Source organism: Helicoverpa armigera, chromosome 13, assembly GCF_030705265.1.
Source record: "Helicoverpa armigera isolate CAAS_96S chromosome 13, ASM3070526v1, whole genome shotgun sequence".
In the NCBI taxonomy this organism is placed as follows: domain Eukaryota; kingdom Metazoa; phylum Arthropoda; class Insecta; order Lepidoptera; family Noctuidae; genus Helicoverpa; species Helicoverpa armigera.
This window is the reverse complement of record NC_087132.1, coordinates 3253086-3511992: the sequence shown is the minus strand read 5'-3', so window position 1 is coordinate 3511992 and position 258907 is coordinate 3253086. Positions and strand designations below refer to the sequence as shown.

General features: G+C 34.0%; 4 protein-coding genes and 1 long non-coding RNA gene across 5 annotated transcripts; 3 read left to right on the top strand and 2 right to left on the bottom strand.

Moving 5' to 3' along the window:
* Window positions 1-22813: 22813 nt before the first annotated feature.
* Window positions 22814-159858, bottom strand: LOC110384399 (uncharacterized). The gene is made up of 7 exons (XM_064037689.1): window positions 159573-159858; window positions 124735-124940; window positions 98674-98809; window positions 95902-96035; window positions 58552-58671; window positions 56880-57024; window positions 22814-23372 (listed from the first exon to the last, which is right to left on the bottom strand). Exons 1-7 carry the CDS (start codon window positions 159625-159627, stop codon window positions 23287-23289), a joined length of 882 nt encoding a protein of 293 aa, XP_063893759.1. The 5' UTR covers window positions 159628-159858; the 3' UTR covers window positions 22814-23286.
* Window positions 39469-40704, top strand: LOC135117717 (uncharacterized). The gene is made up of 7 exons (XM_064037583.1): window positions 39469-39645; window positions 39736-39802; window positions 39880-39915; window positions 40024-40116; window positions 40194-40268; window positions 40361-40452; window positions 40545-40704. Exons 1-7 carry the CDS (start codon window positions 39631-39633, stop codon window positions 40695-40697), a joined length of 531 nt encoding a protein of 176 aa, XP_063893653.1. The 5' UTR covers window positions 39469-39630; the 3' UTR covers window positions 40698-40704.
* LOC110384398 (facilitated trehalose transporter Tret1) lies at window positions 66559-94761 on the top strand. Its single transcript, XM_021345676.3, has 7 exons — window positions 66559-66734; window positions 76090-76319; window positions 79745-80068; window positions 81553-81685; window positions 82820-83037; window positions 86887-87081; window positions 94182-94761. Exons 1-7 carry the CDS (start codon window positions 66662-66664, stop codon window positions 94401-94403), a joined length of 1395 nt encoding a protein of 464 aa, XP_021201351.3. The 5' UTR covers window positions 66559-66661; the 3' UTR covers window positions 94404-94761.
* LOC135117703 (uncharacterized) lies at window positions 67391-68028 on the top strand. Its single transcript, XR_010277074.1, has 2 exons — window positions 67391-67473; window positions 67863-68028. It is a non-coding gene; the product is annotated as an uncharacterized LOC135117703 (long non-coding RNA).
* A 49200-nt stretch (window positions 159859-209058) lies between the features above and the next one.
* LOC110384450 (uncharacterized) lies at window positions 209059-230264 on the bottom strand. Its single transcript, XM_021345737.3, has 4 exons — window positions 230254-230264; window positions 228295-228433; window positions 221616-221740; window positions 209059-209380 (listed from the first exon to the last, which is right to left on the bottom strand). The coding sequence occupies exons 1-4, from the start codon at window positions 230262-230264 to the stop codon at window positions 209218-209220; spliced, it is 438 nt and encodes a 145-aa protein (XP_021201412.3). The 3' UTR covers window positions 209059-209217.
* Between the last annotated feature and the right edge of the window lie 28643 nt (window positions 230265-258907).

Genomic DNA, 258907 nt, shown 5'->3' with positions numbered 1-258907 from the left:
AGTTACGCGAAGATGTATTTTTTTGTGATAGAATGAATTTTGTGTTTGAATTGTATTAACTGGTAATCTATTGTTAGAAGAACAATTAAATTGGATAACCAGCCAATAAGGCTTTCAAAGTATTTCAAAGTGGCAGTTAATTTAATGAAAATTGACAAAACAAAGACAGACAGACATTGAGAAAACAATATCTAAAAACTTATAAAGTAGCGTCCACTTTAAGGAAGTGTTGCGAATAAAATCAAATATCAATAAAAATATATTTTTCAGAAAGCTTTAATATTTGTTGAGATAAATATGCTCTCACATGTAGTGCAAAGGAAAAGATTTCATAAAGTGTTCGTACAACTAATCTCTTTCAAAATAAGACGGTATTAAAGCTAAGACGTATATTTACTTGTGTATCTAAGTGAAAAGTTTTCACTGTAAATCTTGATATTATGTAATATCGCTAGAAATATATACTCAAAAAAGTAATCTCCCACTTCGAGCGCTTAAAGCGGCTGCAGCTCAAACAATATTTTGACATTCGACACTATAACATTTTAGTGTAATGTCCTAAGTTTTGTCCCCTAAACATGGTTACCCTTCGCCGCACTGCGGGCACATCGAGTGTAACACTTATAAATTGCGTTAATTTAATACATCTCGCCTTAGACGGGGGTTCCGTACTCGACACATTTTTCTGGCCACCACAAAGTTTGGCAGGGTCATAAATATTTTTTCTTGGGGGCGGAATATGTTGTGATGTATTTTGGACTTATACAGTCAAGCGTAGGTATACGTTATTTTTGGAGTCACGAAAATAATAAGGAATACAGAAAATGTGGTTCCTGATTCGTTCATGCGAGTTAATAACATTGAAACGGACTTAAAACATTGTTATAATCTGTCCTTTCTTACAAGGATAAATACTTCAGTCTATAAAACTCAAAGTTTCATGCTTTATTCGAAGCAAAAGCGGTCATAAAACAGTAAGAAGGTGCTTAACGTAATCTTTTGTCTAAAATCTCTTTTAATGACGCAAAACACAGTTTTAATTGCAGTATTTGTAGAACAGTATAAGTATGAAATCGTAAGAAACCAGTAGTAGGTACCAGAATTGGACTGACAAAACAAGTGAATTTGAGGCATCATTTGATTTATTTTTAGTTGTAATATAATACTTGATCTTGCCTTAAAATGAGAGGCAAAAAGTGCAACTGTGTCTTCAAAAATACTCTTTCAATAATTTCCTGCTTGGGCTATATAGGTACATATAGCTTTCATAGAAGTGTAGTCGCTCTACAGAAACCATTCGACAAAGTAAAAATTGTACCTATTTTGTATAGCATACGAAAAATAAGGAACTTTTAAAGGTGACATGCCTAAGCCCCGGCTCAGGGCCGCAACACACGAACCAATTTATTCAAGGATATCGCCACGATTGACAGGTATTTTAGGCTTACGAAAATTTGCCGGTGAAGTAAATTTTGTCGCAAGCCTTATAGGTTTACGGTCGCATAATTAAAATTGGGGCCCGTAAATCATCTATTTAGATATATTTTAAAGGAAAAAGTATGAATTTTATTGGCAAAAAGAATATCAATTTAGTTTATGGTGATACTTTGGTAGCTCTACTTATAATATCAAAGAAAAATAACCCTGAAAATATAATAACAATAGCATCCACATTATGTGTTTGGGTCGCCATAAAATATGCTTTTAAAAACCTTGAGGAGAATCTGTATTTCCATATTATGTAGCATTAATATTATTCTGGATAGGAGGGAAACTGTTACCGTCAGGACCGCCGTCACAATTCTCCGATCCTCTCGAAATACATATAGAGAGTTGCTACCTAATTGCTACCAGCTAGCATTAGTTGCTACCAATTGCTACCCTCGCGGTTTTGAAGATATTCAGAATCCAAAGGTGACAGCCATTCTGATATCAGGATGGCTGTCACTTTTCCCAGTAACGGCGCAAAAGTATTGAGTTTTTTTTCACCCAGAGTTGCTACCTAATTGCTACCCTCCAGAATTAAATTTTGGGCCACAACGATTGCCTGGATAAAAAGATATTTAAAAAATGAGTTTTTACGCCCTGACGTTAACAGGGAAACTGAATAATATTATACGGAAACGCAACTACTAAAAATATCATATTAGTTTATGAAACCCTCGGATTCATCAAATACAGATTGAAGTTCGTGGAATTTGTGAGAGTTGGAGAAATAAATCGGTATTAGTGCGGCATTTCTAAAAATAAAATTGTTTACTTGCAGATAGTATTTTTATCAATTTTATTTTAATCGTATTTCGTAAATAATGAATGTTTTACATTTTGTCGATGGTCAGCAAATATGTAAGCCACATAAAATGTATTGACTCAACCGCTGTCCAGCATCGGCTTTGCAAAAACTGTTTTCTACGTAATTCGAAACGGCTTTCGTTTGTTTCATTCCAAAATTAGGGAAGCCAGTGATAAATCTTCTTCAACCAAATTAAGGCAGCTTTACTTAATTCCGTGGGCTCTTAATTCTTACTGGTTTTTAATTTTATCAGTGGATATAACTTTATTTATACAAGCAATGGTGGTCGATGAAAGCGCTGTGCTATCTGTATCACTTCTGATTTCCCCGGGGAACTTTAAATCTACCCGAATCCAGACATCTGGAAGAAATAAACCTGCCGATTGTAGGCGAAACTTTTGGATAGCTTACTTACTAGTTTACAGGGATAAATATTTGAACCCCGTTCGGTTCTGAGCTGTGCAATCGTTCACGTATTAGGACGAGTGCACGAGCATTTTGTCAATAATTGTTTTGAGAAACTGATTGGTATTTAATTCTCTTTTCAAACTAGAGTTGGATTAAGAAACTTGAAATATTCTCGTCAGACTAATTTGAGTAAGAATGGGTCGGAAAATTGAGTTCGTAAGTGGGGTAGTGTTCTTAAACCAATAGAGTATTGATATCAGAATATACGCGCCGCGGATGGTTCATAATTTTGTATTGTGTAAGTAGTTAAGAAAGACATAAGGATTGAATTATTAATAAAACAAATATAATAATTGTAATTGCAAAAAAGCTTTGTATAATCACAGTCAGTAATTTGTGGGGGCTAAATGAAATGGACAATTCATTTACTCCCCCCATGTTCTGTATGTTTGTTCCTTATTTAGGGGGAGAGGGGAAGTTCCCCCTATTTGTTCCTCCCGACTTTTGACGTAGCTGTACAACAAAACTGTTTGCTTTGCTATGAGAAGCATTCCTTGGAAGACTGCACAAGTACAATAGATACGTTCTTACTGAAATCAAGAACTTGGTGTAGTAATAAAAATATTTTTTTTAATAGTAAAATATTATGTCAATGAGTTATCTTGTAGGGCTGGTAGTGGCTGGTTGTTTTTTGATTATTTTTGTATAATAAAAACTGAAAAAGAAAATAAAAAAATGTTGTTGTAGGTGTTTGTAAATGTCATATCCTCCGTTCTGTGAAAAATTAAAAGTAACGTCTCATAAGAAAGTTCTGAGGAATGAATGATATACTTGCTTTGCTCATGTAAATCTATGACCTTTTATGTGCCTCAACATCCATGGTTTCTCTAGTAACCATGGATTTTGGTTAGGAATTTACCGTTACCTATGATACCTTTGAATATCGGATTCCCTAGTAAGATATGATAAATCTGTGTCAACCTACGCAGGTATATGTTATTGGAAACCGTATAATCTGTGATTTGGTAAGCTTTCTCTCTGGGCCGGTAGCTCTCTGATAGTATTGGTTTAGATAAGACCCTAAGGTTATCAAAGAGGTATTTATAGGTACTCAGAGAAACAGGCAGTATATTTATTGAATAAACTGTCAATAAATAGAAACTAAATACTTATAATTAACGAATATTTTTTACTCGACTCAATATTATTATTGCTTGCTCGTAGTAAATTTTAGAAATAAACAAACTAGCATTTGAAGTCTTTCATTACATTTCATCGATAGAACTGAATACCGATACTCGAGTAATATTTTCAGCCATTCGATGCAGATAAATTAACATTTTAATTGGTGCAATTCAATTTGGAGCTTCTTTAATTACAGCTATCAATTTTATGGCTGTTCAACTATTTGCTCGGTATACAGGCATCGATTCAGCTCGTTAAGTCGATAAATTCGGTTTCAGTTACAGCTGATATGAAACATCGATATTTGCGTAGCTGTGTTTACCGATTACATACATATGGACCCATGCGAGTGATCCCAAAACTCGATTTTATATATCTGAATGATTTTTATTTACATTTATTTCATGAAGAGATTTCAACGGTTAAATAAGTAGGTTAATTTACTCAAATTAGGAATTTATGAGCTCATAATTAGCAGGATTTATATTTAAATAAACCTTTCAGAGTTATTAATTGGAAATCCTTTATTTGATACAGTGATTTGTTTCTGAAATGCTTTCAAAGAGTATAATTTGATTTGGCTACTTAGGTTTTCCAAAGCTGTAAATAGCATTAAAATAATTGTCTTTTCCAATTTTCACGTAGCTTGAAAATTATTGCCAGTCTGATTGTATTCTAATGGTTATATAGGCTTTTACCAATTTATTGTTTCTTTTTTTTTGTGATCGTAGTAGTAAGGTCGTTGTACTTTTTATTTTTCAAGTTAAAAGAAGGCCAACTAGCATAACACGCTTACATTTTTCAGAAAAAGTTTAACGTATAAATGTATTTTTATTAAGTTTTTCTGTACTGGCATGTACCTACGACACTACTAAAATATGTTCACGTATTTTTGTCAATATAAATATAAAAATTAACTGAAGTTCAGTATTGTGGGTACGTGGGGTAGAACGTGGGCAGAAACGTACTCGCTAACTCCTTAACTGATCCCTCCTCAAACAGTTGTTCTGTCCACAGCAATGGACCAACAAGAACCTTGAACTTTTCCAAAAAATGATTTGACCTTTGACCACAAAAACTTGAAAGGTCGAATCCACAATCGAAAACCTATCTACTTTTTTATATTTGAAGGAGGCTTAGAAACCAATAAGCCCATGTCACACGAAGAAAAGCAACATTTCCACTTAAAATTGAACACACGAAAAAAAAATTATAGTGCTCAAGGGAAATCGAACAAAACACTTGAAAGCTTATCAAATTACTATAAATATAACGTGTGGTTTCCTCTTACCTTGAATAATAGAGTTTTTGTTTGCCCTGTAAATGGTTCATAATAGGCATAATGCTTTGTCCGCCATGGAAAATATCACCACCATTATAATCAGGGAACTTGATAAATACAGAGTTACAATTTGTGTTGCTCATTTTGTTTAACGACGTTTTATTTGTGGTTTGAATGATATATTCAGGATGGATGTTTCAGTGAGATTATTTTGCCAAATGTTTTATGGGAATCTCCTTTGTTCACTAAATTTTGAGAGAAGTTTCATCCGCGTCCTGTAGCTTCTACTCCGTATTAACACCCACCAGTTTTAAAAATCCAAAGCCTTTAGATTAAAACCTTCCTCAATAAATGGCTTATTATAATTCTGAATTAGTTTATTTCAGATACAAATTTTTCCTGAAATCAGCGCGTTTCAAACACTCTTCAGCTTTGTACCTACCTCAATTGATCTGAAGTCACCAATGAAAACAATATGAGCAGTTTCATGAGCTAAAAATTTTTACACCTCAAAATATTTAAATTTATTCTAAATTCCTATTCTAAATGTACCCAAACTTGGTATCAATAATCACCCATCAGACCAAGTGTCGATTGTTGACCAAAAGGTTACGAGGTCAAATGAAACCCCTGTAGGCTATTGTGGGAAATTCGTCCGTTACCCAAGAATTTGACGCCATTAAAGGGGTAATTGATTTTAACGGGCCTATTAGTAAAATGTGTGTAAACCGTGTTATTATTGATCGCAGCCACGCTATGTAGGTAGGTAAATTTATTGGTGCACCACACGACTTTCAATTCCGAAAATTCGTCGATGCTGGCGTCGGTATTTAAGCAAAACACGTGATTCTGAGTAATGAAAGTGGTAATTGATGGATAATTCGGGTAATTTTCATTGGTGTTTCAGGACTTTCACAGGTAAATGAAGCGAAAAATACACATGTAAGCACTTTGGCGCGGCGCAATAAGAGCAACTTTGCTAGCAAGTGTGCTGAATAATAAATAAGGCACAGAAATCACGCCATTTAGCTTAGCCAGATTTCTTAGGTCTGTACCGCATATGGAACGAGTTATGAAAGAAAAAAGGTCAAACATTCAAGGATTTTACGTGTTCCTACAAATGATATATGACCTTATAACGCGCAAGTGGCGTAAAACTGACCTTTACCATACGGTAATATGTCATTGCATAGCGTAATACGGCCTAGGGGACTACTAACCGTTTTCAAATCGCTTCCATAACGTTGACATTAAATTGACTATATCGTAAAGGATGAAGAGGCCACGTATGGAAATACTAACATTTGATTTTTGACGGACATAAAAAATAACGTGACTGAAATTGTATACTTTAATTTCTTCTTCGTATCATTTTGAATTTAATAAGTAGTTGGACATACTTCTATAAAGTAAATACTCAAGAATACAGCTTATCATGGTATTCTAGTACATGTGTACTTAGCTCGTAACTCTAAACTTTAGACTAAACCGACCGCTGCGAGTTGATATAAAGTTTCAGTTGTAGTCTTACGTTTACTTAACTCAGTATTTAGTATACATACAGAAATTCAGCAGTATCCCAACATAGAAACTAGATGTATTAGCATTTCTACAATTTATAGGTGCCTCTCATAAATGGGCTTGTTTGAGCGAAATTTATGGGCTTACGACAATCGCCGAACACAGTGGAGCAATTAGCTGAGCTATCTGGCTGTATCGCTCCATACAATTTCGATGAGTATGGAGTTACGTTGCACTGGGGTGCATGCTTTATGTACTCTTGCATTTATCATATAGAAGCGAAGGTACGTTATGAACTTGCCATGTTCGTCTCAAGACACTCATTTACCTTTATGTATGTGAGAGCATAAACATCAGAGAGAAATTCTAAAATTGCTACAGAAAAAGCATAAAGCACAAAACTATCAGCACTATTCCCTTTTATCTCGTTGAATACCACAAATAGCGTAGTGGAAACTTTTATTTCTAGTATGGAAATGATCAGAATTTGTACGCGAGCAGCGCTGCAGTAACACACTTCAGATGAATTATTACACTCTTTTCCGCAAACGACTGCAACACGTTGCATTAGCCTGTGAACAGGAATGAGAATTTTTGCTCTTTTGCTGCGGTCCGTCAGTGTAGTCTAAGCTTTATGGACACAATAGTACAGGGGCTTAAAAATACAGCGCTTTACAAGCAGCCATTCGTGATGGTTTCGAGTTTGGTTTTGACTACACAACGCAATGCGAATCTAAAGGGATCTGAGGCAGCTTAATTATTTATATACGCTATATCTCTGGTAAAATCCATTCTACAAACATCATTATTATGAATCTGTACTAATATTGTAAAGCTGAAGAGTTTGTTTGTTGAACATGCTAATCTTAGGAACTAAACGTTGGCTTAGAAAAATGATGGCATTTATTGAGAAAGGCTATGAAGAAAACTATTTTTATTCAGTTGTGCTCATAAGTTTCCACGGGAAGCGAGTACCTATCCTGAATTTTTGTTGCCCAAAATCTAAATTCAATGCTGAAAATATTAACCGATTTAAATGTTTCACTACTGTGTACTTACCGAAAACGGTTTCTACAAAACATCTGAAATTACATGAAGCCATTTAATTGGTAGACCACAACGATTCCAGTGGTTGAAATATGACATGGTTGATTAGTGGTGACGACATTGCAAAACATTTACCACAGTTTGCACGGTTCGTTACAATTCATGCGTTCATAACTTTACGAAGAGTAAAAAGGAATACAAAAGAGAACGTATGCAAAAATCTGACTTTATCATTGAATTTTTGAATCAATCGCAGAAACAGATACTTAACGGCAGTTTTTTGCATTAGAAAGTGTAAATTAAACATTTAATGGCCTTACTGTTAATGTTTAATGTTGAACACATGTCTAAAAAATGTGGCTGCAAAATGGACCATATTTCAACGTCATCTGACATTTTTTAGACAAGTGTTCAACTGACGTTTAAAAGTCTTCGTAGTACGACGGTTACTGTAATAAAACCATTCTTAGCTGAATAAAGGCATAGATATCTAAGTGCATCAAACAAATCGAAACTTAGAAAAATGGTTGTTTCTTGTCTATGAAAAATAATTCCAAGAGAGGTTATTTTTAAAAAGGTTCTTCTATACCTACATGGGTAAAGATAGACCTTTTTGGTGTTTGTGTTAATCAACCGATTGTTTACAAACATTTTTAAAAACCCTTTGTAGGAGGCAATATTGTAAATTTTTACTTGAGTACCTACCCGAAATGAAAAAGGAATAAGTTCGTACAACCTTTTTGTTAGCAAGAGGTCAATGACCCAGAGTTTATAAAATCTTTTTTAAATGCTTGTAAGTTCAAATTGTGGGAATGTTTTTTCCTGTATTGGATTCGGTTCAAGTGTTGTTACCAGAAGTATTCGGATTCTCAAAAAAACATCGATACATTTTACTGGTTTTTGTATTTTTGTGAATACTTACCAACTCTTGGGAATACTTTTAGAATTTCTGTCGGATAGTTGAAGGAAAATTACAAGAACTCAAAGCTATTGATATCGTAAACATTAGGAATTGGATCTTAAATTCTTCGTTTTTTGATCCCTCAAAACATTATATCTAATTCATATATCAGTCAGGTTATATCGTAATACTGAGGTGAAAAGATCAGATAGGCACTCGCTCCATATAAAACTGACACCAACATAGTTGGGAAATAGTAAAGCAGGTCATGATGATAGATGCAAGCTTGGGAATAGACACAGGGCATGGATATTCTATTTCACGTTATACACCTTGTCCTTGTGTACGAAATCTTAGGAGGGCTTAGAAGTGGCCGAGTCGCCGAGCATACAAAGGCAATGTGCATTACATTTAATACAAACAAAATATGGCCCTCCCGTTTTCATGAAATAAAACATTTATAGTAAAACAGTCTGCACTAATGTAAATATACATAAATAGTAATTACCAGTTAGACATTTCCATCAGCCTCACAAACGATTAATTAATGCAAAAGTGTGTACACACGAACAATTTGAATCTCCTCATTACAATTGCTATTCTATTTCGTTTCAATTTCCATTCAAATTCGCACTTTGCATTGAATATAGCAATCACATCAGAAAATAGGCTATTGTTCTCTGTATTACAAGTTCACGGTTCACTGGGTAAGTGTTCTGTTTTGGTATTAAGAGGACGAATTGGAATTTTTGGCGCCAAGGATTTCAATTTTTCTCAGTAAATACAAAACGGATCAAAATACAACTTGGTTACCTGAAAGTTCATGATATAAACCTTATTTTGTTAGTTGTAGAAACATGATTAGGTAACTTTTATAACAGAGAAAAATATATCAAACATACCTCTTTTTAAAAAGAGATTCACATATTATGGGCAAACGGGACCGATTAAAGCCTCTTAACTTTTTTAGTAGTTGAGTATATACATACTCTTTAAAATGGTAGTAGGATTTTTTATCAAATTATCATTTCTAAATAATAAAATTACAAAACCATTTTGTCGCTTACGACTTTTAGTTATAAGCTAGCGCGCGTATTGTTATCCTCGCCCCGCTCAGACGCTCCGACCCCTTTTGGCGCCTTAGATGCGCGTGCCGGTTATGGAATTATTGTTGACCACTTCCTCGCCTTAAGAGCGTGTACGTCAACCGCGCGCCATTTGGCCTAAAATGGTACTTTTCAAACCACTGTTTCTCAGTAACTACTTATCCTATAACTATGTTATTTTTTAATAACGCAAGGTAATTTCACTGTCTATATAGTTAATTGAACATAAATTTCAATTTGTGTAGTTTAAATACTTAAAACCCCTATAACGTAACAGATGTTTTATAAAATTCCCGTTCAGCGTCTATTTCGAAGCTTAAATTCATGTGAAAACAGTGGCAAATCTAATCATATTTATTTTTTTACTCATAGACGAAATCCTCATGAATATAGTTAGTTGAAAACATTTTTTGATTTAGGTCTCTATCTTTCAGAAAAAAATATTTTAACAATGTGAAAAATTGTGAATTTCAAATGCTTTTTTTACCTATCTATCTTACTTAATTTAATATAACAATTATTTACTATAGTAATATAACTCTTTCTTTAAAACATAAACTTTTATTATAATTTAATCTCTCGTTTTTATATTTTTATAAATTATTTAAAAACTACTATAAAACGCTGCACGCGAGTCATCTCAAACCAGACCGCCGCAAGGCTTCACAGAGAGAGGACGTGTCGCTCCGTCACATCGCGTAGGGTGAATAACCTCTGCCGTGGATACCGAGAATAGAGTACATTTCAAGCGCGACCAACAAATCTTGATACATTACTATTTTATTTAAAGCTCAATTTTGAAGCATATTTTTTTTTATCGATTGAGTTGAAATTTTGTTTGAATGTTCAGTTTTAATGACAATGTATGATTCTATATCCAATATGGCGGTATACCCAAGATGGAGAAAAAAATGTTTTTAATGCATTCCAACGATATGGGTATCAAATGAAAGGGCTTGCTATGAATAACTCGAAAAAAAATGTGTCGCGAGTCTAAATCCAATATGGCGGACTCCTTAGGCTAGAAATCACTTATTGCAGATGTCTGTTACCAATCGAGCTATAATTTTTTTTTTTTCATTTTGGCGGTACCCAAATTTTGACTTTTGATCTCGAATAACTTTTGAAGCATATAGGATAGATAACTTAAAACTTTATTTGCAATGGTAAACCCAAGCTCTTCACCAATATTTGGCTTTCCGGCAATTGTTGTTATTTGACCACAATTTTTCGGTCTGGATGGACTGGACCATTCATATAAACAATCAATTTTTCAAATCGGTCCAGGCGTCTTTGAGAAATCGAGAACAATCAAATTGAGAACAATCACAAAACAATCTAATTGAAACCTCCTCCTTTCTTTTTTTGAAATCGGTTAAAATACAGAAACTCTTAACATTGTCATTAATCATCAGTCGACTATTTAGTACTGTTGAAAATTGTATGTAATATACAGAAAGTCCTCAAAACCAAGGTTTTCATAGGTGCCCGATTTTTTTGCAAAAGAGTGTAAGTATTAACGACTTATTTTCATGCTTTTATATTTTAGACATCCATAGACTTACACTATTTTCCCGCTATTAATTATTTACTAAATAATATATTTTTTGTTCTACCAATTTCACTCGAAAGGATCAAAATGGTTTGTGTGACTATACGTGAAGTATGATAGGCACGCACACAGCCGCGACGCTAGTCTGCGCGGTTTTTTGCGTTGAATTACCTAAAGTTGACATCGCGCGCCGAGCGTACACGCTCTTAACATCGCTTTTGAAGCCACATCTATGTTCGTGATTGCTTTATTTTGTGACATAGTAGATAGACCTAACATATGCGACACAATTTTACGTATTTACGAATTTCTAGAAGGAAAAATAATCAAAACGGCTGCAAATATGAGAAAACAGCTTATAATTCTGTTTATTCCGTTTATTTGTTCCCATAAAGCTTTCAAAACATATGAATTAGAATGTATTGTAATTGGTTAATTGTTATGTATTATATCGCTGCTGAAAAGATGGACTTAGTGGTATGATTGTAATCACTTTGGCTACAGTAAATATACATAGCCATTTAGCCGTAGGCATACATAAGTACAATATTGGCAATAGAATAATCAAACTTCTATTAACGCCCTATAATATCAGAATATGAATTACGACATAAGACAGGCTGCCACTATGCCATCATTGTCGCTTCCACATAAATTTACACGACTTTGTAGCACTGTGGCATGCCACATTGTAGCCAGTAGTTGTGGCGTATAAACTCGCTCGAGAATAACAGCTGACTCCAGCTCTGAATAGAAAGACTTTCTAAGTCCCCAAGCTTTTATGCTAGACATAGTGAAACATAAAATAGAGGTATGTATCTATATTTAACGGTGTTTCAGTATGATGAGTGGCATTTTTTTTGTCAGTATGTAGGTATTCTAAAAATAAATCTACACATGTTGTTCAGTGGTAGATGCTTGTTTTCCCTATGTAGGTTTCCCCAGTTTTGTGAGGAAAATTATCACTATATGTATAGGTTTGCCCATTTTTCCAAATTTACATCCTGTAATAGGTAAAAAAAAAAAAAATAACCAATTCGATAGCCTTAATCGGTGTAGCACCTTAAATTTATAATTTCAGTAGGCAAAAATATGCAAAACAAACCTTTACTGTCTGTTATGTTGTTGCGGTGAGACAGCTGAAAGGTTTCAATTTGCTAACAAACAAATCACGTAAGCAAAGTACTTATCTAGTTATTTCAGAATTTTACTAAAACAGCAATAGCTATAGCACAAATGTATACCGAATAGGTACAGTTATTGAACCCATTCTAGCAAGTAATATCCCTAAATCTAAGACATCTACCTCGCATTAAATAGACCTTAGCTATAACCATGAAGGTAAATAAATAACTCTTCCCATATCTAAAAGGCTTTCAACCAAACGGAACCCTAAAGCTAAACTAGATCCTGCCATTAAGCTAAATGCTTCTCATACACCTTCCAATCTATCGGAGCGCCATGGTGGAATGGATTCAAGGAAATCTGACTGTTTTTCACTAGGAACTTCATGATCATCATGAATTCATGACTTAATTGTATGTTATTAGATAAACATGTCAGTTATTTGAATATATTGTATACAGTAAATGAATATATACATGGGCCAAAGGACGAGATTACAGACCGTAATAAATAAAGCATGATTGAAACGATGTCATGTACTGCAATATCAACAAGAATGTCTTATTTTTTTTATTTTTTAACCGGTGCTATTTAAGACTTCAAATTATCATCATAATTCTAGTTTTTATTTAATAGGGCTATCTTGTAATATACTTTCTCTGGGCGTTACTGGGGCACAGATGGGCATGGTCCTTTGTACGGTGGGCATGACCAAAGCGAAAAGTTACGAGTGAACTAACAAATCATTCGGTTTATTATGTTTTTGGTATGACAAAAAATAGTTGCGTTCAAAGACGGGCGAATACAGTAACTTTCCTCGTCCCCTGCTCACCCGCGTTTTGGGACGTTACTTTCTTAGGCGATGTTCGGTTGTGGCACCTCCGCTAGTCGTTTTGTTCTCTGTGATCTTACCTAAGCGAAGTGCACACACAGGATTTCAAATTCGTTTCGATATTGTCTCGTTCGAAAGGTCTTTCAGGACACGTTTTATTGTACCAAAGGTGTAGTTCGAGAGTAAAATTAATTTAATTTTCGAGCTTCTGTTCTTTGTTTGAAAATTGTTAATGACCGTTCCATTTTGGAATGTAGGTTGAATTTTAAAAATAAACGTTTGTCTACTTTTTTCTTTACCTTAATAAGGTACTTTTTAGGCCAGTTCTAATTCTGTACATTTTTTAATAATAAAGTAAGAAAGGATCTGACTTTTGAGTCTAGCGAACATTTAATTGGCTTGGCTTTAGAAAGTTTAATATTTTTTACAAAAGTGAACGAAATTGAAGCGAAACACAAAATATAATTTCACGAACATTTTTAAAATCTCCAAAACAGAAAACAGTTTTGTAAAACATTTTTCAGGCAGCTTCAGCTAATTTCGAATTCAATACACCGATAGTAAAGTCTACGAGCTAATCTTCGAAACGCAAGCGACAGCAGTTTCCTCCCCTGACTTATGACGTCACTTTCCCCTCCCCTCACATTTACCCTACGTAGCCCGTTGCCATGACAACGCCTGTACCGTCGAAACTTTGACTATAAACAACACCTGGCTTTCAGCCTGCGACTAATTATTGTTTGATCTTCAATAGAAATTCCGAAGAAAACATGCAGAGCTAATCAAAGGATTAAGAAATTTGGTCTTAACATGCTTTTGGAAGTTGGTTTAATGAACTTTAGTAACGTGATAATGAGGTAAGACTGTTAACAAAAGGGTTGTTATGGAAAGTAAGTACAAATTGTGTACGCGTTATTACGACCTTGCTTATGTTTATACATGGAAAGTACATACATACGCTTATCCACACACGGGAGTACAGCGCGTCATAGTGTCTGTTTTGCTCTTTCCTGCTCTTAAAATTGCTTCTAGCCTCCTGGTTTAATCTACGTCAAACGAACATGCTTCCCACTACTTACAGATATTAAAACCTCTCCACATGATTTCGAAAACATAACTTTGGAACATTTATGTGCATCTTGCAACGATATTACCGTGTCAGCGCAAACCCGGGATTGCTCATCTTCCCGCATAAGCAATGTAATGGCATCCTTTAAGCGGCAATATTGCTCGTTTTACATGATACATGTGATGTCCTAAGCTGTTGTGGCGTGCATCTTCCAATTGAGGAGCAACAAAGCTTTTAAGAACAGATTTGTACGCAATATACGACCGAAACAATACGGTGCTATACTTTTGTAATGTAAAATTTGATGAAAATCTTCCTTATATTCTTAGAAAGTTTAGTCAGAATCCCGGAGGCCGAGATCCACGTGTAATTCAAGTAATTTCCTCATTTTAGAATTAGCTGGATTTGTACTATGACGTGACTTCATTGTTTTTTAAGATGCTCGAATTGAATCTTCTTTATTGACTTAAACGTTTACTTGGACAGACAAATGAATAGATTCTACTGTACAATGAATTATGCTTATATATTTTGGTTATATCTAAAACCACTCTGATTGATAGCATTAGACACAGGTGTGGTCTCCGACAAGCAATCAGTTTCTTCCCCTTTAACAGATATTTATATTTGCCAAACCTTTGATCTGTTGACACCTCAATATACGATATTGGAACGTCGGAAAACTCTTGTACCGAGTATTATGAAAATAAAGCCCGCCGCAGTTTTATAGACACATGCGGGTTTGTTTATTCGCAAAATTATTTCAGGCGGCAGCGAAAATAAAAACCTTTTTATGAATATTTTTTGCACAAAAATTGAGACATAACGTTATCAAATTGTAATTTGTATGAAAAATATTATTATTCATTCATTCCTTAAACAAAAACATTTTAATGATCAACATACCGGGATGGCATCGGTCAATGGGAATGATGTATTAAAGATTAAAATAATAATACTCTTTGCCTACCTTTGTTTCATACATCACAATTTGTTCCGCTGCAATATTTAAAATTAAGGGCGAAAATTCCGCAAATAGGTACTGTGTCTGTAAAGGTGTAACATCGGTTTGCTCTTAAAAGGATTCCTCATTTTGCAGTCGGGTGATTCAATGCGCATTCAATTTTCTGTGTAAAAAGCGTGGATGCAACGTATTTCAACACATTTTTAGCACTTAGTCGCACACCACCACACGTTCCATTAACTTTTCTACTTACATTTTCTAGGGGAACATAAAAAACGGCATAGATATTTGAGAGCATTCCTGTTGTACCACAAAAAAGTCTAGAATATTCTGGTAACAAAGATTGTTCGACTTCTCATTTTTTTTCCTTTTGTAGCATGTATTCATAGCTTACGAATGTATTTTATTTGTCTCACCCGATCGAAGAGTTTGCGCCAATTGTGACGTCACGCGTTGGTGTTTCGGGGGTGAACCGACAGATTTATTTCAAAGATCGTGTCGCTTATTAAAAGTGATTTATGCTTACGCCCACATACGCAATTTGTGACGTCATGATAGTACAATGCTTTCGTCTCGATGGTTTAACGGCCTGCCATCTATTACAATAGTATCTCCAAGGTATTATTATTAGCATCTCATACATACACATGATGGTTCTAGACATTTCTGCAACTGCTGGTATAAGAATTGTAATAAAACGCTAATAGATTATCACACTTATATTATTAACGTTAAAGCCTACATGAGAAGATGTGTGTGTGGATGGATAGATGTTTGTCACTCCTTCATGATAGTCCGAAACTTATTTTGACGTCATTTTTACATGTAATGGTTCGATAACTATGCGACTACTAACGTGGACGACTAAAATCATGTATTTTAAGAACACATATTTCTTGTAAGTACACTGCACACTAACTTTATGACGTACTTCAAACAGGCTGTCACATAATCAACTGTGCCTACAACAAAGTATATTTCACTCGTATAATATTATTGGCCGAGATTATGGCATAAGACTTGATCAGCGAGGGTAAACTTGTCCTAAACTAACATGGCGGTTCACTGGACTGATTCCTCTCGTGGCCAGTGCGGTCAATCTTATTGCTGTATGTACTTCTGTAGCAATCATAATAATATCTAATATAAGTTTGTATATGTGTGTTTCTCTATGGCTGTAAGAAGGATTTGCAAGATTCATGCTGTTTTTCATAAAATACGGCCCTTTTAAAATATTATAGTAGTCTTTAATTTTCAGAGCCCATTTGCATGCCAAACATCTCTATTGGTCCTGTCAGTTTACAGAGAAAACGTCAAATATGTAAGTACTTATTTCACTATGACGTTGGAAAAAAACAAAAGATAGTGATGAAAGGTGGTGAGTAAATCCGGGACGCACGGTTAGTGTGAGACTTTGCTGTGTGTTGTTGACGCAGTATATTAAAGCTATTGGCGAATATTTTGCGAAGGAACACAGTTGTGACGTACAATTCACTTCAAGGGGAAACCTATGTGTGTGTATGTGAATTTATTATGTTGCTACACTCATACAAAGACGTGTGCGTCCTACATGGCGTATAAGTTTAATTATTTTTTTGTATCAGTGTCTGCTAAGTAAGATGTATATCATAGGTACTTGAAGTAAACAAATCCTTTTGAGCATATTTTTGGTATTTTATTCTTCAAATTTCAAGTTCCGTTACGTATAACAACGTAAAATTTGTACCAGTAAGAATAAATTCTGATAAAGGTCAAACTTTCCGAACCCTCAATCAACATTATTTGAAATACGGGAAGGAGTAAAACGAGATTCCATTCGTATAACAAGAAACAGTAGTGAATCCACATTTTATTTTGTATCAATAACATTTTCTTGTCACCAATCTTGGAAAATAGGAAACATAGTCTAATTTTAACCTGATGGTAACTTTTTTATCGAGATGGACTGTGAAGCACCTGCATGAAGTATTTCTCACGAGAGACGGCCGAAGTCGAGGGCAAAATCTATTTTGTTTATAAGTAGCACCCAACAACATTAAAAATTTACCCTCATTAAAGAAACACGATCTCATTAAAATACATTACACAGGAAAGTAATTTGCAATACTTAAAATGCGCAAATGAAATCTTCACTTTGAATTAAGCCAATAAGGAAACTCATTTTGAAATTACATTTCTGAACTCTTTTGAGAAGAGGTTAAAATAAATAAAAAACTTTAAAAAAGTACTGTAAACTCGTAAATTAAACAAAAGAGAAACACTTATTCGAGTTCTTAGGACTTGCTTAACTTGAGGATTGGCAATTGTTTTTTTATACGTAGGAATAACTTTTTCTTATAGACGTGTAGGTGGTACCTTTCTACATTTATTTTAGCATAGAAGTTTATTTTAGTATATAAGACTGGTTGTTAATATTTTGAATGAATGTTGAAAAAGCTTGAATAGTCAAAAATAGGATATACGAATATAAACGATAGTCAAAATTCTATAAATTGTTTTAATGCACTGAGTATTTAGTCTATGATTACCTATGGTTGTTCATTCATGGACTAACCGTGCCTTGTTTGCCTTTATCTCATGTTCTGATTTCTCAGCAATTTCTCAATATCTCAGTAAAATGTACTTTTACCTAATTATTCAGGAGCCCTTTCAATCAATAAAACAACAAAAACAGATGTACATACATATATAAATTGGATTTTTTAGAAGTACTCAGAATTTTCTTTCTAATCTTTATGTTATCGAGATAAAATAGTTATCGATTTCCTATTTTATCTCGATTTACAGAATAATCGAATGAGCCAACAATGCAACTCTAAAACCCATGACACGGCAATAAATTTCCATAAAACGTATTGCAAATGGTCGGTCCCATATGGTCTATTTTCAAATAGCTAACTAAATAAAACTAACTGCATGAATTTAAAGTTAGTTGACGTAAATCACCACGTTAGAGCTTCGTTAGCTACTGTTTCGGATAAACAGGAGTTCAGAGCCACTAAAATGGTGGAAATTTACCGTATTGTATTATACAAACTTGTTATAGTGATCCAATAGTAATGGTCTTATTTAGAGTTCTGTGATGTTAGATTTAGTAACGCTGAATGCTTAAAGCTGGATATTTTTATATCTGGCTACTTTTTTCTACGAAAGTCAGCTCAGTGTGTACAAAGATTGAATTATACAAAACTGAAATATGTATTTAGTAAGTTACATTAAAAATGATCAAAATTATTGTCTGTTACTGCACGAAAACAGTACCCAAAAATTTTAGTTTTCGATGATGCAATATTATTGATCTTTTTGTATCTACAAAGACTACTGCTATAAAACTTTAGCATAAATGACGAAAATATTAATTAGTTTAAGTAGTATCTTGAGTCGCACTCCGCACAAAGAGCAGGCAGGAATCAACAAATAAGCATAAAATGACTGACAAACAATTTAAAACTCAAAGGCCATTGAAATAACGCTGAAAAAAGGTTTTGTAGACATCAAAAGACGAGTCCTACACTTGCGTACTTCCCAGTATTTGAGCTTAAATTTATTGTTATCGATACAAAGGTTTTACTGGGTTATACAAGCTTGTTATTTAAGAAAATCAAATGCGGGAAAGGTGATTGACATTTTTGGAGGACAAAGGCAAGAGTTATGAATTATATATTAATGTTTTAAACTGAATCAGAAGCCGTTGTTTTGTCAAATAATTTGTTTTGTAATTGTTCTACAAATAATTTGAGAATTGATTATTTGTAAAGGAAAGACTAGTGGTCGTTAGTATTGGTAAATAGGTCATAGGATTTACCACTTCAAAAACTCTTGTCGGGTGCTGTGGAGAGACAATTGCATAAACTAAAATAGAAAAAGCTAAACCGAAAAAAGTTAGGGATTTAGTCCCAACTACTTCTTTTGGTGTAAAGAAAATTATTAAACAAGTTAGTAGGTATTATTAAAGAAGTTTTCATAAACACTTTTAATATTCTGGACAAGGCCTAAAAGAAACAATATTCGCTGCAGTAACAATACATTTCTTCAAGTTATTGCTTCTAAGTTGCGAAGAACATTAAAAGTCAATAGTGTTTGTATAATAGGACCGAGAAATGGTTGGCGAGCAGTAGTTAATAGACAAGCACTTTATTCACATCGTAATGTCGGCAATAAAAATGTCGTGCAACTGCAACTTTGCGCACTTAGCATCAAACGGACTGTTACTGCTCTGAACTGAACATTTTCCAACAAAACACAGATATCTTTTAACGAGACAATTTTAAATAGACGCTGTTATTATAGTCTTAAGGTATAAAATTGCAAAATAATAACTTCTCAAATATTTCCATTAAAATTATATTTTATTTTAGAATTGAAGTTAATTGAAATGGAATGAGAAGCCTTGCAGTAAAGTATTAGATGTACGACGACTAATTTATTTAGGATTGAAATGAATTAATTAACTTTATACCAACTGTCAGCACAGGGCTGATTTATTTATATTTTACTTTTATTAGTTTATTAATGAAGTCGTTCAATTACAGCCATTCAGTTACCAATTATAAATAGTTTAGTATTTCCAATTGATTACTTCTGAATGGATCAAAATTGTAAATAACTTCACTTAAATAATTATTTTGTGAATACATATGTGAATGGTCACAAACAAGTATGTGTTTTGTTTATTTTATTACCTGAACACATTTATTTTATAGCATTTAATGCAAAACCTTATCAATTGATATAATTAATAGTATTGAAATAAAGATAAGGTTAAACTTGTGCTATCCCCTTTTTTTGGGAGAACATTTTGATTTTCAATCAGTGATACTGTACTTAAATTTCTAAATAAAATCATTTCATCCCATTCATCGTATTTTTAATTTACCATTTCATTTCTTTAATTTAAATAGAAATGGATTGTCTCGTCTCCAGCTTAAAGATGTATCTATTGTTAAATACACAATAGGCACCACACTTTAGAGCATAATAAAACTCAGTATTTTAGGTCTAGAATTTGACAATGCGTATAACGTTGAATAATTAAGGTCACCCTCGTTTAAGTGCAATCGTTTATTTCAATTAAACTGTTTAGGTAGGTATTTGAACTGTCAACTGAGTCGGTCATGGTTTGAAAGTAATTTACAGTTTTGAGGGATCATTAAGTTAAATATACTTTTCTATTTCAGGCATTTCTTTTAATTTTACAGAGAGTGTGTGTCACTATAGAAAGGATGTTACTTGTGAGATGACGGCAGACAGAGGAGTTAGTAAGAACAAATTATGCTGTGTTGACCCCTAATAAAAAATGGGATACTTAAGGGAAGAAGGATGATATCGATGACTAGAGAGTGTAACAAGGAACTATCAAAATAATCGCAGTAAATTATAATATTCCTCGCTTTCAGATCACAATATTGGCTCGAGCACTAGTTAAGGACATAGTAAAACTATGAAGTGTCACACAAACTTCTGATCATAAGATGTAGAACTTCTCGCGAAAGGGTTGTTCAACAAGTTTTAATTAAATTCCTAGAATCGATGCACCTAGAGTATAACAGCCTTGTTGGATGAAATTCAATCGGAAACCGTCATCCCATATATAAATACTCATTCATATTGAGATGTAAACAAGCTTAAAAGTAACCATTATATTTACAACCTTATGCCTATGAAGTTAGTGTCTAAATTCGAATACTTTTGGTGAGTATGCCCATAAAATTTTACGAGATGCATTCGAGTAAGAGTGATGAGCAAAGTTTAGCATTCTGTCGTATATTTTAGGGTCTTATAAGAGAAATAAATCAAGTTACGTTGGTATTGATCTAGGTATTAGGAGGAAATTTGTGGACACAAACAGCGCTTTCCTTTATCATACTAATTAGATTTTACATTTACAACAATGTTCTACAAATATTTTTGTTCGGAAATGACATTATGTATAGAAGGAGAATTTAGTATTTGAAGCTATTAAAATCCGATTTGAAAAATATTTTATGTACTTATAGGTAAGTGACTAACTTGATGGATAGTACCTATACAATTATATATAGGAATATGAAGGAATTCAAGCTACCATGGCTAACACAATAATCCATTAAAATTACAATTGATATTCAATTGTTTACTACCTACATGGATTTTAGGTGTTATAAACCATAGAATATGGAGTGCTGTTATATGCAATAACCGAAGACGTGTTTATAGAGGAAGTTGCCCAAACTTGATCGTTAGACTTCGGAAGTTTAAGCACATGGTGCTCAAATATGCTTAGTCATCCCTGATTCACATAGCGTAACAAAATCTGCATTATAGTACGAACTTACTCATCGTCGTAAACGCACGAAGCTTGTGCTGGCTGCTCCATGGTCTTAAAAAACTCTAACGATGTTCTATTTTAACTAGTGAATCGTAAGCTTAGTTTTAGGTGAAAAATTATTATCTGCCCAGCCTTTTCTATACTATGTTGGGGTCGGCTTCCAGTCTGACTGGGTATAGCTGCGTACCAGTGTTTTACAAGAAGCGACTGCCTATCTGAACTTTCGCAACCCAGTTACCCAGGCAACCCAATATCCCTTAATATGACTGGTTGTTAGACTTTCTGGCTTCTGTCTACTCGTAATGACTGCCAAAGATTTTGAAGTGACAGCATCAAACTAATAAATAAAACTTCAAAAAAGAAGATTTATTAAAAGAAGTATTGAAGAAATATAATAATAAATATAACCGAACCCCTTCCTGTAAAATATTTCTTGAATTTTTGACGTCGCGACGTCGTCGTGAGCGTCAATTTAGTCATTCGTCCCAAATTATACTTAAAGCGATTTCGCGGGCCTTTAGCATTTTCGTAGGCTTTTTAATAGAGTGCTTCAACGGGAAGATTGTTCCCAGTATTTTATTTATTTTTATCTTTACTGACTGAAGATTTTTTACTACAATAGGCACAAGATATTGTTATTAAAATTATCTACAATGTACATATAATTCTTGCTAATATTAATGATTTATAATTGTGTTTTTAATTACTTGTTATTTTTATATTGAGGTATAAGGGTTTACTAAACTCATTTGTTATTAATTACCAAAATAACGATTAAATAGATATACGTCACCTGAATACTCACCTCTATTTAATCTTCAAATGACCATTGTTTTTCTTAGAAGAACGCCCTTACAAATATAAATCTCTCCCTTTGCTCCCTTTGCTTTTCTGTCAACTTGCTGACACGTATACTGCATATTATTTTGTAGCTTAGAGTAATTGGACCAGCAGACAATTCTTTAGAGACTTGCCTCTTGTAAGTTATGATATAGGTAGGTAAATATAAACTTGAATCGATGAGTAATTTTTCATTTCAGAAGCTAAAAGTCGATAAACGACGGTAATTACTGTGATTCGCATAATATTTATATTTGTTATTTCTACCATCAAATCTTTCATGTGTTTTAAGTTTTAAGCATACCTGTGTTATTGTCATAAATAAACTAGGATATCAACTTGTTATCATAGGTCCCAGTCTGAAGAGATGAAAACAACGAATTATTAAAATATTTAAAACGCACAGTAGCCATTATTTATTTATAGTATTTGAGCACATACATATGTACATATATACATACCTAGGCATACACATAACCTTAGTGCCAGGTCAAACAACGACTTATAATTACTATTTAATATAACGCAAATAAAAACTAATCATTTTAAAAGATAACCATAAATTACTAATGTTTGTATTCGTACAACTTTTAATTATATTCTTTACGACCCGTTTGTCAGACAGATTTAAGATTTCAACTAATTGCTTAGGGGAATTAAGTAAATTAGAATCATTTTCGTGTATTCCATTTAATGAAATACATAAATTCGGGTTGGCACAACTACAAAGTATTAACAGTGAAAATATAGAGAAGAATTTTATCAGTCATAGAAACATCAGGATCTTTGGTTCTATACGTTCGTTAGAACATAGGCGATTATAAATTGTTACTAACTAATAAGAACACAACAAATTATCTTAGGACGTTTGGAAGAAGGTATGTTAACAGAAGAATTATTTTCATTGTAGTTGATGCGCTCCCCGACACGGTGCTGCCATCTGTGGAAGAAAAAACACTATTAATTAAGGGTCTTAAGAAACGCGTAGAGTGAGAATAGAACATTCTGCTATGGCGAAGATAAAACAACGACTACGCCAGTTACTACGCTGTAGCGTTCAAGCTACAGCGTAGCAAAAACGAAATAGACGTAGCCCTTCATTAAACGCATTAAAATATTTACGTTTTTATACTTAAACTATACTTCATACAATTTAAAGTAAAACAATCAAGTTGCTTATTAAACGACTCAACAGAAACAGTAAAAGTCAACTTGATTTAATATTACGCTCCAAGGACCGACATTTTGTCAGACTCGGACTATTACTGGAAAGTTTAGCTTAACAGGTCGTAACAGTAAAGGCCTAACTGTTCTCTATGGAGTCCATTTTAAAGTAACAAGCTGCCGTTGAAAAATTATTGCTTAGTCTGGCTCGTGACCTGATTCCTCGGCTCGTAAACGAATTGATGTTCGGGAAGGTAGCACATTTCCACCAGTCAACACTTACTGGGATTAGATTGGATACCTGGTTAACTTTAGAAACGGCTTTAAGGTTAAATAGGTTTTATTACATTTTAATGGCAATGGACGACACCCGTGTGAAAGCTGGACCTACAGGAGCTTAGATTGAGTTTTCATACGGGTGTAAATACATAGGGCATGCGTGGCGATGTATGTCTTTGTGTATGAAATGACGAGTCAGTAGTGGGATAATGATAAGTCAATGAATATGTTATTTGTGATTGTGTGCTCTATTTTGTTTCTTGAAAAGTGATCTTAGAAACGCGCTGTCAAAGCAAAATAAATAACCAATTTTTCAAACTGTGATAATAGAGAGACGGCAGTTATCGTAAATACTTAGTAATTTCGCCTATCCCATCGGGGAACATTAATGAGCGTTAAATAAACGCATGACTACCTAATTAAAATATTTTTATGACATTTTCACCGGAGGTTAAAGTTCACACAAACAAATTGGGAATAGAATAAATTAATTGAATCATCCAATTGTAATTTTAATACAGCTTTATTGTGTACAAAGTGCCTATAAATTACAATTTACATAAAACATAATTGAAAGCAAACAGTCGCCATATTTAATTTGTTAATATCATTCCAACGTCAAAATCTACTTTAAAATAAAAATATATTAGCACTTTGTATGCTTTGACGCTATGATTAATAGTAACTAACTTTTGGTGTTCAACGAACTAGTATAAACATTTGAAAGCATCTATTTAGTATATATTTCTACAAAGAGTAAACGAAACTTTAGTTAAATATTTTACACTCACGGCCAGTGAAACTGACTATGTTTTGACTAAAATGTTCAAATATAATAAATCATAATTTTCAGCCAAAACACTGGGGCATACTTTCCCGTACTTGTATAAAATATACCCTATCTTACTAGGGGATAGTGTAACTCCTCATCAGCAGAATAAATTTTCAAATGGGTTGAGTAGTTCCGGAGCTTTAATACAAACAAACAAACGGTTATCCTTATTTCCAACACACAGCCAAAATTTTATTTTCTCAACACCACATTTTAAAGCTCAATATTTTTTTTTTCTTTGCATAAACACGTCTATTTTACTTAAATACTGTATTAAAATATTATATTACCGAGCCTTATTATCTGCAAAACTAGATACAACAAAGACTGTAACCAACTAGAGATATATTTTTGAAGTAAAACAAAAGACTTGTTTGAGAGACCCAATCAGATTAGACGGAGTTATAAGATACAAGTAGACTTTTGAATTTCTGAGGTGCGTTTAATTAATTCAAGATTTATACAAACGAGTTTTGGTTACTCGGTAGATTTACTTAAACAAATTCTGTAAAGTTTTTTGGTATTGTAAATAGTCGAGATTCTTGAGAGTTTAGATATTTGATTATGATTATTTTGTTAAGATAATGATAATAAATAGTTAGTGGAATAAAAAGATTCACGAAATTAGCGTTAGCGCAATTCAAAACTATTGTTGGACTAAATTACTGACCATAACAATGTGCGATTTCAAATCTAATAAACAAAAAAAAAAAAAACAATTGCGCATCTCCTTATTCGAAATTCAATTTGGTCCACAATAACAATCGAATAACTATTCCGATTGTCGAATAAAATTGCAAGCCCTAGTCAATTCTGTCTATAGCCATTGTAGTGTGAAATAAAAACCAACGACTTTGCCATTTGATTTGATAAACTCTGACTTATTTTCATTTATTTTAACTTTATTACAAGGTAAAATGATTCTTCAACTGAATAGAGAACATTATAATTCAATTAGACGAATCGAAAAAGTCTAATCGATATAATAATAGTTAAGCGCAATGTTCGATAAAGTAGTCACGTGTTACTAGCAATCGTTCCCTAAGGATACGTTTACACGATAAGGAAAAATATAAAATAACTACTAACAGTATACTTCCTGGGCCCACAATATCGTATTTTCAGTACCCAGCATCTATTGGCGGTACACGTGTAAAGTTATGATAACAGCCCCATAACAGTAAGTCACATAAACTTGCTCAGATTTAAGGCTAATTTCCCAAAGGGGCGGTACAAAATTTACAAAGAACACTTTTGTACTTAAAAGCTTTCAGTAACCGCAGAACTAAAGTAGCGTGTATTTAATAGCTTCTGTGCGTGTCAGCGTGTATGTGAATAGTTCAGAATGTTCAGATCTGACCTAGGTCGTGAGACATTCGTGTGATGTCAAATATTCAAGCAGTATTTTAGACGATGTGACCGTGTTACGTCAAATCGGGGTTAGAATAGCCAAAGGCTAAAGGTCATGCTTTTGATTGTTTTAATCTCGGAATGTTTAATATACAAATGTTACCCTCATGTTTATTCAAGACAGTTGCTACAGAATAAACAGAGGAACTCGAATTTATTAATGAGGTCGTACTGATTTATTTAGATTGACATTGGTAAAAGATAGGCACAGTCAGCCAAGAAAATAAACAGGGCTGAACTCGATCCTATTAACCATATCTTACATCAAATTTTTGGTAGATTCAAATCGCCTAATTCAAGTTTTCATCTTGCGGTTATATTCTTATAATACGCAGTTGGCATGTTCATAAAATAAGGTTCCACATTATTAAAAAAAAACAGTGCATATTTACATGTTCCCTAATTCAAGCATTAGTAAAAACATTTCGCAAAGTTCATAATTCGAACGCGAGTTCAGAATTCATCACGCGGTCAGTTCACGTAACTATTCAGGTAAAGCCGGGTTGAAAGCCGAGAGCATTAGTAAACATCGCGTATATTCACTCAAGTTATTTATTTTAACAACCGCTAACGTTTTAATTTATTTTTGCCTGCATCTGCAGTTGCAGTACAAAATTACGTGTGTAAACTTATTTTCTTTGTGTTGTGGCCAGCCACATGTTTTTGCGGCACTTATCTCAGTTTCAATTCTAAGCTTAGCGGTGTTTCCTTTTATTGTACGTTTGTTCGTTATAAATGGGTTGTTTTTTGTGTTATGCTGTAAATAGATCGTTGAAAACATGAGAAATGAGTGCAAGGGTTGTTTGTTTACGGGTTTTTTGTTTGTGTGGATATTGTGTTGGCTAGCTGTGTAGACGGGCAATATTTTTTGCAGATAAACTTGTTTTGGAAACTACCATAAATACAAGTTTAAGATTCACGTAGTTTAAATCGATAACACTTTTAACAGCACATTATTATGTTGACAATTAAAATAGCTCATGATACAATAGGTGTGACCAAGAAATTACCAAAACAAGTAACCACCAATAAAACAATAAGGCTTGCCATCTTTTTTTTATTATAACGATCAGAAGTTGATAAAAATTTCCAATGCCAAACAATATTCATCCAAACAAAACATTGAATGCCTCGAAATGTTCCTGAAATTCGAAGGCACGCCTATGAAGTACCAATTTACATAATATAATAAAAGTATGGTTGTTCCTGCGTACCTATAAAGTTTACTATAGGCGTTTTCTGCAAAATTACCCACTTTTCATATGGAAATGTGACCGATTAGTCACGCGTTGGATGAAAAAATGATTAAATTCGCTACGTAGTTATTGCTGGTAGGCTGAAGGTGGTTTTATACGATTTATTGGTATTGCCGGTACACAGTAATATTTGGTTTTCGAATGAAATGTTAAAAGTGGAAGCGATAGACGGTTAGGTATACTTCTCACTGAATTTTTATTTGGGGAAAAGAGAATTTTTCCGTGGCGGCTTTTCAGTACTTTTTTTTGGAATCGAAATAAACGATTCTTTCTAGATTTTGATGTAGATCTTAGTATGAAATAATGCCTTATTTATACATTATAATACATATTATCTGCATTTTTATACACATTTTTCGATATTTGGTAAAACACATCTCCGTCGGCAGTCGGATGCAATTCGCTTTAGGTAATTCTCAAAGATACAAACAGACGTTATCTGCAGATCACGCAATTATGGTGTTTCATGCGGTATTCGTTCTGCCTTCACGAGCCAATTGCTCAGTCATTGCGCTTTGCCAAACGTTACGTCGATTCCACTGCGTTTTATGAGATCATACTCTGAAGGTAGATACTATAGTTTTGATACGTTTCTAACACCAGCACTACTAATTGTGTCTGAATTTGTAAAATATAAAAACTGAAACCACTCTGGCCCCTACTGCAAATGCATTGAACACGGTATAGCAATTTCCCGGTTTCGGAGTTTTTCCCATAATCGAACAAAAAACACCTATGCTATTGAGTAAAAAATGCCTTTGTTACTCAAGAATACTCTGGCTATTTGACAGAGTACAATAATTATTCAAAATGCTTCAGTGCCTTTAGTTAGCCTTTCGGACAAAAAACATTTTTGAGGAATTAAAAAGACATCTTCTTAGCGGCTAATATATGAAAAATTTAATTTTCGTTAAGCTATTCAATACCATTTAACTTTGTCATTACCAGTCACTTTGTCCTAATATTATTATATTGTTATTTATTCAGCAAAAGGAAATAATTAACATACTCGTGTAAGTAACAAAATCGCGAAGGTGAACAGTGTGATATTATGTTGCGTTTCGCTAACGAGGTGGTATATCCTCTTATATTATTATAACGAGCTTGATTCAGGGGTGGCAATGTGGTGTCAAAGGATTCATCACATTTTATTTTATTTATATGTATTTTAATTATCTTTGCGTTTAGCGTACACAGTTAAAATGTTGCTTTCCAAGTGGTTGAAATAGCGGTCCAATCAAACTACTTGGCTAGTTGAATAACTATGAAGTGATTACAAACTTACTAACACATAGGCCCAAGTTCACCGACAAACATGAACGTTAGTTTTTTTTTCAAACATCGGTTTCTTTGAAAAATAAACGAGATAATTCATGTTCAATTGTTTTAAGAAAATTTTAATGTCGAGCGTTGTATTCAACAAGTCGGCTAAAAGACGTATAGAAGTGCGATAAAATAGCGTTGTTAAGTTAAAGAGCTAGCTTTTTAATTTAATTCTATTTTAACCTTATGGCTGTGAAAAACTCTCTGTATTTGGAGATCTTTCCTATGCTCTAATCATGTTCATACATAATTTATTTGAGTCATAATTAAAAAAATACAAAGATATTAAAAATTCATGTAAATTACTCGTATATCATAAGTTATTCACTAAACCCATAGACTATACAAAATAGGTTACGCTCAATTCATTTTCAATCAAAGCTTATCATTTAGGATTCTATTAAAATATTCAATTATGTAAGGGGCAACCCTGGAAGGCTCTAAACACTGAATAACCAAGTTAATATTACATTGTTGAACACCCCGAGGCTTTAAAATAAAGGTTTTCTGTTTCCTCTTCCTAATTGTAGTTTGTTTTTGATCAGATTAATATTTCAAATCAGTGGGCTTTTTAAGTATAAGTTTTTTTTCTTAGCCCAAACTGTTTCACTGCTGGGTAAAAGCCTCCCCATTTTTTCTCCACACACCTTTTCAAAGTGTATAATTTTGCCCCTTAAAAATTTTATAAGTTCTTATGTAAGAATGACACTTATCAATAATTGTATATATTTCAGTGTGCTATAGTACCTATGCATTAAATAACTGTAATCATTACTACAGCACAGCATTTCAAATTAATTCAACCCCTACACCATAATAACTACGTCATTATAAAAAATACGTCATGAGTCATGATGATACGGTAATGAGTGTAGCAATAATTTATTTTAATGTTTCCCTGTAATGGTATGTGTGACAGCCTTTAACATACATAACTTTTCTGAACAGCTTAATAACAGTGCCTAACCTCTAATTAAACAGTTCCTCGGTTGAAAACAAATGAGTTTCCAACAGCCTTTTTTATGACTACATAATTCTAACGTCAAACTGACGTAGTAATTCTATGCAGCTTGTGGTTATGGGAGTCAAAGTGACGTATGTTACACCATATGTGCATACGAGTGACAAATGTTACCGAAGGAATCGCTTGGCTAGTGACCGCATGAGACTCGCATATGCTACGTCACCGCAGCGTATCGTGATGCCCGAATTTACAATAGGATTACGCTTCCCAGACGTAAACAAATGACGCTGCGGTGACGCAACAAATTGTATGATTTTCTCTTTAAAATTTTCGGGTTAAATTGGTAGCTGTTTTTTATTTTTATCTTTCATTTCCAAGGGCACATTTTGCCACGCTAAAAATAAACTTAGATATGACATAACCTGCTTATGATATGCTATTTAAGTACTTATTTATTAATCATACCGTTTCGTAAGAAATCAGCGAAAAATAAGGCAATTTTTGTCATATTTATAATCCTCCTACGATAAACGTGACACTTAGTTCAAAGTCTAAAGCCCACGCTACATGATCGAGTGTCAAATTGATAACAAGCAAAGGTCAAAATAACTACAAATAGTTTTATTGAAAACTAGCTGTTGCCCGCGACTTCGTCTGCGTGGGCAATTTGGAATTGTCAAAATACTACTTATGCCGTAGCGTAGGTGTATTCTTTTACATAACACTATAATTAGGATTACCACTTAGCAGCAGCACGGGTTGATCAATCAAGGTGGTGTCGACGATTTGTGACTATTTATCTAAACAAAAGAAGTAAAGTTTGTGACGTTATGGAAATCTCTGGATCTAGTGAACCGATTTGGAAAATTATTACGTAATTCTCACTCTCAGAAAACAAAGGTGTGACAAAGTTGTCATTTGTACATTTTCTGCAGCAGCTGCGACAAATCAGGAGCCAGAAAGTCTGTCAAACAGTTTTACTTCCCATGGATAACGCGGGGTCTAGTTCACTGGGTTGAAGAGATCAGATAGGCACTCCAAGTAAACATTGGTACTCAAAAAGATTCGGTTTGACTGGAAGCCAACACCCACACAATTGAGGAATAGCTGGGTGGATGATGACTGAGTCATCAGGCAAGCGCATAGTTTCACTACTTGTATTTCGGGGATTTTCTGTGCACTCACTCACTATGTTATGTTGGAATTCCACCGAAATGTTTGCATTAGTTCATGATCAGGTAAAGTATACGTCCGAGAGAGTAAGTCCAATTCGTGTGTTGGCACTTGAAGCCTGCAGTTCTTCCAAGATTTTCAAAATGTACGCTCGCAAGTTGTCATTTCTTGGTGGAGCCAGCAGATCAGAAGGAACATAAGTGCTGTGTATACTGTGCGTCACTACTGCACAACGGTAAAATTTCGTCTTTATAAATAGCACAAACGTTCGTTCTCTTGCGGAGGACGTTTAAATACCATATTATGTGTCACACGTAGGTAAACAGGACAACAGTATATTATCATCGAACCGCTTTCAAAGATCTGATGAGCGAACAGACCAGAACTGACTTGATCGCCTCGAGAAAATCAGCTGAAACAATTTTAGTGATCCTTCAATAAAGTTAGAGAAGCGGGTGCGCATGATGAACACTAAAAGTTGGTAAATACGTGATGAAGATGACCTAATTCATTACTATTCTAATTTGTTCATGTACCACAAAACTCAAGTTAAGGTGGAGAAAAGGATTACCAAGCTCCCAAAGGCCTGGGCATTTGCAACACGTTGCATGGCATCCTGGAAAGTTATGTAATTCTCAGCCATCAGTTTGAGCAGCGTGAGGGAGTGTCAGGCTTTGGCCCTAGTGGGCCTCACAGGGGTTTTCTGAATCTCCTTGAGGGGCGCGTGAAATAACGGGTCTCCCAGAAGCCGGAAGGTCGATGACCCACTCAAAAGTAATCGCTCACGCCTACGGTGGCCGGGAGTCGTCTCTCGACATCCGGCTTTCGTGGTGTCTTACCGCAGTGGCTGGGATGAGAGTTGGGAATTTTCAGTCGCTCCGCCACCTCATTCTTTGTCATCCCATTTCTTCTTGCTTCAGATCATGGTTTAAACCGGGGCCGGGTGCGATAGGTCGCACAGTCCGCACAGTGGTGACACCAGGGTGCCACCTCCATGAGATCAGAGTTGGGAATGTATGTTTGCAAAAACTAACAGAACATTTAGCGAAAACACGTTTGATAGTAATTCTGTCTTTGTAACTGAATAATATAAATGATATAAACGTGTGACTGTGACTGTTCGTAATTGTGAACGGTGTATTTGTGATATAATTCTTAGCTCGATGATTTGTGATCAGAATTTGAAAATAAGTATGTCTCTGGCCTGCGACGCGTAATTTGTACGTTTTCAGAACGAACGAACTCTTGTCTTCTGTTGACATCTTGTTGACGTATTGTGACAGGTAGTTATAACCATTGATGTTAATTTTAGAAGTGACACAATGTTTTCGGTCGTATTTTGCCTACATTCTTCATTACTCAAAAAGTGTATTAAAACCAGGAACTTATTTTTAAGGATGTTTGAATATTAATAACAATGTTTTTTTTTATAATAATAAAATCTTAGACTCGCAATGCACTTTCAGTGTGATGCATGTTTGTTATTGGATGAAATGAATGGATATTCATGTTTATGAGAGGTATAGCTTATATTATGTCAGAACAACACATGTAGAGTTTTTAAGAATGTGGGGAAGTTCATAATTTCTTCGGGACGTGGGTGCCGCTTCCCATGGGAACTACTGCCCTCACCGGGATAAAATATACCCTATGTTACTCGCAGATAATGTAGCTTTCTATTGGTGAAAGAATTATAAAAATGTCCCTGATGATGCGCTGATATTTCTTGTAGTGTTTTTATAGTAGCGAAATACACACGTTGTCATATAATTTTTTCTTGAAAGTAAGAACATACCATGACAAAGTGAAGTCTGTTTTCATTGATATTTTACCTACTACCAGTTTTATGGTACATCTGTTTCTGCATGATTTTCTTCATCTATAATTTTAGGATATCGTTTCTTTAAATTCAGTTTTTTGCTCAAGTTACTTATAAAAGCGTTATTTTCTATGTAAAGATTGATAATAGGCCGATAAACTTACAAAGTTCAACATTCAAATATGTGTCATTATTGCACCCGCTGTTGCAGAAACGTTAACAGAAATTATCGTTTATTGCTCATCTCCCGTAGGTGATAGCGTGATAATATATATCCTATATGTTGAACCGGCCCCCAGGTAATATTCATGCAAAGTTTGATTTAAATCTATGCAGTACTTTTCGAGTTCAGTGAGACCAAACATACAGACAAACAGACAAACAGACAAAAATTCTAAAAACTATATATTTGGGTTCAGAATCGATAATAGATCACACCCCAAGTATTCTTTTAAAAAAATATTCAATGTACAGTTTTGACTTTCCTATCATTTTATTATATGTATAGATAACTCAGGTCTATAATTGAGCTGTCCCTTCGTTGAATCCTGTTATTATCTAGGGTGATTATAAAAGTTTTGGGTACTAATGACCCTTCTGGCCGAGTCACCTTTACCCGTAGTCCGTAGGTATTCGTAGATATTTTATTGCGTAGGATGACTTATATAATATTGATTTGTAAAGTATTTCGTTTGGTTTGAATAAAATAATGCGTATCTATAATAATATTTAGAAATAAGACTACGTTCTGAATTCAAAAAAAAATAAATAGAAAATCAAAATCTCAAAATAAAATCTTCTATTCTCAATATTATATCAGAAGAGATACAGTCCACATTTTACTTTTAAAACGCAAACGTTTTGACGTTTCAATTAGTACGATCATCGGGAACGGCCGGGGTCCGGGGTTCGGTTATGGAATTTGCATATTTCATCGATATTAATTACGATTTCATAGCCTGGCAAAATGAGAGGTGAATTTGAAAAAAATGTGTAATATTTTTATTGAATTCTTCGATAAGCATTCTAATTTTGATTCATTTGATCTTATACGATATAAATTAATGTATTACTGTTCACGTTAACGAATAAACAAACCAGTAAGTACCTACCTATAACAAACTAAGAAATAAACAGCAAAACTGAGACTTAACCCTACCACAACACACTCAAACCACTACAATATTGGCGAACACTAAGCTTTATTGATACTGTTAATAACAATTTAATTCTAAGCGTATTGTTACACAGATACCGTAATGAGAACGACCCTAACGTTCCCACTTAGTAAATATTTGCTTAATATTGAACTTGATATCATTAATAAACCATAAAGCAATCTACTGAGAAATGCTGGAGTGTCGTGTTAAGCCTGCCATGTTGTCTGTATCAATATCGTGATAATACAGAAATTATGCGAGTAATTAAAGGCAAATTGATTCATCTGTGTGTGATTACACGCCATTCTGAGTATCTGGTAAACTGTCGGTAATGATGATGAATATGGAACATTCATTATTTTTGATAAGTATAGCGTAAACAGCTCGTCAGCAGCCTTTTTTATTGATCCGCTGCTGTACATACAAACCTCTTCCTGTACAGACATGGAACGGGTGTTCATCCTTACGCTATTCTGAAAGCGGATTGACGATTTTAGATTTAAAAAGTCCAGGTTTTTCTTTAAGTAGGTACCATAAAGTTTCTTAAATATCAAGGAATTAAAATTCATTCTTTTAGGTGTTCAGTTTTGCCATCATGCATTATTAAGTTTAATTCGCATCATAACTTACACATGATAATACATATGCTTATGGATAAATTAGCATGGATTGTTAGTAATATTGTAACCAGTGTAACCAGTGTAACAGTGTAATTTAAGATCATCTATTTGGTAAATTACGGACAGACATTTACATAAAGTAAAGTGATACACAATATATCATTTATTCCAATTATTCATAAAAAATTCATTACCACTAATGTAGGTTTATATAAAACAAAAGCTCTCATAAACTTTTACAAAACAAATAAATGTAAGTTTCGTGTGCACCTTAATTATTACGAGTACTTCGTTAAAAAACAAAGGGTCCTCGTTTGTAAATGAATAATTAATAAACTAGATAATGACTTTGACATTTAGTTACTCGAATCGTGAATAGAAAAATATTGATGAAGTGTCATGACGTTGCGTGATTTGTGAAATATAAATCTTTATTGGTGTCAGAATCACACTGCAAACTTTTAGTCGGCCGATAGATTTTTTTGGGCTCATAAGTAAGTATTAAGATGAATAGTAGTATGCACATTACAAAGATCAGGTATGTAGCCGGTATCAAACCGACTGAAAACTTTGATTGGAATCAAGATGTACTTTAAAAAATACCAAACATCGGATCAACTGTCGCTCGACTATTTAGTATGTCGTGTGCTCTGAGAATGTTGTTCTAATTTTAATATTGCTTCAACCCTCTAAGGTCATGTACTCACAATAACAAAAGACGATTCTCGTATAGAATACCCAATTTTATTGCCCCGGTCACTGCTTTTATCGATAGCGAAGGCAATATTTGTATTCCGAAGCATTATCTATGCACAAAGTTTTCTAAAAATTGTTGCACTATTGTTGGAACGTTATTTGCATCTGACATAATTTTATATTGTGTCCTTTTATTCTCGAGATGAAAGTCTTGTATTTTCTGTTAAAAGACATTTTTAGTTTTCCTCAGTTTCATAGCTGTTGACTTTATTACCTCCATTATTGGAAATTTTGTGAACAAGTCAAATGTAATGTTACGTTCAATGGTTCGTGTGACAAGTTTATTCGTTCGAAGGCCATGTCACATAATTTGACATGTTTATACTTACGATATGATTTCAATATCATTCCATTAATCAACTTTTGATTTTCGTTGAATACAATTCGTATTTTTATATTTAAGATTAAGATATTGATCTTAGAGGTAGTTAAACCCGTAGTTGAGCGAAATAAAGTGACATTTAGTTGTCAAAAAGCTTTTAGGAATAAAGGACTTACAAATTATCAATTGCTTGTCTGTGACCTTTGTCAATACACTACTCAGCGATTCTATTGTCTACTATAGTATTATTCCTACAATTTTCTTGAACTACCTTCTCTTTGTTTTAATAGCAATTTCAGTATCATATTTTTCGTTGAGAGAATATTTAATTCCTGCTTTTGTTTATGCAATCTGGAGCTATTTGTTCCTGAATTTGCTTATTTAGTACGAAAGAGAATAAAATAAATTCTTTAAACGCTGTGAGACGCCATACAGCTGCATATCAAATTACTATTGTAAACAATAGTGCAGGTTCTACGCTCCGAGCTATTCGTCTTAACATGATTCCTTAGTATGTGTGCCTACATGGTACATTATGTAGTATACGGATGCTGTCTTTTGTTTTTAAGGTTCTAGATGTTGCTGTACATGTTTTATATAGATACCTATATACTATGCGATACCTATATATATGTCTAAGAATAGAGATGATAGTTATATAACGTGATTTAAATTAAGAGCAATTAAATTGTAAGTACCTACGCCTTGAAATTAGCGCTAACATTAATAGATCTTAATTTAGCCCATCATGTGAGATACGAGTCAAAATCTATCTTTATTTTTACTAAAACGGGTCAATTAACACGTTTAAGCAAATTTAAACTTTCACAGTTTATAAGCAGTTCATAATAACGTTATACTTAAACGCAGTTTCCCAAGTCGCTTTAAATAGATAATTCCCTGTAACGAGGTTTCTCAGCGGTTCGCGAACATCACAGTTCAGACTTAAACTGGTAGGAATATCTCACTGCACAAATCTACTGCAACTCTTCGAAATTGATAACTCAAAAACGTGGAAATTCACGAACTTTCTTAATGCGAGAACTAGTTCTTTAGCGAATCCTAGGTATGAATCAGAAAGAATGACGCACTAGAAAAATTACTGCTAAGTACTTTCAATGTTCCGAGTCCAGATAAATGACGTTATAAAACTTAGTTGGTTTGATTTAGCGCTAAGCCATATATCATTTGGACTCCTATTTTTGGTCTAGAAACTTTCTAGATTGTTCCAAGTTCTTTTCCATGTAACACGTAGACATTCGTAGAATATTCATTAGCAATTAGACGTTTCAAGAGGTTTTGCCTCAATTAGTGAAAACCACACGGCCTATTTTCATTCCTAATTTACGTAGATACGTACTAATTAGACGTTGGTAAAGTAACTAATTAATATGAATGGGGAGTCAAGTTGGTGCTAGACAATATTTGTGGAAAAAAGGGTCTAGTTTTTAATAAAAATAATGGCCATGTAGGAGCACATTGGCATTCGTAGCTGGTGCCCGAATGTACACAATTCGTGACTTGGGAAGAGAATATTCCGAGATTCTGCCTTACCAAACAGATGTCGTATAAAACACATTTTTGCTCTATTGCTTATTTGCGTTTGTAGATTCAATATTTAATGCATGTTTTTGCCTTCAAACGTATTTTCAATGCAAATAGAGGTTTAATATGAGGTTTCGAGTAGTGAATAGTTTGAACGTTTTAATGTAGTGCAACATTATGTTTACTTAATATTAATTATATTTATATTAACATGTAAGGATTTTATGAAACTCGTATCATGTAGGAATCCCTAGAAATAATAATCCTCTCGAAGCAGCGATATTGACTGTAGTTTCCAATTAATTAACATCTCGTATTGAGTAAGATAAATGATAATATTTTGAAAAGGAAATAATGTTGGCGCTACACGTGACCGGGCTCAGGGTGAACTAAATAAATCGCAACAAAGAAACGGGAAAATAATTACGCCCACTACGTACAAGAACGGAATAAATAATCAAATTGTAGCAAAATAAAACTTAACAGGTAAACGATCTTGAAATAGATTTTCATTGTTTTATTATTAATATTAGTTACGTATTGTATAAGGACAGGTAAGAAATCACATTCCAATAAATATTGGACACAGCAAAAAATGATTTTTTTTAATGAAAACCTTTGCACACATACTTTGACACTCACGTATGACACATGTTTTCTCCGAATCAGGCAATATCTAGGTACTATAAAAAGTGTCCACAAGTGTCCTATCAAAACGTTTACCAAAATTAAATTCTATACACCAAGCTACAAAATCACAAGTTACAAGATAGCATACCTAGAAGTAGGTATATCTCGTCTCCTCAAAGATCCCTATTTGCCTTTAAATACCACTCACTTCCACTAAATCTTAAGTGGAACTAAGACAGATGTTACATTACCAACCACCAGCCACGCTCCAGTGCACTATGCGACGCATCTGTAACCACACTCGTCGATGCGTTGTCAATGTAGGTACATATTTATGGTTGATCTACATTTACCATGCCATCTGTCATACAACTAATTCCATACTTATTTAAAATGAAAAAAACATCAGATAACATCATTCATCATTCTCATAGGTCTTCTTCTTCTTCCCACTCTGTTTTCATTTGGGGTTCATTCCATTCCTCCTTGTTATACTGACATTCACTCTCTTGTTATTCAAGTCATCTTATAGGCAATTCACAAATCTTTTTTAGGTCTTTCTCTCTCTCTATTCATCTACTTTTATACTCAGCACACACTCTCATTTTCAACGTTTTTCCATATTTTGAAAATGAAATAATAAAAATTCATCATTCTTGTAGTCAGCTCTGTTCTAAAATTAAAAACGCAGCTATACATTTCCTAATGGTAACCTGCCAGTACTAAAACATCTTCAATTACTTAAAAATATCCGTACCTATATTCAGTACAGGCCTGCAGTCTCGACATAAGATAGCGATTCGATCGCAAACTGACAGTCGCTAAATATTAACGAAAATATTCGCTTGCCATAACGACAGTAACGATAAACGCAAGTCTCGACAGCCGAGATAGCGGGCAACATCGCTAATTATCATGACATATTCGTGTCGGTACGATAGCGAAAACCGTATTCATAGTGCGGTGAATTTGTATTAAAATGTTGCATGTAAAAAAAATCCTTGTATTATAGGGAGAAATGGTAGACAAGATTTGCACAACCAATTTTGTTTCCTTTGACAATTATAAAGAAAATAGATGAACCTTATCATATTAAAACTTTTTGCATCGAACCGTGTAAGTAAAACATACCGTTTTTTAAGAAAACACATATTAAAGATCTTAATAGTTTGCGTACTTGCAATACAGACATAGAACATAAACAAACTGTCAATGTCAAGTTTGTTTGTGCACTTGAACATTGGTTTGATTTATAATAATAATAAAGGAGAACGGTGTATTCATTACTATTCATGGACGGTGAAGTCATTGAAACAGGCGCAGGCCTGCCGGGTGCCAGCAGCTTGAGCGTCAGGTAAGTACATCTACAACGAGAATTTTTTATTCCTATTCTTGGTACTTACTAAATTGAATACTTTGTATACATCCGAAGTATTCTGTGTTTACATAATGACTACTTTAATGTTTCAGGCGTAAGCGTCTGCGTAGCCCTCGTGTTACACCCGCTCAAATTGATGCACTACTATCAATATTAGAAGCGCGTCCATATTTGCACACGCGGAAATTTACCGGCTTGCAGGGCCGGGAAAATTTCGAAACGGGCTGGAGGGAGGTTGCCGAGGAGCTCAATAATCTCCCTAACGGGTCTAGAAAGACACCAGAGCAGTGGATGACGGTAAGTCTTTTTCAAAGATTGAATTGGTTTTAATTATAAGCATGTACATGCCACGTCAGTTTTTTTTTATTATTTACTTGAGTTAATTATTCTAATTGTAGGTTTGAGAGACTTAAAAGCCGCGCTTGCAGTAAGGCGGCAAAATTAAAAAAAGAACAAAAACGTACCGGCAACCGAGGCGTCAGCACTGCTCCCCTGACCGAGGCCGAGAGCCGGATAATTTCAATAGTTGGGGCAGATTATTCCTTTGGGACAGACTGCCCGGACGCTATGCCAGAGGAAGATGTAAGTTGTGATTATTGTATTCAATACAATTTAATATTCTCAATCTTTGAATGTTGATAACACTAAAAATACTTTTATTGTTATTTACAGTTATTACAACATGAGATGGAGGCTGGGGTGGTAATCTCTGAGGTTCTCACCTTACCTCATTCTCAGGGTAAGTTTTAAATTAATAGGTACTCAATTCAAAATATAATTATTTTAATTTTAATGTTACTATTTATTTTATTACAGCTAGAGATTTTGTGGAATTGTTACCGACTGAAACAAGTAAGTTGGAGTTTTAGTAACTAGTTGGTTACTGCTATAATATATTTTATTATGTGTATACATCTGTACACTAATGTTACCAAAATATTAATTAACAAAATATTTTAGCAATCAATGACAGCAGAGCAACGGCTGGTTCTTCACCACCACCCATCCAAGAACAAGTGCAAGATGCCCCTCAGTCGCCAGTACTACAAATGAGTAAGTTGCAGTTATTTTGCTCACCTATGTTTATTTTCATTGATTTTTATTTAATGTGTTATAATTGATAATTCCAGCAGTACGTGGCAGAAGGACAGAAACTGTTGCATCATCAACACCACCACTGCGACAGAGACCCAGAAGAAAGAGGAGTAAGCTTAAATTTTATTTATAATAAAACATTAGTTCTGCAGGTGGGTCAGCCAATAATTCCTACAATACCAATAATTTTGGGTATTTTCAGATCTGAATCCTCGCCAAAGTGTTTCTGAGCAATATAGTGCAGCTCGACGAGAATTTCTAGCAGTTGCAGAAGCAAATGCTGCTACAATGAAGGTGTGTTATAGTGTAAATTTCCTCTTAATTATTATACACACTAGCATGCTAGAGAACATTAAGACACATTCAGTAAATCCAACGTTTTTTAGATGCTGGCAACTGCTGCTCAAGCGCAAGCAGATGCTGCCAAGATGCAGGCTGAGGCAGCCAAGGTACAAGCCGAGGCGACGCTGCAATTGGTAAAAGTCGGAAACAAAATAGCTGACGCAATAAATAATTACATAAATAAAAATAATAAATGATATAAAATGTTTTTATTTGAAACAGTACATAAATGAAAAAAGTATAATAATTATGTGAAACTAGTGTTAATTAGCCTTCTTCTTATGCGCTCTGCAACAGCTCGCCCAGAACCTGCATAACAAAAATAAAATGTATTGGTGTTAGGTATACATACATAGTAAAATAAAAAATCAGTTCATAAGTTACCTGTAACTTCTAACATATCATCATGGAATCTACTATTATCCACCAGCTGCATGGATGTGGTGGACTCTGGTTCCGGTAATTTATATGTTATCCGCATATTGTGGAGCACTGCACATGCGTTAATTATTAGGCCAGCCATATAGGGTTCGTACATTAACTGGCGTTGGTGTGATAGACATCTAAACACAGATTTTAGCACACCGAAGCATCTTTCTATGATGTTCCTAGCTGAGCAGTGTGCTTCGGTATATTTATATTCCGGTGTGCCAGGCTGTTGATGTTTTATGGGAGTCATTAACCACGGTTCCAGAGGATATCCATCATCACCTAAAAGATTAAAAATACAAAGTAATTTCAGAAGTCGAATGGGCAACCTCTTCGAGGCAGATTTATAATGTTCATTTATTTACCAAGCAGCCAAGCACGGCGGTCCCCATTTTCAAAATGTCGCTTCATTGTTGAGCGCACCGGTGAATTTGCCCATATGTGAGCATCATGTCTCGCTCCTGGCCATCGAGCATTAATATTTAAAATAATAAGATCAGGGTCACACACCTGTAATATATTAAATATGTAAGTACATATTTTCAAACAATATTTTTAGATATTATAGAACTGAAGGTCAACTTACAGCTTGCACATTTAATGAATGGCCCTCATGGTGACCACTCACATAAGACTCCTCATTGGTCTTAGGAGCTAAAATTTTTATATGGGTGCAATCAATGGCTCCAATTACCCTGGGAATGGCTGTGGGGCATTTCTAAATTTCTGTTTTGCCGCATGGCGTTCTCCTTGAGTCATTGGAAATTTAATATATTTTCTTAAAAGTTTTCATTTATTGCCGAAGTTACAGCCCGGATGACTCGGCTAACAGATTTTGGCTCATGCTACAACCCCACTGCAAGCCAACAGGTTGTTGGTAGCACCCACATGCGTAAAATCGGAGTGCCGTCAGTATCTAATAAGAAGAAAATTTAAAAAGTTCAACCTTAGTTATAAGAAAAAATATATTATAGAAATATTATTTATGCACGGTAGGTCGCAAAGACACTTACTTGGGACTCCACAGAAAGTCCGTAAGGCCGTCGTCTTTGGAGAGATGGACGCAGTTCACTTAGTAGCCTGTGAAACATTTCCTTTGAAATTCTATACATTTGAAGAAATTGGCCATCCTCCAAATCCAAGGGATTTTCATCGTTTCGCTTGTTTCGTGCTATTTGTCGACCCATAAGCACATCGCGTCTGTGCTCGAGCACAACTAAGTCCCATGCTAAATATTCAGAAGCCATTATTTATTAAATTACTATTTATTTAATATTTTCTGACGTAAAATAAACAAATATAGGAACGATATCGATAGTAGCTATCACTTAGCGGGCTGTCAAAAACTGTCGCAAGGAAATTCTATGACATAACGATAAATCGTTATCTTACCGAAAATATTCGGTAACTTTGCGATGACACTCGATAGTTTTGGCAGTAGAGACTACCAAAAATCGTTACGATCGGATCGTTAGGACTTATCGACCGAATTTTGTCGTTAAGCGATCGCTATCTTTGTCGAGACTGCAGGCCCAGAACTAACACTGGCCAGCGACAAAAGCCGTGTGAGAACATTCAACCTCCTTTGATAGCGTAACGGCGACCCGTCGGTCGGTATAAAGTCTTTGTCGTGAGCAAACTGCATCGTGAAATATCAGATTCCATTATGGCAGAGGAATCTTTTACCGACGTCACGTGTTAAATCGTATCATTTTGCTGCAGTATACCAGGTGGGATTACGGCTGAAAGAACCTGTGGGTGTTTTATGACGATAAGATTGTATGATAGAGAAATAAAACTTAGATGTTACTAATTTCTTTGTCTACATTTACGTTACGTTTTGGTTTGGCTAAAACTTTCTATGTAATTCAATATTATAAACATCAATATATTGTAAACTCAAGCTTGTGTACATACCAAGATTATAAAACATCTCCACAATTTTGAAGTACATATACGTATGTATACAGAAGGAGAAATAAAATCATTTTACACAATTGCAAGAAACAGCTTTATGCTGACAGCTTACTCTTAGACAGTCAACGTGCCGCGTTGCATTTCCAAGTCTTACACAAGACGCTATTTTAGAAAAGAAAAAAAAATGTTTCGAAAATAGAATTCCAACTTTAAAAAGGAAGACACCAAAAAGTTTTCTACATAGCCAACACTTCTCACTTAGGTCGGCATTCACCTAGGGATTACTAACCCGATCGATGAAACACTACACTAATGAGGCAACAACGAACCATATAACACCGGCTTCGAATAATACCTCAAATGGAGCAAATTTAATCGCACTAAGAGTAGATTTACCACAATATTCACCAATAATACAGTTACTACCCAGTTACTACCCAACATCTAAAGCGTTACATTTAGGCTATTAGGCCTAATACTATGTTGGCCGCATACTAATAAGGTAAAACCTATTTTTACCAATCGGAGGAAAGTACTAGATTAACCTTCGAAGTAAGACGTTTTTTATTGTTAGGGATTTTGTTGGGATATAATTTGTGCTGAAAGATTTAGGTGGTTTTTGGGGAACTTTTAAATGAAATGTTGCTTAAGGTAAATCATTCCGAATAGATATTATTCTAATAAAAATACTGTACTGTAAGACTTTGAGAGGTAGGTAAAAAAATAATTATTCACAAAATAGTAAAAATTTCAGTAATAAGTAAGTAGATCGCTGGAGTGTTATACCTAATGCATCAGCTTTTGTGTTCTGTACGTATACTGCTATGGAGGGTGCCCGACCATAAGTGTCAGTTTGTTTGAGAATAAATAAAAAAACAAATGTGAAGATATAAAACTAAAATTGAAGTGTTACTAAGAAGAATACACAAGAAAACAATTAACATTGTGCGACACCTACACGAAAAAAAAATAAAACAAATGTTTTCAACTTTCGTAGCCATATGTCTTGTTACCAGGCAATGTAAAAGAATTCATTTCTTTTCGATTCCAATACAATAGCTGTCCTAAACTAGGCTTAACCTGTATTTTTGTATTTTTCTCAAGATTAGTCTGCCAAACACACAATACGTCTAACTCCATTTATAATTCCAATTCTGAATCTGTCTATATCTGGATAGTAAGGTTCAAGGCCCTAGGTATCGAAAAATAATAATATGGAGTCTTTATTCATATAGAGGTAATATGTCAATTTAAAGGAATCATTTTGTTCAAAGCGTTTATTTTTTTACTTACTTTTAAAGAAGTATACGATGATAAGAACCTTTGAAATAACATTGTATTCATGGACTTGTCGAAAGGACGTTTCTTCCCGCAAATCATTAAAAATTGTCAATGATAAATCCAGATACGATAGAATTATTTCGGAGTTCAGAACAAGGATACGTTTGCAAATTCATGAAAAAGCGAAATAAAATTTTTCAATCAACATTCCGTGATTAAAAGTTTCGTTAATCTGCAAAGCTTTCTCTTACAGAGGTACACGTATTCGGTACTGGGTCAATTAAAACGAAAAATTAAATTGTATAAGCAAATTGTCGAATAGGAATAATTTGGTGGAACCCGCCTCTTAACGGGACGTTAAACCACTGTAGGCCCGTTCCGTTTTCAGCTATTGTCGGTCTTTGTTGAACACTCCCCATTCGTTAACTACCCAAGCTAATAAAATATAGCTTTAAAATTATGGGAGCATGTAAAACAGAAGTAGTGGTCCAGTGCTAAGTTCTAAATTACAATTTGTTTGCAGGAAACCGTTGTACACGCAACGCAATTTATTTCATGGAATCATTGTATGGATCAGTTTAATTAGTTTCCTTTATTCGTATATTCACCAATTCTTTGGTATATGTATGTCTCAACATCTGCATTGTATCTGCAAACCATTGATCTTTACAAACGGCCATATATTCTCTGTTCGAGAATCTCCTTTGTTCAACAGCGCTACAGTGCAAAAGACAATGAACTAACCAAGTAGATACCTCAAAAATTAATAAAACTCAGCTTCGCGTTCCCAAAATTAGTCTAAATATTAATCAGGGTAAGATAGTTGACATAATTCAAGTTAATTAGTTGTGTCATGTGCCAAATACAAGGGCGGTTGTAATTATGTAACGTACCTAATATCATTCACTCACACATGTGTGATGTGTCTCGGTCCTTAACATGGAGGAAGGAAAGGTGAGTGGAGATGCTATAAGGCAGGTAGGTCAGGCGCCTCCTTGTAGCAACGTACGGTAGGCGTGATCGAAACAACCAGTAACTAAAACTAAGAAGGCATTCAGGTTTCTTAAATTATCAAATGAAAACCAATCTATCTAAGATTCGTATTGATGACTTCCGAAGAAGGTGTACGAGGGCGGAGGTGGTAACGTTCCTCGTCCCTCGAACATTCGAATTTTGACGCGCAACTTTCTTAGAAGATTTTGCGTTATGACATCTTCGCTAGTCATTTAGTTCTCCATGTTCCTTTCACGTATACGTCATAATGCTTGTTTTGTAGATGACAGCGTTGTTTGTCTGTCAAGGGTGACATGTTATTCGCCTTTGCTTATTGATATGGAATCTTATAATTGTTATAGGTGTTATTATATCTATTGTGATTTTGTTTGTTTGAATGTCGTTTATAAAAGATGGTTTACGGAATGTACCTATAGAAGTTAGACCAAAGTTAAAAAGGAGGTTAGTATTTCGTTGTTTAATGTTAGGTTTTAAAACAGAAGACGGTGTTTAAGAGTATTCAAATCTCGTTTTAAGTAATAATATAACTCTTTATTTTTCTCATCACAAAGTTACCTTAAAAACTAAACACAGTTGCTTACAGTATGGATATGAACGTAACATTGTGAGAGACTGGTGCCTATGGTAGGTATGTAAATACCTGTATTACAGGTCACCAGGCCTCTCCCCGGTGCTAGCATCCAATTTATACAATATTTGTTACATGGCAAGCAGGATGGTAACGAAGAGTGATAAAGCATTAATACTAATACCTATTTAAAAAAGTGAAACAAAAATTAAGGTTTTGTGAAGCACATGAGTGACATGAATAGTGGTTTGACTATGTTGATAATAATGTATGTATGAATAAATGAATAAAATGGCGTGTAAGCCGAGAGCAAGTCTACGTATGTATGTATGTATGCATATGTATGTGTGAATAGAGTGAGGATGTGTGTATTTATGTATATGTATGTGTGAATGGAGTGAAGATGTGTGTATGTATGTATATGTATGTGTGAATAGAATGAAGATGTGTGTGTATGTATATGTATGTGTGAATAAAGTGAAGATGTGTTTGTATGCTAGCGTGGGTTATGTCAAAAAAATCATTACATTTAAATGGAAAGATTAAGTATGAATCATTAGGCAGGCAATTAGGGGAAAATGAGCTATTTAGGAGGGGCTAAAATATTTTCGGTATCCGTATAGCTTAACGTTTTTAGATAGGTGCTTACAGATATTTTACACTTTGCCCTGGGAAGAGGATATAGGTTTAGGGTTAAATTAAGTTTATTATATAGGTAGGAGCCAAGAAAACAGAAAAAATTCTGCGCGTGTGAGGAGCGGAATCTAGTAGTTGGACAGACCTTATTTTTCCGCCGTTTGTTAGAGTTTAAGTTTGGGTCAAACTGCAATTGGGCATGTTTCCTAAGAATGGTATGTAAAATAAAGGATTGCCTAACAGACAGGATGTCCCATTCTTTATAAAGTTCATGAGACGGAAAACGGAAAGGAAGTCCAAAAGCGACCTTGAGAATGGCACGCTGGGCCCTTTCTACTTCTATAAGATAGGATTTACTGGCACCGCCCCACGAGGTTATGCAGTAATCTATGACTGATTGACACAGAGCATAATAAACCATCTTGATAGTTCGTCGGTCGGCAATGTTTCTGAGATTCCTGAATATATATATAAGCTTCCGCATTCTGGCAACAAGTATATCCAAGTGCCGTTTGAAGGTTAGGGTCTGATCAACTGTAACGCCTAGATATTTTATTTCATCTGTTCTTAAGAGAGATCGGCATGAGCTCAAACAGTGATAGTCTGTACAATCATGTGCAATTATCTTAAGAGAGGCATGGGGAAGGAGGTTCAGTCTGTGCGCAAATGCGATGAATTTGGTTTTGTTGACGTTTAAGGTTAGGATGTTACTTTGGAGCCATCTATAGACAATGTTGAAGCCAGACTGTGCAGAGTTAAACACTTGTTCCCAACTGTCGTTACTAAAAAAAAGAGCCGTATCATCTGCATATGAAAAAATGCTTCCTTTATCAAGAGTAAGTTGGCATAAGTCGTTTATATACGCCAGGAACAGGGTAGGACCCAGAATGCTACCCTGGGGAACGCCATATTCGACAGGCAGCTCATCACTTAACCAACTGCCAATCTTTACTCGCTGTTTTCTGTCGGATAAATAGTCCTCAAGCAGTCTCAATGGTATCCCTCTAATACCTAGCCTCTCTAATTTAGTCACGAGGTGCGGGATAGATACTGTATCGAAAGCTTTGGCTAGGTCTAGGAAGATAACAATACACTTCTTTCTGTCATCAAGATTAGTAATGACCGCATTCACCAACTCATGAACAGGATCACTTGCAGATTTACCACGACGGAAGCCAAATTGTGACGAAGAAATCAATTTATTAGACTCCAAAAAGTTTACTAGTTTTTGGTTTATCAAACGCTCCAAAATCTTCGACAGCGAGGGTAGAATTGAGATAGGCCTGAAATTATCGACACAGTCTCTATCTCCCATCTTATGAATTGGTTTAATAACAGCTGTTTTAAAAGCATTTGGGAAGGTACCAGTCGACATAGCTAAGTTACATATGTGGGTCAACGGTCCAACAAGAGTATTTGCATACCGCTTAATTACTTTACCAGAGACCCTGTCATCTCCAGCAGCACAGTTACCCTTCAGTCCCACTATCAGATTCAAAATGTCTCGCTCATCAGCGGGCAACATAACAAATGAATTGACAGGAGGACTAGAGGGCAAGTCATTTACTAACGGAGCATTTGAGTTGGCTAGCTGTGAAGCCAATCTACTACCCACAGTCACAAAAAAGCTGTTAATTTTATTGATGTCATCTTGGGGGTCGCTAGAGGAAAGAAGACAATGCGAGTGATCTATCACAGTTTTATTATAACTGATGGTTTTCACTACATCCCACAGTTGCTTAATATTACCCCTCGATCTTTCTATCTCATGCCTCTCGTAAGCCCTTTTTACTTTCTTAAGAAGAGAACTGCAGAAGTTCCGATATCGTTTGCAGGTGATTTTAAGGGCCTCGTTATCAGGATGACGTTTCAGCTTCTTAAAGAGATTATCCCTATTCTTCATGCAGCGAAGAAGTCCTTTTGAGATCCATGGCTTACTGATACGTTGCCTTCTTGGGGTATGGGTGATACTGGAGCAGTCTTTTATGGCATTTGAAAGAGAGTTAGTTAGCATGTTAGTTGCTAGATTAGCATCATCACATTCCATTATATTTTGGAGATTAATATTTTGCATAGTTTTATCCAGTCGCTCAAAGTCAATTATGAATGTGTCTCTGCTTATATAATTCTCCTTAGAATCTAAAGAGCAGGTTAGGCCTACACTCTGGTGGTCAGTAATGGAAGAATTGAATATTAAACACGTCGTTTTTAGCCTTGTTTTAATCATCAAGTGATCGAGACAAGTACGTCCGCGAGTTGGTTCAGTATGGCCTGATAGTATAGAATGACTGGCTAGTACGTTTAGGTAATCACACGACCGAATATCAGAAAAGCCGGAGGCGATATCTATGTTTTTATCTCCACATAAGTATATTTTTAGGGTTCCGTACCTCAAAAGGAAAAAACGGAACCCTTATAGGATCACTTTGTTGTCCGTCTGTCTGTCTGTCTGTCTGTCTGTCTGTCTGTCTGTCAAGACCCTTTATCTCAAGAACGCGTGGACGTATCAAGCTGAAATTCACATGAAATACTCAGGTCTATTGTCTCTTTAAGCTGTGAAAATGTCAAACTTCTAAGCCAAGCCAATCAAAAGATACAGCCGATTATGTCGATATTTTCAACAAATTTTCGACACTCGCAAAGGAATCAAAACCTACAGGGTACTTCCCGTAAACTCAGAGTCTTGAAATTTGGCATGAAGCATTATCATATAGTGCAAATATAGGAAAAATTGCGAATATCTCATTTTTTTAGTTATATAATATAAAAAAAAGATTTTAATAAAATGAAACTTACTACCTTATTTCTCATGAACGAATAAAGGTATCTAATTGAAATTTATACCAAATATCTAGGTCTATTGTCCCTTTAAGCAGTGAAAAAATCAAACTTCTAAGTTAACGCGATCAAAAGATACAGCAGTTATACCGACACCTTAGACGAATTTCCGTCACACGCTAGGGAATCAAAACCTACAAGGTACTTCCCGTGAACTCAGAATCTTGAAATTCGGCACGAAGCAACGTTATATAGTACAGATAAAGGAAAAATTGCGAAATTGATAAATTTGAATTTACATAAAATATTAAAATATTATTTTTGCTTACATGACATAAAATATTTTTAAATAATTATAAACTTACTACCTACCCTTTTTTACATGAGTGCGTAGAGATATTAAAGTTGAAATTCATATCAAACACTTCTTAAATATAATTGCCTTTTAAATTGTGAAAAATTTTAAATCATTCAAAGGTCATTGGGCACCTTAGTATGGAAACCATACCCACGGCGGATACGAACGAAATATAGCACAGTATAATGATAAAGGCTCTGATTTACTATGGCATTAGTCGCATCAATGTGAACCATGGGAATCTAGAGAAAATCAGGTGTAAACATCAAATATTTTCCTCATTTCAATGGGGAATTTAAACGACCAAGTTTGACGGATTTGAAAAATCATTTCTTTTAAAGTGAAAGAGTATACGCGCCGTTTATTTCCATTGTCATCAGGTCAGGATCTGATGATGGAAATCCTGAGAAATCGAGGGCAACTATCAGAAATTGAAGGCATTCATAGGATTAAAACTTGATTCTCAGATGTATGTCTGGTGATACTATCAAACAGTGAAGGTTTAGAGCTTACCTGATGATGGAGACGTGAGAAAGTCGAGAGAACTCCTCAACGGTATGTTTAGTAACGTCGTGTTTGGGCTTATATTATTCGTATTGACGAGGACTTTTCACAAAAGTTAAAAATAAAAACTTTTTACAAAAAAAAAAAAAAACAACTTCTAAAAACAACAAGAAAACTGTTTATATGCATCGGTCTAGATCTCGGTGGTTAAATAAATATAGATGCATTCTTTAGACACCGACTTCTAGACCGATGCACCTATCATCTTTTTAATTTCTTTCTTGCTTTTATTTTCTTGTTGCTTTTTTATATGTTTGAAGTTGGATTTGTTTGTAAAATGCTACAAAATAAAATAAAGCCGACTTTATAAAACAAAGAAAGGGACAGAATTACACTTTTGTCAAGGCTTTAGAAACGTAAAGCCAGCAGCCCCGAATCCTACTCTCGAGCAGTCGTTGTTACAATTCGACAGTTACAAGTCGTCAGGCAGTTTCGAACAAAACCTGAAACTGGGGCTCATTAGGTGATTAATCCCTCAAAAATAAAAGATCCCATTAGTACTGAATTCTCATCACCTAAAATAAAATAAGCTCCAACACGGTTACGTTATAAATTGTAAAGGAGTTCCCATAACTATATCTGATCTTTGATATCGATCCCACAATGGCAGTCAAACTTATCTATGTGGAAAGTCTTCACCAATACGAATAAAATAAGCCCAAACACGTGGTAGTTGCAACATACCGTTCAGGAGTTCCCTCGAATCTCTGTAGTCTCCATTATCAAATCAGCTAAAAACCTTCACTGTTTACCAGTATCCTCAAAAATACACTCACATGTCTGGTTTTGACTCGATACGTGCCTACAATATTCAAGAGTTGCCCTCGATTTCTCAGGGTTTCCAGATCCTCATCAGATCCTGGTCATCCGAATTGACATCCTCCTTCTTTATGAAAAGTCTTTAACAATAAAAACTAGCATTGCAACCTGTACAATCCTCTGAAACTGCTTGTCTTTTATATTTTTCAAACGATCCTGGACATTCGTCTCCATGGAATTTTGATAAAATATTTATATTCAAAGAAACGTCATACCATTCTCCACGATTTAAAACTACTTTGATTCATGTCCGCCACTTTTTACAAAATGGGTCAGATATGCCCAATGACCTTAATTAGCTATTTTCAATCAGATTTCTGAATGATGACTACAAAATGTTGTATATAAATAACTTTAATAAAATAACTTTTACAAGGTACTGGCCTACTATTTTAGTTATATTATAAAATAAAAAATATTAACTATTTTGGTCTCACAAAATAATCATAACTATGATTGTTCTAAACTGAACGGTTGGCGCGAGACTCACTTTTTATCTATACAGGATTTGTACGGAACCCTCGGTGCGCGAGTCCGACTCGCACTTGGCCAGTTTATTTTGTAAGTCTTTAATTTTGATAAAAGCTGATCAAGCGAAGTAATGAAACCCGTCAGGTTACTTTGACTAGGTGGCCGGTAAATGCCAATAATGCATGTTTCCGAGTTTAATTTTAATAAAAGACAGTTTGCATCAATTAATGGGGGTTCTTCAAAATTGACTTTAAGATTTTTATTAACATATATAACAACTCCCTCATTTTGCGTTTTATGCAAGGTTGTCGAAGCGTAATTGTAGTTCTTTAGGGAAGGTATGGTTTTTGTTCTAGGAAGCCAACATTCAGACAATATCAGAACATCCCAGGATACATTAGACCTTTGAAGAAGTGTGATTAGGTTTGGCATATTACAGTTAATGCTCCGGATGTTCTGTGAAAATAGGTTAAACGCTCGTTTTCCATTTGCCACATACTTTTCAGCATCCTCTATATCACAGCTTATGGCCCTAGCCACCCGAAAGCAATCCAAGTCAGAGTTTATATGTTCAATATTTTGCATTGTCTTATTTTAAATTAAAATAAATAAGTATAAATATTTGGTATATATAAGTGGTTATAACTACGGTACCTACCAGTATTAATTTCTAAGTAAATAGAAACAAAACATTCAGTTTGATTCTGACAATTGTTCCTAGTATAATTCACATTGTATTTAACATAAAAGCTCAAAACTCGATCTTCAAATTGGTTCCACATAACATCACTCTATTTTCCTAACTAAACTGTTTATTTCTGAGTAAGGGTTCGCTGTCTGACTCTAGACAGTTTGTCATAGAATTATTTCTAAATTATCCAAAAGCGAACTATTTCAAACAGGTCTCCAGTCCCAAATAAATATTATATCTACCTTTGGCTATGAACAGAGAATATTAAAAATTTGGATTAATCTACTAAGCTTAGCTAGTTACTATGAATCCTTTATTGTTGCAATAAACTGTAATCTAAGCGAACCTTATTTGAAGATACATTTTTTAACCAAGCAACAGTTTTATAGAGAAGCTACAGAAATATTATATCTTTCAAAAGAGTCTTTGAAGCTTAAATTATTACGTAAGTAAGCTCTTTTCTAAAGTTCTTTCATTTTATGCTGGTGAGGGCAATTTTTATTTTTTTATTTGTCGCCGTAAAATTTATTTTGTCACATTTACTGCTTATATTTTCAATAAAATATTTTTATTAGTTTCGTCTATTTGGAATGTGTTTTGCTAGGAGAAAAATAGCACCTCAGAGACAGTTTACGTCTACTTAACATGCAAGTAAGAAGTTGTCCTATTTTCTATTCAATGTTTAAGTTTAATAAAGTTCTAACAAATTGACATAGTATCAATTTAATAGAAAATTATTGAACAAAAAGTACAAAAAAAAAATCTAAACCACCCCTTGCGAAGCGGGAACGAGTGATTAAATAAAAACACCACATTAATAAGTAATCTTCTAAGGTTAAACACACATCAACTCAATACATTCAAAATCACAAACAGCAACTTTAGACCAAAATGAATTGCTGATTCTCAACACGAACAGTATCTAACTGTCTAAACTAATTTAACTTTCGACTCTCTGAGTGTGTCTTTGTATTTTAATCGAACAACCACCTCGTACGCACGCTCGTGTTCCGAAAATGCACTTCGATTCGACTGATCTAATCAATGCTTTCGGAAAATGGCTCGGAATAGTTCGGCTATTTTCGGCAAGTTTCGGAACGTACTAAATATAGCGTATGCTTAATGCCTTGCATGTTCAGGGACTGAAAATGGGCTTTGATTTTTCTTATTTTGGAGTTTTAAGTTCAGGTAAAGTGGTCAGATATTTGCTCGAATAACCAATTCTTAAAAATTAGGAAATAACCTCAAACAGGTGATGTAAACAATTATTATAAAGTATGTCCTAAGGACAGACATCTAGACTATATTAAATGAATCGACCGATACTTAATAAAAAAATACCAAATTCCTAGACCATCATAAGTAGTCTATTTTAGACATACCAGTGTCCTTTGAACCCACTTTTATGTAAGTTTTATACATTATATTGTATCAGTATTTCATTGTCCACATACTTAAGATCTGAAATTTTATCAGTGGGATGATAAGTTGTTTATTGTTGCCCAAAATAATGTGGAATAAGATAAATAGACAGCTTTTAACCCTTTTCCTAGACAACACCATCTTGGAATTTATGACGTCCTGATACTCAGAAGTATGACGTATATATTATAAGTTAGCCGAGATTTTGTAAAGTGGAATGTTTTTTTTTTCATTTTAAGCAGTATGTAGTGGGATGGTAAATAATGTGACGGATGTGTGACTATAATAATATGGTCTTTCTATTCATTTATTTGTAAAGACGTAGGAGATGCAGCTATATTTGGAAAATGTTCACCGACCTTTTGAATTGGCGTGGGAAGTGAAGTTCAAACTAGCTGATGCATCAATCCACATGTCTACCAATTAATGTAAGAGTCCTTCATTATTTGTCTTTATACTTATAGAGTGGACTTTTATTTGAGGCTGGCGTTAAAATAGCTCAAAATCCTTCAGTATTTCCAACTTTACACAAAGTACAAACTTTTAAAAGCCCAAGAGAATTTTGTAAGTAAATATTTCGTTCAATAACATTATTATCTCCATTACTTGGTCAACGTGGGCACCGATGCGAGGAATTGGGTCATTTCTAGTTAAGCTTAGATCGGCTAAAGTAACAACAGTTAATTTTCTCGTTACCTTGCTACGGTTAGCTAACTGTGATTCCATTTATACGAAAATTTGTTCACCGAGTAAGCGAGACGTTAATAATATTGTGTATCCCTTTGTAGTTGGATTCTCATAGCGAATTTACCAAAGGATCTGATACTCGATCATACTCGCTTTTAGTTCAGTATGATTGCTAAATTGGGACAGTCGTCATTGATACACTAATTAGAGAGATGTGTGTGAGTCTCGTCTTTTCTAGATAATCTATTGATAGCCCTGTAGCGTTTCAACTAGGAATTAAAAATATGATAATCATGTGATTGTCTTAAAAGATGAGATGAATTAAAGGTTAAATATTGAAACAAATTCGTATTCACTTTGCTAGAATTGCTAGAATTTTGAGTCTTCACACAATTTTTACAAAAATATAAAGTATTATTTATAAAATAGGTAGTTCAATGAAGGCGGTTAGTACCTTGCATCTAGTCTACATTGAAGCTGGAAGCAGGTGATTGCTCGATAGCAAATATAATTAGTTTCATCACAGAAGCCCTCAAACGTTCTATCAAAGGCGCTTTTACGTAAATCAATACATTAAGTTACCACGCTACTTGGTAAAGCAATACTAGTATTCAAGTTCTCCTTATATGTAAATATGCTTCAATAGATAGACAATCAAGCAAGTTTGTAAACTTGTTGGTTTGCAAATAAGAGTTTAAAAATCAAAATGACAGAATGTGTGTTTAATTAGAGCATAAGTTAAGCATAGAATAAGTTACTTCTAGACGTAAAGAAGTTATTTAAAATGAAGTAAATAACATAGCTAATATTTAGTGACATAAGCAGCAGGAATTATCTTTGTATTGTATAAATTTATGATCTAAAACTGCTCCTGTATATTAAAATTGCACAATAAAAATATTCAATCCATTGAAACGTATATCCGTGAATATTAACCATATTGAATGAGTCTATTAATAGCATATCCATCAAAATTTCAGGTAACAAGACGAGACGGTCCAATTCGAAATAACACAATCAAAGAAGCTACCTCAAGAATAAATTACTAAAAATAGAACTACAGTTCTTTAAGATTTAATCTTTAGAAATGAAAATCAATCGATAGGGTTTTAATTAAAATTTCGTAGTAGAAAATTGGAAGGTAAGGTAGAATATTATTGGCTGTGATTTATTTTTAGAGGTCATTGATAATGAAACAATATCTCTTTACAATAGAATATTGGACTTTAACGAAAGAGGTAGGTTTGGTTAAGTTTGATTAATTTTTGAAGGGGACCCTGTTTCAAGTGAGAGGATTTAATTTAATTACCTTGTATATATATGTACCTATATAATTCTGAAGTATGAAATGGAAAATAATTGATATCTTAAAGACTGGCGGTTAAAATTATATATAGCATGTCTGTTTCCTACATAAATATTACCCTGACATCACGAACTCGTAAATAGCTGTCTGTCTTTCAAGCTAAAACCGATTTAAAAGAAAATTAATACAAAGTCAAGAACCTGAGGAAGGAATTAGGCTATTCGTTACCCGATTGATGGAGTTGGTCTCCCAATCATTGGTGAAACCGCGGGCAACAGCTCAGTAATTGTTTGTTCATGAATACTTTTTTGATGCAATAAATAGGTGCTACTGATTCAAGAAAAAGGTGTTTACTGTATCTACATACCTAACTCAGTACACGTCGGCATAAAATTACCATAATTCCCCAAGGTATGGTAGGGAGAAATCGCTGAGCGCAAAGCTAGTTAGCAGTGGTTACCATTCTTACGTATTTATTTAGTTTTTTTCACAGAACAGAATCTTTTTTGTTTGTTTATCTGATTTTTCACACTTGCGGATTTTCCTCTCGGAAAACCTGCTACTGGGAAAAGGCCTGGAAATTGTTCATTAATGATGATTCACTGATATGTATTTTTGAATGTCTACGTAGTAGGTAGGTATATACTATTTTCAAGAAAAAAAGTTATGTGCAGAATAAAGCCGATTTTTCATAAATTCATTTTATTCGTCTCACAAAAGTTCAATCTTTCACAGAACACGAGTCCAGTCAGTTTTCTGAGAATTTCGTCCGATATTCATATTTTCTCCAATAATGCACACATAAGCAATAAGATTTCGGTTTGTGACAGATGTTGAAAATTTGGTGATATGTCACACTTTGTGCCCAAAATTGCATTCGTAAGTATAATAAAATAAGCTATTGATGATGAAGGTAAATTTACAAAGCGTAAACGATAATTTTTATCATCTATACTGATATTATAAAGAGGAAAACTTTGTTTGTTTGTTTGGTTTTAATGGATAAACTCGAAAACTACTGGACAGATTTTAACTATTCTTTCACCATTAGAAAGCTATATTAACTGCAAGTAACATAGGCTATATTTTATACCGGTGCGGGCAGTAGCTCCCACGGGATGCGGATGAAACTGCGGGAAAACGGCTAGTTATATATAAAGTCGTCCGTTATTGAAAACAATTATAAAAAAAATAACAGATACTACCTTCCCCGCGTAGTAATTTACGACAGCAAATGACCAGCTAGGTGTTTAAAATTAATTAAAGAGCCGTATAGTGTATCCAAATTAAATGTTTGTATTTATCACCACGCTTATGTCAAACTCTCAACCGACTATAAAGACAATAATTTACACCCCTATTGTTATCGCATGCATCTTAACCAACTAAATTATTCACGGTCCATTGCTTATTACAAAGGCGACCTCTAGAGACTTACTGGTTTCTGGCAGGCGATGTATAGAGTACACGACTGCTTCGTGCACCTCTGGGAGACTGACCGGAGTGGTTCGTATCCTCTCCTCTTCAGCACTCTTTTCTAAACTTTGCAGGTATATGGAGTAGACGCTTGCTGTACACCGAATCTGAACAAAAACATTGTAAGATTAGAAATTATATTGCATACCTTTCATAGTTTGGGACTTAAAACTATGGAGTAGGCTCAGAACTATTTTACAGAAGGCAGAGCCTTGTACTTTAGATTAGATTATTCTTTATTTTCATCAAGAAAATTAACAACACAGGAAATTACAATACACCAAGAAGAGACAAATGTACTTTTTCACTCATAAGAGTGCCTGTAGTTTAGACAAATGGTGGAAATGAAAAAAGTTAGCATCATTTTCCAAACCACCATTGGAAATAATAATATCATTCGTCTGTCCTGATCTCAATTTTTATTAAGGTGAAAACATTCAAAATGTACTTACTATATTGGAATCGTAAGATAAAAAGTAAAGTCACCATATCAGTCAAGTCACAAGCCAAAAATAGAAGTAGCACACTTCTTATAAACAAAAGCACATCGGTATTTTCTCCTCATCTTTTTCTGCCGCACTCAGAACAAATTACATGTTACCTACTTGAGTATCAAGTCTGTATTGCAAACAAAACACCCAAGAGGTGTTATTTCCCAGAGTAGGCAATGCTTCATAACCACCCTTGTGTTGCACTAAAATACTCGCTTATTTATGGCTGAAAACTATAGGGGAACTGCCTGATATACTGGTTTTCGAATTTACAGCTTAAGCTGAAGTTTTCTTGGATTAAAGTTAAACTGCGAACATCTATGCGGCTTCAGAGTAATCTTTTAAACAATTTTGCTACATTCATACTTTACTGTTTTTTGTTAACTAATTTCAAGAGGCATTACAATGATAGCCTCAAATTATTTTGGGTTGGATATTGAAGTTGTAGCTAAATAATCTAAATTGATTGAAGTTTGATTACAGAAAGAGCAGAAATTAGTAATAGAACTAAATACTTAATATATATTTACCTAATATTTATCTACCTTTTCTTGGGTTAGTCAGACAACCTCATTCTTCATTAATCATAATAGCTATTTCAGTCAAAACAATCACAAAATAATCGACTGAATCATAGGCCTAAGGGGATTGTTACTAATTGTTGTATTCATAAATAATTTCACATAACAATTTAGCCGTTCAATCGATTGTTCTATTTCAGTAAATAAGGCAAAACAATCAAATGGAATATTGAATCGATAACAGAAATAAAGTAATTATAACTTTGCCTAAACTTTGATTTGAAAGTCAGAGTAACAACCCAACTGGTCGAGATTTGTTCAATTGTTCAGGGTTCATTTTGTAGCCTGAACTAGTGCCTACAATACCTCAATAACTATATTTTATCACAGCTAACAGGTTTTATATTCTTCAAGTAAAAACTGCAATTCAATTACTAAAATTGGTACGAATAATATCAGAATAAAAAGCTACGTACTAAGTACTTGACTATCAGTAAATCACGACATAACGAATCAGATTTACATTTCATTGCTTCCAAATTATGTTCCTCGGACTTTCGACAACATGAATTAAGTCGTAAGATTTTATTTCTTTTTTATGGCTGTAATAAAAACTGCTCACCTTAATTTTTCCTCTGACGAAATGGTGTTTTTGTACGACGAACTGTATGGTGCTGTAGGCTGTCATGGGGCCGCCGACTGTTTCGCCATCCACGCGATGTAGGACATGCTGACTCAACGCCTGAGAAGATAAAATTACCAGGTGTTAAGTCAAGCTCGCGTGACAGCCAAGATAAGGAACGCCGACACGACCCGGAAAACTTTCAGCTTAACGCTCAGTAGAACCAATATGGGTCGTTACTTAACCTCCCAATAAAGAAATGGAAAAATGTTTGAGTTTAATTCCGAAGAAAGCTTCCGTCTTTTGGTTTATGTTATTGCTGTTTTAATGGTTTTAAAACACACAGTAGTTGCACAATGAATTATGACGAAGTTAAAAGTACTTCACGAAATTATTTCTGCAATGACTATTGTTTTTCAAGATATTGAATAGTTTTCAACAACTTTAAAAAAATTATTAAGCCGCATTTGAACTGCATCTACCGTAAAATACATAAGTTTTTTTTATGGTACGTTCACTGTAAACATTAATATTAAATTACAAGTAAAGGGCAAAATCTCGATCCTCAAACCAATAGACGGTCATTCACAATTCATAACTCTTACTTAGGCAAAGTGTCTCTTTGATTGACGAATGTTACTCTAAGCCTGTACAGGGTGAAACAACTTCCAGTAAATAAGCAAGTAAGTGAATAATAAAATAGCATTTTATTCCGTCTCAAACAACTATCTAGTAATTTATTCATGAGACATTATGGAGTGTTTCAAAGCGAGATTACTTAGAACTGTGACGTCACTAAACACTATTTATGTTTCCGTTGACTAACATTGAACAAATTGAGCACTTGGCTGCTATCATTGTTAACGCCAACTAATTTATTGAAGAAAGATAGTAACTTTGGAGGGGCTATTTTCTATTTTAGGGCTTTTCTACCTGAATAACAATTCGTCAATTGTGTAAGTAGGTAGTTCTGAGTTACGATACTGGAATAAATTGTTCATTGTTATATCATTAAAATGTATACTTACAATGTTTGATAAAAAATACACGGCATGTGGCTTAAGATCATTGTATCCTGTATCGGTTTCGTACAAAACAAGCAAAAACGAAAATCTAATTTCACCTAATCTAAAAAATTACCGGGAAATGTAGGCCGGTCTATCATTACGCCGGTATTCGTGCCAGTAAATGGTTAAAATTAATTTACCGCCCAGACCTTCGTCCGCTATCTATCTAATGAACCTCCAACTTAACCGCTGGATGAAACTAATTACTAATCAATACCCTTTTCAACGAGGCCTCCAGACACCTAATCTAATAAAATAAACAGAATATGTTTATCCTTCCAATGTGTTGATTACGGTAGCGTAACTTAATTTCGATTGCTGAAAATCTATCATCACGGTAAAGCTTAGCTGCCTAAAAAGCTTGTTGGCGAAAAAAAAAAACAAAGTTGGAATAAAATACGCAGTCCCGTCAGAATAGCAAAAACGGTTTACTACCAACCTAATCGGAATAAAAATGGATATTTACAGTAATTTTTATATTTTATTGGTCCATTTTATTCGAGAAAAACGAAATCAAACCGCTGCGCAATAATATCGTCTAAACGGTTTTGTACTGCCATAATCGTTGGCCACGCGTAAAACGCGTCCAAGAGATAGGACGCCATCTATCACGTTAGGACAATAAAAAACCGGCCTAAAACTGCCTATTCGGAATATCAAACACTCCCTTTAAGTCTGTGACGTTCCAAATCACCTTTTTCGGGGATAATACCAAGAATTATAGGTGTATTTATAGTCCGATTATGTTAAAGTCAACAGTACAGCTATATTTATCGAATGTAGTATCGTTTCTGCCGGTTTTACGATTTCGACGAGTGAATCGTCCTTGTAGAATAAAATATTGCGGGTACATGAGTTTACGAGTAATTTGAATTCCCTGGGTGTTTTCAGCGTTTTCTATTCATGTATTTTGTTTTAGTAAATAGGGAATTTGTAAATTTTTTGTTGTAAGTGGATTTGTATGCAGATGAATGATAAATCAGATCAGAGATTACTAAAATAATAATAATTGTAAAAGTGATTTGCATACTTATTTATATTTTAAGATCATTCATTAAATCCATCAATGATATCAACTTCCTCTATTTGTTTGGTTACGCCATTGGTAATGCTGTACATAAATCACAGATATCTCGACTTTACAACTGCCTACTTTTCCCTTTTCGTGATTTTACATTCTAAAAAAGCAATTGCAAATTTTCACGTATCAAACATGAAATAAATTACGGCTGTCTGAAACAACTGTAGATTACGTCTCGCCCGCACGTTGGCTCAGTGAACCAGACCACCCCTCCCAACGACCTTCCCCCAATTCCTTCCTTCCTACTAATTTCATGAGCTCATCAGAAATACTAAGCAGTCACACCAGTCATTAATTATTTAACAAGCTCTTCAGCAAAGTGAGTAAAATATAATTTTAATTGAAGCCAGGTTTCAACTTTCCCCTCTCAAAACGTCTTTTGCAAAAGTTGAGTATAATTAAAATTTTAAGATCAATTCGAATTCGCTCTAGCACTCGCTTCATCGAAGTTTTTGACGTATCAAAATGTCAAGAAATCAAATCAAAAATTGTAATTTCAATTTACGTTTCCAGGATTTGAAATTGAAAGGTTTGTGAATAGTTTTTTTAACGGCGGAATTGATTCATAGAAATGTCATTAAAGGTAAAGTAGAAGTACCTATATTTTCGAAGAATTCTTTCTCCTTTTGCTGCTGTTCATATTTGCGTACTGAACACATTGTAAAGCAATGCCTGTAGTGGTCATATTCAGTGAACTGGCAAGTGGATTACTGACCGCACACCTAGAAAGGACTTTTGAATAACGAAATCCTGTTGAATGCTAACGAACCCAAGGTTATTTCAATCGAAATTAATCAAAATTTCCGTCATTATTTTAACGGGCACGTGACGTAGGTATTTGGAAATAGCTGGCAGTTTCCCGTGGATTTTTCCCACGTTTCGAGGAAATTAAAGTTCCACGCGTAGTTATCAAATATGACACTCCCAAATAAAGATGCTTTCCATTGATCAAATTATTTTCAAAATCGGTTGATCATATCCAGAGATTTTCCTCTACAACTACCACAATCTGTTAATTGAGACAAAAGCTTTTTTTAATATTGTTAAACATTTACTTACATTTTGTGCAAAGCCTATTTGTTTGTACTACTTTTTCGCAAAAAATACACTGTCACGAAGAAGAAAGAATGAGTGAAGGCCGAAAATGTTCACACGAGAATTCCTTGAATAAACCCCTTTAGTCACCTTCCACGACAGTTACGAAAAGAAATAGGGTCTATTGGGCGTCCTCATAAATCGCTGCAATTTACTACTGTGACTTACTAAAGGTACGAGACTCAACTGAAGGTATATTATTTACACAAAATATCCTACCAATTTCCTACCTTTGAAAAATTACCTCAACACTGATAAATACATTGACGGCTTAGCAAGTTTCGAATATTCGGGACCTCCTCGTTTAAGTTGGGAGGGAAACAGACTGTGATGAATGAGAACATCAATTGGCTTTGACTTTTATTCGCATAGATTAATTAATAACCAGAACTTAGTCGTACATCTTTGTTAAAGGGATGGATAACCGATGAGTTTTATTTTAATTGAGATTGATGGGATACCGATAGTTTATTAATTTGAGATTTCGGATAAGTAATTGTTGGGCCAATTTCCGTTCATAATGATATCCTTGTACCTCAATTAGAATATAGATTTTTTATAAAATGCTGATTAATTGTGAAGTATATGCTTACTTGGAACCACATAAACGTTTTTCTTGCTGAAAATCTTTATTACCCTTTGAAACGCTTGAAAACTATGAAAATCTGTAAACTGTTAAAACAATGATTAAATTCTAGTGAAAATGGCGTTTTAAGTTGAAAAATATAATTGTAAGAAGAATCAGAGTTTTAATTAATATAATTCATGTATTATAAGTCTTTTAAGTTTATGTGATTATCGCTTTGGCTCTAGTGATAATGGAAATAAAATTCGGATGTAAACAAAAAATATAAATTAACGTTATTATGAGGATAATCGACGTATAAAGTAAAATTGCTGCGTAAGTACGTAACTGCGTACGTAACTGCGTAGTATTGCGACATTTTCAAGAATAACCCTTATGCCCAAAAATGTTCAATCAATATTCAACCTCCTTCACGGTTCCATATAAATAAGAAAATAGTTTTATATTATTCTTGTTGGTTTTCAATGATTCACGATTTTTTATTGTAATAATTTGTAAACTCATGTCTGATATGAAAAGATGAAAGAAAAATCTTTAAAGTTCTTCTGAAGTACTTACGAATAGCCAAAAGTTTCAATTTTAAATGTCAAATATGTTTCTATTCACTTCTAACAGAACTATAACAATTTTCAATCTCATCGGACGAGAGAAACAAGTTGTTCGCCAACTTACAGTTCCGATGGTCGCTTTTCCGAAGTTTTGATAAAGTTCTTTGTTATTTCTTATGATTAGCACTAACAATGATGGCCAGTGATAGAAGCGGGCGTTCCGAAGCAATTACAGTAATTGATTTACCTTCATAATGGCTACTTAATGTTGTTTGATAAGCAAACTTCGAGCGTGTTTGGCAACTTGCGCCGATGAGACTATGAGGCTGATCGCGTGGCCTTGAAGTTACAGGTTGTTTATTTTTGAATAGACTTTTGACGAATTTTGTATGATGGTGTGCTGTTTTCTTTTATCCAGGAAGGTATGAAGCCTATTGCAATGATTTTCCTGCATGTCGCAATAAATCCAATGAGTTATTTTGTTGGTATTTTTAAGTCACAGGTTTTTCTTGAATTCCGGGTTTGTATTGCGTTTCTATTTCTATTTTCTCTCCATTTGTGTGCAGATTTCATACATTCTTTCAGTGTCAAATAGCTCGTTTATTGAGGCAAAGTATAGGCTACTTTTATATAGGTTCGTGGAGTACTCACGGGTAGCTGGTAAAACCGCTGGTGGAAGCTAGTAAATATTAAAATTGACACTGCACTCAGCAAGTGTGGTTCTGTTTATATTATCCAGCTCTATTATATACTCTTCCGTAGTAAAACATATAAGTATGTCGGTATTAATAATAATGCGAATGCAAATATTGATAGGGAAAACAAACGACACTGTGTTATATTAGGTGGTGAAAAACAAACTCATATTGTTATCAGAGGTTTTTTTAAATCTTTTGTGTAATTTACACAATAGACAGGTGTGATGATGATTTTTCTTTTTTATGGTTATTTGTCTCTTTTAAACTTAGTATTTTTAGGTTGCTGGATAGCGGGTTTTGTATGAAAACAAGTGAACGGATAACAAACGCAGCGTTACCGCACCGCTGCCGCATAGCAACCGCGCCGACACGAAACATCCAATTTAGTAACTTATTTTAGTAGGATCAATATGGTTGGGAAAAAGGCTCGGAGGATGATGATTTTAGTAGGATCTAAGGACGTTGTAGTTCTTATCATAATTAATATTTTAGACAACTTTTATTTATACCTCGTATTTCAAAGTTGGTGAAAAATAAAATAATATTTCGCACAACCCGGAATAAACAATAAGATTGGCAATGTCGCAATTGAATAAACATTTTATATTTATTTACAAGCTAAACCAATAAAACTTAGATATCAACTGTTTGTTGAAACCTAAATTTTGTCTAAAACTGAATAAATAGGAGTACATAAACACACACGACGTTATATTAATACAATAAAAATATGCAATTCCAAAGTACGAAAAGAATTCCATTCATTAAGAACTTACTCGAATTTGAATTTTTTTAATAATGTTTATATTTTTTCCGAAAGTATTCGCGCTAGTAACTAATTGTTGGGTGATCGAAAACTAATACTTGATCACTCGGCTGTTTAGCTCATATAAAGGTTTGAGTGAATTTAGCAAAATTCACGCACAATTCAATTTAAATTTTAAAGCAGTATTAGGTGACCAATTTCCCTATGGTACATATTGTAGTGTATTCAAAATATTATAACGTTAAAGTTTTACTTTAACTTGTACTATTAAAAAATTGCCGCAAATCACGTGATTAATTTGGGGATAAGTGCAAAATTTTGCGCACGACAGCTGAAAATATAAAAGTATTAAATTCTACAAACAACACTAAGACTGTGTAAACTCGTTATGTACACTTTGATAATGCTAGTATGGTAAATAGTAACAACACCTATTATCTACGATAGTAATTAACTTGTAAAGGTCGGGTGGCAATTTAAACAAGCTGACGTAGAATCTCATTGATGTATATCTATCTATTCAGATGTTCTTTTTATCGGCATGGCTTAGCATAGCATAAAAAACTTTCGTTTTTATAAAACGATAAAAAAATAACACGACTTACACGTGGATTTTTTATATGGAATTTTGATTTTTCATATTTTTTTATTCGATAATATACAATTACATACAGGAACCTGTATAAAGACACATTTTTACAAGAAAAAAATATTTTATATGATGGTAGTCATACCCATTACAGTTAATTAAACAAGTTTTGGAAATTCTGAAGAAGGTACATAAATAATTTTGAAACAGGAAAACATAAAATATATTGTATATAATGTAAACCAAAATTACTCAAATATATGAATAATCCTTAGCTAAATCTTAGTTATTAGTAAACTAAATTGAATATATGCAAGGGCAACTTGTGGTGAGTGTTACGAAAATTTTGATGTTTCAGAAATGTCGAGGAATTTCAGACTCTTAGTGAATTTAGTCACAGGGATGACGGTGGCATGAGTATACAAACTACTTCACGAGTAAATGTCGTGGCATTTGAAAGGTTACAGATTTATAGAAGTTATTTTCATTTACTTTTCTTGCATACTTTCTGAAAAATGTACATTTGAAATAATCAACTAGGTATATATCTTAGTGAACTAGCTATTAAAATATCATGAATTGCATTTAAAAGTCTGAATAGCTGAATAAAAATCGTTTTAAAAATATTACCTATCGCAAAATCCAATTAAAGAAAATATACCGCTAAAACTTTCCTTAAAGGCAACCTGAATCCGAAGTTTACATGAATTTTCCAGGTCAACCAAAGCGATTCATATCTAAGTGAGAGATTTACATAATGTGGGATAAAGGAGTTACGTAAATAAAACCCCTTTGATATTATGAGACGTTTAACTACGACCCAATTTAAGGAAAAAACATTTTTGAAATCGCATGAATTTGTTTGTAAAAATGATTTATTTCCAGCACATAATATACCTAATATTAAAACGTACTAATGATTTGATCCGCATATTTTATGAATAATTTTTAAAAGCTATTTCAACACGTTTTATTTTTTAAACATAATATTTAAGGTTGAAATATTTGTTCGATAATTTTGGTCGCTACGTTATTTGAAAGAGGTAATTGTATTAAATAGGGTTGTTATAGCATATTACCTGATGAACAATTTTGCATTTTACATACTCGTGATTAGCTGAATATTTTTACTGTATAAATTACGTATTTCTAAGCAGACAGACGCACATTTTTATGTGTTCACCTGGGGATTTTTTTTCCATACTCCGATCTAACGTAGCCCATACTCAGCGCAAATAGTGTAGCTTCCGTAACAGAACTATTCGATTCAAACAATCAATCAAATCTTTCCTCTTTGCTAGTAGGTATATTAGTATAGATTAGGATTTACTTAGTATCTCCAGACTGAAGGGTTTCCTTAACAGGCATAGATGAATTTGGATTATCTATCAATCGAAACTGATTAATCACACTTGAGACGTATTTTATTTGAGGAATCTGCGCCACAATTTTAGGCTCAGAGGCGGCACACAATTTTTTTATTTTTGTAAAGAAATTGTAAAATTCCAATTTATTATTTCAGTTACATTTTGAACAGCCCTGATTTACAGTTCTTTACTATAAATGTCCCGTTATCAGATTACATCTTCAGTGTTTGTTGAAAATGTAACAACAGTAAGATCCGATAGCGTCTGATATTCCGTAGTTACCGGTAACGACGATATAATTCGCTTGTTAACCATGGCAGTGGAAGTTGATAGTGTTTGTGGCAAAAAAGGCAGTGCCTTTATGCAATGGTTGGTGGCAATGCTAGGTAATTTTTTATATATTTTAAATAATTTTCTAAGATTTTGAAATTATTTTTAATTCAATTTAGTTTAATATTGACTCTTTAGAGGTCCAGAGTGATTTATGCATATTCTGTCTATCTTAGATGCACGACAATGCACAGTATCAATTGCAATCTTCGATGAATGATAATCACATCTTGTAATATTTATAGGGTGCTATTTAAACAGGCTTCTTTTTAATAGGGAAATAATAAGTGTAGCCACAAAATTATTTATTAGACACATCATTAAACTTCTAATTTTATAACTAAGCAACAAGGAAATGACATAGCCTCTAATAAACTAATTCGTCTTTTTTACAACGCCATCTACTAGAAAGCTACAATAAAAGATCATCAATTATTGTAACTTGTCCTTCTTATTTATACATTGTCATCTAATTTACTAACTCGGCCTCATTTTTCCACAAACGAGCAAAGAAAAACGAGATCAACGTTTTTCTTGGCTCGTTTTTTTTTTGATGGTAGAATTTAATTTGGATTCATTTTATTTAGCATATTGCCATTTATAACCTTCAATTAAAAAACATTGTATTAAAAATTGAAGTTAGTGACGAAAACGAATCGCTTCAAAACCGACTCCACGTAGTCTTGTCTGCCCTACCTCTAGAGTGCAATGAGGGTTTTTGAAATTTTTTCTGCCGACAGGCGGCGCTTCGTATGCGTCAGGTCCAAACAGCTGTCAAATAGTATGGAATTGTAGGTGCCGAACTTATTCATCATCATCATCTGCCTAGCCTTTTCCCAACTATGTTGGGGTCGGCTTCCAGTCTAACCGGATGCAGCTGAGTACCAGGGTTTTACAAGGAGCGACTGCCTATCTGACCTCCTCAACCCAGTTACCTGGGCAACCCGATACCCCTTGGTAAGACTGGTTGTCAGACTTTCTGGCTTCTGACTACCCGTAACGACTACCAAAGATGTTTAAATGGCAGCCGGGACCTACAGTTTATCGTGCCATCCGAAACACGGAAGAACTCATTATGACAAGATGGTCACCCATCCACGGACCGACCGCGCCAAGCGTTGCTTAACCTTATGATCGATCGATCCGCGCGGCTTTGACTTAGCCACGAGCTCTTCAGGTGAGAGGTGCCGAACTTATTGTTTATTGAAATTCTGTTATATTGGAAGTGTTATTGATTTTATTATGGACTACGGTCAGAATAAGGTTTCCGAACTAAAAATTGAGCTAAGAGAGAGGGTGCAAAAGTCACTGGTACTAAGGAAAAGCTTGTTGAAAAATTTGTTAACACAATATGATTTAGTTTTTTTTATTTACTCAACCGCAATAGTAAAACAATAATGCAGTGCTTTAATTATAAAATAAAAAAAACACTAAAATCGTTCACTATTCATAGTAAAGATAAGCACTTTGACAGTTACCTGGACCTGACGACTCGGTGCTGCCACCTGGTGAACGCCATTTTTGAAAACCCTCATTCAAAACCGCGTAGGTGCGGAGGGGCGAGGCGGCCTGCGAGCTGAGGCGCAGGTAGTTTTAGCGGTCGCCGCCGCGGCTGAGGCTGGCCGGCGGAGCCGGCCAGCAAGCCGAAGCTGCGGTGGTGAGCGTGAAAACCATCTGCGACGATAAGCTCGCATGGGACCGCCGGAGCCCCGCAGCGCCGGAGCCGTGACAGAAGCCATGCTTGCTGCATGTTGCATGCTTACTTCCATGTGTTATATTTTAAACAAAAAACGCAGTAGGTACGAGTTAAAAAATTAGAAGCTAAATAAATATTTTTATGATGTCACTTAATAGTATTTAAGAAGTTTACTGTTAGAATGCATGCTACAAATTTAGATGCAAAAAAATAACCATCATGCTGAGTTGTATTTAGAGTGGAAGATAACTCGTGGCTAAGATAGTATTATTTAGATGCTCGACGCTTTATTAATTGTGGCTGACTTAGTAATTTAGAAGGCAACATACATTTTTGGGGGCGAATAATGATATTAAAAAGAAGCCTGTTTAATTAGCACCCTTTTTAATATCATTATTCGCCTGCGCACCTGCGCCTCAGCTCGCAGGCCGCCTCGCCCCTCCGCGCCTACGCGGTTTTGAATTGCACTCTAGGGGTAGGGCAGACAAGACTACGTGGAGTCGGTTTGGCTGCGATTCGTTTTCGTCACTAACTTCAATTTTTAATACAATGTTTTTTAATTGAAGGTTATATATGGGAATATGCTAAATAAAATGAATCCAAATTAAATTCCACCATCAAAAAAAAACGAGCCAAGAAAAACGTTGATCTCGTTTTTCTTGGCTCGTTTTTGGAAAAATGAGGCCGAGTTAGTAAATCAGATAATTATGTATAAATAAGAAGGACAAGTTACAATAATTGATGATCTTTTATTGAAGCTTTCTATTAGTTGGCGTTGTAAAAAAGATGAATTAGTTTATTAGAGGCCATGTCATTTCCCCGTTGCTTAGTTATAAAATTAGAAGTTTAATCATGTGTCCAATAAATAATTTTGTGGCTACACTTATAATTTCCCATATTTATATTGGGTTGTATTTAGGCGCGAATTTTTTTTATTTTGATAAAAGTTTTTATTATACCTCTCAGCTTGTACACTAAATAGGTATTATTCACAAGTTGACAAGCTAACACAAAGTCGTGACAACTGTCAATACAGGACCAGCATTAGCTCAAATCAGTGTCGTCCAATTAGGCAACCATTCTGTAGTGTCATGTCACAGCTAACTTCGGCAAACAAAGGCGAATCTCATTACTGGCATAATTAGGGCGCTTGCCACTTGCGACTTGCATTGTGTGCGTTGTATGACAAATTAATGCAACAGAGACAACTGCTGTGATGCTCACAATAAAAGTCAAAGTCAAATCATTTATTTCATTTAGGCCTTTACAAGCACTTATGAACGTCAAAATTATAACTAAGTTTGATTCTAGTTGCCCATTCCAAAAGTAGCTTCCTATGGAGAAGAACGGGCAAGAAACTCCATGGTTACTCTTTTTAAAAATAATATAGTATTACAGTTTGTATGTATTGATACATACAGTAAAAGCATGCGAAGATCATGTAGAATCGCAAAGACAAATGAGGATAAAGTGACAATTAAAATGCTACATGGTGTTCACATTTACAAATTGGTTTATATTTTGGTACAAAGTTACAAACAAATAATCAAAAGATGAATACAATTTTATTTGCTGGTGTAGTTTTAATTTGTTAATTAATTAGATATTGTCAGTATGTCCTATGGAGCAGGACCAGCATGTTTCCAAGCATTTTTATCTTGAATGTAATCTTCTAATTTATAATATGCTTGCTTACAAAGTGTGGCTTTTATATGAGTTTTAAACCGCAAGTCATTCAATTCCAGAATGTTGTCTGGTATTTTATTATAACATTTGACACAATATCCCATGAAAGATGTATGTACTTTAGATAATCTAAACTGCGGGATAGCTAACTTATTTTTATTTCTAGTGTTATAATTATGTCTATCACATATTTTATCAAACAAATGTAAGTTTTTCCTAACATACATGATATTTTCATAAATAAATTGGCAAGGTACGGTCATGATATTAATTTTTAAACAGTTCCCTAAGAGATTCACGACCACGTAAGTTGTACATAGCTCTGACCGCTCGCTTTTGTAAGATAAATATGCATTCAATGTCAGCAGCTCGTCCCCACAGCAGAATGCCGTACGACATGATGCTGTGGAAGTAACTAAAATATACCAGTCTAGCTGTTTCTACGTCCGCTAGCTGCCTCATCTTTCTAATAGCATAGGCGGCCGAGCTAAGACGACCCGCAAGAGATGTTATGTGGGGTCCCCATTGTAGTTTTTTGTCAAGAGTGATTCCCAGGAAAACTGTCTGATTTATAAATTCTAGTTTTTGACTATTGAGTATTATGTCACATTCACTACTTTTTACATTTGGCAATGAAAATCGAATGCATTTTGTTTTTTTTTCATTAAGAGCCAAGTTATTTGCATTGAACCAATTTTGAACCTGGATAATGGAATTGTTTACGTCGTCTAGGTTACGTCTACGTCGATCAATATTAAAAATAAGAGAGGTATCATCGGCAAACAACACCATCCTAGGTTGATTATCAAATAGATAGGGCAAATCATTAATATAAACTAAAAGAGGAACGGACCTAATATGGAACCTTGTGGTACGCCCATTGCCATCATTGAGCCCAGTGAATTTACGCCGTTTACTTGAACTTTAAGTTGCCGATCGCTTAGATACGATTTTAATAACTGGAGGGATGTATCTTTGATTCCGTAATGCTCTAGCTTCTGCAAAAGCGTTTCGTGATTTACGCAGTCAAACGCTTTTGAGAGATCGCAGAAAATTCCAATCGAGTCTTCAGCTTCCTCCCAAGCCTTAAAGATGTGCTTGATCAAAGTTACACCAGCATCGGTTGTACAGCGACCTTTGGTGAAACCGTATTGTTCGTTATGAAAAATGAAGTTTTTATTGAAATGGCGCAACATTTGTGCAAGCATCAACTTTTCGAATACCTTGCTGAGAACCGGTAAAACAGAAACGGGTCTATAGTTGTTTGATTCTTTGCTATTTCCCGATTTAAATAAAGGTACTACTTTACTGTGTTTCATTAGATCAGGAAACACGCCTTGGTCTACGCTAACATTAAAGATGTAAGCTAAATAGGGTGCAATAGTTTCAATAATTGACCTACACACCTTGACAGACATACCCCAAAGATCTTCTGTTGATTTTATTTTAAGATCTTTAAAGGCCTTAACAACAGCCTCGGGGCTGGTATGTTGAAATTTAAATACTGAACAGCATGGCTTTACATTTGTTTTGAGTAAATCGATAGATACGGCGGTTGAAGAATTTAATGATTTTGTAGTTTCGAAAGGTATTTTGGTGAAGAATGCTTCAAACTCTTGAGCTACTTCAAGGTTACCGTTGATGAGGCCTTTATGAGTTTCTAGGCTAAAATCAGTTTTGCGAACTTTTCGCCTACCTGTTTCGTTATTAATTACTGTCCAAGTTGTTTTATTTTATCCTTAGAATTTTTATTTTATTTCTAATATGAATAGATTTAGCCTGTTTACAAACGTTTTTAAATATTTTCGAATATTTTGAGACGTGGTCACGGAAACTTGGATCGGTGCTATAAGGCTTTAAACCATAAAGTTCAAACAGCTTTTGTCTACTTTTACGAATACCAGGAGTTGCCCAGTCACTAAATAAGAACTTGGACTTAATCATTTTAGTTTTAACTGGAAAAGCTAAATTGAATTGTTTGTTTAATATAGAGAAAAAATCGGCGTAAATATCACTTGAATTTTTAAGATTTAAGCTATGTGCACACAGTTTATCACCTAAAGTTTGATTGAATTTATCGATTTTTTTAAAAGTATATTCCCTAAATTTTATTTGTGTTTTCTCTGGTGGAGAGTTAGTGCGAAAAGTGACAACTTGTCCGCTGTGATCAGAGGGCAAGTAATTCACTATTTCCTTATGTAGGTACTCACAGCTGCAAAAAACATTATCTATACAAGTAGCAGTAGTTGGTGTTATTCTAGTAGGTTCTTCGAAAACGTTACGCATATTAAATGATTTAAAAAGATTTAAGAAACTCGAACTTACAATATTACTTTCTAAAATATTAATATTGAAATCGCCACATATAATGACTGACTTACTACTGCTACTGACTTTTTTCAAGACATCTTCCATGACAGAATCAAATACACCAAGATTCTGGTGTTGCGGTGGTCTGTAGACACACACTAACACATGCTTATCTAGCTCAACACAGGACAATTCAATATTATGTTCCACTGACATATCAACTATATCTTTTCTTACTTTATATTTAATAGGATTTTTTACTAATATTAAGGAGCCACCATGTATCATGGATTTCCGGCTAAAGTAACTAGCTACAGAATAATTCTCAAAATTAATAGATTCTACTTGATAATCTTTCAGCCAATGTTCTGTAATACAAATTACATCAAACTTGGTTTGTTCTAAAACTAATTCTATTTCAAGAAGTTTAGAAGAGCAACTCTGAATATTTTGGTTGAAAAGTTTTAAAATATGTTGCTCACTCTTATGTTTTTTACAACTAACTAAGTCGCCAGAAGATAACTTGCTACTATCTTTAAAATTATTAAATACTGGAATATCTTCTGTTGTCTTAATAATTAGTTTAAATTATTTATATCAGGAGTGTTCTCCACAAATGATAAAACTTGCATAGAAGAATCTATGTTACCGGTGTGTTCAATATGGTTAGAATGTTCTAACATATTGGTGGTGGTGGTAGTGGTGGTAGATAGTATTTGTGGACCCCCCTTCGTACACGACGTCATCATACAACAGTCTATCAGTGTGCTGTTAGTGTAACTATACAGCATACCCTCGTCCCTTACCCTATAGTTTATTATATTAGATATAATATTGTCAATATTATAGGCTATCAACATAGCAATAGTGTGTCTGCAACTACCAGGAACAGATACTGCTCCCTTGATCAATGTGAAATCACTAATAAACTTATTAGTGTCAAAATATAAAAGTTTGTCGCTATGACAACATGTCAACATGTGTAATGTGCAGTTTAAATTAAATATACATTTATTTTGATATTCTGAAAAACTATCAGAATAAGGAAAAGCACATAACATTAATTTTCCCATATTCAAACTAAGTAAGGTGTCAATACCTTTCACAATGTCCTCTTTTGTTGTACCATAACTACTGCCTAACAATAGAACTATTATAGAATTACTATCTAATGTTGTACTGCTAATTTTCTCAACAATTTGGTTAAAAGTTATGTCATGGTAACTGTGATTAGTAAAGTGATGGCTAAGGTAATTGTGTAAAATTTTTCCAAAGCCAGCACCCAATGCATCTGTGAAGAGCAAAGTATTACATTTTTGCATATGAATATTCTCTGTAGCAGTTGTAGGTACAGATATATCAGGCAATGGTATTGAAGGTGATGGTTGGCTTGCACTATCACATGAAAGGCTGTTTGTCAGAGACTCATACCTCTCTGTGTTGGACTTCACCAGGTCCATCAGCTCCACTGCCTCTAATAACCGCTTGCTTAGTTGGTCTTGAGAAGACTCATATTTACTAAAAATATCCTTTAACAAAGACTCCTTGTATTTTAAATCGTTTTGGAGCTGCTGGGTTTCCATCTCATAAATAGATTTATAATATTCTAATTCAGCAGTACAGGAATTCAGTGTCTTAGTTAAGCTAATACGGTCCTTCCTAAGAGAAATGTTTAATTTTAAGAGATGTTGTTTTTTTAAATATCTCTTTGACCGTTTAATGAATTTATTGATTTTAATATATTTCTTTAATTTATTATGACTCATCATAACTACAGGACATATTGGAATGGTATCATCACCAGTCAAGTCAATAGTTTCAGCTAACCTACATGGTACCTTATCTGACCTACAGGCAACTAACTCATCAAAAAGGTTGCAAGTATTAGTAACCTGTTCATTAATCTTACTACATTCTAATATAGATAAAGCCTTATGGGCATTACATAACTCCTGTTCTAATTCTGTGATGCGCTGTAAAGCCAATTCATGGGTGTCACTGCACTGATGGAACGAGGACATCTCTTGTTGAAGCTGAGTGTACTGGTCGAGCACATCCATGTACTGTATGTGCAGCTCGGCCAACTCACTCTTGAGGGAAGTGTTTTTGTCGATTATGTTCTTCACTTCGACTTCACTGTCATCCCTCTCTTGGAGTAGCTGCTTGCACAAGGTTTTAGTTGACTCGAGTTCCCTCAGCGCAGCTCTGAGTTTTTCTTCCATGTCTTTGACTGTGGCTCTACGGGTCATCATCTCTAATTGTTGTATTGTTAGTACCTAAAAAGTTAAAGAATAGCTTTAAAGATGTTGATTAATGTGTTAGTGAACAAAGGAAATAGACTGTAAAGGTATAGGGATTTGTGAAATTTGGAAAATATAGAAGTGGACTATAAGATTATATTTTTTATATCAAAATGGAGGGTAAGCTTTTTATTAATTTTTAAATAAAGAAAGGGGAAAGTATATGATATGGAAGGTTCGCAACAATTAGATATTGATTACACAGTTATGCAAAATACTAGGCTAAAGCATAAGTGTGGTAAACAACATTATACAAAGTTGGGATTTTTGTAATAAAGGTCAATCAAATAGTACAATCTTGTAGGTCAGCAATGTCAAGGTTTTACAGCAAAATTTATTGGTGGCAGAGTAATTTGTAATGTTATTGTGTGTAGGCGAACGTTATCGTCGTCAATTCTGTTTTCACAATTTGAAGGCAGAATGAGACACTAACTGTGCCGGTGTGCACTGCAATGACAGTAGCTCATAACAATGAGCCGCGTATTGCTTTGGGTGTAGTGTATTGTTGGTGTAATGTTGTGTACACGACAATGTTATTAAAATAAAAACACTATACTCCCCGGGTTTGAAGTAATATTCAAACTTTATCCTTTTGACAGCCGGCACATTGAACAGCTGATTATAAACTTGTTTGAAATTGCAAACGTCGTCACGAACACGAGAACAAAACTAAGTTTAACAATAATTTGATAGTTTTATCTATTTTAATTGCACAATTAACTTAAATTAGCACTAGATTTATATTTTTAGAATAAAAATTATCTGCAGAGCCGTTTTTTCACGACCTGCTCATAATGTTGCCACAGCAAAAAAAACTAAAAGCAAAAAAAATAGCACTATAGATAGATATGGCTCTTGGTCCAGTAGTTATTGTTTTTTTTTTTTTAATAAAACATGGTTAAAGAATCTCTTGGAGTAAACAAATGATGCTGAAAATAAAATAAAATTTGATATTTAAAAAGCGTATGAAAGGTGAAACCTGGATTGTGGTAACTGTAAAGCATTGCTCCGCTCGAAAGTGGTTAAAGTGCCTAACCGCGCTGAGGACGAATATGTGAAAATCCGATGTCCTGCTATCATCGCCCGCGGTAGCACGCGATTCGGTTTAGTTTTAATTTCGTTCCTACTTAAGGCGCTTTCCCTCAAAGTGTTGACTAAAAAAATAAATATAGACATCGCGATATGCATATTTTACTAAAATTAGTTATCGTGTATTATAATTAGCTACTAAGTTCTCCGAATGTATAAAGCTAGTTTAAACTATAAAATTAGAAATACGAGTAGGCGTCAATCGTAGGTAACATCGAACAATCTAGAAAGTACGTCATACAACTATTTAGCATTCTATTTAAGGCCATACTCATCTAAAACTTCAACTTTAAAGGTTGTCAGGAAATAAAGGGCTTGCTTCATTTGCAGCGAACACCACACTGTTGACATACGGTTTCCAAGCGGGATGGGTGTCGCCAATGACAAAAGTTTTACAATCAGATGCGTCCCCGGCTGGCTACACACTATCGGACTATGAGATCTCGTGGATAGCAAGCGCTCTTTGTATGTCGGCGACGTTTGGAGTCCCCCTATTCGCTTATATCGTGGACACGTATGGGAGGAAGGTTGCCATTATAATTATGGCTGCATTGCAAGCGGTAAGAACAATTTATTTTTTGCCAAAATAATATCACATAAATAGATACTTTTTATATACTTTATGGACTTTTTATAAAAAAAAAATATAATCACGTACATTGAGTAATTTCTAAGCTGAGTAAACGTTTTCACAGGACATATTAAAAATACAAGAATAGTCATTTCAATCTAGAGACTAGATTTAATATCCGATGCTGTATTCATGTCGTTCAGATATATCAACAATATGTTATTTCTAGCTACAATTTTGTATCTAAAGTAGGCAAAAAACTTTTCAACTTATACATATTTAAATGCTATAGTACAACAGCGTATAAGGAATGTTCCCATCACACCTGTATCGAGTCAATCTGAATTGAGTAAATGAGTCACAATCGATGTATATCGTAAGTGATTAAAAATAGAAATAAAAACGGAACAGTTTGAAAAACAAACTAAATAATTTACATCGACGTTTCTTTGTTCAAAAAGGTCAGAATCTAAAATAATTTATCGATTCCACGATATTATAATCGGCCAATTTGTATAATTGCGGTACATCGTTCACTCAGGTGAATAATTTATTGTATTGTGTTGTAGAAATGTAAAGATGAACACGAATCACGATACATATATCCAGGGCGATTGAAATTATTACCCGATAGTTTAAAAAAATGTACGTTTGGAACAGAAACAAATACACAAACAGATATTAACGAAATTATTCCTTAGTAAAATACTTTCTTGGTAAAACAGCAGAACCGATTGAGATGACAATTGCTACGGAGAAAGGTAGATTGGTTGGTGGCTGAAGACCATCAGCCTTACTAATAAACGTGAATTAAATAATAAGTTATACTTAAGGGGTGTTTAAGAAAAAAACTTACTTATAAACGTGGCTAAACTAAATCATTTTCTTAGCAATGTCTTAAATGAGCTGTCAAATTAAGTAGCCTCACACCCTTGTTTAACCCGCTAATTAGCAAAATGGCTGAATTCGTACCAGCTGATTTTTAATTTCCGGTTTATTGACAGCTCAACTTTTTAATTTTATATTTTACGGATGCCATTGTTGCCATTACACAACGTTTTGATGACAAATATTTTTTTAAGCTACCAACATTGCGGTAGTGTTGAGAAATTAGTATGTTTTTATGGCATTATCTGTTCACTACTTAAGACATACTTAAGCAACGTTTATAGGTCAAAATAATTTAATCACTACTTAAGGCTTTAAGTAGTAATTAGGTAAAACAATGCTTAGAAGATGATTAGTTGATTTTTATAAGTAAGGCTGTAACAGTCTTACTTATAAATGTGAATTAAATAATAAGTTATACTTAATGGGTGTTTAAGAAAAAATCTTTCTTATAAACGTGGCTTACCTAAATCATTTTCTTAGCAATGTCTTAAATGAGCTGTCAAATTAAGTAGCCTCACACCCTTGTTTAACCCGCTAATTATCAAAATGGCTGGATTCTTACCAGCTGATTTTTCATTTCCGGGTTTATTGAAAGCTCAACTTTTTAATTTTATATTTTACGGATGCCATTGTTGCCATTACACAACGTTTTGATGACAAATATTTTTTTAAGCTACCAACATTCCGGTAGTGTTGAGAAATTAGTATGTTTTTATGTCATTATCTGTTCATTACTTAAGACATGCTTAAGCAACGTTTATCGGTCAAAATAATTTAAGCACTACTTAAGGCTTTAAGTAGTAATTACTTAAAACAATGCTTAGAAGATGATTTGTTGATTTTTATAAGTAAGGCTGTTTATCTAGTGGGGGAACTAAAACTACGTGATTTTTTTTTCAAAAACAAAAGGACATCAGTCATATCTGCACTCTCTTGTTTAACCTATCTGCCATTACAAATTGAGTATCATCATAGATTTTATATATTATAGATAGGCATCGATATATATGTACTACGTACTAGATAGAACGTTCCGAACAAAAAGCTTACCACACTGAACTGCAGTGCAGACTATGCAGTGCCCAAAATGGCAAATCAGAGCGATTTTGACGCCTGCGTCAGATGGATGTCTATGAAACGACAATTATAAAATAGAAAATACATATCAAGGTATAAACTTACACATATAAACTATTCGAGAGTCAAGTTAGTAAAATTACACGCTGTTCATGCTATTACAACGCTTGTATATCATACTTTTCATTTATAATTCAATTTTACAAATATGCATTAATTTGTTCCCGCCCGCCATCTTAAATTATGGATTAAGAAAATCGTGCAGAAACAGATGTGCCATAAAACTGGCAGTAGGTAAAATATCAATGAAAACAGACTTCACTTTGTCATGGTATGTTCTTACTTTCAAGAAAAAATAATTAAATTCGCGAAAATTTGTGATAGCCCTCTTAAGAAAAAAAACATCGTAATTAATATTAAAAACTCTTAAAATAAGTTCCTGGTTTTAATATATTACATGATTTTGCATTCAATTAGATATAAATAAACTTTTTGATATATTACATGATTTTGAATTCACTTAGATATAAACTTTTTGAGTAATGAAAAATGTAGGCAAAATACGAGCGACACTTCAGCAATTAACATCAATGAGGATGACTACATGTCACAATACGTCAACGAGATGTCAACAGACGACATAAGCGGGTAAATTATTTGTATGGATGTTCTTGTCTATCGCTAGAATATATGTCAATGTAGATAGGTAATGCAAATGCGTAGGTTTTGAAATGGGAGAACAGCAATAATGTTCTATTTGAGCTATGTGGGCAGCTCAAATAGAACATTATGACGTTCTGCATGGTCGACATAAACGTTCTGATACAAATCAACTAAATGGTTACTGTGATTTGACGATCAATATTTTCGAATAGTCAATGTTTAGTATTGAAAGTGTAACAAAAGTATAAAGCTAAATATTTCTCCAATATCTAAGAACAATAATAAATAAAATTGCGATCTGTTTGTGTTATTAGGATGTAATTATATTAATCAAGATTGCTTTTCTACGTTTAAGCTAACAAAGGTAGCATTTGATCCTTTGAGCCAATCTATTCATATTGTTCTAATTATATCTCCTTTGTTCCATAAATACTTATGAAACAACAATAATAAGATATCCGATAGGATATTCCATTTAATTAACATGCTATGTAAAGACAACAATAACAGAAATAATATATTGTCTTTACACCCCTTTCACACTAGTGAATTTTCCGCTTTAATTTAATCTGAACATACGGGTGGAGTCGTATTATGCCGTATAACAACAAACAATTGACAACTACCATTTCAAACAATGACACGATAAAACGCCCGACAGCTTTTTGACGCTCGGAATTTGTCGTGCGTAAAAAAACCGAACGGTAATGTCTAACTCTCTTACTCTCATAATTAAAAATATTACCATTATATTTTTCTAATTATATTCTGACCACATTTCAGGTCTGCTGGATAATGAAGCTGTCTTCAGCAAACTTATCGGTGCTAATCATAGCCCGGTTATGCGGGGGTTTATCGGCCGGTGGTTGCTACAATGTCGTTCCGATGTACGTAAGAGAAATAAGTCGGGACGACATAAGGGGGGTTTTAGGTTCCTTCATAATTTTGTTCCAAAATATTGGCATTTTAACCATGTTTGCAATGGGATTGTACTTGGATTATTATACTGTACTATGGATCGTCGTTTGGGTGCCTGTAGTGACTATTGTCTTTATGATAAAGGCCCCAGAGTCACCTGCGTTTTTGTTTAAAAAGGGGAGGATTGAGGTAAGTTTATTTTTTATTTTAAGGTACTGTCTACTATTACAGGCTGCAGTACTAAGGCTGAAATTTAAGAGGTTGAACATTAATATTCTATAGTTTTCTAAAGGCAAAATGATTTCAATCTTTCTCTTGATAATTTTTTGTTTTCCCACTCAACTTGATTCTGAGTAAGTTTGTTTATCGTTTTTTCGTTTTAATATATTTACCGTCTATTTGAATCATAGATTACATAGTTTCCATGCTGTCTACAAACAGTCGTAATATTTATTTAGTGTAGTATCAAGTTTTTATAAGCAAGTCAATATTTGTTTGACTTTCATTCGTCAGTTTTTTAATAATTCTAGGTATTCATCTATTTACTCATTAAACATTGTACACAATTTATTTCCAACACAAGGTTGGTTGGCAGAATTTTCCAAGAAAACATTTGATTTGTTCGCAATGAGTTGCTTCTTAATTTAAGAAAGTTTTTCCTTTTTCCCACATTTATATACTCCAATTACACATAGTGAGTCTGAGCTACAATTCTCTTACAGTCCGTTAACACTAGTTCATTACGGCAAAGTGATATATTCGTTCACAAAGCCCCGGTAATGGGGCAATTTACTTATCCATTAATAACTAGGAAATATATTTGAACTGGATAAAATAGTAGCGGTACATATAAATAATGAGAACTGTTTGTAAGTAACCAATATGTTAAGAGGAATAGCAATTGATTAATTTATTGTAATATAAAATGATATCATGCCTGTTTTCTGACGAGTGAGATAGAGATCTTGTAATTAATCATCTACCTTTTGTCACAAATAAGTTAGTGTCATATAAAGAAAAAAGCCTTTATCAATCTACTAGGTACTAAATATCTATAATCCAGAACGCTTAACAAAGTTTTTTGTTAGGTACAGTTTCTAAAGAAAAGCAATTGGCCTTACCTGGAAGCTACTAGATCTACAACTTCAATACTTGATAACGGAGGCTCTTCCCAATAAAATTGCCAGAAAAAAAATACAAACCAAAGTAAAAACAAGGCGTAAAAGAAGTGTAATGGAAAATGTAAGAAACAAAAGGTTCGCCCCCTCCCTCCCCCCTCCTCACGCTTAAGTTCTGTATGAGTACGTGCATAATTGATATCAGGTGAACCGAAAATCGTGTTCAGGAATACTGTGTTGTTCTCTCGAGAATCACACTGCAGGTAGCAGATTTTCTCCACCAATGAGAATGTTTGTATGGTAAATAAAAAATTGGGAAAATATTGGCGTCTACTGAAAATGTTTATGTATATAACGCACCAAGTATATATTATTATTTGTCATAACCAAAACACATCTGAGATAAGTTACATACGGTATGTACTAGGCATAGCAGATCATTTCCAAGAATTGACAAATACCATCACAGATTTGCATAAAAACTCATATAGAGAAAGGAAATTCATATACTTGCCTATTATAAAGGATGTATTATGATCAAAGTAAAAATTCCAGGAAGCAGCCGCAACTATAGCCTTTCTGAGAAGATTGGATGTCAATGACAAGGAAATACAAAATGAAATTGACTACATGAGGAATGAAGAACTCACTTATAACTCGTTGCCAAAGGTTTCTTTCTTAAGCATATGTGAGTAGAAAAACGTTTAATATTTCAAAGCAAGTACCACATATTTCAGTTCAACCACAACTTTGTATGTTGTTCCTACTAAAATTAATTAAGATCCATATGCATAAAAGAAGGGCAGGCTAGATAAAGGCATTAGTGGTTGCGGGTTGCTGAAGATCGAGCATAGGCGATCATTGGGGGAGACCTGTATCTATCAGTGGAGGGAACAGTTAAAATAAGGAACAAGTGCTTAAAACAACCCAAAAAATCAACGATGTTAAGCTTAATGCAAGTGCCCTGCCAGCTATGCTTAAACTATTCCATTGTACCGATTTACTGAAACTGGACTTGACAAAACGAAGAATTGGTGCGATTAAGTGATTTACGATTAGCTCTCAGAGAGAGGTGGTTCAGCTATTTCACATAATTAATTTATATTAAACTAGCTTTTGCCCGCGGCTTCGCTCCCGTCAACTGACTTCTCTACTTTACCCAATTTTTTTTTTTCATAAGAACCTTCTCCTTACAATAACAAACACAACAAAAAGAAGAATTAGCCAAATTGGTCCAGGCGTTGTTGAGTTATGCGCTTACCAACACATTTTGCGATTCATTTTTATTTATATTAAATGAAATATAATTGAATATTTTCATTCTATAAAAACTGCCTCATTAAAGATTGTACCTTAATGTCATGACTATTTTAAATTTTATTTTTCAAAAGAGATTGTTGAAGCTTAGCCCGCCCGGCTTTTTAAATCCATCACGTTTCTAAGTGTAGTTTAGCCTTTGAGTACTTGTTAACTGCTAAACGATTTACAAGTCTCTCAGCCTGTCAGGGCTTGAATTACTAAAATACTTCTTTTAGAAAAATGGTGGAATAAAGTAAGGTGGATTTAGGTTAAGGTTATTTTTTTATCTGCTGTCTTTTTTTCTGTGGACAGGACTTAGAAGTTTTTTGTGTGCAAATGTATTACGAAACAATTAATCAAGCATCAGTTTACTTTCTACTTAAAATATGGTCTTAGATTCCAATTATGCTACTGCTAAGCCCTCATCATAAATAATAGTACTGTGTAAAGGTTCAACACTAAATTCACATCATCAATTTGAAGCCATAGATCAATCAATACTAACATCACCTTAACATTTCAGTGAAAAACAAAGCATGGCGTCGAGGCTTCCTCCTCATCATGCTCTTAGTGACACTTCAGACCAACAGCGGCAACTTCGCGACACTAACATACTCCCCCGCCATTTTGAAATCGGCCGGTGTCACTTGGAACCCAGAACTTCAAACTCTCAGCTTCCCCGCAGTTATGATCCTTGGCTCATTTATCTCAATGAGTTGTGTGGAAAAGTTCGGACGAAAGGTAAAAGCTTTCCAAAGTAATTTTGATAAATGTGTTTGTGCGAGTAATCTTTATTTCTGATCGGATTAGTTGAGAAATCGCTGTTGAGTTTCCAACCTTTTATTTTCACGTATCTTATTTTTTGAGAATTTGTTGAGCGGTGATTTGTGCTTATTTTGCGATGGAATATATTATAACAAAAACAGTTTCAATAGTTAACCTCAATAGAATTTTGCTGTATAAAGATTTAGACGCAAAATAAGTTGAAACATTTTAACTGTAAGACTAAATCACAAAACTGTTTTGTTTTAAATAAAATTGAAGTAGCCATAAATGGGCTTCAAAATAGAGAGCAAATGATTAAAAATCCACGTTAGATAATTACGAAACTCACTAAATTTGTACAAATTAAGCCACAATTTAAAAATGCTGCTCGTTACTGCCAACCTTCGCGGACCACTGCTAATTCATTATTCATCTTGTTAGTATTAAATTTTCATTCGAGTACTTTAATTTTGAGAAATATATACAGACACTATTTCTAAATAGTACACCAGAGACATACCTTGGTTGGCGCTAATAAAGGCTGTGCTAAGCGAATTAGCTTCGGGGCTAATAAATTAAGTTTTACAAGGTAATTTTTGCCTCAAACTTTTCAGACTTTACTATGGTGATTTATGTTGACATGTATCATTACGACTGATCCTTCTGTCCCTTCTCTTATTAAGCACACAACGGTTCGTAATCGTTAATGCTCCTTGAACTTTCGATATAGAGACCCTCATAAAGGACTATTCAGAACATAATGGTACTTCACTTCAGAGCCAAATATTCTCAGAAATTCAATGATATATTTTTCTGTCATATTTGAAATTATTTACTTGATATAATGAAGCCGTTTGGCAAATGATCGTAACATGTAATATTATTACGCTTAAGGTCTATATTTGCTGAGTCAGTATTCAAATTATTCTCAAAACGACACTTCAATCCACATTTCAAATTTCGTTGAATTGAAATAGTATTCGTGTATAATGTGGTGAGAACATATATCATTCCTGGCAACTATACATATAAAGCTATCGAGAGCTATTAAGTATTAAATAACAACACTATGCTCACTTACCGTCTTACCACAAAAACTTTTAAAAGTCAGTTTAAGAGTTGTCTAAAAAAATGTCAAATTATGACGTTGACATTATGGTTCATTTTGCAGCCACATTTTTTTTAGACAGGTGTTTAAGTTTTTGTAGTAAGGCCATTAAAGTTTACCCCTCCTATATAGGTATTTGTAGGTATAATGACTTTTACAATAAATCGTCCAAAAACCTAAACAGTAGGTAATCACAATCACGCTGCATGCAACACAATTTTCCAACTTTGAGAATCAAGCTTCCACAGTCTACCCCTATCGCCTATCTCTCGTTTAGACTTTAGAAACTGGTGTAAAAATAACATTTCGGGTTCAAAGGACGTACGGTCGGCGCAAACGGTGGCGTTGGCTCTTTGCCAATAAAACAGATATTTTCCCAGTTAACACAACTTGCAAGGACAAAGTAGTTTTTGTAAGCTTTTAAACTTCCTCGGAGCTAAAATCAAATTTATTTTTTAGTTTTTGCGTCGGTTGCGTTAAGCGGTAAATCAGTCTTTAAACAAGTTATGTTCTTCGTTTATATTTAGGTAAAAGGAGAAGAAGATAAGTCGTTTGTTTTTCGAAGGAAACGTTTAGAGGTTGTATGAAAAGCTAAATAATTTTGTATGAAATTATACTTTATTACTCCGAATCGGTTGGCTTTTTTAGTGTCCCTATCATAGAACACAAGAGTCGTTTCACAGAGAATATGTATATTCAGGAATGCGTATAGCAGTAACAAGTTACGTTTAACAATTCTAGCAACGTATGCCATTTTCTCGGTATACGGAAATATTGCGAAACAAAAGTATGTTATAAAGTTTCTATAATAAATGTGACAGGAGAGTCCACTTTGCTAAGCAACTACTGAATTCTATATAAAACTTTTAATATGCAACCTTACGACTCAAAGTGAGAGAGTTGAGAGGTTCAAAACATGTATATTGCTCGATATTTTCTTATACCCGTCACTTTGAGTAGGAACTTTCAGTGTTAGAATAAGACTTATTGAAGTTCTTTTAATGTTTGTCAATGTTGTAGATGCTGGTTATAACACTTTAGTGCTACAACTAGTTTATGTAGGACATATACAATATTGTGGTCGGTAATCATAGCAGTAACATTACAATTTGACAGTTTATCATCACGGTTTTGTGGTATGCCAATCCAGTTCAATTTTATCTGCTCCTTAATGCTCTGCGTTTAAAAACAATTGAACCCATTAATATCTGTAATCTGCAAATCATATGCGGCTTTTGACCTCAGTAAAAAGACTCATCAATCGTTTAAATAGTTTTTAGATGAACTTAGGATCATGATTGATTAGACTGTCAATTAATGCTTTTTGAAACAGATCTGTAATAAAGACTGATAAATACAATTATTAAGCTAGCCAACAAATAGCAAGAGTAACTATAACTGAATGCAGAGGTGACAAACAGTTAAATCAAATACAAGAGAAACTCGACTGCGATAAGATGTAAACTAATAAAGAAGCAAGATGAACTCGTGACGTCACAGTTAGTCCGAGACAAAATGAAGTTGTCCTGGACTCCGCAAAGAATTTAATCAAAGCTACAGATGCAGAAAATGACTGAGTCTTTGCTAGACAGGAATTAAAGAATCACAGAGAAACCGCTGATATGCAGCGATAGGGCGTTTGAATTCTCGTATTCGTTGAGTTGCTATGTACATAATATTATAGAGATGAAGAGTTTGTTTGAACGTGCTTGTCAAAGGAACTACTGGTCCGATTTAAAAAATTGATGCAATGATAGATAGCCCATGGATACGTAGAATATTTTGTTTATTATAATCTGATCTAATATACAATTTATGTTATATACTAGCTGGTGCCCGCGACTTCGTCTGCGCAGGTTTAGTATTTCGAACAATATGTTTACAAATTGTAGCCTATGTGTTATTCTGATGTATAAGCTATATTATTGTAAAGTTTCATTAAAATCCATTCAGTAGTTTTTGCGTGAAAGAGTAACAAACATCCATACATCCATACATCCATACATCCATACATACAAACTTTCGCGTTTATAATATTAGTAGGATGTATAATTTCCCATAACAATATCTACCTACTCCAAAAAACTATTTAACCGAGTTTTAAGAAACCGAACCATTTATGCTTTGGACTGTGAAAATGTATACTGCTAGCAAGGTTGACCAAACAGCGGAGCTTATAATATAATCTGCACTAAATATTTACGAGTCTGAAATCATATTTATTTATATTATATTCCGAAGGCGTTCAATCGCGGCAGACCGTGAAGGATGTAGGATGAGCTAGACTAAATAACTAGAGCATGGGTGTGTGATGAAACTTGCTGTGATTTTTAGAACACTTTGTCTAAGATTTAGTTTGCCGTAGGGTGCTTTAGAGCTTCGATTATTACCTATAGGCACATCAGTGTTAACTGTCATGCACCTTAACTCAATAGTAATAAGTACGATTTTCCTATGAAACTGTTACCACTGACCTGAAGTTGACTGTACATTGACTATATCTTATTCTAAGTAATTGTCGTCTCACATAACACATTTTATTGGCATTACCGATGTAAATATGATGTCAATTCATCCCTCTTCATTTTGCAGAAAGTACCTATATAGTGTTGATTGTCTAACTTTGATTTTAGGAGTATTCGAATTATGGTTTCAAAACTGTCAAACGAAATGTCAAACAAAAAAAGTTATGTTTAAAAAAGGAATTCTGCTTTCAGCCTCTCATTAGCATAGCATTCGCTGGAGCAGTGCTAGCCCATGTAGTCTTGGGAACAACAATGCTGATTCAGAACCAAGGAGGTTCAACACCAGGATGGATACCTGTGGTTGCCATAGTAACGTATGTCTTCGTGTACGCAGGCGGCATATCGCCTATGCCGTATATCATTATGGCTGAAATGTTTAACTTTCAAGTGAGTATCTTTTCAGAAAAATATTTTTCATTAGAGATAAGTACGTGTCAAGTAGTTCCCTCGTGTCGTGGGCGGAGCTACAGGGAACAGGTAGTCTATTATAAAACAAGGTAAATTAATCACAAGTCAAAATAGGTAAGCAAATCAATCCTGAGACCGCGGGAGGATACTTGGCTACATGTTAAAGGACCTATCCGTCCATAAGTAATTACAAACTGTCAACCCTAACCGCGGGTAGTACCTACCTATGGCTTTCGCGAAGATTCTGATTATAACTTCCTTGCTGTTGCCCGCGGTTTCACTCGCATAAGGCAGACTTCACACTCAGATAAATATAGAAAAAAAAAGTTCTGTAGTTTTCAGTTTTTTCATTAGGTACTAAGTACAGTTGAAGAGGCTAAAAATGTTGAATCTTAAGAAAAGTTTTGGATAAAGTGATCTTGATATGATTCAAGGTAAACATATTTTGTGGAAACATAAATACGAAATTGTAAAACAAATTCTTATGATACGTTCTTGGAACACGAATATTTAAAAGCTTTTTCATTGAGTTCACCGAATTCAGTACTTTTCCGTAGATTATCGTTATTTTGTTTTTTGATAGTACTTATTTTCATATTAGCTAGCCATTATTTACTTTCAATCACGACAATATTGATAGCCATCTCACAGGTAGAAAAGCACTCTTAAACCTTTTTAAGACTAGATTTGAAGATAAAAAAGTAAATTATCGTTTGACGTAACTCAAAGCGATTTTTTCGGAAAATTCTTACATGATAAGCCCTTTCTTCTCGCTTATAAAGAACATAGATTCAAAAGGTACTTTAATATTTTATAGATAAACAATTTGAATACAATATTGTTTAGGTACAGCACAATTTTCATATTACATTTGTTTACTTTCTAGATTTTTTCATTAATGCGCTGTACTTGTAATTTTGTATCATTTATTTTATTTAAATGAGTCTGAAATATTTCTAGTCTTATTTCTTAAGAAACACATTCAATTCTACGGTTGTATGAAGTTTTAAGCCGAGTGACTACATAAGAATCTAGATTCATTTCAAAAGATAAATATCATCAAGTCTCAAACAGTTTACCAAAAGATTCGAGTTTAATCAAATGATAAATGTATGAGACTAATCAAAATAGTAATATTATTTAAAGTTATCATATTTATTCATTTTCAAATTAATGGCATATAGCGAATTTATATAAAAAAGTCCGTTTTTTAACTATTTTTATCGCAATGGAATGATTGATGAAAAACTGATATTTGACGAATAAATGAGATGAAAAATGAGCAGATATGAAATTATAAATCATTCGTTATAATAAAGCATTATCGAAAACAATAGAAATAATTGGACGTGGCGTTTTTTTCTCGTTAATCGTTAATCTTTTCAGCTTATTGTGCTGTCAGTGGGTTCGACTTTTTTCAGAAAAACATTCCGTTTTAGGCTTGCAATTTATTTTTCGCTCCACTATGTCAATCTCGTGACACGTATTATTATTCTTTTTTTTATTTTCTTACCTTTGAGCATTCGGGTCTGTTCAACAAGCTATTATTGTTGGTTCGAGATTAATGGACAAATATATTTTATTTTGTTTGTGTCTAGACGCGGTTTATGAGAGTTTTATTCTGATGTTTTTTGTGTTTTAAGCTGCGAGCTTACCTATGTTAGATAACAAAAATATTCAAATCTCACTCAATAAGTTGAGTTAAATCATTGATTGTATTTATTTAGATTGTTTTAACTTTGCTAATAAATTGGTGAAACATTAATTTTTAAAACGGCATTATGAATTAATATCCTATGTAAAAAAAATTACACATTAAAATTGCACGGTCTTTATAATATGTTTCAAAACTGTCGATGCAGCATTATTGGAGAAGTAGCCTACTTAAATGGGTTACTCATGTTCATTGATGAGATTCTAGAACTATCTGAGATAGGTCAAGGATTGCACAGAAATGTACTCCAACTTCAGACGAAGAGAGATCGATATTCAAGATAGCAAATGCATTTGATTTTCACATAGGTTTATTAGAGAGTAATATATGTATTTTGTTTTGGAAGCCAAAGTAATTAGGGAAGAAATTATTGCCTTTTATAGGAACTAATGGATAACTGGTTAAGTGTCTCAACTTTCAACTTCTAAATATGGAATTCTGAGATAATACTCGTAAAACCCAGGTTTCAGACAGTAACTAATAAAGCAGCTAGATTTGTATTTTAGGAACGCAAATGACCTCTTTCAGATAAAGCTATTTTTTTTTATTTATACTTTAAAAAAGAAATCTGACTGCCAAAAATTTTAAAAGACGGAGCATTATAATGTTATTCAAATATTCTTCTCCCAGAATACACAAAGAATCAAAGTTTATCCTATTTTGACCATTTCTCGGTCAGTAAGCCACTCGTATCTTAACGTGAACATAAATTAAAAGGAACTGGCTTCCATAGATTGTATCGGGGTGCACTTTACTTTGCATTTTCCGAGTATATTTCAGTGTACGCGATCTAACCGCAGGGGACTGAAAATGACCATGAGCTGAAAAGCTTTTGTTTGCCGCAAAATATACAACCGGTAATGGAAAATACGCAAGACCAATGTTATGGGGAGCACGCTGTATATTGTTGTTTGATAGAATTTTGTAATAGGGTGGCTATTATTGTGTTTAATGTTGGTCTCTGGCAAACAACCTTACTTATTAATTAAATTAATGACGAAGTATTTATACATGCATGGCCTTAATATCATTTGTTATCGAACTTAAGCTTTAGTTTAAAACGATATCAAATAGATATAAAAGTTGAATGAATCCCTTTTTCCAGCCCCACGTGTCTCATAAACTGCAATTGAATGAACTATCCAGAACATTACATTTCGATTAAAAATTGTAACAAAAGGAACTTTTATGACATTCTCACGTGTCGCGAAGTTTTTATTAAAAGCTAGAGTTGAATATTTCCGTATGCACCACGTTTTATGTAATAATTACACGAAACATGTATGCATAATAATATGCAATGTTGCTCCTATGAGCGCAGTGGTACGCACTAAACTTAAATAGTACTATTTAGCGTAAGTCCCGGGTAAAACTGGTTAAATTGTACGTCTTTTGTTGTTTTTTAGTAAAACTAAAATAAAAAAAAAACATATTGAATTATTTTCCACACCAAAAAAACTTTAGTTATAAATTGATTGGTGAGAATAATAATTGTAGCGTAGGTAATATTTACTGTGTATAATATTATAGACCTCAACCTTCGATTCAAAATCAATTGTCTCCTCTAATCATTGTTAGCACACATCTGTAATCCCCGTTGCAAGTGGCCAGTTTCATGTTACATCAGGCCACTATGGCCACAGAATTACAGACGTCGCGTGTCGACATAAATAAAGTTGCATTAAAAGGTTAAAGTATAAAAAGGTTGCTTATAGCTGTCAGCCATATGTCAAAATGGATTTGAAAATGGAACATTATAAAATAGGTATATTTTTTTACAAGAATTTTATATTTGCGTTTTACGATTAATGATATTATTATTCTTAATACTTGTCATCCAAAAAGAATGTAGTATTTATGTTCTTTCTTAAAACTTTTGGCCGTAAAGTGATGAATGGAAATTTTAGACGGGTGAGCGTTTAGTTGTTGCACCTATATTTTCAGTTTCCGTATAATGTAAGCCATACTTTAAGTCAGCGTTGTTTCACAGCTTTGCTGAGGTTTATTTTATGGGTGAACAAAGTAATTTTTAAAATTATACGTTGAATTTATATTATGAATTTAGCTCTTAATTAGTCTGTTTAATGCAAGGCTTATTTATCGTTATTTTACAGCTTAAGTTTTCAACGTTGTGTAATATTTTTTGTTATGGATATTAATACCTAGTGTATTATATTTAGAAATAATAATATAAGTGGTTAAAATAAATTGCTTCATATTCCACGCTTGGTGAAAAAAGCAACAAAGCCTCATATTTTTTAAAGGTTTTTTAACAATAATAAAGATCAATATAATAACTAATAATAACAATACATACCTATAACTTAAACGCATTGCTATAATCGGGCCAAGCAAAGTTTGCACCTAATTAGATTTCAAAACTACACCGGCAGAGTTCTAGGCGATTTACATGTCTGCTCCAGGGAATTTGAATTTAGAACTGCCCTAGTTTCGAATGCTTTTTCTATCTATCGTAAAATGGCGGCCGGCGAAACGACGCCGAATTTTAAATTACATGCTTTCTGCGCCATCTTGTTTTTTGGGAATCACGTAGTAAAAGATTGGATTTAACTTATTGTTTGATGGTTTTTCGTTTCTTCTCAGGTATTATTTTTACTTGAAATTGGTGCACGTAGCTGTTTGTTCAGAATAAAGTATAGAATGAAATTGGAGCGAATGTCATTTATTGTCATTGTTCAGATGTTCAATTACACAAAATGTGTGAGAAAAAAATATGATAATTTTATGAATCCAAAATCTCAAATCTCGCTCAAGGCACATTAAAATTCATTGTTTGAAGAAATAGTAGTGCAAATATAGAAAAGACTATTGATATACTAAGTTCGTTGACAGATTTCTAACAATCAATTTAGGCATTATAAATATAATTTTCTGAAGTAAATACAAACAATACTTAGTAAAACTATTTTTGAGCTGAATGCGATCAAAATTAGTCTGAAGATTAAAGAAACGTTGAACTTTCTCTAACATGACACTAACTTTTGCGATAATGGCTTTTAGATCAAGTTTCAATACCTATCACAAATCACTGAATAGTTACGTCTACGTACAAATTAATGATGGATCACCGATAACGATGTTTTATATTGAATTTGTGTATAAAAGCAACTTTATCTGATGTGTGACCCGATATGCATGTAACTATTGGCTGAAATTACCATAATTAAATTATTGCTAAGTTTTAAATCAAATAATTTATAGTTATCTTGTCATTTTGACGCATTTTATTCAACATTAATTTTGTTGTTTGTGATGTTTATCATCATGTTTTAAATATATTTAGTGTACGTGCAAACCAAGCTAAAATAAATAGGACAAGTGTTTCAGTTTGCCATAATAGGTATGTTATTACATAATTATGTAAGTTTCTTGACTCTCGCTTTATGTACTTAATTTTTACAGTTGGTTGTATGGCTTTTGTCCTTCACTAGATGTAGGTATTCACAGTTTTTCGCAGTAGATGTTCTAAATTCAAAATTGGATAGTGTCCGATGCACACACGAATATGACATGCCGGGATGGATGACGTAGCGACGTGACGTGAAGTAGAGTCATGTCCGCTCACTCTCATATTTTTATTTCTAAGAGGATAGGAAGGTCTGAATATACTTTAATACAGATATGGTCAGTTTTACTCAAAAATAAATATCAGCACCATAAATACGCAAATTAGAAGTGACACTGTAAAAAAGTAAAAAGCACACACATTAAAAATCATAATGATGATGACATAAAATATACCGTGGAACTCGTTACTTTATGAACCGTCCCAATTTGTAATAACAAAAAAAAAACGCTTTCAGCTCTGACCACTTTTATCTAACAGTGAATATAGGTATACCCTTGAAAGAGTCATCAATATACGTCGGCTTAATGTTTTAACTCACAAAAGGGGTTTGGTTACGTATCGGTGTATGCCTAAAAAAGCGTTGCTCGTGTTCAACGATTTTTTTATGACTGACCACTATGAGCCTTTTTTGAGGATTTTTTCGGCCTATTTTTAGGATTTGTGTTAGGATTAGCAGAGGTTTGCGTAATTGATTTTATTGCTTGTTCCTGAGTATTGTTTTTCTTTTCGGTCAATAAAAGCGTTTATTTATTCAAAAAGCTTTTAAAGGCCGCAGTAAATTGGTAGCTTTGATTTGAACAGCAAAGTGTGAGTTTAAAGTAAATACTATGTCTCTTTGTTTGTGGTTCTAAATAATAAAGTCACCTACTTGTAATTCAACGGATTTTTGTCGATCTACAATGAGAACTTCAAACTTAATTTCTAAACATCATTATCTTTAATAACTATCTCTAATTTTAGCTAAAATAAGCGCATAACGTCACGTCATCCGACCTACTATTTAGCCTAGTACGTCGATTAGGGTCAATCAAATCGGCAACTAGTAAGCTACCAAATTAGCCGACCGACTGAAGTGTCGGTATAATAGTTATGACTATGACATTACGACGTAATTAATTGAGCATATTAACGTCATAGACGGACATATTATGTTGGTGTTGTATGTTTATGATCTGATGACACGGCATGTAATTGCGTCAATGCATAGGTGAAATTATATGACGTGCGTATGTTATGCAGTATTTTTTTTACTTACTGAATAACGTCAATTAATAAGGGTTGATTTGAGGCAATTGTTTTAAAAATTGTATCATATTTGGAAGATCTCTGAAGATCTAGCTAACATTTCTTACCGAACAAATCATTTCAAATTTTGAATTAGCTACTTTCTGCACCTGAATAAAAAGTCTATGTTATCAATGGTTGAAAATACATATGACATACATATCTATGTATGTAAACAGCATTGCACACAGCTTTCAGAGCGACAGTATTTTGTGATTGTTTAAAAATGCATTACCTACCCTTTCGACCTTCTATATTATTTGTGGTTTAAAAGCACGTATATCAGTTGATGACACTCATGTAGCTACTGTGAACTTAATTGTGGACTCAAAAATTGGCGCATAATAACATAGGTACCTACCCACAAAAACCAGCTGAGAGCAACTGATTGGTCTAGGTACCCAATTATCTAGTACACAACACTTCAACTCACAAACTTCGAATACACTCATAATTTCAGTAACTTTGATATAAAGTTAGTGAAAACCAGACCGAAACTGTTGGTGAATTGATAACTTGAACTACAAAGTTGTTACCTTTCATTTTGATTCATAATGAATTGATAATCAGAAAAATGCAAGTCAATCCTACTTGTATAATGAAATGTGAAAGAACTCACTCACGTTGTAACATCTGAACGAAATAAGGGTCCAAGTTAAAACTTGTTTCACTGTAAATCAGCAAATTCTAATATGTTTCTTTTTATTACAGATCCGAGCAAAAGTAATGGGTTGTCTAGTCACACACGCTTGGTTCATGTCGTTCCTCAACTTGGCCTCTTTTACTGGCCTGGCGAACTTGTTGGGAACTCACTCTGTAGTTTATTGTTATGCTGGCATCAACCTCCTGGGCGCTTTTGTTAGCCTGGTATTCTTGCCAGAAACAAAGGGGAAAACTGCCGAACAAATCGAAGTGGATTTACGAGGAAAATAATTTCCAAACCAAACGCTTGATTAGATTTTAAAGTTCCCATGTGAACTTGTTTGTGGTTAGCGAAATATTAATTGGATTGTAATTAATTGAGATCTGAATAGGTGCTTGAGTGTTCCTCTGGTATGAAATAATTTGAAGTAGCTTTTGTTGTTATTAAAATAATTAAAAGTTATGAACGAAAATATTGTTTCAATTAAATGGAACAAATAAATCTCGATGTAGGTTTATGAAACATTGTTGTAGTCGTGTGTTCTCTTGTTATTGTAATGGAAATACCTTTTTAAGTGGCGCGTGGGTGCTTACGAGCCATATCATGTACTTTAACATTTTAAGTTAATAAACATGATGTATAACGTTCTTTTTTGTTTTTATTCAACACAATTCTGTGCATAGTAATAAGCACTTAACCTTTGGAAGGACCGTTAGCTGAACAAACAGAAAGTACGTTTCTATCAATTATATTCAACAAGGGAATATTTTTGTGTACATAGTGAGTTTTAACAAGTTGTTTGAAAACGTTTTAGGTGACCTAAAATTTGTACCGCGACCGCTTATCAACTCGTAGTACCCAACTAGTTTCAAAAAGCTCGTTTAGGAAGCTCGTTAAAAAGTCAAACATTTTCATAACGATTCCGTATGTTTGAGCTTGTGGGAATTCTGTAATCCCACCCTTTTTATTTTTGGCTAACTGTTTACCTGCATGCAGGAGATACGTTTTAATTTATTTTTGTGTTAGTTCACGGTACATAAATTAGGTTTTAAAATTTGTTAACAACGTTTGCACGAAGCAGACTGCAAGTGTGGAAATTACATGTTTTACGTACAAAACTATAACATTAAGGATGAATACCGTAGAAATGTGTAACTGGTAACGTAGTCACCCAAGCAGGATTAAGTCCTCACAATCGGGGAAGATGTTTTTGTTAAAGGACAATGGGCACAAATGTATGGGACCTGGTATACCCCACCAATAGCGATGTCATACATATCATTGGATAGGTCTTTTTATGTAGAACAACATTTACTATGACAGCTTTGCTGAAATGTTTGTCCGTTCTGAGATATAGATCAAAAACTGTGCAAAAATTAAACTAAAGTTAACTTAATAATCTATTGATATCTCAAGTTTTTAGAGGAAAAACTAAGTTCCACTAAGTGTAAGTCTCTTGAGTCCTACCTGGTGTGCCCGTTAGGGTCCATAATTGTTACTATTATTTAGCATTTCAATATTATGCCCAATGTCCTTTGTAGGTATTTTATAAAGTCTTCAACTATCAACTAATGAAATCTTTAATATGTTATTCGCTAATTTCTCATCTTTATAAACATGTTTTACTTAGTACTTAACATACCGACGTATATTGCGTTATAAGTACACACCTTCTTACGTATTAAGAATACCGCATTTTCCTACTCTTCTTTAATACAAACTCAATTGCCTACCACATAAAGACGAAATTGCTATAAACATACGTAACACGTACGAACAAGTACTTACCGCATCGTTGTTGATGAAGAAAGACAGGTTGGCAGCTGGTAGCGAGTGGCGGCTGATGCATTCCACTTTTAGCTTCATGCCGGGTCGGTACCGGCGCTTCAAGCCGTGCATCGACGGCCCCGATTTAGGCAGCACTGCCAACAGAAATAAATGTTGTAAGTGGGTTTGGATCGGAAGACAGGCTGTGATAGAGGTAGCTTTTCCTATATGTTAGGTATGCATGTCTTATTGACACATACAAGGAAAAGATGAAGGGGTGTTTACATCCAGTACAAAAGAGGAGCGTCAGATTGGCTATGGCTGAAAACGAAACCTAAATGTTACCGCGTACCGCGGCCGGCTACCGCGGCCAAAACCACTGGCAGAAGTTAGATCATCAATTAAACATCATTGCTCTGAAAATAAAGCACTAACATATAGATCTTATTTCCCCTACATTACCTTCTAGCTATCCAACAAAGTTAGAATTAGGCAAGTGACACACAACCTATCTCGGGACCACTGAATAAATTGTAGCACTGTAAACACCTAGACTGTGACACATCAATCTTCTGACTTAATCTGATACACAACAAAAATAAAGCCAGTTTATTTCGTCGTCTCACATACTATGTCTTGTAGTCTTAGACAAAATACAAGCTCAGATGTCCCACATTTTTCACACAATGTAACGTAATTGCGATGACATGGTTTAAGCCCGGTTTAGCTCGAAATGCAAATGACTGGAGCTTAAAATTGAACGGTTGAACTGTGATTAGCTGTGCAGTGCAATCAGACCTAGTATTAGGCTGTGATTTAGAAACGAGCTTTCGTCTGTCTAATTGGAGTATGATGAATTTTGACATCGTTGACGTTCATTCTCTAGCTAGTGCCTATTCAATTTTCTTTGTTTTATTTGTTTGATTTTCAACAATACGTCATCCAAGATTTTTTATACATAGTTGCGCGGAATAATAGTGACTAATAATGTATGAAATACACAGTGTTGTTTCTGTATGTAAAATGGGCTTATCAGTGTTTGCTCAAGAAACTTTTTTAAGCCATATATCAAGCTTAAAATCACGGTAAACGCAACCAAAACTGCCATAAAATAAATTAAATTCAACTTTAACGAAGGCCCCAAAGTTAATAACGTACGGCCGTACAGCAAAAAGGATCTATCTCACTCATTTTCAAGTACAGATAATTTCCGGATTATCGTGAACAGGGGTCGGCTTTAAGCTTACATATAAAATGGATATTGTTCATCGCTGATAGGTGCCCATATTCTATCCCTTTATTATGCAAATACCAGTAAGATGCTTCGCAACGATAAAATGAAACAAGGGCACTAGTTTAGATTTATTCGGAAAGTTAAACAAAAGCACACACACATGAATACTGGGTCATGCTGTTCGATAAATCGTGGGTAGGTAAATGAAAACTAGTACGATACGAAACGTGAACTTCAGTGGTAGTTCGTTCGTGGTTTTATGAGTAGTTCACTGTAGTTCGCAAGCAAAATGCCTATCTCGGGTAATGAATTTCGAATATGTACTGCTATTAAGGAATAAGTCGTTAGATAGAAATAGGAATACGGCCTGATTTTACGCTGAACAAAACCAAGTTATGACCACCTATCAACAAATATACGGTTTACTTATCAGATGTTACTAATAATATTTTGAAAAATTGCAAATCAACGATAAAATAAACACAGTCAAGAAGATTAGCTCACAATTTATGGTTCGCCAAAAAAGCAAGCCCATAAATCTATTACGGGATCGTTTTCCTCGCTTTTTTGGTTGAAAATATCCATCAGGCTATAAATACGTAACCCCCACGTGCTCAACGCATCGCTCGCGTAAAACAGTGTCAACCTAAAGGTATTTTACTACCCTATAAGCCATAGACTCTGCAGTCTATAAACTCTGTCACTTTTCGAAGGGTTGATTGGAAGACAGTTTTATCGCCGATGTATCTAAAGGTATTTTAGGTTGCGGAGAGGAAAAATATATTGAGTACTTTTCCCTTTCAGGATGGACTCAACACGGTTCAGATAAGGTCTGTATATTTAACCTTTTTTAAGGTATGATATGGCCGTACCCCAGGGATACGTGCTATTTATAAAAGTCTTACAAGTTCATTGTAATAAATAACCGGGAACCGAGTATTAATAAAGCGAGGATTCATGAGGAGTTCACGAAAGTGTCGTGATTTATCACTGGGTGCTATAACATTGATACCCTTACGTATGCTCTGCAAGATTATTCTCATCGAAGGATTTTTGACGTGTGTAGTAAAGTACATTGTGTAACCTGCTAGTTACCTTTTTGCGTGTAGCTGGCCAGTAGTTGGTAAACAAAACAGTGGGATATACAACAATGATTCTTCTCAGTCCTCACCCAAAACATACATATGCGTGTGTACTTGCGCTGTCTGGAAGGAGGGCGCGTCGGCCGATACCTCGCACGTGTAGCGACCGCTGGCGGTCTGAGTGGCTGCCTGGATTGTTAGCTTCTCAGCATCGCTGCCTACCGTCACATACCAAGATAACCCAGCAGTGTGATATATAACAATGATTACACTCAGTACTCACCCACAACATACATATGCGTGTGTACTTGCGCTGTCTGGAAGGAGGGCGCGTCGGCCGATACCTCGCACGTGTAGCGACCGCTGGCGGTCTGAGTGGCTGCCTGGATCGTTAGCTTCTCAGCATCGCTGCCTAACCTCACATACCAAGATAACCCAGCAGTGGGATATATAACAATGATTACACTCAGTACTCACCCACAACATACATATGTGTGTGTACTTGCGCGGTCTGGAAGGAGGGCGCGTCGGCCGATACCTCGCACGTGTAGCGACCGCTGGCGGTCTGAGTGGCTGCCTGGATTGTTAGCTTCTCAGCATCGCTGCCTTCCCTCATATAACAAGCCCAGCAGCGGGATATAAAACTACAATGATTAGGTACTCTCAGTACTTACCCACAACATACATATGCGTGTGTACTTGCGCTGTCTGGAAGGAGGGCGCGTCGGCCGATACCTCGCACGTGTAGCGACCACTGGCGGTCTGAGTGGCTGCCTGGATTGTTAGCTTCTCAGCATCGCTGCCTTCCCTCTGTGGAGATAGGAATTAGGTTAATAAACTTGAATAAATAAATAATCTTTATTTTATCTCTAATTGTTATAAAAAACATAACATTGCGGCAGTGACTTCAGGTAATTGTTTACCTAATACTCGCGTTGAACTGTTAAATCAATTCATTTTTCAGCAATTGTGAAATGATCCTATATCTCGTTGTAGGTACAGTGGATTCATTTTATAAGACTGTATTGTTTTATAACACTGTACCTACAAAGCTACCTTTTGAAGCAAATAAAAGGAACCACCCGAATTTTGTATTGCTAAACCAAACGAATTCTAAGATTAATAAAGACGTTTTATTCTCGGCTGAAAGCCATTAAACAATGCACTATTAAGTGATATCTAGTTAATATTATTTTTATCACTCCATATTTTAGTTGAATGGCACAAAGAAATAATTGAATACAGTTTTGAAAATAAATTCAGATTACGGCAATAAATAATGGATTTAGCTGAATTATAAATAAATGAATTGAATAAATTGGTTTAGTTTTTTGTGTATATATTTTAATTATATTTTTATTACATTCATTAAAAACTTCTGTTTTATATTTGTTTGAGGACATGGTGTGGTTTATATTTAAGGCCCTTAACAAATTCGATGTAGGTGTACTTAAACCTAATCAAAGACTGATTAGGCTTTAATCAAATTTACCTATTACCACATAAATCCTGTTTTGTGTTCTAGGTATAAACAACTAACTATCTATACTAAAAATCATTGTCCAGTTATTTAAATATTGTTCTCCCTTGAAGTTTTATTTTATCGCAGGTAAAGCCTCCTGAACAATGTTTCGAGTACTGAACACTAATTCTAATCGTTTAATCCTACCTAGATTATGGGTGTACGAAAACATATCGTTAACATTACCTTTCTGGGTTTTAGGTGTAAAGTAACTCAACAATTGGTTAACTGTAAGCATCATGTACATCTAACTTGTACAGATTACATAAAACTTCACTTGATACAGAGTAAGGTTTTTAGGGTTCCGTATCCAAAGGGTAAAAGGGGTCCCTAAGACTTCGCTGCCCATCTGTCATCAGGCGGTATCTGATGAACCATAATAGCTAGGCAGTTGAACTTATAACAGATGATGCAGGTAATTTTGTTGCCTTTTTAACAACAAATACTGAAAACTAGAATAAATAACTAGTAATTTATAGACAACTGTGGTCCGACTCGCACTTGCCGGTTTTCATATACAAGGTGTTGATTTGCATTTGTGCCATACGTCAGGAGGAGGACATAAAATATGTAAATAATCGATTTCAATTACAGTAGACGGGAAATAGCTAATATGCACTGCTTTTTTTGTCATTGTAATGTCGTAGTATTTCCGAAGTAATCCAATTTTATGAATGAAATTTATGAATAATCGTTGCGTATGCTTTGTGCTTGCGTGTGTATGAGAGCGCAGCACAGTTTTGAGGCCAGTAACACACGCGCCGAGTTTGAAAACGGGTAGGTGACATTGACGAATTTCCGAAAAAAAATTAAAATCAAAAATTTTCGTACCAATTTTTTTGTCGATTTGGGTTGAGAATCATTAGTATAATAACTTGTCTATGGCACTCCTTGACTATGGCACGGATGCAAATCAACAGCTTGTATAAATTTTACAGCCACTATGCTGCACAAAAATGCATTTCAGAAGACCAGTATGAATTCACAGGAACAATATTGCCAGATTGTGACTTACATAAGAAAATGTTAAAAATAAATACAAATCTCTTTGATCAATATAGTAGCGATGCTTATTAAAAATACAGGAACAAATTAATGCACGAATAACCTAAATAGCTAGGATTAACTGGTAAAATAATAAAAATGTTTAGCTCAAACAATTTATTCTGTAAGTAGATAATCCACCGATAAAAAATTAATAACATAGTTTTAGCAATCAACAACTAAATTAAATGTAGCATTAAAATGTTGCTATTAATTTTTATACCTACTCGGTAAAAAGTACATCATTTTCACTTAGGTTTTTTTTTATAGTAGGTCTAAATATGGGATTGGATAAGAACCTACTAATAAACCTGATTATATAATGCTATTTAGAATCTTTCCTTTAGACATATAAATATATAGTACATTTATGCCTATACAATACCTACCATTTAGACAGCGATGCAATTACCAAGACAACAGAAAATCACTTAATGGCAGAAGCAATTGCTTCCAAATACCTCTGAATTCTAGAATATTCGAAGAGAAAGACGAAAACAATTGACTGCGCAAATGAAACTTGAATATGTATCAGAACATGCATATTCAAGCCTGTGACAATAGCCAATTAAGTAAATAGCTTATGTCAAGTAACAGCAGGCAAGTTGAGCTAAATATCAATATCATATTTAGGTATGGTTAGCTAATATTTAATTGATACAATTAATTAACAAATTGTTTTGGTAATCATAGGTTTAGTAATATGTATTTGAGGTTGCTTATATAGAGAACATTATTAAGCAATTTGTTATTTTAAATGGTTAGTAGCAATGATTTTATATTCTTCATTCATTTCTGATGTATTGTTGTCTTATACAAAAAAGAGTGAGCAAACCACCTGGATGTAAACCGTGTCCTCTAGCCTATTTTTACTCTTATATTTTTTTAATGGGAAAATAACTTTGTCTGTCTGTCGCGCTTTGACGCCAGAACTTCTGAATGGATTTATATTACGAACTAGGTATTTTTTTACTCGTTTGCCGAAAGTTGTTTTCTGAGTACGTGGATGAAACTGCGGGGAATAGCTAGTGTATATTTCATTGGCAAGATCTTTCAAAGTACGACATTACTTGAAGAAAGTAATTTAAAGCTCAAGACAGTCTAGGATTTATAAGTAAAATAGAAACAATGTTTAATCACCTCCATTAATAAGTAGGTGCAATTACTCTGTTTTCACAATAAAGAAATTCGTTGCTTTTTATTTATTTTAATTTCACTCAAGTCTCTTTTTGAACTAATTCATGTCTATCTTTTCCAAATCATTATAGGTAAGCCCTTTCTTTCAATTAAAAAGTCAAATATAATACTATGTAAATAATATGTTAATATCTATGTAAATAATTTCCATCTATGTATTTCGAATAATAAATGCTATAGTCTATTAATTTCAAAAAGAAAGTTAATACTTAATAGCCTATTCGAATTAAGACTTTCCTCAACAAAACGAAAAAAGGAGCGTAAAAGACGAAACGGAAAAACAAAAAACATGTAGTTCCATTGTACACAATTACCAGCATAACATAACAACCAATTGCAATTAATTTCCTCAACCTTGACCTTACCTGTCTATTTGTTCTCAGTCCCCGAAATCTTAACAATCCCACCTTACCTTATCAGAATTTACTATTTCGAAAGGCGAAAACGGTTTCTTACATACGCATAGGGGAACAGACTAAATTCAACTTGTCACATGATTATGTCAGTTGAGGAAAATACCATTTATGTCCGGGGGACGTGACTAATAGCGGGACCCCGGGAGCTTTAGATCCGGGACAGATTAGACCTTTTATCCAGATGTAGAAATGGTTAGTTTTGTGGCAGATGCGTCTTTTTAAATTAGGGAAATCTAATTGTTGGGTTGGCTACATGACATGTCGAGGTTTTCCTTATTATTGTCTTTTGTGTTTGTATACGCTATCCCCAAAGTAGTTCTTCTAAAAAGTAAAACAGTAAAGTTGCTTCTAGTGAAAGCAGATGCAGCTGAGTATCGGTGACGTGACTGCCTACTTAGCTTTTTTTCCTAGACCTAGGTTGGTACCTGGGCAACTCTATACCCCTACTAGACTAGTTGTAGTTGTATGCTTTTGATTTCTATTCGAAGTGCCTGTTAACAATGACACAGGGAAACTTGAGAAAGTTACTTGCTTAATCTTTATGATACGAGCCATGCGGCTGTTACTTAGCCACGATAGCTATTACACAATATACCTCCACTTTCTTTATGTTGTACAAATAAAACCACTTTGATTTTATTTCACAGAATAACACACAAAATATTTTAATGCATATTTAATTCAGCCTTTTTTACCAGGAATCACTCTTTTGATTTCAGTTCACGGTAATTCAATTAAGCAAATTATTAGACATTTTGTCATAAAAGCGAATTTTTTAGGCTTTCGCACAGTTTGATGAATATTCAACGAATATCTTTACAATTCATAAATGTAGAACAGATTACATTTCTGTGTGATACTCGTAATACATATTTTATGTAATCTACATAAAATTCAAAAAGTTTGTTTGAATGGGCTATCTCAGGAACTATTGAACTGATTTCAGTGTTAGATAGCCCATTTATCAAGGAAGGAATCTGCTGGCGGAAACTATTTACTTAACTTGACTATATACGAACTAAAATCTTTCTATAATAGGTATGCAATGTAAATAAACATACTCCTTTCCAGTTCCATTTCTGTATTTCTCAGAATTTCTTCTTAGCCATGACTATCAATAGGTTTAAAGAAAACGTTGGTTGCAACCGTGAAAACTGTATTGCTTAGAACGCTGGTTTTCTACTTTAGCGCAGAAGGATAAACTGCTTAATACGTCTGCAATCCTGGTAACCTGAATACAACTCAATGAGCTTTTCTTAGAACTTAAAACTAAATAAGTTTGTTGATTAAATGATAAATACATACTAATGCGAATATCATTTTTTTTTTTTAATCTTGTCTATACCTATAATTTTTTAGAAAATCTTTATGGAGACAAGGTAATGAAAGTAGGCCTTAGTGTACAAAGGTTTAAGGAGCGGACATCCATCATAGCCTCTGAAAGGTCTTCATAAATGGATTAGTTTTGACCTCGAATCGCGCAGATTTAATTTTGAAGCTAAGATTGTTCTGGAAAACTAAAATTACTGACAAATCCCTTGATCCCTGTAGCTTTTACTGGGACTTAGTCAGTTGAGGCTTTGTACACGTGTAGATAACCTAATTGTGTAAAATAGGTATTCCATGGTAGAAGTTCAACTGAAGAGCGGAATTTGTCATGAATGCCAACATGGAGTCGACATGCATCACCTACATTGCGCATAGACCAAGAGACAGCGACTACCAGACCTTTGTCGTTTTATAAAGGTTGAGAGTGCATCTGCATCTCTTTTTTCATTTTCATTTTTCATTTCATCTTTAAACGAATAAAGCCTTTTTTCTAAATTGTAAAACAGTTTTCCAATTTATCGTAATAAATTAAAAAGTAATAATTTATTGGTACCTAAATGGTAACAACACTGATCGATTCCAAGTAAAATACTTCATCAAAATCAATTATAATATACCTACCTATTATAATGCTATTATATTTTGTTTGATAAATATTTTATGTTTGATTGAGGCAATAACATTATTATCCCATTTTTTATATTTTTTCAGAACTGTAAGAAAACAAATAAAATAATAAAGCTCTGTAAGTTTATGAATATAATAATGATATCTGACATGGATTCAAAGCAACTACCCGCGTTAGCAATTAGAGCGCGCAGTAAATAAGTCATAAATATTTCAGAAGGTCTAATCTACGTCGAGAAATATTCCCTGCTTTGTTTGGATCCGATAATCAATCAAAACAAAACTCGTACAGTGTCGAAGTGGTACTCTACTCCCAAAAGGTCCACATATATCGATTCGTCGAAAGCTCTACGCGTGTCCGTTTTAAACTCGACATTTCGAATTAATTTCAGTATGTTCGGAATATCGGCAAACCCTATTACGTAGAATGCACGCGTTATTTGAGGTGACTCGATATCAAAAGGGATTTCTTGCATTCAAGCAAACAGGCATGCTTGAGTGACGTACATTATTTTGTCATTGTTCTGCGAATGAGTTCTCGAAACTGTTTAGATCGAATAATAGAATGTATTAAACAGAGATTAGATAATTATCAGTGAATTATATTCTAGAGCCACCAAAAGCCTCTTGTTCACGGCACGTTTGTTATAGAGACCTATACAAAACTGAATACTATTATACAACATACGGTGAATTTGCCATAGAGTTGCACAGCAAAAATGTTCCGTGTATAACAAGGTCGAAATTCACGCAGATATACATTTGAAATCACTTAATTCGGATAATTGTTTACCAGAAACCTTCCATAAGTAATTAAATAAATCTTCGAGATCGAAATAAATTGATCTGAATAGGATATAACATGAACAACAAAAAATGAGATTCAAAGTCTTGTGTCCCACGTTGGGTGCCAGAATTCGGTCACATCACATCATATCTATGCAATTATGGGGCTTGTTTTCATTAAAAACTATATTTTTAATAAAATATTCAGGGTTTAGGAGGAATTTCTAGTGAAGGGTGAATGACATTCCAGAATTCTGGCATGCTCGTGTTAGTAGGTATAGACATTAGCATATCTAGATGTGCTTAATCAAAGCAGGTATGATGATACTCGAGCACTGATCTTGTCTCAAGCATTAATGAAGGTTTAGTTTGTAGCCAATATGGTCACTATAGCAATTAGATTCGATTTGTCACAGGAAGGGACACCAGTACTCTATACTAATATAATAAAGAGGAAAGCAAAGAGACTCCAAAACTAATGAACCGATTTGAAAAAAGCTGTCACTCTTGGAAAGCTACACTCTAACGAGTAACATAGGCTATATTTAAATAGCTCCCACGGGACGTCAGTGAAACCACGGGAAAACGGTGAGTATTATTAGTAGTTTATACCAATGTGTATAAAAAGCCATAATTACAAGTGAAGGTTCAAAAAAAGGACTATGCCTTTTCCTAAAAAAATCCTAACTAAAACTTAACCACTAAAGAAACACACACACACAAAACAAAAGAAGACACGTTTTAATTTGTCCTGGTTATAAAACTGAATTTCGTGTTCGTTACGTTGCCCGTAGATGTGACTTGACACATTTCGTACCTGAGAATAAAGTGTGACGAGAATAAAAAGGCATTCTGCAAACTGGTCACGTTCTAGACATTGCTGACAAGCACAATGAAAATTAAAATACGTAATTGGAAAATGTTTATTTTACAGATTTTTTGAGCACGTAACATTTAAATTTCGAAAAGTTAAAGAAACGTGCTTTTTTATTTGTGCTTTTTGCAAATTGTATAGAAAACAAACTAAAACACAGCACTCAAACATGGGCTTTTTGGACGTTTCAAAATACAGAAAATAGTTTTTTGGTTTACAAAAAGTTTGTTTAAAATAAATAAAAACGCTTTTAGGCTTCGTATGAAAAAAAAGTAAACATGTAGCCAAAAATTTTCAAGAGAGACAAATTAATGTGTGTTTTTTTTTTGAGTATTTTTTAACTGCATTAACATTAAAAAAAACTCACAGTGTAAGTACATTTTCAGTCCTTGGTTGAAAATTTTGCAGTCAACGCATAGTTTCCAAATTTGTCCTGAATACGCATTTTGGACATATTACAACTTTCTAGGTACATAATATATATTATTCTTTCCTAGAGATTCGTAGATATTATTTGCTCTTTCCTTAATCTTTTCATTTAATTGCCCATAAGGGTCCCATGGGAACCATGTCTCGTACCTTTTGTGATCGGGGCTCAGCTTAATAATTATGATAGATGGGAGACCCTTAAAGGTACAATTTATTGTTGGTTTTCGGATTCCCGACTTTTATATTGTCGTAACGACTATGTTCTTTAGGTGATGAATATGTTACGAAATAAATCTTAGTAAAGATCCTCTTATGTAGTTCTGGTACCCTAGCAGATGTTTGGTACGCAGAATTTAATTTACAGAAAAAAACATGTACCTACAATTCAAAATACAGATCTCACCCGAATAAAATTTTACATTAAACAAAGAAAAATATGATTTATCAAAGCCCTTATGTGAAAACTCATTAACATTGTTCTACCAACCAGTAATTACTTTGAAACGATCGCGGATTATCTGACTTTTAACGAAATTAATTGAGATCTTCGACGATCGTTGCTTTAATAATTAAGACTCCACTTTACCGCACTTACCACTTAACGGGCGATCAAATATTTATGTAAAAATACTTGAGTTGAGTGGCTTTTTAGCGTGAACTGAACATGAGTGACACTGATAAACAAAGGGGTATTTACCTCTATTGTGTCGTATATAACCACAAAGTTTGTATAGGTGCATGATGGAGTTTTTATGTTTGTTCCTCTTACATGCAAAAACTTGACATACATATTTTATACTAGCCGTTTTTCCGCAGTTTCACCTACATCCCGTGGGAAGTGAACGTACCGGTATAAAATATAGCCTATGTCACTAGGAAAGAGTGTAGCTTTAGACTGTAAAAAAAATTATTAAATAGGTCCAGTACTATTGGAGCCTTTAGGGTACAAACAAACAGACAAAAAGTGTTACCTCTTTATTATAAATATATTCATAAGTATAGATAATAGAATATAGTTCCCTCAGGAAGCGGGTGTAGTAGATAGTAAAATATACTTATGTTTGCTTTTATGACTATGTATCTCATGAAACGTATGCAGTATTCAAAATTGTCAGCGTCTACGATCATTAGGGTTGATGAGAAGATCAGCGGCTTAAAGGATTTGCACGATCTTAGAGCTCGCTCGAGTTTCCTACGAGAGGAAGACGTATGCATTAATTTCGACGTATTTTATGACAGACATAGTTGAATGATAACGTAGTTTGTGGAGTGATAAGTGATATTAAAATACGTGTGTGGAAATAGTGTGTTCATTGTAGTGAAATACCAGATGTTGTTGTTTTAATATAAAAAGTTTAAGTAACGCAATGCATTTTAACACTTTTGTAAAAGCATGCATTTTAACGTGGGTGCAACTTTTAAAATGAAACAAAAAGTTTAAACAAAATTTACTTAAACACGTAGAGTTTCTACAAAAAACTTCACAGTGTTAAGGATTTATCTAAACTAAATGAGATTTAGGAACAATTTAAACTGTTTGTAGGAAAAACTTTTTACACTTTCACAGTAAGCCGTTAAGCAATTCAACCTTTTTCGTGACGAAAAAACTTAGTCTGGAAGTTGCAGACGCTACTTAATTTTGTTGAAAAAAAGCTGGCAACCCTGTGACGTTTTGATTGTAGGCAACACTGGTTAAACACAGAGTGTTGCCTACTCAGAAAATTATGGCATGGGAGTGGTTAGCTAAATGCTTGCATATGGTACCGCGCACCTAATTGTTGGCTTACTCAGTTGCTTAATAATTATGTATTATGCATGCTACTTTAAGTAAACACCATCAGTATTTTGTGTAGGGAGTGGGTCCCGTAAATTGGCAAGATTTTGAATTCAGAACTAACGCTTAGCAATGAGGATTTTATTTGTCTTGAAATAGGAACAGTTAATAAAAGATCATGCAACAAAAATTAATAGAAGAAAACGTTTTTTTTTTAATTTTCAATAAGTTGAATAGACTACTAATTCAAATACATATATACTTAATCAGCAGAACAGAATTAAGTATACGAATGTAATATCATTCACAAATAAGTACCTACGTATGTAGGCACGTACTGCAGTGAATTCTCTTGATTTCTAAATTGTCTGCAATCAGACGTTGAGTACCTAGTTACTTGAAGCGATCCTGATTGAATATTGATTCCTAACGATTACATTTTATTCTCATTAGTCTCTCGTCTTATTATCGATCACTTAAAATTTAAACGACTTCATTAATATCTTCAAGTAAATGATAAGTGGCGAGTTTTTAATTTAGCTGATTAATTTGAAGTCTTTAACGACTCATGATGGTAATTATTTTTCAGCTTGCTTGAATATTACTTTATTGACTCGGGATATGTTTTAACGTTGAAATATTTGTTATTCATTTCTTTATTTCCACCTCTCAGGATTACGCTGTATCTTTGCATTGTTATCCTATTTTAATTATTTAAATTTTTATAAATCGAGTACGCTATTGACCTCGATGGTGTTCTAAATTCAAATTGTAAAAATGAACAGTATTTTTATCTTTTAAATTCGTTGTTCTTTTTTTTTTGTAAATTGGGTATTAAAGCAATTAAAAATAATAATATAGGTATAAATCCTCTTTAGGATACAAATGCGAAGTAAAGAAAACTTTTTATATAGGTATTTTTACTAAATATATTTGGAATGGCACTAGTTTAGAATATGTTAGGTACAGTTTCGCTTAATTTAAATTCATTGCGTTGTTGCTACAAGCAAGCTTGGCCACGTTCGCATACTGAGTCGACGGTACCTGCTTTGTGGACTTTTTGCAGTACTAGCTTAGACTGTTTTGTTATCTGTTTTCTGCGTTGCAGTACCTAATATCACAAATCCTCCTAAGTACTAGCGAATCGTGAGAAAGTTTCAATTTGTGTTGTCACAAACTCCTGTCATATTTATAACCGAACACAAAACTTGTTTGATGTTCTAAAACAGCTTTCAAAATGGCGCTGAGATACTCCTCGATCGATATTAAACATACAAAGCCAACTAATGAATCTACTATAATATGCCAAAGATATAATATTAAAATATGCCATTAAGTCATACAAAGGTGACAAGGACCCTTATCCTTATCGATTCACGTTCACACGAGAATAATATATAAATCATACCATTCAGGCTTCTATTATCAAACGGCCATTTTTCTCATCTTTACCAAAAGGCATTATTCAATTATACGTATCACGTTATCATCGTCAAATAATGCTTTTGTCAATAGAAATCTGAGTCAAAGTAGACAATGCGTGGTGATACTAAAATAAAGCAAATAAAAAGTGAATGTGTATCATGTTTCAATAGAGATGGGGCCGCTTTGACTGTCACAGATATAGGCAAGAGAATGAAAGAGTATTGCTTCATTGTAGATAGATAGACCTTGTAACTTTACTTTTATTGAAGTGAAGTATTTAGTGTGCGATTACAGTAGAGGGGGCGAGCAGCGGGAGCGGGATCGGGAGCGTTCGGGCTCTTACTACAAAAAAGTTAAACATGCGTTCGTAACGATCCAACAGATAAACTGTGTATACAGTTTTGTTGGACATTTTATACTTTTTATAATGTAAAATGTACCTTCTAATCAATAATAAATAAAAATAAATAAATAAATAAATAACGTGTTCAAGAAAAAAGTGAATGGAACTTTTCTTAAACACGTGGCGAATGTCTGTAGTAACTTTTTTGTAGTAAGGCCAATCGTTTTTACCCTTTCAGTGCCCCGCCTGCAGTTGAAGCGCAATTTAGCGGATTCCGTAGACCAATCCACTACCACTGTAATTGCATACTAAGAGTAGTAAGCATACTAAGAACATTTTAAAAATATACCTACATATATTTTTTCACTTTTAACTACTTAATAGAGGAATGGACTTTGTAATTTTGTCACGTAAAAGCAAATCATATCACCTTTGATATTTGTGCTCGTGATCGCTTTTTGTACCATTTGCGTAGGCGGTATATTGCTGCATACATTTTGACGTTGATGTTACTAGACTAGTTAAACAAAATTTTAAGCACAAATAATTTAGATTAAGTCTAAGTTTATTTTGCTAGACTAAATATATCGTTGAATAGTTGAAAACATTCTTAATAACTTTGGAATTTCAAATAACTTAATCGTACAAGCTTGTTTCTCTTGGATAAGATTATTTATGTTTTCTTGTAATTAAAAGTAATATTAGTATATTATTATGTTTTACTTTCGTATTAATGAGCAATAAGTCACAAAATATATTAAAGCTGCATATTTACTATGGGCGTCATAGGCACTTACTTTGTCATTTAGAGCCACAATATAAATATTCCTTTTCCACATAACAAGATAATAATAATATCAACGTGAAATCTGTGAACTACCTAAATACATAAGATTTTCACAAGAAGAGCGTTCAGATGTGAGCATATTTAGGCTTTTAAAACAAAAGAAAACTTATAAAGGTAACAAAATTATATTTTGTTTTTGTCATATTCCAAATTCAAATCGAACCTTTTTTAAAACAAAAACCCATATTTCCCGTAAAAGAAAAAAACAAAACTTCCATACTTTTTCTTTTTGCCTTCCAAATTCAAATCTGCCACATTCACTAGGAGCCAGGATTACACAATATTGAACCTGTAACCTGTAGAGCTCGGCTGTCAGCTTATTGGTCCTCAGGGCATTATAATGGGGAACTGCCGTAAGGGACGGGGGAGATTGATCGCAATTAGTGGTTATTAGCGTAATGGCAGGTTGAGGAGAAGAATTAATCTGTATTTACATAGGTTGGTTAATGCCTGGTATTTTTGAAAAGTTTTTGTTTATTTAAAATAAACATATCTTTAGGGGTGCTCCTCACAAATAAAATATATAAAACTACAAAGGAGATCAAAAATATAACAAATAGTAGCACATAAGTTTGCTCATAAGTGAAGAGTAAGAAAATCTTTTTCAGCGCTAAGTACGAATAAATACTACTTATACCTTCTTTATAACAGTAACGTTAGAACAAAATCTAATACTCAAGCATAACATAAATCCAATTTTCAGACTACTTCACAAGCTTGCTTTGTCTAAACAAGTTATGATCAAGAATGTTCACACTGGTGTCAAAGTGTCAAGTCGTGAAAAAACGGCTCCGTGATTTAATATTTTAGAAAAATAGTTATTTATTGATAATCGTGTTTAAAATACATTTAAAATCGTTTAATATAGTTAATAAGTGTATGTAACAGTGTTGTTAATATGTTTTGTCGCAAATATTGAAAATTCAAAGCAAATGTAATTGAGTGAACCAGCTGTCAAACGGACAATTTGAAATCTGGGGAGTATTTTGTTTTTCTTTTATAATATTATTGTATCTCTGTGTTTATACACTATACAAACCACTTAAGTACACTGCTCATTGTTATGAGCAACGTCCCTCCACACACATCGGCTCAGTTACTGTCTCCTTCTGCTTGACAATATTGTGGAAGCAGAATCGACGACGTTAACGTTCGCCGCAGACATTCAAACACTTCAATTATTTAATATATACACTCATACAACTACTAAGTATTGCTAAACTTTTCCATGATCAATCCTTCAATGTATTTCTATTAACTTCTGTTCTGTGTCAAACTTACAAACCAATTCCTTTGTTTGTACATAGTCAGTTTCACTTTTGTTTTTTCTAAATAAAGTCAAACTTTTGTGTTTAATGTAATCTTCCTTAACTGTAGTCACTTATCTTGTTTAAAAAATATTTTTTTAACATTTTAATATTAATTCACCCTACCCACTTTAATTTTTATTTTTAGTTAAATTTTCTTTTGTGCTTTTTTTTTTTTCTTTTTCTACTAGTTCTCATTCTGTTCACTATTGCTCTTCCCTGATTGTGTCCTAAGAAACATATTTTGCCTGCCACTAAGCTGTTTCCTGTCACATTTCAGATAACTGAACTCAAAGTTTACAAAATGACAACCAGGAGGGCCGCTATCAAAGACTTGGAGGACAAGCTAAGGGCCACTCTAAAGGATCTTGAGGCATCAAGAACATTGTGTAATCAGTTACTGCAGGAAAGGGAGGACAGCGAGGTGGAAGTGAAAAATGTTGTCGACAAAAACACAGTCCTAAAAAATGACCTGGCCGAGCTGCATATACAGCATATGGACCTTCTAGACCAACATAACCAACTTCAGGCATTTGTATCATCTTTTCAGGAATGTAGTGAAACACATGAACTTACTTTGAGACGTATAACTGAACTCGAGCTTGAACTAAGTGAGGCCTACAACAAAATATCCTCATATGAGTCTGATTTAGCTCGGGTGCAAACTTCTGACACCCTAAATCGTTTCACTAAGTTGGTAGGAAGTACCACAGCTGTGGGCAGCTCTGCTGCAATTATAGACCTGACCGGTGATGATACCATCACACAATGTCCTTTAGTATTGAGTAATAAAAAATTTAAAAAGTATATTAAGTATAACAAAATTATTAGGAAGTGCCGTTTAGCATTAAAAAAACAGAGTAGGGTAAAACACTGTGTTAATCTTAGAAGAGATAGGGTAAAGCTAGTCCAACAATTAAAAACCTGTTCTCTTGAGCTAGAACATTGCCAAGTTTCTCATGACTTAGACATAAAACAGTTGCATGAACAATTAATTGTGAAAGAAAATTTACTATCTGACATTTTCAGGAAATATGAGGAATCTCAACATGAACTGAGTATGCGCTTGTTGCAGGCTGGTAAGCTAGTGGATCTGGTGAAATACAGTGCAGAGAGATATGAGTCACTAACTAATAATCTTTCCTGTACCCGTGCTCACCCAATCCCAATCCCTGAACCCCGGCCTGTTACTACATTACTAGACCCCCCTCATACTGTTCCAATCATTCACAACACTAAGCAACACAAGTCAGTCTTATTTACAGATAAATTTGGTAAAGGTTTAGGCTCATTTATTCAACACTCACTCCCACAAGAACATAATGTAACTAGTTATTGCTACCCAAACCTACACTTCAACAACATAATAAACAAGATAGTAAATACACAGTTTGATGCTAACACTACACTAGTTCTTTTGATAGGCAACAGTCTTGATGTAATTAAAAGTGACATTGCTTATGGTATCAACACCTTATTAAAACTAAATTTAAAAAACATAATGATTTGTGCACTTCCATATTCTGACTGTTTTTCTGACACTCAAAATAGTTATGTTCATACTCTGAACAATTTTATATACACATTGACATGTTGTCATAGGGACAAACTATTATTCTTTGACACTAACAAGTTTGTTAGTGAATTTCATTTGAGTAGGGAAAGCATGTTTTTCCCTAATAAATATAAAGATAATATAGCTACATTGATAGCATATAATATTAACATTGTCATAGCCAACAATATGACAAAATGTAGGATAAGCGACGAGCCAGTATTGACTAGTTATTCTAACAATACTGCGATTGATTGTTTAAACTAGGTTCTAAGACAATAGAAAAGCGTAGCGATAACCTCATCCTATTTCATCAGAATGTAAACCGTTTTTCTGGCAAAATATTAGACATTGAACTTTTAACTGATAAGTTTTCTATAGATATATTATGTCTTTGTGAGACATGGCTCAAGCCTGAGAAAATGTTATTTAATATTAATAATTTCAAGGTTGCTAGTGTATTTAATAGGGTAACTGCAGAGGGTGGGGGTACATTGATATTGTGTAAAAATAACTTAAAATTTAAGGATAGAAGCGACATCACTTCGAGCTCTGTTAATCGCCTGTGCGAGGTAGCATGTGCAGAAATAGGAAGTCATTTATTCTTATGTGTATATAGACCACCAGCAAGTAACTTTTCATTATTTATTACAAATATGGAGGAAATACTTAGGAAGATTTTTAAGTCAAATAAACTAGTTTTCATTTGCGGTGACTTTAACATAGATATATCTTCTGAATCTTCTGATAAATGTCAACTGTTATCTCTATTTCAATCTTTTAATTTAAAACATTTGTTTAATGAACCCACTAGAATTACACCATCTTCAAGTTCATGTTTAGACAATATTTTTACAAATTGTGTGGTTCAGCATTCTTCCATTATTGCTGGTGTGAGATCGGATCACTTGGGGCAGCTTGTTAGCTTTCCTGCTAATAGAAACACTCCGTCAAACATAGTATCTAATAAAATACAGACAATTAACAGACAGAACCTTAGAAACCTTTAAAAATAATGTTGTCAATAAATTATGCAGTAGTTTTAAATCAGAGGACTCGAATACTAAATTTAATAAGTTATTTAACACACTTTGTCTAGAATTTAATAAATCATGTCCTATTAAGAAACTAAAAATCGACAATAAATTAAAATTCAACGAATGGTGTACAAAAGGGATTAGGATAAGCAGAGATGTATTGTATAACCTGTATCGAGAAAAATCAATGACATCTGATGAATCTTTTCATGATCATGTACGGAACTACTCTAAGATATTCAAAAGTGTATGTATTCTTGCAAAGTCTAAATCAATTAGTGACAGAATAACTAAATCGGATAATAAAATAAAAACCGTTTGGAAAATAATAAATGCGGAAACGGGTCAAATTAAAGTCCGGGATACTGAACTATCGTTAACGATTAATGATGCAACTGTGTCGGATAATGTGCAGGTTGCTAACGCGTTTGATAATTTTTTCTCTAATGTACCAGTAGAGGTTACTAAATCACTTAACTCGTCCTCTACACTTGCAGAGTCATTACTAAAACAAAATTTTACTAAAGAAGTACCGGATTTCGGATTCCATTACATAACTTTTAATACAGTAAAAAAAGCTTTCAAAAACCTTAATTTAAAAAAAACGGAAGACTTATGGGGCATCTCTGTTAAAGCCCTGAGCTCCGTGATTGACAATATTGCACCAATACTCAGTCAAATATTTAACTCGTGTATAGATGAAGGCACCTTTCCTGATTTGATGAAACACAGTAAGGTCATTCCAATATTTAAGTCAGGCTGTAAGAAAAATCCGTCAAACTACAGACCCATTTCTATTCTCCCGGCTCTAAGTAAAATATTCGAAAGGATCATGCTTGATCAGATGTTAAACCATTTCAACTTAAACGATATACTGCACGACCGTCAATTCGGCTTCACAAAGGGTAGGTCCACTACGGACGCAAGTGCGCGGTTAGTCACTCAGATTTTGGAAGCCTGGGAGAGTTCCCAGGATGCCGTCGGTATATTCTGTGATCTCTCCAAGGCGTTTGATTGTGTGGACCACGATACACTCATTTCTAAGCTGAGACACTACGGCATTCGTGGAAAATCTCTTGAACTTGTCCGGTCTTATTTATCCAACAGACAGCAAAAAGTGGATGTCTGCGGCTCAAAATCTTCGGGGACAGTTGTAAAAATGGGCGTGCCTCAAGGCTCTATACTGGGTCCATTTCTGTTCCTAGCTTATATAAATGACCTTCCATTTGTGCTGTCTGATATTTCGGATGTTATTTTGTTTGCGGACGACACTTCCCTTGTCTTTAAAGTTAAGCGTAAGAACCCCAATGTTAGTCACATTAATGAAAGCCTAGAAATTCTCTCCAAATGGTTCGCAGCCAACAATTTATTATTAAATGCTTCCAAGACTAAATGTCTTAAGTTCTGTTTGCCTAACGTCACTGCGGTTGAAACAAATATAATGCTCGATAAGAGCAAATTAGAGTTAATTAACAGTACAGTATTTCTGGGCATTACCATTGACAGTAAATTGCAATGGGGTCCCCATATATCCTCCCTATCAGGGCGACTTGGTTCTGCTGCTTTTGCAGTTAGAAAAATCAGACAACTGACCGATGTAGCTACGGCCAGGCTTGTATACTTCGCCTATTTCCATTGCGTGATGTCATATGGCATTTTGCTATGGGGGGCAGCGGCTGATGTCCAATCAATTTTGTTTTGCAAAAGGGCGATCCGAGCGATCTATGGCATGGGCTCTCGCGAATCTCTTAGAGAATTCTTTAAGGAAATTAATATACTTACATTACCTTCCTTGTATATTTTGAAAATATTATGTTTGTTCGCAAAAACATCCATAAATTCACAGTTAAAAGTGACATTCACCAGATAAATACACGTAACAAACATAAATTAGTGGTTCCCAAGTTTAGGCTAACAAAAACAAATAAGTCGTTCTTAGGGAATTGTGTACGTTTTTATAACAAGCTACCTAAATGTATCCTTGATCTCACGGATAAAAAGTTTAAGAATGTAGTTAAAAACATTTTGATTAAAAAGGCGTATTATAAAATTCAGGATTACATTAATGACAGTGATGCCTGGCGTTAAATTAATATTGTTTATTCTTTTTCTCTGCACATGTGGCTTCCCCGGCGACCACGGGCACGGGAGTGCCTCCGCCCAGACCAGCCAAGCCCAAGCCAGCAAGACCCCAAATTGCATTATATGATAACTTGGTTACCCATTATATTTTTTTCTTTGAATTGTATAAATTATTTTTCCAGTAACAATTGCACTAAAATTATTTTGTATAATTTATTAATACATTTTTAGCTCAATTTGGATTGTATAACATTCTCAGGACTAGATAGAAAACTGTATGTTTGTAATTATTTTTATTTTCTTTTAAAAAGAGTGTCCATGGAGTTTCTTGCCGGTTCTTCTCCATGAGACCAACTCTTTGGAACCGTGCACCTAACTTTGACGTTTCGAAAGAGCTTTCATAGGCCTATTTGAAATAAAAAATTTTGAGTTTGAGTTTGAGTTTGAGTTCACTTTGCCTTGAAGAACAAACTATGAAGTCTTAGCGAAGTTTGTGTGAGACAGCTTCGCGAGATATTAATGGTACATTACCGTAACATGCGCCTGTCGTCGACGTGTTCGGCTGATGCACGTGAGTAAAACGCCTATGAAAAATGTCAAAAGAATGTGTGGCGTTGGTTTTGAAATATGGGATAGATACGTATAGTCTGTGGTAGTAGAAGACGTGGTCAATTGTGAGTATAGATCGCACATGGTTTCTAGAATGCGTCCAAATATATCCCCAATATTATCGTCAGAGGTACATAAATTAAACTTTTGGTCAAACTTTACATTGAAAATAATGAAATACATACCTAAGGAGAAGAAGCTAGATTGACAAATGAGTATAAAGACATTCTGCTGATGACAGCCGCAGGTTTCTGACGCATGTGACAGATCGCAGCCGTTTATAACATGCGTCGGAAATACACCTTAAGCAAGTGAAGCTTATTATGCTCGTTTCTGGGGCACTTGGTGGCATTTGATCCACTCCGGTGTGTCACTGGTAATTGCAATCACTTTCTGACAGCGGTAATTACTTAGATTGAGAATGCTTTGTTTGAGCGGTACTAGGGAATGGTGGCAAGTTCATTTTGTGTTTACTACGAATTTATTTCTCAAGAGAATAGAATCTATGGAAAGAAGCTATTTAAAACATAAAATATAAAATATATAGGAGTTCTGTTACCTGATTAGGTTTTAAGGAAGCAGTGGATGTCCACGTATATCACATCATCAATTACCAGATTTAGTACAAAACAACGACTACTTACTAAAATGATTTGTCAAACTTTCAAAATTAACAAACTCCCATACTCCCTCATTTCACAACAAACATCCCATAACAAAAGCCTTGTATATTTCAATTACGTTCCACGCATTATTCGCCTAAATAGTTCGGGCGTCGGTAATAGTTAGGCTTTCAATCTCGTACGAACCACCTGATCCTCTGTATACGTGCGTGACTGTCTGTCCGTCTGTGGGAGCTTAATAAAATGTGGTGATAGTTGTACGGGCTCTCTGAGGGAATAAGTCGCGCCAAGGTAATTATTCGCACGAAGGATTTAGTGATCGTGGAATTATGATTATATTTTCCATTTGGTATAAGAAATTGTCGATAAGGCAGTAGGTATTATTTAGATTTCTATATTTCTTCTTAGAATATGATTACCTATATTTTTTCTTCATCGTCAAGCTATGTTTTTTTCTACTAGATTCGGTTAGATTTAGATATCGTGTTCACAACAGAGCGACTATTCAAAGAAAACAAAAGTAAGAGTAGACTCCAGATCGCAATGGTTGACCCTTATTGGTGGAGACCTACCTTCAGCAGTCGATGTCTTTCGATGTGATAATGGTAAACGACAGTGAAGTTAGATAAAGGTCCCTTTTTTACATAGGTGAAACGTATTTTATGTATTCTTCTTAAGGAAAATTCTTATGTTTCAAACTTCCTGCGATGTGGTAAACTCTGCACGTGGTTTTATCCACCGTTATTTCGCAGAAGTTACAAACAAACATGCCTTAAAAGCTGAAGTTTACCACCTTTTTAATTATATATTTTATACACCATCAAAAATTAAAGCACTTTCCTTAAAAATTACACAGTTAACAATGGTTTTGTACCTTAATAATATTGTAATTATCATTGTTAAAGCTTAATGGTTCATAACAATAACTTATCTAAATCCTGTTAAACGATATGAGAACGTAATACTATTGCATTAAAACCTTGTTTAGCGTAATGAGGTTTTAGCGCTTGTGAACTGTGAGTTGTGACGTCACGGTAAGTTTTTGTAGTTATGTATGACATGATAATCCTTATCAGAGCTAGGTTTTCAGAGCCTACCTAGATTTGTCTTCATTGTTCACATACCCATATTTCTCACACTCCGATACTTGGGTCACTATCACCGAAAAACACAATACTCCACCAGTTACCTCTTTCAGAATAGGGCCTGCTTACTATCTAAGTATCTATTTGCATTTCTGTGTTTGTAGGTACTCGAATATGATTGTAGAATGCGCTGTTAGATAAATACCCGTATTTGACATCTACTTAGCGACGCGTCCCTGGCTTGACGCTAAACTCAATCAATTCCTTCATAAGCTTATTGATTCAGCAAGCCTTCCACTAAAATATGATACGGGTACCAACAAATTGTAAACGGCAATCCACCGACAACCATTGCCAATTTATCATCCCCAATAACGCGAGAGTATCATCCAATCCATTAACACGCTGTTAAGAGCGTGTACGCTCGGCGCGCGATGTCAACTTTAGGTAATTCAACGCAAAAAACCGCGCAGACTAGCGTCGCGGCTGTGTGCGTGCCTATCATACTTCACGTATAGTCACACAAACCATTTTGATCCTTTCGAGTGAAATTGGTAGAACAAAAAATATATTATTTAGTAAATAGTTAATAGCGGGAAAATAGTGTAAGTCTATGGATGTCTAAAATATAAAAGCATGAAAATAAGTCGTTAATACTTACACTCTTTTGCAAAAAAATCGGGCACCTATGAAAACCTTGGTTTTGAGGACTTTCTGTATATTACATACAATTTTCAACAGTACTAAATAGTCGACTGATGATTAATGACAATGTTAAGAGTTTCTGTATTTTAACCGATTTCAAAAAAAGAAAGGAGGAGGTTTCAATTAGATTGTTTTGTGATTGTTCTCAATTTGATTGTTCTCGATTTCTCAAAGACGCCTGGACCGATTTGAAAAATTGATTGTTTATATGAATGGTCCAGTCCATCCAGACCGAAAAATTGTGGTCAAATAACAACAATTGCCGGAAAGCCAAATATTGGTGAAGAAGAGCTTGGGTTTACCATTGTAAATAAAGTTTTAAGTTATCTATCCTTTATGCTTCAAAAGTTATTCGAGATCAAAAGTCAAAATTTGGGTACATCCAAAATGAAAAAAAAAAAAAATTATAGCTCGATTGGTAACAGACATCTGCAATAAGTGATTTCTAGCCTAAGGAGTCCGCCATATTGGATTTAGACTCGCGACACATTTTTTTCGAGTTATTCATAGCAAGCCCTTTCATTTGATACCCATATCGTAGGAATGCATTAAAAACATTTTTTTTCTCCATCTTGGGTATACCGCCATATTAGATATAGAATCATACAATGTCATTAAAACTGAACATTCAAACAAAATTTCAACTCAATCGATAAAAAAAATATGCTTCAAAATTGAGCTTTAAATAAAATAGTAATGTATCAAGATTTGTTGGTCGCGCTTGAAATGTACTCTATTCTCGGTATCCACGGCAGAGGTTATTCACCCTACGCGATGTGACGGAGCGACACGTCCTCTCTCTGTGAAGCCTTGCGGCGGTCTGGTTTGAGTTGACTCGCGTGCAGCGTTTTATAGTAGTTTTTAAATAATTTATAAAAAAATAAAAACGAGAGATTAAATTATAATATAAAGTTTATGTTTTAAAGAAAGAGTTATATTACTATAGTAAATAATTGTTATATTAAATTAAGTAAGATAGATAGGTAAAAAAAGCATTTGAAATTCACAATTTTTCACATTGTTAAAATATTTTTTTCTGAAAGATAGAGACCTAAATCAAAAAATGTTTTCAACTAACTATAGGCATGGGGATTGCGTCTATGAGTAAAAAAATAAATATGATTAGATTTGCCAGTGTTTTCACATGAATTTAAGCTTCGAAATAGACGCTGAACGGGAATTTTATAAAACATCTGTTACTTTATAGGGGTTTTAAGTATTTAAACTACACAAATTGAAATTTATGTTCAATTAACTATATAGACAGTGAAATTACCTTGCGTTATTAAAAAATAACATAGTTATAGGATAAGTAGTTACTGAGAAACAGTGGTTTGAAAAGTACCATTTTAGGCCAAATGGCGCGCGGTTGACGTACACGCTCTTAATTACCACAGACTTGGAATAATTAACTTCAATACAAATAAATATTCATCTAAAGTTATATAAATACACAATCATCCCCAATTTGAAGACCGAACGCTCATTATCCCTTATTTAATCGGCAGTCGTCGATCCTTACCGAACGATATCTTTATACGATAAAAACTTTATTAATGGTCCTACAGAACGTATGTATTATCAGTATTATAGACATTAATGAGGCTGGCAGACAGTTTTCAGTAATGAAGCCATGTTACGGCCCTGCGATAAAATTTAAGTGGCCCACACGGACATGAAATGAGTTGATACTCGAATACAGTTGGCATAACAATTGGCTGGATGGAACGACACCGCGGATAGTGTCGGCAACAGATAAAGATAATAATGGCCTACATAGTTAGGCCGCACTCCCGATAGGCTGCTATAAAAACGATGGAGGCCGTAATTATGGTAAGGCGAGAAATTTCTTGACGTGAAAAGCAGCGATAAAATATAAATGTTTGCTCCGTTATCACACCGTGAACGTTACGTACACGCAATTATGCAGACATGATGTATTTAAATGCTGAATACGGCCCCCATGTTACGTTGAATTTGTGCTAAGTCACGTTATTCAAACGCAACCACTGAAACAAATTATATTTTTTTCCTGGAAAAATTATATCTGTCATGTTTTTGGATGTGCTTGCACAATTTACGTTGATAATAATTTCGGCACACAATGATCGTTAATTACATGTTTGCGCACGAAATATTAAATAATTTTCCTTGAAACACAATTTCATGGTATTTTTTTAACATGAAAGCAATGTTCTTCAAATAACTTGTAAGGTCGAGAACCTGAGTAAAGAAATTAAAAACTCAAACGAAGGGTCCTTTGAGGTTTAATTTAGAAGGAATTTTTTAATTCGACCAAAATTAAATGGTTATTTTAATTTCATTCTCGTTGAATCTTGCAGTTATACATCGTTACATGTTACGGCACCTCGAGTGGCTTGGCTTAAGTGAAAAAAATTGCGCGTCTGTCGGCAGACAGGGAAGCAATGAATTACATTAATATGAAAACGTAATGTAAGGCTTTACTTAAAATTGTAATTACATCTCAACGAGCGTTTGTAAACTCGAGACGAGGATCTGAATAGCCGAGAAGAAAGTCGCAAGTCGCAAAACTTAATTTCGTACTTGTTATAATTTGTCGTGTCGGGCTAGAAGAGAAATGGCTGTGGCAATTCCATTTTCATGGCGAGTTGTGTGTTAGTCAGAGGTTGCCGTGTCGTCTTGTCAATATACTTGCCTCATTGCGGACATGTTACCTAAATATACGCAGTACCTAGTCTGTGGGAACGGTATTTGTTACGCACGCCGAACCGGCAAAAAAGGGTTACATTTTTAATCTTACGTGCCTGTACAAATAAATTGTGAAATAAAGTGAATCTCACTTGTTGGTTCAGCTCTGATATTGACAACGTGATTATCTGACCCGTGACGTAAAATAAATCCGTTTTTTCTTTTCTACTACACATCAATTTATTTTTTGGAAAGTTGATTAAAGTATAATTATTTCTGTTTGTCGAAGCGCTTCAATTAATTTTGAGCAAATAAATATCCGTACAGACAAATACGAGAGCAAACGACCATTGTGCTTGTCAAGAGTCTAGACATTAATGGGTTTCAGCGATGTATGTGTCCGACTGTAGCCAATGTTTGCAACTTTCAAAATAATTCTGTTCGTATTGTTTGGCAAGCATTAAAACTGTTTTACGAAAGTATATTTGAAAACAAATGTGACGCGTTTAATAACACTTTTTGGGACGAAAAACACTCGTAATAATGTTGTGTAGTAGGTAAAAGCATTGAAAACAGAGGCTCTATGCTGATCAATGTGAAAGCAATTTATGAAATGTCAGCAGTTTCTATTCATGTTCAGGAACATTTTGTTCTCAATATTGTTTATTGCGTCCGAAGTGGGAGATGTTTTTGCATACTTTTTAAATATTTTGTTAACGTTTTGCAAGATAACGCTTCTATTGTCATAAAATGTGTTTCATAAAAAATATATTTTCGAGGGGCGTGTTTGTTTATTTTCAGCAATTTAATATACCTTATGAAGGTAAAATAGTAATTGGGTAGTGAAATATATGTTAAAAACCAGCAAGAGATACTACTTTACAATAAAATTAATTAAAATAACTTACAACTTACCCAGCGATAAAATAATTCTAAATTTTCAAGTTCTTAACAAAACTGCGGGACAGTCAATTACATAGATAAGGAGCAGGCTAATAACTTCAGGAACTTTTTAACCCTACCAACTTCCTCCCTTGCCTTTTTGTTTTTAAAAAATTGTTCCCTTTGAATACTAATGTTGTACTTAGTTATTCAGAGACCTTTACAAGACTTTTTTCTGGTACTTTACTTATTTTGTGGTTATAAATAGCAAACATTGCTGTTACAAAATAAAAATAATTAAATACCCTATTTATTTAATAATTCATTGAATGTAAAATAAAAAGAGTACCTACAAGTCACAATTTGATTCCAGAACTATTTGTAATCATAGGATAAACCGACTCAATCTTTTTGGGGTCTTGTCCACGTGAAACATTCTATTTAAACTATAAAATATAAATTCAATGGTAACCTACATCTAACACACAGATGAAAAAATCGAAGCATTTCGACACATGTAGAATCTACTAAGTCAATCGGAGGCCAATTTTTAAGTAATTGGGCTGGTGGTCTAATTTCGAGAATCTAGGCCGAAGGGCTCAATAAGGCCTTGTAACTTCGAAATCAGGCATCCAATAGCTTCCCGGAACTTTGATTAGGTTCACCCCAACAATGTAAGAAGTAAATATACCTACTTATACTATACGAAACTTCTAAATTGAAACGCAAAAGCCTACGATAATACGAGAAATTGATAATTAACACTTCCTTACCTAAAATACTCCAAAATTCCTATGCGTGGCAAGTTTTAGGGTTATCTAAGAAGTTGGTACTTTGTAAAGATATTACAAACTCCATCAAAGTCCGGTGAGGAAACGCAGCTTATCAAAACAAGTAGGGTCGGTGCCTTGGCGCCAAACTTTAATTGGTGTGAAGTTTATACTTGAGATTACGCGAAGAAAGTGGAAAAGAATGCAGACGATGTAGTAGCACTATGTTTAAAGTTACTATGCATTATGAACGTTGAATTTGAGTAAGTTTAAGTTTAAATTTTGCTCATATTCATATGTTCAATAAGTGTAGTTATAATAAGTGTTCAAAACAGTTCAATAAGTATAGTATTTAAAAAAATCGATGATGTAAAACGAAAGGCTAAAACAATTAGTTTGATGATGTAGGGAGGGGAATCTTTCGATAAACCTAAAATAAAATTTTAAAATATTTGAACAAAAAAAAATAACGGACTCTTTGCCTTATCTTCTATATACAAAACCTTTAAAACCAGCACTAAATAATTCACTGTTCAACATCTAATTTTATTCATGAAAACTGAACTGAGAAACTTGCACAGCCAAGAGTTTTAAACTTACGTCAACTTCTATGCCAGGTATCCGGAATATCTTGAGCGGGGGAACATCTCTGGGGGAGTACCGACAGAACTCGCGGTCCCCCCGGTACCATTTGACGGAGTATAAGACCTCCTTCTCGAGGTCGTAGAGGCACTTCATCTCGACTTTGGAGCCGCGTTCTACCGCTTCTGGTACCACCACGTGAACATTGCGGAGGCATAGTGAACCTGGGGAAGAAAGATTTAATTATAGTAAGTTTTTGACGGCAATATTTTCGACCAATACATAGCGTGACATTGTTTTGTTGTGTATGATTATTTATAAGTATGACTTTTATTCATTATGTCAAATCCCCCAAGACGGGAGGACTCTGGTCGGTGTTCGACGTTGGGTACGGGTTCTACTTTCTCACTTTAAAAAACAAGAAATAAAAAAAGCAGATTTTTCTCGTATGTAAATATATTTCAAAAAATCATTAGTAAATTAATGCGTTTGTTTATATTATAGGAGCTCTTAAGTGTATAGCAACCGCACAGGACAGTCAATTATGCAGTTAATCAGCGATTAATACCGTCGCTACGTGAATGGGTGGGTGACCAGTTAGGAAAAGGCTAGACATAAGGGTCAATTCCCACTGACAGAGCAGCGGCCGGCAGCGGCCGGCAGCGGCCGTAATTGCAAGGGATTGAGCGAGAGCGCGGCGCCGCACCGCGCCGCGCTCTTAAGGTGCGTACGGATTGCGCGTACCCTGGTACGCGTACTCAGTTTACGCGTATCCGGAACGCCTAGTCCATACCTGCAGCTACGCGTTCACTCTTGGGGTACGCGTACCGCGCGAGCCAACTCGCCAGCGCGAGCCACCGTCTGTCGGTTTTTGGTCGCGCGTCAAAGAGGACGCACGCGGTCGGCTACGCTATATTTGGACGGCAAAATGAATTCGAACGCGTGTTCTTCGAGTTTCAATAATGAAAATATTATTAGATTGATTCAACTTTATGAATTTCACAGGGTCTTGTGGGATAGCACACTAACTGATTATCGAAATAACGATTTACGCCAAGATGCATGGAAGGCAATTTCAAATGAACTGAACATTCCAATAGGTGAATTAAAAGAAAAGATGACAACTTTATTAGCAACTAATAGAAAACTTTGTCGGAGTCATGGCGAATGACTGGGGCTCGCGGAGCGCTCTGGATCGATTGACCTCGCGTACAGGTTCGCGGCGGTCCGTACAGGAGCTGTACGCGTATCCAATGTACGCGTGGACAGTGTTTCCCAACTACGCGTAACACAGGAACGCGCTATCCGTACGCACCTTTACATTTTCCGTGCTCTTACGGCCGCTGCCGGCCGCTGCTCTTTCAGTGGGAATTGACCCTTATAGGTATATTAATAGGCATTTGAACCAGATGTGGTACAAACAACAGATCAGTAGGTAAGTCAAATAATGAGGTTGATAGGCACATCTCATTGAACTGTTAATTAAATAGATAAAGCTTAAATTACTGCGTATGTTAATATTATTACTACTTGAACCAGATAATGTGTAAACAAAGGGTGGTGACCAGCTGTTCAATAAGATCACTTCTTTGTTAATTGTATTTGGATACTAATGTTTAGTGGTAAATATTGGTTTTTGAATCATAATGTCGGTTAGAAGATTATAATGTTAAAGTTAGTTTTTTTTTGTTATAATAAGAAACTTTTTGGTTTATTCTGAAGAAGGTAAGTAGTGCAATAAAGTTGTGCAATACTTTTGTTATATGAAATCTGGTGTACCTATATAAAAACGTTTTTATAGGCGTCGGACTTTAACGGTCAAGAAAAGTTGCAAAGTTCCAAGAGCTAAGAGAAAGAAGCTGCAAAAAACTCCATAGATTCACGTTATGAAACTTCCAGTTTTAAAATTGGATGGTAAAAAACTTAATTGCCATTTCTGCTTTTAGTATTTTTTTGGTTTCATAATCTTTTTACCAAAATGCTTGCTTCTTGCTTGTATGTCTTTTTTTACCCGAAAGGATAGAAAAAATATACCTAAGTGGCCCTACGAAATTTAGCCTCCCAACTACCGTAGCCATCTTTTTTTTAATTTAGGTAAGTAAACTGCGTTATTCGTAGCTTTATAAGAGGCCGTTTTCAGGCTTCATTTTAATATAAACCTTCTTCATTTTGTCTTATATTCAGGTATGGCTACATTTTCTATAACAACATTCATTATTTCAAGTCTATTAGCTTTATACTCTGTAATTTTACTGTGAAAAATATAAACGACTGTAATGAACGTTCCAGATAAATAATGCTGTAGTTATTTCTTATTAGAACTGAAGGATAAACTCTTCTTATTATTTTTACTCTTTTTGGAACATTTTGACACGGTTCTAGGACTGAAATAATTGATAATAATATCCACCTCCATCTTCTCTTATAAACTTCGAAAGTTTTATATAAATGCGTTCTTGTATGCAAAGACATGAATTTGTTGAGATACCTAAGTATTGTTTTTGCACAAAAAGTCTTATTTTTTATACAAAATCAATCAAAATCAAAAATAATTTATTCAAACTTGGCTCCAAGACAGCACTTTTTGTACGTCAGGAATTTACAATAGACAGCCCCAAAACGCCCACCCTTCACCAATTCCTGGGTGTTATACAAACTAAATGCAATTATTTAAATACAATAAACTATCTGAAAGCACATGTGCCTCCGTTCTATATTTATCCAGTTCGACAATAAAACTACAACTTCGATGATCTTTTATATAGATGGGAGGTTTCTAAAGGACATTGGGTGTAACAGCGCGGGCGGGTCAGATAAATGCGAAAATTGATGGAATCCCATTTGAAGAACCTTAGCAGACGTGTACTTCTGTTAATGCAATTTGTTACTTCACAACTGCTCTAAAACTATTAAGGAAAACTATTTTGGGAAAACTTTTACATCTAACCTACTAAACTCAATTATATCTCATTTATTTTTGGTCACATGTTTACAGGGCTTTCACATTAGTGGATTTTCCGTTCGGTTTTTTTACGAGCGACCAATTCCGTGCGACAAAAAAAAACTGTCGCGCGGTTTCACGTGTAATCCATATGAACCGTTTGGCAAGACTAAGCGGGATATTCACTAGTGTGAAAGCGCTGTTAATCTAGATTCTGTGCTCAGAAAATCGTAAGTCTTTGTTGACCTATGAATCGAGGCCAGAGCCTCAAGCTCTTATTAGGTTGTTGCTGGCAGACAAATGTCCCTCATGGATTATTAGACATTCATTTCGTGACAGAAGTCATAGTGACTGATTGTGTAGATTTGAGAAGCTAATAAAATAAGAAGACGTATGTTTTCAGTAACGTTTGGGGGTTTACTAAGTTCAAATTAAGCCATACTAATGTATTTTAGCGTTAACCGACATTTTTTGATGATACAAGATACTAGCTTCTCTTGGCACATCTCTTCCCTAAAGTGTAGAGGACTTAATCTCTATAGACGAAACCTTATAAGCTGTTAATAAAATATGAAACTTAACACGGGTACTTTAACCAATATGTAACTTAAAACGCTAAGTTATTCCTCATTACGTGACTCGTTAGTCGTAGCTCATTTTGGTGTAAAATGTGCTTTTCTAATAGTTCGGTTTACAACTGTGCAAAAAGACTGATTATAGTGCCGACAGCGGTTGCAATATGCAGTGTTTAAGTTCAAGCAGTTTGTGTTGCATGTGGCTTTGAGCCAACCTACTTAAACGTAATATCACTCCAAGCACTAACTTTGGAAAAATCTAGTAAAAAATATTGCTTTTGCTTTTTTTGTGTGACTTTTAAATTATTTGTATGAGGTGCTCAGATTTTTTTATTCATTCATATTTTCGATAAGATATGGCGTTGTCCGAAACAGCAACCAATTACGAAGTTGCTGAAAAATTCCTACCAATATACCTAATCCAACGTTTCAATTACATGTGTCATTGAAGGGGACATCCTCTAAATAATTATTATACAATAGGTATTACTAGCTCACTTAATATATATGCCTGAAATAAGCAACAATATCTCCCCAATACATGGTTACATGAATATACTTCTGCCAACCATTGTAGTCTGAAGATCACGCAGACATAAAAATGTACAGAGATATCAACTAATTCTATTATATTATGTTATTTCCTATTTCTCTTTGTCCATTAGGAAAAGTATACTATAACATATTTCAAAGAAAATGGCTCGCTGTGTGCCAAATAAATAATGAGACGGTATATGAACAAGGCCTTATTGAGAGAACTAGCGTTATATGACTAGAAGCCTTGATACTGTCATTTATTTTAGCTAGCTATCTTCTTCTATATTAATCTATACCTATATATAAAAATGAAACCCGTTTTCCGTTGTCACGACATAACATGAAAACGGCTTGACCGATATGGCTGAAAATTAGAGGGGAGGTAACTTAGACCCGGGAGAAGGTTTTAGGATAGTTTTTGTCACCATCCGGCTACGGGACGCGGGTGAAACCGCGGGCGAAAGCTAGTAAAACATAAAGATACGAGCTGGTTCTGAATGATTATACCAAACATCTGTCTAAAATTTTGTACTGAGTTACTCGACGGATTAAACAAGAAGAGATGATGCGAGTAAACAATAGTTGATTAAAGATATCTGAATCCAGAAGACTAATTATAAAAAAAAAATTTTACCACGCGTAACACACACGGTGCACCTTATGCAGTCAACTAGAAAACCTACCAAAAACCCCCAACTTCTTTCAAATATCGAACTCCAATCACCCTCAGATTTTACATAACGAGTTAAGAAAATGAGGATTTCATCAACACAGCTGTAATATCCTTATTACTATTGGATATGGAAGTAGGTCGTCCATGAATGATTGGCTCGTTCATATTATGCGTAAAACGGCCATTACCCGCCGTAGGAAATACGACCAAACGAATCGTTTAGAACTCATTCGCAGAAATTTTTATGCGCCACCGAATATGAGATGTCAGGCATACATTTCAGGGCGCGTTATGAACATGGACCCCTATTGGTCGTTAAAATAAACGATTTTTTGTCGGTATTGCGTCAGCAGTTCGTCATTTTGGTGCAGTGTTGGTGGTCATTTAGTTTAGTAGATTTTCGCAGTAGTACAGTCACACATAAACAGAAGTATAAACATCGCGGTATAATTATTTTTAATGAGACTATTAGTAAGTATGACTCAATACGCGTTGTTTAACTAACAAAGCAGGAAGCTCCATTTTAGAGTATTAATAGTTAAAGTAACGTACCTAAACATAGAGTACAATACAATGGCACATATTTCTCTTTATTCAAATCTAATGGCGAGGAAAAATAATAACGTTAAAAACATAAGATATGCAAAAGCTGAGATAACATGAAAAAGACGTTTCAATTGTATTTCTTTGCTAGCATGAGGTCAGAGTCAGTCACTCGTATGATTGATTTGCGAATGTAAGGAAAAGGACAATGATCCGGAAAACTTACGCATACTTATATTACAGCTAAATATATAGCTGTATATAGACAAGACAAGAACAGTATTTATGTATGTAATAAGATAGACTTGATTATTATAGTAACTACTCATCTTCTGCCAAGCTTTTTTCTAACAATGTTGGATGTTGGGGTCGGCTTCCAGTCTAACCGAATGCAGCCGAGTATTTTACATGGAGCGACTGCCTATCTGACCTCCTCAACCCAGTAAGCTGAGCAATCCGATACTAACTATGGCTACTAGAATATGTATGAGCAAATCGTTAAAATTTCGATAGAATAGGACTATTATTGTCCCTTTGTCTAAGATGGTCATGTTCGATATCATTATGGCTGAAAATTATAGTACTCGTTCTGAAAGCACTTATATAAGGTAGCAACATAACCATAACAACATATAGGTACTTGTAAAGACAACCCTTAGAGCACCCTTAAAATCTAACGACTTATTAAATTGATGTAAAATGACAAAGATATTATAAACCGGGTTGTCAAATACCAGTTCTAATATAATGAAATGACGTGAATAATATTCGCGAAGTAATTTCCTCGATCGTAAAATTCTAAGCGCACATATTACTTGCCATGCAGTAACTTTGGTACGTATAAAGAAACTCCCGGAGTAACTTTGGCAGTTTTGAAGTTATTATTATTTAACGACTCTATATCTTGCTGTTTTCATTACACATTAATAAAGGCTTGCTTATGACGTGATTTGATATCAATATTTGGCGCTGTTTTCTTTGGTTGGTTGTTATGCTTGTGTAAAAACCCGACTCTATAGTATCATAAATGATACATTGTCGTAAGCCTAGCTTTTTTCCAACCATGTTGGGGACGGCTTCCAGTCCAACCTGATGCAGCTGAGTACCAGTGTTTTATAAGGAGTGATAATAAGATACTTATTAGAATAAAAAAGATACCCTTTTTATCAGTCGGGTAAAAAGGGAACACAACTTGGGCAATCAAGTGATTGCAATCGCGACTGCTAAGACTGATCAAGGGTGCTACATTACTGAGTTGTGATTATTTAGACGCATCTTTGATCATTTAGACATACGGAATATTTGAAATTAATTTAATTTTAGTTCTAAGAAAAACATAAGCATATTTTTTCATGATTAACTTAACATGATTTTATCGAAACATTACTATGTTCTTATTTACATTCCACAAAAAAAAAACGAAGAACATACTATACCGTTTAATATAATATTTAAAATATTCTTTGCGTGTTCTAATCTTAATAGAAAAACAACAGTGAGTTCACAAACAGCTTGTATTAAACTCCTGTAAATTAATAACAAGAATAGCGTGAGGCTCTTTTAATTTAATGCCAGCTTTTATTAAATTATTATGTTGCTGAAGGCACCACATATTGTATTGTTTAGATTATTTCATAGAAATAACATTTATAATAAATTATTATTATATTGATGTATTTTTCTTTAATTATTTTTAAATTAGTTGAATAGGTACATCTTAAAGAGAATATGGTCCTTTTATACAGAACTAGCCGTTTTGCCACGGTTTCATCCGCGTCTCGTGAGCACTACTGTTCGTACCGGAATTAAATATGTATATAAATATAGTCTATTGTTACTCGGGAAGAGTGTAGCTTTTTTATATATTATAGTAAAGAATGTATCCCTTCGTGACATAACATTAGGTCACTGCTTCACGCCTATGTGCACACTATACAGATGGTTGCTACCAACCTGCTGACTAGCTAATCTTTTTACCGTGGCACGGAATAAAAAATAAACTGGCCTAGACACTAAAATACCTGGTATGTCATATTTTTTTATTTAACCACGGTTTTTGAGAATTTTGGACATAAACATTCTGTCTAATATCGGTTTATGTGATTGTAGACAAATCACGAACGAATTATAATAATTCCCACAAACTTATTGTATGAGCAGAAACAAGCGACTTTTATTTAATAACGAATACAACAGAATATAAAACAATAATTCCCGGTATTTAGTTTCATTCCTAAAGCTAATCCATTCAAACACACATCACATAGTTTTGTTTCGTTAAAAAAAATGTTGTCAATTTATGTTCACAATTCAGCGAGAAATATTTGTTTTTATAAAAAATATACTGGGTTGATAAATAAAAAAATATGGCGCACTAATTCAATCTGGCCACCGCCATGATTCACGTCCTAAGCCTACATCATCCGAACGTCCATTTGTATTCTATATCCATTGCTCGTTCAGCCATTCAGATAATAGCATTATGCTATTGCAATCGCGTATTGTACGAGCAATAAAATTTACCGACCGCTTGCATTGTTACGTTGGTAATTTTGTGTATTTGTAATTGGGTTCCCATTTGGGTGTAATTCAAAATTATGAGCTGTTTTAAACCATGGTATACCGCATTATTTAAATAATCAAATTAGAAATATTCATACTATTTTAATGCCTGAAAACTCAGAGCTAAGTAATTAGGAAAATTAAATAATGTAAAGATAACAACGTTGTATATTACTTGGATGAGAAAAATAAAATTTTACAGTTTCTAATTTGTTTAAAGATAGCAAAGTTCTAAGAGTCTTAAGCTAAGTCATTATCCAACTAAGTTAGGTAATTTTATATTTTTACACTCGAAGTTTTTTTAAAAAAAATACACGTAGTTTATACAAAACATGTAAAATTAAACAATGATTATTATGCAAATAAATAACCGTAACATTTTATATTATAACTAGCTTTTGCCCGCGACTTCGTTCGCGTGGAATAGTGGCATCCGGCAGATTTTTGGTTTGAACAATAGATGGCGCTGTATGTCCGGAATAAATTGTATTTTTTATTTTTTGTAATAAAAACTATCCTATGTCCTTCTCCTGGCTCTAAACTACCTCCCTACCAGTTTTCAGCTAAATCGGTTCAGCCGTTCTTGAGTTATAAGTGGAGTAACTAACACGACTTTCTTTTATATATAAAAACAGCCTTACTTATAAACGTGAATTAATTATAAGTAATACTTAAGGCCTGTTTAAGAAAATTCTTACTTATAAACGTTGCTTAAGCATGTCTTAACTAACATTTAATCACTACTTAAGACCTTAAGTAGTGATTAGTTAAAATGTTGCTTAGAAGGTGATTAGAGATTTTATAAGTAAGGGGGATAGATTTTATAAAATATTAAAACCACAAAAACGCTGAACAAACAAAAAATAAACAAAATATATTCATTCAATTTAGCGATATTTTTTAGACTACCGCCCAAACTATTGAATTAGTGGTCCTGTTTTGTTCGGCTATCGGAAAACTACTGGACCGCATGACCGCTACAATTGTATTGTGAAAAAACCTTTTTTTCTTCAAGTATCGAAAATAAAATTATTATTTAGATATTTCACTTACATTACCCGTACACAGTTGACTTTTAGTCAGCCAATAGATTTCTTTGGCTCATAAATGAGTATCAGACCTTCTAAAAGATTGATTGGAATCTGAGGGCACGGCAGTGCCCCAGCCAAGACTCGAGCAAAGCGAGCACGGGAGCCCCATCTTTTCTTTTCGCGGCTATTCCCCTGTATCTTCCATGTGGACATAGCTAGGAATTTAGGTTTTCGATGAGCAAGAGTAAGTGAGTGAGATAAGTATTAGAACAAGCTCAGTCTCAAAATTACAAGACATTTGTCACGTGATCATTTGTTGTTGGTTGTTTTATTTTTTACATAAAGTTTTACTTGTAGTTAATTTCTTTGACTAGTTGATTTATTGATAAAATCAGGAAATGAACTGTGAAATTAATATTCTGTCGGAAACAGTTTTTATGAAAATTATTTATATTTTAACGCGCGATAAATTTTCATCGGTTATTATAATTTCTGGTGTATTGACCTGAAAACAGCCTACGAAATTATAATATGATTTAAACACTCTCATTTTTAGTAATGGCTTTTTGTGTATTTTTCTTAGTAAAAGCAATTACAAATTTCATGTAAGTAAATCAAAATAATTTACATTTTTAATGACCAGTTTTAACGTAAAAGGTAATCTATTTTTATATTGAATCAAAATAAGTCTGATAGACCCTATACCTAGTTGTTCAGCTGCTAAAACTGGCATACCCTTATTTATTCAGCTATTTGGTACTTGTTTTTACCTACGCTTCAAATAATAAATGAGAAAGTAGGTAATCATTATCCTCCTGCCATCATCTACATAATTTAAAGTCAGTCATGTCTTCCTCTTCCATACTTCTTTGTGTGACGTCATCTCACATTAGAAATACTTTTCATAGGAGACTATCAAAAATAAGAAACTGTATGTATTTCTGAGCTTTTAATCTTGCTGATAGAATTTACCTTCGCACACAATAGTTATTTGTTATACAAGAGTGCAAAGTTGCTTTTTAACCGCGGGCTCAATTTTGATGACCGAGCAAGCAAAGGATTCTAAAATTGAAACACGAGCGTAGCGAGTGTTTCAATAATTAGAATCCTGAGCGATAGCGAGGGATTCTAATTATTGAAACCAAATTAAATAATCCAATTAGAAATATTCATACTATTTTAATGCCTGAAAACTCAGAGCTAAGTAATTAGGAAAATTAAATAATGTAAAGATAACAACGTTGTATATTACTTGGATGAGAAAAATAAAATTTTACAGTTTCTAATTTGTTTAAAGATAGCAAAGTTCTAAGAGTCTTAAGCTAAGTCATTATCCAACTAAGTTAGGTAATTTTATATTTTTACACTCGAAGTTTTTTTAAAAAAAATACACGTAGTTTATACAAAACATGTAAAATTAAACAATGATTATTATGCAAATAAATAACCGTAACATTTTATATTATAACTAGCTTTTGCCCGCGACTTCGTTCGCGTGGAATAGTGGCATCCGGCAGATTTTTGGTTTGAACAATAGATGGCGCTGTATGTCCGGAATAAATTGTATTTTTTATTTTTTGTAATAAAAACTATCCTATGTCCTTCTCCTGGCTCTAAACTACCTCCCTACCAGTTTTCAGCTAAATCGGTTCAGCCGTTCTTGAGTTATAAGTGGAGTAACTAACACGACTTTCTTTTATATATAAAAACAGCCTTACTTATAAACGTGAATTAATTATAAGTAATACTTAAGGCCTGTTTAAGAAAATTCTTACTTATAAACGTTGCTTAAGCATGTCTTAACTAACATTTAATCACTACTTAAGACCTTAAGTAGTGATTAGTTAAAATGTTGCTTAGAAGGTGATTAGAGATTTTATAAGTAAGGGGGATAGATTTTATAAAATATTAAAACCACAAAAACGCTGAACAAACAAAAAATAAACAAAATATATTCATTCAATTTAGCGATATTTTTTAGACTACCGCCCAAACTATTGAATTAGTGGTCCTGTTTTGTTCGGCTATCGGAAAACTACTGGACCGCATGACCGCTACAATTGTATTGTGAAAAAACCTTTTTTTCTTCAAGTATCGAAAATAAAATTATTATTTAGATATTTCACTTACATTACCCGTACACAGTTGACTTTTAGTCAGCCAATAGATTTCTTTGGCTCATAAATGAGTATCAGACCTTCTAAAAGATTGATTGGAATCTGAGGGCACGGCAGTGCCCCAGCCAAGACTCGAGCAAAGCGAGCACGGGAGCCCCATCTTTTCTTTTCGCGGCTATTCCCCTGTATCTTCCATGTGGACATAGCTAGGAATTTAGGTTTTCGATGAGCAAGAGTAAGTGAGTGAGATAAGTATTAGAACAAGCTCAGTCTCAAAATTACAAGACATTTGTCACGTGATCATTTGTTGTTGGTTGTTTTATTTTTTACATAAAGTTTTACTTGTAGTTAATTTCTTTGACTAGTTGATTTATTGATAAAATCAGGAAATGAACTGTGAAATTAATATTCTGTCGGAAACAGTTTTTATGAAAATTATTTATATTTTAACGCGCGATAAATTTTCATCGGTTATTATAATTTCTGGTGTATTGACCTGAAAACAGCCTACGAAATTATAATATGATTTAAACACTCTCATTTTTAGTAATGGCTTTTTGTGTATTTTTCTTAGTAAAAGCAATTACAAATTTCATGTAAGTAAATCAAAATAATTTACATTTTTAATGACCAGTTTTAACGTAAAAGGTAATCTATTTTTATATTGAATCAAAATAAGTCTGATAGACCCTATACCTAGTTGTTCAGCTGCTAAAACTGGCATACCCTTATTTATTCAGCTATTTGGTACTTGTTTTTACCTACGCTTCAAATAATAAATGAGAAAGTAGGTAATCATTATCCTCCTGCCATCATCTACATAATTTAAAGTCAGTCATGTCTTCCTCTTCCATACTTCTTTGTGTGACGTCATCTCACATTAGAAATACTTTTCATAGGAGACTATCAAAAATAAGAAACTGTATGTATTTCTGAGCTTTTAATCTTGCTGATAGAATTTACCTTCGCACACAATAGTTATTTGTTATACAAGAGTGCAAAGTTGCTTTTTAACCGCGGGCTCAATTTTGATGACCGAGCAAGCAAAGGATTCTAAAATTGAAACACGAGCGTAGCGAGTGTTTCAATAATTAGAATCCTGAGCGATAGCGAGGGAATCAAAAGAGCACAAGTGAAAAATCTTTGCACTCGAGTGCAACACGTAACTTTTCATCCCACCTCATCGAGGAAATGCAAAAAACAAAATGGCGCGCACATATGAGTATCAAATTAAATAGAAGTACGTATTAAAGTTCATTTATTTGAAAACGCAGTTTAAAAATAAAACGAGGTTAAAAAACTATGTAAAAAAAATAATAAAAATTACTTAATTAATTGAATAATTATTTTAAGCAGTATTTTATTTGTTTAATATGTGTTTGTTTGAAAAGTCTTATCAAGATTGTCACAAATGGAGTATTGCACACGATGTTCTAAATTCAAATCACTTTGCCGCTCTAGAGGATAAAAACGACTTTTGCGCTCAGATATCAAAGGGTAAAAGTACTCTTTCCGAGATGGTGGGATGAAAAATATTTTATTACTACACAGTGCAGTTATGCAAATGAATATATTATCCGAAAATCAGGCTCAAAATGTGTTGTCGGCCACTGATATTATATTATTAATTAATATCACTGACACGTAATTAAATGGAAGTGCACTTAATACATCATAATAAAATGGATTACCCCATCACGTGATTTACCTGTTCATTACGTTAACGAAGTTCCCAATGTGAAATGTACGAGTATATTATACATATATATTTTTATTGGCACCCAGTTAAACTGATAGTTAAATGTATTTTTTTTTTAATATTAATAACACTCTACCAAAAATACACCCAAAAGGGCTCTTTTAGGCAATAAATACTGTAAAAAATAAATATTTCACAGTTATGTATGTATATTTTTGATACAAGTGCAGATATTTTTATTATTAAATTGACTTAGCGTCAAATTTGTTGCGCTATTAGAAAGTTTATACAAACAGTAAATAATAAATTCTCCTCTAATTACTTTCTCATCGGAGAAATTATAGATAATTGCCTTAATTAAAACCTGAACGGATTAATAGTTGTAGACTTTAATGTTAGACAATTTATCAAGTTTTGCTACTTCGATCGATAGAGGAAAGTTGCAAACTGTTCTGGAGGTCAGGGATATGACAAATACCCGCAGATTAATGTAAGTCTAAACGCAGACATTGTTCTCTACTGTGTGACACACACACACGTGTATCTTAGTATTGTAATCTAGTTGCTTTAGAAAACTAACCTTTTCTAACCTGCTGTCTCTTGTATTTACAAAACTGCAAACCTTTTGCACGAAAAGCGAGTGCACACTTGCTGAAGCGTACACAGTTTAAGTTCACCCAATTCTGCTACAGTCTGAAGTAAAAAATTTGGCAAATGACGATTTCTATTCTCCTATTCAATTTGATCGACACCCTGTATCCTTCAGTTGCGGATGTAACCGCGAAAAATTGCTACTAATTAATAAAGTATTAAAGCAATTTACCAGCTTCTGTAACCGCAGAAAATAGCCACTAATTAACTAACTCTTTGAGAAATGAAATATTCCAGCTTTTTTCTATAAACCTCACACCAACAGACTTTGCTTCACGAAAACTAAATGCATTAACAGCCTCAATTCCCACATCCAATGCCAAGAGCGGGTGTTTAGCCGGTCGTTGATCTCAAACCGCGTAATAGTGTGTCCCTTCCTGAATTCAATGACTACCGCTGCGGCCGCGAAAAGCTTTACAAACATTTATTATTCAAAAGATTTCCGCATGACGCCACTAAAGCGGGTTCAATAGCCTCATTCAAAATAACAGCTACGTATTTTTGAATACTTTTTGACTTTTTGATGGTGATTATGTGGATTTCAGTCGTGCTTTGGTGGGTCACACACTACCATACTACCTTTGACCAAATAGCGTGTGGAATCCCGGTTTTTATTGTATGTGGCACTACGTGTATTTTGTGCGCCACCTAAAGTAGTTAATTCTATCGATATATCTGTATTACTGAACCGTGTAGTTGTGTGTGATCCGTCTACATCTCAATTATTATTTTAATTGTGAAAATTATTTTTATGATGACTATAAGTATTGCTCTGGGCTTCTGGGCGCCTATTAACTTAAGTATTTAACAATTTACAAGATTAATGTCTTGTTTCACCTCTGAATTAACAAACTTATTTTCAAAAAAAAAAACCTCTGGATTTTTCTCCTACAACGAATTATATTCATTATGTGAATCAACAATCTGATATAGGTATACTTATTATTTACCAGGAATATTAAATTAGCAGCCGAGTGCTACGTATGGATTATTGATGTTAAGATTGCTTTAAGTACTTATCATTATAAAAATTGAAGAAAAATGGAGTGAACTACTTATCACTCAACAATTTTGACAACTAGGTTAAACTCAAATAAGTAATTAGTAGGTTATTTTTTGGAAAGGGTCACAACTTTCACCTCTAATATCAACTCGACACAAATTGAGGAAAATGTAAAGAGGGCAGGTAATAAGACATTCATTATTATATTTTATCTAATCATCCATATTACCTACCATACATCTAATAATCGTCCCCAGTTGTGTATAAGGAAAATGCCCCAAAATCTCGCCATATGACAAACGGACATTCATAATAATAATAATTATTTCATTAAAGTTGTCTCAAAAGGGCTTCAGCGTGTTGGCTTCGGCCCCACGTTCGCCTCCCAAAAATCCGGGAATCTATAGTCCCGAGGTCTGGAAGAGACATACAGATAATAATAATGATAAATGTCGCAAGTGCCACACACAACCTGAGACCATTCAACACATCACAGGGGCATGCACAACACTCACACAGACAGACTACACTCACAGACACAACCAGGTTGCAAATATCATTCATCAAAAACTAGCACTCAAAAACAAACTCATACAAGACACAAACACACCCTACTACAAATACACACCACAAACAGTTCTAGAAAACACTAGACACAAACTTTATTACGATCGCGCCATACTCACCGACAGGACAGTTCAATACAATAGGCCAGACATAACACTCCAGGATAAAGTAAATAAAATCACCTACCTTATTGATATTGCCATACCCAACACACACAATCTGCAAAAAACAATAGGCGAAAAAATAACTAAATACGCAGAGCTTAAAGAAGAAGTTACCAGAATCTGGAGACAAGATAAAGTTTACGTAGTTCCCATAGTCGTCTCCACTACGGGTGTTATACCTAACCACCTTCACCATAGCCTGAAAATAATAGACCTAAAAGACTCCACATACATCCTTCTACAAAAAGCCGCAATACTAAACACCTGTCGAATTGTTAGAAAATTCATGCAATTGGAAGAAAATGAAATAACCCCACACCACACATAACACACCACACATGCTACATTTACTTGGCACCAGCCCGTAAATGTGGCATAAAACTAGCCAAGAGCTAAGAAACGCAAACGTTTTCCCCAAAATAATAATAAAAACGTTTATTTTATCTCCACAAATTACATTTTAGGAAAACCAGTTGACAGAATTAAAATATTAGTGTGACATTTTGTAATTGGTGGGAGATCTGGAGTCTGAACTAAGCCTAGGCCTGTATCTCAGAACTCCAGGCCCCCCATTACATCATAAGAGGTTGTCAACATATTGATTTAGCGCATGTTGTGTGTGTGTGTTGTGTGTGTGTGTGTGGTGTGTGTGTGTGTTGTGTGTGTGTGTGTGCGTGCGTGCGTGTGAGTGCGTGTGCATGTGTGTGTCTACGGAATGATATATTGGTATAACATACCAGCATATCACTACACAGGCCAAAACATCACCAATTCTACACGACCACTTCAATGAGTTTTTCAGTTTCCGAGTATCCCAAACTAAGTAACCATTTTTTAATTTGATTTTTGCATTCGGTTTTGCGAGAATTTGGTATGGTAATTTTTTTATTTACTTTATTGTACAGGACGCCTCCTCGGAAGTGGAAGAATCTCTGCGCAAATGTAGTGTTAACAGTAGTGGGCTCACATATAGCGTAATTTCTTCTGGAGAGAGCTACATGCATTCTCCTTTCGTTTGGTAGGTTGGCATGTTTAAGTAGTACAGTCAACATTATATAAAGCTGCCGCACAGTCAGTATTTGAGCTTCCTCATAGAGACTTGAGGTAGGGAATAAACGAGGCTTGGACAGGCACACTTTTAAAATCATTCTCTGCGCTCTTTCCAGCATTATCATTTTAGTTTTGCATGCACCCCCCCAAGTCGTTATACAATATCCTATGATAGATTGCACCAAAGCCTCGTATACCATCCTCATAATCTGTTTATCAGCCACATCACGGAGCCCTTTGAAAATATAAGTGAGTTTACATGACCATGGAGAACAAAATAATGAGCGGAGATGTCATAATAAAAAAACTTCTAACAATGTAGCGTCGCCAAAATGAGGGGTACAAGGAACTTTTCTGGCTAGTATAACCAAATCACAATCAAGACCAATCTTTGACATATGACTCTATTAATCCAAACGCCTCGTTACTTTACCAGTAACTGATCCTTTTGGTCCTGGTTATCCTGGTGGTTTATTGACCTACAAGAAGGCGTGCGACCTACTGGCCTTATGGCATCTCCACTCATTTCCTTCCTCCGTATCTACTAACGCCATTTTGTATGGCGCCCCGTTAACCCAGAGCGTGTCAGCTCGTGAGAGACGCAATTGTCGTGATTTGATCACGTCGAATCAAGTCTGACGAATCATATCGCTCTTGCGAACGTTGAGAGATGTTCGTAGCTTGGCAGCGTGTAGCTCTGGATTTTGTGTTCTGTGTTTGTGTTTACTTGTGTCATGTGTGAGTTTGTTTTTAATTGAAATAGATAACCGTGAAATAGAGGTTTATAGTAAAGTTGCATAAAGAGGTTTTGAATTATGATTTGTGTAATGTATACGAAATAAGATATAAGCAAATAGAAAACTAAGATTTTTTGGACCAGGACCGAGAACGTATCATGTAAAATAAAGTAAATAAAACCAGCAACAATATTGGAAAATTCAGTAAAAACTGAAAGTATTTATTTCTTAGTATTTTTAGGAGCAAAATGAAAATTCGACGGTCGAACGACTGGTCAGCTATTTTGATACATAAAACAGAATAAAAAACAAGCTTCATAGTTATTTTCATAACGTAGTCACATAACGGTTGAAAGAATAACAAAAAATCTCAATACCTATGCGAAAAAAACTAAAAAGCAACGAAAAATGAACGTACAACACACGCTCTTCACATCACTTATCTGAGGGCACGGCAGTGCCCCAGCCAAGACTCGAGCAAAACGGGCACGGCCGTACCATCTTTTCTCGAAGCGTTTCGCGGCTATTTCAGCCCCCTGTATCTTCCATGTGAACCAAGCTAGGAGTTTAGGTTTTCGATGACCAAGAGTAAGTATTAGAACAAGCTCAGTCTCAAAATTACAAGACATTTGAAAGAATAATTTACGAGTTATGAGCGATCAAAGTTACACCATTTTGTCACTGACTCACTCACTGACCGATCATCAAAAGTCTAAGGTACTTCTAGCAAACTTAGAACCTTCAAATTTGGCACCAAGATAGGTTATTAGCTACATATAAAGGGAAAATTATAAAAACCTTAAAACTTAATAAAAAAATAGAAAACAAATTTATATTTGCGGTTTTTCAAGAACATTGTGTATGAATTTTGACTGCATTAATAACTTTGTTATTTATTTATGTACAAAATGTTACTATTTGTTTTATTGTTACGTAGTACAATACACCACTATTGTTATTATGTATTAAATATACATACATATGAATAAAAAAGCTAGGTTAAAATTAAATGAATAATGATAAAATCTTTCATATTAATGCAGTACAATAAATACTGCATGCTCGCTCGATAGATGGCATTGTCCTGGTCTAAATCGCGCTATGGTTTCGTTACATGGCTTACTAAAAGTAGTACTTAAAAAAAAAAAAACAAATAATTTCATGTGATAGCGCCATCTACTACCTCTGAAATAAATCTCTATTATTCTAAAAGATATTCTATTCAAAAATTCGACAATTTCGAAATTTTCTAGTTTATTTAAAAAAAATGTTGTTTTCGTGCTACTTTAGGTATACATATTTAGTTGTTATATATTTAGTTAGATGCATGTAAGTTAATTTAATTTGTTATATGTATACTTAGAGAAGAAAGAGACCTACAAAAAATAAATTAGATCCTACCAAAAACATTAAATGTAAAAAAAAGCCAATCCTCTACGCTATTCCTCCACCGTAAAAAGTTTTGAGATCGCATAGAAGCCAAGTCCTGTTCACCTTTATTTGTAATAATAAATCAATATTTTGTGACTATATCAATAGTTTTGTTCACATTACAATAATATTGTCTTGGCCATGAGCACAAGTTAAAAGTCGCTCCTTGAAATAATGTGTAAATACCATTGAATTGATAAATTCTATATGAACATGATTTTACGATTGGACTGATTATGGACTGATTGGAATTTGAGATCACCATGGACTAAACATGCGCCATAGTACATGTGCAGTTCATTGATGTTGGATGATACTGACTGTCGGTCATTTAGTAACAATTGAATAAACTAAAAGTATTTAATTCTTTGATATTAAACTTCATGTTTGACTTTCACCTCTCCAAGATATGCTGTATTATATTTGTAGTTTATTGTGCTCATGGCCAAGACAATATTATTGTAATGTGAACAAAACTATTGATATAGTCACAAAATATTGATTTATTATTACAAATAAAGGTGAACAGGACTTGGCTTCTATGCGATCTCAAAACTTTTTACGGTGGAGGAATAGCGTAGAGGATTGGCTTTTTTTTACATTTAATGTTTTTGGTAGGATATGTTTTTGACGCACAAAATTAAAACAGAAATCTTTTTTCGCGAGCGCTAACCGGCATAAAAATTGAAATTTCATGTTAAGTTGTGATTGCCGGGGAAGTGGAGTTCGCGTTGGCAGATTGCCAGGGTAGATACAAAGTTTTGGCGCTCCTTGGAGGAGGTATAGGCGACAAACGGACGAGAGGCCGATCCCGGCCGTTCAGAACAAAATCAGGCGTGGCGGGCACTGCGTGAAAGACAATGCGCTTTCGAACTGACATTATGCAGAGATTCTAGGAATAAAATAGCCTTTTATTGAATTGCACAGTACATAAATAAAGCCACGAAGCAAAATATATAAAAAATATTTTTAATGTCCATGTTTCATATTAGAAATTACTTACACAGAATGGAATCGAGATGGTTGATTCACCTTATTCTGTATAAAACATACGTACTGTAATAATTAAAGCTCCATTACAAAAGGCTTATTCTTATGCGGAAAAATATCAAAAGAAACCGTGTATATTAATTGAAATCATATTGCAGTTTTAATTAATTTATTTTAATTACAATATGCACGATATCAAAGAAGATTATTGAATAATAAATACTCTCTTTGAGTCTCTTCGTTATTGAATTTAATCTACATCGATACCTTCATATATAACAAACAGATGAAATCTTTCAAAATAATTTCTCGGAACAAAATAACGTTCACAAAAGTATAAACAACTCAATTTTCTTTTGCAATCTCTAGCTCCTACATAAGATTTCTTCACGTATTATAAGGAAGACGTTCTCAGCTATTCTGACACTTCATGAAATACTTAGACTAAAGTAAACACGGGATTCGCGCTCTCAAAATAAGGTTGTCTCTCGCGATGTGTCTTAAGTGGTCCTACGAGAAATGCCTCATTTAATTTTAATGTATCTTGGACAAGACACTTTAGCACACTCCCTTTTGCCAGAAAACTTTGAAGCTAAACGTAGCCCCATACAAATCAACACAATAGATGCTGACGTTTTTGCATCTTATTTGCATCTTAAAAACGTTAAGAGGCCGTTTTTTTTACGTCAGAATCTTGAGAGGAAGGATTAAGGTTTTTGCAATTCATGACGAACAAAAGAAATGTTTTCTCTTTCGTCTTTAAGATGCTTTTTATATTGAAGGTTTTAGGGTTGGGTATTTGTTTTGGCAGCAGAATCGGTGATGGCGTATTTTATTTGATGGCATTCACAGTTTGATTACCTTAATGATCTCATTTACTTTTTGTGATTATTCTTTTGTATTGCAATATATTACAGTAGTTACTAAATATAAACTTCCTCCTCTACGTGTCTTCAGTGTTTTTAATAACAGATACTTCTGTGGGATATTCTACATTTGAACCAGAGGAATTTAACAAAAATCCATACCAAAACCCCATTACTGGCGTCCATTTGATCTCGCAAAAATATCCGCCACACATCAGTTTACAATAAAATGGGATCCAATTCAAGTTTCACGCTGAGTTATTTATCTATTGTGTGTCGGCGAGGCGTTCCGTTTATCTACTTTATACAACCTGAGCGATCATAATACCATACAAAATCGAACACATTCTACATGCTGAATAAACTGCTTGCTTTACATACTTAGATTGGAGCGTATAGGTTATGTGACATCTTCGGAATGAGAATATTATATTTTGGGTCTTATTTTCTTGAGGTATTTTTTGGTTTGCTTTACGATATGAATTTTGGTAGGTAGGGAAGGTTTGATTATAGAAAAAAAAATTGAAGATTAACTAAGTTTTGTGTCATATACGGATAGGTACATATCTACCGATAGTAATGATAAAATTGATTTATCATGATGATATTCCCAGAATTCAAGCATCATTGTTAGGCATAGCAGTTCTACATGGAAATGAAGGCAAACGAGCATCCACAGTCTACAATCATCATTCCCATTCATTCATCTCAAAATCATTAATTAACCGACGCAGGCAGATGCTGCTATACAAACACAATACTGTTCGCATACAATGAATCTATTGGGCCTTGGCGCTTCCAACTTAACTTCCTCACTACATAGTTTAAAACAAAGTCGCTTTTTCTGTCCCTATGTCCCGTTTTAAGCTTAAGTCTTCCAAACTACGCAACCGATTTTCATGCGGTTTTTTTAATAAATAGAGTGATTAAAGAGGAAAGTTTATAATGTAGGTAATACTTTTATCCCGTGAGAAGCCGGGGCGTCGCTAGTTAGATGATATAATGTTAAACAGAAGCAAATACGAAAGCGATATTTCAAGCTTTATTGCCACTCCATTATTTATGTGTTACACCTGATTATCTCAGAAACGACTATGCTAGTCATAAAAATAATGGATAGCTTGGCCAGAGCTTATAAAATCGGGCGTCGTAAGTTATGAGAACTATTGTACGCAGCCACTTTATTTAAAGAAGTTTTAATGGTGTCGTAGAACTCTTGTTCTAAAATCCTTTATTTTGAAGTGTACTTTTAGGTTTCTTTGTAAGCGTGCGTCACATGAGTTGTTAAATAAACTATGAGGTACAATACTAACATGCGATAAGTATCTTGATAAAGGAACTATGTGTAGTTACTTAGCTGTCTTGGCTTTTCTAAGGTTTATTTTATATTTTTTATCATTTAAGTACATTCCATATAACATTGTAATTGACTAATGAACCGACGCAGGTTGCATTCTTCAAGTTTTGGCACCTATTCCGGTATCTTTATTTTTTGTAGCATCATTTAAGAAAAACATTCTATTTGCACGAAATACTTTCAACGAGATGCGGGTTAAACAACAGAAACTATCTAGTATTTCATATTTTTACAGATAAAAATCTCTATTAAAGCCCAGCATCCCCAGTTCTTGCTTTAGAAAATTACTCAACCGTACATGAACCTGTTTAACAAGTGCACACAGTTCCTTTATCTTATCTACAATTTACAACTGAAAGTACTCTGAATTTAATGGAAAGGAAATACTATGATTATTTCAAAGGAATTAACGATTAATTTTCATCGCCGTGCTCCACAAAGGCTGCTTTCAGATAAACTTCTGTAAAACTTAATTTAATTTATAATTTTGTTGGTACGTATAACTTACTAAATAGAGAATAATTTTCATTAAATATTGTTTAACGTGTGCTCCTAGATTCTAGGAAGAAAGCCTCTATCTCATCTTTTCACTTAAACAAGTAGGTTATGTTAAATGTACCAGTCAACTTACCAAAAGTAATGGTACCTAAGAATCTTTGTTCCAAAAACATTAACGCGTTTTCCACTGACATCTTTCCATTATCTGCCGCCTTTGTTCCCGACAACAAACCCTTTACTTCACAACAAAGCAATATCTATTCGCCCTCCAGATTTCACGGTAACAAATTTCATTTCAGCCAAATGTACACTGTCTCTTTACCATAACTTTCCATAATCCATTACGAATCTATCAGAGGCAGACGATTGTGCGCCAAACCCGTCTTACGTATAGCATTGATTTGCACACATCTACTTCTCCTATAGACAGGGTAGCTTAACCAATCAGAGCGTTGGAATCACGAATTATACGAAATCTAGTGAATATAACAGACGATCATGTAATCTGTAAGCGTATGTTCTGGATTGCCACTATGGTTAAGCAGTTGCATAGCTTGACAGCTCGAGATCTCGGGTTTGATCCGAAGAGCTCGAGATCAATCCGAAATATCTTTGTGGGCTTAAAGAAACTTTCACAAAGCAGCGCCGCTTTGTAAAATTCTTCGCGGGCACCCGGAGTGAGCACGGAACACCCGTGAATCGGAGACTACGTAAATGTTGATCCTCAGCTCTCTTTCCAGTTTTGAAAATTAGGAAATAAGTTCTTGGTCCCGATAATTTAATTGATGACATGGTTTTCTTTGTAGAAATACTTAGTTCCCCAATATGTACTGAGTATGACATCTGAGCAAATGGAGTAACGCTTATGTACAGTACATGTCACATTACAACGTATTTATTTATTTTTTATTAAAAAAAAATACCTGATATATTTCATCCAATTAGACGCTGTGAAAACCAATTATGAACTTAAAATTACTGTCGAAAGGATAACAATTGAAAGCGAAACCTAATCCAGCCTGGTTACAAAACCATTTGCGTGGTAAAAGCGATGCATCAAATAGTTAAAGCCACCACATATTACGAGCTAACGGGGCGATTGACGCAACGCCAGCATTTGGCTTTAACGTGTAATAAATGCGATTGTTTGAATCACAAATAAAGCCTTTATAGGAGCTATTTAATAGGGTCTTTAGCGTTTTAGAATATTGAATTAGCAGCAATTTGCAAATTACATGTTGTTTTTTCGATTTGGTACACTTGCCTATCGTTTAAGCGTAACTGTTTTGTCTGTAAGACGCAGTTATTATATAGGTACTAAAGTGTTATTATTTTATGAAATGAAACATAAATATAAACACAGCAAGGCAATGTAGCGTATAGTTGCTAGTGTTTATGTTGTAACCACCAGTCTACAAACTGTGGTAAGAGAAAATTAATAACAATCATTTACGGTCTCGCGTCCGTCCGTTAAACTGTAGTTGTTATGTTGTTCCCTAAAGTATCTAAACAGCCTTTACGCCACGATCGCTCCACCATGAAACTTCAAAGCTCTTTGGCCTCCGACCAAATTTGAATATTCTAACGTAACTAGAACACAGACAACGCATTCGCATCTAAAATAAAAACTTATCTCCAGTAGTGGATATAAAATAAAATGAAATTTTCCAAGAAAAAAGAAAGGTGTTCCACTATTTTCTTAAAGTCTATGACACTTTTCTGGAACTCGTTATCATATGTAATGCCTTCACGTGCGTAAATAATTTTACGATTACGCATTTACGCCGTCTATGTTTTTATGCTGAAGTCTTGGAATTTTAGAGAATATCTAGAAAAATGCGACTGTCATCCTACACGCAAAATGCTACATGTAAATTCATAAAAAACGGCTTTTCTGAGTAAATATCTCGAGCTAGAATTACCTAAAAACTATTTTCTTTGCAAATAAGTGAAATTTTGAATAATCTGAATTTATTTTCGCAGAATGTATGTGAATTACACAGATAACTTAAAAAAATACTATTTTTGATTTGACAATAACACAGTTTTTTAAAATGTTTAGTTTAAAAAATACATGAGCACTTTACACTCAAAAATATTTTTGTAAATTATAACATTAGTACTCACCAGTATGTTACAATGTACTGAAACGCACTGAAAATGTTAGCGCAGCTATAAAAGTAAACGATTACGACTCCTTACGTACTGGGAGCAACGAAACAAATATCTCTGCTTTAATTAAACTTAATTAGGAAAGTGCCTTAAAAAACCCAATACACTTAGCTAGATTTTTTTTACGATAACCCGTTTTATCTGCCACCGAATTAACATCATCATCAGCCTTTTTATTGACCCACTGCTGGGCACAGGTCCCCTCTCACACAGAGAAGGATTGAGCATTAATCACCATACTTGCTCAATGCCGGTTGGTGATTGGAGATGTTTTCCTTCACCTTTAATCAGACATTGGTGTCCAAGATATATAATATACATAGAAACATTGCTTTGGATTGCCTGACCTGGAATCAAACCAATACTCATACTTGAAAGGTTTATTCTTTACCCGCTAGGCCACGACGGGTCACCGAATTAACATGGGATTTATTATATTATTATTGGGGTTATTCAAAGTTCCGAACATAAATTGGTTTCGCCATAATCTTTTATCGGAGAACCAATGTTATAATGAAGTTTGCTGACAAATTGCACAAGTAAATTGGAAAAACTAATTTATTTTTCAAGTTCTTGTACGTGTGTTTGGTAGTTACTTTTATTGGTAATATTTCAAGGTAAGTTAGCAACTTCATACACAGTTCCTTATTATTTTGAAGTTTTCTAAGTGGAACACGCGTTTTGTACCCGTACTTAGCTTATAGTTTGACTTATATTTTCATTTGATTAAATTATAATAAATTCTAAAACTTGCACAATTCACTTTGCGTTGGTATTATTTTTGAAAAATGAAGAGAGTCATCAATATTACTTTATTTATTTGTCTAAAGTATATTATCTTTAAAAAATAATGTATACGAAATTACAAAATTAAGATTGAAGTTGAGATTCTGCGAAACAAATTAAAGTATCAAAACATTTAAATTAAACATGATATTTAAGTTAACTTTATGACATGTATAAAAATGTTTAATTTGAGATCGTTAACAACGCGTTATGTGAGAGCACATCATTTAATTATAATAATCGAAAACGTATTTTCATAACATTAAATTATTTATAAAAAACTCAGCTTACTCAGTACCTACATTGTAACGTAAAATCAGTATCGGCTTTACGTGTTTACTTAGATTCTATTAAAATAACAAGTGTCTCATTAAATTTGACACTGGTGTGACATTTATCTAACCTTCGCGTGTTGTGTCTTGTTATCAGAACCTCTGTATACTTATTTATATTACCTAAAAGTATACATATATATTATAATTGGTTCTATATCTTTTATAGATCCATTTCTATTATAATGGCGATGCCACTCACACAAAGCACTGCAACAACCCATTAACTGTTAAAAGTCATAACCGCACTCAGAACCGAAGTGAGCACATTATTGCCATTTTCAATACTACAGAATAACAAAAATAAAATACCTAACATCTCGTTAAAAATATTGCTAGCCTTTTCTTTAAAGAATTTTCGAAGAATTAATCTAAGTCTCAATTTTTCCACTGGAAAATTAAACTTGTTTGCCTTATCTCCCCCGATCTGTTTAATCCTAATTCTGTGAGTCTAATTGGTCTGTCCCCTTATTGGTAGCGAGGGACCAATCAATAGTCGTCAAACTACCTTAACATCTGCGGTCCTCAATAAATAATCCCTTTGACATCTAGCAGCAATATACGAGTATTTTTTGGAACTGTTTTATATTTATATATTTCTTAACCGACCCTTACTTTCTTTCGATCTTTTGAGTAAGGTCTTTCACGCTCTGGAATGTTTTTGTCGAAGAATATTTCGTGAATTAGCTTTATGACCTTCCAGGGTTTGGTTATATAAGCGAAAGAAAAAAAAAGTTGTTTAATAAGTTGGGTTAGCGACGAACCAATAATGTTTTGATTTACCTACTTGTCTGTACATAATAATATTACAAGAAACTACAGTTGTTTCTGATATATCCAACATGTATCAGTAACTCTATTACAAACAATATTATCAGGCTACTTCATACGTCTACCTGACAAAATCACTTACGCCGTTTAGATCCCCAAGGGAACTGATTGACCAACTAACCTTGATTCTATACCCCTCACTAATGTATAAAACAAATTTTTTATAAAGATTCTTAATAGCCGATCAGAATCAATTTTGAAGCCAGGAATAGTTAAGGATAATTATCGGAAATTGACTGTCACGGATTCCTTTTTTCTACATTTTTCTTTTAAAGAGTATCCGCTTAATCTGCGCTCACACCTTGCGCTGTAAATCGCACCTTAATCTCACTATCTTTAGATCTATTTTGCAAAAAAAAAACTGTAAAGCTCGGAATAGATTCTTCGATATTTTTCTTATATTTTAGGTGTGATTGCAGTAGAAAATGTACCGAAGTATATTTTAAATTTCCTTTGTTACTGTTGTAGAGAAACTTTGCACTTCACTTCTTACTTTAATTCTTGACGTGAATGAAATAATAAACATAGATTTTAACGTTCTTTTGTTCTAGTTGTACGTGTGAATTTCTGGTGGAAATTGATGTCTTAACACCGTACATAACATCCATTGCTCTTTATATTTGTACACTTTGATTTCTCGGTAGCATGGGAACCGCAATGTACGAGTATATTGGGACATTTCTGTTGTCAATGAGAGTTATTGCGTACCCAATCGGAAGTAATTTATATTATCTGTTTTTTATTGGTTATTTATTGCTCTTCAGTTCAAGAATTTATTGCAGTAAACCCAATTCCTTATTCTTCAGTATTTTCAATTTTACGATGGCTGACTTATCACGTACTAAGTAAATAGGGTTAAAAATTCAACGCTTTATATAATCCTCAGCTTTTAAACTAGCTGTGTTTTATAGTTAACTCTTTTTACAAACTGTATATTTCTAAATCCTACTTATTTTATAAATGGATGGATGTATGTTTGTTATTCTTTGGACCAATTTTGTTGAGGTATGTAGACAGGTGATACTTAAATTAAATTAAATTAAAATTAAATATTGTTTATTTCAGGTAATTACCCATAACATACACTAGATACTTACAGACTAACACAGACATCATGACTTAAACTTTGAAATACATAATAATAAAATAAAATAACAAAATTAAAAAACTTAACCTAAATGTAATTAAAAATTAATAAAAGTCTTTCATCTCTCGGGTTAGATGGACGTTATGAAACACAGAGGACACAATTTTGTTGTTACTCAGGGCTACTCTGCTGTAGAATGACACCCTGAGCTTCTGTACTAGACTAGCAAAACCTGCGACACTGCTCTCAGCGAACATGTCAGTCGCACTACACCGCCAGGGCAAGTTCATCATTACCCGGAATGCATTATTATATTGTACACGAAGAGTGTTATACGCACTCCTCGTGTACCGGTACCAGAGTTGGCTGGTGTAGAACGACTGACAGTACGCCTTGAACAGCGTCACCTTCACCTGTTTAGAGCAGTGGTAGAAACGCCTAGCTAGCATGTTACTTCTACAGGCTATACTGCGCCTCTGCCGTTCCATATCGTCATCATCCATCAAGTTATCTGTTACAATATGTCCCAGATATTTGAACTTCGTAACAATTTTAAGCACGGTTCCACATAAACTTATCGGTAGTATTACATCAGGGCCTTTTTTATACTTAAATATCATAACTTCCGTTTTCTTTACATTATATGTTAGATGGTGTCGAGTTGCATATTTTTCGCATATATTTATTAACTGCCTAATGCCGTTGACCGACGGACTGAGCAGCACCATGTCGTCCGCATAACTAAGGTTATTAATGCGTACTCCGCCGACCTGGCATCCGACCCTGGTGCTGCTCAGTTCCTCGATCAGCTCGTTTATGTACAAGTTGAATAAGACAGGCGACGTCAGCCCGCCCTGCCTCACTCCACTTGTCAGCCTATAACTCTCCGACAGAGTGTTATTCCACTTTACCTGATTTATTTGATTGGCATACCAGTATTCTAAAATATTTATGATCTTCGGTGGTACTTTGGTTTTCCTTAATTTGTCCCATAGTATACTGTAATTTATTGTATCAAATGCGCGGCTCAAGTCTAAAAAGCACGAATATACTGTGGTGTTTCTATTTAAATACTCGTATACCGTATTTTTCAAGGCAATACCCTGGATTAACACATAGGCTACTTTTTATCAACACAGCAAGCGGGCGGAGCCGAGAGTGGAAGCTAGTATTTAACAGAATATTATCTAAATAGTAACAATATTTAATAACAGAACCAACATGCAATGCTTAGTACTAACAAGTACCATTACTACCTGCCATGGTAATCCAGTCCCCATACTTTGATGGGGCACGTTCTGTCCTACTTAGTTAACTGCAAAACTTGGCTTAGTGCTCACAGTAATTATGCTGTACTGTAACATTTATTAGTACTTACATGAAACTTCCGTATGGACTTAGATGTTTGTAATATTAGTTACATGTTATGATGCAAGTACGGATGCTTGTTAAATCAATTACAGAAAAAATGCTTCACAATTTTTTTCCGTTTAAAACAGGTTTATTAACCTTGGTTATAACATAGAACTCACACTAGGTCTTGATCAAAAGGAATAGAAATATGTTACTTCTTTTATGACGTCACATAGAGGAGTATGGAAGAAGGCATGCTGCACTGACCCCAAATAAAAATTGGTTAAGGGTAAAGAGGGTAATAATGATGATTCTAGATATCGACAATTAGGTAATTTTAACAAGGACGAGAAGAAGTTACTCACATTAGTTGATTTGTAGCACACAAAAATATGCTTATATGCGATAAGTCTCTTTCTTTGATAATTTCAGGAAAGATGACAACTGCACTTAACACAAAAGTTACACAATGATTTCTGAATCTATGTTAATTTGTAGTCACCAAATTCTACTACATACTATGAGAACCTAATACCAAACACGACACAATAATAACAAGTCTTCAGACGCAGAAAATACAAAACTTCTTTTCCTCGGAATAATATTCCAAGCAGCAATTTTTAAACATTTTGATAACTTCAATATGGTTGAACGACTTTTATTACACAGCTGGTGCAGAGACTACAATATGTAAAACGTTGACTGCATATAAGCGGGTAAGAAAACTTACGAAGCTTACAGAACTTTAATGTAGGGGCACGTAGTCCGACAGTTTGTGAAGACAGTCGTAAACAGCGTGAAATTGTTTTTATTGTACGCTAATTTAGACTTTATTGTTTATTTTTTAGAGTTTGTTTTGACTTTGGTTGTTAAGTGTTGTGTTTCTATTCAATATTATACAACAATGTGAGTAGGTCTTGACGTCTAAATTAAATTGTAGAAACGCAGGATGCGTTGCAGTTGCATAAGCGAACCAAATATTCTACTATGTATATTTGCAAACATCCAAACTCCTATATAACTAATGAATTTTACCAATATGTTCTTACTTTCATTTATCTATAAGAAAATTTAACGTATGAAAGTCAGGAGAGCAGAGTAGGGTCAGATTAATATTTTAGATAGGTTATCAGACAAACACAAACATGACAAATACTTATTAACTTTAAAAAACATTGACATTTTGTACATAAATCGGTAATCCCACACAAATTACTGAAAAACAACGTTGATACTAAAACCTGGTAGATCAATATCGACTACCAAATTACTTTAACATGATATGATTTACGTGTAGTATATGATTTACATAGAAAATGATTTACGTGTAGTATATGATTTACATAGAAATATAATGTTAGTTGTAATGTCTGAAACCACCAAACCAATTTCAAAAATTAGTTCAATAATTATGGAGTCATGTTGCCTTCAATTGTTGAGTTAGGAAAATGTAAAATAAATTGTAAATGTATGTACATATTATGTCTATGTAGAGTCCAACTATTACCGAATATTCATCATTTATGGAACCACACAAAATGAGAAATACAAATAATTATAACAATTGTTAAAGCATATTCCCAAAGACAATTCCACGAACAGTCCTGAAACAGCACATTTATTAAAATACTATTTAGAGCACAAATGGGCACGCTACCACTCTGACCATTACGTACATTTAGTTCTAAGCCCGCAATTATAACAGCGCAGTGTACATAAATACTAAACAACCTAAATTCGGGCACTGCGAGTGACTAACGCATTCATGTGGACTCCAAAACAAACAGCCCACAACTGCATAATTCGCCCACAGTAGATTTGGTCCAGTGGAAATGCTGAACACTTGAACTATGAGTGCTCACTCGGGAACACCAAGAATATTTCGAGAGCTGCAATACCGAAAGAATATCCGCGTTATAAAATAACTTCTCGCCGCAGCCCCTGAGAGATCGACGCAATTATTCGTATTAAGGACTCAAGCGTTTTGCATAATCTTCTACTCCGTGTTATGGAAAAATTGGGCCATATATAATATAATTAAGGTCGCACCATAAAATGAGAATACGATAATCTTTACGATGCCACTTCATTCTACGTTTTATGCATGAAATATGAAATGAGGGCGAAACTTGTTGGAATGTTTAATAAAAATGATTAATGATATTCTCTTGGTCTTAATGGAGTAATGTAGAAACTATAACTATTAATGTCAGGGTTATCAGGAGTAAGTTAAAAAGTTTAACAGTTTTAGTTTGTTTATCGTGTCGGTGCTGTAGATAAGCGTAATGCTGCTCGTTTTGCCATCGCTAACACATTTTGACAAAGTTTTACTAATGCATTATTTTTTATACCATTTACTCTAAGATGTCTCAAGTTACTTCTCTAGCAGTTGAGTTAAAACCTAAGTCAGTTAACCCCTGCTCCTACCAAATATTATCAGTCATTCAGACATCAATTTAGCAGAAAAAGCAAATCTTCTTCTACCAAGGACAGTTCCAAAAATAAAAGACTAATTCAAACAAACACAGGTTTCGTCCCAAATAACAGAACGTCCATAAGTGGTAACAAAGTGACCCACTTTGTGTAGTTGTGAGATTGGACGGGGGCAGGTCTCCCGCGGTTTTATCCGACAGCCATGGAAACACGTGGGTGATTCATGGTCTACACGACAGCCCATGGCTTACCCTACATACACCTGTGTTTATTTAGGCTACATTTACTCACGGAGACAGTTTTTACTCCATTCGAGTTACAGAAATAGTCTTTTGAACATGAAACCTAATAAATTTTAATAAACAGCTCAAACAATACAACCTCAAAAATTCACCTTTATTCAGTTTTCAGTTATTTCTACTTCAACGTAAAACGAAGAAAACAAGATTATTTTACCGGCAGCCGAGCATATTTCTTTAATTAAAATTTTGACAAAAACATTTAATAGCTAATGGAGTGACCTACATTCCGTTTTCGTTGTTCTAAGAATAATATTTCACTTTCTTTGTTGCAGTCAAATAAAGTATTTAAAGTCATCTTTTGTTCTATAAAAGATAGCTTATCTTTATCGCCTAGTTTTATCCTAAAGCAACAATTGGGAATACTTACGATAAATGTTAGTAGGTCACTGATCTTTCTAGACTTTATATCAAAGAAGTTTATTAAATTAGAATAAACATTATTTCAGAAAAAGAATCTGTGTTCTGAAAACCTAAAATATTGTGAACGATTCGAAAAAAGATGGGCTGCATTATTAAAAAATTGAAAATATTTAGCTAAAAGAATATTTCAATGACGATAAGTACTTCGATATAAAAAAATATTATCTCCAATAAATAATGATCAATCATAATATATTTACGAACATATCAATTAATTTTGTATCTTTTTTAGTTTGCGTCAATCGAAAAAGTTTAACAAAGAACTTTACACTTAGCACTTTCTCTCAGAGAGGGAGATTAATTAGGTATCTATAGGCCTACCTAAGTATAATGTATTGAAGAAATCTCATCACTTAAGCAAAAACCGAAATCCCACTAAAATCTAGCCGGCAGCCGAGACCGCAAAAATTTGGGGCGTGTGACTATTTTTGGGTTAGAACTGATAGAACTAATTTAGTTTCTGTATCTACTGATTTGTGTCGACTGTACTATTTTGAAAATTGACATAAAAATAACATAATCGGGTTACGCAAAAATCACCGCAAGCCAAAATATGAATAAAAACAAAAGTACAGTTAACATCAAAAGTGACTAAATTATATAAACATTTTGATAGATCACAAATAAATGCTTCCTGTAATAGAGTCCTAAATATACAAACACAAGTATGTAACATATCTTCATGCTTAACATATGGAGTAGAGTAGACTATATCGCACAAATACATAGCCACGGCGGTCCCAAAAGAAGTGATTCATAAGCCAAAAGTTCCATCTTGCTAATAGAACTATCTTTGACCTGGCACACGTTCAAGTATGCCCAGGTCCTTGTAGACAATGGCGAAACTTTGTCGTCTTTTGACTTACATTGACGGCTTAATATGTTCGGGGAACGCTTAGTCGTATTTGGAAGGAGCAATGAACTTTAAAATTAGACTTTATAATTTATTGCCTACCTATTATATGGTTTCCTAAAAACTCGCAGTAGTTCGCCAAGAGGTTAAAGACATAGTCAATCAGGAACCTGCGATTGCGTGGGTTCGATTCCAGGTCAGCCAAGTTCTAATGCTGCTTTCCAAAGTTATGTCTATGTACTTTCTAAGTATATCTTAAGAAACTTCAGGATGATTTCGTACTTTCAAAGTCTGGAATCGTCAATCCACCTATAGCAAGTGTTAGATGAGAAGAGGCCCTACAGCTATATGATAAAAAGAAGGATGACGATGAGATGCTTTTTACGAAGCTGCACTCAAGTTCTAGAGGATCAACCTAATGCATCAGGGTATTCAATGATACAACTAACCTGCATATCTATCTAAAACTATGAAACCATTGAACAATAGATGCATGATAGGCATACAAAAATTTCACCATGTTAATATACTTTGCCTAGGCTTTCATAGTTATGTGCGTGACTATACGTCTTTAACGTGTAATAAAATAGAATTGTGGATAGTATTCAGCTACTTAAATCAATGTTCACCCTTCTTTTATCTTGCATCGGCACGAACCAGCTCTGTATAAGAAAAAAAAACTATTGTTGTAACGTCATTTAAATGCTAGAAAGTTCATCGTCCAGGTTTGTGCTTCAGGCTGCTATACAGGTCTAGACAGACGCAGAAAAAGCAAAAACTCCTTAGTAATATAATAAATGCGAAAATAATTCGGTCTGTCTGTATGTCACGCTTTCATGCTAGAACATAATTATATGTTTCATTCTTTGACAGTTCGGAGAACCAACATGAGCTACTTTCTATCCAGCTGCGGGAGGTGATATGTCTATCTTATTTCATCTCAACCGTTACGCCGTTCTAGCAACAACTCAATCATTGATCAACTTTGCTTTATTACGCTTTAATAAAAACAAGCCTTCCCGTCTATGACATGGGAATTTTTCTGCCTATCAACAAACCAAAGTTGATGTCACATCCACAACTCCAGTGTTTATCAAAACAAACCGCAAACGAAACATAACTTCACTACCCCTATCATAAATCATGTTACTCCACGTATTAACCCAAATACCTTCCTTCCGAAACTAATGATGACGTATGACGACTATTCAAAGATACAGCCTCCCCCAAGCCTGGTCATTCAAGGAGCATTTCTCATACCAAGGCCTCAAAAGGTCTATAAATCCCACACACGGCTCAGCTTTTACTAAAGGAAATCCTTGCTAATTGCCTACCTTTTAAACATTTCCAAGAATAAAGCAGGTAAATGTTAGGAAAATTATAAGAAAATAAGTTGCTCGCCCAGAAATTTCTGTACAAACAACCTTTGCTTGAATATTAGGAGAAAACAATTAAGTAATTAGCGGCGAATTTAATGGTTGTGTTGAATATTTTTAGGGCTTTTCGTAAGCTTGTTTATTGACTGGATTAGGTTTCGTGTCTTGTTATTAATTAGTCTCATCAATATTCCTAGTTAGGTGAGCTGAAATTAAGTCCTCACCTACATTTTCTACGTAGTTTGTTCGTGCAGTATTAATTTTAAGACGCGATTCTGCAATTAATTATTATAACAATTTATAAACCAAGTAAATATTGTACCTTTGATGTAAATCAATAATGTGATCATTAAAAAAAAAATATTTAAACAATGTTCTTACATTGAATTAAAACTTAATAAAAGAAAAAACATTAAAATCCAAGAGGAAGTATCAAACCTCCTCTTTTTGGCAAGTTGGTAAAAAAATATGAATTATTAGGCATTTATAGTTTACAAGTCTTCTTTATCTTTCTTTCATTTTGCAAAGTGCACAAAGTCTGTCTAAGTATTTTATACGTATTGCACATTAGATATGATTCACAACGAATATTATTTTCTAAAGAAAATGCGGTTATGTTAAATGTTACCCGTTAATACTGGGGCCAGAGGTTTTAGACCCGTCAGTTATCACAGGGTCACATTGATAACAAGTACCTATCACGTTTTTCAGAACGTGCTTGTATAAAGCATGTTCCAATTATTTTCAAATAAAAAAAAATAGTAAATTATTTAAATACTTTTTGGAAAGAAAATCTTAATTATGTTACTTAGACGCAGTGGATCCCTCGTGATTTCTATTAATTTATTTGGTGTTATTAAGTATTAACTAATATTAAAAAATATAAATGAATATATTAAAAAAATACATCAAAACTTACCTTGAGTTATCAATAGAAATATAAATATTCTAATTGCAATCCTTAAGTTGAACATTTTTACAAACTATTCTCGATTTAATTTCTACAACAATAAACAACTATCACTTTATATACATTGAAATGTTACACTTTACTATAATTATATTACAATTATTTTTTATTAAGCACTGCACTGTTCGTAGCGTATTTATTCATTGCGTATCGTCGTAGCGCGTAGCGTCGTAGCGGGGCGCGTAGCAGGCGTGCGCTAGCGACCGGTCTACGAAGAGACTGGCCATTATACGGGGCGCGCTTAAGCGCTAGGGGCTCGCGGGTTGATGAACGAGGTTACTCATCTGTTTGTTCTTTTCAAATGGAATCTCTAACGGGGCTCTTTTCACAGCCGCGCAAGAGGCCAAGCATGTTCCATTTTGCAGCTACTCCTGAAGAATCCGTTGATTACTGTTTTAATACTCCTCAAATGTTTTAGACTCGAACGTTTCCCGTGTTGAATTTCGGGCTATAAATAAAAAGGGTTGTTTGTAGTTTTGTTGACGGGTTTTATTGCTTTCTCTAATATTTTTCAGCCGGCCGTTAGCGAATTTTATCGAATAAAAAATGCGGAAAGCAAATTTTTTCGTTTTCTACATACCTTTATATTTATGTGGCCTAAAATGTTCGCATTTATTTTATTTTCCGCTGCGTAGTGGTTTGTTTTGGTACGTTAGCAGCTTCCGCTCCTCTTTATAAGACACAGGGCTCATAAAACGTTATTGGTTCTTTTATTTATTTAGTAGCGATCTCGTCTGTCCTTTGTGTTTTGGTACAAAGACGTATATTAAAATCGGACTGATATCAACATATAAAATCACAATGGATGAATGTTAGTATTACTGCTTTCCCAGTAGAATGTATTTTTCATTTCCTCATAGTTTTGCTTGCAATTATTTTTGCAAATAAAAATTGAAAAATAAATAAGCACACAAAATGTTTATTTATTTGTGAACGCTTTCTGTGCACGGTTGAATTAATAGTACATTTATCTTTGTAAATCTTCTCATGCGTATCTATTTGCTACATTTACATGAATGTTAATATGTATTTGACGTATTTTGTAGCAGTAGGTATTATATGCACGTTAATACTTGTCAAACTGCTTTGAAACTCAATCAATTTTTTTAAATAGATTCTTTCGTAACATCGCTCTAGTTGATCGGATCCAAGGAAAGGGTTTTAAGGTGTGTTTTGAAAGCTGGCTGCGGACTGCAACTGTCGACCGCATTGGCAGTGACTGCACGCAATCAGGCTATATCTGAGGGCGACGGCACGTGCTGCTGCTGCTGCTTCGATCCAAAACGGTCTCACGTAAATACATACAAACCAGTTAGTGCAGCTGCGGCCGATTTCATGCAGTCGCAGCATGTGCGGTCGACAGTTGCAGTCAGCAGTTACCATTCAAAACGTACCTTTATGAAAAAGAACCGTCAAAAACATCCCTATTTCTGTTACTATTCCAAAACTAAATTGAAGGCCACAAAAAAAAAACTTTGAACGATAAAAAAATACCCAACTTTAACAAGTAACAAATGATAGCAATTCCCTGAACGAAGATCCAGTTTCCATACGTAGAGAACTTTCGAGATATTACTATGATACAGAGACTAACGTTACTCTACGCTTCTCTTCTATGTAAATAAGATTGCTATAACTTTAGTCAAACAGTTTTTAGTGGAACATTAAGAGGTGAAAAGCCTATTTGAGTTTTTAATGAACCTGTTCGCAGATTTTTTGAGTTCTGGGAAATTATCTAATAAGGTTACAGAAGTTTTTTCTATAGATAGGAGTCTTAACTACTTAGTCGTTTCCAGACCCTTCTGCCAGTTCACGCTAAAGATAAGGCTAATTAGTAATCCTTACCTATACTTTAAAGGCGAAAGTAACTCTATTTGTCTGTCCCGATATCACGCCAAAACGACTTAACCGATACCTATAAATGTAATACACAGATAGTCTAGCTAGGTAGAGCATTAGCAAAGGTATGGGATACTTTTTATCCAGATTCAGGAAGTAGTTCCTACGGAATGCCGATGGAACCACGGGCAACAGCTACTTAATCTATATTAATTTTACCAGCTTCAAATATTATGAATTTCCATTCATAAAAAAGCGATTGTTATCTACATAATAATCATCTAAATTGTTTGTCCACCCACTAACCGAATTTAACCTTATCGACAAAAGTAACTACACCACTAGGGATTATAATATCGATAATTATATTAACGATATGTTATTAGTGATAGAATACGTCTAAAATAGATAGTAAGTACCATTTAGGCAAAAGGCTAAAGGTCAGAATTTAGTCAGAACCGATACTATTCATCATAAGGAATATAATATATGACTAAGAATATTATTATTGTAATATGGAGCTTAAATGATTCATCTTTTAGGACTAACTGTTATTACTATGGATACATATGGATGATTCGCTAGTGTAACTAGAATTGGTAATAAACTATCAACTTTAAGTGCTTGGCTATAAAGCTCAATTTGCATCAGCAAGTTTGGTATTACTCAGAAAGAAGATTTTATGATGTTTACACTTTTGTATTTCTAGGATTCTACTTGACGTGGCAAGTAAAATTATAACAAAATTTATTCGTTTGGGCTCTTCCAGCGTATTATTTTTATATAAAGGATTATTTTACTGTCTTTAAGAACCCATGAAATACCTATAGGTACTACTATTCACGACTGAGATTCGTCAATGAATTAAAAGAACAACGATAAATGCGGTGCTTGTGTACAAAGAGCTTAAGAGGGTCCAACGTTGTTATATTGAATTATTTAACCATAATTTTAATCAATAACAATTTTCATGATAAGACAAAAGCAATAATTTAAAACTCGTTACTTTAAGTAAAATTTTATGTATCATTTTGTATAACAACTTAATAGCAGTGTTGTCCCTGTTCATTTACTTATATTGATAAGACTAATATTTAAATTAAATTACATGGTTTTTCCATTACAAGGTCAATAATGCTTTGTTCCAGATAGAATAGTATTTTTCTATTTTGACCAACGAAAGTTTGAAAGAGACATTCATTTTTCAATTTCTACGCTATCCCCCAGTCTATGCTTCACTAGATTGCACGGATGTTAGAATACAATTGAAATATATTACTTCTTGTTTGGGGACGAAAAATGCATCTTCATTCCCCTGCGTTTCTGCCGACCCCTCTCCCTTCGTATCAATTGTCTTGATAGTACTTTCTTATCGAGTAGGACAGCGGTCATTGATCCCACTCTAGTCATAAAATATGAAAATCAGCATTGTATTAATATAGATGATTTTGGTATAGATTGGTAGATGAATAATGAATTCATATTTTCGCCAGCTTCATCGGCTAGTTTTCATTGAATTTTCAACTTTAAATCCGAGTATTAAGGTTGAATATGCTTTGGCGCTGTTATTTTATATCCGTTTTCGAATACTAAGTATTCTTAGTATTTTCGATCGAGTAAGATTTTACGTTGTTAGTAACCCTCTTTGTACGATGACATGAGTTACAAAATATTCATAATATTATCTCATATAGCTACGTTAGGTTTAGATTTCGGTAAGATTTTCCAAAAAAACTCAAACTATACTTTGTTATTCAAATTTCTAACTACGTAAAAATTAAATCCATTTTAATTTTGACCTTGAACCTTCGTGCAACATCGAAGATTGATCAGGCATTGTTCATAGTTTTACTAACAAACCCATCATCATCAAGACCACGATTTGCAATTCAAATCTAGCACCGAAAGAAATTTGGGAAACATTAAACCAGTGTAAATTACTATTGTGAAAGAAGTACGAAGATACTGTAGTCATAAATCAAAACTTGGCTTAAAGCTAGAACATTTCTTTGGCAGCCGTAGTTTTCATTGTAGTGTAGGAATGAAAAACAATATTATGAGGAGTACAATGGCCTGGTGCTGGCAACCGACTTGTGTGCACCGGGCTTTACAACGCGTTCTATTGCGCGTGACATTGCGTGGAAAATATTGCAGTTTTGTTTTAAAAGGAGGGCAATTTAGTTTGTGGGGAGTGTTGTTAATTAGTTGTGTCTTTTAGAACATAAGTGTAATACTTAGCGAGCATTTAAGGTAGTAGGTTGTTCTACACTGACTGTGCCTACTTTAAATTGCGTTGGGGAGAAAAGTTTAGCAATATCTTTTAGTAGTCTAAAAATGTTGTCGGTATTATCTAACGAATTTATTAAAATAAAATCATTAAATAATAATGCATTTAAATCTCTTATTGTTTGACTTAGCGCGAACCATTTAATACATTTAATACGCCATGCTTGTTCCCAATTATGCACGTAAAACCACTGCATTAACAGTTCACACAATTTTATTTAAAACGCGCCTCACCGCAGACATTTCACGAGTGCTGTGATTTTTACTATGTAAAATAGTTCTGATGATTACATTGTTTGGTTGACGTTGAATAATGTGGTATATGGTTGCTTTTGGGTATCGAGTTACATGGTTACTGGGTTGGGATGACCAAAAATGTGTACTCAGCTGCATCCTGTTGCCGACTCAAATATAGTTGAGAACTGTGTAAATAATAATAATCGCTTTACGACTTGTGGAGGATTTCTTTAACATATCTATCCGTCCTTGTGGTTAGAGATTGAATTTTGACATTGACCCCTTATACAATCTATAAGCACAAAACAATCGATAGTTACGGTATAGAAATCCACCCTAGTTAAACCAAGAAAGTGTATCTATTTATCAGAAGGCAGCTATAGAAATATTCATTTCGTTACTCATTTCGCACTTCTGCCACCTATGGTATTGCCCCTGAAGTTTTTTGATACAAAAGCTTTCAAAGATTTTTAAACTCAGAGACCATAAAAGTACAGAATAGATATAAATGTTTATCGCAACCACTTTCTAAATGCTGTATGTTTTAGAAAACAACTTTGTACAAAGATAAAGCAGTGCACAGCAGTTTTCCTGAACCCGCAAGGGAGAAGAAGTTCCAGTACATTCTTGCTTTGCAGTTTGCTTGTCTAGCAAATTGAGTCCAAACATTTCCTATCGAACGCAAAATGACTGTTTCTCTGACTTTGGAAACAGAACAACATGTAAATTGGGAGTCGAATTTGGTTTAGGAATAGTTTTTTTTTCTTTATAGAATGGCGACGGCTGGAAATAAATGTTACTTGTGTGATGTCAGGTAGAGGAGTATAGAAGAGTTCTTGCTGCGCCGACCATGCTATAAGGAGGGTGATAGCGATATGGCAATAGCATGGCCCTTTGTATTTCTTTAATGACGAAATTTTTGAACTATGTGAGGAGCAGTTTTATAATATTATGTAGGATTACAAACAAAGGCAATGAAAAATGTCTATTTGTATTGTTAAAATACTAGCTTAATATAAATGACACGTTACTAGCAAAAACAGAGTTATGCCCGATTCGTCATTTTAGTGATTTGGCATCCATAAAAAACGTGTCCCAGTTGGTCATTCAATAAAATATTTTATTTTGCTTAGTCCCAATTGGTCATCCGTACTTTATTTTGTAAAAAGTACTGTCAACAAGATAAGCTTTACAATATTGTAATATGTTTTTTTTTTTTTCGGTTATGTTTTTTCCGAATATGGCAAGACGCTATTAATAAAATCGCGATTTCAACAGCGTCACACACCGCACGGCCAAAACCAAAATACCAGGATCGCATAAATCAGATGAGTAATATACCAATCAACGAGTGTCCATGGAACTGCCCACCGTGTACTAGGACCGCATAACTTAAAGGAGTATAGCAGTCAAGAGTGTCAGGATTTTACGTTTTTTTCCTAATTGTAGATAAACATACCAATTTACACCATCATTCATCATTTTTATGTATACAATCTCTTTGCTAGTTATGGGCCCCTGGTACTTTTGTTACCGACACAAAAAGTATCGAGTCACATTTTCGGGTTTATAAAATGCCCAAGTGGTCTTCACCTGTGTTTTAATGTAAATTTTATTATATTTATATGAGAGCTATACCTTTACCTACATCGAAGTTTTTCATTTAAAATTTCTTCTAATACTTTTATTTCTGACGGTACTCTGATACGTGAAATTTTATGCGGGTGACGAATCGGAACTCAAAATTTAAATATTAAATTATTTATTTTGCTCGAATGACCAATTGGGACTTGGTGTATGGAAAAAATAGTTGGTGACCAATCGGTACTAATGACAAATTGGGAATAACTCCAAAAACATTTATCTGTCTACGCGTTTGTCCTTTCTCATTGCGAAATAATTAAATTTGTTGCCAAAGCTGTCGATTTTTATAGCACAAACTATGTACGAGAAAAAAAATAAATTCGTTTAGAAAAAAAAACAGTGATGGGTATAGGTATGATAGAAGAGATTCCGGAGGGAATCACTAGCGAAGCTACCAGTTACTATTTTAAATAACAAACAGGTAACTAAATAAAACACATTTGTTTGTTCACGTGCAGTATATTAGTGGTATGACAAACATTGTTACGTTTGAAAGGATTTAATGATGAGTTCGATTGTATTGTCATAAAACATCATTGTTTTTTTTGTATTTAAAATAATAAACAAAAAATACTATGTTGAAATGAAATTAGCAAGAATTGCTAATTTTGAAAAAAATATTTAACAGTAATCATTGTCTACTGTTCTAGCACAATGTACATATGTGACCCACACTCTCACTCGACATATAGGATCTCCATCCGGTGTTACCTAAAAAATATTTCCTTTAAGCTTTCGCAGAAATACTCTATTGATTCTACCCCAACAAAGCTTTGTTGAGAACTGTATCTATCTATTTGTTTGTATACTTAAAGAAATCGACGCATTTTTTTTATTAATAAATCTTCACAAAACAAATGAATTAATGCATTGTTCATTTTCACATACCTACATGTTATATACAGGACCACAGCAATACAGCCAAGCGTTAATAGTCTAACCACAGCCACTTAACGTGTTAAACAATAACGCGTGACAACCCTACACGGTCGAATGTTCCGCGATCTGTAATTATTAGCTAGCTTTAATAGCTAGGGTTGGCCCATTGTCGGCGTATATGCATTTCGAATTGTTAGGGCTCTGGGATGTATGGTATCAATTAAACTTACCCTTGTTATGGGAATGGGAAAATGGTTGGTTATTTGCGAAAATTATTATCGTAAAATTAATGTAATCTATTTTTGTGGGTTTGAAAGTTTTGATATTATGGGGGCGTTTATGGTGTTTCTAATTATCGAGGTAGCTAAAGTATTAATTATTATACTGGTAAGTTGTTTAGGTTCTTATTTATTTTCCGGATTTTAGAGTATTTTGTTTAAATAAACTATAATTAAGATTTCTGTAAAGATACTTAATTGATTTATATTTACTGGGCGCGACATTTTAACCAATACTACAGACCTCATCATGATCATCATCATCATCAGCCTATCGCAGTCCACTGCTGGACATAGGCCTCTCCAAGTGCACGCCACTGAGATCGATTTTCGGCTTCTCGCATCCAGCTCCTGCCAGCCGTCTTGCGCAAGTCATCACTCCACCGTGCCTGAGGACGACCTACACAGACAGACAGACCTATTGTAAGTAATTTTAAAAAAGTACACCCCACACAAAATACAACAGTCTCCAAAATCAATTCCCCCTAAATGCCAACAAATAACAATAACATAAAAATCACAAATCTAATTCAGGCTAACAAATCGCCGAGCGTTGTCCCTCAGCATAACATCGGACCCTCCAAATATTCTTTAGTACAGTAGACCGCACATCAGTGGTAACTGTCGTGCACCTTAACTCAATAGTAATAAGTACAATTTTCCTATAAAACTGTTACCACTGACCTGAAGTTGACTGTACATAATAAATTGAATTGTGTCTTCATAGTACTGTATAAATGTATAACAAGAAGGGAGGCACGTGACTAACGATCCGTTCCTACAAATAATTCCTTTACAATATTCTCCTTGAAGATTAATTTTAGTTCCTCAGCATTTTAGAGTTCGTGTCAAATTGATAAACTAAAATGGCTGCCTAAGGCATAACTATGATGAGTCAATTTGTTTGAGACTAGGTTGTTTCAAAGATTTTGGTCAGAATTTTGAGTACTTTTTAAAAAGCAATTCATTGCTTAAACGGGCTATATCTTTGCATGAGTTTTCAATGCCGAGTCTGTAGGTAGGTACTTAAGGAAAGATATATGTACAATCTTGTAATGACTTATATTAAAAAAACAGATGATAAAAGAAATGTAGCTAAAAATCTATGTAAATAACAATTATTTCATCAATTGAATCATTATTTTAATCAGCAGTTAACTTGTTTATATGCTACTGTGTAAAAAGTCCTACCAAGATAATTTACCTTAAGTCAAGTGCCTATTCAAGCAGAGTACATATTGTCATAAAGTTATTTGTAGTAATGCCCTGGAGGTCTCAGCTAATACCTTGTATCTAATAACCCTTAACACAAGCTAACGCGATCATTATCATCTAGTAGAATTTGTGTGTTCTGTGGACAGTATTGGATAGTTCTGCAAAACCCTTCGGGCAATACATTGTAAGGTGTTTGTATATTGTGTACCTGATACTAATTAATCAACAAAGATATATGTGTGATATACTTAGTGCAATATTATGTTGTAGTTCTTACTAAAGGTTAGTGGTCACACAAGTACCTGCCGTGCTTGTATATATGCAGTTTAATTTTGAAAGTTCTATCGGCCTGATCTGACTAAATGTGTATAATACACTAGGTCTTAACAAACAAATTCGCGAAAGTTTTGAATTAGGAACATAAGTTTACATCTATTTTTATTTTTTCTCATTTTTACTTATACATATTAAAAGGCAGAAAAAACATAGGTACTGATTGAAAGTAGTAATTAGTCCTTAATAGTACCCTGATTAAATTAGTTCAATTAAGCCATTGATTCATCAAAATAAACAACATATTCGATCTATTTTCGTACATCAATGACAAAATGGACGATTGTCCTTAAGATTTCTATTAGGTTTACAAATTAATTAAGGTAAGACGGGTATATTATGTGACAACCTCTCAGGAACCAGGAAACCTCTCAAATATACCTCTATCTACCTACTTGTAAAGACAAGTGGCGTATTTTTACCTCAGGGACATATTCATCTTTGTAGGTGTGGGGGTGTTCAATGACAGAACATTGAACATCCTTGGCAGTCGTTACGGGTAGTCAGAAGCCAGTAAGTCTGACACCAGTCTAACCAAGGGGTATCGGGTTGCCCGGGTAACTGGGTTGAGGAGGTCAGATAGGCAGTCGCTTCTTGTAAAGCGCTGGTACTCAGCTGAATCCGGTTAGACTGGAAGCCGACCCCTACATGATTGGGAAAAAGGCTCGGAGGATGATGGGTGTGGGGTTCTATATTAATTTTAGTTAATACCGTCTTCCACCTACGGTTTAACCTGTGTCCCGTGGGCAGTAATTCTCGCACCTGGATAAAAAAACACAGTGATTTGCTATAAATATATTTAATTCTGAAAGCATTCTAGTCGGTATATTATTAGTTCTTGCGGTTAGTGTATTCACAACAATAATCATAAGCTGGGACAGAAATATAAATAAATAATATCAGCTGCGAGGTTCTTTAATATATGAATGGTCTTCAAGGTCGTTTCATATACGAGGTGTTGATTTTAGACCTACGCAATCACTGTACTCAATAAAAATATAAATAGATATTTTAAAAGGCTGTGGGACGCACTTACTGATTTTGTTGGGAAAGCATTGTCAGTTATAAATGGTAGAAGGTGACTGTATCTTGGTCTCTGGTGCAAAACTACCTACAGAGTATTCACAATTGCCTCAACCCACTAGGTCTATTTAAAATCATATAAGTAACAATTTTTGTTAACAGTAGATACAGACACCCAATTTGTAACATAAATATAATGTACTATTTAATGATACTATATCAGTTGTTATTTATAGTGAAAAGTTAAATATACTGATATATAAGTTACAAGGCAAAAAATAATAATGTAGTTACCCGACTGCAGATAACTCGAAAGGAGGTTAATGTGTTTACCGAAAGCCGTTCAGACGATCATATGAGCGTAATAAGGTACCTCGAATGCAAATGACAGACCTGAATAGTTCCTTCTGCAAAATGACGCAGCTTACGAAACGAAGTTTTCAAAGTTCTTGCAAAAAATTTACATTTTTCTGCGAGAAGATTGGGATTATTAAAACATTTTTAATTCTTTGTGGAAACTAAGTTTACTTGCGATGCAATATTGTCTCCTTATTTGTTCCTTGTTGTGACTTTTATTACATTTTTGACTTTGACTTTTTTGACTTTTATTAGTACATACTTTTATTATCTCAAGATATTTTCTATTGGTTGATTTGATGTATTTAGAAATTTCAAGAAACTGTATGCAGATTGTGCCTGCCATACGATGTTGCTCCCATGGTAAGTAATAGGATAAATCCAGTCATTCTTCTTTTTAGTACGCACAGTCGCACACATTAACTCCATATAAAATACCTATTACACATAATAGATGCTTCTTATGCTGAACCCAAGTCTCAAATGACTAGGATCTCTTCGCTTAAATATCTTTAAGAGACGGATATTTATGAGTATAATGTTATTTACTGCATAAAATTCATAAGTAAAGGGGATCCGATAACATCGTTATTCAGAACGAAAACTTGGAAAGCAATTTTGTTGTAATAAAACATAAAAGATGGTTTCTTTAGATCCACTAAATTGGGTTTTACGTCCAATATAAACACTCTACAGCAAGAAACATAAATTTGTTTGTGTACCTTTTTTAAGAAAATACTGATTTAATTAGCAAGTAATGAAATTTAACTGAAAGGCAGTGTTCTGGAAAATTTCTAAGAATATTAGGCAAGATGGTTTTCATTTTGAACGTATAGATATCACGGTACGAATTAATTTAATGAGTTTCTGGAGTCCTCTAAAATGAATAGGGTTTGGCCTTGTTAACTAGATTGAATCATGACTGACGTAAAATTAATGTCAATTTTGTGCTCCTATTTCGTAATACTAGATCCCAAAATTGTATAAATAACTAAGCCGTGGCGGCCTAGCTGTTAAAGCACCTATCTCAAGAAGAACGTATGAATTTGATCTCAGGTAGGTACCAATGTAACTTTTCTGTAGACATAATAGGAATTGGGCGTATAAATTTTCTAAGTTCTATAATATATGTATATATTCTACTTCATACACATTTGACACACACACCATAACGATCACTGCACCAATGACTTTTCGGGAAAGGTCGATTTAACTTACTCATAAGTCTTTGTGATCCGATGGGAGGGTAACAAATTATACCTATTGTTTATGTGCCCTCACGAGCCTTGCCAGAGTTCTGACAAATTATATTTGCATGGTTATTAATTAGGCACGGTATGGCATTTTCGAGGTAACATTTTGTGCATACCGGGCGTGGTTATTTTAGTCCAAATTATATGGATGTATGGGTGTATGTATTTGGTAAATAATGTTGCTGCAGGCTGATTTAATTGCACTTGTTTTGGAATGTTGTGTTAGCAAACATTTCGATTTAAGTGCAAATGTAGTGAAGTATTTGCTTATGGAACTACTGTTTTGTTGATTAGATTTTAGATCTTTTGGACTTTATTTTAAATGTGGATATATATATTTTTCTATAGTATAATATATAGTATGTAGTATAAGTAATTTTACACTTTTGTATTTACTCGAAAGGCTAAACATTATAAATTCAATAGTTTCTTCTAAGTAAATAAACGATAAGAAAACTTTTATCAGTGGTCATTCTGTTCAGATGATATTGAGTCTTGCTTTATAATAGTTATTTTTTAAACATCAACAACTGTTAATTTATTTTTCATTCCAATGGCACAATGAATAAAAAATACCACTGTCACCAATTTTAAACAGACACAAAAGACAATTTTTTTCCAAAAAAACTCATTCTGTTCCAAATATTCGGATGAAGTTGCTGCATTTTCTTTTCATACGGAACGTTCGAATGTGAATCCGATTGCTATTCGTTATTGTTGTTTTACGTATAATTCCCTTTCATTGTAGTTCCCATTCTTTTGCAATTATTTCAATTAATTGAAACATTTCGTTCGTGTATTGAAAACGGAACGGACTTGCGATACTATTTGTTTTATACTGCATTTTAATTAAGTTGGTACCATCCAAACTATTATTTACTTTTGTAGGGTATCTAAAGGTTCGCTCGTCTACTACATCATGATTTGAACTGCACTTTTGAACAATATCTTAGCTACCAATACTTCGACTCTTCTCTAAATGCGAGTCTCATTATAAAACCTTTACACCAATATGTTTAAAACTTGACATTTTACGTATTTAACTTCTAGCTAAAAGAACAAACTTCAGCCTCACAATCGGACATCGTTTTCGAAAAGTCTCTATTCTTCCCAAGAGACGTAGAATCGTATCACACACTCGCAACCTATACTCACAGCATTAAGTTTAATCTAATAATTTTGAAGTATAATCCGCAAATCCCCACAGACAACTGCGAATAGAGATACGTTAGCTGTCAGCCATTGTGGTAATTGTTTGACTTTAGACGTATCTTGGGATTTAGTAAAGGTAAACGTTGGGAAAATTCCATATTGCGTTGTCAATCGAGAAATAATTATATTTATTCTTTGTTATCTATTTTGCCGAGCACGATAGTTGCTTATTCCATTCCAATTTTTCTGTTTTACACCCCTTGATTGACCTAAACACACCACAGACGATGTAAAGTGTCGCTTTGGACTACGTTTGGTTACACAGATATAAATTGATTGTCAGGGACAAGTAGAAATAGTCTAGCACCTAATTGATTTCCTATAAAGTCTAAACTAGATTCACAATAGAACCACAATCGCTTTATTAGTAACTTCTCCAATTAAGGAAATACTTGATCACCCCACAATCAATGTGGCTTTCAACCTTTCACCAAATCTCAAAGTTAACCTTCACTAATAAATGATCAACTACAGCCAACACCTCATTCTGAGAAACAGAACCGTAAATATGGAGAACAAAATGACTAGCGGAGGTTCCATAACGCATAATCGCCTAAGAACGTAGCGCGCCAAAATGCGGGTGTGCGGGCGACGAGGAACGTTACTACCTTCGCTCTTATACGCCTTCTTTGGAGCCGACCATATTTTGTAATACAAAAAATCGGTGTCCGATATCCCAAAGAATCCGAATGCCTCGTTAGTTCACTCGTAACTGATCGTTTTGGTAATACCCACCGTACGAATTGGACCTAGAAGAAGGCGCCTGATCTGCGTTATGGAATCTCCGCTCATCTTTCCTTACTCCGTGACCGCACCTAAGTTAGACAACAGTGTTCTTTCAGTACATTGTAAATCTTAAACAAAGCTCAGCTGAACTTCTGCTAGACTCGGGAAAGTATCCAAAGGTAACACGAAGCCAGTACCAAGAAGTTTTGTAGTACAATAAACTTCATTGCCTTGTGTGTACAGCGTCATAGGCAGAAAGTTAGAACTAAGTCCCAGGAAATACGCAATGGATATGTAATTCGGATTTTTGAGAATTTGAAATGGTTCTTTGCATTCAACAATTTCTTCGACTAGGATGCATAAACTGAATTCTTGGAACGTATTTAGAATGAAGCTAGGATGAACCAACTGAAGGGGATTCAAGCTGTACAAAATTATTTTACTTGCTGGCATAGCTTGTCGCTTTCTTTAATTGAACGAGCTTTCGATAAAATTTATTTCTTTTTTTCGACAGGGGCTTCTTCTTAAGTCCGTAAAATTCCTGTCCCGATAAATTGATGGGGACATTGCGTATCCTGGCTCTGTCGACCTTTGTGCTGACTCCACAAATAGAACGATACGCTACGTTGCCAAATGGCCCACATTTGCAAAAATAAGATTTATTACGTATATTCTATCTACGCAAACCCGAAGTTTGCCAAACTCAATTATTTTATACTTCTGGTTACAATCGGATTACAATTCTCGTTATGAAATTATTTACAAACAAAATGAAGGCAGAGTTGGTGAATCCTAAGGAATTCAATGTACGGAATTAATCTCTAAAGGGGATTCCTAACTTTTTTAATTCGAAAACATTTTGTCCTAATGAAAAGGAAAAATGTTTAAGGAATATGAATCCCTTATTGGAGGTTGATTGAGTAACTTTATATCGGTATTGAAATTAATTGTATGATATTATTTTCGTTCAAATCGTCGTCATGGTTTCCCGATTGGCTTTGAGTTATTTTATTCTAATAATGTTTCATTTGATTTGATACTCATGGGCAGGATTTTAACTTTGAATTTGTTTCATGGAATTAGGTAAAAAAAGTATATCCTGGGTGCAATGGCTCCAAATATTCAGAATAGACTTGTCACTGTAGAACAAGTGTAGGTAACTGAAACGATTAAGTAAGTAAAGTAGGGAACTATTTTTCACACATAGGTAAATAGTAGCCTATATTACCTGTCTTACATCCGTTCTTGTAGATTATATACGTACAACATCTTCACAAACTTTAGCATTTATATTATTAGTAGTATAGAGATGATTTCTTCATATTTCTATACAAGTGATGAGTTCATACATCGCCAACACTGACAGTGGATTATGATAATTGGCCGAGCTCGCATCGATCACTGGCTCCCCTAACGAGATGGATACGACCCCCCATTGTATGTACTCGGTAATCAATCATTTCGATTCCCAAATACCAACTACATATACAAGTCATGTAAGTATGTACGTCATTATGTACAAGAGTATTGCTCTTTTTTAGTCAATTTGTATCGATATATTACATAATTTCCTAAGGATTTGGTGTTAACCTATTGCAAACACAATGTAATAAGAATTAATGGGAATTCATACGCATTCGACTGTTATAAAGTAGAAATATTTTTAGGAATTCCAATCTCAAATAATACACATTCCTACACGAAGCTTATATTTTTCCAATAATATATACGATACGAGTAGGTCTTATAGTAATATTTTTCAAGTAATCTATTCTGGTTAAACAACATGTTTCTCGGAATTAATTACTTTGTTCTTAATCTCTGCTTGTTTTTAAACTCGTGTGTTATCATACATTTTTATGACATAGTTTATTTATAAAACAATCTTAATTAATGATAACTCAAAACAATATAAACATTTATAAATAGCAACAGAAACAAAGAAAACCCGTTCCATTGTCAATTACAAGAAATCACTTTTCACTCAAACTAATTTACAATACAATGTCCAAAATAAATGGTTTTGTCAATTTAATTGTAAAACTTTTGAATTATTCCTGAGTCAGTTTAATAACAACAAACAACAGAAACCGGTAACAGACTCAATTACCTCGGTGGCACGTCCATTCGATGGCAAAACAAACTCAAAGTCGATTTGAAGCGAGTCTTAAACCGGAACACTGACAAAATATTCCGGCGATCCCGGAATCTCCGTCAAAGCCACCTGAGCCTTTGAACCTTAATTTGCACCATGAAACGAATACCCAACGAGATCTAACCGCCAGTTAGTTTAGCTGTCATTTAATAATGAGGAAAATATACTTACTATCCACCTCTCTCTGGCTAGCCAGCTCACTGAACAGTGATTAACTTCGTTTACAATTTAATAGTTTCGTTATCTCACAAAAGCATCAATTGAAACAATGCCCCAAAATTCCTCTTCTTAGACAACATTCACACGACTACAAACCGAAATTCTAATTAAACTTCGACAAATCGAATAAATTTTACAACTATGAAAAATGTGAAGTTGTAAAATTTTATCGCGTTTCCTCGCAATAAATTCTTAAGGCTACGAACGTTCAAGGGTCTTAACAAAAAGGGGGATGCAACAGGCCTAGGGGAGATCGAGCGATACAGATCAGAAGGGTGAGAGGCACGGAGCGATCAGAATTTCAGCCGACTGCGGTTGACAGTTTTAAAGCGCAACATTATCTCAGGCCACAGCTAATATTATATTTACGAAGAAGTACAAAGCAGTTATGCTAATTATACTGGCAGCCATTATTCAGTAAGCCAACGACCTATACTGCGGCGTAACGTTTCAACAAGATCATTTATAACAGCGATGACTGCCAACTTGCCCTTACAAATTCGAGATCCGCGAGGGCGCTTCCACGAATCTTCATGCCGCGTCATAACTCCACTCAATTTGTACAATCGCACTTAATGATACCATCTAAAGGATTATCGTGTAAGCGACTCACGTCTTTACTGCGTTAGTAATAGGGTTTATAAATGTGTAATGGTGGGGCGAATGGTTAGCACGTCGGGAATGCTAGCGGTAAGGCTATCGTTTCAGGTGGAAAGGTGGTTCGATTGTACGTACCCATTAGGACTTACACGTGACTGGATGGACAATGGTGGTTGCAAGTTGTGAGGGACGTGCAGAGATATCGAATCCGGAACGATTTATACCGATATATATTTCGATTTAGACCGATTCTCGAATTCACTATGCTTCAAATATGGAATCGTAATTCTTGGTCAATGGGCCAGAAGAACTGCTTACTTAAAATGCGCAACCAGTTATTTATATATAGGTAAATCTACTTACAAAATGTCTAAACGATACAAAGCATTTTTTAAGTCTTATAAACTTATGTATGTCGTGGAATTTTGGGTAATTTTATCATCGTTCTCTATTTTCTTAGCAAAAATGCATGCGTGGGGTTTAGTCAATGGCATGGCTTTTTCCTCTAGTATGGCTTAAGTTATTTCCTTATTTTTCCCGTGTTTACCTCGTCCCCTATCAAAAGCGACAGGAAAATGTCTGTTATGTCTCTATTCTATTTTGAACATGCATTTAGGATGCCACGAGTTGTAAGGTTATTTTCTTAAATAGTTTGCTTTTAGTGGATTAAAATGTTAGCAGAAATTAAACTCTTATTGAAATTGGTTAATACATTAGAAGGCAGTAGCAGTGGTATAATGAAGCTGCAAGTATATTTTATACGTTCAATAATATAAGTATTGGAACAAATTCTAATTTATATTATAAGTATGCTATTAATTCAATCAGTATATAAAAACTAACCAAAATTCTATTGTACTTGTTCTAGTTGACACGTCCTACAAAAAACGTTTAATCAAAACTCACCAAACCAAAACCAATAATATTCCAAATCTTAATTTACCCATTGAACAAGCAAAGGTTCCCGAGAGTCAAACGGTAGAAAGGAAATTGTCTCAAGAAAGGATCGCTATACATAATGAGGTTTGCATTGAAGACAAATTGTCCGTCTCTGACACTCTTTTGTCTCACAACGTGATAAAGTAACGTTGAAAAACTTCTTCAGTTGCAAATACACAGGGAATTTACTTACTCAAACTATTTCATATTCATCTTAGAAGCATTTGTTAATGTTTAATTACGGGCTCGTTGAAGACTTTATCGCTGAATGTAATTTAAATTATGATGCTACTTCGTTCAGTCTTTTGAAGTAGTGTCCTGCGTTTAGTGAAGAATGATATAAGAAGCTCTTTAGATATGAGTTCGGTCTTGTACCTAATGAATTGTTTAAATAATGATTCGATTTTGTAGTGGCCCTGTTGATGCCTGCCAGTTTTCTATTCGATAGTTCAGTTGCCAAGGTTTTTTGAAACTATCAATTTCGATGAAATTTCTTCTAAAAATAACGCTGGATTTTTGTGAAAACTTATTAAGTCCGTCAGCCTTTAGGTAGCGTTATTTCGAAAAAAACACGAGGCAAACCAAACTAATCCTTGTACAGCGAAAACATGCTTTATTCATTTTGTTCCATAAAAATATTCGGTAAACCGAACCCGCAAACAGCTTTTACTCGTAATGCGAAATTCCTGTTTCTGATACGGTAACCCTATATTGCTGTAAGTAAGCTCACAGAAACACGAAACATTCAAACACGAACTGTATTACTCGGGTTAAATCCGATACACTGATTCGATTTGTTAATTAGCCTCGAATCGATATCGCGACATCGATATGAATTAGAGTTGCAGCCCTATATAGAAATCCGTTTGAAAGGCGTTTCGTATTTAGTCAAATGCAATTGGCGTGATACGGAATGAAGGCTTCGGAATGGAAGCGACCAATAAACTGTCTCCCAGTTAAGTGGGCTCGTAGTTTATGATCGGTTTTAAGGGGTTTTTAAAATTGGAAATGTGCTGCTTTTGTTTTTCCATTTGTGGACTTTATGCTTGTTTATGGATATGGGGATTATGTGTCACAAGAAGGATTCTTATTTGAATGTATGTTTATGAATATGAAGTTTATGAATATGGGTTGTATTCGGTCTTACGATGGATATTGAGAACGATGGTTTTTGATTAAAAAAAAAAACACGCACGGGCACCAATTTACCTACCATAGAACTCGTTAGCTGCTCAGTGACATGTCCAGCCCAAGCACATTCGCATATTTTCCTGTATTATATGTAAAATAAATCCACAAAACAAAAGAACACTGACGAACTCCTTTCGACAATCCTTGACGTAGGTACTATTTGACCCTCCATCAAAACATTTCACGTGAAAATACCCGAATATTTTGTAACACCAACTAAAATATTTCCCTCGATAAGGAAATCAAAACTAAGCGATTCGGCCCCCTGACAGGTGAAGGTCAAGTTACCTCAAGCCTCCCTTACTTAATGCTTAAAACTTGTACGGGACGTTAAACAGGCTAATGATGATGAAGGTAATTTTATGAACCTTGTATACAATGGCCTTTTTGGACCACAGTTTTATGTCCATTTATTAGTACTGGCTATTTGGAGGGAATGAGTGTTACCAGGTTTCGGCATTGATTTTAAAGTTAATTTACGGTGAAATGTTAATTTTCGCTGTGGTCGTCACTCATTTCGTACCTTAATGCTTTGTCATTCGGGTAGGTGATATTTTATGTGTGAACTGTGCTTTAGCTTGAACCGAGTTAAAAAAATCATACCATTTCAGAAAATACCTTTATTTTTTAAAGCTGGTTGTAAATTAAAATTGCTATTCAAGAAAATCAAAAATATTTTTAATTTATAACATCATATTCACAAATAAATAACGGTTAGCTGTTTATGTCGTAAAAGTCAAAGCAGAGCTTAAAAACCCTTGCGTATGTTACGTGTCGGACTTGGGGTTATGTACAATACTTCAAACATTGGAATTCCAAAAGAAATAATAGAAAGGCTAATCTGCAAAACAATTAGAGACTCTAATTTTATACATTATGTATATTGTAGAAAACCAAAATATAAATTTTGTGGACTGCTGAACTGAAGTTTCTAGAAAATATATAATAAATCTAAAACATAATACATTTGCTTAACAGTACAAAATGTAGAGGGATGGAAGACAATGACATACATTGCTTCCTAACGACTTCTAAAGTTCATTAGTCTAGAGAATTTAACTAAATGAACAGTTAAAAAGCTTAAGTAACATCTCAGAAGTAGTAGAGTCAAAGTAATGACATAATATTTTTGTAAAATAACCAAATAATTTTTTGCATGAATTATAACTAATATTGTATCCAAAATAGAAGCATATATATTATGTACAAAGGGGCTGCTTAAGAAAAAAAATTGTCTGTGTAATAATAAAGAGTTCTGTTATTAATGGAAACACTAAAAAGCCATAAACAGCATAAAACTTAACCGTATAACTTAAGTAACCAGAATTTTTGTGCACTCTAGTTAGAACAAAGAGCATTCGACTCTAAAATAATTAAAATTATTTCGTGCACTCACAGCCTTAATGTCATAAAAAATTTTAAAAGTAATAAAAAAAAACAAAAGCACGCGAACCTACCCTAAGAGTACCTGTAGACTACAGACTAAACAGTCGGCCAACAGTTGACCCGATCATTGGAAAATATATTTTTTTAAGAAAACTTTGATTTCAACAAAAAAAAAAAAAAAACAGTCTGATACCGGCTAAATACCCTATTGTAATGAGCGTATTACCATACATCTTCATACTGATTAATGAGCTCAAACAACTGTCGGCCGATTAAAAGTTTGCAGTATACTCCAACAAGCTGCAAAGAATTTCAGCATTCATTCCTTTTTCAAACGTCCCGCCATTTTTCAGTATAGACGCTTGGGTTTTTGCCCGTTTAAGAAAAACAAGTGGCGTTAAATTGAATTGATTCTTTATTTCGCCCTCTTTGCGGGCCTGAGTTATGAGTTTGTTCTTTTCGAAATGTGAGCCTTTGTTTTTCAGTGTCGTGAAAATGGAATAAGTGAATCCTGAAGGTTAGAGATTTATTTTTTCTTTTTAAACTATATAAGTGGTGGCTTTCTTTATTGTTTGGTTTTTGTTTCATGACCTACTTTTATGTTGAACAAATTGTGAAGACTTGCGATTAAAATAGTTACAATAACTACTAGAAACTATCAGTTAATAATAGCTATATAATAACAAGCAAAATATACAAGAATATAATATAGTAATTATGAAAACACATTCAATACTTTTTAAGAAACAAAAAAGAATCAGTATGATAATATTCACTTTTCCATTTGGTGATCTAAAATAAATAACGATCATAAAAGTTACACAGTTTTATTTTCAGAATATCAATCTCAGACAACTTCTAAAAGAAACTTTTAAAAATATTCCAAAAAGTATGCACATAAATCAAATCACAATTTTATTAGATTATTAACTCTGAATTAATTTTGATTCGAGTTGGAAGGTTCTGGAAGCTTTGTATCTATTACGTGGAAACTAATTTGAATTAAATCGGAAACTCGTGTATGTTGAAAGCCGAAGAAAGTTTCTTTTAATTAAAAATAACAAGCTGAAAACGTGTTCGCCACCGACGCATGTTTGTACATGAAATTAAGACGTTTTTGCGTTCCCACCGAGTCTTGTTAGTGGTGAAATATCACGAATTTACTTTACTTTTCAACGTTTCGTATTTTAAATTTTTATTTGAAAATGTGTTACGAGTTATTATGACCTGAATTAAAATGGTAAATAATACAATTAATTTAGAAATAAAGTAAGTTGTCATAATTACAGCTATATCAACTTCCCAAATAATAAAAGTTAAAAATAGGCTTCTGAAACGTCAAGTCACATCATAATTATAAATTCATAGAAACTTTCCAAAGAATTTGGAATAAGAAGAGAAACTGTTTTCTTAGACCCTCGTCAACATTCTCAAGTCGATGGCAACAGTTCTACAAAACCGGTTAAAACTGGAAATCTAAATTCACATTTAATCCATACAAAGCTGCGTACCGTACAATCATGCTAATATTTTTACAAAAACTTTATTTATAAAATTCTCCGAAATACTCATATCATGGATTTATCTTACCAGCTTTACACCTACGAACGGAAAATGTACCCACGTACAAATTCAATTAGACTAAAGTAATTTTTATTTTTGTAAACTTTACATCTCGAATAAAAGCTTCCATGATATACCTACTGACTAATTCATTCCAAAGTTGCTAGCTTAAAAAAATATTCGGTAAATTCTTCTTTTCATATTGAATTTTCAATGCCTACTCGTATTTTACACGAAAGTTTCTTCCCAAGTTCCTTACGCAAAAACTATTCACCCTAGTTCTTTATATTCCCTCGACTACGTAACTTAGTAGAGATGTCACATGATTCATCGACCTCGATACAAATCGTTCCCCGTCCCAACACTGTGTGTCAACGACAACTGTGGCTCGGGTCTTATTCTGATAGCTAGAGTAAGAACTAGGATATGGCAAAACATTTACAAAAACACTGTACTGACTTTGTATCTAAATTAACTACCTATTTGTTTTCGAGTACCTAAGCCTATGAGAAATGAAACAGTTATAGAAATGATACGATTGACCATTACAAATTAGAGATCCCGCATAAAATTGACAATATTACAGTTATCTTCTTGATATTTTCGTAATTCACCTTGATAAAATTGAACATTGTTGCTTAAAGGCAAGACCTTATCAAAAATACATTTTCCTTATACAAGTTTGGAGAGCCTTAAAAACACAGTTATTGGTATTCTGAACTTTTAAATTACAGAATGTCTTCCGTGTTCGCCTTTCCTTATATTTTTGCTGAATCTGACTTTCTTGAAGATCTGCTTGTCGGTTCATTAGCAAGCATGACACTGTTCCTTTTTCATTGAATTGCAAGTATTGATTTAGGTTGAAGCAAATGCTGACTTTTGCAATGTTTTTGACAGACTTAGTTAGGATTTAAACCGTTTATTTAAATGAAAATAATAAGCCACATTTCGGTACCTACTGTGGATGATAATCTTATTTCCCCCAAAAAGTATTCTTTCTACCGTTATGCTCTTGTTTGTTTGAGCAGATTACGCTACACAAGTACGTGTTACGAATGGAATGTGCAAAATTAATCTCAAAATAACAATATTTCATATCACAAACCAATTAAAAGTAATAAGGACATAATATGATGCGGAAATACGGAATGTACCCACCTAAGAGCTGGCGAGGAATTCTTAAAGGGAATTTCATTAAATTCCCTCAGCTCTTATTGATATGGGCGCTGCTGCTCGACGCTGGGTCGCACTTTATTAAGAAATCATATGAATGTCGGCGGGAATGGGTGTACGTGACGATACGCCATATTGCCGATGCCATGCCATTGTCAAAGTACAGACGAGCACGATCCACTCCAATAAATTAGATATTTAATTCTCTAATTATTCCGAGATGTTATTTTTTCATTAGACAACGAAGTCGAGTGATGGCGCGCGTTAACGAAGTTTGAATTGCGCATAATTGGCGCGTTGGCCTTATCAGCTGAGATCACACTTACTTTAAAATGGATCAGTGTTTTTCAACCTTCAATTTTAAACAAATGTAAATATTGAGAGTTTGACAAAACTGATGACGCGTTTAGATACAGAGTTACGAATAAATCCACGTTTTTAAAGAATATAAATGTAAAGGATTTCTTTGAGAAAATTGGTATGCAAAAAGCAGAAAACTCTTTATTCAGAACGTAGGTGCTATCGAATGATTGAAAGAAAATAAAAGTTTGCAAAATATAGTTTGTTTAAGTCTACATTTTATTAAAATTGTTTTTGAATATTTTAGTTGCGTAATCCGAAACCTAAATGCGTAATCGAATTTACGTTACAAATTGAAATAACGAGACTAAAAAACTTTTGATTTTTGTAGCTCTGAAAAAATATGAGCCGTATTTTATAGTTCAACTTATCATAATATATCATGTGTTCTAGTGGTAAAAGCTACTACCGAAATCCCTTGTAAAACGTATAATAACTTCTAGAACAAATGTGCCAACCGACCACAAAGTAAAAGCAAACATTATCTTGGGCTGAAGGCAGCGACTGTAGGGTTGAATAAATTACATTTAGGTACATACATTTGTCGCCAGTATTAAATTAACATATTTTAGGATTACGATAAGAACATGGCCGGCTTACGCAGACAAATTAAGCAACGATTTAAGGTATCGGGAACATTTTCTAATGCTGTTTCGGCGGAAAATTTTACGTGAGAAGGTAATCTTTACGTACTCAATTTTCCCGAACAAGGTCCAAAAGTATCGGAATGAAAGGGCCGGAAATTTTCATTAATTAAACAAGTCACTTTTGCGAATATTCACCTCCATTTTCTGTATAATGGACTCAGATACGATATGAAACGTAAATTATGGCTCGTAGATTGAGATCTTAGATTGGCATTTGTTTTATTTTAGGAATCTGTACTCATTAGTTATAATCATTTGTTAAATGTATAATTGGAAGGTAGCTTTAGTCCGAAGAAAGACCAACTAGAAGTTACAATGATGATGATAATTGTATAAGATTTTAAGTTTTCGTGACTAATATTAGTTGATAAATAAAATATTGTTTCAATACAAAATAATATTTTTATATGAAATGATCAAGGCATTATAAAATAGTAAAGTTTTGCTTCAAAGGAGTGATTTCATATAATAGTGTTTATTCGATCAAGTAATTAATTTGTCTTATTATTAATTAACACTATGCACCTGTGGCAGTTTACTAATTATGCTGGCACTTGAATTAATTATAGCAGCTGTTAATTGCATGACCTCATAAGTTATAGTGCTGAATCTCACTCAAGAAATTAATAGAAAATTCCAATCTCTAACTAATACAATATTAATTAATCACATTTATTTTCAAATTTATTTACTTCGAAGCTTATGTAGAAAAATCTATACAAATAGTATGTTATCAGTTTTATCAATTTGTAATAATATTAATTTACCAAAATATCCAATAGGTACTATTTAATGCTAAGATTCATCAACATAATTACATTTTAATAAAGTCAAACAAAATAATTAGCCATGTTTTGCTTTAAAAACGTATTTTAATGAACTTCGCTTTCGAAAACCACGGAGCGAAGTTTAACAAACTTCGTAATGATGAGAGCGTAAACCATTGTTATTATATAAAGTTCAAGTCTTTAGCAATATTAATCTGAATAACGTAATCTACTTGATTAAATGCAGGGATAAATTATTGAATGTTTTCTATGAGGAATATACTGCTCTCGTTCATTTCTCACATTACTGGATACGCATTCCGTGCTGAATAGATTCTTGAACTTTTAATAGGCAGGTATGTTTCAGACTTTACCATCATTAATTTAATAATAATAAATAGTCTAATATGCCTTTTGACGTAGACTACAAAAAAGTATTTTATTAGGCTTTGTATGTAAGTTTAACTCACGTCAGTTCCTAAATGTAATTGGCTTACGATAAACTTACAAATGTAAAACCACTTTGAAAGTGAGTCATAGTACATTATTTCTTAGAACTTTTTATAACTTTATGGAACTTACAACTGTGATATATCGGAGTATAATAATCATACGTATAGTTATCGGCACGGATAATGAGCTCTCGGCGGAAGAGTGGGGATCGCTTTGCGCACCGTAAACTTACTGGCAATAAACCAATAAATCACTTCTGCACAGGTGAAGGTCAAGGCTCAATATCCATGCCGATGATTATAGCATGTTTTTATTTTTATTAAGTACCTTTTTTTTCGTTCGACTATCGATGCAGCCCATTCTATTGTTGAATGTAAAAGCGGACGGATGGCATGTAATTTTCGCATGTACACGCGATACAGTCAATTACAGTGCCCGTAAATCCTACAGTTGGACGGTTACAATTTATCAGTACTCGTTTGAATGATACTCAGTTTACAATGTGTAGTTCCTAATGGCCGTTCATTGGTATTTAGTCACTTTTTTATTGGTGACGATAGTACTTGACTTTTGGGCTAGACATACATGGAGTTGATAGACTACGTTATTATTTAAACCAACTCCAAAAAAAAGAGGAGGATTTTTTTATTTTTGATAAGCTATGATAGATTTTCTGATGGAAAATAATATAGAAACTTTTCAGTTCCATGGTAAAGCAAGGGAGATGATCAACGCTTTACTTCTCTGTATGAAAAGAGGAAAGTATGTGCCTACATACGGATACTACCTAAAAAGCAGATAATAATGATGATTATTAAACTATTACAAAACTTGTGAATAATACCTAAAATATAATACAATTATTATCACGAATTTTTACACTGTCACCAATCTTTTGAGTTTATTTACAAAGCAACAAAAAACTTCTGGTCACATCTGGCATACCGTCTCCCAACAAATCCAACTTGTTGAGCAAAGATTAAGTCTGTATGTAATCTCTTCCCTGATACCGTTGAGTAGGTGTCTGAGTACCTTCACTTGGACCGCTTATCCTTTCCAAATTATTCAAAGTATACGAAAGAGGCCCATTTAAGTCTTAAGCCATCAGAATAGGTTATAACAAGGAAGGATTACTTTGTCTTTTCAGTCTTAAGAGATGTTGCTCGACAGAGTATATAGTCTCTTTTTGTAGAATTAACTGTTGAAGTTTTGTATATAAAATTGTTGTTTATGATTAATTCAATATTAAGGCATTTTCGAGTTTTACCTAGCACGATGTTGATGATAGTGTTGGGTTTTAACTAAAAATATGTTCTAAAAAAAACAATAGGCACATTCCTTACAGTTCGTAGATTAATTTTACTTTTCTTTTAGGGTATTGGGTAACGTACTTTTTTTGCATCATCTTCTTCTTCGTGCTTTGTTCCATAGACCTCGAAAATGTTACCGAAGTTTTATCTCAAAAAAATAACCTGACTAAAAATAATTTAAATTCCACGCCACGAATTCAATTCAATTTAGCTTATCTACCAAATTATTCGGGTGGGGAAGCCGGTGGGTACCCGACTATCCGTAGGTAATGACACTATCAGGGTTGCCATCTATAGCCTGACAATGTCCCCGAAACTTATTATCTGTTTATCTGTGTATCTGTGGTACGATTGAATACCTGTTTCTCGTCAGTTAGCCATGTGGCGGTCTCGGGGCGACGACCTATTGAAGCAGAACAAACAATCCGAATGTGTTCTGTCAGCTTTTTCATCGCTACATTATTTTTTCTTTTGTCCGGTTGGGGGAAAAACGGTTGCCTAGTCTTTGAGTATTTTAGGTGATTTCTTTGTAGTGTATGAAAGAGTTTAAGGGGACTGGTATATTTTTGGGTGGTTCAAAGAAACAATTAATTATAACACATTGAAGTTGATATTTTAAGATAGAGAGAGAATACCAGAACTTATTTTACTTTCAAAATATCCTTCTCTATTAATTTATTGTAATATTTTAATCCCATAATATTCTAATAATTATTATCAATTGGGTATAATTTAGGTGGTCACCAAAAATATTTTTAAGACTCTAAGCTGAGGCACCAAATAAAATAAACAACTCCAAAAAAAATAAATTGACTTTATTAAAAGGGCACTAAAGTATATAATATTATGATCCAAAAAAAATAAAATAACATCAGAAAAATCGCAAATCTCGCACACATATTATTTTTGGAAAATGGAATAATGGTCACCAAATTCTATCCAACTAAAAGATTAATATTAGGTACTACCAAAAATCAAAGTTAGTGACGAAAACGAATCGCTGCAAAACCGACTCCACGTAGTCTTGTCTGCCCTACCCCTAGAGTGCAATTCAAAACCGCGTAGGCGCGGAGGGGCGAGGCGGCCTGCGAGCTGAGGCGCAGGTAGTGTTAAGGCTCGCCGCTGCGGCTGAGGCTGGCCGGCGGAGCCGGCCAGCAAGCCGAAGCTGCGGTGGTGAGCGTGAAAACCATCTGCGACGATAAGCTCGCATGGGACCGCCGGAGCCCTGCAGCGCCGGAGCCGTGACAGAAGCCATGCTTGCTGCATGTTGCGTGCTTACATTTTAAATGGACTGAGTTACACACAAATTCATATAACAATAAATAAGCGACGTACGTTTGGGAACCCTAGTATATTAATTGGTATTTGGGAAATATTCTAACAAAAATGACCAAATTAGGAGTCATGGTATTACATAATTGGTAACATCTAAGTAGTGACAATATATAATATTTGGTCTAAAGTGTATTTTAGAGGCGTCCATATATTTTTTTAGTAGTCAATAATACGAAAAAATGGTTTTATCTAATAATATTTTTGGAAACGTTATTTGGTGACCATTTATCCATTTTGGTAACCGTTTAGAATTTTTTTGGTAGTAAAATAGGTACTTTTTTGGGTGGTGTTTAAACACAAGCCTTATCAATTTACCATCCTACCCGATATCGGTGGCCAATTTTTTTTACATTTTTAAATATATTTTTATATATATATTCTTGTATTTAATATTTTAAAATGGATAAAAAAATATATTTTACACAGAATCAATTTTAAAAACTTTCGGCAAACAGCGCTTTTTCCGCTGCAGCAGCTAGAAGGCACAATCATGAATGAAGGGTAGTTGGCGCCACTCAGTCGGCGGCGCGATCTTGTCGCTGGCACAGATCTGAGCCACAGTATTATAGAAACTACTGCTTAGTAGACCAACTCCCGGAAATTTTTCAAAATTAATTTTTCAACAAAAAAAAACTTGTGTTTTACTTAACCTGGTATCGTTGCCTTTTTTGGGATAGTGGTTTCGTAATTTCGTATTTTTCTGTCCATATTATAAATAGTTATAATATTAGTCAGAAAGATAAGTTATCTTATAAAAAGGAACTTAGTAGAAAATTTACCTTAAGCAGAACACTGTAAGGTAAAATTTCCCACCAAATAGATCCTGTTGATATTAAAAATCAGAAGAGAAAACAGGAAAAAAAGTCATATAATTTATCCTTAACACCTTTATCCCGTGATCTATCTCGGTGCTTATCCCACGCATATACATTTTGATTAAATTTTCAACGCCAAAAATACGAGATTATGTTGATCGATCGTAAAAGTTTTAATTAATTCTTTACGCACCTAAAGTATGACTTATGGTAATTATTATCAGATAAAATGTCAATTAGGTTTCAAAGGTTAATAATATTGACCCTTTGCCTACACAAGGTTAAATGTATAATTATTATTTGGTTATAATTACCAAAGTTATGGAAAATATTTCAAAATACACGGTTACAACAATGAACACTTGAAATATGCAAAATTACATTAAGGATATATATATACAGGAAGACTCATAACATAGCCCCATTTTCACTCAAAAAAAAAACTGAAATATTTAATACCAGTGTTTTCGCACGTCCCCTGTGAACTACTGCCCGTACCGGGTAAAAATATAGCCTATGTTACTCGCAGATAATGTAGGTTTCTAATGGTGATTTTTTAAATAGGTTCAGTAGTTTTTGGTTTTATCAATTACAAACTAACAAAGTTTCTTTATAACATTGGCATAAAAAATCTAAGAATTAGTTTACTGTTTATTCTGCACTGTGGCACTATGCGTGTGCCGGGGTTGCACGGGCTATCGATTGAGTTAAATGCAAACAAGCTCATGTGTGCACCACTAGCATCTCCATCAATGCGGAAAGCCTGAGCTCTCTTCTTCTTTGCTCTAGAATGTTCTAGAATATCCAAGTCAACACCAGCTTTATCGGCGACGATTGAATTTCTATGTACAAACAATTTGCGCTAGAGTGGTTTTAGCTCAAGTAAAAATAACTTTATATCGTGTTGCGGTTTTAATTTATTCTGTTTGCTTTACTAGCTGATTCTATTTCGATTTCGATGTATTCGATTTCGGTGTTTTCTAGTGTATACAAATAATGTTTTTTTTTGCGAGCTTACTAATATTGCTATTATTAGGTAGGTACAATATGTTTAAATAGTTAAAGTAAATGTTTCAAACACGTCCTTAGATAACTTTTTCTCGCTACGGACAACTATTTTACCTAGTTACTGCCAAAAATAGAATTCACATCTCCAAACTTTATAATATTAGTAAATATAAGTATAACCGCCATCAACAATAAAATTCAGTATTTAATCTCAATGGCGACACAAGTTGAGTATTTCAAAAGAAACTTTCAGTAATTTAATTATTTTCAGCCATTACTGTAACAAGTCGTTAAATGAAATTATGCTTTTAAGTAATATCAAAAGTAAAAGTCATTGTAATAAAAATGCTAAGAATTAAGTTAAAAGCTTTCATATAAAGTTAAAACTTGATAATACTTGAAAAGCAATATTTTGTTTGTTAGAAAAAATACGGATAAAATAAAAGTATTTCAGCACAAAATGTTGAAATACTTTTTCCTGAATGATAGTTTTTTTTTTCATATATATGGAGTTGCTATCTAAATGGATCAGGGATATATCATAGTGGTGTCGTTTATATAGTTATACAATTGAAAAGTTGATGAAATATAAAACTGTTTTATTCGATGTAGGAATAAAAATTCTATATCAATTTGTACTCTACTTTGCTAGCCATTGGATCACATTCTTACAACACTATCGACGTTTTAAAATCAACATGTGTTACTTAAAATAAAATTTTATGGGAAAATGTAAGTGTTTGGACTATTTATGACACTGTCTAAATATATCGTACTTAAATCATAGAAGTGAATGAATAATTATAGACCAGAGTGTGTAAAATCATTAACGAAAACGAGAAAGCCAAATAAAAGCTTGTAGACGCAAACTTTGTCTTTGCCAAATGTCTTAAATCAAAATGTCTTTTACACCAATATTGAAGCAACAAAATTAAAATAAAGTTCTCTTCGACCATTTCTGCGGTTTCCGATCATCGCCGAGCGCTTGCGGCGACACCCGACCACGGAACACTCGGACCAAACGAATTTCGCACAAAGCGATGAATACCGAAGCAGTCATTTCACGGAATGACCACCAGAATAATAAACACAATTGTAATTGATCATGTTTTGTACAAAATGTTTCATTTGCATAATTTCGCCTGATATTTACATATGGAAGCTAACAGATAAAACGTTTTGAGGAAAATGGGGGAAAAAGTGTATAGATTACGTCACGCGGAAAGCGCCGGCCTATTTCATTTTGTTCTAAATATGAATGAAAACAATTTTAAAACGAAAATTCGTTAAGACCACGTACTAACAATTTTACACATTTTGAATTTAAGTAAAATTTTATTTGAGTGCTTTTTCTATTACGTTTTTCACACCTACATGGCAACTATTAAAAAGCTGCTTACTTTGCTTTTGTTCTCAAAACATAAGCTTAAAACGATTGTGTCACTTCATCCCAAATGTGCCACAATTACAGTGCACACAATAACAACGCTATGAACAACGTTAATTACAAGAGGCCTCCGGTTCTATTCTGCGCACGGTGGTCGGATTCCAGTCTAAAACTCTCATACAAAATGTATGCAAAAGCCAAACAATAAACATATTATGAAAACCTTTATTGTTGGCTGGTTTTGTTTTGTAAAACAAAGGCCACTTTATGTATTATATTAAATGGCGGGTTGTGGCCTCGGCGGGGAAGTGTTTACATTGTACGAATAATGACTTCCTATGCTAAAGCCACACGTACTTGAATCATCACAATTACGTGTTGCTATTTTTAACCAGCTTTTATAAGGAAAGTGGTGTAACAAAGTGACATTGATCGTATCTTTGAACTGGAACGATCCTTTTAGTCAGAGCTTTGACAAGCAAAGATTTAGCATCTGCCCATTTGGGTTTCAGTCAAAAACATACTTTGAGCAAAAATATGAACTACATAGTGAACCATTCATTCTTATGTACACACGACCAATGCTGTATAATTATATCAAACTACTAGGAATAAACTATTTCATTTGTAGTGCCTTTTGTGACTTAATCTCTGCTTTATGATTATCCAACCACTTTCTTAGGTACCGACTCAGTGTCTTAACACTCAAGCAAAATGGTTAGGCCGTCAAAAAGCTTTATACAGGGTTATTGGTAAATCACTAACAACCTTGCAGGACTGTATTACTAACGTCATAAACTACAACTTTTGTTCTATGACTTTTTATAAAACATAATACATTTGCCAAAAACAAACCTACAAGATAGCATTGGTCTATCTAACACATTTCAAGTCTATTTTGCTATAGTGATAAAATTTGCACGCCCCTACCATTTCTTCATCAACAAAAGGCCCGATCGAGACCAGTCGAGCGATTAGTCGACCTTAGAGTGTGCGGACGAGTCGAGATTATCACTCATTACAATAAATTCGTTTGGTGAAGGGCTTGCATTTTTAGAATGAATGCAAGATCTTTACCTACCCTACGCCTCCCGCGCACTATTCTCGTATCTAGTCATACTTTTGAATTGGTAAATCGCTACGCTACGATTTCCCGCCTTTTTACGAAAAGGTAAAATAAAAAAAAAAAACAAAATATCGTCTTCTCCACGTACTGTGTGCCTCGGTGGACGATCACTATCCCTGATGGCATGCCGGAATTGCCCGTAATCTCGTAACCGCTGTGTGGCGGCTAGCATTGTTACTCAGCTAGGTGTAGGGATGTTTGGGAATCGTATGGCGTATTGGCGACAGGCTTCCGAAACATTGTCTTCACACCTAGCCAGCATTCGCACCATTTCCGTGTACTCGACATTTGAATATCGATACGCCATACTGTAAAGATAATTACGTTCGCACCATCCAATTTCGCTACAAGGACACGTATGATGCGACGCGGGCGCATAAAAACGACTGACGGCCGCTCGTAAATAGGTCAAACGCTCCCCCCCCACCCGAGCCCCGCTCACCTCCGCTGTCTTTTGTACTACTGTTTACTGTGCTTCGCATAGACTTCGGAACTTTTAGAGCGTACACTTGAAATATTTTAATTTTTGTGTGAAAATTTTGATGAACTAAAATCTGAGAATTATTAAAAGTCATAGAACAAAAGTTTTAGTTTATGATATTAGAAATATGGTCCTGAGAGGTTGTTAGTGATTTACCTATAACCCTGTATAATCCGCTATAATCTTTGTCGACACTAGATTTTCAAAGCCATAATTTAAATTACGTTGGGTGGGTTAGGCAACTAGCAGTCACTTGGTAAATGACTGCCTTTTACGATTATCATTCCATTGTTAGCATACTTACATTTAAATAATGCTCACACATAGTAAAAGAAAATGACGAATGACCGTAATTTAGTTGCGCCGAATATTCAGATTCCAAAAAATGATCTGTGCCTAAAAACTAGAAAAAATACTTTTTGCGGTTTTCAATGCGATAAAAGGCTCCTTCAAAAACCCATTTGTAGACTGAATCATTTTGCTATTCTAAGCTTTATTTCTGATCGGACCTTTTTACGCACTACTAAGTTGATGGTACAAATCAATATTCTTGGCCAAACTTTTAGTTTTCTTTCGTCTTCAAATGATTTGTATTGAATAATATATTTTCATGATCGCGTGGGATCTATCAGGTTAGTTTTGCTGTTATTATTGGCAAGGGCATTATACAACAATGTTAGGGTGCGACCAGATTACTGTTATCGTGCGTTAATTTGGACTTCAAAATTAAATGTGTTTCTTATTTGAGACAATGTGAAGAAATTGAATTACATGTTCAACTGACTTTTAAAATTCAACTATTTTAAAAGCCTGGATTCTGATAGGTCTATCCTTAAAAAGTATTGGTATTGGAGTATTTGTCTTGCATTTAAGCATTCTAAAATGGAATCCCACTATTGATATTTTTTAGATCATTAGATTTCTTTCTTTTTTTCGTACTCAAAATACTCGTCTAGTGCTGACCTTACTAGAAGTAGTTTAGCACTTTTACTAGAACTTACTCCAACTGTATTGTAGCTGTTATATCGATCAATTAACTTAATTACTAACTTCAGAACTGCTAGATTGTGTGTGATTGGCAACTAAACTCTTAATATGGGGTATACTTAGTTTAATCAAAGCTTTTTATCAGGAGACAAAACGGTCATACGAAATTGCCTAAAAATTTTAGCCGTGTAATTATGTTGATGGCTGACAATTTTATGTATAAAAAACTATATTATTTTTTGTGGTTTTGCCCGTATGCCTACGAAATAAAAAGTCTATTAATTGCTTATACGTACTTCTATTAGGATATAATTTAGGCGGTCACCAAAAATATTTTTAAGACTCTAAGCTGAGACACCAAATAAAATAAACAACTCCAAAAAAAAATAAATTGACTTCATTAAAAGGGCACTAAAGTATATAATATTATGATCCAAAAAAAATAAAATAACATCAGAAAAATCGCAAATCTCGCACACATATTATTTTTGGTTCCCAAAATGGATTAATGGTCACCAAATTCTATCCAACTAAAAGATTAATATTACTACCAAAAATTAAAGTTAGTGACGAAAACGAATCGCTGCCAAACCGACTCCACGTAGTCTTGTCTGCCCTACCCCTAGAGTGCAATTCAAAACCGCGTAGGCGCGGAGGGGCGAGGCGGCCTGCGAGCTGAGGCGCAGGTAGTTTTAAGGCTCGCCGCTGTGGCTGAGGCTGGCCGGCGCTGCCGGCCAGCAAGCCGAAGCTGCGGTGGTGAGCGTGAAAACCATCTGCGACGATAAGCTCGCATGGGACCGCCGGAGCCCTGCAGCGCCTTAGCCGTGACAGAAGCCATGCTTGCTGCATGTTGCGTGCTTACATTTTAAACGCACTGAGTTACACACAAATTCATATAACAATAAATAAGCGACGTACGTTTGGGAACCCTAGTATATTAATTGGTATTTGGGAAATATTCTAGCGATCGTTAGCTTTTTTAGTCTAACAAAAATGACCAAATTAGGAGTCATGGTATTACATAATTGGTAACATCTAAGTAGTGACAATATATAATATTTGGTCTAAAGTGTATTTTAAAGGCGTCCATATATTTTTTGAGTAGTCAATAATACGAAAAAATGGTTTTATCTAATAATATTTTTGGAAACGTTATTTGGTGACCATTTATCCATTTTGGTAACCGTTTAGAATTTTTTTGGTAGTAAAATAGGTACTTTTTTGGGTGGTGTTTAAACACAAGCCCTTCTATTACTATATTGTAAGTAATATTAAGTTCTGGTTTAAAAAATAATTTTAAAGTTTTGGTCTAAAAAAACAATAATTCAGTAGGTATACTTTTTCATTTTTAATAGAAAGAACGACCGGCAGTATGCTTTCTATTTCTGACGGAATATTTTATGCTTAGAATGAAATATGAATGTGTTGGCTTACCGGCACACGTATAGTCCAAAATCCAACCAAATCTGGTCAAAAAAGTGCATCCGCTCACTGCATAAATGTGCAGTGAGTATATAGCTGCAGAATATTTAAAACAAAAAGCTTCACTTCAACTATAGAAACTAAAAATTAATTAGTAAAAAGGAGATTATGCACGTGAGTTAAAAATACAGATATCCTAATTATCAGGATATTTTAAATTTGATGACGGGCACGTTACTAACCCCTAATCGCAGTGACAGCTAAATCTTTATAGGTTTGTTACAAGAAATAAAGTTACGCAAATAAAAAGAAACTAAAAAACGAGCAATGTGATAAAAGGCTTCATGGTCCGTATTTTTATCAATTCTTAGATATGCATATTTTATTGCATATATAAAATGGGCATCTGACGATTTACGTATAAAACAAGGGGCTACACAGCTATCTACCCTTTATGGCGAAATAAAAATACTTTTGTGACATTTTGTATGGAAAATGGTGATTTCTTTATCAGAAACTTTGATGTACTACTGGCAAAGCTCCTTTAAAAGAAGTTATTTCTAGAAACAAACTTGCTACAATATATTACTACAAGACTTTTGCATAGTCACCACTTACTACTTTATTCAGGATCATATTTAATTTCAATATCTTTATAACAATTTTTGATCATTTTATCAGTAATTTTATTACTTTCTTACAACAATGTTCCGTCAACATGGAAACTTAACACACCCACATAAACCTATACCCTTTCTCAATAAGAGACAACATAATTCCAGTACAAAGAAACTTTTCAGCTTAATAATAATCAGCATAGGTCTAATTAAAAACAATGTTACTTCCGCAACCATAACAAGGACAAGACAGACAAAAATCACAAAAAAAAACCTACGCATGTCAACAAAATCCGAATTCCGATGTTCCTTTTATATAACAAGGTCACTCAGGCCCTTTCCAGCATCAGAGCACTCCTCAATAATACCTCGTAACAATACATGGGGGTCTAAATCCGGAACTAATACCGCTCTTGTTATTACCTGTCAACTTGTCTACTGGCAACAGACTTTACTTCTAATAAATCTTGGTACACAATTTTCTCTCGTTCAGTCGTGCCGAACTTTCGGTTATAATGAGGGGGTATTTTGGTGATTTATTGGTCTCCGTTTACGGTATTTTTGGGGATATAACTGCCAATTAAATGACAATAATTTGGCACTTCCTAGTATAGCAATGAATTTAATGGAATCGAATAAATTAATTTCACCATGTTACACAACAAGACATCATAATTTTCCTCTTTCTTCAATAAACGACAGCAAAGTTAATCCTTCAGTAAGAGTTCTAACAAAGAAAATCCTAACAACCCAACAACAATTGTCGTCAAATTCATTATCATACAATTGAAGACAGAAGACGAACTTCCTAACTGCTGCAACCTTTTGCATCTAACTTCCAGTAAGTTGCCAGGTTACATGCATGGAGAATAAAATTACTAGCGGAGGTGCCATAACGGAAAATCGCCTAAGAAAGAAGCACGCTACAATCCGGCTGTGCAAGGGACGAGGACCGTTACTAATTTCGCTCTTAAACGCTTTCTTTGGACCCGAACATTTATTTTCTTCTAACACCAAAAATCGTTGACAGATGTCAAAAATAACCAGAACACTTCGCTTTTGCTCATGCCCACCGTATGAATTTGACCTATAAGAAGGCATCCGACCTACCTGCATTATGGCATCTCCACCCATCTTCCCTTCTCCGTGGTTACATGTGAGTCATAAGTTATGCGAAAATGCACAGACTCGACAGTCTAGTGCCGCCTCTAACGTGTGCAGTCTGTGGTGGAAAAGCTTTACGAGTTAAAAGTGCCTCTCATTCTGTTGGCAGTGAGGACATTTTGAATATAGAGCTGAATTAAGCTAGGGTAAATAGCGCTGAAAGAATGGTTTGATAGTTCTAAAAGTAAAATTTGGTATGGGAATCTTCTTAAACGTCTGTTAAACTTTTGACTTCTAATCAAACCATTAGTTTATTAACTCTTGTTTTACATATACCTGTTGTGTTGTACTGTTGTACATTTGTACCATGTAATAATATTGATTTTTTACTTGGGTTTAATTTGTTTTTAATACGATCAAACAAGTAAGCAAAGAAACGCAAAAAGAACATCAATTACTGTATGTACTTTTTAAATAGCATATTTTAAGCCAAAGCGTTCTCAAAAAAAAATTGTGTTTACACAAAACTCTTGAGTCATCTTCCGACTACAAGCACTAACTGTCTAGTCTTTATAACAGATAAGTTTATTTACGATCCATATTATGGGAGTGAATAATAGCCGTCTCGTCTAGGTGTGAAACGGAGACACATAAGATGAGTCAGTTTAGTGCAATTAAATAAATTGATCTAAGCTATGCTAGTCTGATGTCAGTACCTATCTGAGACTTTAGCATTTTCAGCTCATGTTAGCACATGAGCTAAAATAACTCTTAATTTACTTATTTAACATTGACACTAAAATGGCTAATGATTTCTTTTATACCACTATCATTCCGTGCTTAAAACAATAAAATAAATTATTAACAAAAAGAAAACTTATTTGCAATCAAATAAAGTCAAAGTGAATTCGCGACTGAATTCGCAAAATAATCGAATAATATTTTTGTACGTGACCACAGAATGCAGTTAATATTGTTTAAATAATTTCGGCCTCTGCAGCGCTGCCGTCGCTTCGGTTTAACCCTCTGCTGACTATTGATATTTTTACAACGACTGACTGATTTAATCTCCTCGACACGGTCACTAGCCGGTCAATTATTTCAAAATTATTATTTTACAAAAAAAGAAGCAAAATAATGTTTACTTTATTGCTGACAAAACGATTGTCATCATCTGCCTAGCTTTTAATAAATATGTTGTTGTCGGCTTCCAGTCTAACTGGATGCAACTCAGAAGTAGTGTTTAACATGGAGTAAAAAAATAAATTAAGAAAAATACACTTTTCAATGTGACAAAACGATTATATTTTTATTTCATGTCAATTTCTTTATTAAAATATAAATTGCAAAGCAGTTCGTCAAACACCACGAATTTCCAAAACAAACCATCACTTATTTTCGATCACAATATTTCTAAGCAGACGTAGACCGATAGTTGTTTTAGTTTCCATAACTTTTTATAGTGCCTGCAGCGTATGGTGTAGCGAAGTTTTTTCAATCAATTCATACGACCCACTTGATATTCAGATGGTTATAGAGTGCTGAACTTTTCCGGTGCCCAGGATCGGGAGATAGGTGCCACTAACTTTGGCTTTGAAATGTTTACCGGCCTTTTTATTTGAGTGTACGTAAGGTACAGGTGACGTAAAAAGTGATAGCTTTTGGTTGGTTGATTGGTTTGATAAATGGGATGGATGTAAATTTTTTTACTGCCTTGATTTTTCTGCATTATGTAATATTTTACGCATTTTTTTAATATATTTTTGGGCCTGGTTTGTATAATTCCATATTAGCAAATACTAGGTAATTGATTGTTTATATATTTCTCAAAATGGTGTGTATGTATGCAAAGCGACAAATAACAACTCTAAAATACGCCTTTTAAAAATGCCTACTAGAGGTGTTCACCTCTATACTACTAAAGTCTACTAGTATATTAACACTATACAGCCACAACTTGTATACATGTACATATAGCGCACACTGAATATTCTCTGGTTGGCGTAACTTTTTATTACTATACTTACCTTCATGGATCGTGTTAAAATTTACGAACCCTTACATACATTAAGTATATAAAATTGCTAAATTTAGGCTCCAATATAGTCTCATATTGAGGATATTAGTGGCTATAAATATTGCTATTTGCGCGAAATCGTGTTTTTTTGGTACGAGGATCCGTAATATAATGACTTGTATAATAATCAAATAAATGTATATGGTTGACTGGTAGAGAACGCCTAAGGCGTTAAGTCCGCCATTGTACACTATGTTAGCATGTATGCAAAAAGTATAATAAATAAAACTTGAATATTGTTAGAATTACAAACTATGCATTATTACTAGAAACCATATTAATAAAATTTCTATTGGTGATTAATTTCCAATAGCACCTAATATTTTAATTCGAAAATATTATTGCAGTGGGTTTCGTTCTCCCAACAATTAGTAGTAATTGGTATTTAGGCATTTCAGCTAGTGTATTATAGATTTATGAAGAAATCAGTATTATAATATTGAAAATAATTAATCCGATTTATTATTTAAATTACTCTTGCTAAATAACTATTCATTTTATTCTATTTTATAAACGCAATTGATTTTATTGATGAGCTGTTTTCCCGCGGTTTCACCCACATCCCGTTTTATATTGTAATTTACATAAGTAACACAATACTATCTTCTATTGAAGCCGTACCAGATATTTTTATAGCAACTTATATATATTTACCTTAATTTATTTATTTAACTAATATAAATATGTGTCTTCATTTTACACCATTAATACGACTACTAAATTAGTTAATGACTACAGAAAAATAAAATCAAAACCAAAACATGACCTTAAATAAGATGCGTACTTTTTTTCATAGAACCGTCTATGAAAGCATAAAAATAAATGAAAGTATAGTGGGTTATTTACCTATAAGGCAGTTATTTGTTCACAGGCTTTTGCGGTAGGATCAGACAGGAAACAAATATTTGTTTTACCCATATTTACCAAAATAAAAAATGCCATCAGAAACATTTTGAAAAGATTTTTGCTGTCCATATTAAAAATAGACTATGAATTTTAAATCGGCTGTGCGTCCGAAAGCTACGGGCATATAGCGCGGGACTGTTCGCTAAAATCTCGCTTGAAAATACAATTCATGTTGGCACTATTCTGAGATTTATAGCCATAACACGGCCTCTGTATTAATTTTTGGTTTATTTTCTTTGATATTTGTATATTCTGAGTAGTCATTTGCAAAACTGACATCAATTTTAGTAGTTCTTCCTTGCCATACTTTGCTTTTTATGTTTTTTTTTGTCATGGATGTAAAATAGAGCAAACCGAGAAGCATAAAATTCGTCCAAACAGCATCGCATAAAGCCTGATTTTGAAATGCATAAAAGTCTGCAAAACATCACAGACATACATAAGACAGACGCAAATGATTTTAATTTCCAATTTTTTCCAGTACTCTGTAATGGAATTCCAAAACGACCACAATAAGTTCCCTTTTGCTAGAAATGCAGAAATCCTCGACTAGCACGGAAATCAACATTTATGTATCCATAACTAAGTAACGTTGAGACCAACATCCATTTCCATTTGCTGTATCCTGCCCATGTCTTGGAGTAACATAGCTTTGTATCATGTCTAGTGTATCTCTGTTAGAAACTGTGCAGAAAGAACTCCTATATGAAGTAGTGTTTATCGGATTATGTACAGTTTTTTGTGATGTTTTTTATATTTGCTACTAGCTGATTTCCCGCAGTTTCACCCGCGTCTCGAGGGAACTTCTGCCTTGGGAATTGGGATTAGGAATTGGGATACAATTTAGCCTATATAAGCGATAGTATTTCCCAAAAGTGTTTTTTTTTAATTATTTCTGTACCTGCTTTTGGAGCTTTTTGGGTATAAACAAAAAAAAGTTTCCTCTTTATTATATAAGTGTATATTATTATTTTTTTACACTTGATCCTTTTTCAAGATAGGACGACCGATCCGATTGAATGGAGATAGGTGTTATAAAGACGCTATAACCCTTAAGACCGTATACCGCTATTTTATCCGGATACTTAGCACTTAGCAGTTTCTTTTGGCTTTGCCGTAGTCAGGTAAAAATAAATTATTATTTTGGACTTCAATTTTATTATTTTAGTTAATCAGCTGAATTATGTGTCAAAGTTGAAAGTTACTAATCTTAACTATCCAAAATAAAAACTTGATTATAACCTTATTTGTATACTATAAATAAAATATACTCCTATTTTGAATTTCCCTACCCCTCAATATGATCAAAAGAAGAAAAATATTTTACCTACTCATTGAGAGAGCAAACAGGGGTCGTTTTCAAGTGTAAGCCGAGTACGGAACCCTCAACGCGAATCCATTTTGCAATTGACCGATTTCTTTTATTTGTTTGGAATTTGTTACAAGAGCTTGCTTTTGTTTTTTGTCACTCAAAGGGGTTTTCTTTTCCACTTAAGTGTTTTGTATATTTAGAAAATAAATGTTTGATATTTAATGTCGTGTATAAAATTACTTACTCCATTTTCTGCGATTGGTGTAACACGAGGAATCTCTAGCATGACACTCTGAGAAAAAAAAATAACATGTACATATCTATAAGCTCAATTGTTAAAAGTTTTTATGTTTACGCTGTGCACCAAACTACTGTGTAGGTACTTACAAAAATAACTATGTATGTTTAGGTATGCATCAGGTAAAATCTATAATTTCATGTAAGAAAATAAACCCAAAACCTCTAAGGTAAATCTAATTTTTTTACTTCTTCATAAGTATAAAAACCAATAAAGGTGATTTAGTTAAACTTCAATTAGTACTAAGTTAGAGCATGTTTCAGAAATTTAACAAAGTTCAATTTATCAAAGAGTTCGCGGTGCTAAGCGCTTGTAAACGTAAGATTTTCGCCCACTTCATTTAGTGCCTTCTTGTGCCATAATTAAGACTTTTCAAAAGTCATTAATTTCAGTATAAATTGAAAACTCAACTTAGATCATTGAAAACTGTAAAGTATTTAATTAAATTAGAGGTAGACTTTCTTTAATCACTTTTTTTTTAATAAATGTTCATGCAATTACATTTCTAGGATTTCAATAATCTCTCGTTTTTTGAAATAAGATCCTGAAGCCTTTATAAATGAATTGCATCAACAACAAAAAGGATAATTATAATAATTATTAAACAGATCATGTTTATGTTCGTAGCGGTATATTTAATAATAATAATTAGGGAATTTAAAAGCATTTGTGTTTAATTAATGTGATGATATTTCGGATAACCACATTCATTTATTGGTATCTACTACATCCATGTTGTTTCATTAAAACAATTCGACGTAATATTATGAGCTGTATTTTGTAATCATCAGTAAACTACATATTTCATTCTCTGCTAGTAGCTTTATGATTATCACCCTTCTATTGTCCCACTTCAGGGTACAAGTCTCTTCTGTTAAAGAAAAGGGGCGAACTTGATCACCACATATAATCAAGGCAAGGCGAGTGGGCGATTTCAGACGAGATTTCCTCAAGGAAAATGGTGGGTGTCCAAAATATATGCATAGTATGTAAGTACATATATATTTTGGATATTTATACATATAAATTGAATTGAAACTCAACAATTCTACTCGAGAAGCAGGTGCTTTAACCACTATTCCTACCTAGAACTTATTAGTATAAAGATATGCAAAATGTGACTGTTAAAAAACAATCACAATTAGTGATAAAAGGTACACAAGCTTTATGAAAGAAAAGGGTCTTTATTATCAAAGGCACTATGAGGTACTCCTATTTACATAATAATCCCTGAAATAACAACGTGCAGCTATTTATTTATAACCTAATTCTGCTTATTTTCCTCCTAACAATGTCGTTATAAAAACAACAAAAAAACTGCCAGCCTGCAGCTGCCGATAGTTCTAGAAAAATAAAATAAAGAACCGTGATTGGTCGAAGCAGGCTAATGACTGTTGAAGTAAACTCCTTTTATTTTTTATCGGTTTATTTCGGAATAGAATCGATTCGGTAGTTTTTGCTGCTGGGATTACTAAATCATACTTAGTATATAGCAAGTAAGTAAACATACACATATTATTATGTACCTCTAATACAAGCAGAAGAAGGATTATGTTTTTTTTTTTATGTACCTTCATTTTTGATGAACAATTTCATTAAAATAAATACCTACATACATCATACATTAATCGAAAAATAAATATCTTATTTTATTTTTTTGTCTTATTTTATTTTTTGTTGCCAAGCTTATCACATTCATAATACGACCACAACTAGACCGATAACTATAAAAATCTCTTAAAACTTAAAGGAGCTTTAAAGTTCTATAAAACCAAAATCTTCAAAGAAGTCGTGTACCAACCAAAGCGAATAGAAAAATAAAATATTCAATTGGATTTGTAAACGTTAAAATAAGACTATTTACTCCATGTTTTAAATGGGTTTATAGAAAGAAGCAGTCTTTTCACAGCAGCGCTAATTATCGTGACTACCGACTAAAACCGCAGGAAAACGAAAGAAAAACTTCTAACAGTTTGCCCGGCTAGTTTATGTTCTAAACGCGCCAAACTATGATAATTTATTTTCGAAGTATCTCACGGAATGGTGAACAGAAAATAGATTTACTAGCTTTACTAGTTCATAAAGAGTTTTTACTGGAAGCCTTTTCTCGCGGTCTTTATGTAATATGTTTTTTTCTAGCTTTTTGTGATCAAATGACACGATAGACGTTAGAAAACAATAGTTTCTCTTTATATTTCTAAACGTATCTACATATTTACTGTTACTGTTACAGCCTTTTTATCGTCCCACTGTTGGGCACAGGCCTCCTCTCACACGGACAAGGATTGAGCATTAATATAACAATATTCTTAATACCGTTGCAGTTTATACTAATAGTCTACCTCTCTTACATAAACAGCTAAGTGATATTGAAAACACTGCATTGCAGATTACCTAATACCGGCACAGGGACAAAAAGAGTAAGTAAAAGTGAATGCAGTCGTGGAACGCCAGTAAAACCGACGGGGTTTTACTAAGCAAAACATTCATTATTTGAATTGGTATATGCAAGTAGAGACTAATAAACCTCTCAAAATCATTTCAATCATAATAAACCTTAAGTTACAGGTAATATTGAAACTTAAAACACGAATACTTACTTGCTTTTTAAGATAATATGTGTTCTATATTATTTATATAAATATTTTTTTGTTTGTTTGTACCCGAAAGGCTACGACTGATGTACCCATTAAAAAAATTATCACTGTCGGAAAGCCACACTATCTCCGAATGACATAATATTATTATGTTATATATTACCCGGGTATGGGAAAAGTACACAGTTAGTATGATTCTTTAACTGTTGAGAAGCTACCCTATCTTTGCGTGACATAGGCCATATTTTATTCGGATACAAGAAAAAGTTTCCACGTTACGCGGGTAAAACAGCTAGTATGCCATATAGAACAATACAAAAGCCAATGCTAAAATAATTTAGTTGCAGTAACCATTCATAACACAGATGTCAGTTGTGCATACAATTAGAGCTTAACGATAAGGTCGGGTTATACCAGCAACATGCAAGATTAACGGTCGGCCTGACAGAGAATAGGTGATATGCCACGATGCTGTAATACTGGTAAGCACTCTTGGGTACAGTATTAATAAATTATTCCTAGGAGCTGAGAATTGTCTGCAGGGGTGAAAAGATTAACAAAAAGTGTAGTTTTTAAAGGTAATGTAGTTCTTTCACCGAGTCCCATTGAGCAAGCGTGTTGATTTATGCTCAATCCTTCTCTGTGTGAGAGGAGGCATATGTGCCCAGCAGTAGGACAATAAAATGGCGGATGATGATGATATAATGTACCTTGTTGTTGTGGTTTGTACCGTCGTCGTCACATCCGAAAAAGGTCACGGCTGGACGAATGTCCCAATAGGGATGGATGTGGTCTTACTCAAATAACAAGAGTTTGACTAGCCATTCGAGCAAGTTCTATAACTTCAATGGTACCATATTCATAAGTTTGAAATAAGATTATTCATCATCATAGTTTTAAAAATGAGTAATCAGATAAATATCCAAGCAACTACTTAGTATAAAAGTTCATTAACCTTTGCAATGACTGAATCCAATCTTCGAATTTCTATCAAAAGCTCTCGAAAATGGTTTAAGGAACCTACGTCACATATACACGTCATAAGGAGTAATAAACCTTGTACCAGACGATCCAAATCATCCGTACTTTGACCCTCATTTGTTTGAATAGCCCCTAAATAATGTATACTTACTTAGTCATAATATTTTAGGACACTCTTCTTGAAGATTAGTTAGGCAAAATATGTCACAGAACAAAATATGGAAGAAAAATCACAGCTTTGACATAACTTCTATGAGGCTACAGGGTACTGACAAATTGCTATCCCCTGTAGGTACTTAAGCAAAACTATTGATATCGAAATAAATGTGTTATTGGAAGTGAACTTTCACGAAATGTTTTAATTCAGTATAGATATTCAAGCTTCAATATTTGTACATAATATAGAGGCAATAATGTTTTGTTTGCGTTAAGCTAGACTATCTTCGAGTAACATAGGCTGTATTTTGTCCGGGTACGGAAAGAAGTTCCCCCGGAATGCAGATGAAACCACGGGGAAATAACTAGTCATATAGGTAGGTATATAACGAATGTAACATCATATTTTTTATGCAACTAGCAGAGAATAGAGCTGTTTATTTGTTACCCAAAAGCACTAAAATTACAACCACAGGTAATAAATATTTCCACTCATTCTCTCTGTAATACAACCACAAAATGTATTTAGAAACGTGGTATAAACCTCTTTGTTAAGTGCTATTACATAATCTATGGTACAGCTTTATCTATGGCCTTTGTTCTCAAGCGCAAGACTCGTGTAACCCGGCTTAATGTAGACAATGTAGTAATCTTGGATATTCATTTAACATAGCTAATAGGTAAATTATTACAATACATTGTGTTCTGAGATGTAACGAAGCTATTTAACGCCGCCGCAGTAGATGGAAAGAGTAGGCGTCTTCTATATTTTGTATCTGTATACGAATAGATATTCTCAAATGGGCTTTGTATTCTTGTCAGATTGAATTGTAATTGCTCAAAATTTTCATGAGTTTGCCACTATAACTTAAAAAAAACACTGATGTACTGAAACCCCGCTAAATTATGTTTGTGTTCAGAAAAACTACATACTTATAAACTATGGTATATTTACTATAGCCTTCTTTTTTCATGTTATTATTATCCTAATGTTTTATTTTTATTTGATTAAAAATGATGAATGATGATGCCGAGTTTTTTGAACTGTTTTTGCATCCCGTACCCGTTTATAGGTCAAAACACATGGGTTCCTGAGGAAACTTTACCGAGGCAGAAGCTACCAAGAAGTACTTCCTTGAAACTCCGACCGGCTTCACTAGAACCTTCCATAGCTAGCAGCACACTTCACAGTAATTCTAGAAAATCATTACTACAACACACACGGACTAAATCGACTTAAACTTTCAGAATTTCCCAGTACTTCTCTGTTCCCAGTGCTTCTAAGTCAAACATGAATTCTGGTCTGTCAATAGATAGGTATTCTCGTGTACAAGTTTTGTCTAGCTGACTGAAGATTTGCTCTGAAAAGGATTCCGTAGAAGTATTTTACTAAGAAGTTAGACTGCTATAGATAAGGTTAGATTTCCAACATCCATTGGGTCCTTCAACGGGATGAAAAATGCCGTTGTCGGAGACCGCATGACTATGATTTGAAATTGATATATTCATGTTACTGTCATTTTATTTTTAGCAGTAAATATACTTACCGTATTAATGACTACTGCCAACTTCAGTTGCTGTGTATTTGTTAGAACATCAGGGTCGGTGACTTATGTGCTTTGTTTTAGTCTAGATTTCTAGAATTTCACAACAAGCCAATTTGTACAACTTACAAAGGAACTACTAGAATAATGTGTAATGTTAAACATAGACACACAATTAGCCGAATCACATCATATTATATACCCAAAGATTTCATAGGAACTCATTTCTACCATAGTTCTACAACCACAGCAAATAATATACGCGCATTCTATTCCGAGTAAAGTAGGGAGTATAACTAGTCTAGGTACAGACAAACAGAGAATTCAAACAAGCGATACAGAAGCGATTCCATTGCGGTTGCTCTACCATGTGTGCTATAGATAACATAGATAAAGTAATGCGCAGATACGAAGTTTCATATCGCGATGGTTTTACTGTGAGTTTGTGGGATATTTTGCGCTTTTGAAAGAAGTTGCTGCTGCGTTTGTGCACTGCAGGAGGTTGTTGTAGCAAATAGTAGGTAGTATTCCCAAGCAATTAAAAATAAAACATTTTGAGTCATCAAGAGCTTCTTTTTACTCTCAACACGTTTTTGTGACTATAAGTAACGCAAAGGTACCTACTCGTAGATTATCTATGTAGTAATAATTTTGTTCCAAGGCAAAGATGTGAACAGTATTTATAAAGAAATATTTTCCATAGTTTATACTTCTCGAGAACGTAGGTGTTAATCTTATCTAAGCTATGCTCAAGTGCACTGCTCCTGTCAAGTGTAAAAATCACATCACCGCCGTACCGTACGCTGCTTTAGGTATAGAACACGACCGTAATTCGAAGTGTCGTATCTGTACTGCAATACATAATCTGTGTGTATAGTGCATCTTCAAACATACAGCCTGAGGATCGCTAATGATGTCTGATGTTACTCCGTCTGTTGCATCATGTATCAGTGTACATCTACTTGAAAAATGATCTTATTAACCTTTACTAGATGTTTCTGTTTCTTGTTTGTTTTGTATTGTTTTGTTTGAGGGTTAAGTACATTTATGTACTGCAGTTTTATTTTTATTAAGGTATTTAACGTACGCCCTAAAAGGGAATTCAGATATCTTGATTAATAGCTAATTGTAAGTTGTATGTCAATCCGTTCAGTCATTTTTAGTACTTGGTAGATGGCAAATATGAGAGGTATTTTTTTATGTATACCTAACTAAACTTTCTTAACTTATATATACATCTCAGTAAGTAAACATGAAAATAAGTGTATAACATGAGAGGGGAATAATTTTTAAATTAAATAACTCTATTTCATTTTAGTTAGAGCAAGAAAAATTCTTTTGATTTTTGTTCCCCTCTATCATTTTTCTTTATTCTTGCATCGTGCATTTCGACGGTAAAAAGGCAAAAGGGGTCAAGCGCCACATTTTGCGATTTTAACTTTTTTATTGACCCCAACTCCACTATTTTTTCTCTTTCGAATGGTCGTAGTATCGTTTTCCTAGCATGAAAAAAAGTCGCTTGGACCAAAGAATTATTTGTACTGAAGTGCCAAATCGATACTTACCAAAAGTGCTCAAGCGACACCAACTCTACGTTTTTGTATCGCCTTGTCATTTGGCATAATTTTAAAAACAATATTAGAAGTAAATATGTCGTTTGTATCCATTTTTCTATTATTTGTTTAATAACTATAACGTCGCTTACACCAATAGTAAAAATTGACAACTAAACATAAATTGGCGCCTGGCCCCTTTCTTAAATAATTTTATTTTCATTACGTTGCATTTGATCCACTCCGCACGCGCGACAGCGCCCTTGCAAATGGGTATATGTCTCGTGTAGGTACGTGAAAGCAAGTTCACGCGTGTTTGAAACGCGATCGCAGTTTTTAACACAGATTAAAATTGTATATAAAACATGTCTGCAACTCCCGAAAACGTGAAATTGCGAAGTGTTTTAGGCCGAAAAAGACTTGCTAGTACCAAGAAGGTTAGGTATTTGATTATAATGATAGCAATAGAGGGGTCGAAGAAATTTAAGATGCCGTGATTCCCCTACTATCATCGGTAAATTCAACCTCATTTTATTTATTTTATAAAAATAAATTTTACGTTTCTTAGGATAGTTTTTAGGGTTCCGTACCTAAAGGGTAAAACGGGACCCTAATGTTTTCGCTCCTCTGTCCGTCCGTCCGTCCGTCTGTCACCAGGCTGTATCTCATGAGCCGTGATAGTTAGAGAGTTGAAATTTTCACAGATGATGTATTTCTGTTGCCGCTATAACAACAAATACTGAAAACTAGAATCAAATAAATATTTTGGGGGGCTCCCATACAAAAAACTTATTTTTTTAAGAACTGGTAATAGGTAGTAGGTACGCGTTTCGTAGGTACATGTTGGATAATTTTATTACGAGAGCAATTTGAAAATGTGTTTATTGAGATATCTTAATGATATTGGTGTCAAATAAAAGGTCTAGCCTTTTTGTATAAAACCATTTTATCCGTTTTTGAATCATGTAAATCGGTTCACGCGTTTAGGAAATCTTTAAAAATGTAAACAATCATAATTTTTACCAAGTTATTGTGGTTTATTTACTCAAATAATGTGATAACACGCTGTTGTATGTACTATCAGTTAGGTAACTGCTGTTTTTTGGATCTCAGTTTTGTTCCTTGTATTGTTTTAGTATAATACATAATCCATAGTTCTATTACCTACCTGCTGTGCCAAATATAAAATAATACTGTTAATTAAGATATTTTAACTTAAGCCAAAATCTGACTTAGTTCTATGATCTGTTGTGCCAAATAAAATAAAATACTTTACTACTTTATACACATGGAGCTTAGGCCAAAATCTAAATATTCCAACATTCAATATTGGTGCTTGACCCCCTCGCAAATGCGAAAAACCCGGTAAAAACCTGGGGCCAAGCGACATCTATCTTTGAAACTATTGATCTCAGGCTTATTTTGATGTAAAATTATTAAAGAACATTGTATTTAAGTAAACTTTTCTGAAGATTGTGATGTGATTCATTAAAGCAATAAAGAGATATTATTTTTTGAAACTTTCTTTTTACTCTTCTGAACAATTTGATCCGTGGTGCTTGACCCCTTTTGCCTTTTACCCGTCGATTTGAACTCTGTTTGTTTTTTTTTTTTGTGGTTTGTGAGTACAGTATGTGATAGTAATAATATATAACCACATTAATTTACGACTCGCATCTTCACCAACCCTTGTGCTGCCATCACAAGAATCCCTTTTTATTCACCAAAAAATAATGTATTCACGTAATGAAGATAAAGTCAGAGCAATTTGCTCATTCTTTAAGATAAAAAGACGTGTTAAATTATTACAATTTATTCTACGTTATCTGTGACTAAAATAAACTTATGGGTGACGTAATAAATATCGTATCAACTCGAAGAGTAGTGAGGCGTTGAAGGGGCACATGGAGTATTTTTCTTTGCACTTTGTAGGGTTCATTAACCCGTGTTCGTAAGCTTCTTTGAAGACCGCATGGGCTGAACTGTCGTTTTCCGTAGGCTCTAAACTGTAACAAAATAAATAGGTACATTTTAGTTTTCAATAGGATGATAGATTTTAGCACCTGGATGGAGAAGTTTTGGTTATGCGATTTGATTCCTGAGCTAGGCAGAAGATTTTTGTGGATCTTTCCATGTTTGTTTTTGCTATAGTCATTGATATAAAAAAACGACGTCAATATCTATGAATATATAAGGCTAAAAATATAAAGCTTAAGCAAAACCAGAAAATGCATAATTCTATTATACCCGACACACTTCTATGCTTTTAATAGGAATAATTCTCCATAAAGTTACCAATAAATGTATAACAGGTTATTCAAGACATAAAAATAGTCATAACAGGAAATTGCAGTAGTACTTTATGACTGTAACTAACTCGTAACTTATGTCAAGCCTTTATGCTTTAATTCTTGTTTTGTTCACGACTATAGAGAACAACGATTCTCAATTGTTATTACTTTAATTCACAAGTTTCTCTTAGTCTTTTGCAATTTGTTCTGTAAACAACTCGATTATTATTCGATTAAGATGATCATAATTTATGCTCAGTTAGACATTTAAGGGTGTTGTGCACTTAATTTTGCTCGGAATAAAAAAAAACTCCATGGCGAATACATTATATTAATCGGTAACAGAAATACATCATCAGTGACTGCTGTCTTGCAACAATAAGTCTCAGAAATAGAGTTCCGTTTTACTCTTTGGGCACGGGACCCTAAAAATTAAAAAGTAGGTATGTAATTTAATTCTCAATAGATTCTGATTGTTCAAAATGAAAAGGGCCTCAGAGGAGCGCAAAACAGGTCTTGTAGTGAAGTCTAGATAGAAACTAAAGTTGCCTACTTACATAAGAAAGTTATATAATGTGTGCATTGAGTAGTTAGCAGCAACTCCGTACAGAAATCCACAGTAAACTGTTAAGTTGGAGTTCTGACTTGTATTAAATTATTTAGATGTTCATGCAGATATCTTTATCTGAAGCAGTTGGTGTAACTTCTTATTTAACTACATACAATGTACCTACTACTTTTTAATTTTTATTTCATTCTCGCGGACTTTTTACCTATTACACATAGCTCTGTCATCTATCTAAGATCAAAGGGGAAAGCTATACTCAATATCGATGTATTTTTTGTCTTTACATATATATCTAACCAGCTTCTGCCAGCGGTTTCACCCGCATCCCGTGGGAACTACTTCCCGTACCGGGATAAAAAATGTAGCCTATAGCCTTCCTCGATAAATGGGCTATCTAACACTGAAAGAAATTTTCAAATGGGACCAGTAGTTCCTGAGATTAGCGCGTTCAAACAAACAAACAAACTCTTCAGCTTCATAATATTAGTATAGATTAAATGATGTACAGACAGTGTTCTATAAAATACCTAATATTTTTTAAGAACAAGGAAAAATAAACTTGGTGATAATCTAAGAGAATCCTTGTGTTAAATAACGCTTTTCTTTATAATCTTCTACAGAGATTTCGTAATATCAATTCTGCTTATAAATACAAACGGCACAATTAATACACAATAGGATATTGGAAGTTTAAGCGGATTACGGATTGGTCGCGCTAAGTTGGTCCGGTGCACGTAGCATCAATATTTGCTGCTTTGATTAAATTCCGATTCATAGAGTTGGTATTGATTCAGGCTGCATCAACATTGCATTGTTGGTGCGTATAAATAGATATTGTATGTAGAATATTTTCGGACGAACTTCCGCATTGAAAGAAAATATGAAAGGCTTTTTCGAATAACAATGTAATTTTAATGGTGTTCCTTTTTTTTGTAAATATTTTTCTTTTGTTTGTGTTTTTTTTTGTATTCGATGATACAGTGAATCTCTGTACTATGCTTCATGAACTTTTCATAAATGTACATCACTGTTTAAGTAGATATCCAGATTAGGTACAGCAGTCGTCTTTCTTTTCTTTACAAAGTCTTCGAAACATTGCAATACAATCATAAATTCTCATTCTTACCAAATAATTGTCAAACACACCTGTTCCAATACTTTTAAAACTTCAGCCTTCACGGATAAGGAAATTGTTTCGCAACATGCGTTTCTTTTCACGGATGTGGTATTCCCGACATACTTATTTAATAAGGCACCCTCACGGGCCAACGAACCTTTTTATGCGAGTTGGTAAATGTGAGATATTAGGACTAACAATAAGAGAATGGTCCGGCTTTTATTTTGAACTCATGTTTTTTTTTTCTTTTTCACAATGGCTTCCTTTGTTACTCATTTTTATGTATGGTGTGCAATTTTTGTAAGTGTTTTTTGTCGCTTTACATTTTATTTTGGGGACATTGTTTGGATTAGTTTTATTATATTTTTTATGTTTAATGTCTTATTCTAAGGGCTATGAAGATTTTTACTTGTTAAAAGGTAGGTTTGAAGTGAGCATTTTATTATTTAGATTTATTGAACAAACTTACAAAAAACAATTGTCTAATTTAGTCGTAAGTGCTGGCTATCGTTACTTATGATGATACATCAAGCTTACAAAATAAAATAATTACATAAATAAACAATTTGTATGCCAATATACTTCAAATATACCACACCTATGTATGAAAACTAATATATCCCAATATTCGATATTTGTTTTTCTACTGCTAACATAACAATTTGACACAATTTCTGTACAACATTCCAGTACACATATTGTATTCATGTATTGTATACAAGTTGTAATATGTTTCAGTTTGTAATAAATTGTATTTTGCTCATAGTTATTTTACTGTTCAATGTCATTTGCTACAATAATAAACCTTTGAATATTTTGTTTGGTTTATTTGAAATTTGTTTCTCGATGTCTGGGTTCCGAGGTCATTTATACTTACAACATTGTCATTTAGGTACCTTAGTAGTACCGTTTTCACGCCAAAATTACTGAACGGATTAAATATTGGCAGCTACATAGACAGTCTAAAGCCTAAGAAAGGACATTGGCTACAATTTATGCGAAAGAATTCCTCTTTGAATGCGAGAGGAATCGCGAGGAACGGCTAGTCCTTCAAATGACCAATGAAAAATACGGATCTGTCTGTTATCTTCATACTTAATGTCTGTTATGAATTTATAAGTGGTTCATCTAAAAACAAAATTGGATGTAGCATTTTTCATGATGGATCTCCTTTTAATATTGCAGTCTTTTTTTGAACATAAAGCAAAGAAAGGCTCGCGATTCTAATTACGTCCAAATCAAGAAGGGCTTTTGTAATTTTAACAATAAAAATGGTTCGGATGATACACATTTATTTTTAGAATAATATTTAAGGCATGTGTGTCTTAAATTTTTTTTTATGTTATTTCTGGACATGTGCGTATTATATTTAAGCTTGTTAACAATTCTAATCAGCTAACCTCAAAAATAAGTTTAGGAGCTCTTTCAGACTAGCAGATTTTCCCTGGGCATCTCTTGGTTCGTACGAGCGTTACCATGCGTATACCTACGCGTCACAACTAGCAATTGTCCACTATCAGTGTGTGTAGATATGAATGTTTATTTAAAGTTTAACCTCACTTTCATACTGCAAGTTTTACTACCGAATAAATATTCGAACTTCAATCCTGTAATCATCTCAATACACACATACATACCTATCAGAACAACATACAAAAATAACCCTTTTTCAGAGAACAATGCACCATTTTTCTTTATCCTTGACATCACCCGAGTTTCACGTATAGAAACGTAAACAGAACAGTCAAGTTATATTAAATCGGAGAAGACATATTTCTGTTTATGACAAACGAGAGTACTTTATGTATGGCATGACTTGCCTGCAAGATATTAAGTTATAAGTGAACTTCTACTGTTTCATAATATGAAACAGTATATATTCTTAGAGGTCAGATCAGAAGTGGTACTTGAAAATGAATAACACACGTCTATAAACATTTAACCTGGTAAGGTTTATTTCTTACAAAGGATTTAGCAGAAGCCAACTTTGAATAGCAAATACAATATCAATAAATAATTATATGATCACGATGTGACATCTTCAACGTCCGTCATCCTTCCATCCGTCATAACTTCTTCCTCTATACCAGCCCGGTCAGTCCAGGTTGGTAGCAAGGAGGATTCATATCTAACAATATTATATTTATGTGAACGTCCTTTGAAGTTGTATATGGATGTACCGACAGCTGCTATTCTAGGAGAAGCCTGGGCTAGCTCCCACCATATTGGCATATTGGGTGAGCGCTTAAGATGTTGACTTAGAGTTTGTTACTAATAGAAACTAAAACCTATTTAAAAAAGAAATTCAATTCTAAATATATTTTGTTTAAAGAGAGAAGATTCTAGTTGGTATTATTAGTTGAATTTTATAGCATTTTCTAACTAATCTAAGCGTCATTTTGCTGTAGTAAAATGAAACTATTCATAATTACTAAGACTCGATAGGAAAAAAGCTCTGGCTTGACAATCGAAAGGTAGTGAGTTTGATCTTCATAAATTGTATCACTGAAATGAAATCTGACCCTAGATACAAACACATTTATGAGGTTAAAAGTACACTTCACACCTCTTTTTCAGATTGATAATTTTCCTTTACTTGAATAACTTCTATGTATAACTTCAGTGTAGCAGTAGTAAGTGAACTTACTAGATCAAGTTTAAAAATAAAATGCACATACACATTTCTAACCCATCCAAAAATATAGCTGACCTAATTAATCATCATCCTCCAAGCCTTTTTCCCAATTATGTTGGGGTCGGCTTCCAGTATAACCGGATTTAGCTGAGTACCAGTGCTTTACAAGAAGCGACTGCCTATCTGACCTCCTCAACCCAGTTACCCGGGCAACCCAATACCCCTTGGTTAGACTGGTGTCAGACTTACTGGCTTCTGACTACCCGTAACGACTGTCAAGGATGTTCAATGACAGCCGGGACCTACAGTTTAACGTGCCATCCGCATAGCTGACCTAATTAACGTGACCCAATAAATCGTTCCTAGGAAGGCACTGCTCAATCAGTTCTAGGAATCTTCGTTTTCAGGCTTACATTTGCTTCAGGAAGGTCGCTATGACGAAGCGTTTCAGTTCGCCGTAAATCCGACTTGCGGTAAGAGAACGTTCCTAATGGTATGTTTGCTTCCTTGAATGTATTTGATTTAAAGTTACTGTTAATTAATAAATCAATTTAATAGTATTTATTAATGCGAGTAACAAAATTGTAAATGAAACTTTAAATACATGCTGGATACAAGCCACGTTATAGCATTGTTCCAGCCTTTTTTTCGCCCCGCTACTGGACACAGGCCTCCTCTCACATGGAGAAGGATTGAGCGTTAATCACCACGCTTGCTCAATGCGGGTGATTTCGGACTGTATAGTCCAGGTTTCCTCAAGATGTTTTCCTTCACCTTTTTATCAGCCATTGGTGTCCAAGTAATACTTAGAAAGTACATACAAACTTAGAAAAGTTAAATAATGTCATTGACTTGGAGAAAAAAAATATGTTTACAATAAATTGTCAAACGAATTGAGTCATTCCTAAAATCAAATTTTTATAAGACTTTCACCACTATGTAGAACGTACGACATCTGTAGTTTTTTGCTACGAATTACTCACAATATTCATAAACAGTTTCTTTTGTAAAGCCACTAAGTTAGCTGCGTGTCACGATGCCATAACATATAGGGCTAATAACATCGTATTTCAGTTGGTAATCTACAGAAATTTTAAATCAAAATGAAAATATTCCATATTTATGTTAGTGCCTGAAGAAATTACACCAGTTCATATGAAAATTCCATAAAAAGAATTGAAGTTTATTTCATTTGTTTTTATTGTAAATTAGATTTTTGTTTTTATTATATTTTTTTATGTTATTATTCGTTTGAAACCAGTGTGTTAGTTAAAACTTTCATTCTCGCTGTTATATTTTTATATACTATTTTTCTATGTTTTTCAGCACATTTTATGTCGATTGCTTTATATACTTTCCTAAGTTACTTTGAAAAGCATTAGCTGTTTCATATCTAGTTGGTAAAGAAGTGGTTTGAAACATTTTGATGTCTACTTATAGCAAACAATTGAACAAACCAAGCAGAATGATACGTATTTAAATTATTTTAAGAACAAAAAGTATTTAAAACACTAGTGGTTTATTAAACCTTGGCAGGCTTGAAGGCAAAAATTAAGTGGAAAGTTGTGTTCAAAATATTGGTTTTAGCCTACTAGCCTGACCACGTTTGAGAATCACGGTAACATGCGGTCTACAAAAGTTCAGTTCAATCCAATCTGAAAAATCTAGGTTTTTCTCTACTGCAGTCAAGATTTTTCTATTATAGTTACAGACACGTGTCATGTCGTTTTGCTATCGTTTCGTAGGCAATGGCTATGCGGTATTTATAAAAGTAAACAAAAGTACACATCTTTTATGAGGCTTTTAATTATTCTCGATCACGTAAATTAAACATTAGCATATTTTCTATACTGTTTCATCCACCGTCATCACCATTTATCACCGTGTTTCATACACAGTGTAGAGTGTGTAGGAAGGTCTACAGAATTTTTGAATTCGAAAAATATTAATTTGTTTTATCGCATATATTAATATCCTAATCAGAAATGTGCATATTTTTTGGAAAGTTTCCCTAAATACAAACTCACGATCACCTTTAAAAAATACAAAAATAAATCCCATAAATGGCCGAAAACTAAAAGCCACGCTTCAATCACAAAGCTTGACCTATCGAACGTTTTAGAAACGATCGGCTTGATAGCACTACTCTCCACGAGCAAATCCTGCTATCTACTATCTGCTAGATATACTATCTAGTACCGGATCATGGAGAACAAAACCAGTAACAGAGGTGCCATAATGAAAAATCGCTAAAGAAAATAGCGCGATAAAATGTTTTCGCCCTTATACGCCTTCTTCGGACTATATTTAGTAATACCAAAAATCGTTGACAGATGTCTCAAAAAACCCGAAAGCCTCGTAAGTTCACTCGTCACTGATCGTTTTGATCATACCCTCCTACGAATTAGACCTACAAGAAGGCATCTGACCTACCTGCATTATGGCATCTCCGCTCATCTTTCCTTGCTCCGTGTTCCGGACAGAGATCTAAATTTTATGAGTTCCCCCGATAACGTGTTCTTGTACCGTCCTACCCTGATTTATTGGGTATTAGAAGGGACGTTAATGTGGCTAGAAACGTGCGTTGTATCTAGGTAATATATAATTTTACACTTTTATTCCATCTTAGTGCGGAAGCAACTTAAATGCAATCGGGTGAAAATTATTTTATAAGTTTTTCTACAGCCTTGAATGCAGCCTACATAACAAACATTAAAGAATCGCGATTTAAATAACAATGATTTTATGTTATGGATTGCTTTAAAAATACTGCATGGGTTGCAGCATTTAGGATTAGTTCTTAAACTATTTTTTTTTTTGTCTAGCATCGCACCAAAATCAAGATCACGTTCAAACCAACTTTTGTTTTCGGTAATTTAAAAGCTGTTCATGTATCAACTACATTCAGTACAAGGCATATTGATTAAACCTTTTATACCATTAAATAAATCTATCTTTTAAAATCTTTCTCAGCGCACAATGTAACACAACAAAGCCAAAACAAGAGAAGCCACTGGCCGAGCTTTAAAAGGACTGGCTCGTTAACTTCAGCATTGTTTTGACACACCCAAACTTCTCCTATTCGACGAATAATAATGGAATACGTGATAAATCTTAGGGAATTTATTTCGGCGCCCATTACACCCGCAAATGTGAGGTGAATTCACAGCGCTAGATGGATTCACGAGACCGCTGGCTTCCAAGGTTTTGTGTGTTGATAAAAGCTTTCGTGATCATTTTATTGATTTTGGTAGCTCCTCTGTATGTTTGGTTCTGTTTAAGAAAATGTTTGTGGATACCAACACATGATAACTACACGATACTTTATCCATTACGCTAACAATTGCACATATTACGTTTTAAAGTCTGACTTTTTAAAAACGTGTTAAATCTCTGTTAAACTTTAACACGGTAAATATTTTAAAAGTCATGTTAAAATTCAAACAAACAAAAACAAAATACGCGTACGGTCATGCAAGAATATTTTTAACGTTCCACTCAGAGTATGCACATGATATATGGCTTTGTTGGTGGCATATGGCCTTGACGATACAGAACAGCCAACGACTAGACAGCACATTTTATTTCATTTCCTACCTCATATTGTACACAGCGCATGCCCATTTTGTAAACTGAAAATGAAAATTTTCACACTAATTTTCGTATTGTATTAAAGCTTGTTCGAAACTAGGAACTTTGGTAGTCATTTTACGAAAGTGGCTTACAGAAAATTAAGGTTGTAATACCCGCTATTAATTACTGAGTGGCGTTTGTAAGTTGTTAGGTCGGAAATTTACAGCTGATGTCTAATTGACCCGGCAATTTTGAAACTGCTTTTATGTAGGTAGTTGAATTTCAATCGGAATTCATTTTGTGATTTTATATTCATCAGCACGAATCTCTTAATATTTATAGTCTTCCGACCTTCTGAATCTTTTTCCATAAAAATATTTAAACGTCTGTTTACTGTATAACTACTACAAAAACACATTTAGGTACGCAACCCTAAGTTTTCTAGTATTTCCAACATTTAGACAAAGAAGGATAACGAGGCTAAGGGTCAAATGTTACGAATTCACTCGTGCACAACATTATTAGTCGAGTGATTAGGCCTAGCTACGTTTATCAAAGATATTTTTATAAGGTTCACAAAAGATTAAAATAGATTTTTGTGATTGTTATTAGGTGCGGTCCTTTATATTTAAGTTGAAAGGAATGATGTATATAATTATATATCCTTACTAATTAGTGATTTTAATTTAGTTACACTGGAAGTCGACCCCAACATAGTTGGGAATAGGCTCGGAAGATAAAGATGAAGATGATGTCTTAGTTATCATAGATTCATTTTGATATTGTTGAGTAATACATAATAATGTTAATGATTGTACTACATATTATCTTAAGATAGTTCATAGATTTATATTTTCCGAAAGGAAATTGTTAAAACTGAAGTTCTAATGTAGGTACTCCTGTTTTGATTAATTTTTTTTTGTAGCAATATTGAAAAATTCATTTTCGAGATATGAATACACAAACGTTAGTTCTTTTAGTGCTTTTTACACTGCGGCGCCGATCAAAGCGGGTGTCGGCGAATCTGTCGATATGTCATGTGGAGATTTTATGAAAGCGCGCATATTCCACGTGATTATTGAACGGTCAAAATGTTCTAGTCAGAATATGTTATAAACTAAGTTTTATATTCATAGAGATTTCAGGCATATGGCAAACAAAAAAGATTTGGATATTTATATCTCAAAGATTCATCTTCTCCAACTTGCAGTCCATTAAGTACCAATGTATTAGATGGAGTGACTGCCTATCTGACCTTCTTAATACACACTACAGGGGCTACCCGATGCCTCTCAGTAAAACTGGTTGTCAGACTTTCTGGCTTCTGAGACCCTACTACGGTTAAGAACATATATTATTATATGTTAAGAGCGTGTACGCTCGGCGCGCGATGTCAACTTTAGGTAATTCAACGCAAAAAACCGCGCAGACTAGCGTCGCGGCTGTGTGCGTGCCTATCATACTTCACGTATAGTCACACAAACCATTTTGATCCTTTCGAGTGAAATTGGTAGAACAAAAAATATATTATTTAGTAAATAGTTAATAGCGGGAAAATAGTGTAAGTCTATGAATGTCTAAAATATAAAAGCATGAAAATAAGTCGTTAATACTTACACTCTTTTGCAAAAAAATCGGGCACCTATGAAAACCTTGGTTTTGGGGACTTTCTGTATATTACATACAATTTTCAACAGTACTAAATAGTCGACTGATGATTAATGACAATGTTAAGAGTTTCTGTATTTTAACCGATTTCAAAAAAAGAAAGGAGGAGGTTTCAATTAGATTGTTTTGTGATTGTTCTCAATTTGATTGTTCTCGATTTCTCAAAGACACCTGGACCGATTTGAAAAATTGATTGTTTATATGAATGGTCCAGTCCATCCAGACCGAAAAATTGTGTTCAAATAACAACAATTGCCGGAAAGCCAAATATTGGTGAAGAGCTTGGGTTTACCATTGCAAATAAAGTTTTAAGTTATCTATCCTATATGCATCAAAAGTTATTCGAAATCAAAAGTCAAAATTTGGGTACATCCAAAATGAAAAAAAAAAAATTATAGCTCGATTGGTAACAGACATCTGCAATAAGTGATTTCTAGCCTAAGGAGTCCGCCATATTGGATTTAGACTCGCGACACATTTTTTTTCGAGTTATTCATAGCAAGCCCTTTCATTTGATACCCATATCGTAGGAATGCATAAAAAACATTTTTTTCTCCATCTCGGGTATACCGCCATATTGGATATAGAATCATACATTGTCATTAAAACTGAACATTCAAACAAAATTTCAACTCAATCGATAAAAAAAAAATATGCTTCAAAATTGAGCTTTAAATAAAATAGTAATGTATCAAGATTTGTTGGTCGCGCTTGAAATGTACTCTATTCTCGGTATCCACGGCAGAGGTTATTCACCCTACGCGATGTGACGGAGCGACACGTCCTCTCTCTGTGAAGCCTTGCGGCGGTCTGGTTTGAGTTGACTCGCGTGCAGCGTTTTATAGTAGTTTTTAAATAATTTATAAAAAAATAAAAACGAGAGATTAAATTATAATATAAAGTTTATGTTTTAAAGAAAGAGTTATATTACTATAGTAAATAATTGTTATATTAAATTAAGTAAGATAGATAGGTAAAAAAAGCATTTGAAATTCACAAATTTTCACATTGTTAAAATATTTTTTTCTGAAAGATAGAGACCTAAATCAAAAAATGTTTTCAACTAACTATAGGCATGGGGATTTCGTCTATGAGTAAAAAAATAAATATGATTAGATTTGCCACTGTTTTCACATGAATTTAAGCTTCGAAATAGACGCTGAACGGGAATTTTATGAAACATCTGTTACGTTATAGGGGTTTTAAGTATTTAAACTACACAAATTGAAATTTATGTTCAATTAACTATATAGACAGTGAAATTACCTTGCGTTATTAAAAAATAACATAGTTATAGGATAAGTAGTTACTGAGAAACAGTGGTTTGAAAAGTACCATTTTAGGCCAAATGGCGCGCGGTTGACGTACACGCTCTTAAGACTATTGAACGTTTTTGACAGATTTACAAAGAGTAACCATGGAGTAGGTATATTTCCCGTGGCATCAATTTCTTTTTGCTAACTGCACTGAAAGACTCTTAATTTCCATTAAAACAGTTTAATTAAAACAAATGATAAGACTTTGTGTCTGTGACACTTTATTTCTAAAGGTCACGTTTTATACAGTTAACGCTAAAATTGTCCTAAGTGAGTTGACAGTTCTAAGTGTCACTCACTAATCTTTGAAATGAAGCCTCTTTCTACTTAGTAGCGTAAGTTTTGTTAATTATCCGGAAAATGGGTATACTGAGTTATAAGTTAATTATTCTTGAACTTTAATAAATAATATCTATAGTATCACCTGAATTTTATTAGTAGATAACTTTTTTGAAACTTGTATTTTCTTTCTGAATATACCTAGGTACCTCGTTAGTGAAATCGCTGCTAAAGTTCAAGATTACACATATACTAGAGATTAAACAGTAAACCGACAGTTGACCTGAAGGTTGGCAAATTTTTCAAAGAAAATCTTGACTCTAATTATTTACAGTCGGTCTGGTGCCGTCTAAATACTTGATCTTTATAATGTGCTTACTATCATTCATGAGCCTTTTGAGCCCAAACAAACTATACACCTACTCAAAGTTTACAGTATGCGAGACCTTTAAATGTCACGTTGACGAATAAATCCGAAGAATGGACATTCAATAATGTGTTTCTATATTGTCCTAGCCATTTTCTCACCCACGTCCCATGGGAACATGTAGCTTTTGGAAATCTGACCAGAGCGGTTCTAAAGATTACCCCCTACATATAAACTTAATTTTTTTTCCTCTTCATCATGTTAGTCATCTCGTCGTCATCATCTCCCGAGCCTTTTCCCAACTCTGATGAGGTCGGCTGCCAGTCTAACCGGATTCAGCTGAGTACCAGTGCTTTACAAGTCTTTATCATATTAGTATAGATTTCTAATATAAAAATTCTAACTATAAAAGATACTTTCAACTTACGTCAGCATATAAACGAAGCCCTGTAGCACCTCGTTGTTGCGCTGCGCTCCCAGTTCACAATAGAAGTACCTCGCGCATTGTATCGGGTCGCATAGCAATATTCTCTTCCATCGCACGGCAGGCTTCTGTGGAACGTTCAAAACTTATTGTTGGACATTTAAAGAGGTTGTGCTTACTTGTAATAGATACTGTTTAGTGTTTGCGCTTGTTAGAATGTAAGGGGCTGTTTAGTCTAAGCTTAACCACAGATTACTACAGATACTTCACTCAGTAGAAAACTTCCAATACCTATTACGATAATTGCCTACTCCTTCGCGTCAGCAACCACTGTATGCTAAAATGCGCCTAAATGCTCAAGCGTACAGCAGTGATTGCTTCGCACCGCGCGATTCCACAGTAATCGCAGGGCTGCCTCTTCGGTAAAATTAAATTAACATAACTTTTTATCTATGTTATTGAGAACTGTGAATATGTTCTGACTTTTATGTGGCAGTTAAAAATTTTATCATTTATAAAATATTTAACCAACTTAAAAAAAAGGAGGTGATTAGACATAGGTACAGGCCAAACTGAGAAGTTTGACTTGTATGGTTTGTAGGTATGTATGTTTGTGCGCGATAATCTCGCGTTTGGCTAAACCGATATCGATGCGATTTTCAGAAAAGGATTTGTTACATTTAGGAGAACGTTTTAAAATAAGTATAATACTTCTTAGTTTGATGATGATCTTCGGAGATGTTCACTAGAAATGAAAAAAAAAGCCTTAAAAAAAGAGAACCGACTTCAAATAAGGCACAAAGCCGTAAGAAATAATTTGTTTTTTTATGTTGGTGCTAACAGCTGGTAATTACGAATCGAAAAAGCACCGACATCAAAAAATAAATTATTTTTTACGGTTTAGTGTTTTGAAGTCGGTTCTCTTTTTTTAAAGTTTGTTTTATTATTTTTGTAAGTTTGTTTTGTTTTATATACCTATTGGTGCTGACTGTAGAAGAAACCTAGATAAAACATAATTATATACATCAGTGTGTAGGTAAAATAAAAAAATCTTTAAAGTTACAGCACATAAGGCACCACACGGCATCGTAATGCGCGTACGAACGAACAGCACTATTAGAAGTCGGTTAAAAATTGAACGGCGTGCGCGCGCTTCGCTTGTGAAAACCGCAACTGAATTTGATCCGCCGGCGGACCGAAACCGCTCGGCTGGGCGGTAGGCACTTATAGCGCGCAAGTACATGGAGTGACGGAGGCCTGGCTTAACGTTGATTTTTAAAACAATTTTGTATTTCAAACTTACTCTGTCTATAATTATTATTATGCATCTGAATTATAGAGTTAACACAATGATAAGGCATGTGACTTAATAATTATGCTCCATCGCTTCTCTAAACCAAGGCAATAAAATGATTAAACGGAGAACGAGCATCTGCTCGCGGCTTCATCGGTATCCCAATAGAACTACGGCAAAACAAGTGTAAGCATTTGGTTTAAAATCTGGACAGCCGTAAAGAATATAAGGAACAAATTATAAATATTCAAACTCACAAACTTTCTCATTAATAAATATTAGCAGAATTATATAGCTACATATACCTACTTTATGATAACAACAAAGATTAATATTATTACTACCCAAAGTGCGTACTTTGGGCTCTCAAGATTAAGCAAAGACTTTGAAGAATCTGTGTCACCCGCATTCTCGAAATCTCCGGTCCATCAAAGTAAATGTGAGGACAGTTATTTGGAACGAAATAACATTCTTCATATTTTTTGGATTCTAAACGAATATCTGTTCAAATATTAGGTCAGTCAAGAAATATTTCATTAGAAATGTTTTTAATGAGTGATCTTGAAACTCTCTTAGATTAATTTGTCTATAGTAAATAAGTACCTAGAAACTAGTCATTATATTTTTTCATTTTTTTTCAATTATTGACTTGTTTACTTAATAACATTTATTGATGCATTCTAGGTAATAGAGTCATCAAACTTATCTCTTGGCTAAGAATGCGAAAGACCATTATTAAATAATAACTCATAAGAAAAAAAAAACAAAAGAAAATTATGCACATAATATGGATCTTCACTCACATCAGAGCGCAATTTCCAAAATATCGACCAACTATCGATACTGCAGTAAAAAGAGCTAAACGTGGAAAAAAGTGGCTAAAGGTGGCTAAAGTCTGAACGAGGCTTAAGAGCAGAGCAACCAAACGTTTCGGGTAGTTTAACCCCACTCTGCGTAGTACTGTTAATGCTCAAAACGTTTTGCTCACGATCTTTTTCGTTTCACGTTTTTAACCGACTTCCCAAAAGAGAGGGATTTTCGGATTTTTTATTTGTAAGTTTATTAGGAGTTTTAGTATCGTTAAAAGAAAAGACCAGAACGTTAATTATAAGAAGTAAAGATTCCAAGAATACATTTTATTTATGCAATTAAAAAGTAAATCCTGTTCTATAATTATCGATTTTTCCTCTATAAAATGCATCAGGCATTCTTGAGAGATGTAAAGTTAATATAACTAATTTATTTTCTAACAGTACCTATGTCATTACTAATAACAAAACTTAAGAAAATGATTACAATAGTTTGAAAAGTCATTTAAATAAAATAGTTTTCATTTAAAGGCATCTCAAGGTGCGTTATACCAGATGGCATAGATCTAATTTTCAAAATCTCCGATAGCAATTTGTATTAAGTTTTGAGACGACTTAGACTGTTAAGTGGATCACACACACAATTTGTTTTGTTAACTTGCATAGACTAAGTAATGCAAAATAATATGTTTTCTATTTAGATGTTAGCAGAGACCTTTTGTTCAATAGTTGAATAAAAATAATGAGCCCAAGATGTAACTTTTAGTTCATAAATAAGTTACTAATTGTGTGATTTTCAGCTGTTGTTCAACTATTGCGTCTATATCTCGAACAGGGTGACAACAACACGTCCATAAACGTTGTTATTATGTCCTAAAACGGTGCGTGGTAGTGTGATATCCATGTAATAGGTATGTTAGTAGTTTGTCAAAGATCGAACTGATAAATATGATGATTTACACGTTCTCCTAATATTTTAGCAGCTTCATTATCGACAGATCGGGTTAATCCGGTAATTAACCCGATCTGTCTACTAACATATCGCTGAAAATAGACAAATAAGTAATTGGTTTTAGTAATTGAAGACTACAGATACCTACCTAGTAGAATAAATTATTTTTAGGTTTATATATTTTTGCTAATGTCTACTGCAATTTCATTCGAATCCTGCGGGAACTACTCTTATCACCTTAATAACAAGTGACCGCAACTTTACGTCTAGGGTTTATATCCATGTTATATTTCTGCTCCAAACATTTCAATATAACAAAGTTGCTTTCGCATTAACAATATTCTTAATATCTTATTTGAAACTACTTATACATGACTTTAACTTTGAATTTAAAAATTATATAGAATCACTCAGACACAAATTGAATTAGTAATGAGCACCTTGTCTAAACTTCTGCGTATAGTTGCAGAAGATAGTTGCTGTACTTCGAAACTTGGATTCAAAACAACACTCGAGACAGCACAGACTGCCTAAACTGCTAATTTAATTATTCCGTAAGACCTACGTTAGTACAATGTTCAGAGAAACCTAGATTGCAAACATATTTGTAGCTAGATCAAACTTAATTAGATATATCGCACTTGTATTATGTAGGTAGGAGACACTTATATGTCTAAAGGAACAACGAAAATAAAATAATCGGTAATGAAAAGGTACCTACTCATTAAAATGGTATCAGTGAGATTCAAAGAAAGAGAGGTTAAATAATAAAAAAATAATTTCCCTTCGCAACGGTAATCTGTTTAATTGGATTAAATATTGTATAAAAAAAAACTTTTATAAAACTAAGAAATAAATCAACTTTGAATGGCTACTCACTTTCCTGGAATCTCTTGGGCAATGTTTTAAGCTGGGATAAGGTTATAATTCAAATATGTACCCTATGATAATACAATTAGGTAGGAAATTGAATGAAGCTGAACAAACAAACAAACAGTTTAGTTACTTTGATACTTTTAAAGGTTAAACTTGTAAAGATAGCCTCCTACGCATGTTGGTCAAAACTAAGATGATGAGATTTCAGTAACAGACGAAAATACCTATTCTAATTGAATTTTAGTTTACCTACTGGCCGCCGCAATCTAATTTTAACCAAACTGCTCTGTAAACGTTCGCACAACTTTCCTAGAAGTTACTCACTCCATTTTTGGAGCTGTTCAAATTTTCTAAACGGTTTATGAAAAGCGAAATAGTCCCGCGGCGTCACGATGTGGTTAACATTGATAATAAAGCTAACAAACTCCAAAAAACATCGTTAAACCAGCCATAAAAACTGAAAACTCGCACTAAATGAACATGAAATGCATACGTAATGATCCTTGTATGCGCTACCGCAAACATACCAATTTAATGGTATTGTTTCACCGCTTGGACTGAGGTTTCAGCAATTATTACCATAGTCTAGTTAAAACTGGTTTTAAAATAAATAAGGTATGAAACTCTGCCAAAAGCTTGTGCGAAAATGAGTTCATTTGCAATAGCTGATAAATTATTTAAAGCAAATGAATTAAACAGCAACGTTTATTATTCGGATGGCGGGGAAATGGACGGGATGCTTTGTTTAAAAAACCTCCGGACTGACAAAGGGCGTAACGAAGAGATCCCGGACTCTCATACATTAACACGGCTTTGTAGACAGACGGATTCACAAATATAATGAGTTCGTTTATCCGATTGTGAATGGTATAATGATGTTCTTTTTCACTGAGAGCAGAATCGACCATTAAATGTAAGTACTACAGTGTTAATTAGAGTATTCCCGATCTTGCCAGTCACCGAACAGAATTTTCCACAGACATATTTAATCACGTTAAATTTTCTATAGAAACCGAAATCCTCTTAAGTTTTCTAAATGCTAATGGCCGTTTATTAGACGAGGAGTTTGTTTAACGACATTAAAAGGAAAACGTAAACTATTCCTTTGATGCCATGAATCACTCAAACAGTTACGAAGTATTAAATTACTGTTGATTTCTCTGAGGGTTACAACAATTTGTTGGGACGTATTAACTTAGTTTGTAATATAAATTTTATCCGTTTTGTTATAATCATAATGGAGATCTGTAAACGGCCTTGAGTGCTTCATTTCTGAATACAAATTGAGCCAATCAAAGAAAAATGTAGCGTCAGTGTAAAAACTTTATCTTTGTAATCTTTCAATAGAACTAAGTAAGTTATATTTATTTACAACAACAAAAATACGATGCCTACTTTCACATGAATATATTTTTTTTTACCTCCAAAAAAATCCTCGCATATTGCCATGTCATTAATTTTTCCCTATATAAGTATTTTTACTTAATTCAAACTCTCTAAATTTTTAATAAACAATATTGTATGCAAAACTAACTGATAAAATATTCATAGTAACTTCGATTATTTATGAAGTATTTTGTAATTAAATACGGTTTAATAACTACCTATTGAGCCTAAAGCCGAGGAAAATATCAATTAATTACTAGGTTGGAACTAAAGCTACTTGATTAAAAAGCAATATTGTACAAGAATGTCGTATTTTGTACAGTTTTGTTTGTACTCAACAAAGAGTTCAAGGATTTTATCTAAAGGGTGCTGGAATAGTTTATATTCTGGCCAGTAACGGTTAATTACTTTTTTAATATTCGTTCTTAATTCAAAAGTGGAAGCTTAGACGTCACTACAGCGATTTTTATCAGTTGCTAAATGTTAACTAGGTTACTTCTTAAAATTCATGAAACCGCATAACAAAAAGTGTTTTTTTTTTAATGACGGGCAACGATTTAACTATCTTAAATTCTTGTAAATCAAATTAATTATTTTAATTCCAGCAACAAATAGTTAATGATGAGAACAAACACTAGTAACGAAATAAGATATCACAAATGGCGTGTTTACTTTACCTAGTACTACAGATACTTCACAATCACGAAATATTACCTAAAATAATTATTCAAATACCTACCTAATTGCCGAATTCACATTATAAACAAAAGCCAAACGCTATGCAGCTTCTTCGTAGACACAGTTGCAAGCTTCCGACAATTGATGATAATGTGTGTTTAACATGTGGTTTATGTACAAAACAGGCCTTGGTCTAGACACTTCAAATACGTGTTATTCTGTTATTCAACAGGGATATCAGTATAGACAAGAACAATGAAGAGAAAGTAATTCAAGTTAGACAAACTAGTTCTAAGCGTATAAAACAGTTATATACTGTAGAAATGGTTCTTGTTTGTATTGTGTAGTGTAATGTTTATGTTGTCTAGTAACCGTTTTTTGCTTTTAGGTTACCTAGTAATGAATCTACATAGGTCATAACTAAGCACTTCACTTATGATAAATACATTTTTAAGTTTTTATGCGGAAGTGATATATGTATATTATTTAGAGTAGGCACTTTGTACACTGCGGACACTCAGCCATCAGTTGGTTATTTTTATTTTTAAAGAAATATGTACTTTATTCCAATTAGTTGCCAGTCGGCCTGTCACTCTAAATACCTAATCTCACATGCGAATATATTTTTTTTAATACTTTTTAAAATATATTTTACATGCTAGGAATAGTATGCAAATAATAACTTACAACGGTATTCTGTGAGCTCAAATCCCTTTTGAAGAGAAATCGAAGGAGCTTGGAGGCAGCTGTCAGCGCTTGGTAGTCTTGAACTAGAAGATGAAGACTGTATAGCACTCCTACTAGTAACGCCAATAGGATGATCAGCCTGGAAAATATTAAAAGAAATATTTAGGACAATATCTAGAATATTGTTAAAAACCACGAAAAATTCTATGCATCATGAATATGCGATTTTCCAAAAAAAAATCTCGTCATCTCCCCAGCCTTTTTCCAACTATGTTGGGGTCGGCTATTGGTCTAACCGAATGCAGCGGTACCAATGTTTTACAAAGAACGACTGCCCATGAGGTCACAGAGGTCGACTATCGGTAACAGTCTCACTGGCTTCTGACGACCCTTAACAACTGCCAAGCATGTTCAATAGCCAAAAAAACTACATATTAAGTATTAAACTTCAATCATCAGAACCGTGGGTGGAATTTTACATGAAAACGATTTTTAAATGATACAGTATTCGGTCAAATATAAATCAATATATTACATTTAAAAATAGACACAAGCAGTCCCTAGACGATTCTTCGATCAAAAACAATTTTCTTTTGTTTTCAATTCGATTCCGATTATTTCTAAAAATAAAGTCTCGTGTCATAATAAAAAGTACCTAAGAGAATTTAACAAATAAAAGCAAACTTAATTGCTTCATGAATAATAATGATTTTATTATTAGAACCAAAACCAATAAAAATAATACGTTCAAAGAAAATATCTACGATTTCTAAGAAAAAATCTATTGGCAAGGCGCCAGTGCAAAGGATTTCGAGAAATATGTACTTCAACGACTTACCGAAGGAAATTATATGTTATGAAAAATGAGCTTTTGTTCCTCGAAGAGATTGGTTTTTTCTAAAGGATCGACCCATTTATATAAATTGTATTTAAGTATATCTCTTTCCAATGAAATATGGATAAAGTTGTACAGTACTTATGGACACCCACAGTTTGTCGAAAGAATAGAAACAAACCAGAAAAAATGGAACTACATTTCTAGGTTCCGGTAAAGTATAAAAATAGCACTGGCTGGTTAGTACTTTTAATAACTTCATTAAGACTACCTGATTCTAATTATAGCAAAGCAAGGCACCAAAAAAGCTAAAGAAAAAATGATGAAACGATAGCATTATGTTTCGCGTCAGCGTCGCGTCTAGAACAAACAACCGACTCAGCTTATTTAATTAATTAAAGAAGTCCATAATTCAGTCCGAGACTCATTTCGACCGAACATTTGAATTTCCAAAAGAAACGTCCGAGCTCGTTTCCCACCAGACTCTGTTTACAGAACCATTTCGGAAATTAATTGGCTCCCAGTTTAAGTTATTTACTGTTTAATTGTGTTATTAGCCCAAGGCGAGGCCGGAATTTTATGTATACCTTCACAGTATCTTTCACTTTATCTTTAAAGTTTTCGCTGATCTAAATCTCAAGGTTTTTTCCATATTTTTGCGACACCTGGCTTCGACGCTAATGGCCGAAGACCATAAATTTGTGAAAGTTCAAACCTTCATGAATAGTGTACCTGAATCGTCTTTTGTTTTTATCTTTAGTCCCAAAGATTGATTAGTGGTAGAACTTGAGTAATGGAAGTTGGAGAAGTTTTTTCACAAGTTTCTGACGGCTCAAACATTAGATAAAAGTAGTGTTGTGAAATAATTTCGCTGTAATAAGAAGTTGTGGCTAAGAGCGTTAACAATAAAGCAAAGTGAAATTGCCTTACCACGGCGAGTTCGGCCGACTTTTTGAACTGAAGTTATATTTTTATAACATTTTATTACTTTTGAACTATAATGTAGAAAGTGGACGACTATAACATGGATTATGAATTAAGCCGAAAATAAAAACAAAAAAGTTTTTATTGTTAACATTTTTGGAAAAATCGTTTCAAAAATAAAATAAAAAATAGCGTCTTACTTGATCCCCATATCAAAACACACACACGACTTATAACAAACACAGAATTCAATGAAATACCTGGGCATTCCTTCCCGCGCTGATTAAATTCGAAAATGCCATTTCTCCGCATAGCCACGGTACTTACCAAGTCTTTGGTATAACACTACCATGTTTGGAAGGTTAGTGGGCCGTATGGTGTGCAGTTAATAGGCATGGCCACCTAAATTGGAGCGTGCTATGTGGCTGGAGGAAAGTGGTCGCGCTGCACTGCCTCAACGAGTTTGTTGTTTAATTTCCTCTAAAGATTATGTATAGGCACGCAGACGGTTTGTTGCTATTCACTGAGAATGTTTAGTGCCGGACGTTATTCCTTTGTATGGAATTTGATTTTACTATAGTTCAAAAGGTGTATGAGTACTAAAGTAAAGAAATATTACGAAATTCTGTTTTAAACGGTAATTCAATACCTTTAACGTCAGAAAATGGCATAATGCCTTCTTTGTTTTCTCTTAGAAATCTTTTTCCTTAAATTGCGTAAGATGACAAATAAAATCGTAATGGCCTTACACATAAAATGAATGGTTTTATAGGCAGTTACTAAAAATAAAGTTGATTTCAACACCGTCTGCTTGAAAGAACGAATGAACAATTTTTCAAAAAGTATCCCAGGCATCTGGCGCTTAAAGCCACGCTCGACGCGCCAATTCCAACATAGCTGATCCCAACTTCTGCAATGTCGGGTAATAGCTGTTTGTTTGAAAAATTTTGACTTTTTTGCTTTCAACAACTTTCGCGAAACTAAACATCAAAAACGGACAGAATGTAAAAATATTAAAGCTCAAATTCGTGCAGCAGAATATTGCTTGGCAAGTTTAAAAAAAAACTAACTTAGGTACTGTTCAGTATCGGAAATAAAAAGTTTTTCAATCTGTTCAGTGAAGTTACTTGACCGAGGCGGTTCGCCCACAATTTGATATAACCAATAAATCAGTTGCTTCGAGTAGGTAAATTGTTATTGTAGTCGGAAAACTGTTTTCTAATAAACTTACAGTAGGTTGAAATTTTAGCTTTATAACTGAAAGCTAGCTATTTTTCCACCTACATAGGACTCAATTAGTAAAAAGCTTATAACTATTTACAAGACATGAACTGATTTGACTCCATGCCAATATATTATTAGTACATAAAAGTATGTACTAATAATATATTGGTATTATTTGGTACAAAGGCAAACTATTTGGCATTCAGGTTCCAATTACTTCAGCTGCATTCTGTCTAATATTATAATGGGTTCAAGAGTTCGTCATTCGAAAGGGTGCTGCAAAGCCAGTAAGTCTGACGACCAGTCTTACACCTAATCATCGGCACGATTCTTGAGCGCTGACCTTCACCTGCGCAGAAGTAATTTATTGGGTCCCTTTTGTGGTATGAAGTGAGGTTAAAGCGGTTATTGGCCCGCAGCGCATCGCGTCATAGCCGTCACTCGGGATTGGTTCTTTGCTAATAAATCATTTCTGTGCAGGTGAAGGTCAGCGCTCAAGATTCGTGCCGACGATTATACCTAGGGTTGGGTTGCTCGGGTAACTGGGTTGAGGAGGTGAGATAGGCAGTTGCTCATTATAAAACATTTATAAAAGGCTACGCAGATGCTATTCGAAGGATGCGAAGTGGTTCCTACGGAATACAGCGGAACTACAGGCTGTTGTTTTTGTAGGTACCCACAGTAACTTTTATGTGCATTGTGCACTTGCTATACGTGTATACTACCTTCATAGGTTTTTAGAACCGTATTTTATATGGCGTCGTTACCCAGGTCATGAAATCTTCTGGGTTAACCTACTTATAGTTATTTTTATATACACCGTACTTGAAATTACCTTTTCTCTATTAGCGTTTACGACCAGCTTGTTAAACAACTTTATTATTTAAACTGATGTTCCTGAAATTAATAATTATTTTTAAGTTTCTTTTTGAACTAAGCGGGCTACCTATGTGAATTTTCGCTATGAAATATTAATTTTGTAGTCGATGACGTTTTATCTGATTGGCATGTAAGTAAATAAGAAAGATTACATCTGTGGAATATTCAGTAAAATGCCGTATTTTAACAAAGGACACATCTCAGCTTATATTATAATATTCTTGGCTTTGCGCATTGTTAACATTTCACGTCTTCCTTTTGTCATAATAATAATAGTGTGGCAAGGAAGGATTCTGTGAGTAAATCTTCTTCAACGTTAGGTATGTGGAAAGCGAAAACCACATCAAAATATATCTTATTGTTCTCTAGATTAGCTCGGCGCGGAAGTAAATACCGTTGGGGATTTTAGAGCAAACTATACTGTATAGTGGCTGTGAAAAGGATTACGGTATATTGTGGAAACAAAATCAAAGGCTGTGAAAACAATTTTTAAGATTGCTCCTTCATTGGCCGGTTCAAATTCTACCAAAGTATATGGGATTTACTGTCAGTTAAGAGTCGTAACTTTTTTGAACTAATCTACATTTTTTGTATTCATCCATTGCAATACCAAGGTATGTATAATACATTTACTAGAAATAACAACAATAATACATTACATGGTACAAAATCATTTAACTTGCTGAAACTTTAGTTCAAACATTACATAACCTTCAATATTAACATTGTTAGTCAATAAAATTGCGCAATTAATAATATCAAGCAATGATAATGATAAAATGCAAAATGTTTTAAATTGGCATAAAAATAAGGTACAATTATATTGGAAGCCCTGGCTCCTGAGCTGGGTAAGACCTGTGTTACAGGAGCCAGCAATTTAACTCGATCGTCCAAATACCGCCTAAGAGTGCTTTTTATCGAAGCTAACCGGTATCAGGGAAAATACGACCCCAGAAGGTTTAATTCAATTTGGAATGGGAGGAATTTCATTGCTCGATTTTATTTGCGCACCGTTTAGAACGTCAGCTAGGAGAAAATCACCACAATACTTGTTGTAAAAAGATTATATAAAAAACAGCTATAATAAATAAATGATTAAATAAAGAATCATCATCTGTCTAGCCTTCTACCAACTATGTTGGGGTCAGATTCCAGTCTAAAGAGATACAGCTGAGTACCAGTGTTTTATAAGGAGCGACTGCCTATCAGACCTCTTCAACCTTACCCAGGTGAATGAATAGGTAGGTATCCTAAATAATTTTAATGAAGAGAGAAATAACACATCTTCGTTTGTTTTTATTTCGAACTACTAGCATAGTGATCAATGCTCAAACCATCAATGCGTAGACACCTTTACTAAGCTTGTATACCTATACCTTCCTATATAAACCTGAGACTTAATCTCTCAGGAGCGTCGCATAGTAAACAAGGAAGCACGGTGCATAGCGAAGGAGAATTGCAGGAACACTGCAGCTTATACATAATACGTATATCTATATATGTATATGTTCTTAATTGTGGTGCATGTAGGTGCGAATTCGAAGCCGGTGGGTATGCGAACTTTGTACCGAACTTCGGCAATAAACTTCGCGCAATTTCCCGTTTGATGGAAGAAGGAATAAATTACAGGGCTGTCTAGATATATATGCTATATTTGTGTGTTAAGGGATCAGATTAAAGTAAGAAGGGATTAGATTACTGATAAAAAGTAATAAGAAAATTACTGGTAAATAACTAAGTACTAATTCTAGAATTATTTTCTTTATGTAATAAATAAAAAGTTAGCATACTTCAATAGGTATTGTTTTTAATATACATATGTAACTGTACTTAAGATGTAGGAGAAATCCTGAGGTTTGGTTTAATTATAACTAACACCCAAGATCCATGTTAACACTGTTCTCAAACCATCCTGTAACTCTCAGACAAACAGTATCCATTTTACTAACTTAACACTAATTCTCATAAGGTTTCTGCCTACTCTCACCTCTTTACATCTTAGTCTTTGCAATCTTACTTTGAATCGTAGAAGCACAATTGCATAACATTCCTTATCACGCAGAGATGTATCGCTCAAGGAATGTCACTACTTACGTGCAAACGGGTAGGCAGAGTTTAGCATAATTTGCCTACTACATGTCTAACTGTTTAATACTATGGTTTTAATGTTAATAAGCACTCGATCCTGGAGCAAAGGTCTTTCCTAGGAATTATATGAAATTAGAAATGTAAATGTCGCATAATTAATAATTACTAATGGTTTTATTTATGTAGAAAGTTGTGAAAATTATCCTGTAGGTACATGTTCTGTTTCCTGTATTTAGTAGTTTTATTAATTCTCTGGAATTAATGCTAAGACTGATCAAGTTTTGAGGGGAAAATGCAGAGTGCAGTTAAAATAGAGATTGCTAACTCATCTGCAATATAAATAAATAAATACATCACAAAAAAAAAACTAATCCAATTTTTTCGTTAGGTACAGATGCCCAACAAATCACAGCCTTCAGCAAAACATGATACGTATTTTTGCAATTCTCATCACGATGAGTTGAAAATCCAAAACGCTCTCACACCGGTTATGTAGGCTAGTTTGGCATTGCAGGGCCGGTGCGGAAAGTAAGAGCGGTGCCACCGCACCGGGCCCCATGACTTGAGCGTCAACTGTGTCGGGTACCAAAAATGCTGTTTATTATTTGATATGGCAATACTTTTCAAATACATTTTATTACGTACTGTTTTATATGTCCAAGAAGAAGAATTAACAGCAATACATATGCACATACTTTTACATAAAATAATATAAGATTTTATGTTTTTTATTCTGATGATAATTCTTTTTAGGGACCCAATTCACTCGCACTAGAACCGGCTCTGCCACATCATGCCGTTTATAAGTGTGACGACAGATTACGGTCAGTGCCAAGACGCATCACATACAATGATGGTCATTCTGATTTTCACTATGAGTCTTTGTTTTTTAATGCTTACTAGCCTTCACCTGCAACTTTACTTGATTCCTGAGGATAAAAAATTGCTTTATGTTGCCTAGTTTTATCGAAACCCGCATAGCTTTGAGCGTGAATAAGTAACAAACATACACAACTTTCGCTTTTATACTAATAGTGGGATATGTTATAATTTTTAAGTGAGAGTTTGGCACGTAACACAATATTATATGGTGTTAAGGATTTTTGTTACTTAATTGTGTTAATAAATAACTAATTACTTCTCATTAATACTGTAAACATGAGTCTATCTGTAACGCTTAAACCGGTGGAACATTTAATAAATGTTTCCTTCTCAAAAAGACGTTTGAATAATCATATTTATCCGTTATGTAAAAAGCCGCCAGCGCATCTTCAATTTGCATAACAGGAAAATTATGTATCGTAAGCGTAATGTTATTTCCTCCATTGAGAATTTATTTCGATTTGCTTATGAAATAAAAATTGGTTTCCCACCAAGAGCAGATTGATTGAATTTTATTGGTTCTTTATGAATGTGAATATTGTATTTAATTCAGTACAGATTTTTGGGGTATATTCTCGGTTATTTTCTCAAATGTAATTATCGTTTATTTTTTACGAAACATTTGAGTAAATTGAAGCCTATGTATACATATACATAGGTATATAATTATATACTACTAGGTTAACCCGCGGTTTGCGGAGGGCCTTCCCGCATCATACTAATTCCAATCTGGCTAGGCGAAAAACAGTTACAATTAAAAAAAGTTAATGAAGACGACTGGTGTATCGATTTACCCAGCTGACCATAATAGGTACAATAATTTGAAACGGGCCGATGAACATGATATCTATTCGACTGTCAGTTGTGAAGCAAAATAACTCAGAAGTGTCTACTTCTATACCTACAACCTAAATGTATAACTACATAAGTTAAGTTGTAATTCTATACAGTCTAACTTATAGGAAAAATTTGTATCACATAGAGCCTAACATTTCCATCGTAAAAAGTTACCTATCGAAATGAAAAACAGACACGGCATATAAACAACGTGTCGCTATAAAAATATGCCGAAATCACAACCTTAGTATTTTGGCATGATGTTATTTTTTGTGATTCAGATTCCGTATCGAATAGATAGATAGGGTACCTATGTAGAAGTATGTTGGTAGTTGAAAAAATACGAATAAAAATGTGTATGCTAAAATACATACCTATAGATGTATGTGTCTGAAAAGTAGAAAAATGTTGTGTTTATTTACTTTTTATATTTTGGCAATTTATTTCTGGGATTAAATCAGGGCCTATGTTACGTAAACTTCGGTTTCCTTAAGATGAGATTTATGACTGAAAAAATCAAAGGTCATGTTTTTCTTTTATCCTTATAACATTGTTTAGTTACAAGTTAGTTATACCTATACAAATTTTGGAACAGTTAAAAAATTATAACTGCCATAAAAGACAACATAATATATGCCTTACTTTGGGAAAAGCTTCTTCTTTTTTTTTAAGGTTGGTCATCAGCTTTTTGTAGTCCTTTCTGATGGAGAGACTTATTAAAAACCTATAAGACATCTAACCTCCTTGGCAGTCTTTAAAAAAGAACGGCCATTTACAAAGAACACAAAACAAAAGAATAAATTTTCAAGAATTGCTCGTTCAAAGTTACAATATTACCTGTATTCATAAGCCTAACATTACGACTATGTAAGTACAGGTTGTACTATATGTATATGTATGTAATGTATAGGTACGCAGGTAAGAACCTATAACATTTGTTTGGTATGTAATTTGGTACAACCTTTATTGGTAGCATGATATTTTAGAGCCAATTTTGTGGCTTGTTATACATGATACCTATTAAATCAAAAACAATGGTTGGCCGGCAGCCATCTTTGATAACCTAAATATTCATAGGGGATGTTCGAATTATTTTTAGGACATTATATTAAACTAACTTTTTCCCACGGTTCTACATCCCAAGGGGATTACTTCCGAGAGTAAAAGTACCCTATATAATTATTTTCTCTATCTCTAGACTATCTGTGCACTCATTTAAATTGGTTCAGCAGTTTAGGCGCAAAAGCGTGACAGATAGATCTCATTAAAAAAAAAAATCATTATAAAATGATGTTTGGAATAAGACATCCTTTAAGTCTTAACATTTTTATAAACGTACGATAGTAATACAATAGCTTGAGGCAAAACAACTCAGAATTCCACATACATGGAGCGAAAAACGATTCACAAAAAACGAACATATCCACTAGTTTCCTGTTCAACTGGTTTGTATAGGAAAAAACATCTATACGTTTTTTACCCCGCAATGCGAATCTTTTCATGTTTTTGTCTGAAGCCAAGTTTCCACGAACAACCACCATGATATCGTAGAAAAACGCTATCAATTACTTTGCTCATAATGATACCGATATAGATAGATCTAATGATAGTGGTGCTGAGTTGAGAAACCTATCTTTTCAGTTAAAAATAAGTGGAGTCGAAACCTGATCAATATCAACGATTTTTATAGAACCCATTATGGTATCTCAGAAATAAATCACAAAGCCATTTAAGCTTATAAATAAAGTGAAAATATCTAACAGATCTGGGCTTTTATGCATGAAAACAAAAAACGATCATCATTTTCAACTTTACGACCCCGATAATATTAGATCGCTGTTTTACCAATCCATGTTACTGGCACATTATGCAAAATACTATCAAGATAAACTTCGTTTTTTTTTTCGAAAATATAATAAAAAATTACCTAAAAAACTGGACAATAAATTCCGTTTAATGGTACCCATAAACCTATTTAAACTGAGCGGTACAGAATTTTTATCTTAACTCGACCGTACCATTAAAAAGTTGAGTGAGGTATATTTTTAGTCGTCTTTCTGGTCAGCTAGAATTTAGATTTACAATGATTTAAAATTTGCATTACTAAAAATTGTGACACATTAATATTAAAAAAAAATGTTTTGTTGTGCTATGTAAACATAAAAAATAACTATTGTAAAATAAATAGTGCACGTCAAATGAAAATATCAACGTTAATCGTATTTATTTTAGGGCATTTCTTTCAAAACTTTTCGCATTTCAGTTTTGAGCGTTCCCGGTAAATTCTGAATGGGTTTGCTGCTACAGAAAAACGCATTACATTATCAAAATGTCTAAACTTTTTAAAGCTGTACCAAGTTGCGTTAAAAGATTATAATATAAAATTATTTTATTTAACTCGTAAGGAAAATAAAGTAGTTCTTGTGTGACTCTCTCTCTGAGTAGTAGGTAGCTTTTGTGATGGTCCCCGATCAGAATAGGGCCTCCCCATTTCTCTTCCATGAGTGTCGTAAGAGGCGACTAAGGGAGATAAGGCCGAGTGCATACCACCAGCACTTTAGGCTTTGCGGATAGCCTACCAAGAAGCGCAGCGGTGAGCAACCACCTCAATAGAATTCCCAAGAAGGTTTCGTGTCAGACAGAAAATTTAATGCAACCAATGCAACATGATGGGCTGATCTCAAATAAAAAATAAGGATGGGGGCATGGTAATGAACAATAAAGGGTTTTTAAAGTAAACTTAGATATTGATATAGAATTACCTACGTGGGTAAAATATAATGACTAAGATGTATGTGGATATCAACACGCTTTCTACTAGAAATCGACAGGCTGGCATGCATATAAGGATATAAATCTAAATAGACAAGGAAGTACTCATTTTATTGTCTAGATACCGTAAGGTGGTATCATACTGTGTCATCTGTCATCATACATATGAGTACGTATATACTATATCGTATGTACCTACTATAACAATAATAAAATCTGCCCAATAGGCTTAGTGTGTATTGACAATGCAATATTTTTTTATTAATTCGGTTTCAAATTAAAATTTCGGTATAAAATGAAACCTATTGAAATAATTTAGTCATATTTTTAATGTTATTGTTGATATTGTTCTATCAGATATATTAAACTATTATCATGAGTTTTATTTGTTTATTGAGCTTTGAGGACACATGAAACACATTACAGGTTATTGGACTGAACGTATTTTAGCCAATCAACCGTGACTATTATTTAATATTTAGTTCTTAAGATGTCAAGGTTCCGCTGAATAAATGAGTACGAAAATGTTAAATAAAAAAAAACTAATATATTTTTCTCAACCCCACAATATTCTAAAGGTACCCGACGTAGAGAGTGCGGAAATGTTTAAATGAAAAGTTACTCATCATTTTTTCTCAACCCCACAATATTCTAAAGGTACCAAACCATCCGAAACTGACCCCTTTGACCTACAAAATAAATTAATCATACTTCGTCACCAACATGAGTTCCTTATCACTAACAGTGTTGACTCGTCCTATAAGATTGTGTTTACATAATTTTATCAGATCCTCGGTTTACGATTACGACCAGCCTTTGACACGATACTCATCGGGTCGGCATTACATACTCGTTTTGTTTTCTCTCTTCGCTCGTATGTTACGAATAACTTGATTAATAAAACTGTGGGATTTACCAGGAAACCCGTTTTCTGTGACGAAGTGGTTTCGAAATTAATGTCATCTGCTTGTTTTTATTTATAGAAATGGTTGTAGGTGTTTTGTTTATCCGCTTAGGCATTTTAGCAACTTTTGAAACACAATTATTTTGGTTAAAAAAAAAACACTTAAAAAGTTATAGATTGTAGTTTGCAATTTATTACTTTACTTTTGGGTAAGATTATAAACTAAAAAGTTCCAGCCTAATGATATCTTAAGACACGCTATACATCAGAGCTTAAAAACTTTAGCTAGTTACTAATACAAATAGTAAATTAATAGATATTACTTTCAAAGGTTTACTCTAACAAAGTCTTCACAAACAGTTAGTGTAAAACACGAATGTAACAAACTTTTATGGAAATTGGACTGCACATCTGCCAAGTTTCACAATGGGCCAGGCTTACGACCAGCATTCCACTTTGTAGGTAACGGGTGAACCAGAGCGGGAGAATGCAGGCCTTTACGAGAATGGCTGGGAGTTAGTGTTCACCTGTTTAGGTTTTGTTTGCTGTATTTTGAATATATCTATAACAATAAATGCATGTATATTGCAGGTACTGAATTGTATGACAGAAAAAAAAAACTTAAGCATCATTTATAATAACAATCGTTACATTAATGAAATGTTTTACACTAAAAATATCTGTCATGAAAGAAATCGTAGGTATTTTGTGTAATGTGTGTGTGAAGATAAAAAACATTAAATGTATCAGAGAAGGGTAAAACGTAAGAAATAAACATTGCACCGACAGACCCTAAATATTGTTGCAATCATGGCAGGATCCGTCATGCAAAATTGTTTCAACATTTTCACTAAAATAGGGTCAGAATAGGTACATCCTTCTTAACAAGGAAATAATGCATGTATGGACTGCAACTTCAAAACCACTTTAACTTTAATGATGTTTGCTACTTAACAAAGTAATATCATACGATCTTAAAGTTAACGGTAAGACTGGAAATACTACGGAACCACACACAAGCATTGCTACAAAATCAGAACATGCATGAATTTTTAACTATATATTGAATAATCGGTAAATATGGAAAAATGGTTGATGTATTTCCTCGGTAAAAATTCGAAAGAATTTGAAAACAATAATCAATGATTGTGATAATAGTACCTAGTAAGACTAGAACACCTTAAATACCATATGTTTGTTACAACAAAAATTGAAATAAGAGCCATCTATCAGGCTTTTCCTGCAACTAAGATGTTCGTCACCTGACAGCGCCATCTAGGGAAAATTGAAAATAGCTTTTGCTTAACAGTTTGGTTTTATCACCAGCTTGTTCCAATATTTGATGTTAGAAAGCGCTCTACAAAATAGTTTTCATGCTTATGTTAAAATTTTGATTAATTCTCCGTGTAAGTAAATAATTAAGATAAATGAAATCTACTATGTTGCTGTGTCAATAGATAGTGAAGATTAGTCTTAATTGAAATAGTCCTTATGAAATATGAGCTATTCATAAATCCAATAAATTCATATATCAATAAATAAGGGCTATTCATAAATCCAAGACTGCCTTACAAGCACATAATACCTACTCTGAAATCAATGTTTGTTTGTTTGTCTCTGTGAATGAACTAGTTTTCAGCTGTATCTTGACTGGATCCAAAGCTCGGAAGCCGACTCCGACACTGTGTAATTGAATTTATAAGCACTAATCTAATAAACACTAGAAAAAAGACATCAAACAATAGGGACGACCTTATGAATACTTATTAGAGTAGTTCGGATCATTAAGAAAAGTCAAAAGTTTACTTTGATTCTCTTCTCACCGTTCCGTATTATGTAAGGCTTTACCGGGAAATATAACTTTCATTATTCATTTCATTCGGCTATTCAGAGAGAATTTGTTGTTAAAACGCCGGCTCATTATTACGGCCTTGCTTTAATTTAGACGTCGTCGCTCATAATATTTTCGTTAGCTTTGAGTTGTTCTGGATTTAGGAGATATACTAGTTTTCTTGTTGTTTGAAAAATACTTTTTAAGATAGAGCCATGGATAACCTAACAATCAGGCTCATTTGTGACAGTATAATCCGTTATGTAGATTAATAAAAATGTTTTCTTAACAGTATTTTAAGTAACAATAAGAACTGTCTAAACTCCACTATCTGAATTAAATATTCAGAATTATATATGCAGTAATGTGCATTACAAGCACTACCTCACAATAAATTGGTAGTATTTTATAAAGTTTTACCCGACCGCATGGAAAGGGAACAAACATGTAGGTAGCTATATTAGAATTATCATACTTATATTATTGCCAACCGAATAGTACCGAATGAACTTTTTGAGTACATGTAAGGGCTTGTTATAATTTACAAACTAGAGTTCGTTTTCTTCGCCACCTAGTGACAGAAACATGAACTATTGAAGTTTACGTTCGCAGTCGCCAAGTTACTTTGGGGTTGTTTTGTGTAATAAGTAGTACCCCTACTAGATGGCAGCAGTAGTAGTTTGAAATCCATTGTTAGCAGATAGGTAATAAAATAATTTATCTATTTTTTGCAGTGAATGTACGTAAATATTTTTAGAAAAGAAAATGTATTTTTGAAAGATCAAGATGAAACTCAATAAAGAACATGGTTTTCTACTCAAGCTTCCAGTGAGTGCGTGTTATACCTATTTTATTTAACCAGAAAATAATATTATCGTATCTTATATTACGTCTCACTATTAGGTCCAGACTCCACCTAAACAGAGCGGAGCAGACAAACTGTTAATAGAATTTGGTCATTCGTACACCTCGTCACCACCCACTCTTTAGTTTTCCTGGGCGTTAATTTGTCAAGAAATTCAATTCTAAAACGTTCGCAATCAACAGAAAAGTTAAAATCTTCACTACCAACGGAAACTCATCTTAGTGATTAGTATCCTAAAAGTACATAACGGGCCTGCTTGGAAGAGATTTCTTATGAAATACTCGTGCCTTTGTACATACTATTTGTTTTGCTTTTCTTCTCGTCTGTGTTCTATGTATGTGTGTGTACATAAACTATCAAATAAATACATACCAAGCTGCTGTAGCAAATACTCCAAGCCAATTATTTTAAGCATCCTTAATAGGTCTTGAAAACCTAACTTATTTACTCGTACAATCCAGATAATCGCTCTGTTAATTCAACTATACGATTAAGCTATAGACTTGATCAATCTAGACCAAAAGCGATTAAATTTAGGTCCAAATAATTAAGCGGTTCACTAAATTGGGGTTATTATTGTTAACCCTCGGTAGGGTGATTAAATTTTGAAACTAGCAGGTGGTGTAACGGCGATGTCGGCAGATTAAAGTGGACGATGCCACCAAATAATAGTTTGGGGACATAGAGAATTTAGGAAATGGAGGCTTTACCTAATTAAAAATACTTGCTCTTAAAAATATGACTGAGAATTATTGTATGAATAAGTGCAAAAAATATTCTATACGTTCTTTCTAATTGTTTAGAAAATTACTGAAGAAATAATGCTAAAAATCTAGATTTGAAAAAAAAACCTAAAAAATCTCTTTTCCTTCTTTGGATCTTTTCTGTTATAAACCTACAAAACCGACTCGAAATTACCACAAAAGGTGTAAAACAGTCAGTCATTAAACTATTTGAGGTGGCTCAGACACGCCAAGTGGTGACGTTGACATTTTAAGACTGCGCAAATTACCATAAGCTCTTTTAGCCACTCAAACCAGAACAGGGATACTGCCTTGCTTGTTATAGCTATGTAGGACTTCAATGAGGATAGGGTTGACAAAATTTTTAAAACTTCCTTATTTGTAAATTTTTTTGGTTATGGCTTTAATAAAGATGTATTCTGTCTTTGAAGACAGCTTGCTAGCTACACATTTACATAGAAAATATATATCTAAGTAATGACATGTGCATGAATTAGCAAATTAACGATTTGGTAACTATCTTTTATGAGTACACCAATCTATTACACCATACATAACCATACTATACCTACATAACAAAATAATGGAATGTTTATTACAGATTTCAAGAATATTTTAATTTCGTAGGTAATTTTTCTAAAACCTTTCATTGTCATTTCACGTAAACGAACATTTAAAACAAAAGAAACACGCATGAACTTCAGTTGTTTTTTGCAAATCTGTACGAGTATTTAAATATGGTTATATCAGAAAGCCATAACCCTAATTCGAAGCTTGGAACATAGCTGATAACACGGCAAAATAGAGTGAGAATCTGGTACAGAACGGGTGCTTCCAAACTGATGTGAAAACGATGTCTCTCAAACACATTTTCTTTATTGCAACCATCTGCGTAACATCCCATCGTGTTTATAGGTTGAGCTCTTATAGTTCCGTTCATAATTAGACTGGTTTTATTGTTTACTAACGTTTAGATGGGACTTCGATATATGAAGCTTTACAGCTGTGTTTTTAGTAGCTATATGTTGTTTATTGAGCATTAGTCTGTTTGAGCGGGCGTTAAAGTTTTACCATAAGCTAAAGTGATACAGTGTTTAGGACTCTCCCCAGTTCACTCTTCTAATCCTTTTTCATAAATAAGCAATATTCTATATACAGTTAGTGAAAAAGAAAATTTAATTATTGAGAAAATCTAGTACCTAAAGTAGGACGCATGGTAAGTTTTGACCGAGTTCTCGAAGTAATACCCTCCGGACGCGAGAGAAGCAGCTAGTTAGAAAACATTGGTTGAAACTTTCTCAGAGTACCAAAGATTCATGGACGAGAGCTCCAAACTTGAAAAATCCCACGCCACATTTGCAGCGCACCAAAAATCACTTGAAGCAACCCATGTAAATTTGTTGACCCGGTTCCCAGCTCAAAACTAGGTCCTAAAACTCGGTCTGCATACTCGATCATCCAATCAAGAATCCATTTATCCTGGAGCTGTGAGCTAAATCCCTGCATTCGGGAGACTGCGAAAGTCGCCTCCGGCCGCAGATGGCCTTTAAAGCTTGAAAACAATCGTTAAGATGTTAGGATTAATGGGAGAGCCCGAGTTTGGGCGTTTGGGCTCGAATCCTGACCCACTTGTTAACAGTTCCCGAGCTTATTTTAGAAGTCAATAACATCTAGTCTATTCCAGTTTGCTGTGAACTAACGGGAAACTAATTTATGTCTAACTTCGGACGCGAACGCTGCATCTATTCAGACTAACCGATAGCTTTTATTTGTTTCCTTTATAGAACGGGAAAGTTGTTTTATTCTGAATTCGTGGAACATACTAATTGCAAATTCAACATTGAATGCTTATGTATCGGTGAATAAGTTATGTAGTTAGAGCGCTTTCAATCTAGCAGATTTGTGTTTTCAAACTAGTGAGCGTTGATTGGATTTAATAGTAGAAATTACTGTATTATCATACTATACCATTGGTAAATTAATTCATTTATAGCAGCTGCATTTTCACACATACATAGGTATCCATAAAAACTTCGATCCAACAGAAATACAGCAAGAATACTCCTGCTATTTCTCCACCACCCAAAGGTAGACTGGGAGAAAACGCCTAAGGCGTTAAGTCCGTCATTGTGCAAAATTGTGCATAAATAAATAAAACTAAATACCAAGACCATACTAGCCTACATATGGAACTAGACAACCTTTCTAACCTCTGTTACACTAACATCAGAAATCCGAGGTTTTACGGGAGGTCCCAAAATTAGCTAACCGGAAAACAATAATCGCTTTAAGCCCCAATCCGTGGTAAAACCCTCGCGAGCCGACTTTGAATTAAAAATGACACTGACTTTCGTTTGTTTACTTAGAATAATTTGAATAATTCTGTGATTTATTCATTGGCAACTTTGTTAATCGGCAAATCCTTGATTCCGTTGTTTCTGTGAATTTTGATTCGGTTTTGGGTTCATTTGAGTGTTTTTGTTATAGATTAGTTAATGTGATTAAAGTAATTCATTTAGTAAATTAATTGCAGTAAAGGTTAAGAAGTTTTCGCAGGACCTTAATTCCAGTTTTATAGAATCAGCATTAACATTGTTGTTACCTAATTACGACGACACAAGAAATGGAACATTGAAACTATTACCTAATGAAACCGAAAAGTCAGAAAGAAAGTATTTTACCCTAAATTTTAGTTCTATTTGACTGAAAATATCTTTTGTTAGCGAAAAGATAAAGAGATCAGAACGGTTCCTAAATATAACACAATATTGGCCATTCGAGGCGAAGAAAATATTGGTTTTATCTCGCGTGGGCGATCCGTAGCCGAGACAAAGACGCCAATGGGCCTTTTGTTGTAACCATACTATTTTGGGTAGAATACTCGCTATGATATCTTTATAGTGTATGAATAGGCCGTATGTGAAATTAGGGAATATGGTATTATGATTAAGATGAATTTGTTAGGTATGTTTTTGAGATTGATATTTTTTTACATTTTTCGCATTGAAGAAATTCTTCAGGTGAACGTGCTGATCTAACCAGTAACCAGTCTACTTTTAATTAATAATTTATCTTTGACTTATACGCACGATGTTTGTTATTGTTCAAAAAACGTAGTTACGACGGATTTTTGCCGCTCAGAAAGTGTACCACGTATACGTCCGGTTTTTATACGCGCGGATAAACCGATAAATACACCAGTGTGGAAGAGCTGTTAGGCGAACAATCACACAAACACATAATAGTTTAAAAAACAATTAGCAAATAAACCTTGTTTTCTTTGTCAATCAAAACCCGTCAGATAAATCGAAGCCTTGACTACCGACGTAACTGACTGAAGAGATTGCAATACTAAGCTTATTTGTTTACACAAAGAAACATCTAATTTAGCCAAAAAACAATCTAACCCAGCCACTCAGAGACATCATGAAGCTAATCTCCGTATGTCCGGCCAGATTTTCTTATGAGGATAGTAACACCGTAATGCGAGTTTATGACTGTTCACCAAAGCTGGCCCAGATTAGGGTAGGGCACGGTGTACTTAGGCATCGACTTACTGATTCGGGTACTACGATAAGTAGTAGAGTAGTATTTTCCTGTGTTGGTGGAAACTACAGTGTTAAATAGGTACTGTTAAAAATGTGACAGATTTATAAAAAAATGCTAAAAATACGGAAAATACTATATTAGTAAACATAGTGAACACAATGCAACATGGGGGAAAATTGTTCATGACAAATACAAATATTCTTTACATAATGACTAGTGCTGGTTACAACGACACAACTATTGATGAAATAATTTCGGTGTTTCAGGGCTTCAATAGTAACGCTGTTCATACCAAATCTAAAGCTGGTTGTCCTGTCACTGACTGTTGGTGGGTGAGCCCAGGCTTCATACATTTTTGCCCATGGTCCTTTGTTCCTACACTCAAAATAAATGGACGTTGTCAAAGAAAAGTAGGAAATACATGTAGGTAGGTAATACGTATATTAATAAACTAGTGAAGTTCATAGAATTCCATGGTTACTCATGCACCTGCAGGCAACTATGTTCCTCAAACGAAGGTATAACCGTCTGGTGATCATTATTACCACACGGAATTTGTCTCGACTAGAAAAACTGAGCGCATACGCATGACAAAATTCGCTGGTATGAAAGCACTCTTACTGTAGGCGTTAGCATTATTTACTTACAAAGCAAAACTGATGCTTATTGACTGCGAAACAACACAGCTAGAAAACAAGATCTAAATAAATCACGGCATAACAAACAAACAAAAAACTAAATAAAAGATAAGACATAAAACACTTCGCGAACAAAGAAGGTCTAGTTTCATTGGATGAAGTAGCAAATTGCATAGTATTGGGTAGGTAAGGTAAAGTTGGTAGAAATTGCAACAAGTTGCGACGGGGGCGCGGAGCTTAATGCTAATGGGACAAACTTGGCACCGCCACTGTAAGGAGGGCTGCACACGACGCGACAAGTGCGCTAAAGTTCACGATGAGACGTGATGTATGTTTCTAGATTTTTGTTTCGGTTTTAAATGTTCGTTTGGATTAGTATTGATTGTTGTAGCCAATTAACCCTCTTTTAACTTTTTTTTTATACTACTTTCCTCTAGCCATTGCGGAGAGAACTAGTTTTGCGAAACTGCATCCGAATTAAAAGTCAACCTACCTATATTTTGTTATTGTGATGAAGGTATAAGCTACGAGAATAGTGCTACCTTAAGTTTTATCAAAATCCGTTAGTGTGTGAAGAAGTACACACCTAAGTATATCTCACAAACCTTTTGAATTCACAATATTAAAGAAATTGGGCAAACAAGCCGAGTAGATGAAGAACAGAGACGGTTCGCCTGATGATTAGCAATTCGAGTCCTTTGCCATTAGGTATACCTACATCAAAAGTATCTAAAGATAACTTAGAACAATTTATATCTTATAAAATACATGCACATAGAATAAAGTCACTTCAAACACTCTCGTCGCCACAATGCGTCACTTACGCTCGGATAAAGCTCAGAGAAAACATTTTATATAACTTTGTCTACAAGAATGTTACTTCATGATTACATCTCCTTGAATGAAAAGTTCTACATAACGTTGATAAAGTTGGTTTCGTACATGCTTTAAATAATATGAGTATGAGTAACATTTTGCAAAATTTAGGCCAAAATATTCGTGGAAACAGGGATTCTAAATTATAAGTTGTGTTGTTTTAGGTCTATTAATAAACGCTATTGGACTTTTATTAAAGCATACAATTTGAACTTAGAAGCTTTATAATGAAGCGATGACTCGGGAAATTCTAAAATCTACCGTACCTCTACGTATTTTCGTTATGTCGCCATTTCATTTTTGGGCCAATACCTATAAAATGTACCTCCATCCACAAACGCAAAATTGAGACTTTTAACCAAACAAGACCAATTTATTTAAGCTACAAACTAAACCCAAGTACAATAATACCTACATGGAATAATATTCAAAGACAAGAGAAATATCTATACAGTTGCATGTTTAATTGACACGACAGCATTCTGGTTGGAATAATTCCCAGCTGCAATTTGAATTTGACTGTCTCGGGCCGTAGGGGATTATAATTGCATACCAACCTTTTTGCTCGACGAACTCTTTAATTAGAGGTCTCGAGAAGGACAATGCTTGTCTCTGGTTCATTAAAGTATTTTTTTCTGAGGAATGGTAATTTGAGATTTTAATGAAAAAGTAAAAAAGGGTGAATGATTTTGCTGTTTGTTTATGCTGATGGTATTTTTTGGTGATGTTGTTTTTGAAAATCTGGTTCTAAGCTGGTTTGTATTTTTTGTAGGAGTTATTTACATATACAATGACTATTACAAATAGAACAGCATATGAAAGAAGAGCTTCTAAACAATATTTTCTGTACAAATATCGCTATCCGATTCAAATTCTATCCATTCACATAAAAAAGTTACAAAAGCAAAAATCCTATTCACCACAAATGCATGTATATTTCATATTCAACAGCGTATGAAAATGCACGGCAAAAACAAAAGCGATCGCCAAGTATAGGCGTGATACCAGCTTTCTCTAATATTGATATTCAGAGGGTATTTTCTTGCATTACAAAGGGTTTCAATTTTATTTGCAAGCCCCCGGGGTCCTCACATAAAATCTGTAAGGATTTGACGCAGCGCTGACTGGATGAAAATAGAGGTATAAGTATTTTACGCCGGCACTGTCTGTGTTATGCCATCGTGTGTAGCGAACCAAATAAATTCAAATTTGGAAAAACCTGGCCCGATTCACACGTTATGCCATTCGAAATCGAATTTAAAAAACGTTGTCAAAGGTTCTTTTTTGAATAAAGAACGTACGGAATTCAATTTGGTACACACTGGTCTAATTAAAATTTGTTAATCGAGTTGCGCAAAAACAATGGGAGGACGATGGCATTACACAATGACGGGTACTAAGAACGAATCCAAACCCTTTCAGGCGGTCGGTGCACGAAAACAATTAATATGATTTATGAGAGAAATAAAAACCCTTGAGGCCATTTAGCAGCATTTTTGCTTTAGCAATAGTCGACTTTCGTAATAAAATTTGATTTATAATATATTAAATTTCACAAAGAAAGCGGCTGAATTGTATTAATGAAATTGTAAAAATACGTGAGTATCGGAATATTTTGTCTAATAAATAAGGCTTGTCTTCCGTTTATTTTGTATTTTATTAGCATTTTGAAGATTTGCCAAGACTCATAATTTATATTTACAAGTGAAATAAGCAGGTGGGAAACTTTCAAGTGGTTTTTATCCCCAAGAGTAGGTCTATTTCTGGCGTAGAGATGATCTCCTTCAGGCAACTTTCTTTAGTACCCATTTATGCATAACGTCTATTGAAACGACTTGTCAAACTGTAAGCTAAGCTGTTCAAGACACATAAAAATGTAAAGTAAAAAAATTAACAATAAAAATCCAAAAGTCTCAAAAAATGATAGGTAAATTAATAACACGTAGGATTACGGGTAATTAATGTAAAATTAATTATCACGAAAAATCTTCCAAAATCTGAGAATGTTTCGAATCCCATGTTTAGTTTCAAAGAATAAGTTCTTCCACATTCAAATTTTGAATCGACGCCAAGAAACGTTCCAGAAACTTCTACAAAGACACCCACTATCCTACCATGCAGGTTGATCTGCAAAGGTCACGCATCGCATAAACACTTGTGACCTTTTTAGAGCAGTGGCTCGAGTGAGCCCTATTTATGGCCAGTTGGCTAATGGCTGGTGACATTTAAAAATAATGCGCTAAAGGTGAGGTTAGTTCTGCATCAGTCGGCGTTGGTAGAAGATTAGTTTTGTAAACATGGCGGAATTTGTTTATGGTGGAATTGGTTTGGAAAACTTGGCGAAATATTAATAATGTATGTTGTTATCATATAAGTAGTAGGTTATATTTTGGAAAGTACCTACTGAACTAATTTTATAAATTGATCAAGTTGTCTTATTATTAAATTACCTACCACTAATGTTAGATATTTATTTCTCTAAAATGTTACTGGTCTTTATAATATTATTGGAAATAGAAAACGTTTATTTACAAAGGATGTAGGAATAGACATGCAAAATTTGAAAGTCCTTTTTTATATTGCAAAGAAATCTTCTGGCAATTTCAGAAAATAGGTGCATTTACTATAAACCCACATCAGTCCAGCTTAAACACACTACAATGAAGTAGTACAGTTACACGCACAGCAGTTTACGAGCTAGGTCATCACAATATGCAGTATACAGTAACACAGCAAAGCTCAAGAGACGAATAAAACTCCAAGTTATGTCTCATAACATAACATGGAGTACCGTTTACGTAGCAACGTTTAAACATTGTTGCATGAAGAACGCGTAGTGACAGTTTGGGACTTAAACGAAGATTGTAGTAAAAGTTAAGGTCTTTTTAATGGTAACTGGGACTTTTAAGTTATGCGGAAAACTAGTTTTGATGGTGATAGTTAAGAAATGTTGAAAGAGGCTCGATTTTTGAATTAACGAATTTAGTAATTTAAAAAAACCTTTTACATTTTTTCAAATATTTTTTCAGTAGCTTTATTTTTTCTGGTCTGTGTGATGTAATGACTGTGTTTCGGATGGCACGTTAAACTGTAGGTCCCGGCTGTCATTGAACATCCTTGGCAGTCGTTACGGGTAGTCAGAAGCCAGTAAGTCTGACACCAGTCTAACCAAGGGGTATCGGGTTGCCCGGGTAACTGGGTTGAGGAGGTCAGATAGGCAGTCGCTCCTTGTAAAGCACTGGTACTCAGCTGAATCCGGTTAGACTGGAAGCCGACCCCAACATAGTTGGGAAAAGGCTCGGAGGATGATTTATTTTTTCTGGTCTCTCGCTAAGGTTCGGATTTTTACTATCTCAAATTTCTTTGCACACCTTTATTTATACACCTGTACATGATTTTTAAGAAACTTAAATCTATTTTTAGCTTGTTTACCCATGCCAAGAATATTGAAAATAGACTATATTTTTTACTTACAGACTAGCTAAAGGGTGGCAAAAGTTTTAAGTTAAAAAGTCTTTCGCCAAAGAACAAAAGTAGAATTTTCAGCGTTTTCTTTGCAGAAAAAACTTACTAACATGTAGATATTAAGTACGTTTTAGCATAACAAATAAGTTATAGCCTTTCGTAAGCATATTGCATGAAATAAATGAGATTTGCTTACGATCTTATTTCTATGCAGCTCTCAGCTGGCATCTTGCTTAATAACATTGTAGCTTGTAATAAACTTCGTTATTTAAATATCAACCGGATTACTGAAATGTTATTATGTATTTGCTGATATTTGTTCGGGAAAAATATTACTTAATTTTTGGAAAATTTTACTTAATGTTGCGTTTCATTATTTTGCGTTTTTCATATCAATGTTTACGGTTTCCGCGTTTTCATTCGGGTCCTGAGAAAACTACTTGCCAGCACTAGGATAAAAAATTGCCCAGTCTGAGAAAAAAAAATTGTTTCCTATTATAATAATGTTAGTTTAGACAACTTAAATCTTTCGTGTTATTACTATCATCAACTACATAAAAATACAAAAGTAGCTACAAGGGTAGTCTTCAAGGGTAGTCTTCAAGCGTAGTAGACGAGTAATTATCAACGTTTCTCATAACGTTAGGTGCACATAACCACAGGTAGGCTCATTTTATCTCGTGTTTGCGTAGCACGGAACGTTTCACATAAATCATTAGGGCAAGGTTATGAGTAGGGCGTGCGTGATAAAATACAGATACAAGTTACGATCGAACGGTATCGATTTAAGGCTAATGATGAAATTGGGAGCCGATTTTGAAATGTTTTTCTTGTAATTTTGTGTTTAAGATTTTTTTATATAGAACACTCCTCCTTTCAATGAAACTTTAAGTCAAACTTCAAATTACCCTATTCTTTAGCATTATTTTGTTGCTATCTTATTCATAATTTACTGCTTTGAGCACAAAAAAAAGAAACATTTCAGATTCAACCATAGGTATTACCAAAACTAGAAGTCCATATGAACTCAGACCATAGACGAGGCTAATAAAGACTCCTTCCAGAAGTGCCACAAACTACGAGAAGCCTCGTATCATTTTATATCACAAAACTATAAAGTGGACCGACAAATCGATTCCAAGTTTGTCTTTTCCTACAAACTTCTGCTGTCTTCCACACAATCATTACGCGTGGGTATACAGTACATGTTACTTTAAACCTTAATTCTTTACCTATAAGGTTGAAAATCCTGTGTTTTCTGCTGTCTTCCACACAATCATTACGCCTGGGTATACAGTACATGCAACTTTAAACCTTAATTCTTTACTAATAAGGTTGAAAATCATGTGTTGTAGATTTTAGACAAGATAGGTACTACAGAATTGTTTCTCACACAAATATTGTAAAGTTAAATGATGTTTGTAATAATTGTTCAACACGTGTTTTATATATTTTAGGTATAATGTTCAGATCTTCGAAGGCAACATGTGTTAAGTAAAATGATTTATATTGTGATAAAATCAAATGGTTTAAGAATGAAAGATAATGTAAGCTTTATATATTCCAAAAGAAATAGAAAAGCCAGTGTTAAATACGTGTTTATGTTAAGTCAGTATATTATGTAATCTAAAAACCGTTTCAATTATAAAAAATCTCGAAGCCTATCCAAATTTTTCATAAATCTTCACCAAAATCGTATTCGCTCTCTGGATGTATCTGAGAAGCCAAAAAGACAGAATTTTTTATCAAATTTCCCCGAAAATTGTACGAAGGCATTTTCCAAGAAAATTTGAATAATTTCATTTAATAACTGTGATGACTCGACCGGTGCTTGAAGAAGGACTAAATGTTATTAAATGTATGAAATTTTCATGATCAACTTTTATAACCAATTTTATTTTATACAAGTCGTGCTCCTCAAATTTCACCGCTTGAAGCTAATCTTAACTCGTTTTTTAACTTTTTTGCTAGACTTTTAAATCTTATCATCATAATTTTGTATTGGTCTTATTCGTTCAAAATAAACGTCACAGATCTATTTATCTTTGATTATCACGTTTAAAAATATTAATATAATAACCAGTAATTGTTTAAACAAACCCAATTACAACAATTAACAGCTAATTACTAAGATCCTCTACAACAGTTTCTATAATACAATATTATTAATACAATATTGTTCGATCTGTAATCGCTTACCAATAACATGTCATTGTGTAGTATTCACGAGGGAATGAGACGTACAAATCTGTGCACATGTATGTAACAACTGTCTATTGTTGTAGATGCAGGAGTATTTACAAGCTTGATGAGATGTATGTCGGAATATATGTATTTTAGTTACTAGCAAAGCACTGGTAATTATGTAGCTACATCCGGTTATACTATAAGACTGATGATATTTTCGTTACTAGCTTCCAGTAGCCAGTAGATTTGATCTGCGTACTCACCGTTTAAAAAGAAGCCTCCCTCGAATATCGCAGAGTAGGAAACAAGGACCGAAACCTGTATTAGGTACGGGACCATAAATAAATCAATGCGTTTTTAAACTTAAAAATTGAATGTAAGTATTTTGCATGAAACGTAATAAAAGTAGCCAGCTAAATATCAAAGCTACAGTAACAAACATATTCTAAAGATCCAAGTCCTCCAACTACGATTAATTAACAGAAAGAAACTTCAAACAAAAAGTAACACAAGCAAAGCGCACCGTGGTTTACATTCACGGAATAACGAATAACTACCTCAAAGTTTTAACTAACACTCCAACAATAATAGCAAGCATCCCTCATTTGGTATTATCTCGGACAATTCATAACTGCGACATAGCAAGGCGGGCACCGTTTTTCATATCTGTGCAAATTTAACTTACACTGCAATGTGAAATGCAAAATTGTAGCGCTTTGTGATTCGTTGTGAACCACTGTGCAACTGTGGTTTTGAACATTGTTGATTGATGAACAAAAATTATTATGATTATGTTGATCAACATTTTTGGTGAAGAAATAGATTGGATTTTTAAACATGCAACATTTACTTTATTTTCAAAATACAATTTACATATAAAACATCTACTTAATATTATTATGATAAATTTTATTTACAATAACTATAATTAGTAATATTAAATAAAAAACTTCACAAACGTGTTTTAGATAGGTACGTTGATAAATAGACCAATATGTACCAACAATTTGCCACGCAAAACCATAAAAAATACAACTCTTTACGGCAAAAATGCCTAAAAGAAGTCCTTTAAAACTCTAGTAAGAATTTTAAGAACACAAAATTTTTCACAATTTCGTCTAAAGCTTCTAAAAGTAGCAGAATGTGAATGCACTCTTAGCTGCATTATTATTCACCTCCCAAAGTTTTCTTTGTAGAAAATATGAATTTAAATGCAGTATGTAGACGCAAAGAGAGCTAAGCTTTGTACTGTTTTGCATAAAGAATAATCTAGACTATTGAATTAGTGTGCAATGTTTTTAATCTTGAATGTTGTCAATTTTGTCTACTTTGTTTCCCATCATATTTCCAGGTTCTTTGTAATATTATCATACACTTTCGTCAATTCTATTGCTAATGATATATCTACTCTTAGTGGTAAATTCTATTGGGAGGATTCAGTCTTAATTTAAAAGCCGGTCCCAAAATTGTAACGATATGATAGTGAAGATGATTCAATATTAACTACAGTTCACTGTGAATATACTTGTGTGGAAAATAGACTTATACTATATCATTGGCAACAATAAATCTATTAACTGAATAGAGGTAAGGAAGATATATCTATAGCTAGTTTATACGTTGCCGTTTGATTGAGATGCCTGACCACATAATAGCCTCTGCAGATCTATTGCCAATGGTTCAATCAAAGCTTATTGTGGGTGATAATGATAGTCGGTATATAGATTTTAATGCTAAGGCAGCATGCATAGTATTAAGAGCGTGTACGCTCGGCGCGCGATGTCAACTTTAGGTAATTCAACGCAAAAAACCGCGCAGACTAGCGTCGCGGCTGTGTGCGTGCCTATCATACTTCACGTATAGTCACACAAACCATTTTGATCCTTTCGAGTGAAATTAGTAGAACAAAAAATATATTATTTAGTAAATAGTTAATAGCGGGAAAATAGTGTAAGTTTATGGATGTCTAAAATATAAAAGCATGAAAATAAGTCGTTAATACTTACACTCTTTTGCAAAAAAATCGGGCACCTATGAAAACCTTGGTTTTGAGGACTTTCTGTATATTACATACAATTTTCAACAGTACTAAATAGTCGACTGATGATTAATGACAATGTTAAGAGTTTCTGTATTTTAACCGATTTAAAAAAAAGAAAAGAGGAGATTTCAATTAGATTGTTTTGTGATTGTTCTCAATTTGATTGTTCTCGATTTCTCAAAGACGCCTGGACCGATTTGAAAAATTGATTGTTTATATGAATGGTCCAGTCCATCCAGACCGAAAAATTGTGGTCAAATAACAACAATTGCCGGAAAGCCAAATATTGGTGAAGAGCTTGGGTTTACCATTGCAAATAAAGTTTTAAGTTATCTATCCTATATGCTTCAAAAGTTATTCGAGATCAAAAGTCAAAATTTGGGTACATCCAAAAAAAAAAAAAAAAATTATAGCTCGATTGGTAACAGACATCTGCAATAAGTGATTTCTAGCCTAAGGAGTCCGCCATATTGGATTTAGACTCGCGACACATTTTTTTTCGAGTTATTTATAGCAAGCCCTTTCATTTGATACCCATATCGTAGGAATGCATTAAAAACATTTTTTTCTCCATCTTGGGTATACCGCCATATTGGATATAGAATCATACATTGTCATTAAAACTGAACATTCAAACAAAATTTCAACTCATCGATAAAAAAAATATGCTGTAAAATTGAGCTTTAAATAAAATAGTAATGTATCAAGATTTGTTGGTCGCGCTTGAAATGTACTCTATTCTCGGTATCCACGGCAGAGGTTATTCACCCTACGCGATGTGACGGAGCGACACGTCCTCTCTCTGTGAAGCCTTGCGGCGGTCTGGTTTGAGTTGACTCGCGTGCAGCGTTTTATAGTAGTTTTTAAATAATTTATAAAAAAATAAAAACGAGAGATTAAATTATAATATAAAGTTTATGTTTTAAAGAAAGAGTTATATTACTATAGTAAATAATTGTTATATTAAATTAAGTAAGATAGATAGGTAAAAAAAGCATTTGAAATTCCAATTTTTCACATTGTTAAAATATTTTTTTCTGACAGATAAAGACCTAAATCAAAAAATGTTTTCAACTAACTATAGGCATGGGGATTTCGTTTATGAGTAAAAAAATAAATATGATTAGATTTGCCACTGTTTTCACATGAATTTAAGCTTCGAAATAGACGCTGAACGGGAATTTTATAAAACATCTGTTACGTTATATTGGTTTTAAGTATTTAAACTACACAAATTGAAATTTATGTTCAATTAACTATATAGACAGTGAAATTACCTTGCGCTATTAAAAAATAACATAGTTATAGGATAAGTAGTTACTGAGAAACAGTGGTTTGAAAAGTACCATTTTAGGCCAAATGGCGCGCGGTTGACGTACACGCTCTTAAGTAATGCTTAAAGTCTATCCACGTTATATTTTGCTGTATGCTATGCATCTACAATCATTAAACTTTTTTTGTAAAATGAAAAGAAAGGGGTTGGTTACAAGCCCCAAACACAAATATACCTACCTAACTCAAAAAATTGAATTTATATTCATACAAATACTAGCAAAAAAATATACGACTACTTTACAAAAGAGTAAGTTGTAAATACAACCTTTTACACCCAAAAAAGGCCGACCAAACACTACAGCAATTACAGCAGAATGATTGAAATTTTCATTGTGTGTCCACATAACTTTGCGTCGGAGTGTTTTAAACTGAAACCGTGGGTCGACTGTCCACATTCCATAGTGTATAGGCACAGATGCCGAGGTTACTGGTCACTATCGCTAGCGTTATTAAATTTGTATCCAGTTTTGTATTATGTATGTGCTATCTCGATAAGTGAGGGTTGGGAGTTGAAGTAATGATTTCTTTGAATTGTTTTGATTTCATCGTATGGTCTGTTTTTATTTTTATTTTTGATCGATGTATTTGCGTATTAATTGTATTAATTTGGTAATTATTTCTGCAAAGTTTTATCAACTTTCGAATAATAGCGAAAACTTTTCACAAACGTTATAATTAATCGTAGGTATATAAAAATAATACCTGCTCTAGCCAAAGCAATGTTTTTAAGCAAACAGAAAGCACCAATTTCAAATCACAAAATAGACATAAAAGGCTTATTTTAGCCATTAACCCTCAAATGACACAGGTCAACATTGAAAATAAACTCCGAAGTATTATTAGCCGCCCTATTACCGGGTGACAGAATAAATTGGTATCGTTCCCTCTGACACGTGCAATTACCAACTCGCTGTCCGGCGTGACGGACAGCCGGACGCCGGACACGACTGTATCGATTCACGCCGCATGCGATGTACGCCGTCTGAATCCCGATTACCAGGTTACAGGTTTATAATTTTAAATAGGGTTCTATTTTTGAAAGGTGTTTATAGCAAGTCTATGGAAGGTGACAAATGAATGTTGTTAGCATTGGCCCGTTAGATATTTTGTTAGTATGTACATATTATTTGTGTTATTTATATATGTATTAAAGTTTATTTAATATTATATATATATGTGTATGTATAATAAGTCTATGTACGTTTATATATTTTCGATTTCTCTTATATACATATTTAGTGCACCTGCCATGAAATTTCTCCTCCACCTAAAGGTTGACTGGTAGAGAACGCCTAAGGCGTTAAGTCCGCCTTTGTACATTGTTTTTTTGTAAAATGTGTGCAAAAAGTATAATAAAAAAAAAAAAAAAAAAAATATTATTCAAAGAATGGTATTTTCAAAGGCAGGATTTGTGGCTGAAGATGAAAATGTTGACGGACAATGTACCTGTGGATGTAAAATTTTGTTAGTAACAAAAAAAACACATATTTCGCCGATAAAGAGGGAATAATGACGCAATGGCAATCAGATGCGAACAAAAATAAATCTGAATTTCTGCCTCCAATTGTGGTATTAACCGAAAAAGTATTCAAAAATAAATTTCGTATAGCGACTTATTTTAAGCTGGTTGAAAATACATCGGTGCCGAAAAGTTTCAACGTCTACTATATGCTTTCAACGCGGCAGTTCCTGAAACAATCACAGACTACAACGGGTGTGGAATCTACAACTACTTTCA

Bases quoted from the DNA above. Each gene is read 5' to 3' on its own strand.
- LOC110384450 (XM_021345737.3), bottom strand. The intron at 221,741-228,294 runs GTAAGTTATTAT...AACGTTCCACAG, and splicing joins TGAGCTCACAGAATACCGTT to AAGCCTGCCGTGCGATGGAA. The intron at 209,381-221,615 runs GTAAGTTGAAAG...ATTTTGTTACAG, and splicing joins GGCTTCGTTTATATGCTGAC to TTTAGAGCCTACGGAAAACG.
- LOC135117717 (XM_064037583.1), top strand. The intron at 40,269-40,360 runs GTAAGCTTAAAT...GGGTATTTTCAG, and splicing joins GAGACCCAGAAGAAAGAGGA to ATCTGAATCCTCGCCAAAGT. The intron at 40,453-40,544 runs GTGTGTTATAGT...AACGTTTTTTAG, and splicing joins CAAATGCTGCTACAATGAAG to ATGCTGGCAACTGCTGCTCA.
- LOC110384399 (XM_064037689.1), bottom strand. From the start codon at position 159,627: ATGTTCAACTTAAGGATTGCAATTAGAATATTTATATTTCTATTGATA. The intron at 124,941-159,572 runs GTAAGTTTTGAT...TTTCTTCCCCAG, and splicing joins ATTTCTATTGATAACTCAAG to GTTCACTATGCCTCCGCAAT. The intron at 23,373-56,879 runs GTAAGTCTCTAG...TTTCTTCCACAG, and splicing joins ACATCGCCTGCCAGAAACCA to ATGGCAGCACCGTGTCGGGG.
- LOC110384398 (XM_021345676.3), top strand. From the start codon at position 66,662: ATGGCAGTGGAAGTTGATAGTGTTTGTGGCAAAAAAGGCAGTGCCTTT. The intron at 66,735-76,089 runs GTAATTTTTTAT...CTTCATTTGCAG, and splicing joins ATGGTTGGTGGCAATGCTAG to CGAACACCACACTGTTGACA. The intron at 76,320-79,744 runs GTAAGAACAATT...ACCACATTTCAG, and splicing joins TTATGGCTGCATTGCAAGCG to GTCTGCTGGATAATGAAGCT.